The following is a 251,067-nucleotide window of genomic DNA, read 5'->3' as shown; positions in this document are numbered from 1 at the left end:
ATACTTTCAGAAACTTTGCACCAGATTGTGATGCGGACGTGAACTTCGGTAGATTTTCCTTTAAAAGCATAGGGAACTCTTTTTGCTCTCTCTTTTAGTGTGTTCACTGAAATGATGATTTTTAAGCCAAGGTAGTCATTGTCTTATAAAGGTTACAAAGGTAAAAATTGTGATGTAAAAAGTGTAGAAATCAAGTTATGGTTATACATCTTTCCCTCTCCCCAGTGAGCAAGGGTTTCAAAATAATAATAAAAAAATTAAACACTGATAACTCCTTGTTGAAATGGCTTTATTTTCATTATACATCGATCAGGCGTAACATTATGACCACCTGCCTAATATTGTGTTGGTCCCCTTTTTGCTGCCAAAACAGCCCTGACACCTTTCTATCAGAACCAGCATTAACTTCTTAGGCAATTTGAGCAACAGTAGCTCGTCTGTTGGATCTGGCCACACGGGCCAGCCTTAGCTCCCCACGTGCATCACTGAGCCTTGGCCGCTTATGACCCTGTCGCCGGTTCACCACTGTTCCTTCCTTGGACCACTTTTGATAGATACTGACCACTGCAGACCGGGAACACCCCACAAGAGCTGCAGTTTTGGAGATGCTCTGATCCTGTCTTCTAGCCATCACAATTTAGCCCTTCGACAAACTCGCTCAAATCCTTACGCTTGCCCATTTTTCCTGCTTCTAACACATCAACTTTGAGGACAAAATGTTCACTTGCTGCCTAATATATCCCACCCACTAACAGGTGCCATGATTATTCACTTCACCTGTCACTGCTCATAATGTTATGCCTGATCGGTCTATCTGAGAAAATATTCAACTCAGAACCTCCTACTTCCCAAACTAACAGTGTTCAAACAGTGTCAAAAGACTCACTGTAAGCTGTCTAAAACATTGAATTTTCTTTATATTTCATTATATATTTATAGTGTTTCTTTATATTTCTAAACATGTCTTTATCATTTTTAAGTATTTAGAACACTAGACATATCTATATATGCACATATCCCCAGTACATTTTACAAAATTTACAAAATAGAGGTGGTGGCAGATCGAGTGGTTAAGGCTCTGGGTCATTGACCAGAAGATCAGGGTTCAAGCTCCAGCACTGTCAAACTGCCACCTTTGGGCCCTTGAGCAAGGCCCACATTTCACTTTGCTCCAGGGGTGCCGTATCATGGCTGACCCTGTACTCTGACCCCAACCCCCCAGGATGGGATATGCGAGGAGAGACTTTCACTGTGTATATGTGACAAATAAAGACAACTTAACTTAAAATGGACATGTTAAAGTCAAAAATGAAATAAAAACAGAACATAAAGAAACACTAAAATGACAGTGTATGGTATGTATTCTTCACTATAGACCCCACATGATTTTTTTTTATTATAGATACACCATTTTGAAGAAAGCGTTCTTTATTTTAAAAGTGGATGTGATAAGGAGCAGTCTGATAAAAAAAAAATCATACAGAAAGTGAATTAACATTTTACTCAACTAAAACCCTTACATCACACTGTCATTTCTTCCTCTTCCTTCTCACGATGAACACCGCAATGTTGAAGTGGCATTATAGCAGCAACTCAGAGAAGCCAGAAGTCCATCCATCCATTCACTGTCTATACCCGCTTTATTCCTTATTAGGGTCACGGGGATCTGCTGGAGACTGTCCCAGCACACATTGGGCGAAAGACAGGGGTATGCCCTGGACAGGTCACCAGTCCATTGCAGGGCCTCATATAGACAGACAACCACACACACTCACACTCACTCCTATGGGCAATTTAGAATTACCAACCGGAGTACCCGGAGTAAACCCACGCAGGCACGGGGAGAACATGCAAACTCCCACACAGAAAGGCCCCTGCCTGTTCGAACCCGGGATTCAAACCCAGGACCTTGCTGTGATGCAATAGTGCTAACCACTAAACCACCGTACTGCCAGAAGCCATAAATAAATAAATAAATAAATAAATAAATAAATAAATAAATAAATAAATAAAAATAAACAAAAAGAAGTCATGAATAACTGAGTAGGATTACGAGTTGGAGAGCCATTCAAAGAAATTTTTCAATATTTAAACCTATATGCGTTATTTTTCTGATATCAAAAGGTATATGCCTTGCCACCTACACCTTTGTCCCTTGTTTAATTGTGAATAAAGATTAGAGAATAGAGAAATCAGAATTAAACTGTCATATGTACATATGGAATGTCCCCCAAGTATCATAAGGGCAAAGTGAAGTACATTGAAATGATTATGACTAATGAAATGACTAATTACTAATGAAATGATCCAACTTTTATATCAGATGCTGGAGTTGTTTTGTTTGACACTGCACCTCTCTGAAGATTAATAGAGAACAGATTGTGTTGTGTTGTGTTGTACTGTGTGAACTAACCAGGAGATGGCAGTAGACGACACTCATGTCTTCTCTAACCCCTGTTGGGTCAGCAGCCTACATGGAATGAACATTAATCAATATATTAACCCTCCTACTATCATTGGGGTCACTTTGACCCCATTTGATGTTTAATGTCTCTAAATATATGTTTTAATGACTTTTCCTAATTTAATAGGGACAACCAGGTAAACATAGAATGATCATAATAATACACTACTCACAAAAAGTTAAGGATATTTGGCTTTTGGGTGAAATTTATAGAAAATGTAAAAAGTTCACACTACAGTGATATTATATCATGAAAGTAGGGCATTTAAGTAGAAGCATGCAATTATGATTTCCTCATCTTGAACAATTTATTGAAACAAAAGCCAACAACAGTGGTGGGTATACCACAACAAAAAATGTAAATGTCTCAATAATTTGTCATGTGCCCTTGACCATCAATTACAGCTTGACAACGACGTCTCATGCTGTTCACGAGTCGACTTATTGTCTGCTGAGGCATGGCATTCCACTCTTCTTGAAGGGCGGCCCTCAGGTCATTGAGGTTCTGGGGTGCAGGGTTACGAGCCTCTACTCGGCGACTCAGTTGATCCCATAGGTTTTCTATGGGATTCAGGTCTGGAGAAAGTGCAGGCCACTCCATTTGAGGTACCCCAGCCTCCAGCAGCCGTTTCCTAATGATGCGACCTCGATGAGCTGGAGCATTGTCGTCCATGAAGATGAAATTAGGCCTGTGTTGTTCATGCAGGGGCACAATGACTGGATTAATGATGTTATTCAGGTAGTATTGGCTTGTCACTGTACCATTCACAAGATGTAGGACAGTTCTGTATTGAGTAGACACACCTGCCCAGACTGTACCACCACAACAGTGACTGATGCATAGCTCTCTCCTTGACGCCTCCAACATCGTTGGTGGCCATCATTTTTGCTCAGCGTGAATCCACTTTCATCAGAGAACAGCACTGAGGCCCACTGGTCCCTCGACCAGTGTAAATGCTCCCTGGCCCATGCAGGTCGTCTAGCATGCAGACCACACTGATGTAAACGGTTTCGAATGGTCTGACGTGACACTTGGGAGCCTCTCACCTCCCTTAAATGTGCCTGGAGTTGAGTGGTATTCATCATCCGGTTCCGCAGGGCACTGTTCACAATGAAGCGTCATCAATGTGGGATGTGGCCAAAGGACGTCCACTTCTATGCCTTTCTGTGACTCTTCCAGTCTCTCTGTATCTCTGTCGCAACCTGCTGATGACACTCTGTGACACTCTAAGCTCAGTGGCCACTTCCTCTGAGAACATCCTGTTTGAAGCCTCGCAATGGCGAGGTACTGTTGATCAATTGTTAGGTGTGGTCTTGGTCTCATGAAGTCAAACTGTGAACAGCATGATGAAGAGAACTGTTTAAATACCAATTCTAATTGAACCAGAAAATTTATTGGTCGATTCATGGATCAAACACCAGTTGTGAATTTTGCCGTTAAGCACCTTGTTAGAGAACAGCAAGTTATGCAAAAAGTACTGAGACACTGAACAGTTGGACATGTGCATTCAAAAGTGTAAAGAAGGTCAAATTAAGTTCACCTGTAAAGGTTACAGTGCATTTTAGGTGCATCCTGAAATTTCACCAGCAACCCGAATATTAACTTTTTGTGAGCAGTGTATGTTTTCAGTGTCCTGTACACATTTTGTGGCATCAGTGTTCCTTGGGGTCAGTTTGAGTCCAGGCTATTTTAGCTGTATACATCACATAAAAAATACATTCATCTGCTTTAGTTGTTTAGAATAATATTGAGGTCACTACAACAATTGATTTTATAATCTTCAAGAACATCCCTCTGCTTTAGGGGACAATTCTGAATTCAGGACAATTCAGAAATTCTGGGTGTTTAGGAGAATGGGGTGGTGGGGTGAGTTGGGGTTATGTTTCATTTAAAAAGCTACACCGATTATCCATAACATTATAACACTGATTATCTCCTCATCATGGCACCTGTTAATGGGTGGGATATATTATGTCCTTATATTAAAATATTAATATTTTGTCCTCAAAGTTGATGTGCTAGAAACAGGAGAAATGGGCAAGCGTAAGGATTTGAGCAAGTTTGACAAGAACTAAATTGTGATGGCTAGACCACTGGATCTCCAAAACTGCAGCTCTTGTGGGGTGTTCCCGGTCTGCAGTGGTCAGTATCTAACAAAAGTATCCTTTAAGTCCTGTATCATTTAAGTAACTTACAGGACTTAAAGGATCTGCTGCTAACATCTTGGTGCCAGACACCACAGCACACCTTCAGGGATCTAGTGAAGTCCATGACTCGATGGGTGAGGGTTGTTTTGGCAGCAAAAGGGGGACCAACACAATATTAGGAAGGTGGTCATAATGTTATGCCTGATCTGTTTGTTTAGGTAGTCAACAAAGAATTATATCCTAGAGGATTAAATTGCTGGGGTTAAATTGAACCAAAGGGCAAACATATTAGTAAATTTGAGGATAACAGGAGGGTTAAATGAATACCATATGCATATACAGCTCTGGAAAAAAAATAAGAGACCACTGCACAATCTCCAGATTTGAACCCTATTGAAAACCTCTGGAATGTCATCAAGAGGAAGATGGATGGTCACAAACCATCAAGCAAAGCTGAGCTGTTTACTTTTTTGCAAAAAGAGTGGTATAAAAATCCCCAACAGCAATGTGAGAAACTGGTGGAGAGCATGGAGCCAAAACGCATGCAAATCAGGGTTATTCCACTAAATACTGATTTCTTAATGTTATTTAGCCAAAGCATTAACACAATTTGTTCATAAATTATTTGCATTTTGTTTTATTTGAGTTATTAAAGCTCTGCAAATACTGCATGATCTTGGGTTATTTTGATGTGTTGTCATTTCCTTTAAATATACACTCGAAAAATAACAATAGTTATATTTTGAATTTAGGAGAAATATTGTCAGCAGTTCACAAAAAATGAAACAAAACTGTTCATCTCACCAATACATGCACCTGGAAGAAAAAAACATAAGAAACTTTAATATTTATTTTGCAGTGGTCTCTTATTTCTTTCCAGAGCTGTATATCATTTGTCATAAAACATATGACTTTTACAAAATTGTTTTGAACCGCAAATCATTTGGCAATTTTTCTGATATTGTTAATTCCACCCACCACAATGAATATTCTGTAAAGCTTCCCCTGAAAAGATCTGTGGTTCAAAACAGCACTGTAACATTTAGAGACATCCTTAACTATCTGGTAGACACACCCAGGTTTCAAGCAAGATGTCACTGTATATATTTAGTAGAATTCTTGACCAGTTTTCACAAGCGACCAAGCACCAATGATCCGTTGCCTTGTTGTACAGTGGGTATCAGTTCCTTTCCTTGTAATCCAGATCTCCTTTTTCTGAACATGCAAATGTTAAAAAAAGTACAAGAGCATTCCAACCAGCATGAGGTTATGGAGATGGTGTTTACCAAGTGATTTTAAACTTGTCACAGCTATGAATTGTTTGTGGCTTTGCATCCTTTGCCTATGCCTTTGCATCTTCATGACAATATACATATGCATCATCTTCCCAGCAAATCTTCAACAAATTTTCAACACTTTTTATTATGGACTTTGTTGATGGTGTTTTAATTACTGATACCTTTTTAGATACTTGTTAATAATAAGAATTATCTGTCTTTTTTCTGGTTAAAGCTTGTTTTTCCTCATGGTTATGGATGACACTGGAAATAAGCACAGAAACTTATATTCTTTCCTTTATACCTCAGGGAAACAGGAATTCTTCAAGATGCCAAGAGAGAAAGAAAGAAAGTCTTTAACTAACTTACAGTACAATGCATACTCAGAGGTATAACAGGTTTCATGTTTTGTGTACTCAGAGAGAGAGAGAGACACGTCTCCCACGTTGTTGTTTAGTCGTAAAATTGTTATCTATATACAACGGTTTTGTGTTAGTAGATAGAGACCCTACCACTCAATCCCTTGTACTACTACATTCTAGAGGCATTTTACTGCTTCACCCTCACTGTTGCATATATTCTGTATCGTGTAGGGCTGCACGATTATGACAAAAATCATAATTGTTGATTATTCCCTTGAAATTGTAATTGCGATTATTAATCACGATTATCACAATTTACATTAAATGGTGTTTTGAATAGCTTCATATCATTGTTTGAAGCAACTGCACGCAATATTTTATAACATATAAATATTTTTTTTTTCTTGGTGACTTTTCTATCCTATTTCTTTGAGGGTGGAATAATCAGAGAGTATCTCTGAGACTTGATGGTCAATTACCATACTAGTATTTAGAGTGCTGAGAATTCCTTTATCAATAGACAGAACAGCCGAATGATGGAGTCTGTTCTGGCCCATTGTTCCCCAAAGTCATGTCTGTATTTTAACTTAAATACTGCATTAGGTGAATAATAGAAAGTCATGAGGTTCAGACTGTAATGTCTTAGCGCTTTAACAGTTTATATTTTATTTAGCTCTATCTTTAGGCTTATTTAATTTAAGGCTTTTGTACGTCTTATGTATGGAATAATATTCAAAAAGGTCCTATATGTCAGGGGTTTTCATAATCAAAGACAGTGGGCCTCCTTTTTGACACAACATACATTTGTTAGCCGACTTTTATCAACTGTGTTAACATTAAATATTAAACGTTATCTGAATAATAAGATTGTTGTGTTTTCTGACCGTATTTTTTTTTTTTTTTAATGCTGTCGCGGCCAAGGGCTGTAAGGTATTTTAGTCACGTGGTGTGAAAGCGGCGCTGTGCAGACCGATAGGTGTAGGAACATTAAAGTATCGCGAGAGCGGTTCTAGAGCATATTCCAGCGCACACTCTCGCGGTATTATGGCGCGCGCGCGCGTGTCTGTGCGTGTGCGCGCGCACAGAGAGATGTCAGTCAAAAGTCATGTCTTTTCGGTTCTAATTGTTGATTATTCTCAGCAACACTTTGCAAACTATCTGATGTTTCTTTATCAGCGCACATGTTCGCGAAATTAACATGACGAGATAGACATGCGCAAGTGGATAATCAGGGCATTGATAAGGACACGCCTACAGACTATTAGGTCAATTAAAAGTCTTTATTCGCCCCTACAACGTAACATGCAATAAACACCCCTTAAACACACAGAATAACGTAAGTAGATTTTTTTTTTTTTTTGCAATCGCAGCTTTGAACGATTACGTAATCGTGGCGTCGGTAATCGTAATCGCGATTAGAAAATCGATTCATTGCGCAGCCCTGCTGTATCCTGTGCTTGTAGCTGTGAATTCTCTCTTTAAATTGTGCAACAATGTTGTTCAAACCACAGCGTTGTTGACTTCTCATTTCTGACTGGCCAGAAGATTAAGAATGATAATTCATTTTCTGTAACATCACAACTCAGACAGTAGTTCTGACAAGACAAGACATTGGTATTCATTTCTGTACTAACATTTCTACATAATTGTTTCTTTAATAGTCATAAGAGTGTCTAAAGGGGAGAGAAGGTTCCTCTAGGTAGAAAGTTAGGAAGTTAACCGCAAAGACTTTAAGGTTCTCTCCGAGATAATAAAACGAAGCTCTTTCATAAAAGTTACCGCTTTAAAGTTGAAAACAGACTGGTACATGCTAATAAGATACATAAAAGCCTGCATAGGAACATAAAGTCTCACTATAGTGGGAAACGACATGTTACATGTTACATTTGGCTTTAATATTTTTTTATTGAATTTTCAATATACATATACAAAACATTTAACAAACCCCCAGCCCTTACCAACAAAACCCTAGAGTAGCGCTCATGCTGTCCATTAAATCCGATAAGAATTACAGATGTTGTTAAAGAAAAAAATAAATAAATAGATAAATCAAATAATAATGATTATGGTAAATAAATAAAATAAAATAAAAATAAAATGAATTCATTTAAAAGAAGGAAGAAGGGGTTCGAATGAACGACATTTAAAGGGCCAAATTACGTGGAACCTATGAATTAGCTGTTATCATAAAAACAATGAAATATTTCAATGTGCTCATTAATACAAACTTTGCAAATGATACTACATCATAGTTAAGAGGGAAATCAATTATTTAAAAAAAAAACCTGTCTGACCAATCAGATTCAAGAACTCAACATGAACACATCACCCATCATGTTTATTTATTGGTTTCTGACACATATAACATTGAAACTATGGTTAAACCACTGCTTGATTCTTATCTGATTTGTCGATAAATCAGTGTAGCTAAAAATGATTTTTTTTCAGCCCAGTAACCCACTACAGCTGACATGCGTTTCACATGGTTATGCTGCTGCTAATATAAATCTTTTTGTTTCTGTAGTTAAATGTCGTATTTTTTCCCATTCAGCTGTAATCATTTGATGTTTCTGCCTTTGAAGCTTAGCCATTTTACTCACAGACTGCACAGTAAACACATACCTGTGACCACAAGCGGGTGTTGGAGTGAGTAATCACCACCAACTGAACTTTTTGATGAGAAGCTCTCGGAACATTTCTCAGAACCTGGTTATTTCCAACCTCACATGTTAAATGACAAACTACAAAACAATTTGCAAAGAAATCTTTGTGTTGATTATTATTTTTTTTTATTACTTGGTAACTCAATACATCAATTGCATCATGCTCTAGAATGGTTCATATATTTTCCAACATATAGACCTTTTATATCTTTTTACTTACAGACGTGAGAGCGCTTTATCGCACTGGATAAAACAAAACAAATCTCACAAGTGAGAAAGGATCCACAAAACTACGAGCAATTCTTCGCCGCAGAAGAGTGCAGTTGGAGATATATAAACACACACACGCACACACGCACCCAGTGCCTATCTACATAGCTGTCCAAGTGCTGTCAGAAGATAAGACTACTCCTGAGGGATTCTGTAGAGTAAACAAAGTTGGATTGAAACAAATTAATTCTGCCATTTAGTTTCCCACAGTGGTGTTTTGTTGTAAGATCAGATCATAGTGCTGTAGTAATGATTCCAGTAAACTATGTGTTATGATTGCACTGATATCCCCTCATTGTCCACGGCACTGTTTTTAAAAAAAGAGGCCGTTCTTGTATGTGGGGGTGTTGACTTCGCAGATTTCCATTTGCCCTTTGTCTGTACCCTCCAGGGACTCTGTAAACTGAAGCAACTGTCCTTTATAATTAGGATTCGGAAAGGAACTTGCTATGCTACTCGAGATTAAGCCAGTAAAATGACTTTCGGCATCATCCTCCTGATCGTCATCCTCATCTCCCTCGTCTTCGTCCGCACTGACCTCGTAGTCTTGTAGTGAAGTGATGTGTTTCTGTTTGAGAACGCTGCTGTGTATATCCTTATCATGACGGCGCAAGAGAATGACATCGTCCACCTTCTCTGTCAGGGGCTTCATATTCTATAACAATAAATCAATAAGCTCAGATATACTCTTATATGCTCACACGCACGCACGCACACACACTCACACACAACCACAAAGTTTTAAACCTTATGTCTGCAAAATGTTCATGCTACACTGTGCAACTCTGCATTTTGCTGACAATATATTATTTTTAGGGGTTTTTTTTTTCCCACAGCTTGGAAATCCTATGTAGGTCAAGCTATGATGGTATAATTAAATAAAACATTTCTGCTTTCAAAGTTAAAGGTTTAAATATAAACCAAAAAAAAATACATCAAAACTATCTAAATGATCAGGGTTTTTCTAACCTGGTTGTCTATATGAGGCATAGCTGCTGGAGAGATCACAGGACTTGGGATTATTGGTAACAGCTTACTCCTTAGCCTGAAATGTAGATCAAATGATTAAAAAGACCAAAACAACGAATCGATAACGTGGTGTTATGAATAAATAACAAATAAATAAATTAGATTTGCACTTGCCTTCTGATAGCAATAGACGATGCAATTGAAAAAATCAGTACAACTGCACACACGGTTAAGATAATCTTGGCCACCATTAACCCTAAAAGAGAGAAAAGTTTGAATCTGTGAAGCTTGCAGAAAAGGACCTGAAGAGATTTATCAACTCTAGTATGATCATAGTCATGCGTCAAAGTAGGAGAATGGCTATCGGTATGTTTGGCTCAGATTGACTTGTTTAAAAGTATTTTGCATTTATTGCAAATCATCAGAATTTGCAGATGCAGTTTTGAGAGCTGTATTTCATAGCCAGTGACCACGGTAATCTTTCGTTTTTCGTGTTTCTATTGTCGCTCATCATCACCTGCATTTGATAAATCAGTTTAAAATAATAAACATTAATTAAAAATTGTTCCATTTAAAAAAAAATTTTTTCTAGATTTATGCCACCAAGGTCTTTATTATAGTATATTTTGTTACACAAATTATAACTTAATGCCAAAAATGAACGCTCATTGCTAAATGTGATTAAGTAATTGCAATCTTTAACCACAAACGCCATCTATATTGTTTATATTGTTTGGGCTTGAGATAAAGACAATATGTGTTTCCTTTGTTTCTTTGTTTTTCTGTAGTGCTTTTAAAACCCCTGGTCAATTTGACATTGACAGTACCAAAGGTTCCAAAGAGTGAACATAACACAAGGGTTAAATGTTTGAAAAAGAACTAAAACATGTTCATAGCAGCACATGGACCCTTAACAATGTATAGTCATTAGCTTTGGTGAACATTTTGTGTGTTAAATATTTTTTTGTCCTGTCATTGCAGTGTTATGCACTGTGTACTATTATCCCCTGTAAAAATATGAAGTTATTCTTACATATCGTGAGATGCAGAAATGTTCCTGGGTTGTGCAGTCATTCATTTTCATTACTGAGTAATATGCATTATCTTCGCTACACTTTTAACATGCAAATGAATCATGATTTGAAAAGTAATGCACACCATTGTCAGTGGAAGAAGAACTGAGTGTGAAGAAGGTCCTAGTGGATTTAGGCCCTTCACCAATATTAGTTTTCCCAGCAATACTGAGTGTGTAAGAGAAGCCAGGCTTGAGGTTCCTGAGAATGAAACTGGTTTCGTTTGCTGTCACTTCATGGTGGTCTGAGAGAAAGAATGGAGATACAAGAGAAAATGATCAAAATGTTAAAAAAGATTCCTAGGAGTAAGAACTGCACAAAGGAATTGCAGACTACCTCAGAAGAAAGAAGTTAAAGTCTTATTAACTTACTTAAAAAGATCCCAAATAAATACGTAAAAGTCCATTTCAAGTCCAGTGAAATGAAGCTGTACTGTATTCTATGCTGTAGTATACTGCGCAGTAGTTTATATAGGCGTGAAGAAATGCTGTAAAGTAAAAATGCTTTTAAAAATCTGCATTTTTATTGTTTATTCTTAACACTTTACAAAATGCAAAGTGAGCTAATAAAAGAAAAATCTAAATCAGATCAGTATTTGGTGTGACAACCCTGTGGCTTCACACCAGCATCTTGCACACTTTTTATGCTGTACAAAGTCAGGGACTTTGTAGGATCAGTGTCAGGTGTCTGATTAACCAGCTATACGAAGCAGGTACTAATGATCAACAATTTCATATGTAGACTGAAACCCAGTCATTAACTGGAACAGAAACAGCTGTGTTGGACCTTTAACCTGGTTGAGGAACAAACAAATTCTGTACTAAGGTGAGGTTTTGGAAGTCAGTTTCATGTCACAGGTCATACACCATTGCCAGACTGAGCACAGGAACAAGACATAAGGTCATTATACTGCATCAGCAAGGTGTCAGTCTGCAGAGACCTTAAAGCAGACTAGGGTTTCAACATGTGATGTTCAAGCTATTGTGAAGTAGCCAAGGAAACTTAACGCAGCAGATGAAAGACACATCATGCTCACTTCCCTTCCACGTCGGAAAATGTCTAGCAGTGCCATCAGCAAGAACTGGCGGAAACCAATGAGACCCAGGTACATCCACTTACTGTCTGGAGAAGTCTGGATAGAAGTGGTCTTCATGGGAATTGTGGCCAAAAAGATAGACCTCTGACGTGGAAACAAGGCTAAGTGACTCAACTATGCATAAAAACATAGGAACTGCGCTGCTGGTAAAGGGCAACAGGCCTCTGGACTGATGAGTCAAAATTTAGCTGTAGCAGGAGGTAGTTTGTTTGCCAAACTGTTGGAGAGAGGTACAATAACGAGTATCTGCAGGCAACAGTGAAGCATGGTGGAGGTTCCTTGCAAGTTTGGGGCTGCATTTCTCCAAATGGCGTTGGAGATTTGGTCAGGATTAATGGTGTCCTCAACGCTGAGAAATACAGGCAGATACTTATCCTTCATGCAATATCATCAGGGAGGCGTCTGATTGGCCCCAAAGTTATTCTGTAGCAGGACAACAACCCCAAACATACAGCCAATATCATTAAGAACTATCTTCAGCGTAGAGAAGAACAAGGAGTACTGGAAGTGATGTTTTGGCCCCCAGAGAGCCCTGATCTCAACATCATCCAGTCTGTCTGGGATTAGATGAAGACGCAGAAGGATTTTTTCAACCTTACACAGAATTTTAGCAGCTGAAGATATTTTTTTTTAAACTTTGCTAAGAAAATACTTTCCCATTGTAGGCTAGGTGAAAACAGAAACATTTTGGAAAAACTACAAATTCATAAATCACTGAGTGTCTACATTTATATGAGCCATTAAGCAGCACTGTGGAGTGGGAAGTGACAAAGAAATTAAATGCTGAACAAAGGCACAATAAAACAGACAATTTTTTTTGGTCTCTGGTCAAAAAAAGTTTCAAATGAATGGTAAAATGTCCTCACCTGTTTTAATGTCGCCTTCTCTTGAAACCCATATTACATAATGCTTCAGGAACCCATGCTGCTCCTGCACGGGAATTGATTGCCACCACAGCACAGCTGAATCATGTGTGATATTTAAAACAGTGACATTTTTCGGCTGTGAAGAAGGTACTGTCGAAAAGAAAAAAACAATCCTTTTTAATAGGTGATTTCCTACAAACTCTTGTCAGACTTACCATATAAGAGCCAACCCACTTACAGGCTAATAAACTTACCACCTTCTTTGGAATAAACAGGACATGACATGTCTGTCCGTCGTTTTTTGTTTCGTCCCATGTGAAGAAAGAAGTAATAACGCACAAAATTCTCCATATCTGAAATCAAACTCATTCGATTCAGTGTGTTATTGCAATCATATGATAGACATTTTAGTAACATATTTCCCATCTGTACCTTTTTTAATGTCTTCAAGTGTATCAGACCATGAGATGTTTACTTTTGCTGGCCGGGTCTCACCATCTTCGAGTTTATACCACTCCAAGCAGTAGTGTTTACGTTTTCGTCCCGAATCTTTGTGGAAATCACTCTGGCAGTCTTTAAGAGACACAAACAGATATACAACTGAGAGATGACACTTCAGTCTTATGCTAGGCTACCTAATACTTTTACTCATTAAGGCCGGGTTAAAGACGCTTACATTTGAGATGTTTGACAGGAGGAATGATGATCTCCTGAGAGGGTGAGCTTCCTACGTTGTTTATAGCAATGAGAGACACTCTGGCTTCAGAATAAGTAGCCACAGTGTTAAAGGTGTTCTTCCGAATTGTATACACTTTCGTCTTTTCGCAAGGTAAATTCAGAGTCAGAATGTATGAGACACCTCCAAAAGAGGCTTCAGGAGGTGGATTCTGAAAAATAAATAAATATATATGTCTACATTAGATATATATGTCAACATATATATATATATATGTCAACATATGTATATCAGATATATATGTCATATATATGTCAACAAGTTCGTTGCCTTGTACCCACATGTGCAGTGACAATAAAGTTGAATCTAATGTAATTTTTACAATGGATTGCAAAGAAGTCAATAAAAGAGAATATATATATATATATATATATATATATATATATATATATATTTATTTATATATATATATATATATATATATATATATATATATTTATTTATTTATTTATATATATATATATATATATATATATATATATATATATATATATATAGATATAGATATAGATATAGATATATATTCTCTTTTATTGACTTCTTTGCAATCCATTGTAAAAATTACATTAGATTCAACTTTATTGTCACTGCACATGTGGGTACAAGGCAACGAAATACAGTTAGCATCTAACCAGAAGTGCATTTCGCAGTGCAAATAATTAGCATATATAATAAGTATATAACAATAAATAATTTGCATATATAAACAATATACAAAAATATATAAATAATTTGCATATATAACAGTATATAAAGAGTATACAGTGGGAGGTAAATGCAATGAGTAAATGCAATGAGTGCAAATGAGCAAATGATTGTAGTGGTGCAATAAAGAAGGTATTGTATACCATGATAATAATTCAATAAATATTTAAACAGTATACAGAGGAGTTATGTACAATGAGTGCAATGATTTAGATGTGTGCATGACATTTTTTTTTACTAGAAACATACATTCCATTTCAGCGTGATTTCCCGTTTTTGTTCATGTGTTTTTTCTCTCCACTGGACAACAGGCTGTTGAATTTCTGGGGGGAAAAAAAAGCTTGTTGAACACAGATACAGCCGGTAACCAGTGAAATGCCTGAGACAGAAATAGCCCACTTCATATAAGTCAAACTGACATTAAAGTACAAAGTGATTATTTACAGTGACATAGCTTATATCGTAAGATTCTAAGAAGCATTCAAGAAGAAGTCATGCTTTCCTTCTCACCTAGACCACTGCAAAGCATTTACTACAAATGTAACTGACAGACTCCAGTTTCTTAAAAACACCACCCCCAACAATGGCAAATATCACATCCGCCTGAGTCTCGCAGTCCTGACAGTTGGTTTTCATTGAAAGTCAACAGCAGATATAATATATGAAATATGATATATCCAGGAGGGGTATTAATTACCTCTTTTGAATGATTTGTAAAAATGTTGTTACATAACAGATTTTCCATTTATCTGGTCGACTGTACATAACTGCAGAAAGGACATTGTTCATATCACACTCTCGGGTGTTTAGAATAATTTATAATCACACTCTCTGGTGTCACCCAAATGAGGATGAAGTTCCCTTTTGAGTCTGGTTTCTCTCAAGATTTCTTCCTTATACCACGTAAGGGACACAGTCGCCTCAGGCTTGCTCACTAGGGATGATTTTGTCTAACATCTAGGACTTTTTGTTTTTTGTTTCTTACGTTCTGTAAAGCTGCTTTGAGACAATGTTCATTGTTAAAAGCGCTATACAATAAAAAAAAAAAGAAAAAGAAATTTAATCTTTCTAGATGGACATTCTGTACTCTTAAAAATGAAGGCTCTTCAAGGGTTCTTATCAGGGTGAGTGTTTCTGTAAAGAATCTTTAACATCCATGGTAGGCTTCCATTGCACAAAATGTTCTTTATGGCACTAAGAAAAAAACGGTCTAGTGGGGCAGGAATGATGCTGCCCATGCAGTGTTATATAAACATTTTGTTCGTGAGTAGGGCATAGCTAATTGCTTTTCCTAAACATAACTAGGGAATATAACTAGTTGGTTATTGTGTCTCTAGATTAAGAGAAACCATCATAATTATATGAATTGGACAAAAAATTAAAATCATCTAATTTTAATAAAGCCGTGATACAAAAAATATTCACAGGGCTATATGTTATAAATGAGTGGAAATGAAAGTCTTCCTGACTCTCAAATGCTTATCACGGGGTGTTAATAAAAAACGTACAATAAAGTAGCCTATAACATAAGCCAAGTCAACTTCTCGACTGAATTGTATTTAACATCGTCCTGTCCCAATAAAATCTATGGTTAAAAGCCACTAGTAGTAGTAGTAGTAGTAGTAGTAGTAGCATCAGGAAGTCACCAATGGGAATGTCAGCAGTCTCGCTCCAGTCACTCCAGAGGAGACTTTGCTTAGCCCTTCGTCGAATTTGGACCTGGTACACCGTGTGCTCCTGTAGCTGCAATGTGTAGGAGTCCAAATTACCTGGAGTGTGTGAAAACACACAGTACAGCACATCAGTATCCTTTTTATTTTACATTTCTACACATTTCTTACTTTCAGCATGAGCGGCAGTTTTGAAAAAGTTACATCACTTCTACTAACGAAATCTTTCCTGCTTTACAACGCCGTGTATTCTAAGGCTCACACATACGGTGATACTGAAACTTTAGTGATTGAGGGAGCAAGGTACTGAGATCAGGGTCTCTACAACATCTACAACACTTCCCAAACCCAGTATCTAATACATTTAAATAAAATATACATTTATTAAATCTCTTATAACAGGAGTAAATGAAGGATAAGCTTTAGTCAAAATAATAAGAAGGGAAACAGACCCTTTTTTGTGCCATCCTCAGTTTTAAAGGTTTTCTGAAATTGAAAAATATATATTAGATTAGTGCGTTCGTCGTGACACTGCATACGGTGAAAAGGAAGAAAAGGAAAGAAAAGAAATCCCTTACATTCTTCCATGAATCATTAACCTTCTTCCATCGGATCTCATAAATAGCACCTTTGTTGTCATTCATTCTTGGCCAACTTAATATGAGGTTTTCAGCTGACCTTATCCTTTTCTGTATGTTGGGTGAGCTGTATTTAACTGCTCACAAAAAACAAAAAGTAAAAATGAGCTACCAGTCTTTTGACATCAGAGCATATAAAGGTCTATTTTTAGCACGGCAGGCTGGTTGTGCATTTAAATTTACACTTATTTATTTGGCAAACACTATTGGCCAAACGAATGAAAATAATAGCAGTGATAGAAGTGCAATAAGAAGAGGTCCATGACTTGACCAGAAACTGCAAAAAGGATGTAGAAAGAAAAAAGTCACAACTGAACACACAGGCAGCAGGAAATGCTAGTACAGGTCTGAGCAGCCGCACTTTAAACAATTCAATCTTGCGAGACGATGTAGACTAGCTTTCAAATCCAAACTGTAGTAAGCATGTAGTGGATTTATTAAAATGATTCTCAAGTCCTACCTGAATTATTCAGGAACACAGAGATGGTTGGCGAGCTGCAGGTCACGTTGAATACTTGTCTTTGCACCCTTATGTCTAAAAGACGTGTCGTAATTAGATTTTCTACAGGTATTTTTTTGTCCAACCGGTTATCAGCTTTGAACTGGTTAGAATATGAAAAATCATTAACAGATGATGTCCTGGAGAGAAACAGAGTCAGGTTGTTATTAAGCCATTTGAATAAAAAATGTGGTGCATTCTTTCACCGATCTGGCTGCAGCTCATACCAGAAATATCCAACTGTTTTTAGACAAAAGGGGGAAAATGGGGGTGTTTATGGGTGCTGGAATGAGACAGCCACAGAAACTGAAAATAAAAATAACAGGAGAGAACATTATAAAATGAAATTACATACTGCATAAAAATGGTATAAATAGCATCTGGAGAACGGTCCCGGTCCTGCCATTCACACAAGAAATCATCATCGGGTCTAGTGGTATTTTTGTAACATTGTGGACTCGAGACGCTACATGGTGCACCTGTAAGGACAGCAGGATTAAACACATGTGCAAGACCAGGAATGTGCATTTTATCGAGTACTTTTAACCATCTCCTAATCTACAGTATGCACAAATATTGTCAGAAATCATGGTGCAGTATTTTATTTCTTTTTTGAACCCTGAAAATGAAATTCAGCAAAATACGTCTACAAAATGCCTCTGTAGACTTGTCACCTGGTCCCCATGTATTGGAATTTTTATCATTATGTAAGAACATATTTTCAGAGCAAGTTCCTGTTATAAATATTCTTCACAGATAAAAAAAAAATTGTAAAAAAATATTGCTTTCATTTCACCTTTAGAATCTATAAAATCTTTGGTTAACCTCAGTACAGTTTGGGCACCATATCAGTAACATCTACGTTTTGTGGTTGTTGACTGTGCTTGATGAATGCTACTTAGCATCACTACACTATATTATAAGAGAAACATACCTTTATCAACAAACACAGCAACAACAAGCACCAAAAGTCCTATTTCATGTGCTCTAGTCTTCATGGCGTCTGGTACGCAGACAGGTCCTGATGTAAAGCAGCTCAGACATCAGTAATAGTCCAGTGAACGCTTCTACCTGCATGAGCAGAATCACAAACTTTACCTCCTTCTGTAAAATATGTCATCTGTTCTTTTGTCTTCTCTCAAACTGAAACCCTGAGCAACTCATGTCAGCATGTTATTACTCTGTGAAGTACAAGCAGCTTTGCTGCATGACCACAAACCACACATTATCTAGAGGAGGGGACTTTTGTGATCTCAAAAGAGATGAGCTGTGTTGCTTTCAGGCGCCTCACGTGTAAAGATCTAGCTTCTTTCTTGCTGTATTCAAAATAAGTCTCTTATTAGACAGTGGAGGTTGTGTTGTTTTATTGCTGTAGGATTTTTGGATTGTATTTTTTTTACCATTGTTGCATTTTAAATCACTTTCTGCTCAAGAGAATGGGATCATAAATGGCAGAGTAATGTAGGATTCGATTAGTGAAACCTGTTTTTACATCCTCTTTGCAATCTAAATAAATCCTCTTCCATTTCACTAAAGGGAAATGGAATTCGTAGGTTTTCACTTGCTCACTACTTTTGCTCACTACTATTTTTTTTTAACGCAAGCAAAGAATTGCTGTAAAAGATGTAGGTTTGGTTTAGACAACTGAACCTCAGTATGTAGTACATCTGCACATCTGCACATCTGCATATGATGACATTTTAAACTTACTGACCACACAAAAGTTTTTTTTCACTCTCCACTTAAACACGTATGACAGTGTAGTTGATGCTCAATGTGAACATTATAAAGACATAATGGGGTTTTTTTTTTTGTTTCTTGTCTGTCCTGAAATCATTATTTATCACTTTCACCTTCTGTTACAACTTTCAATTTCTCTGAAATTACTCACATATAGTAAAGACCACACCTCTTGGTTAGATAACGTCACACATGTGCCTCGACTGACTAGAATGGTAGCTTTTCTTTGTTCTGCTGTGAGACCTTCATCATGCACAGGACTCTCTGAACAAATACAAGCTCACAGTGTAATGTGGAGTCTCACTGATTATATGGAAGATGTAATATATGTACGATGTATTCATTTGTTATTAGCATGACCGAAATAAAAACAGATTTGTGTTACTAGGTGGAGTGATTCCTTTAAGTTTTAATACCTTTAAATTTTTGTTTTGTTATTAATGGCCCTGAGTCAGGGTCTCTGTTCTCAACTTCTGTGGTTGTGGGTGACATAAGACAAATATTCTAACCACGTGTTTGTGGTTGTAAAGACAGCTTGATTATGGAAATTTCACCTGTTTTAAAATCCCCTCTCCCAGTTCAAATACTGTATGTCAGCCCTAAAATTTTGGTTTTAAAACCTTTTGTGGTGTTATTATTATTATTAGTAGTAGTAGTAGTATTAGTAGTATTTAGTTATTTTATTTGGGTTGAATTTGTAGCCACAGCACCAAATATATATAAAAAACTACCTAAGGCATTTGTACTAAACTAAAAATAAGATACAATCTATAATATTCTGAAAAACAGCTGTATGGGTTGACGATCTGGTAGCCTGTAATATTTCACTACAAAACTACTGAGGTTTCATTTTTATGATGAGGCTGTTGGCTGTTGTTCATTTCGAGATACTGCTTTAGTGTTAATCTGAGCTAGTTGCCTGAATAACAATGTGCTACTGCGGCTGTAAGAACTGATACTTAAGGTCAACGTTCTCATAGGTCAAGTTTTCCTGCCCTACCAAGGTAAGGGTCATCAACCTTAGCTAGAGTGAAATGAGATAAAAAAAAATAAAAATAAATAAAGTAGCAGAGCAGATATGAAATAAGACTAGCTGAACTTTTAGGAGTTTTTAAATATAAATGAACTCCATACCATCTGTATTAGATATTCTGCTTATCTATTCTCAACTTATCTAAATGAATTTGTGTAACTTTTTTTAAGGCAAGTCAGGTAGGGGGCAGAGAGGTGAGAAACGGAAACGTTTGCTTGACGCCTTTATCCAAAGGTTGGAACAACCAAGGCGTGAGAGTACTGGGATTTAAACTCACGATCAGTAAACTGACCAACCACTTCCCCATTTTCATGTACCTTTTCTGGTGAGAGTGGTGAGATGACTGGAAAAACAAAGCAAGTTGATCATAGAAATTCAGGCATAACATTATGACCACTGAGAGGTGCCGTGAATAACACTGATTATCTCCTCATCATGGCACCTGTTAGTGGGCGGGATATATTAGGCAACAAGTGAACATTTGACAAGGGCCAAACTGTGATGGCTAGACGACTGGATCAGAGCATTTTGTCCTCAAAGTTGATGTGTAAGAAGCAGGAAAAATGAGCAAGCGTAAGGATTTGAGCAAGTTTGAGTTTCAAGGGCCAAATTGTGATGGCTAGACAATTGGATCAGAGCATCTCCAAAACTGCAACTCTTGTAGGGTGTTCCTGGTCTGCAGTGGTCAGGATCTATCAAAAGTGGTCCAAGGAAGGAACCGTGGTGAACTGGTGACAGGGTCATGGGCGACCAAGGCTCATTGATGCACGTTGGGAGCAAAGGCTAGCCCGTGTAGTCCGATCCAGCAGAAAGGAGCAAAAAGTGGACCAACACAATATAAGGCAGGTGGTCATAATGTTATGCCTGATTGGTGTATGTAATTCACATTGAGTCACATTGGCTCCTGCCATTGATGTTTATGTTACATTGACACATACCACCTACCTAAGCATCGTTGCAGATCATGGAAACAATATTCTGTGATGGCTGTGGCCTCTTATAGCAGGATAATGCACCATGCCCCAAAGCAAAAATGGTTCAGGAATGATTTGATGAGCACAACAATGAGTTTGAGGTGTTGACTTGACCTCCAAATTCCCCAGATCTCAATCCAATTGAGCATCTGTGGGATGTGCTGGACAAACAAGTCCGATCCATGGAGGCTCCACCTCGCAACTCTGCTGCTAACATCTTGGTACCAGATACCACAGAACACCTTCAGGGATCCAGTGGAGTCCATGCCTCAAAAGGTTAGGGCTGTTTTGGCCGCAAAAGGGGGATCATAGGACTATACACACACACACACACACACACACATATATATATATATATTCAAGTTGGCGTCACTTGGGCCATCTAGCAGGCATATGATTGCATCAGCAATTTCCCGTCCTTTGATTGGATAATTGGATATATTTTATTATAAAATAAAATATATATATTTTAACTCACAATGGCTGACAGAAGAGAAGAAATCGATTTGGTCACAGACATCCTTACAAATGCATTTTCAAGGCGGACTGTAATTTGATTGAATAAATAAAAAAAGGAAAATAAAAATATTCCTTGTGAGGTGTGAAATACTGTAGCCTAATTGTGTGTGTGTGTGTGTGTTTGTGCGTGTGTGTTTGTGCGTGTGTGTGTGCGTGTAACTAGACCATTTTTATTTGAATGGAAATTTTATTTCAACACCCCTGCCATAGTCAGTAGTGAACACAGAACACATAGGGCAGTTATTTATATATTTATATGCATGAACACTGAGCTGCTGAGTGAAAATGGTGTTTCATATTTATGTCAAGGTGTGTTACATTTATTTTTCATTTCAAACAATGATACGGCATAGCCCATTATTTAGAATCATTAAGAATACAATTAAGAATCCTTTGAGAAAAAGATCACTTAAATGAACATTTGAGAGTCAACCCCCAGTCGTGAAAAGGCAAATCCCACACAGTCATACGAAACCAACATCTAACATCTGCTTTTTTGTGATGTGTGCAAAAGTGCGTAAATAGGTCACTACAGGTTCCTGGAACTGGTGTTTTCTGAACTTGTTATGAATAAAGTCTGACTTGTACAAAAAGGGGGGAAAAAATCCTCTAAGTTGCTAAGGAAACCATTTAAGTCAAAGTTGTGCTGTGAAATGAGTTTATTTCACACAGTGCAAAATCCATTTGATGCAACTGATCACACCTGACTGCATACTTTGGAATATTAAATATCAAACAATATTACGGATGAGTATGAGCATTATGAGTATTAACTATGTCAGATATGAGTATATCAAGTCAAGTCAAGTCAAGTCAAAGAAGCTTTATTGTCACTTCAACCATATATAGCAGATGCAGTACACAGTGAAGTGAGACAACGTTCCTCCTAGACCAGAGGTGCTACACATAACACAGACAAAGTACAATGACGCAGACAAACATATATACACGCTTCAGTGTACACCTACATACTCTCTCTCTCGCTCTCTCTCTCTCTCTCTCTCGCTCTCTCTCTCTCATGTACTTAACCCTCTATGGTATGCATTATGATATCAATGAGGAAAAAATTAACTGCAATGGTTTTTTCCTGCTCACCATTGGACACTATAACAATATAATCACTTTTATTATTTTAAAATGTATTTATTTATGAAATGTTCATTTATTAAATGTCCATTTTATTAAATGTGTTTGTTAGTTAGTTTCCTCAATGCAACATTCTACCATAATGGGTAGATTAAAACATTTGATATTTTCATGCTGAAAAAAAAAATATTTTTATTGAAGACATTGATTTCTTTAATCAAACCCTTGAAGAAACATTTATCTAGTTTTGTTTTCCACATATTGCACAATTCGTATTTAATAAAAAACAATAAAAACGTAAACCAAATCATCAAGCTATTATATAAAAAATGACATTTGTTGTTTCAAGTTCAAGGTAAAACATTAAACATTATTAAAAATCCCCGAAACCTTATCCTGTTATGCACCTTATCCTTACAAGCATGCACATACACACATACACACACCTACAAAAAGACACAAGCACACACACACACACACACACACACACAAAATCTCCTTCCTGACTAGTGCACCTTGTTGCTGAAAGTTGAAGAAGCAAATCTCTCAACAGAAAAACAGAGGTAGGTAAAACATTTTGAGTACTGCACTTTTACAATGCCTGAACAATATTTAAGGGTATTTTTCAACCCAAACAGGCCAGTAACCTGTCTGATCAAAACAAACAAGTGTTGATGGTTGTGGTTCTACAGGGATTTTTGGTTGCTTTACAGGGTGTTCTTTCCCCTTCTCTTCAGGGCCTTCCTCCCCGTACAGAGACATGCTGCAACTTTGAATTTTGCAAGGCTAGTCACATCCTTTGGAAGGATGTCACAGTCTCTGCTGTCTCTCCGGTAGAAGACCAGTCGGTGACACCACTTTTGGTAGCGAATCTGTAGAGGGCAATGAGGGATTCTAGTAGATCAACCCCTCCCATAACTTTGTTGTATGTGGTGACCATGCTCAGGCATTTCACCTGGACTGCTTTTGTTGCCCCATCTCATTACAGTGGTTGTTGGATTTGCTGAGGCAAAGGTGAGAGTAACACCATTATAAATGGTCTCCTTTTCCTCCCCCTTCCTTTACTTTTCATCAGTAGGGAAACTGTACTAAGGCAGTGGATCTTCCTCTCTTCCAACAGCATCTACAGGTCAACACTGGAGATCCAGCTGTTGAAGAATAACGTGTAGGAGATGATGCTTGAGAGGGTTAGCACTGTCGCCACTTGTCAGACCGCCCATTGTAGGGGAAAATTCACCTAGTGGACACCTCAAAGTTGTAGATTATGCCATTGGCAGCAGCAAAAACAAAGATTTTATATCTCTAGTTTTGCCGTCTTGGGATTGTACTGTTTTTTTGGAGTTTCTCCTCTTGAATGGACAATTGTTGATCCACACAAAGATTTTCATCCATTAGGATTGCTTGAAAGTTCCCCAAGAGGGATGTCAGCAGTGGACGCACCTTGTACAGCTTATCATAAGCTGGGTCTCCAACAGAAGCTTGCTTTAAATTGTCAGCAAAGTGCAGATTGTGCTTGATTGTCTCCCAGTGATGCAAGGACATGGTCATTGCAACACAGTCGAACTTTATTGCTGACTGCGCACACATTCAGCATCCTGGAAGTCCATATATATTCACATAGAAACAAATGCCAAGGAGTTGCTCAATTTCCTCAGCTGTGATTCCTAGAATCACACTGTATGGCATAGAGATTGGTTTGCTCTACTATATTGTCGGTACAGCTGCTAGTGAGAAGGCCTCTAAAGTATTCAGCAGGATGTTTCACATCTGTTGCCTTCAGTAATCTGCCTCTCCATTGTGGTACAGGAAGGATTGTCCTGCATTTTTTCCAATCTAAATTCTTAGCTTGAGTGTATTGCTGCTGGCAGGCCTCTAGAAAAAAAACAACAATTTTGAGGACATGGAAAGCTGCAAGTTTGCAAATGACGTATATTTTAATGAATTTACCAATCATCCTAGTCTAATCAGGCCTGCTACTGTACCTCCACCAGCTTCCTCATTCTCACTCTGAACTTCTTCTTGTTGATTTTCGAATAATGTGGTACTTCCGTCTTCATCCTCATCTCCATTCTCACTCACAGATATACTGTAGTATGTGAATTACATACAACAATCAGGCATAACATTATGACCACCTGCCTTATATTGTGTTGGTCCACTTTTTGCTCCTTTCTGTTGGATCGGACCACACGGGCTAGCCTTCACTCCCCACGTGCATCAATGAGCCTTGGTCGCCATGACCCTGTCACTGGTTCACCACTGTTCCTTCCTTGGACCACTTTTGATAGATCCTGACCACTGCAGATCAGGAACACCCCACAAGAGCTGCAGTTTTGGAGATGCTCTGATCCATTGGTCTAGCCATCACAATTTGGCCCTTGTCAAACTCACTCAAATCCTTACACTTGCCCATTTTTCCTGCTTCTAACACATCAACTTTGAGGACAAAATGTTCACTTGCTGCCTAATATATCCCACCCACTAACAGGGGCCATGATGAGGAGATCATCAGTGTTATTCACTTCACCTCAAGGTTTTTTAAATACTTATTTACTTACCAGTGAATGTGACTCAGATTATTTGAATGAAAAAAATGAGTGAAAAATACACTTTTCATTAGAGAAAACATAAGGCTGTGTAGGCTATAAGGCTCCATAAAAGCCAGTCCAGCAAAATGGACTTCATGGGTCATGTGACCACTTTTTTTTTGCATTTTCATTGATCAGTATTTGAGTTTCTCTCTCCTGAGATGGCACTAATTAAACGGATGTCTCATTTTATTTAAAAAAAAAGCTAAAATAGGTTAAGTTGCCTGAAGGCAACACAGAAGACCTTACAGAATGAAATCAGCCACAATATTGGATTAAGAACCACAGTGAGGATAAATGCATTTTATCTCTGACAAGCACATGTCAACATAAATATTTTGCAGCAGCCACACTATGTGATATATCTGTGATGCATTTCTAACATCCGGTAAATCTATCCTGCAAAGGCTTCTCAGAAAATAATGACGCAGGTTTAGTATAGCTTTGAAAGATCATGGAAGGATTTGATTTTATTCTCCACTTCATTTGGTTTATCTTCTTCACTGTTACTACAGTAATTTATGCTACTCTGATGTAACAATACGTTTTAGAAATAATCTTGCAGAGCCCGAAGAAAGAGATATGAATATGACCAGCTAGAAACAACACAGATGTCTGTTGCCAATTGCCTCTAAATAATGCCCATGAAGAGTAAATACTACTCATTCATAGGTCTGCCAGAGCAGGTGCTGGGAGTCTAGCCTATATATGGGCATGATGTCCACCACCCACGTCTTTCCCCTGTGGTAGATGAATTGGATCAGGTGTGATGATTGGATGGAGGCTGCCCGGTCTAAATAATACCATAAGGTGCATAGCTGTCAGAGCATGAAGCGCTCTGCAGGCTCACCGTCATTGAAGACTGCAAGGTCAATCGACTGATTCACCAATTTGGATGAGCTGAATTTGGGCAGAAATCCCAGATTTTCCCAACTACAAGACACATTATCGCAAGATCACCAACATTATATGAAAGGCAACATTATCCCTACAATATGTCCACTCCATAGCAAAAGTACTTGAACACATTACCATCACACCCATATGTGCTTCATGTACATAATTCTCCAAACACAGGGCCATTTATCCTCTGTGCCGATTTTCCACTAGATGCATGTAGTGTGACTAGATAAGATTGTATGGTGGCTATGGAGATTTATGCTCATTCACCAGATCATCCTAAAGGTGTTTGGTTGAGCTTGAAATCAGGGATCTGTGCAGGTCACTCTAGTTAGACAACCATGTCTTCACGTACCTCACTGAGAGCACAGGAGCATTGTCACTGACATGTTTGGGCTTAGACTCTTAGATCCAGTGAAGGCAAATCATAATGCTACAAAATCCAAAGACATTCTTGAGAATTGTGTGTCCAACTTTGTGACAACAGTTTGGGGAAGAACCACATATATAAGTCTGCACACCATATAAAATGTAACACTAACTCTAAGTGATTGGTAACAAGTTCCCCCCAGGAAGAACCACAATCTGCAAAATGTTGACTGGCGAAGAAGTCTTCTTATGCCTTGCCAAACTTTTCCCAGATCTGGCCTATCACTTCTGGGTTTAGATCACCCCCTCCCATCCCATACAGACCCAACAAATGAGTTGCTCTCATTGAGGGTAGTCAGGAATGAGATTACCAGATAGTAGAAAGAGCTGCTTGATGTCAAGCTGACCTGATGGTTATAGATAAACTTCAAGACATTGTCTGGGCAGACTGACATATGGTGATGTCTCAGAATCAGTAAGAAGAAGGGCCAGATTGACTGCCATCAGTTCCCAGTGGTTGATATTATCTGTCCATACTCTGGGGGTCCTTCACATCCCTGTGGTACCGCACCACTCCCCTGGCTATAATTGTCCATGGTAAATATCTCTCTCAACAAGTTCTCTTGTTCTCCCAACAAGACTCCTTTTGTTAAAAAGGTCATGCATCTCCATTAAGCCAGTGCCTGGGCTCCTTTTGCTGAGACAAGGACATTTTTCTCTCCAAGGCATTTGAGGTCCTGCTGGTTGAGACTTACCCACTTCCGAAAAGCCTGTAGCTCCAACACGCTTAGGCAGACCCCACTGTGACTGCCATCATCAATCCTAGATAGAGCAAATAAGATAGATGTGTCTTGGCTAGCCTACTACTTGGTGGCAGCACACAGGAGGCAGACAAATTGCATATCAATATGAGTCATTCTTACAATTTGCAATATGGAAAATGCTTGCAAATTGGTGCTACACCTTTTTTTGTGTCCATCATTTGCCTCTATCTGTGCTCCAGTTTGTTAAAACAGCAAGGCAAGTAAAAGCCTTTCACATTTGTACCATGTAATAATATGTTTGCCATAAAAGCATTTAAATATAGTTTTGTATTTACCAAACATGTTAGTAATGATACATGAGGAATACATGGATGAGGTACATGAAAATTGTAGCTCTGGCACTGAGCTAAAAGTCTTTGGTGGCTAATTGTTTTGGCATCTTTGCCTTGATGTGTATTGGCATTGATATGAAATAGACAAGATCTACACGCTGCATCAACAATAAGTTTATCTCCACATCTTATCTGGCTGCTTATCATTTTAATGTTATATGGCTGTATAGGAAGTAGCAGTATGCCTGCAAATTTTGAGTGTCTCAAGCCCCTACTGCCATGTCAGTATACATATCTAAACATTGAACATACAGAACATTTAATGGTTCTGAAATGGAGTAGAGCATGTTTTCCAGCAATAGTCTGTTTCCTACAGGATAATGATATCTCTGTTGTGCAAAACTGCAAATGCAAAAAAGGGGGGAGGGGGTTGCTCATATGGAACAATCGGCAAGCAAGAAAGCAGCACTCCTATAGTACTATAAAAGACTGCAGGAATTTAGAGGCAAGTCTGCATGCATACGTGGCAGAGGCCGATTTTTTACACCTAATTTTCATAGCTGTCAAAGGGCACAGGATTGTGCAGCTTGAGTCATTAAATAGCCGTGTGTGTGTGTGTGTGTCAGTCAGTCTGTCTGTCTGTATTTATATCTTTTACCAAATGTCCTTAAAGGATGTGAATATCTGATGCATTTGACTTTTTAGGGGCATTTGTCTGGTCTCCATAAGAAAAGTGGAGCTTTAATTTAAACGATTAAACAAAAAAAAAAAAGTTTCCAATCGGTTACTAAGGTATAGGTATAAGCATTGCATAAATTAGGTGCATTGGCAATTATGTCAGTCCTCATAAGAACAGTAAGACAAGTGTGCGTTTGTTTGTGTGCATGCCTCTCTCTCTCTCTCTCTCTCTCTCGTGTGTGTATGTGTGTGTGTAAAAGAGTGAGAGATCTAAGTGGGGGGTTGTGCATAGGTTTACTTTACCCTAATGTTTGGAAATGTATCTTCTCTTCTTCCTATGAAGGGAACAGGTAACAATGATAGCAGTGGTATGGGTAATCCTCATCATTTTCATCACCATGGTAACTAAGAAACCCCATCTCTCTCTCTCTCTCTCTCTATTATGTTGCAGTGCTAAAGGCTTTGAAATGATAGAGGGAAGAGTGAGTCTTTCCCCCACAGTGCTGGATTGTGACACTATTTATTATTACAATGATTATGCATCAAGTTTTTATTATGATGCGTCAAAGTGAATGTTTGTCCTGTCTACAGCATGCACTCAGGAATAACTTCTGAGAAATCCTTAATGTCTTTGTTAAATAAACTAAGATTCAATTAATCTGCCGGACACTTTCGCGCTGACCCCTAAGTTGAGGATGCAACGAAGGCACGCGCTCTCGCTCAGCTCAACTCTGCTGACCTCTACAGGTCAAATCATTATTCATTTCCGCGGTTCTACATCCTGTGTCGCTTTTGTTCTATCCGAACCTTACTTGATTTTGTTCGTGGCTATATTTAATTATGCTAGAATACCCATCACCACATTCCTCCTTCTTCTCTTTCTCCTCCTCCTCCTCCTCCTCCTCCCTTCCCTTTAAACCTGTTCACTAGTTACTCGCGAGACATGAGCGCATCTTTCACTCGGAGGTCCGTGGAGATCCTGTCGATTCCGTTTGGATCAGATCTCCTGGAACACAATAGGACTCTGGTTCTGTGCGGACGAGACAGGGCGATGTGGGGGATTTCTGCCTGAGATCTGATCCAGCTTTCAGCACTTTGGTTGTTGCCGATCACTGGGAGGCATGAAGAGGAGAGACAAGCTGAAAATCCCCTCCCTCACTTTGGAGTAAGTTCTCTCTCTCTCTCTCTTTTATAATAAATAAAAAAAAATTCTTCCATCATGATGATGAATAATTTAGGAGTAGCTGCTGGAAGACGAGGGGAAATCCCTCACTGCTGGTGAGTAGACTGTAAGTAAAGGGGGAAAGAGCTGCGACTGGGGAGCACCCACTTACAATTGATTCATTCTGTTATATTTCCATGCGTTTCTATTGTTAAAATTTGTTATTAAGCACACAAAATGGAATTGCTTTTGCCTAGTTATATACTAGTCTGTGTACCATAGTTGAAGTGAAACGATATAAAACACTACTACTACTACTATAGGCTATAAAGCTATCCTGTGGCTTTATTTATAACAGCTCAGAGATGCTGAGCTGCTTGGCGTGTTTCCAGATTTTTCTTGCACCTCTGTTATTTGTGACAGACACACTGAGACTGATCTGAGGCTGTTCATTCTGCTGTGTTGCAGCATATAAAACCCTGTTCGATCCATAAGGCTCCTAATTTATAATACGGCTTATATCTGCAGCTTGGGGTCAGCCAGTATGTTAGACAATGGAAATCATTTAGTTTTTCCTTCAACACATTGAGACGTGTGAGGTGGAGCTAATTAAGTATGGGTAAGTCATTAAAAATCAAGAGTTATTATTAGTTTATGGGGAAATATGCTGTGGGCCTTGCTTCCTTGTGAACCATTCAAATGGAGTGTTAAAAGTTTTCACTGTTTGGTTTTGGTGATTTAACATACACCCAAAACAGTCAACGGTCTCACTAAACAAACATTATGGATTCAACTACTGAAATATGAAATTAAGATTAGAAAGTACCAGGGAAAATCATGCAGTGATTTCCTTTCATATTTATTTTATGGTCTCTCACACCGTGTCTAGGCAGCCTACCAGAATTCGCATTCTTACTCACAGCCTGGATCACATATCAGTTAGATAACAAGGCTTAAGTACTCAGGAGTACAACAGAGATACACCCTACAGCCTACACACAATGTGTAACCTTCTGCTTCAGTGCCTTAATGAACACAAAGTAGAGTCCTGAGTCATGGCTTCAGGTTATTATGAGGGATGTGTGGAGCTGTTTAATAACTAACAGAAACATTACTTGCGCAGCTGGCATGAGTATTTTTAAACGTGCTCGATGATGGAGAATAGTATAAACACTGCTCAGAAATGTGGAAAGCAGTTCAGAGAGATTTCAGCATATAGTTCCAGCATGTGAAGATATCTGAAGACATTAATCACTATAACACCGGTCTCGTGAACAGATGTAATTAGCAAGACAGACAACAAACACCGGCTCTATATTTTACGCTGTCACAAGAAATGTTTTGCTTGTTTTCTCGACCCCTTTTCCAGCCTGCTTTAAGAGTCGATCACTGCGGTACTCATGTTCTGTCCTCCCACTCCAAGCACTATGTAAATATAGCTGCCCTCCTCTGCCCGTTGGATGCTGATCCATATTACAGGCGTATATCCGCAGCTCATTGTCAGTTTTTCTCTGTCATTAAGCTAAACGATATGATGTACACGATCACAGTTTCTGCTTTACTTAACAGAAAACTAGCACATATTCATACGCGACTATACGGCGTAGGATTGCGATTGGGCCGTTTTTTAAGCGAGCTGCTGTTAGCGAGGATAGAGAATGATTAAACAAACGAACTGATGGCACTGCAGAGCACCGAGGGTTTTTCTGCACAGTTGGTTCTCCTCCAGTTCTCTCGCATCACTATGACAACACCCTCATGTTTTTGCAGCACATGTTGCTATCCATTGCACTGTTAGGTGCTCCTCGCTTGCCAGGCTGAGGACCATTTGTGCAGGTCTAATCCAATCTTCACCTTTTTTTTTCTCATCTTTTGAAGATCCAGTCAGGTTTAAATCACAAATTATGAATATCACACCCACGAAGAGAGATGACGCTTTTTATCCTTAGTGTCAACACTGGACAATAAAGAAAATCAGTTGCTCTGAAATGTAGTGTTTTCAACACCGGTGTTTTGCTTCAGTTGAGTTTACCTGGACTTTGGACACTAATGAGTGTAATTACAATAGCTGATGGGACTTTGGTGCATGTTGAAAAATTGCTTGCTGCTGGAACACCTAATGGTTTAAATGCTATTTACAAAGATGCATAGCTGCACAGCATTTCACAGGTAAGATGTTGCACATAGAAGATATTCAGATGTACGTTATCATTACATAGACTTAAAGATCCTCTCTTTATGATTTTTAGTGACTGCTGTTGTTGATAAACTATTTTTCTCCACATTTCCATGTACTCAAGTATCTAAAGGTAAGTTTGTGAGTTTAAATGAGCTTAGTAGTCAGGGCATGATTTACGGTGGCACAGTGGTTTAGCGGTTTGAGTCTCGCCTCCACCGTGTGTTTGCATGTTCTTCCTGTGTTTCTTCTGGGTACTCACCAGTCCCAGTACACATGTTGTAGGCTGATCGGCCTCTCTAAATTGTCTGTAGCATAATAAAGAGAGTCTGTGCATGATTGTGCATTGTGATGAATTAGCACACTGTCCAGGGAGTCCCCTGTCTCTTGCCCCAATTCCCCCGGGTCAGACTGCAGGTTCCCGTGACACTGTGTAGGATAAGCACTATAGAACATGCTTTTCTTAAAGAATGGTCCCATACTAATGTAAAATTCAAATCTACACACACAACCCAGTTCTTATGAAAGGTTGGTGTTACCCTAGGGTGGTTTTAGTGTTTTTTTTTTTTTAATTATAATAGGCCCCAAACAGATTAGATTTTATTTAGTTATGTTTTGCTCAATTGAAATAACACACTTCTCCATATTTGGACAAATAAATCATAAATTAAACGATCTTTTATAATACTTGGTTGGACATCCTTTAAAGTCAGTGACTGCTCGAAGTCTCATAGACATCACATGGCTTGTTCACACACTGCTGATGCTCTGCCAGGCTTTTACTGCAGCTGTCTTCACTTCCTCCTTGTTCTTGAGCCTGTTTGCTTTCAGTTTTGCCTTCAGTGTGAAATGCATGCTCAACTGAATTCTGGTCAAATGTTTTTATATGCAGACCTATAATTCATCCTGCTACTTTTGTCAGCAGTCACATCATCAATAAACACAAGGGAAACGGCTCCATTGGCAGGCATCCACGTCCACGTCACAAGATTTCAATCTTAACCACAAAGGGCCAGTTTGGCTGCAGGCTTTCATTCCAACCAGGCAGGAGTTCCACCTGTTTCCACTTGTTTAAACAGGTCATCTAGGGCTCCAGTCACTACTAAGTGTCCTGCTGTTTGAATGGAATGAAAGCCTGCAGCTATGCTGGGCTGAGTACGAGTAAGACTGAAGCCTACTGCCATATGATGAGGTGCTGTGCTTCAGATCTTTTGCTTTTTCATATTCTTCTTTTCCCATCATTCTGCTTCAAGTTGATCTTTATCTCATCTGTCCATGATATTGTGGCAAAACTGTACTTTTTAAGACTGTGTTTTGAGACACACTTATCTGGTCTTCCTTTTGCTGTTCCTGAGCTCACCAATGCTTTCTTTCTTACTTTACACCCAATTTGCTTACAGCCGAAAGTCTTAGACCTCATATTCATTATTTAATTTTCATATCCTTAATTTAAGTTCATTTAACTTCAGTATGCTGGAGAAAGCTAAAATAATTATAATTTGTCCACATGCCACCTGTCTGTATATACAAAGTCAGCCATAAGACTCAAACCAGTGACAGTTGAAGTGAATAACATCGATTATCTCATACAGTAGCACCTGTCAGGCGGTGGGAAATGCTAGACAGCAAGTGAGCAGTCAGTTCTGGAAGTAGATGTGTTGGAAGCAGGGAAAATGGCGACTTTGATAAGGGACAAATTGTGATGGCTAGACAATCTCCAAAACAGCAGGTTTGGTGTAGTGTTCCCAGGATACAGGGGTTAGTACCTATGTGCTAATGTCTTGGTGCCAGATACCACAGACCACCTTTAGAAGTCTGGTGGAGTCCATATCTCAAAGTGGTCAGGGCTGTTTTGGTTGTACAAGGGGGAAACTACACAACATTAGGCAGGTCAGTTTAATGATATGTCTGATCGGTGTATAGTCACTAAAGACAAAACATACTTATGACACAGTTCCACAGCACCATGGAACTGTGAAAAGGTCAGCTAGTGCGAATTGAATTTCATTTGAGATTGTTTGTCTTTTTCTTCCTACTCTTTCACATCCTCTTTTTCATTTCTGGAAATATTTGTTATTGGTGCCACAGAAGATTTGGTCAGCTGAAGCTGTAGTCATCAGCCTGTACTAATCATATTTAGATTGGTCTAATATTATTCAGCTCCTATCCCTTTGCCTTTTCCCCTTCCATGCGAACTACGACGAAGCCCAACACTTCTTCTTCCTCATGTCTGACACCTACCTCTTGCTTTGTCAACAGCAGCACTTTGCACTGCAACACTTAGTGTTGTAACACTTACATGTACTAATAGGATGGGGCTGACAGAAGGTATGCGTTTTCACTTTTAAGAATCTTACTCGGCAAGTTATTAACCAGGATTTCACACCCCACAAGTCTTTTCTTTTGGACAAACCCAATGCTCATTCAACATAGCACATCTCGACATCTTTAAGTACATCTCTGCAATAATGTGTGTTTATAAAATGTACATTAGCATTTGCATTCTGTGAGAAAAGTCTGACAATTGAAATAGTTTAAATCTGTGTGCTGTTAAGTCTCCAAACACACAAGAATTTACAAAATACATACTTCATAATTACACTCATATAATCAGACTTCATGTCTGTCATTTCAGTGTGTCAGTACATGCTCACTGACAAACAAATCTCTTTTTAATATATGAAAGTGTCTGAAACCAAAATAGTATGTCATGGGAATAGTTTCCTCACTGATTTACACTTAGGTCTTATGTTCAGCTACGCAGTAAGACAAGACTCAATGTTATTAATCCCTCCTGGGGAAAATTAAAGTGTTACGTCACCATGATAGTAAAAATATAACATATGTTACTTAGAATTCATTAATCTGATGAAGTTACAAATGTGGGCTGCTTTTTGTTGGTAGCTCAGCTAAAAAACAAAAACAAAAGGTCATGTAGGAAACTAAAGGCAGCACAGATACACTTAGTCAGAGCACTAACACATGTAAACGTGTCTTGACTTTCAGTTTGTCACCCAACCAGAGCCCAATCACTCCGAGCCCCTGCAGCCCATGCAGTCCCTGCAGCCCTTTACAAACCCTTCATCCGTGGAGGTAAGCCAGTCGTCTTACATGCTGAAAGATTACCACATAAATTATAATCAGAATTAACAATAAAGCAAGAGTTTATTTTTTGACAGGCATTTTTCTACAGTAGCTTTACCAGCTAAATAGGAGGTTTTATTTATTTATTTTTTATTTATTTATTTATATATATATATTTATACATAAGACCATAATTATCTCCAAATTGTAGTCTTTAAATAAATAAACACACCCTATGCCATTAGACTATAAATAAGTCATTATACAAGCTTGTAGACTACTGGCCCATTAGTGTCATTATGACTATAGCAGTTATTACACCCTCTGTCTTATAGGAAAATTCCACCCTGAATGACTTGAATATTAATCTGTGTAATTAACCCGTGATCCTCAGTGGCTTTCAGGATTTAACCTGTAATGAAATACTGAGTTGACTTCTTTCACTTATGTGTAGGGTTTTTCACTCTAGTTTCCTACATTACCCACAGTTCTTTTCCACTGTGTGCTAACCGTGGCACCAGAGGGAATTAAGGGGTGTTTTGGTGCCTTGTAAGTGCTAATTTACAAGATGTAATAACATCATTTACCACCTTGGCACCTTTCTACCACAGATGCCTCAAAACGGCAAGTAGCGTTATCAACATGGAAGCTGGATAACGTTAGTAATAACTCTAAACATTGTTGTCACAAACCAGTGATGAATATGGTCATTTGTATAGATTAAACCACACATGGTGTCAAATTTTAACCGATCTATAGCAAATAATTTTATAAACGTATTTACAAAAGGAGGGAGATTTCACACTCTATACTGTGAGAGTGGCCATGTTGATTTGTCACCAAGTTGCGGAGTTCATGTTTAGTTTCTTTTTGCCCTTTCTTTTTCGTTTATTGAATGCAAGCTGGAATTACGAATAGCTGTGAATATCGCTTGTAACTCCGATTCCCTACTGGGAAAAACAAAAGAAAAAGCCCCATTAGCTTACTTACTACTAATCTGGAAGGTCCCCTCAGCCCCAGGATTCAGCATATGACATCATGTCAACATGGCTGCTTACACAGCCAAGAGCAAATAAAACATGACTTCACTACATCACTACTTTGTGTGACACAAACAGCTGACCCCTCACAAGAATTACAAAAACACAGCGCCGAGAAACAAATTGGCACCATAATAGCTAAACACATTACAAATAGTTCAATATCAAACAACTGGATGTGTTTCAAGGTGGACTTTTCCATTAATGCTGGCTGTATATAATTGAGTGTGTGTGTGTGTGTGTGTGAGTGTGTGTGTGTGTGTGTGTGTATGTGTGTGTGTGTGTGTGTGTGTATGTGTGTGTGTTACATCTCCCCACATAAATATTAGTTATATTGTGTGTCAGTCTGTAATCACTTTACTATTTCCTGGACGTCATTACTAAAGTTTAGTTCTTGCGTTATACAGGACTCTATTTTGACTAGCTGCTACGTTAACACGTGAGGAAATGACGTCATTGCTCTTTGGCTCGCTGCTGGCAGTCCTAACCATGTGGTCATGAAAGAGAAAAGTTTCGAAATATTAGCTGTAGGTCAAAGACAATAACTGTGACACGAACAATAACAAGAACTCCGGTCAAATGAGTCAGCTCGTCATGACAAAATATCCTAGATATTACTCTTAGGTCTGGAATTGTATATTGGCTCGTATTTCACCCCCACAGTGGACGAGATGGTACGTTCCAACGTCATCGCCCGGTAATCATCACAACAGGCACACAACACAAAAGCTGCAGCGAAGTTTAAGAGAGTGGGTTGGGATGTCGTGAATTAAGAGAGGAGGACAAAAAAAAAAAAGAAGCTCAAAAAAATATATATGTCAAAGTTATTAGAGCGACTGAATGCTCGACTTTGCAACAGAGCCAGGCGGTGATGGAGCACGTTTCAGTCCAAATGAGAAAAGTTGAAAGTTCGATGTACCAGTTGCCAATGTACCAACCCAGCTAGCTAAGCTAAGCTAACTAACTAACTACGTAGCTCGTTAGCTAACCAAAACAAAACCCAGGAATGAGGTCACCTTATTTCTCTTGACTATTGTCTGTGCCTCGTTAAGTTATGCAAACTGAGAGCCTAAAGCAAGAGGAGGACTTCTGGGTGAGACTTGGCTAGCGAGTTTGAGCTCGCACACAACGAGACAACAAACATCACGCGCAGGCTAGCTAGCGAGATAAATACGTAAGTAAATGCCATGTCTGACCCAAGTTGCTGGAGTGCAGCTACGAGCAGCAAAGCTCATTTCGTCACTGGAGTGATGCTTAAGCGATCCAAAAGGTAAGATGATAGAAGTGCTGATTGTTGATCCCAAACTTACTGAATCAGGCATGTGACATTGTTTTGAGTGGGTTTGAATGTGATTTGTGGTGCACGAGGACACATGGCAGCACTGCGCACGGGCTTGCTTGGCCTCACCAATGCGATTCATTCTCAAAGACTAAATCAGATGAATTCATCCCGTGAATCCTAATTCAGATTAATTCATCTGATGAATCCTGTGCTTTGGATTGGATTGGATTCTCTGTGGTCCATAAGTACAGACGGGGGAGCAACGTGTATTTTGTACTGTGTATTGAAAGCAGGCATAAGTGCACTGTTCTGTATGATATTGCTAATGGAAAGAAAATCCACCCTTTGATATCTGTCTATATGTCTATCGATCGATCAATCCAATCGCAGTGCTGTAAAAGAGCATACACAATAATGTATCTTTGGTCCATGTGAAAAGCTATAAATTGTTTGCTATGTACTGATGATGAGTCTTAAGTCACCCTGCTTTTTACCCTCTTGTGTGTTTTTGTCACAGTTGCCGCAGCAGTAGGAAGAACCTTGGGGTTGGTACGCCTTCGCCGACACGCCCTCTCTCACCCCTGTCAGTCCACACAGGTGAGAGAGTCCTCCTAAAGATAGATTTCCCCTAACAGCTTCATTCAACACAATCAGCCATTGAGATCCCTTTGATTTTAATCAGGTTTACAAAACACCAAAAGTAGCAGTAGTCCTGGCCGGTGTCTGTAATGTTATGTGGCTGCTCAGGATTGTCCCTCCATGCTCCACCAGACATGGAGCAAATTTTTAGAACATCACAACTCTTAAAGGGCACAGTAATAATAATAATAAAAAAAAAATGCACATGCTTTGACGTCACAAACTCACGGCACTGCTTAATAAATCGATGAGCTAACAACTAAAGTCATACTGATCACCAGTGTGCAAACAGCTGAATTCAGGAAAAAGGGTTATCTCTGTCTTTCAAGCAAGATTAAAAATGCGTCAGTGTAAAGTTAGATAAATAATTACCAAGAAGTTTATTGTGCTTTTTGTGAACACACAAGAAATGCATCATGCTGAATTAAAAACATACACAAGTCTTCAGGACACAGGAGTTTACACATTCTTTGTTGTTTGCAAAAGTCTAACATCTACAGTACTTACACGATTACTAAAATCTGGTTATTGAATTACAGATTTATTTATTTTTTTACAATCCTGGAGCTTTTCCCTTATCAGATTACGTCGGTGCACATAAACACGATCTTGCTGACAAAATTGGATCTGTTTGCTATTATCAGATTATTTTGTGTACGTAATCAGTGCTTATTATCTGATCGTCTACAAGAAAACAAGGCATGTTACGGGGTTGTCCCACCCAAGGTTGCTTCACACTGACCGCTTGGCCAGTAATGTACAAGGAGATTGACAAAGAGAGGTGTGACAGCAGGAATTTACTCTGTGCTGCTGCTGTTGTCTTTAATGATGAGGCCAAATAGAAGGTTTCGAAGCACAGAGGTCTATTTGAATGAGCTTTGCTGGCCATATGAAAGTGATCATTAACAAACACTGGACCCCTCCAGTGAAGTAGTATGAGGAGCATTTAAAAAAAACCCACACTGATCTATTCCTGTTTTCACGTAAAGTGTATGGGTATTTATTTATTTATTTTTGTAAAAATGAAACATAAACATGATTATTTAGTCAATGGAAGAAAAATGACTTTGATTTAATATGACATGATGAATATAACCCCGTAATAGTAATTTGCAGCCAGCGCTGTGTCAGGGAATCGGAATTACAAAGGAGTCCGGTTACACGGACAGGAGCCACAGCAAATCAGGAGTTAAGAGTGTGTGTGTGCGTTTGCCTTAGTGCGCGTGTGTGTTAGAGAGTGTAAACAATGCAAATGGGAGTGAGAGAGTGGAAGAGTCCGATACCACAACATGAGAGCAAGAAGGATTCCAGGCTATCGGAGTTTGAGCTTTTTTCCTGGTGAACAGATAAGGATTTTATTTATTGTTGAAATCATTTAGTGAGTGATAGGCAGCTGATTTATTGTTGTTACAGAATTTGCATATTTACCTGGTTAAGACGTTGTCAAGCTCAAGAACACAGGATTGCCAGCTAGTACCCAACAATTGATAGTTTTGTGTGTCTTTGTTTTTGTGTTTCTGACTTTCTGATCTGTGTCTTTAAACCTCTGGTGTGATTTGTGCTAACCCTGTCTGGTTTATGCCAAACTTTCATGGCAGACTTGATCAGGCAGTATGTCACACCGCCGTTGCCATAATTACTGTAGTTTTCAGACACACCCTTGAATTTGATTGAAATCTCGGCACTGCTGCCTGTGGCATTAATGCGCACAGTTGACATTACAGAAATATTCTACCACAAATAGATTGTAATGGCATTTTCTACCAGAGAGGGCATCTTCCGGAGCAGTCGCGTGAGTGAGTCACACTGGGCGACTTATTCTGAACAAAATCCAAAATGTATAGTTAAAAAAATGTTATTAGTGTGTTGTTAAGGTAAGAATGCTGTTTGTTTACTTTATTTACTTAAAGTGATTGGTTTCTCAATGTGCTTTGGTCATGAATTAAAATGTGTTGAATATTGAACTTCAGCATGCCTGTACATTGTTTCTCACAGATCTGTTGTATATGAAGTGTGGAGCTGTGTAGGGTTCATGTCCTAGTGGGATGTGGTAGCTCAGTAGGTACTGCACTTCTGATTGGAAGATTGTGAGTTTAAATCCCAGGGCCACCAGTCTGCCCTCAGATTGAAGTTGCTGTGGATAAGGGCATCTGCCAAACACCGTAAATGTAAATGCCATATATATATATATATAGAAATAAGACTCTGACCCATGTCTTTATGAATGGGTGATGAAATGTAGGACTCATTTTTATATATGTACATGAGCTCATCAGAGGAATTTTTGTTCCCCCTAAAAATAATTAAAAATAATAATTCTTAACTTGATTCTATGGAATATTTATTTGTACGTCTAGTCATTTGTGTGTTCATTATTATTTCATGTGTTTGTGTGTTTATGTATTTTTTTTTAGTATTCATTCATTCATTGCTGACTAAAACAACAGACTATTGTGTATCTGATGTATATGGCCAAAAGACAGAACAGATATCAGAAGTAACGATCACCGTTTAATTTCAAGTAATGCCATGTTTCTGCATCACATCTGCTATCTGCAATTGCTGGATATATGGAAAAACCCAGAGCACTTTAAAGTAGACCAGACGGTTTTACTCTTTTATAAGCAGCACTGGACTATCCAGGATTCTTTGTAGGTGATTGTTGCTCATGGTCATGTGCTTTGCACAGTGTGGAGAGCACAAACACAAGCTCCTCTGTCAGACTGCATCCACACAGTGAACTTACACAAGCTGACTATTAGCGCACCACAGTTTGCAAACTTCTTTACATTTGCGCGTAACCTATCCTATAGTAATTAGCATAAAAAAGAAGAGTGTTTTACCGGCTCTGTCCAGTTGGTACTCCCTCATTGTTTTCTTATTCAAATGCTTTGTTCATGTTGAAAACCAGGGGATTTTATTTCCTAATCAAGTTCTTTATTATTTTTGGCACAGCACCAAAGTATGTCCTCAAAAATTCTTCTCCCTGTGTTTTCTTTATATGTGGGGATTGGTCTCTTTCCAGCTGCCAGCAGTCCTTTAGATAGCCCAAGAAATGTGTCAGCCATCGCCTCCCTCAACTTCCCTTTTGCTCGCAGGTGAGTAATTCCTCGAATGTCTTATTTATGGAGCTTATAGACAAACCATGTGTTTTTTTTTTTTCCTGTTGTGGCAAACAGTGATGTGTGTCTGCTCTGTGCATCACATGTAATTCTGACGCTATCTTTCTTCACCTCTCTCTATGTCCTCTCAGCCACCTGGCTCGAACTGACAGGTAGCAAATCTCTCCTTCACTCTGTTGGTTTACTTGAGATTTCTGAAAGAACAATTAAGTTCCCAATTTCCATGACTCCCTTTAAAACTTTAGTTCTCCAGCTTCTTAAGCACAGATTAGGTTTTTAATGTCATTCGCATGAGGCAGCCTTCCTGTTATTGAAATCACAAGCATTTTTGTGGTATTTTGCCTGTGATGTTGTTAAAGCGTTGAGAGGAGAGTAATATAATTGTAAAGATGGGGGTGATTTAATGATGATATCCCTGTCATTAACACTAAAACCTTGCTTGAATGTCTCGGCTCATGTGTCAACTGCAATTATTTCCAATGCTGTTTTTCAGTAAGGTCTTTCTGCAAACAATTTTTTTTTTGTCCTTTCAGGGCTGAAGGTAGAAGGTGGTCACTGGCTTCACTTCCATCATCTGGGTATGGCACCAATCCACCCAGCTCCACTGTCTCTGTAAGTGTCTTCAGTGTTTGTTCAGTTTTGAGACAAAGCTGGGCTTCACACACATCGGTTAAGTCCTGTTGTTATTCTACTTTTATGGCTGTGTATTTTTCCTCAACCACCAGCAGATATATTACTTTCAAACCTGTTAGGAAGAGGCTGCAAGGCTGTCAGAATGTTGCCAGAGGATTGCTGTTAAAAATCGAAAATAACCAAGAACAGACACAAACATTCGGTTGTTGCAAACAGCTAGGATGGAGCCTGTGCCTTTAGAAAAATAAAAAATCTTGATAATGAGTATAGATCATTTATTGTGGGATGATTTCCTACCCTCAAAGCCAAGGGAAGCAGCCTTCTCCTCACAATAGTTAGGTAGGATGTTGAGTAATCAATCTAATCCTTCATAATAAAACTCATCTCTGTAGCTAGTAAAACATGATAGTTGGTGGGGAAATGCTTTGTTTATGGTTGCAGTGTGTGTTTTGTGTGTGAGCTCTGCTGTGGAGGAAAAATCAACACAAAAAGTGCTATGGTTAGTGTTTTCTTCTATATTAAAGCGCTTAGTTCTGCTGAATTCTGTTGCAGTCCTCCTCCTCTTCCCAAGAACGCTTGCACCAGCTTCCATACCAGCCCACGCAAGACGAGCTCCACTTCCTGTTCAGACACTTCCGTAGCTCGGAGAGTATGACTGATGAGGATGGCCGAAGCTCATCTTTCATACGCCCTCGCTCACGTAGTCTTAGGTAATCCCTCCAACCTGTGTGTCTCCTCATTAGTTTTAGTGTAAAATATGCCTTTCTGCATTTTTAATGCAAGCCATTAGCCTTGCACGTTAATCTGTGTGATTGTGTAGAGTGTTGTATTGCTTGTTTTGTTTTGCAGTATTGTGTTCCTACTGTTACTAGTGCACTCTTAGCCTGTATGTTAAAGGATTCAGTAGGTCTTTCTCTCTAGATTAGGTTGCCTCCCACACGCAGCTTACTGCTCATAATATACACCTTCCCAACACAACCTACTCATGGGTAATGGAAGCATAGACTTCAGTTAGATCATTAAGGATTTAGGATCTAAAATATTGATGGGAAAATTTGTTTCATTTTATTTTTCTTGTTACAGTCCTGGACGAACAAGTGGCTCCTTTGACAGTGAAACTGTGATGATGAACCATGTTTACAAGGAAAGGTTTCCTAAGGTATCCTGTGCTTCCTATGCTTCCCTTTATCTGCTGTACTCATAATCCACACAAACTGTTCATTTAAGCATTTCATTTTGAATTGAATATCTTGTATACTTCAGGTAGTCTAACGATAAGCTCTTGTGCCCAGGCGACGGCCCAGATGGAGGAGCGCTTGCTGGAGATCGTCACACACTGTTCTGCTGACAGCACTTTACCTCTCGGAGATGGAGTACTGGGTTTTATCCAGCACCAGCTGGTGGAGCTCGCCAGGGACTGTCTGGACAAGTCACAGAAAGGCCTGATCACCTCCCTCTACTTTCTAGAGCTGCAGGAGAATCTTGACAAGCTGCTGCATGAGGTGTGACATGAAACCAACTACATGTTTCTTTCAGTGTGAATTGCAGATACCGACTTTAATATTGGACAGTTGTTGAAGGACGGCCGTTGAATTCTGTCGAGAATTCCTACAACAGTAATTATTTTGGCTGCTTGTAAATTTAGCTTTCTAACTTTGAAGCAGTATAGTTAAAAGCCATTTCAGCTACATATGCATTCCCTATAGTCCCCAATAGGTTTACGTGCACAACAAGGTGCAACACTAAATATGCTGTCCTCGAGTTATGTCTTTGAAGGGCCTATGATTTTTTTTTCAGTCTGCTTCCACTACAACAAATGATCAAAATGATGATCATGACCAATATGCGGTGAAAAATGCCTCGAAGAGAATGTTATGAACCACGGATATAACCACTCACCTAAACGAACACCTTATTTTTCCAAAATGTGAAAATTTACTGATCTACAGGTTTGCCATTTTTTTAATACTGCTTGGTTTATCTGCTCTTTGGCTATAGCAGGCTGTTTATTGCTCATCTGTGGCACAAGCTGCTAGCTGAGCTGACAGTGATCTCTGAAGCTTGCTTCTGCGCAGTTTCTGTCGGTACCAGGCAGAACAAACCCCCTGCTGTCTCCGAGAGGAGAAGTAACATTGCACTGAGCCACACTGTGCCTGTCACCAGTGTGACAAAAGTGCATGTGCCATCTTATCTCATCTCCCTCTCCTTTTACTCTTTCTACCCTGCTCCACATCCTACACTGCTCTCAAAAAAGAGCAACAGGTTCAGTAAAAATAAAAAAAAATAATAAGCGACTTCTTAATGCCACTTCAAACATTATCGTCATTCACAAAGAAGACATTAATTGCAAGACTGAGGGATCACTGGGATCTGGGAGGGAATTTCCCTGTGTGTCATCCTACCTTTGTGGCTTAGGGTTAAAAATGCAGATCCCCCTCTCTGGGCTAGAGAATCTTCCATGCTCCTAGAGAGCCTTAGTTTCCATAGCAACCCCCACCTTCTGTGTAGTGTGTAGACAGCCCCAGGCAGGACTCATCGTTTGCTGTCAGATTGCAGGGCTGCTGTGGACATTATGCACAAAGCTAAGCTTATTAAAGTGTTTCCCACATCCTGTAGTCACTGCCTCAAGTATATAAGCTCTGTATTTTTTTTATTATTTTTTTTTGCTCATTTCTTTCTACCACTTTTACCCTGTACACATTTGTGTTACAATCTTTTAAATAATATGACAGTCTTATGCAGTGTAATGAATGCCAGTGTGTACTTGATTTAGTTCATTAAGCTGGGGAAAGAGATGAAGATATTTTCTTCGCAACCATGACACATTATGTTGACTCAGTTCATTTGAGTTATAGCTGAATAGCTGTGCAAGTGTGGGTGAAATAGGGGAGCTATAGAAATTAAACATTGTTATTATAATTTTTTTTATTATTATGTGTCTAGTCTGTGCCTATTGGGTGTTTTTATACGTATTTTCTTATAGACATGAGTGAATTGTTGGTATAACAATGGTGTAACTGTATAATAGTCACACCGTCTGATGTCATTAATGAGCAAACGTATGATGCTATACATGCTATAGCTTCTGTTTGTGTAGGACAGATGAAGGAACAAATGAATCACTAGCTGCAATGTGCTTGGAGGAAATTGCTTGTTATTTTGATGCTGTACTTTCTCTTAAGGAGGTTACATGTGCAATCTGTTGCCAAACTTTGCATTCTGTTATGACTTTCTCGCTGTTGACTCATGTTGCTGTCGAAATTTAATTGCGGTCACATCATCTTCTAAACCTTTTCTTTAAATTTTTTTTTTATTATTATTCGTTTGCTTTGTATTAGTTATAATTTTCCACACAAAATGTGTATTGCCTGTCAAATATCTCTCATACAAGAATTATTGCTTTGGGTTGTATCTTTTGTCGTGTGTGTGTGTGTGTGTGGTCTCATCAAACAAATCGTTCTTGTGCTCCTAGGCTCTGGAACGTTCTGAGAGTGAGGAGGTCACAGTCATCACCCAGCTGGTAAAGAAGATTCTCATCATCATATCGCGTCCTGCAAGGCTGCTGGAATGTCTGGTAAAACCACAACACGCACAAAACTAATGCATTCTCTGGGATATAGAACACCCCTTATACTCCATATACTCTTATGTCTTAAATTGACAGGAGTTCGACCCTGAAGGGTTCTATCACTTGTTGGAAGCAGCAGAGGGTCATGCTAAAGTTGGCCAAGGCATCAAAACGGATATTCCTCGTTACATCATCAGTCAACTGGGTCTGAATCGAGATCCCTTAGATGGTATAAGATCTAGTACTCTATGTGCTATCCAATAACTAAACACACAGAATGTATATACTATTCTCATTTACATTTGGTCTTTTACCTTTTGCAGAAGTGAGTCAGCTAGAGGAAAACTATGAGTCTGGGCCTTCCCTTAACGTGGACACAGAGGAGTCTGATGTAAGTTCTATTCAGTGATCAGTTTCCCTGCACAGATTAAATATACATTGGCTAAACTGGACAATTGGACCATAAATTATAAAAGATCCCTTCCTGTTTTTTTTTTTTTTCTGCCAGCATCAGAATAGGTCTGTGCTCACCCCACCCCGAAGGAAACCACTGGAGAGTGACTTTGAGACTTTGAAGCTGATCAGTAATGGAGCATACGGGTAAGCAGATTAATGCAATAGCATTATATTTAGCACAGTTAATGCACCACTTAAATAAAACTGCTTTCAGATAGGGCTGCCCAACATTAGATAAAATGATAAATTAATGTATGTTAATTATTTTAGAAAAATTTGGGCAAAAAGCTATAGTTGCTGCCCACTCACCACATCATAACATTAATTTAACAGCCACTGTTGTCTTCTTTCAGAGCTGTGTACCTGGTGAGGCACAAAGAAACGCGCCAACGGTTTGCAATGAAAAAGATCAACCGGCAGAACCTGATCCTAAGGAACCAGATCCAGCAAGTGTTTGTGGAGCGGGACATCTTGACGTTTGCGGAGAACCCTTTTGTTGTCAGTATGTTCTGCTCATTCGAGACCCGTAGGCACCTCTGCATGGTCATGGAGTATGTGGAAGGTAAAGTTCAAGCAGAAGTTAAAAGTTACTCTTAATGGTTAAATGGTAATGGTTTAAAGTTACTTGATCGTAAGAAGAAAAACTTTTGGGTATAATAGAATTTTCAGGCTGCAAGTTTTAGCATAAAAAAATGCACCTATAATTCTTTGTGTTTTATAAACAGGTGGTGATTGTGCGAATCTGCTCAAAAACATGGGTCCGCTGCCTGTTGATATGACCCGATTGTACTTTGCGGAGACTGTTCTAGCTTTGGAATACCTGCACAGCTACGGCATAGTGCACAGAGATCTCAAACCTGATAAGTATGAATGAAGGATCTTAATATATGTATAGTAGTAAAGGTAAAAATGTGTAATGAAATGGTTTAATACAGTGGTGCTTTTTAACCCTGTGTGCAGCCTGTTGATAACCTCAATGGGGCACATAAAGCTGACAGATTTTGGCCTCTCCAAGATTGGCCTGATGAACATGACAACAAATCTCTATGAAGGCCATATTGAGAAAGACACCAGAGAGTTCATCGACAAGCAGGTAATGGGGCATGTTCTTGACCTGTACAGTATTGTGTTGGTACTTTTATTATGTATCATCAATTATACAGAGGCCAATTTTGAGATCCGATTCTTTCCCTATATTCAGTTTATGGTAACTCAGCTAGTTCACCACATGAAGTTTAGTTCAGAATTGAAGTTCGGTCATTTTTAAATGGTTCTGATTTACTGCACACTGATTTAATATACTGAGTTGGGTTCTTGACCCTGGTAGAATTGAGCTTGTGTCATCGCATTGGTGGTATTTGATTCTTTTGATGTTTATGGATTTTCATTCTAGGTTTGTGGTACACCGGAGTACATTGCACCAGAGGTTATTCTTCGCCAAGGTTATGGCAAACCTGTAGACTGGTGGGCTATGGGAATCATTCTTTATGAGTTTCTGGTGGGCTGCGTACCCTTTTTTGGCGATACACCAGAAGAACTTTTTGGTCAAGTTGTTAGTGGTAGGTCCCGATGAAACCATCTCTTCATTTAATTTGGGGAAATTGGGCATTATGTAAATAGATTTTGAATGGTGTTTATTTTGACCTGCCAAATAGCTGACCTGAATGTTCTTTATTAGATGATATAATCTGGCCAGACGGTGATGATGCTTTGCCAGTCGATGCCCAGGACTTGATAACACGTTTACTGAGACAGAGTCCCATTGAACGACTTGGTACAGGTAACTTACCAATTGCCTTCGTGGCTTTTATCTATTAACAGCAGATTCTAGACCATCTATAATAATAATTCTGTATTCTATATACACCGACCAAGCATAACATTAAAACATTTATAAACTTCACCTCTCCTGTAAACATAATCGACAGTCTCACATCAGGCACAATAATAATGCTAATTATTTTCACCATACTACAGCGTGTCCCACATGTAAATGTGTCTTTATTTACAAAACATCTACATGACTGCCATTTCTTCCATGTAAACGTACACACCGCTTAGGCATAACATTATGACCACCTGCCTAATATTGTGTTGGTCCCCCTTTTGCTGCCAAACAGCCCTGACCCGTCATGCACTGTGTATTCTGACACCTTTCTATCAGAACCAGCATTAACTTCTACAGCAATTTCAGCAACAGTAGCTCATCTGTTGGATCAGACCACACGGGCCAGCCTTCACTCCCCACGTGCTTTAATGCCCATGACCCTGTCACTGGTTCACCACTGTTCCTTTCTTGGACCACTTTTGATAGATACTGACCACTGCAGACCGTGAACACCTCACAAGAGCTGCAGTTTTGGAGATGCTCTGATCCAGTGGTCTAGCCATCACATTTTGGCCCTTGTCAAACTCGCTCAAATCCTTACACGTGCCCATTTTTCCTGCTTCTAACACATCAGCTTTGAGGACAAAATGTTCACCTGCTGCCTGATACATCCCACCCACTAACAGGGGCCATGATGAGGAGATAATCAGTGTTATTCACTTCACCTGTCAGTGTTCATAATGTTATGGCTGATTTGGTGTATAATATACAATTATACCATCATTTCATTTCAAGTGTCACCTTCCTAATTTTAGCTTCCTCAGACAATCAAGTCAGTATTTATGGCTAAAAGATAAAAAGAGCAGCATTTGTCCAAGTTCCTAGAGGGGATAAAGTCTTAATATAAATGCAGTAAGTGTGTTCTCTTAGCATTTTACAACTGAACTGTTGAATATTTCCTTTTGTTTTGAAATATGTATAGGGGGAGCAACTGAGGTTAAACAGCACACATTCTTCACCGGCCTGGATTGGAATGGTCTGCTTCGCCAAAAAGCTGAATTTATCCCTCAGTTAGAAGGAGATGATGACACCAGTTATTTTGACAGTGAGTATTATGGGTGTTTTTTTGTCGATGTTTTTTCTGAGTTTGAATTGTAAATGCCTGCAGATCAACAATGATGATTTGGGTAACATCAATCCTTTTCAAATTGCTTCTATAACATGCAATTTCTTACACTGTAGAATTGCAGAATTCAACAGAAATATGTTTATTTTAGTGTTTTTGTCTGCCAGCATACTCTCCCATCTTTCTTTATTACATTTGTAGATTTATTGCTTTTTTTAAAGCTTCATTTCCATACATAAGCTGCATTTATTCATATATGTATTTCTCTGTGCATATTTGTTTAGTTTGTTAGCTATTATGTACAACCTTGTGTACAAAAATATTTTTTAAAATATCAGTACTCAATTTAACTTTCTTGGAGAACTGACAGTAGTTCCGGACTCTAATTGTTTGTTTGTTTGTCCTCATGAATTCAGCTCGATCCGATCGCTATCATCATTTGGTTTCTGATGAAGACGATGAAACAAACGACGATGAGTCGTCTTTGGAAATTCGCCGGTTTTCCTCATGGTCGAACCGTTTCAGCAAGGTTAGTGTTGTTGAATTCAAAAGGTCATAAGTACTCTGTTCAATTAAGAAGAATTTTCAGAACTCCTTTATTTCAAAACATGAGAGTGCATTGGTTTATTTAAAACACTTACATAATACTTAATTTAACAGTTACCTCATGTTTTTTGCTTGCTCCCTGCTTTATAGGTCTACAGCAGCACAGAATATCTGGCCACGCCGTCCAATCTGAGTTTCTCATCCGACCGAAGTCACAGTGAAGAGCATGAGGACCGTTCAGAAGGCCGAGAGAGCCACTCACCTGGAGAGATGCACAGGCAGAGCAGCACAGGAGCCCCGGATAACAGGAGACTCTCAGGACACCGACCATGGTCTGTTATAAGTCTGCTTATTCCTAAAGACAGAATGATTAAAAACTGAAATGTCAATCTCTGGACTGACTATATATTTTCTAAAACAATATAAAAAGTGTGATTCTCTGTATGTATGCTGGGTTAACTGTGCAACATTTCACATTTTATCATAGCCTGCGACCAAGAGCCTCCTCCAGCTCCTCCCAGCCAGACCGCTGTGTAAGCCCTCTGGTGGCAAGTAGTACACACAGTCTGGAAGCCATGCCGCGTGTTGCACTCTCCACTGATGATGAAGGTCAGGACTTTATGACAAATGGCTAAATTGTCATTATGTTTAGTGCCAAAGAAAAAAATGTGTTTTGGAATGGAGTAAAAAGTTTCTTGTGTTGCATACTGCTTTAAAAATAAAACCTAATACAAGGTTGTTGAGACAAGACTAGAGAGAAGTTGTTTCTACTGAATTAATGCTTTTATTAGTGTTTTATTCAATTTAGCTTTATTACTAAGTGGAAAAGTATTGTATTATTGAATGTACAATTTCAATACAGTTGATGGTGTGATGATGGTACTTCTAGGTGTATTGCTCTTTATACTGAACGTAATTTTTTTTATTCCTGTTCACTTTGCAGCTGAGGTGGCTGCGTCCAGCCTGCGACGAATCAGGCTGCGTAGCAACAGTACGGGAACAAAGCACTCATCTCCAAGGGAACACGGCAGTCCAAGATGTTTTGGCAACCAGCTTGAAACACCTGACAGACAGCATCTCTCTCCAGGGGGCAAAGTGCCAAAATCTGCCTCTGTGTCAACACTGTCCCTCATCATTACTCCAGGTGAGACACTGTGTAAGACCTAGTATAACTCTATCCATTTACAAATGAACATGAATATTTTGTTCAACCCCATTTGCATGCTTAACAAAGTTGCATGTCTTAGTAAAGGCCTTTACCCTTCCTGTAATTTCCCCATCTATTTAGATGACATGAGTGGAGCGCTTCAAGCCAGCCCCATTTCCCCACACTCCATTTCATCCAATCCTTCATCCCGAGATTCCTCCCCAAATCGAGACTTGTCCCTCAGCATCAGCTGCCTGCGGCCTCCCATCTTTATCCATAGTTCTGGCAAGAAGTACGGCTTCACCCTGCAGACCATCCGTGTCTACATAGGAAATAGTGACGTATACACCATCCATCACATGGTCTCGGTGAGCTCACAGAAACTGGCACTTGACTTTAGTTTAATGCTTTATTTCATCAAATGAATAGTTTTGTATATAGTTTTGTCTAGTTATGTTTTTACACTAGATCTCCTAAAATAGCTCCTTGCATTTGCATAATGAAAGCACAATTTGCATTAGAAACCAACCCGATATGAGGTAAAATTCCAGTGCATGGTGCAGCTCAGATCAACAAATTACCCATGAGTCAGCATTTTGTCAGTGTTTCCATTGCTGTAACGGTTTTTGATGACTAATGCACTAACTTCCCTGTATTCTTATTAAATGTAAAAGTTTTAGTTAATACTTGGAAAAGTCCTTCTCAGTATTAACCCAGCAGCACCAGACACACTTAAATCTTGTTTATTGTCGAAAAACCTGAAAAGTGCTTGTGTTTTACTGTTTGTGACTGTGATCACTACATAATGACTTAAATAACAGAAATCTGTTATTGGATATTGGCCCACATACAGCTGTATCAGGATACAGGTAATCTTGCCATTGGGGTCTGTTGGGTGGAAAAGAGAGGATTGTCAGTGGATTTCTTTTTTCCCATACAGTAGAGCTCTCTAACAAGAGCAAGATGCTCTGCTATTACAAGTGCTGTATCTGTTCTCATAGGAGAGCCTTTAGAATTCTTCATTTTTGTTTACAAATGAACTACAATTTGAATATGTATAAATAAATGAATAACTAAATAAACAAATGAATAAAGGTCATCATAAATTGTATTTTGTTTATATATATATATATATATATATATATAATGTGTGTGTGTGTGTATATGTATATATGTATATATGTATGTGTGTGTGTGTGTATATATAATTTTTTGGGGTTTTTTTTTTTAAGAGTGTGGAAGAAGGCAGTCCTGCTCATGAATCTGGCCTGAGAGCAGGAGATCTGATCACTCATGTGAATGGAGAGTCAGTGCAGGGATTGGTGCACACAGAGATGATGGAGCTGCTTCTTAAGGTGAGGCATGCTGTGTTGTGATACAGTAGACGTTCATGCCAAATGTAATTATAGTGGGGTTTTAGTCATGCAGTCATTTCTTAGTAATTTATATTTCTTATGGGGTTTCTTAGTTCCACTCTAACAGATTCATGTTATTCAGATCCATGTTTAGCATCCATATTTCCCAGCTGACTAGTAGCAGTCACCTTACCATTAACATTTGAACCCACCAGTAAACAGCTAACAGTAGTGAGATTGATACTCATACATAGACTAATTCTCCACTGCTGAGTCTCCACTCTCCAAGACTGATGCTTCCACTAGTACGTTCTTGTCTGAGTGCTTATTTAAACTTTGCACAACGATTTCTATTGTTTTACAGAGCGGTAACAAAGTGGCCTTGCAGACCATTGCCCTAGAGGACACAACAATAAAAATCGGACCAGCAAGGAAAACAAGTTATAAGGGCAAGATGGCCCGGCGCAGCAAGAGGGGCAGGAGAAAGGACAACCAGGACCGGTAACTTTTTAATAAATCTGTCTCATTAATCTTACAGAAACGCCTGCATGGTTTTCTACTGGCATCAATGAAACATTTATCTACTTTTATCACACAAAATACAATAAAGACAAAGCAAATCAATAAGTAAAAATATACTGAGTTTTATACACTGACAAATTTGTTACTTGTTTCATGTTTGTAAGTATCCTGTGTATGCAATCCTTTGTGCTGTACACAGACTATTATTTGAATAGTTTATGAACATGTATTTAAAAAAATAATAATAACTCAAAGTATATGTAAGGAAAGAATAATAATAAAGCTGTGGTGTCTTCTGCCCTCAGACGGCGAAGCGTCTTAAAGAAGCTTTCTAAGCAGAGCACGGTAATGCACAGCAGTCGCAGCTTCTCCTCTGGCCTCCATCACTCTGTGTCCTCCAGTGAGAGTTTGCCTGGCTCCCCCACACACAGCTTGTCACCCGGTCCCTCCACACCATGTCGCAGCCCAGTTCCAGACCTTGCTGCTGGTACATATGCCTGCTTTAAATGATGTTCCAAGCTCAGTTTTTTTTGGTATATATTTGTATGGAATATATCAGTATTTGACTGAGCTGTACAAACTTGAAATTGATTAGCTAGTGCACTAGGCTAATGTAATGGACACCTATTTCAGTGCTAAGGGAAAATGAGTATATGATTATGCAGTCTATCACGTTTTCACTGTCAACTGTTCAGCTGTGGGGTTCTCTCCTCACAATGCGCATTAAAATTATTATTCGTTTTTCATAATCTATTTCCTCTCACTGTGTCTTGTGGTAGAGTACACATAGTTATATGACAGCTTTGTTGTTACAGCAATTATTGGGTTGTTAAAGGGTTAAATAGAGATGTTGATAAGCTACTGTAGTTGTTTTGGGAGTAAATATGCAATTGTTTGAACTTGCATGTTTAGTTTTAAAATCAGAATGAAAGCCAGATTTTAGTTGTCTGATTATTGTTCTCTCTCTCTCTTTTTCTGTGTGTGTGACCATTTTTAGATGTAAACTTTTCCCAGAGTGGCTCTCCATGCTCCAGCTCACCAAGTTCTCCAGCTGTCCAGATGCGTCCCAGCTCACTACATGGCCTGGGTTCCAAACTTGGCACTCAGCGTTATGCTAAAGTCGGCCGGCGCAAGTCCACGAGCAGCATCCCCCCATCACCGCTAGCTTGCACTTCCTCACCCCAGGCCTTGTCTCCTCAGCACTCCTCTTCTCCTTTACCCAGCATCGCCAAGACCCTGCATTCCTACCACGGTAAAACACTGTCTCCTCCCACTATTGTACGCCACGGGGTTCGACCCCGGAGCACTGAGATTCCTGTCTCACCTCTGCTGAAGAGAGTCCAGTCTGCTGAAAAGCTCTCTGGTGTCTTCCACGGAGACAAAAAGGCCCACGGTCCACGGCGGCACACACTAGAGGTTCCTCACTGTGAGTTGGACATGGGTGGGGATGCAGAGGTAGAGTCTCAGTATGGCTCAGACCACGGCAGACTCGGGGGATTTGCTGCCGGCCAGATTGTAGTGATGCGAAAGCTGAATTTGTCCGAACGCCGTGACTCCTTCAAAAAACAGGAGGCCGTGCAGGAAGTTAGTTTCGATGAGCCAGATGAAAGAGTCGGACAGACTCCAGCCACACCAAGCATGCCAGCTGATGCTCGGCCCAAGCACAAAGCTGAGTGGGTGGTGCCAAATACACAGCCCAGGGAGGAGTGTGTGGTCAGGAGGGTCCCTCTGGTTCCTCAGATTGCTGTACAGGGCTCAGAGAGTGAGGAGCTAGAGGACTGGCAGCCATGTTCTGATGAGGAGGCAGACGGGAAAAACACAAGTGGGAGTTTGGACTCGCACTCAGAAGACAAGGGAAGACCAGAGAGTGCTTGTTCTTCCAGCATTTCATCAGACAGCTCATCAGTGGTGTCTAAGAGCAAAGGCCACAATTCTGACACAGATGAAACCTCAAGCATGAGTCCAAGGAAGGGGAAACTCCGAGGAAAATGAAATGTTGATGTCACTAATATTCCATACTCGAATTTATGTCCTCCTCTTTCAGCACTCCTGCTGGATGAGCGATTGGGTTGGAATGCCACTTAGTGTCTTGTAAATTCAATTTAAAATGAAGTAAGCTAGATTTTTACAGGGGAATATTTATAATTTTTTAACATGTTGGAATTCTAAAGATGGTGAAAAAGAAACCTGATGGTAACCAGCTGGTGTTTTGAACCATCAAATGGGGAATGACTTGACGTTTTTATGAAAAATGTATTTTCAGGCAGATTGTTTGTACATCAAGCGTAGCTAACATGGTGAATTATCACAAAAGACTAGGTGTGAGAAGGAATCATGTAGTAGTGAGGGCTCAACATATAAACATGTATTTAGTTGGTCATAAGGTTTTCAGTTTGTCAGTATTTTTGGCTTCCTCCGTCTAGTCCAGTTCTCACATGTAGGTTTCTTTGTGTGATCCACTGTATTTTGCACCGTCTAACCCCACTTTGGTTCCATAGGCTAAGGGTATTTCGGCTCAGGGCTTTTGGCTGTAGACGTTTCACAGTTCACTCGGTGTTCTTTGGGAGCAGATGTAGTTTTTTATGTTTGTACAGATTTGATTGCTAGATATTGTGGTGCCTCAAAGTTAACACATAGATGGTAGTGACTATTTTTAACTGTGTGACTTAGTTTTATGTTGATTCAGTCTTGATTTCTACTGTGTATGCTTGTTTAGGAAACTATGCTAACTGGAAAACTGCAGAGCAATTCCACAGGCAAACTTGAATGGGTTCCCTGCTTCAAACTGCACTTCCAGTGGGGCTCTCGAAGCTTTTCTCAGTTTCCTAAAACAATGTTTTATTTCTGTAGACGTCTCATCCCTCTAAAGGGTTTTTAAAAAGAAGAGCTTTCAGTGAGTATAAAACTTTCACACATACTTGCAATGCATATTTATTAAACCTTATTTAAGAAGTCCTGTCAAATACCCTTAAAATCAGTTTTACAGGACTTCCTTCCTTTTTTTTTTTTCTTTTTTTCTTTTTTTTTCCAAATGAACTTCGTGTGCTTGATATGCATGTGATTATAATGTGGTTTCTAAACCATATTGTTTTCCATATGTATTCTGTAGCTTGTTTATCTAACTACCTATTGTATAGGGAGAATGTTTACATTTTTTCCATTGACTTGAGTCAGTGTCTTAGCTTGCCCTCAGCAACTGAATTTTCTAAATATGTGACTTGCAAATGGCTTCCTGTTAACACTGATCTGTTAAACAATCTCATCTCTCCAAAATCTCCTTACAGTGTAAGGTTTTTCCCACAAAAAATAACAAAGAAATTACAGCATTTTCTGTATAATTACTACAGGTTATTGAACGTTAATAATTTCACCGTCTTACTGGAAGAGGTTCTTAAATTTCGTCTTAATAAGCAGAAAACTTTTGTTTTTGTTTTTTGAAATATGAACAAATCTCTCTTTTTGTTTGTTTAAAAAAAGCTGTCCTGGTACTTTGGAGTCTCTAATAGTGCGTAACTGCATCTTGCTACTATCTTTTGGTGCTACTTGAATCTGTAATGCATTCCATGTTTGATGGTAGTTAATGTTTTATACGGGCTAATTTCGAGACCCTTAAAATAATTGCATGCTGCATGTACTTTATAGTGAGCACACAACAAATGCTCGCATGGCATTCAGTGCAATATGTGTCTCCTGGTGCAGTACATCCAAGCCTATGACTTTCCGTAAAAGTTTGCAGTGGTTCTAATCAGTTACAAAGTCCTATGTTGATTTTAATATTACTGCTCACTCTATATTGTGATTATAAATTATTTGTTCTTTCCTGACTAGTTGTGTAGCACCTGAACCTCCCTAATTAACCAGTGGTAAGATCGGTTGATTCTGCTTTATTTTATCCTGTCCAGATCCGGTTTTAAAAGAACTGGAAGGTATGCCGACGACCAGCAAAAAAAATAAAAATAAAAATAAATCCAGTTTTGTATATTTATATGCAATAGTGATGTTCTTCTTCCTCCATTCCTTCACATATGTGAGGATCATTGGTTTTTGGTCTGTGCTGGTTTGTAAAAATACTTTTATATCTATTTTTTGTAATGTTGTTATACTTGTTGGCCAACCCAGTCAATGCTTTGTAATAAATCATCATGTGTTGGCTCGAAACCCTCGGGACTGTTATTTCTTTTAAATGAACAATTAACCAGGTTTCTTAAGTGTCATGAACATAGTCATGTATAAATTCAGTCAAGTTCATACAGATGTTGTGGTGTTTGTGATTTCCCGCAAAAGTTTGCAGAAAAAGTAAACACACAAAACAGCGCACAGGGTCCACATGCGTGCACTTACCTGAAAAGCTCAAAGTCCAGCACTGGTTGTCTGGCACCCTGGTGTCTGAAATCGCAATTTCTGCTCAAAACGATGCATTTTAGAAATTTCTAATAGTGAAATTCACAATGTTTCTTTCTTTCCTTGAAGAGATTTCCCAGAAGAGTTTACAGCAGCTCTGTAGCTATTCCACAGTAGATCCAGAACTGAAAATTATCACTAAGGAAAAGCTTTAAAAACCAACATGTTGGTAGCATTTTATTTTACAATACAGTAACAAATTGGTGTATAAAGCTTAAATATTGAACATCTAGTACATTCCTTTGACAGCTGAACATTTAAGTAGGCTACATGCACAGGATCAGCTGTAACATTAAAAAAACACTGAAGGGAGAAGGGAATAACATTGATTACATCGTTACCATGGCACCTGTCAAAGGGTCAAATTTATTGGGCAGCAAGTAAACAGTCAATTCTTGAAGTTGGAAAGATGGGCAAGAGTAAGGACTAGGGCCAAACTGAAAATGGGCCAAACAAAGGACAATCGTTGAACAGGAGTTGAAAGGTCATGGGCACCTAAGGCTAGCTGATGTGCATGGGGAGTGAAGGCTAGCCTGTCTGGTCTGATAGAAGAGCTTCTGTAGACCAAATTACTGAAAAACACTGGCTGTAATAGAAAGACAGAACACACAGTGCAAAGCAGTCTGCTGTGTGTGGAACTTTGTATCTGCAGACCGGTCAGAGTGCCCATGTTGACCCCTGTACAGCACCAAAAGAGCCTACAATGGACATGAAGAAGGTGGCCTGGTCTGATGAATCAACTTCTCATAGGATTATGGGACGAAGGCAAGCCAGAGGAGGAGGTGTGATACTCTGAGCAATCTTCTGTTGGGAAACCTTGGATCCTGACATTCATGTGGCTGATAATTTGACACGTACCACCTACATAACATTGTTGAACATCAAGTACTTCAAGGCAACCATATTGCCTTTTTCATTAGGATAAAGCTCCCTCTCACACCACAAAAAATGTTCTGGAGGAATATGACAAAGATAACTTGGAGACTTGGCCTCCAAATTCATTTCATTGTCTGTACCGCTTATCTGATCTATACTCGGGTCAAGGAGCGTCTCGGGCGTCATTGGGCATCAAGGCAGGATACACCCTGGACAGAGTGCCAACCCATCACAGGGCACACACACACACTACGGGCAATTTAGAGACTCCAATTGCCTTTAAGCATGTCTGGAGGAAACCGGAGCACCCGGAGGAAACCAACCAAGCACGGAGAGAACATGCAAACTCCACACACAAAGTGAGCAGGAGCAAGACTTGAACGCAGGATGCTGGAGGTGTAAGGCGTCTGTGGGATGTGCTGGAGAAACAAGTCTGATCCATGGAAGACCCACCTCACAACCTACAGGACTTAAAGGATCTGCTGCTAACGTCTTGGTGCCAGATACCACAGCACACCTTCAGACATCTTGTGGAGACCATGTTGTTTGGCAGCACAAAGTGTACTTCTAGGTAGGTCCAGCAATACTTGATGCTGGAATACAATTATTCAGCCCTTTATGGGTAAATAAGTATAATATAAAGGTATGGTGATATTCTAACAACTTGGAGGTCTGTTCAGTCCGTGGTTTTTGGTGCTTCCTTTGGGTGCACATGGTCAAAATAATGCCACGTGGGTAAATGCATTGCTGTCACTAACTGCCTTCTACTCATGAAATATCTAGTGTTGCAGTGCAGATCCAGACAACACAGAGTAACACTTCTGAAGTGAAGCCAATAACAACTAAATATATCAATATGAATCATCCATGACCCGTAGGGAAATTGGTCTGAACAGCTATACAGGCTGAGCTAATCGAGCTGGTAGGCCGTTTCTGCCAGCTGGTACGTTATTTTTCAGCTACCAAATTGCTTTCCCAAACTGATGAGTAAATGTTTAAGTTTTTCTGTAACACTTTATAATACTGTTCTATAACTCGGAGTCATAACTCTGTAGGGGCTCAGCGGGAATGAATAGTACTTTATTAATATTCAAGTCACTTCTGTTTAATAAGTAATGGTATTTTACAGCTTGAGGCATTTTTTCCACACCATTTACCATGTTCATGTACTATTTAATTATCATAATTCTGTATTAGTTTATTGTACAAAACTGGTAGCTCATATTATTTGGTCTCCAGTACACAGTGGAAATGAGTGATTTGATTTCCCAACTTTTCAAAGCAACATCACTTAAAGGCTAATATTTAACATGAACTTTGGGCTGTTTGCTTTTTGAATGGGATGGGTTGACACGCACTTTGACACAGCTCACACAGTGTCCGTTTTACAGCCTTAAAACCTCAAACTGGAGCTGAAAGAACTTGACTGAACTAATTTGATGTTTGAGACACGAGACTGAGGTGGAAGTTATTTTTAGCATCCTCAGCATGGGGAACAATGCTTGTGGTTCATCTCCTGAAATCATTGATGGTATTTTCTTGGTTGGCCAAGCTGGTGGAATCATTCCTGACATTACCCTTGATAGAGTGGTGTCTAATTACCTTTCTCTGAACTCCAGCTTTGCCCTCAACCATCACTATGGCACTATCCAAGAGCGTCTTTCAAAGGACCAGCTTACTGCACTGGATAGCAACCTGACCTCCATTTTCAGCAAGAGGACTAAGGTGTCTTATGGAGGTGTTGGTGTTGTGGCTCTTGCAATGTCCTTGCTTTTGGATACACTTGTTGATGGTGTGCTTGGACAAATGGATGGGGAGTTGATGGACCGGTACCAAAGGATTTTTGGACCTGATAACACTTCGGAGATCTCTAGCATCACTCGTGAATATCTGAGACTTGTTCCTTCGATGGTCAATAACAGTGACATGATGGCAGAAATAACTGATGTCTATGACCAGAAGCTGAAGCATGCACTTATAAAACTCTACGAGAGCATGACTATTGAGCACCGTATGAGCACAGCGGCACTAAAGCAGTGGATCAACGGAGCAGCCATTCACCTGCACATAAGAATCCACGGGATCCGTCTGTTATCGGTTCCCAGAGGATCCGCTGAATCTCTCCGCCTCTCCTATAGAACAGGGCTTGGGCGACTGGTCCAGCTTTATGCCTCATACATACGCCGTAATGTAAAAGAGAGAGGCCCGACCCAGGACCCGCCGTTTAAAGCTGGCTTTTTAATCACAGAACCGAACAGAAAAGTCAGACACCGGGTGAGCCACAGCGCCTGCCAGACACAAGGCATCATCAGTGCAATTGTATCACGGATCTTAGCAGTCCAAAATATTAGAGCAACTGAAATGTTTTTTGAGGAAGCAGGTAGAAACATAGACAAACTGATCCAACAAAAGGAACACTTTGAACTGCCCACTGGAAGTATGAGGTATTTTACATAAATGGACTGGAAATCAGACTTGTTTCTACCAATCTGACTGGCAATCAGGTTCGTTTGGATACAAGACAGAACAATTGTCATAATCTCAAACGTCTTTAGAGACCCTTTTGGTCCTATTCACTTCTCCTTCTTCTTCTTCTTCTTCTTCTTCTTCTTCTTCTTCTTCGTCTACTGCTTTTACGCCCTTTGGCTACATCTTCAACGCCTTCCATGTCTTATTTGTCCCCCCCCTTCCCCTTCTACATAATCTTCTTCCTCTTCTTCTTCCTCCTCCTCTTCATCTTGTTCCTCCTCCTCTTCCCCTTACTCATAATCATATTTCTCTTCATTTTTAGTATTTTTGCCACAATAGATTTCGATCAAATCAACACATTTTCCTCACTTTCCTCTTTTAATAATAAGATTAGTGTTTTTATCAAGTATTAAGTTCCAGTAAACACGATTTTAGTACGACAAAGTACACAGCATCACTTATAAAGTTGCAAACATAGTGCACACAAATTCTCTAGATCTGTAACTTTTCACCTAGAAATGTTTAAGCCGATGTTCAAGCAGTACTGCTGTTTTACCTGCGTTATGCATATCATATAATGTTCTGTTCCACATGCATTCTGTTTGCTCAGATTTCATGTATTTCATGTATCATAAAACAGAATTGGACTGTACTCCTCTGCTGGATACCAATATAACCACAGGATCATAAGTGTAGAATCTTCTCCTTCCATCGATCCATGTGATCTGAATCACAACTTCTGGATTCATGATGATATAATGATTGGCACGATAATACAATAAAATGTACTGAAAGTCCATCATTCAGACCATTCATGTCACAAACGTTCTGCCCTCTATTCATAAATATTTGTAAATAAGGTTAATCCAGTGCAGGGAAAAAACTGTATTACAGGATTTCTAAACAAAAGCAGCTGAAAATGTTGCTCTTGCAATAGCTCAGTAAAATAAATGTGTGCTTTTTGTTTCAAATTAGTTTGGACATTTATCTATTTATTTAAGTGAATAAAACTGATTATCTTATTAAAATGGCATCTGGCAAGTGGTATATCATTACATCATACATTATGTGCTAAGTGAACAGTCAGATCTCAAATTTGATGTATTGAAATCAAGACAAATGTGTGAGAATCTGAGTGACTATTACAAGGGACCACAAATCATGGTATTCAGGGATTAGTACCTACCAAAAGTGCTCAACCGGTGAACCGGAGACAGTGTCATAGGCACCAAAGTCTCAGTAATTTGCATGGGGAACGAAGGCCAGCTCGTCTGGTCCGATCCCACAGAAGAGCTACTGCAGCACAGATTGCTGAAAAAGTTCATGATGGTTATGATGGAAAGGTGTCAGAACACACAGTGCATCACAGCTTGCTGTTTATGGAGCAGTCATAGTGACCGTGTTGAGCATCAGAACTGGACCATGGAGCAATGGAAGGCCTGGTCTGATGAATCACATTTTGTTCTACATCATGTGGACGGCCAGGTGTGTACGCATCACTTACCTAGGGAAGAGATGGCTCCAGGATGCACTATGGGAAGGCACTGAGATGCTCTGGGCATCTGGATATTCCTTTGACCCTACCACCTTCCAAGTCCACCTCTTCATGGTAACAGTATTCCCTAAAGGCAGCAGGATAATGCTCCCTGCCACACTGCAAACATGGTTTGAGGAACATAACAAAGAGCTCAAGGAGTCTACTTGTCCTTCAGCAGATCTCAGTCTAATCAAGCCTCTGTAGGATGTGCTGTACAATAAGTCCTAATCCCTACCCTACAACTTGCTAACTTCTTAATTCCAGATACCACAGCACACCTTCAGCGGTCTTGTGGATTCCAGCCTTGACATTCAGAGCTTTGGAGTTTCAGAGTTCAGAGTTTCAGAGTTTTGGTGGCATAATGTTAAGGCTGATTGGTGTATATATGTGTGTGAATAACATTAATGTAATAATAAGTTACAAGTTAATACCTATTATTAAGTATTAATACTTGATTATGATGAAATAAAGGTTACAATTTTTTAATTCTGTACAAACATAACAACAGTAAATTAAATAAGGCACATTCCCTATGTCATTCATAGTTCTATCTCAAATTAGATGAATTTAGCCTTTGGATCAGTGACATCTTTGTGAAAGAACAGGTCATAAAGCCACAACTCTATTTCCTTAATCTCACAAATATAAATAATACACATTCTTTATACATTAGCGTAACTTTTTGGGACTCATAAGCAACATAAGCAACTAGCTGATCGGAGCTCCAGTCGTGACCAGCTTGTAATAAGCTCCGTTCAAGGCCATGAGCTGATCATGCGTGCCCTTTTCGATCAAGATGCCTCGTGACATCACCGCTATGATGTCAGAGTTCTGGATGGTGGAGAGCCGGTGGGCAATGACGATACAGGTACGGCCCTCCCTCGCTTTGTCCAAAGCCTCTTGTACTGTCTGTTTGATAAAAAGAAAGATTAAACACAAAGCATTGGGAGAATTTAGCTGTACTGTGTAACTCATCCCCTGTCTATCTTGCTCTGTTTTTTTTTGTTTTTTTTCACCTTCTCACTTTCAGTGTCCAGGGCTGATGTAGCCTCATCCAGCAACAGGATTTTAGGGTCTCGTATGATTGCCCTGGCGATGGCAATGCGTTGCTTTTGACCGCGTGAGAGCTGTGAGCCTTGAGAGCCCACATTTGTGTCATATTTCTATAGGGACAATAACAAGAGAAGATAGTGGCTGATACTGTAAAATTATCATGTACAGAGAGCAGAATCTAATCTAATCAATTTTATGCAAACTTTAACCCATATCTATAGCCAGGAGCCTTATGGTTAATGAAGGAGGAGTTTTTCCAGGAATATTTTGGCATATCATGGCCAGATTTAAGTTACGAGACACAACTGAACGACTAAGTTTCATGTTTGCTGAGAGTCATAACCTTCTGAATTCTCCTGTAAGTCAGTAGAGTGTGTATTGTGCAATACTACTGCGTTAAACCTGATGTGGGAGTATTGTAATGGGTCAGTGGATGTCAGAGAATAGTAATGTCAGAGAATAAATTGTCACTATTAAATCACAGCAGACATTTCCCATGGAGGTGACTGAGCAATGCAGTGGGTCATTCTGTTGCTTCGTTGCTCTAGGGAATTAATTAGATCCTAAACCTGGGTCACTGTCTGCTTTGCATCTTCTCCCCTCTGGTTTCCTCTCACCCCCAAAGACATGCAGTCTACAGTATTATACATGTATGTGGTCTATGATTATGATTAAAAGGTCAGATAACAGGTCAAATGGTGTATCAATTGACAGAAGGTACTGTGGTAGGTTACCATGAGGGAGGTGGTAGCTTAATGGTTAAGATGTTGGACTACTGATCAGAAGGTTGTAAGTTAGAATCCCAGGTCCACGCAGCTGTCACTACTGGGCCCTTAAGCAAGACCCTTAACCCTCAGCTGAATACAAATGGGATAAAATGTAAGTTGCTCTGGATAAGGGTGTCTTTCAGATGCTAGAAATGTACTGTAGAAAGTAAATTCTTCTAAAAGCTTTTTAAATGTGCTTGCTGTGTATCAGCCACCTGGTTTACTAGCTTGGTGTTATGGGTATTCTTATTTATGACAATGCCTGAAATCATTTTGTTTAATGCCTTTGCTGAAAGAACTGAAAGGAAAAATGTGTAGACTTCCTGTAATGAATTATAAAATGTATTGTATGATGTTATTTTGCAAGAAGTACCATGCATCTAGTCATAATTTTGGGCTTCAGATCCTGGAATTGTGATGCTGGCTAAGGAATCATCATATACAGTTAACTGCACCAGAGGGCAATCTACCACATATTTTAAACTTCTTTTGTTGTTTCACTATTTTCATGTTTTGCATTCCTCCTGATTATTCTCTCTGCATGAGTTCTGTTTTTCTCCCGTCTGTTGGTTTTGCTAGACTGATTTGTTCGTTTGCTGAATGCTCCCTAACCTGTTAGACTAGTTAGACTCAATTTTGCTTTCTTGGTATGTTTTGTTGAATAAAGAAAACCATTAAAAACCATTTATCTCCAATTTTTGACATTTTTGAGAGACAAGTGAAGCCTTCAATTTCAATCCGCTACTCATGCCTCATGCTGCATCTAAGGGCAGTATTACACACTTGAAGCAAAGGAAAGTGCTGTCTTTCTACACACATTATCTCTAATTGGCTAGTACTGCTGTGACTGACAGCGAAAGAGTTGTTTATCATCGCTCAATTTCAAAAAGCATGGACAATTTTGATTCCATGGCTCCCAGTTTCAGAAGGCTCTGGAAACAATGGGATTGGAACATGTGGTCTCCAGATGACAGGGTGAAGTTGTTCCTGTTGTCCCACCCAGAATTCCAATTACAAACATAACAATCCATGTACTAGGAAGGCAGAATTCTATCCAAGCACATAGCTGAGCAGTTGAGGGTATAGAGCGTTGTCAAAAGCCCCAGCGACGGCCTTACAAGTAATTCAGGAAACTCACAACCTTCTGGGTTACTAGGACAGAACACTAGGTGCTAGGTGTTTAACACAAAGATGTACATACATTTAGCAACATTGTAAGCTTTCAGGAAATAAGTGTTAAACATTTTCATGTCTCTATTGATTGTAGCTTATTAATCATGCAAGAATGAAGCAATTACCTAGAAAAGAAGAATGTTTTTTATTATTACCTCAGGAAGAGACATGACAAAGTCATGGAGCTGGGCTTTCTTGGCTGCAGAGATGACATCATTCATGCTGAGCTCTCTCTGGTTATCCCCATAGCGAATATTCTCCGCAATGCTGCAGTCAAACAGAATTGGCTCTTGGGAAACGATCCCGATCTTAGATCGCAGGAAAGGAACGTTGATGTAAGTGGAATCATGTCCATCGATTAGCTGGATAACGATTAAAAAAACAAAGCATACATGTAATTTTTTAGCAATTCCCTCTCAAGTCTCAAACAAAAACAAGAATACAGCAGTATTTAGTGTGTTTATTGTACATTAATGTATTCTCACCACTCGTCCTAAGTCTGGGTCGTAAAATCTCTCGAGCAGCTGGACGCTTGTACTCTTACCACAGCCACTGCTGCCCACAAAAGCAAGAGTCTGACCAGGCTTCACACTTACACTAAGACCATTCAAAACCTGGATATCTGGCCGGCTTGGGTAGGTGAACTTACAGTCTATAAACTCAATCTCTCCTCGGAAATCAGCCTAAATTCAAGAAATAACAATTTCAGGATAGTAAACATTTAATTTTCTGATAATGTTTTCCTTATCTGTATTACAGTTCAAATAATTGTTTAGTTGAATCACCCATTTGTCGCCTTTGTCACTGTAGACACTGATCTTGGGAACACGGTCAAGCAGCTGGAAGAAGCGAGCTGCAGAAATCTTTGCTTTGGCGTAATCAGGTGTGTATGATGATGCTCTGCCCAGAGCTGTTCCACTGGTTACGACGGCAGAGATGACCCTACCATGAGAGGAAAGAGCCTCTGCTGTCACTACAGTATTGTGTTATTACCAGTTAAATGACCGATAAATAAATACACACATTCATGTATGCTAATCAAAATAGTGTCAAATTCTATTACTATATATTTTCACATGGAGGTCCAAGAAACTCACCTAAAAACCAAACTGAAATGAAGACCCTCCTGGCGCACCAAATATCCACCAAACCGATAAGATGCTGAGTTTGCCAGGAAAACTATACACTGAGCAAATCCATAGCAGGCACCATATACATTAGCCTTCTTCAGTGCAGCCCGGTAGGGTGCCTCAAGCTGAGCTTCGTACATCTCCACAAACTTGCGCTCTTTACCCAGACCTGCGATGGTGCGGATATTGTTCAGCGCCTCACCGGATATCTAAAGAAAGATGTAGGGCAAATGAATGTGTACATTTTTATTATATAATTCCCTTTTTCCTAAAAAATGCCTTGGTCAATGTGGCATCCATTATTAAGCACATGTACATCAGAGGTCATGTCAGCTTGTCCCTCAGTCCCTTCCTTATTGCTTAGCATTTTGTTTCTTTTCCCAGCCGAAGTCCTTCAGAAAGTTAGACCCATTAACCATCCAAAGAACTCTTGAGTAACTATTTGGAGTATGGAGTATAAACTGAGTATTTAGAATACCTGACCAGCTGCTTCCATGGCTTGCTTGTCCTGCTTTGCGAAGCCGGTCAGCATCTTGGCCTGAAAGCCTCCAGAAAGAGCAAGGAAAGGCAGAAAGCAGATAATGACCAAGCTGAGCTTCCAGCTGAAGTAGAAGGAGATAATGATGGCCACGCCAATGTTTGTCAGAGAGTTCAAAATCATTCCAATCTGTGAGCCAGTCGCCTGCAGGAAAAATCAACCAGTTAACCCTAATGGGAGAAGCAGTTACCTTGGGGAGGAGGTCAGGTTTTAACAGTTGGTGTACACTTACTCCCTGGACTTGAGAAGCATCAGTGGCCAGTCTAGTGGTCAAAGCACCTGGGCTATTCCTGTGGTCATCAAACCAGCCAATCTCCTGGCCTAACATGGCTTGGAAACCCATGCGCCTCAATCTACGTGTCAGCAGCTCCCCAGATTTCGAAAATGCATAACCCTGAGAGATAAAGGTACATTTTTTAGAACGGTTAGAAATACAGATGAAACTCAAACTACAAATCTGAATAACTCTTCAATAAAACCGTAATCCATTTTATGTTGTATTAAAATAGCTCGCCTACAGACTTTTACTTGTGTTCCTCTGTCTATCTGAAACACTACAACAAAAAGCCCTAGACTGAAAATATGGCACCATATGCCAGACTGACAAAGGTACATAGGATAGTTGAGGATCAGTGAGCTTCTCAGTAGTCTGAAAACTAAACACTAATGGAAGGTGAATGTGCAGACATAAGGATATGTCCATCCATCCATTTTCTATACCCAAAATATAATTATTTCTAATTAGGGTCACGGGATCTGCTGGAGCCTATCCCAGCACACATTGGGCGAAAGGCAGGGGTACACCCTGGACAGGTCACCAGTTCATCACAGGGCCACACATATAGACAGACAACCACAGACACTCACTCTCACTCCTATGGGCAATTTAGAATCACCAATCATGTAATGTACATGTTTGTGGACTGTGGGAGGAAACTGGAGTACCCGGAGTAAACCCACGCAGACACGGGGAGAACATATAAGGATATATGAGACATTTTCAAACAAAACTACACAGAATTATTGACTCAAGCTCAAACTCCAAACTAGCTAGCTCAGTATGACAATTTAAATGGTACTGTTATATTAAATTAGCACACAAGCTGACTTGTGTAATGGAGTTCAGGTAGCCTACCTGCAGCATCTGTGTGAAAAAAGTGATCACTCCAACCAACACAAAGAATAAACAGATTCCATCAATCTCTCTCCTCTGGGCATCAGGATCAGGCATGGAAAATGTCTATGTGGAAGGAGACATGAATAATGATTATACTACAAATATCTGAAAAGCAAATTCAAATTTCTGTTTCCAGGCTGACAGGAGCTACTGATTTAATGAAACCTTACTGCCAGGATCTGGCTGAAAAGCAAAGAGTACACTGGATTGACTCCTCCATTAACAGCTGCACCAAGAGACCCAAAAACCATGTAAGGCCATTCTGGAGCGTTGTACTTCAGAATTCGAGCCACAGGAGCTGGTTCTACTTCCTCATCATCATCATCATCTTCAGGAATGGTGCTCTATACACGACATGAACACATTCACGCATGAAGGAAGGAAAAATCTGATAATCCGATGGAGTTCTGCAGTCTTAGAATACATAGTTAGCATTCGTTTTGAGTTTTCTTTCAGTTTTCCTTTCACAAATATTTCCTTCCAATAGGCCCAGTGTAGGACTGGATTTTAAAAGAAAAGAAACATGCACATACGTTTTTTTTTCTGATACCTTTTTACTGAACTCCTGGGAGACATAGGATTCAGAGTAGGAGCGGGGACCGAGTTCCCCAGCAATCGGCACTGAGGATTCTGGAATAATGTTGGACAAACGTGATTTAGTCCCACGACGAATGGAGGCCCTGCAGAGACACAAAAAAACAAGGATGTTTTAAAATCAACAACTAAAGAGAACAAATATTCACATTAACTCCAAACTCATATAAACTCCAACCAGCTACCCATTAGAAATTGATTTTATGGGGATGAGGAAATATGCTCAGTTAAAATCACTCAGTGATCTGTACAGTTAAACTGGTGTAGTTTGGCTGGATGTCAGACTGCAGCAGAGGCGTATTTGCTTTAGAATAACATTTATAGGGGCCGTAAATTCTTACTGATTTACAGAAAATAATAATAAAACAACATGCTCATAGGATGGAAATGGCATAACAACAAATCTACACTATTATTTCTCTTCCTGTAGTAAACCTCCAGCGCTTCACTAGCTTGATATCCCTGTGCTCTCTTTAGCAATAGCTGGCAGGATATTAGCCATTAAACAGACACAGGAAACATGATCTGGATGATCAACACAGAAGCTGGGAGTCGATAAGATGTGATGCCTAGAGCTGTTAAATATGAAATGATCATCAATGATCATGGGCCATTTTTATAGCTCACTTATTGTGGAAAACAAAGTCAAATATCAAACAATCATTTGGACGTGTCATAAAATATTACAAGGGCCACTTCCCCAGCTACACCTCAGCAGCTACATACACATGATTAGAGTTTATATAATTACAAAAACAGATAATAGAGAATGTTAAGTTCGCTCAACTGGAGTATTTAATACATAAGAAACTTTCCTGGTCCTGCTGCATTCGGATATTTTACATAATTTAATGCTTAAAGGTCAAACTTTCAATCATCCAGTTCATTCGGAATGTCTGCAGTAGCAAGTTGTTGTCATTCTTCCAGTAGAGATCTAATGAAGTGTCACAAGTCATCACATTTAGGCAATCAGACTATTCTGTTTTACACACAAGAGCACCTTAGGCTTGCGCGATAACTTCCTGCTCGAGATAACTTCTCTGCTTCAGGTTCATCAGCGGCCTTTTCTTCCACTAAACAGATAAAAACAGGATGAATATTGTTTGTTCTCAGTGTTATCAGGTGCGTGGACAAGCATTTTTGTGTACACACGTGAAATGTGACCTACTCTTTTGGGACTTCTGGTTGAGAGCTTTGTCTCCTTGGCTCTGTAGAGTGACAAGAGTGAAGTAAACGCCCTTTCTGTTCATCAGCTCATCATGTTTGCCTCTCTCTACAGCTCGCCCATGCTCGAATCCCACAATCACATCTGCGTTCTTAATTGTCGACAAACGGTGGGCGATGGAAATGGTGGTACGACCCATTTGGACCTTGAACAAATGACATATATACAAAAAGCAAAGTAACAGAATGTTTTTGAGAATCTGGAGTTCAGTGATTACTTGTTTTGTTGAGTAGATGTTGTGTTGCTGACCTTGTCAAGAGCTTCCTGCACAACAGCTTCACTCTCATTGTCAAGTGCAGATGTTGCCATGTCTAGGAGAAGGATTTTGGGATTTCGCACCAGGGCTCGAGCGATCGCAATTCGCTGTTTCTGGCCACCACTCATCTGTCCACCACCTTCACCAACCAGCGTGTCAAATTTCTGAAGCCAATCAAGATAGAAATCTCCTTACAAATATACATTTTTCTAAGCTTTCATTATCAGATGTGCAAACAGAACTGTAATTTTATGTCAAAATCAAGGATAAAACCTCATGACCTAAAAAATCAGTTATTAGAAAAGATAATAATAGTAATAATGGACAGTGACATGGATGCTGCACATCACCGGATGAAAAGGTTTAAAGGTCCTCTAGCTACTGTGACTGATCCAGAATAGCTTCTGAGTTGCTGCGAAATATTCACTTCCATTTTTTATCTAAAACGCTTTAAACAGTATAAATCCAAATATTAACTGTTAAAATTTAACCCTAATGAACAAGCCAAAGGTGATGGTGGTGAGGAAAAACTCCCTGAGGCGATATATATAACTGTTCAACATCAAGCAGCGCTAAATACACTATATTGCCAAAAGTTTTGGGACATGCACTTGAATGTAATATGGATTTAGCCCACCATTTTGGCAGCTATAACAGCTTCAACTCTTCTGGGAAGGCTTTCCACAAGGTTTAGGAGTGTGTTTATGGGAATTTTTGCCCATTCCTCTAGAAACGCGTTTGTGAGGTCAGGCACTGATGTAGGACGAGAAGGTCTGGCTCACAGTCTCCGCTCTAATTCATCCCAAAGGTGTTCTATCAGGTTGAGGTCAGGACTCTGTGCAGGCCAGTCAAGTTCCTCCACACCAAACTCGCTCATCCATGTCTTTATGGACCTGGCTTTGTGCACTGGTGTGCAATCATGTTGGAACAGGAAAAGGTCATCTCCAAACTGTTCCCACAAATCTGGGAGCATGAAATTGTCCAAAATGTCTTGGTATGCTAAAACATTAAGAGTTCCTTTTACTGGAACTAAGGGGCCAAGCCCAACCCCTGAAAAACAACACCTGAATTCAATGATTTGGAGAGGTGTCCCAAAACTTTTGGCAAAATAGTGTATGTTAAAAGGAACATGACTATAAGCATCATTTGCGTTTTAAGTTACTTCATGTAACTTCAGTTAAGTCAAACTAAGGCTATCAGCTATTCAGTGATGGTGATCATTTGCTAAAAGAACATGCACAGCCATCTTAATGGTGTGTGCAAGGAGTAAAGAGCCACTACACACTGCTGTGGTTTCAGACATACTTTTAGATACAATTCAGACCTTTCTTCTTCTGTTATTCTGTATAGATTTACAGTAGAATCAGAGTCATGGTGATATTAGGAAATGTTACACATCTTTATTTTGAAATATAGACTTCTATCTATCCAACAAATGTGTTTTTGTAGTGTCTAATTACTGTAGAATTAAGTTTCTAAAGGGTGTTTATCAGAACAGTAACATTTATAGCTTAATCACATGACAACCAACCTGTGGTAAGTCCATTATAAAGTTGTAGGCGTTTGCATCTTTGGTGGCTTTGATGATGTCGCTGTCAGATACACCGGGTCGCCCGTAGCGAATATTCTCAGCGATGGTTGTGGCAAATAAAACTGGCTCCTGCTCCACAATGCCGATGAGCGAACGGAGCCACTGGATATTCAGACCTCGTATATCATGACCGTCCAGAGTGACCTGGAAAAAAAAACATGAGGGATATGGTTGAAAAACAAATGTTTGTGTGACGATACTGTAACAATGAAAAAAATGATTGCTACAAAAATGAAATCTTTTCAGTAGTTTTTGCATACAGATTCTTACCATGCCCTCTTTGGGATCATAGAAGCGCTGAATGAGCTGCACAGCTGTGCTTTTGCCTGCTCCACTTGGCCCCACGAAAGCTGTGGTCTCCCCAGACTTCACCTGTAGATTCATCTGATCCAGGATCTGTGTTCGGAAGGATTCATGACTCAGAAAACCTTCGCTTTTAACTCACAGCATTCAGTCGCACTGTAGTCGAGAAACTCAACAAATTTCGAGTCACATAATTGTGGAAATCATTGGGTGCTGAAATACCTGTTCAGCTTCTCCAGCATACTACCATCACACAAACTAATTATTTAAATGATCTAAACAGCCAAAAGCTTCAGGTAATGTTCACATCATCCATCAGAATGGAGTCATGGTAGTTAGTGCCAGATGGGCTGCCTTGAGTGTCTTATAACTACTGATTTCTTGGAATTTTCTAGAGTTCAGTCAGGGCAATGCAATAAAGAAAAAAAACATCCAGTGAGCAGCAGCTCTGGAAATGAAGACGCCTTGTTGATAAGGAGTTCGCACTGACAGAAAGGCTACAGTAACTCAGATAACTCTGCACAGATGTAAAGAGCAGAAACACATAAGCTTAAGGTGGCTGAGCTACAACAGCAGAGACCACAACAGGTTCCACATCTGGCAGCCAAGAACAGAAAGCTGAGGCTGCGGTATGAACAGGCTCACCCAAACTGGCCCGAAAAAATAAAGCCTGGTCTGATGAATCTTGATTTCTGCTGAGGCTCAAAGATGCGAAGGTCTGGTGCTGATCTGGCAACAGTAACATGAATCCACCACCAGCAAGGTCCTGACATGTTCAGGTTTTCTCGGCAGTTTTGTTTGTGTGGCTTTGGAAAGAGTTGTTGAATTGGGGATGTATTTGTGTAGATTTTGCGTGACTGATTTCTGTTCAGGCCACAATGCCATACATGCACGATTAGCCCTGCCTTTTCCCCAATTCATTTACTGGTAGCCAAAAGAACAACAACATTATAATTAAATATTATAATTTACAATATGTTGTTGCAGTTCCCACTCAGTAAGCAGGATAAGCCTATTGGGCAAGTGGCAAAATGCCAAAATTGTATTGGTACTGGATATACATATCCAGTTTGGCATAACACACTAATGCTAGCCTTTTTTCAATAACCAGAACGACTCACAACCTTTTCAGATTTATACCTTCACTTCTGGTCTCGAGGGATAGTGGAAGGTAACATTGTGAAATTCCAGATCTCCTTTCACCTTGTCCAGCTTGTAGCCAGCCTCAGACAGGCAGTCGATCTCTGGCTCCTGGAAATAAAACACATCTTGTATAAGATGGTATTGAATCTGCTATCTTTATAGTTGTTCATACAAATTTATATTTAGCTGGTGACACATTCGTGATGGTGTTTTATTTGAATGTGCTGTAGAAACAACACTGTGTAAATTTTCAAATACTTAAGAACTTAGTAGTTAAGCACTTCTGTGAAATAGGTTCTTACACGGTCAATGGTCTCAAAGATGATAGTAGCGGCACCTCTACCTGAAGCAAAGGCCTCCAGACAAGGAGATGCCTGTCCCAGGTTTAAAGCGGCAATAAGCACCCCAAAAAACACCTGCAATTAGGACAAACATAGCAGTGGTTTTTTGTAGGGACATGAAGACATGCATTATTCTGTGTGTGTGTGTGTGTGTGTGTGTGTATGTGTGTGTATGTGTGTGTGTGTGTGTGTGTGTGTGTGTGTGTGTGTGTGAGAGAGAGAGAGACCTGAAGCAGGGTTCCAGGGCTGTACTCTTCTGAGTCAACAACTAAACTTGAGCCGTACCAAAATGCCAGCGCATAACAGAGGAATATAATAAACCACATGTAGCCGGTGAAGAATCCCATGATCAGACCTTTCCTAATGCCCCAGCGCTGAGCTGAGATCAGATTACGGTCATACCTTAAAGAAGAGTGAGCAGAAGGGAAGTATGGGAGTGATGGAGAAAGAAGAAAAGTGTTTTGTTTTACCCACTTTCATCATAGTCCTTCATTTTGTATTTTTATTTATTTATTTTATGTACAGTATCGTTTCTTTGTCTGGTTTCTATTTTCAATGAAATCTTATTGGATAAGAGTTTAAATATTAATTACAGTAATATGGTAAAGTACTAATACTTTAAATGGATACTTCAGTAAACTATTGGAGAAAAATTAAGAGTTATAATTCCTTCTACAGAGCCTTTAAAGGTCCAAAGAATTGTGTAAATATCTAAGAGAAGGTACCAAGTTGAAGTCTTAAGGGATAATTTTCTTTCTGAAAATATACTGTGTATATACAGTATATAATAATTATAAAGATCATATACAGTGTATATATAGTAATTAGGTTACTAATTGGGGTTGGGGTTCAAGCCCCTGTTTGCCAAATGTTATGGACATTTGTGAAGAAACAACTCTAAAGTTGACTAAATCTAACCTTTCCACTTCTTTCTTCTCTCCACCGAAGGCTGCCACTGTACGAACGGAGGACAGGACCTCGTCTGCCACAGCGCCTGCTTTAGCATAGGCCTGCAGCTCCCAACCTGTTAGCTTAGCCACAAACTGAAAAAAGAATACAAACAACACTATTACACATTCTTAAAATGAAAACGAATTTGAATTCATTTTCTTGCAGGCTGCTTGTACAGAAAACAACTTGCTGACTTATCGTAAGGCCCACAAATACGATACTTTTCTAATACTTTCATAATGAATACATGGACTAATTCTTAGAGCACCAGGAATCAATGAAATATATGAATCTGTGTTGTGGACTCAAGTCGCATGACTTACACTTGAATTTTATCTGGACTTCGACTATTAAACATCAACGATTCATGACTTTACTTGGACTCAAGCCCTTTGACTTGATACATTCTCAAAACCAAAGACTAAAAAAGATGATATAAAAGTGTGCAGTGAATCAAATATTCTTTTTCCCTAACAAATTATTCATTTTCATGAAGTATTTTCATTTCTGAGGTCACCGTTCAACCAGCCAGACAGCTAATCAACGACACAGTCATATATCAGGCACAAAAGCAAATGTTGTTTGGCCTTTGAAGTCGCACAAAGAAAATGCCAAAGCAAAGCTGAACCCAGGGTGCTAAGGGTACCCGAGTAAAAATACCTCATAATAACCCCTGAGTCTCAACCTCATCTCATGCGATATTGAACTGAAATATTCAGTTTTTATATAGTCAAAATCATGCATCTTTAGAAATACACACACAATTCCATTGAGTTAGAGAGTTAGCCTAGAAACTGATGAACACTAAATTTAAAAAAAAGTCTATGTGATTTGTGTAAATTTACTGTAGAAATTATTACTCAGGCTTGAACTTTTAACCTTTGTACAGGTCACATTTTGATTTGTTTAGGACTTGGACATCAGCTTGACAAAATTTTTGACTTGTTCCCAGCTCTAGTGGTAATTAATGTATTGATAAAAGCATTAATAAAGTGTATGCTTATTTGTGGACCTTACTGTGTAACCAATAATGTCAGACATATTGCTCATGCTCTAAATGATCCTCACCAAAGCCATAAGTCCAGCTCCCACTCCGATTAGCGGAGACACAGAGATGATGACCAGTGTCAGCTTCCATCCCTTTACAAAGCCCATGAGGAAGCCGCAGACGAAGGTGGTGAAGCGCTGAACGAAGATTCCCACCTGATCCGCTATGGCGTCATTGATCTTATTGATATCGCTGTCCAAAAATGAATAGATCGTACAGAATTATAACGGAACCTCAACACACTGATGCATATGAAAGTGTGGACACGTATGTTTTATCTTACTCGGACATGCGAGTGTTTAGTTCACCCGCAGAGTTGCAGTCGAACCAGCCGATCTCCATCCTCATGACTTTGCCGAAGTAGAGCTTCCGGATCATTTGGATCTGTCGAGCGGCGCTTGACACCCACAGAGAGATCTGACCGAGATGTAGCAAAATTTATCCTTGAATTATTAATTTCCACATTATGTTTGTTTGCTTTTGTTTAATTATATAGTTGTTGTCAGGTCATTAACTCATTTTTACCAAAGACCTGTTTTTGGTGCCATTTATTTGTCATCTCACACATCTCACACTACATACTGGTGGTTACTGGCTCATATGAAAATAAACACTCAGTACTTTAGGAATTTGCAATAATTTTTCATAATTTTTGTTTTTCCGTAGCTAACCTGGGGCATTATATTCATAGAAAAGTTTTATCAAAACAAAAACTGGTGTGTTTCACACAAATGTTTATATGTTTAAAGTAAATGTTGATATCAAACCCACTTCTGCTCTCTGAGATCCCCCAAGTGTTTGTTCATAAGCGGCTAAAATTTTAAAGTGTTATCTTACACTAAAATTCTGTCATGTTATCGCACAGAGGCAAAAACTCAGGTCTCGCACTGAAATCTAACAGAGACCTGACTCATTTTATATCAGACTTGCGGCGATAAAATAATTCATTTGTTTATACTGATTGAATTACCAGTGCACTGGTAAAATAATACAAAATCTATTTTTTTTATTTTATACTGTGTATGATGTGCAGTGAAATGCTTTTTAATCAGGCTTATGAAAAACATTTGGGGCTAAATCTACTTTCATGCTTTGTAAATTGCAAATGACCTCAGTGGTGATTAAAGAAAAATCAAGCAGTAATGCAACGGCTAGACTTGGGAGTATAGACCGTGTCAGTAAGAACAAAAGAATGATGTATAGAGGTTACAAGCAGGAAGACCAGTTTAACTCTGGCCCAGTAACAGACATGTTTAGTTCAGTCATTGCTCACTAGGACTGTGTACATGACTTACTTGTATGTATCCGAGCAGGAAGACAGCACACCCAATACCAACGTAGTAGTAAGCAAAGGTAGTCATCTCGCGCTCTATATCTAATAACCTAACATACATAGAAAGGTCATAATTAATAAAGAGTGTGTACATCAGTGACAATACTATATTTATTCCCATGTGATTTCTCACCCGCAGGTTCTGGTCATATTGAGCTCCAAGTTTTTCTCGGCTGTGAGGTTCTTCCACTGTATAGTGTTATTGAGACAGTGTTTGGCCGGATCCTGCAGCTCATTCAGCTCGATGTCGTAGTTAATGAATGTGTCGGTCAGCAGTCCAAACACGAGCAGCATGAGCGGCTGGGCAGAGCCGTGTATTATGGCACACAAACTCCCACCAATCATCATCAAGATTTCCTGATATGTAGCAAAGCGAAACTGGGATGAAGAAAAGATGGTGGAGAATGAGACTTTAAGTTTATTTCCTGTGATAGGATATGTTCGATATCTGAGCTCAGAGATTAGTAATAATCAGATGATGTGATCTGTACCAGCTGTTTTAATTTCATTTAGTTCTGTTTCAAATAGGTGTGTGACAATATACCGGAGATATCAGAGAACTAGATACACTACACTGGCCAAACGTATGAGAACACCTGACTAAACATACCCTTATTGACCCTTTTTGACCATCTCATGCCATCCTGTTCATTCCAGTACAGGAAAATCTAGGTCTGATGGTCAGGGGTCCACTTACACTATATAGGTGTAAGTATGTGGACACCTAAAAAACACACCCAGATTTGGTCTAAAATGTCTAAAATGACCTTCCCGTCACTCCAACTACTTTCCAGCATGCCAACTGTCCTGTGCACAGAACAAACTACATGGAAACACAGTGTGTTAAATGTTGAACTGGAAGAACTCGAGTGTCCTGCACTGAGCCCTGACTTTGATTCAACCCCACTGAACACCTTTGGGATGAACTGAACCCTAGATCTCCTCAATCTTATAACATCAGTGTCTGACCTCCATCTCACTAATGCTCTTTTATAGCTGAATGATCACAAATCCCTACAACCATACAAAGACTACAACAGAACAGCAGAAGACCTGCTCTGGAAAGGGATGTTTTGGCGGTATGGTGTATATTATATTCCAATACAGATGATGCATTGCATTGTGAAACTGCCTTATACTACATAGGAACATATTTAAATTGCTAATTAAAATCAGGGAAATTTGTATTTAGACAAACATGTGATTCTTTAAATAACTAATACAAATATTTTATACAAACAAAAAAACAACAAATTAAAATATCATACTAAAAATGATAAATAGCATTTAATACTGTAATAATGCAGTGATATAGGATTGCACAGATATCAGAGTGCAACTGCTCTACATTGAAAACCACTCATGTTCAAATGCTTAACATTACCAGCTGAAAAAACCCAACACGGATGGCTGCTTCTTCCTTCTTCTGCCCTGGTTTGAACCTGTAAAAAAGAAAAAAAGAATAATATCCAAGTCGAACTGGCAGGCAAATTTAGCCAATAAAAAAATCTAAAAAAAAATACATATATTTAAATATTTATAACTTACTTGTTCTGCTTTTTGGAAGATGCAATTGTCCTGTGAGGAGATCAAAAATCATAATAAAAAAGAAAAGAAAAATATGTTATTTATTTATTTATTTATTTATTTATTATTTATTTATTTATTTTTTTTTAATTTTATTTCATTTTATTTATTTATTTTTTTTGAGTGATGAATTCAAGATTTAATCATCAGTGTGCAGTGAATTTAAATAAAATGATTTATTTGTCCATTACAGTGGAATTTTATCTCGGGTCATCCTTGTCCAACAGCAGACACAACAAATGCATATAATGTTCATAGAATATAATTAAAAAAATGTTTTTTTCTTCTTCTTGTTTTAGCAACTATTTTAGAGAACCTGACACAAGCCATTTCAAAATTTTAGATGCAATTTTGTCTGATTGAATTCTAATGAGATTTAAGTCTGATTCCTAATTAAAAGTTGGGGTCTGATGAATAATTGATCATTCACTACTTAAGTTCAGATCTAATAGATTCCAACCAGCCCGCCAAAGTTCAGCTAAAAGCATGTACTTACATGTAATCAGCATCTTGCTCTAAAATTGGGATCGATACGTTAACATTGTTACAGACTGACCGTGAAGACTGAATAAAATGTTTATCACAGTATACTTAACACGTAACGTATCACAATCCTCACCTCCATCAGAAAACTCATAGCCATCGTTCTCCTGTCCGATCCTCTTAATGCTGCGCAGCTTCACAGATCCTGGCATTGTCTTTTCTATTCCAGATTGCTTTCAAAAAAATCAAAGAAATCTTCAGCTCTAATTTCCAGAGGATGTGTCTAGGGTTGAATCATCTCTTGAATGTTTAAGAAAATCTGTGCACTGATGTCCGAGTGTCACGAAGCAGATTGACATTATTGGTGCTGGACCATGTGGTTGGTTGTACTACGCAAGTTCAGCAGGTTGTGCTTTAAAGGGGTGAATGACCATCATAGGTAAATAGTGCTGAGGAAAAAATCTTCGTTTCACAATAGGCCTTTTTCAGGCATATATTCACATGATTAAATCTGTCAGATATCTGTCGTAAAGAGAAGATCATCATTATGTGACTATACTATATTTCTATACAATGTTACTTAAGGGTAAAAGACATGACATGTCCTATATGTGTATCGCATACAGATCACATTAGTGGGAGATTAATAAGTCACACAAATCCTTTTTGAGAATTTCCGTAAATTTATATCACTAAAAATCTGTTCATTAACAATGATCATTAACAGTTAAATCACTCAACATTATCACAATGTAATTAGTATTTTCTGTGTAAAATTGATTTTTCCTCATGTTATAACACTTAACTACAACTTGTATGTCTGTTCATATCCTGATTAAGTTCAGAGAACTGTTTCCCTTACAGATTGTACTTTAAAGTGAGGTGAATGTTCATTAGGTCATTGCACCACCCCTGTGTTTCTGGCCTCACACAGCATGCTTTTATGTAAAAACTGCCCTGCTCTGCTTTGATAGACTTTATGTAGGGGAACAGAAACAGGAGGAAATGTGGGGTTTATTCCAAAGGACTAAGAGGCCTTAACAAACAAAGACTTTCCTGGGAAATGGAAATTGTCTCAGGCATGGAGCCCAGTGCATTAACCTGTGCACTGGGGCACCAAAATTTGTGCCTGCTGCCCTTAAAAATGACCAGTTCCAGGCCGAAATATGCAGCATACTTTAACATAATTTAATAATCACGATCAACCATTAGTGCTTCATTTATGATCAATTTAAAAACCAATTAAGACAATACAAATAAGTATATGGTGTCTTGCCACTCAATTTTTTTTTCCAATCTAAATTTTATATATGATCATTTATATATCTACAATAAATTAACATATTATTAACATATTAACATATCTAATATGTCTGTTTCTGTCCTGACAGCTGAACCCACTTGCAAGACCTTGCAAGATATTTTCACTTTCTTCTTTTGGCTGTATTTTGTATTGTACAGCCTTTAAATAAATAAATAAATAAATAAATAAACACTGAAGAAAACATTCCACAAATTAGAAAATTTGTTTGTAAGGGAAAGTATTTTTCTAGGAATCAACATGAAACTGTATTGTATTAATTTAATCATGATTATGCCATGTTATGGTTTATAATATTGTTCATTGACACCGAATTTTCATGCCATAGTTCACATGGTATTGATCTGAGCCTCTGTCCCCTAAACTCTCCCTCTATTTAACCCCTGTTTATTTATTTATTAACACACACAGTTTCCTAATAACATATAAAATATGTCAGGTCTGGTTTGTTGAACCTACCTTTTTTTTTTAAATAGTAGTATTCATTATAACTGTTTGTGCTCGGTCAGCTCGTGAGGACAGAGTTGAAGCCCCTGATGTCCACTGACCCGAGCACCTCCCCTGTAGTAAATATTCCCAACTTTACTTTGCCACTCTCTCCATGTCAAATCCAAATAATTTCCAGTGTAGATTTGCTGAGATTTTGCATTTTTTGAGCTTTTGTGTTTATCTGTGATGCTCTATATAGGTTATATAGATTAGATTAGATTATAATATAAGTGCGGTCTGTGCGGAATTTAGAGGCCAAGCCGTATGTGTGTGTGTATGTGTGTGTGTGTATGTGTGTGTATGTATGTGTGTGCCTCAAACTCACTGTTGTGCTCATCAAACCATTCCTGAACCATTTTTGCTCTGTGGCACAGTGCATTATCCTGCTAAAAGAGGCCACAGCCATCAGGGAATACCGTTTCCATGAAAGGGTGTACATGGTCTGCCAGCCTCCTCTCCCCACATGCATCAATGAGCCTTGGCTGCCCATGACCCTGTCGCCGGTTCATCATGGTTCCTTCCTTGGACCACTTTTGATAGATACTGACCACTGCAGACCGGGAACACCCCACAAGAGCTGCAGTTTTGGAGATGCTCTGATCCAGTCGTCTAGCCATCACAATTTGGCCCTTCATCAAAATCGCTCAAATCCTTACGCTTGCCCATTTTTCCTGCTTCTAACACATCGACTTTGAGGACAAAATGTTCACTTGCTGCTTAATATATCCCACCCACTAACAGGTGCCATGATGAGGAGATCATCAGTGTTATTCACTTCACCTCTCAGTGGTCATAATGTTATACCTGATCTATGTAGATAAATAGACCACAGAAGATTAACATATTTTAATACTTTATACATAATATGGATTTCAAGCATTAGCCACATTCATGTTTTTTTTAATACAGAGAATACTGTGTATATGACAAACATTGGCAGATAGACATATAACAAATACAATGTCACTAAATTATTATAGCCATCATTAAAAAAAAAAAAAGTAATATTATGCTTGGTATTGCATACTTTTAAAACTTCTTCAGCTCCAGAGTTTGGGTTTGAAATGTCTATCAAAAACATACAGCACACTGCTGATTTACTGCAGCTGTACAGCTTTTTAGTTCTGAACTTTCTAGAAACAGAACATACTGGGTCCTGTTCAATATTCTTCATAAGCCTACTGGTTTTTGTGTTGTGGTTTGGATTCAAGTAATCAGAAAAACAGGAAAGTAATGATAAGAATAATTATCAGTCTATTATTGGGTTGTGTGTGTGTGTGTGTGTATGTGTGTGTGTGAGTGTGTGTGTGAGTGTGTGTGTGTGTACCCTGGTGTGCCACTTGCCCAGTGCTCCTGAGATCCACTGAAACCCTGACCACAGGATACTGAAGCAGTTACTGAAGGCGAATTAAATAACTCAGAGATGACTGAACGAATGTTGGACACGCTGTTTATTAGACAATATTAATAACTGACATGTAGTTTTGTTCGTTTGTTCCAGTATTCATATTTTAATATGCACCATTTGATCATTTTATTGAAGAGTGAAGTGAAATCAAAACATTTCTATAAAACCTTTCTGTTAGTACAGACTTTGTTGCTGTGCTGTTTTTTAGTGTATGTAAAATTTACTAGTTCTATGCTTATTATTCAACAATGTTAATAATAATAATAATAATAATAATAATAATAATAATAATAATAATAAATCAGATTCGGTTGGTAAAGAGTGGAAATATTTACTTTTTTAAATTATTTATTTTCTTTATTTTTAATTTAATTTAACACATTTGGCTAAACATGCACTAATAATCTTTCAGTTACACAAATGATTCTTATAAGATTTAGGTTTAGAGTGACCTCCATCTAACACACTTTAGTTACAATTTTCTGTCCAAAAATCAATAAATATCGACTAAATAATTCTAAAAATGTCAAAAAATATAAATGTTTATTTGAGCAATTTTTCAATTTCTGAGTAGAGAGCTAATCTAATATTGCTTTACAGAGAACCTGAATTGCTGTATAACTGTAATTCATGGCAGAAGCAATGGGCTAAAATACAAAAGAATTAAAAATGTTTTTTCTCGATCATATAAATGTAGAGCACTGATTGTGATAAATGCATCACCCCCAACCTGAGCACCACCACCAAAACACACACCACCACCAACCCACACAGCACAAATCTAAATCTAATAAAATCACATGCACTTTTTAATTTTTAATATAAAATGAGAAATTAAAATGTAAATTTATTTTCCTGACAATCAGAATATCAGTGCTATTAGCATTCTCAGTCCCTCACTTCTTTTCTCATGACCTTCTTACAATGCTTTAGAACTATTTTTATTTTTTATTAATATGACTTTTACGGCACTTAATTATATACATCTGCTGGAAATGTAATCAGACATGATTACAAACGCTTAATGACACGTGAGCATTCATACTGTATGTTACTGTACTTCTCTAGAATTCAGCAGGACATTACATTTAATATTGTTTATATCATGAGTAACTCTGTCCATATTCATCTCTGACCCTGCTGCATATTTTCTCTTTTCCGCATTCAGTCTCTGATGTCTGTGTATATATCTGTATAACTCCTCCTCACATGTTGCATAACTGTTGATTTTGAACTGTTGGCACACGTGTATTCAAGTCTGCAGGTCTCTTACACTACATCTAATCTATCAACCAACATAAAATCCAGAGACACAGAAAATATATCTGCTATAAATGTTTTTGACTAATTAATTCTTTATAAAATATTTGCTATAAATGTCATCTGGTTGTTTCTGCACCATTCTACCACCTGTTTCTTTGGTCATGAAAATATGAAAACAAGAATCCAATCCAAATATATAAATATATATCTCTCTGGTTGTATCATAAATGTATTTTATTAAAGTGTTTACACATACTGTGTTTATATAATGATATCTTTTTTATTTTTTTTATTTTTACCATTTCTTAGAGATTTACTGAGATTTTTCTAGAGATGGAAAATCATCATTTATAGTTGAAGACTTCCTGTCTGTGGTCGGTCACATCTTGGATGAGCACTATAACAGAAAAGAAAAGAAAACAGTGGCATGTGACATCACATACTTGAAAAAGTTCATCCATGGTTGCTTTGTTAAAATCTGTCCAATACCCACAGTTAAGGTGATGTATACTGGAACTTCAAAACCATAAGTATATAAACATCATTCAAAGTAACATCTTCACCCATCAGACAAATACATATATTAAAAATGTATTTGAAAAAATATATTATATATAATTTATTGTGTAGACAAAATGAAAACCTAAAGTCAACAGCCTGTCAAAGAAGCTTCCTGTGCTGCCTGTGGCCCAGCTCCAGGTCCAGTTTCACCAATCATTAACAGTGATAGAGCTGATGTTAATCTGCCCAGGTCATGACATGGTTGTGTACATAAAACTACTCATATGTTTGTACAAAAAAAAATCTTAAAGGTCCCAGAAAACATGCTGAGAACGATGCTGAGAAGCAGCAAGGCAGGAGTCAGAGCTCCAGTGGATTTAAGAGCCATTTCTGGTTGATTTGAGAGTTTGTCACGTTTATCACTTGCTTCTCAAAATGCCAACAGCTTTTGAAACTGCATCTGGAAATTCAGTAAAAGTAGCTGGGAACAGCAGGAATTTGGCTGATTTTGTATGACATTTTCTTTGACCACAAGTGGAACTGTTTGATTTAACATGTAAAGCCACTTGAGGGGGTTTATACAGACCAGGGGTGTCCAATCTTATCAGCAAAGGGCTGGTGAGAGTGCAGGATTTCATACGAATCAAGCAGAAGCCAGACCGGATTCCACCTGTATAATCAGTTGATCTAGACTTTCAGTAGACTTAGGTGTGGCTTCTGCTTGGTTGGAATGAATACCCGCACATACACCGGCCCTTTGCAGATAAGATTGGACAACCGTGACATAGACATGCAGTAGGTGTGACATCTGAAGGATTGCTAATGTAAACCGGTCACACAAATTGTTCTGGAGAGTTTAAACTGTGTTAATGTGATTTTTTTTAATATAATTATGGGGGATTTTTTTTGCAGATGGATGAGCACCAATTTTAGAGAAAGCCAAAAACTTCACATTTGATGTAGAGTAGAATACAATAGAATTTGCTAGTAATATGGCAGCTACTGCATACTCACTGTCAAGCACTGTTCGTGCAACCTCTTGCTTTTCCAAAGTATTGTTAACTTCTGCCATCAGCCAGGGAAGGAATCCAGTCTCTATATCTGTTGTACAGAAAAGAGAAGAGTATATATTACATTAAAGCATATGCATATAAAGCATCAAAAAACAGATGCATGCATCTTTTGTGAGAATAAACACATTAATAAAAGGAGTGGTTTCTTGATAGCTGACCGAGTGTGCATCATGGCACAGCATGATTAGAGTTTATTTACAAATGTGAGTGTTTTAGTAATTAAATGAACAGCTTGGCGAAATGTTTTCTCCGCCACATACATTTTATGTTGATGTTTTATCTTATATTTTTAATTTTGTGTTCTGCTCATTTGTGGGAGTTCAATCAAAGTTGGAAACACACTAGGACATATTGCTTATTATCAGCTAAAACTTTATTATGGCACTGTATAATTGGACACATTAACTACCTGATTTATATTTAGTAGGCAGATTTCTTTAATTAGTTATTAATTACATATTTGCATATTTGGAATATTTGTAACACTATCCATGCGTTTGAGAGACAGAGAACAAAAGCGTTCATGTCACATCTGATCTATTTCTCCTGACTGATCTGAAGGCACTAGGTTTTATACAGTACATGTATATATTAAGTACAGAACAAAGCATTTTGGTGTGAAGAAGATGGGCTGGTAATTTAATGTTATATGCTAATTTATCTCAGATTTAATGCAGTTCCCTTAAAACACCTTTTTAATATTTATTACTTTGCATTACAATAAACTAGAAACATACCTCTGTGCACTGGGTCATAGAAATACCCATGGTCTCTCAGTTTGGAATAGACTGAGGGAAGCAGGTCAGCCAGATAATGCTGAGTGAATGTTCTCGCAGCGATTTTCTCAGCTGTTTCTATTTCCTTCTTCAGTATCAACCTTTGCTGTTTAATCCTCCGGGCCTGAATTTGAAAGTCATGTCGAACAAAGTTTTTAATATCAGCCTGCTTATGAATAACAACCTATAATAGATCTATCTATCTATCTATCTATCTATCTATCTATCTATCTATCTATCTATCTATCTATCTATCTATCTATCTATTATCACTGAGAAAATTGTTCAGATATTCTAGCTAAATCAGAATATATAAACACTAATTCTTATTTATTAGCTATCCCGAACTGCTGAAGCTTGACTATATCAATTCAAAAAATAGGAAAAGAGCAAATTTAGAATTCCAGCTGGACATGATGCCCTTAATGGTACCTTCTCCTCCCTGTGGCGCCTCTCCTGTTCCTCCAGCCTCTGAACTTCTACCAACTCAGCATTACGCAACTCTTGGAATGCACGCTGTTGAGCCCTCAACCCAGCCAGCTCTTCCTCCTCCAGTACCTCCAGCAAAGCCTGCTCCATGGTCTTTCCTATCAACACCTGCAACACTGGCTCAACCTCCAGATCGAAGTCAAATAGCTGGAACCAAGTAAAACACCAAATTTATTAGAACAACGAAACCGCTAGCCTTAATACATTCCACAATTAGATTGATGTTCCTACAATTAGATGCAAACAGCTAGAGGGACATTTATAATATGTAATTGTTGAATGATTTTCTTGTACTGCTTCATTTCTTTTAACATTTTTATGTAAACTTATTTATCTTTCTGAGAAACTGACAAAGTAGAAAGTTGCCTCTTCTGCAGACTTCCCTGTGATGGAGAAAAACAAATAGGAACAACTTTTCCTCTGGCATTTATACTGAATTCGAGCCGTTTAATTTATTAAAAGCATTTTTATCTCAAAACACAGAGCCGACAAGTTACCCTACACTTTGTTTTTCATTCTATATTTGCATAAACTTTGTCACCTGGAGCTCTCAATGAAAATAAATGTTCTCTGGTTGCTTTGCCGCTGTGGGTCGCTAATCGTAGCATAAGTCTCACACTAACCCAAACACAACTAGGAATGTATTAGCTATAATGTTAAGTGTCTCTATATGTATATATAAATTATATATACCTACTATTAAATTCTTCCACATTGTATGTATTCAAAATTTAAGGTCAGTTTGACTATTATATCATGACAACATGTTCTGCTGTTTCATCCACCACCACCACATCCCCTCTATTCATAATCAGACCCTGGTGATGAGTCCCTGATGGCTTTTAATACTCTTTTAGAAGGAACATGGCGATAAACAAACCTGTATAAAAGTGGCCATAGCTACTGTATTGAGCAGTAAACTATAAACCATGCCAATGAATAATAAATACGTTATCTGTACCTCTCCGTCTTCTATCTGTGTCGCAGCATCCTTGCCAGATTTGGCAGGAATAAAGAGCGGTGTTGCTGGCTTGTCCAGAAACGCATCTGTCTGGCATTCCACACTGGCATCCTCAATATGATCAATCAGCTCCTCCAAGTATAATTCTAGGATACAAATCAGACTTAGTCTGGTGCACAGATATGCATATGCTCATAAAGGAAGAAGAAAGAAGCCTGTGTTTGTCACATAAAAATTACAGCACAGCAAATATTTCTTCTATATTAAGCCGCTGTATTTATTAAGGTTTTTATAGCTGTTAGCTTGTTTGATGTCTGGTCATGCTGAAGGATACAGTGATAAGGACAGCCAACAAGAAGACACGAGAAAGCTGTGCTGTTGAATGATGCTGCTTTAGTGTAATATCATTACATTTGACAAATTTAGCTTATATCTAATATATACAAACACCACTTGAAAAGTTTCAACAATGATTTATGAATAGCTACCTGTCTGAACATCCACATGCTTTCTGTCCATGAGTGCGTCTGAACTTCTCGTGTGAAACTTATCTTTTGAGACCTTTCTTGCTGCGGCTCGTCGCATCGCTTCTTGCTGCCGTTGGATCTCGACTGGGTCGGGCTGAGCCGTCTGTTAACCGCATAATATGATACAAAAAATAATACATTATAGTATTTACCATGTTATCTGGTGTCGTCTGACTGGAAACTACGGAAGCACGTTACTGCCATTCAAGAAAAAAAAAAATCTTCATCCAGCATTTCCTTTTTACAAGAAAACAACATGAATAAAGGATGGATTTCAAAATTCACTCCAGCATTCATACAGGTGGAAAAACAAGTCCAAATGATGTGGCCCAAGTCCAAGTTGAATCCATGTCAAACCAAGTCATGTGAAATAAATAAAAGTGGAATTGAAGTTATGTGACGCAAATCCACAACACTGAGTAATGAGATGTTTATCACATAATGAGATGACGGGAATTTCGTTTTCTTGAATGGTAGTAATGTGATTCCATAGTAAACATTTCTTGCACGTGTGCTGATTATGAATCGTCTCTCTCTCTCTCTCTCTCTCTCTCTCTCTCTCTCTCTCTCTCTCTCTCTCTCTCTCTCTCTCTCTCTCTCTCTCTCTCCGTGTGTGTGTAAATACTCACAGCCGGCAGGATGTGTTGTGCATAGGTATTTCCTCGAACGACACGTCGATCATACATAATGTTTCCATAAATTGGTCGTCCATCATTTCTGTTTCACGTGAAAAATAAGTGATATCAGTGAGTTTAAAAAAAAACATTAATCGGTGTTACAATATGCTCATCACTTAGATATGTGCATTTGGAGTCAGCTCGTGCTGTACAGCTCTACACAGATGTGACACAGATGATGTAAACAAACACTTATAGGTTATATGTTATTACATGTAGCTCGAGACTTACTCCACCATCGCAGGATCCGTGTATCTGAGGCGGTTAGGAACGGCATGTGGACGGCTCGAAAATGTGTAATATCCATTCGAAGGCCCGTTTGTAGTCTGTAACACCGAAGACATTTTAATAAATATAAGATGGTACTGTATTAGCTAGTGTAAAGGAGAAGATAAAACGGAGAAGCCGCCGCTTGCTAACACGCAGGCTAGTCTGTAACTGTTCGTGAAAGTTACCATAGCAACAGTAACTATGTACAACGTTTCCGCGTCATCACACTTAAAATGAACCCTGTGAAAATGACTATTTTTGTTAAACTTTTACCATTCTTGTTGAAGGAACTCTTATTTAAATAGATAGATAGATAGATAGATAGATAGATAGATAGATAGATAGATAGATAGATAGATAGATAGATAGATAGATAGATAGACAGACAGACAGACGGATAGATAGATAGATAGATAGATAGATAGATAGATAGATAGATAGATAGACAGACAGACAGGCGGATAGATAGATAGATAGATAGATAGATAGATAGATAGATAGATAGATAGATAGATAGATAGATAGACAGACAGACAGACAGACAGACGGATAGATAGATAGATAGATAGATAGATAGATAGATAGATAGATAGATAGATAGATAGATAGATAGACAGACAGACAGACAGACAGAGACGGATAGATAGATAGATAGATAGATAGATAGATAGATAGATAGATAGATAGATAGATAGATAGATAGATAGATAGACAGACAGACAGACAGACAGACAGACGGATAGATAGATAGATAGATAGATAGATAGATAGATAGATAGATAGATAGATAGATAGATAGATAGATAGATAGATAGATAGATAGATGGACGGACGGACGGACGGACGGACGGACGGACGGACAGACAGACAGACAGACAGACAGACAGACAGACAGACGGATAGATAGATAGATAGATAGATAGATAGATAGATAGATAGATAGATAGATAGATAGATAGACAGACAGACAGACGGATAGATAGATAGATAGATAGATAGATAGATAGATAGATAGATAGATAGATAGATAGATAGACAGACAGACAGACAGACAGACGGATAGATAGATAGATAGATAGATAGATAGATAGATAGATAGATAGACAGACAGACAGGTGGATAGATAGATAGATAGATAGATAGATAGATAGATAGATAGATAGATAGATAGATAGATAGATAGATAGATAGACAGACAGACGGACAGATAGATAGATAGATAGATAGATAGATAGATAGATAGATAGATAGATAGATAGATAGATAGATAGATAGATAGATAGATAGAGAAATGGAGTCTTGTGTCTAAGGCTGTTTTTTGCCTGAAATTTTTTTAGATAAATCGTTAAAAATAATAAAAATTAATAACAAGAAAATGTAGTAAAATAGTAAATAGTAAAACTAGTGTCAAACTTCTTTTTTATACAACATAGAGAGCCATGGTTTTAAAGGTATGGAGTATTTTCCATCTCAATACGTTATCCCAGGGGTGTTTCTAGGTTTTGAAAACACCCTATTAGGGAGAGGGGGTAAGCAAGAATAACACGTTTTGCAAGGGCATTTTTATGTAATATTGTTTAATAATAAACAGAAATGAACACAAACAGTATGCAACTTTATAAAATTTCATTCAATCTTTTTTCTGACTCCTCCCTGTCTTGCTGCCTGTATCTTGTCCACTTCATGCTCTTGGTGACTTTTCTATCCTATTTCTATGAGGGTGGATTCTCCGAGACTTGACCTGAGCAAAACAGTCAATTACCATACTAGTATTTATGGTGCTGAGAATTCCTTTTTTAATTGACAGAACAGCCAAATGATGGAGTCTGTTCTGGCCCATTGTTCACCTAGACCATGTATGTAAGCATTTCACTGCATATCATACTGTGTAAGACTGTGTATGTGACGGATAAAAAGAATTTTAATGTATTTGTATTGAATGTATTTGAATGTATTTTAACTTAAATACTGCATTAGTTGAATAACAGAAAGTCATGAGGTTCAGACTGTAATGTCTTAGCGCTTTAACGGTTTACATTGTATTTTTGATCTGTCTTTAGGCTTATTTAATTTAAGTACGTCTTGGGTATGGAATAATATTCAAAAGGGTCCTTATGTCAGGGGTTTTCAGAATCAAAGACAGTGGGCCTCCTTTTTTGACACAACATACATTTTTTAGCCAACTTTCATCAACTGTGTTAACATTAAAAATGAACAGTTAGGCTATTATCTGAATAATAAGATTGTTGCTTTCTGACCGCTTTTTTAAAATTATTTTTATTATTGCTGTCCTGGTCAAGGGCTGTAAGGTGTTTTAGTCACGTGGTGTGAAAGCGGCGCTGTGCAGCCCGACACGTCTAGGACATTAAAGTATCGCGAGAGCGTTTCTAGACCATATTCCAGCGCACACTCTCGCGGTATTTTCGCATTTGAGCGCTGTCAGTCAAAATCGCGTACAGTAAACGGCAACAGTCCTGAACTAAAACCATCAACATGTAATTAATACCTCTACACTCCGGTGGCAAAATTCGGGATAAGCCCTGCGTTATCCTTTAAGAAATATAGACAGGAGGCTTCACTAATACACTACACACATCTAAAAGCACTTGTGAGCAGTTGTTTCATTAGCATGTCCCAAAAGCTTAAAAACCCTGAGAAATAGTGTATAGGATAACAGAAAATAGTTTATATGATAACAAATGATAACAGAGAACTCTTCTGGAGTCATCTGGGCTTTGACCTTAGTTTTTAATGTTAATCTTAGATAAATAATTGATATTGATGATAAAAAAAAAAAATGCTTAAAGGTGCGCAAGTGCTGATCACGTGACACGTAGCTCTGCGCTGATTGGCTGTGGAAGGTCGGCACTGCCTTCAGTTTTAGATAATGTGTTTAGTGTGGTGCTGCAGGCTCCTGTGAAAGATTCCACATTTCATCTGAAGATAAAGCAGGTAGGTGTTGGTATTGTTGTGAAATAAATAAACCCCAAAACAACCTTAATACAGAAGGCTGACTGCTAAAGAGAAATAGATGTTATTTTAATCAGTCCTATCCTGCACGTGACTGAAGACTAGAGCAGGTATAATTAATGATTTGTTGTTATTATGTGCTTTAAATACTTGCTGCAGTGTGTGTGTGTGTGTGTATGTGTGTGTGTGTGTGTAGTTCTGAATCTTTTAACATGACAGAAGTGTGTGAACTTGACAATGTGTGTAGATTATACCACCTGTGGCATTGCAATTCTAGTGTGCCATGTGCATTTCCTTTATTCACACGCTTTTTGACAATTATTTATTTATTTTTGACAACCAGATTCCAGTGTCTATATTTATAATAATCGTGATCGCATCATTGGGGTGTATTTCTTTCATTGCAATAACATGAAACAGTACAAATTAGGACACAGTGGGCATCAGTTACAGTCTCAATATAGATTAATTATGATAAAAGTACACCTAAAAATTACAGAAAGGAAAAACAACGGACAATACAGAATCGATAATACAAAGGACAAATACACGAGAGGACAGTCATGTGATACAAATAGAGCCAGAGTTATTACCAAGAGACACGTTTTCTTTAATTAAACACAAGGTCCTAGAATTGTTAAAGATTATTGTTCTTTTTTTTTTTTTTTTTATTAAATCTAATTATTTGAAGAATTATTTCAGAAGTGATCCATTTTCTATTATAAACAGGAGAGGAAAGACAGTTGTGCCTTTTGAAATCTTTGTTTACGAATGAAGAATTTTGCATTGAAGACAAAATAATTAACTACACGTTCGAGAGGTTTATTTTCTGAATTTTCATAATAATAATAATAATAAAAAAAGATACCTTTTAGTACTAAAGGAATGAGATACGTTGAGGTGACCTTTTCGGAGAGTTAAGAATCTTTGTGTCTTCTCACACTCAAAAAAAAAAACCAAAACCAAATGTGTCAGAGTTTCATCTACAGTATCACAGCAGGAGCATTTATCATCTATCTCCAGATATCTAGATAAAACAGAGCTCAGTGGGTCATTGTGTTGTTTTAGTAGCAGGACAAGCATGAGCCAGGAATGAATCATTGTTGCGTCATTCACCCTTGGTTTTTTTTTTTTTATCTCCATCTGTATAATCTTGAAATTCAAGATGCATGCACCAAAGTTTACGTATAAAAACGCTATGATTTTTCTCAAAGTGTTCTCTGTAGTCTGTAATGTCTTTTACATAAAGCCGGTTGCATTTCACTGTGCCCTGCAATAACCCTACAGAGATATTGCTGTGTATATGGTCTCCTCCCTGATTGCTGGAGTTTTCTGCACTTTGACCTACATTTGAAGAGGACACAACTGTCTGCTCCTGGATGTTCCTTTAACAATGTGAAAGCTTAATTATGCTTAAGTCATCTATTAAACAAGTTGCAGCACAGGACACAGTTTGAAGTGGAGCTGAAGGCAAATAGCATTGTGCAATAAACACAACGTTTACAGAGTAAATGAATGCAGATACTGAAAAACATCATTTAAAATGGGTTATTTTTTAACCAAGGATTGACAGTTCATAATGATTCAGTCGCTAACCACAAAGGTCAGATCTGTAATACAAAGGAACCAAAGGAAATTACCCCCATAATAAAACGAAATTGTTAGTGATTATGCCTGACATCATGACACACATTTTTGCCTGATTGTGATTTGTGCAGTTTATAATCAACATTGATTTCAGCAATGATTTTTTTTTTTTTTTTTTTATCAGTCAAGCAGAAAGCTTTAGCAAATTCAAACCTAACCACAATTAATAATAGCTGTAGATGGCAATGAAAATGTTTTGATACAATTTGCTGTACTATATTATTGGCTTGTTTTTCCATGTTAAAATGCCGAGAGAAATGTAATTAGCATGCCCATATCTGTTTCATAATTGTAACCGTATGTGAGGACAAATTCAACAGCAAATTGAAACAATTCAGTTCAGAACTGCAGCTGGTTGTAAGCCACCATTTCATAATTATGGCTGGCTTATTTCTGTTTAGTCACATACATCTCGCCTGAGTGTTTAAAGATCTGTTGGATGATTGCTTCTTCATACCTACATGCGCACAATATTAGGGAATTGTGGCAGGTTGTTACATGATCACTGATGACACACCCTGGTTAACTGCTTCTTTCTGTGCAGCAATGTGGATGTATATATTAGCTTTGGTGGTCCTGTACTATGTGGTCCGCTGGTTCCGTGAGCTGGAGAGAGTTCCAGAGAGAGGGAGTAAGTACGTGTACATCACTGGCTGCGACTCCGGCTTCGGGAATCTTCTAGCACGCCATCTGGACAAGTGCGGATTCTGTGTGGTGGCATCGTGTTTTACGGAGAAGGGTGAAGAGGAGCTGAAAAAGTCCTGCTCAAGCCGATTATCAACCATCCATCTGGATGTCAGAAAGCAGGAAAGCATTGACAAGGCTGCAATCTTTGTCAAGGAGCTAGTGGGGCAGAAAGGTGGGGAAAACAAATCTATCCTATGGAGCTCTTTGGTTTTTTTTTTATTACTACTGAAGTTAACATGGCATAAAACTGTGTATACGTGTATCACTTCCAAATTCAGCTTTAATTTAAGGACGCAAGATATATATGTACATTTATAGTCAAAGTTTAAACAATAAATGTTTTTTTATTTTACATTTTGAAACTGTTTATCCAGCAAGTTACTCTGTGCATAGCTTTGTCTTACATAGTACTCTTTTGTAATGGATCATTATCATAATGAATCAACAACCCAGATCCTTAAACACTTTACCTACCGCTGCCACTATTACTGACTGTCATACACAGACACATAAGTTTTGTTCTTTAAATATTTCCCAGTTCCTGTTTCCACTTATATTTTGTAGAACATTTAACTTGAACCAAATGACTGACTTTAAGCCTGACTTTAAATAATGTTAAAAACCTTTATGTTATGTGGAAATACGTGCTCATTTATGTCCTCATCTAATCAACCACTCATTAACAGAAGCATAAAGCATAACACCATGCAAATACAGGTCAAGAGATTCATTTAATGTTCACACCAAACATCAGAACATCTCAGTGGCTTTGGCATGGTTGTGGGTTTACAGATGGGTTGGTGTGAGAATTTCAGAAACTGCTGATCTCTGGTGTTTGATATTTCATGTGAACACTAAATGATGTTTTGCATTGTCCTGCTGCCACCAAATGATTAAATAACTGAGTTTTATTTTTATCCTAGGATGAAATATTTCTATCCTGATGCTTTCTTTAAAATGTCAAGGCCATCAAGGTCACCAGATCTAAAGCCAGTTGAACGGCTATTCGGGATTTGGACCGATCGTTTAGACAGTGCTCTAATGGTGGTCATTCCACCAATACAGTTCCAGACACTGTAGAAGGACTTTATTTTAATCAGACAAGTTTTGCATTCTAAAGATCATGTCTCACAATACATTTGTTATCCAGTGTTGTGAACACAAAGATATCAGGAAAATTTATGAGAGTGCAAAGCCTCCTCAAATGTGCTAAAACCTTCCTGTGTTCGTCAGGTCTGTGGGCCGTGGTCAATAACGCAGGGGTCTCAGTTCCATCGGCTCCCTGTGACTGGTTGACTCTGGAAGACTACAGGTCCATGCTGTCTGTCAACTTGGACGGAGTCATCGGCGTGACACTGAGTGTCCTATCTCTCATTAAGAAAGCCAGGGGACGTGTGGTTAACGTGGCCAGCGTGTTTGGCCGGATCAGTCCAACTGCAGGACCCTATTGCGTGTCCAAATATGGTGTAGAATCTTTTAACGACTCCCTCAGGTAGTGACGGCCTGGTATTGTTCTCAACCTTTTCAAGCATATGAAATCCATGTGTCACAACAAGCTTTGAATAACACGTTTCTATGATTTAGGATATCTATGCACGCATTTGGAGTGAAGGTCTTGTGTATTGAGCCCGGTTTCTTTAAGACCAGTGTGACTGACACCGACATAATTCTCAGAAGCCTTAAAAGGATTTGGGAACGATTGCCGCAGGAGACTAAAGACGACTATGGAGAAGATTACTTAAGCAAAGGTATATTTGACAAGTTCAGTGTTCAGTAACGAGGAAACCGTTGTACACCATTTGTGTTAACTGTATGTTTCGTTTTTTTTCTTGGCTGTCCAGTGGAAACAATGATCGAAAAGAAGCTCACCAAGATGTCAGACGGTGACTTGATGAAGGTTGTGAGCTGTATGGAGCATGCTGTCTCAGCTGTGCATCCTCGTACCCGCTACTCCCCTGGCTGGGATGCCAAACTTTTTTGGCTGCCACTTTCTTATGCTCCCAGCTGTGTTTTTGACTACTTGATGCTGAAAGACCATGTCAAACCTGCCAAAGCTGTGATTTAGACTGAGGCTGTCAACTACAGTAAAAAGTCTGATTTTTGGACAGTTTTGTACTATAGCAGGGATGGACAAATCAGTATCCTGGGCTTGCAGGACACAGATTTCTCTCACTATTCGTTTTTGATTTGTTGTTAGCTGTGGAGAAAGTAGATTTAACATCTAGAGAAAAAAAAAATGAACACACGACCTAATGACAATAATATTTCTTTTTCCCGTTCAGAGGGTTTCACTTGATGTTTGCCATGATGCAACATACCTCAATACTGAATCTTACTCCGTTACACTAAAAATCCAAGGATGTAGTTTTCACTCTGTGTAACATAGGTATGTGATAACGAGTCTGAGCAGGAATAATATCCACTTCAAAGCTCCTGCCATAAACATATTAACAGAAAAAAAGACGCTAAGGCAGACACTAATAGCTTTGTTAGACGAGCCTAAAAGTAATTAAACTGTTTGTAATAATGCACTGCAGTTGCTAACTAGCTCACTATGTTATTTTGCTACGTTTTTAGCCTAGCCTGATGTGTGTTAAAGAGGGCCTCACTTATGAAACAATCTGCCTACCCCTGTCTAGCATCGCTGATTATAAGCCCGTGGGAATCAGTTCTTTTCTATCCATTTTCAGCATCATGAAACATAATCTAATCACAAACTAGCATAATCTTTTGCAAATCCTCCCTGTCTAAATCCACTTTGGGTTCTGAAAAAAGGTGTTTTGTGGAATTTGAGATACAAAACAATAAATATGCGTGTGCACATTTCTGTAATCATCGTTTTGTGCCATTTCATTCATGAACCATGTGAGCAGGTTTCACGGAGGTGTGCTGGGATTTTCCTCTAGTATAGGATCTACCTATAAACCTTTTTCACAGATCCTTCTGACCTTTAAGCCTACGGGTAGATTGAATTTCAAACTTATAAAAGTGCAGAAACATAACTGAACCTTCTTCCACCACAATGGCACTGTCCTGTAAGCTGTATTTTACTTTATTCATTCAGAATTCTCCATGAAGATCAGGTTTCACTCACAATTGACTTTGGCTTTATATATCTTGTATAAGCTGGTCAATGTGTGTGTGTATTGCACAAGTGCTTAAATGCGTACACTGTGTCTTTTTAACCCTTATCTAAAAGAGGAGAGTTTATTAGGGATCATTAGGATGTAGTTTTCAGATTGTGTAATACTCTTCACAAAAGACTTTTACAACAGTGCTTTGGAGCTAAGGTCTACCAGGATAATAGCACATGTTTCTCTTTCTTCTTACATGCTTTTGGAATCTGGAAGACTGCCACATTTTGCTTTACAGCCTTTTGACTCTGAAGAATAAAGTAACTTGGTAAATGTATATTACATCCAGATGTGGAAAGCAGCTGGGCCAAAATGTGTAGCTAGAATAGTTTGAGTGCATTGACAGATTCTCCTAGAAATAAAACACCAAGCTTCCAAAAGATCCAAAAGGACCTGAATTTTCCCATGTCTTCAATTACACTGTTGACATATTTCCTTTTCATACTTGAAGCATTCAGTGAACTTTTGTAACCTTTGTGTCATCCTAGAAGAGGCTGATGCTAACGTTTTATCATAGGATCCAGGTGATCAGTCAGAATAAAGGGATTGATTTGGGTCAAGAATATGGTGAAGGATGATTTGTCTGATCGTCACTTGACCTCCACTGTAGGTTTCAGCACCACTCAAATATGCCTCTGTCTTTATAACAAGGCATCTATAATTACACCCCTATTATAAAATTTTTAAAAGACAGTTTCTTTCCACAGAATAGTAATACCACAGAAATGCAGGTTATGCCTCAAATATACACATTATCACACGTTAGAACACTAACATGATGTTCTACAGGGAATTGTGAAATCTCTGCTGTTGGCACGCTACCAAAATATTTGTTATATAAACGAAGGAGGCGTTCCTGTACAGGCAGAAGGCGAGGAACGAACAAGGTCCAGTCATCAGTGTGCCTACCTCCGAGCCTTGACACAAGAGCACCACTTTGTGGACAAACAGAAGTCTTGCATAAGTCTTCACTCCATTAAACATTTCCATATTTTGTAGTGTTACGACACTGGAGCTGAAATGAACTGCATTACCATTTGATCTACTTTGGATTTGGCAAAAAGGTTCATTAAAGAGAAATAAGACAAAAAACAAAAAAACACCTGCTACAGCCACATACACTATATTGGCAAAGGTTTTGGGACTGCGTCTGCCTTTACGTGCACATGAACTTAATATGGAGTTGGCCCGCCGTTTGCAGCTATAACAGTTTCAACTCTTCTGTGAAGACTTTCCACAAGGTTTAGGAGTGTTTATGAGAATTTTTGCCCATTTCTCTAGAAGTGCATTTGTGAGGTCAGGCACTGATGTTGGATGAGAAGTCCACAGTGGCTAACAGTCTCCGCTCTAATTCATCCCAAAGGTGTTCTATCTGGTTGAGGTCAGGACTCTGTGCAGGTCAGTCAAGTTCCTCCACACCAAACTCACTCATCCATGTCTTTATGGACCTTGCTTTGTGCACTGGTGCGCAGTCATGTTGGAACAGGAAGGGGTCAAACCCAAACTGTTCCCACAAAGTTGGGAGCATGAAATTGTCCAAAATGTCTTGGTATGCTGAAGCATTGAGTTCCTTTCACTGGAACTAAGGAGCCAAAACAACCCCTGAATTCAATGATTTAGAGGTATGTCCCAAAATTTTTGGCAATATAGTGTATGTCTGCATCAGTAGTGCACATCTGTAATGTTTATATTTTGCAGAATTGATCATGTTCATTCAGACTATATAAAGACCACTGACACTTTCAAATCTGCCACAGATCCAGAATCAGATTGATCAATCACTTACCCAGTCACTGACTTGTTGGACAACTTCATTAACAGAGGCCTGCAGTTATGCTGAAATTTGTCCATCTTAGCAGATTTAATAGTTCTCCACAGGATGTTCAAACCCTGACTAATAACTTTCTAGAACTTCGTCATGGACGTTTTGCTTCTTTGTAGTAGGGTCTGGTCTACATGATGTTTAGGTTCTCCAACAGACTCCTTTGGGTGGTCCATTTAACTCATTTTGTGACTTCTAATGTCCAGTTTTTGCCTTTTAACTGATGTAGGCATTTTGCATCACCAGGGCTGAACACTTGCACAACTTCAAATTTCTTGTCCCCCACCTCCTACATCAGGGGCCACATATAACACCATTTTAGCACAAGGTTGTAACATGCCAGAACATGAAAAAGCATGTTAATGGTCAAGTAACTGCATATACTTTGGGATCAGGTTATAATCACAATTATAATAGCAAAATGCTCATCACAGACCTATTTATTTTTATCTTTTCCAAACCAAATATATTTAATATCCCTGTAAATTGGCACAGAAACATGAGGTTGCATATTAAGCCATGGACCTAATACTGAAAAATCAAGATCGATTACAGTTCATATCCCACTGATTTTAACCTTACAAAACTGTGCTTGTGTGTTCATTTTCCTCAATAGTAAATGTAACGGTTTCTATCCTATAGCCATTAGGCTCATCACTGTCCCTGAACTGAAATTATACCATCTCGCTCTCACACTCTTCCTGTAAACAGACTCACAATATCTTACTTAAGTAATAACTACTTATTTGCACTACTTCAACCACTGTTATGTTTCAACAGCTGCTATGTTTATTTCTTATTTGCACTACAACTGCTGCTACAGCATTTTCTGCACAATTCATATCAAGCTGCTACATACATTTACAAACATGTTAGATACCTGGTTTTTACAGTTTTTCCAGTTTGCACATCACATTCCAATTTGTTTCATTTTACATATTTTCAATTTGTTTCAGTTTCATTTTTCAGCACCATGTGTCCAGTCTTGTGTTTTTGTGCTTCCTGTTATTGCACCATTTGCACTTTATGTAACTTCTGTCCTAGCTGTGTTGTTTCTGTTGTAATTGTATGTTGTTTATGTAGCACCAGGGTCCTGGAGAAACTTTGTTTCATTTCACCATGTACTGCATCAGCTATATGTGGTTGAAATGACAAGCATCGACTTGTTTAAGGACAAAAAACAATGAATCCATCCATTAAACTGAAAAATATCAAGTCAGCTCAGTTCTGCATTTTCCAGTGAAAGTAATTATTCTTTTCACTCATCAGATCATATGGTCCGACTTTCATCACGTGTTTGTCAACCTTGTGCTGCTCTAGCATGATCAGTGCTTTCTTACCTCCAGCAACCATTACAGACAGTAGCTCAATGAACATTTCCAGGCACAAAAGAAACCTCACAATTCACGGTAAGACAGATTTATTTCCATCTTTGTTATTGGAAACATTAAATATAATTTCAGAACGACTGACAAACAGGTACAATTGTTGAATGTGACTTTACAAACCAAGTGCTCCTCTCATTCCATTGCAATCTTGCTCAAACACTTTTACGAATGTTCCTCAGCCAGTTTCTCTGCCTTTTGGACAACCTCCTCAATGGGACCCACCATGTAGAATGCCTGCTCAGGCAATGCATCATACTCTCCTGTTCAAGATAAAAGGTACTTCAGTAAGACTGCACTAGAGAACTTATTTAAACTGGCTCATGTTACCCAATGAAATAAAATGGAATTAAGAGGGGAAATGCAAACCTCCAAGAATGCTCTTGAATCCTTTGATGGTATCCTTAAGGGGCACCAGCTTGCCCAAGTGTCCAGTGAAGACCTCGGCCACCTGGAAGGGCTGGGACAGGAATCTCTGGATCTTACGAGCACGAGCTACAGTCAGCTTATCCTCCTCAGACAACTCATCCATACCCAGGATAGCAATAATATCCTGCAGAGACTTGTAGTCCTGCAAAGACATGCATCATTAATGAATAACCGAGTTACAAGATTAGGGTTACAATCTGAAACTAATTCATCAGAAATTGACTGAAAATGTCAGACATCCTTGCTGCCTCGAGTTGTACTACATGCCACATACCTGGAGGATCTTCTGCACACCACGGGCCACATCGTAGTGCTCAGCTCCCACAATGTTGGGGTCCATGATACGAGAGGTGGAATCCAGAGGGTCTACAGCAGGGTAGATACCCAGTTCAGCAATGGCACGGGACAACACAGTGGTGGCATCCAAGTGGGCAAAGGTGGTGGCAGGGGCAGGGTCAGTCAAGTCATCAGCAGGCACATAGATAGCCTAAAGGACATCAAGAACACAAGCTCAAACCCAATCAAAAGGGTAATCAAAAAAAGTAAGAGTTTTTAAATTCAGGTACAAACCTGTACGGATGTGATTGAGCCTTTCTTTGTGGTGGTAATTCTTTCTTGCATGGTACCCATGTCAGTAGCCAGAGTTGGCTGATAACCCACAGCAGAGGGGATACGACCCAGCAAGGCAGACACCTAAAGGAGGACAAGATGTGAAATTTGTCTGCCAACGTTACACATTATGGAGTCAGATACTGGTCAGTAATTACCTCTGATCCAGCCTGGGTGAAGCGGAAAATGTTGTCGATGAAAAGCAGCACATCCTGTCCCTCCTGATCACGGAAATATTCAGCAACAGTAAGACCAGTCAGAGCCACACGGGCACGAGCGCCTGGGGGCTCATTCATCTGTCCGTACACCAGTGCGACCTGGAGGCAGAAAATATGTTCATGTCTAGACAAGCTCTATGGCAGCAGCTGCACTGAAAAATTCAGACAGATGCAATAAAGCTGAATTACCTTGGAGGTGGTATCCTTCAGGTTAATGACACCAGACTCAATCATCTCATGGTATAGATCGTTTCCTTCACGAGTCCTCTCGCCCACACCAGCAAACACGGAATAACCACCATGGGCTTTAGCCACGTTGTTGATCAGCTCCATAATTAACACAGTCTTTCCTACACCAGCACCACCAAACAGACCTGCACAAATATTGGAGGGGGGCAAGAGATTTTAGGTAAAACCATGAGGACAAGTGAAATGCACACAATCCAACATACAAATGTGAAAGTTTATATAAACATGGAATAATGGCATGCTGTGGAATACCTCTACAGTCCCCTCCCCACAAAATATCTAGTAAAAAAAACTCTTACAATACTGTAGGTCCAATGAGACATCAACATGTTAAGATTAAGTTCTGAAGGAGTGTGAATCTTACCAATCTTTCCACCCTTGGCATAAGGGGCCAGAAGGTCGACCACCTTGATTCCTGTGACCAGGATCTCCTGTTCCACACTCATGTCTGTAAACTCTGGTGCCTCAGCATGGATGGGAGCAGTCCTAAAGACAAAACATTTTACTTTCCAGCAATAACACTGTGGGACAAAACTCAAACACCATGATACACATTTGGTCTTACGTTTTTGTTGTGATTGGTCCTCGCTCATCAATAGGCTCGCCAATGACATTCATGATCCTGCCCAGCGTCTCAGGTCCCACAGGGATTCTGATAGGGGCACCAGTATCCAAAACCTTCTGGCCACGCACCAGACCCTCAGTACCGTCCATAGCAATGGTGCGGACAGTGTTCTCCCCTTTTGGAGAAAAAAAACAAAACCTTAATATTCCACGAAATCCCTAACTTCTTCACTAAAATTGTGATCTCTACAAACTCCTACCCCATCCAAACCTTAATCCTGGCCACCCAACATTTAAAAAAAAAAGACTCCCCTCCATCTCCATTACTTGCATAATTTAATTGTACGTGTAGAAAAAGTGAAAATTCTGCAGCAAACTTCTTTTGTCAATGATATTTTATTGAACAGTGGACTACTGACATTACATCCAACAGTGATCAGGAAGTTACCAATGTTTTGTAGGGCTCAACAACCCTTACGAGATTCGCTTTAGGATGAACAGATTAGCTTTTAGATGATGCACCCAGTGAACAGCCCAACATATGTAAAATTCCTGACTAAGTACTCCAAATAAACCCCTTGATAGAAAATGCAATGAATAAATGGAAGCAATTCATTTTGAATTGAACAGCTACAAAATTTGTGTTATGCTACTCAGGATATTACATTATAAATTCTTCATCTGTAGATGTTGTACTGGCATAACCTTCACTCAGTGCGTCTCAGTCCCTGTTGATCCTGCATCATTTTTGTCGGCCACCCCACCCAATAAAGTTATAAAGTTGCTCCGGAGCATTTACCCAGATGCTGAGCCACCTCCAAGACGAGCCGAGAATCACGACCGGCTACCTCCAGGGCGTTGAGGATCGGTGGGAGTCCTTCGTCGAACTGCACGTCCACGACGGCACCGATGACCGCCACGATGCGACCGCTGGCGGCGGCGGCAGCAGCAGCGGGAGCGACATAATCCCTGCCTGCAAGATAGAGACGGGAAAAGGAATATTAAAAAAAAAAAAAAAAAAGTAAATACGGTAAAATACAACCATGACTTCGTAATAATATAGAAAAGGTGACGATTTAATATTTCTCGAGACACAATACGTTTTATTTTCTTAAAACTCCTGACTTCAACTCAAGCATTTTTGTGGCTCGAGGTCAAAACATTAGCTAGCTAGCTAACTTTAGGTGCCGGTTAGCGCACACACTAAACAGGTTAGATAGCTGACCCAAAAAATGACCTTAAGCGTAGGTTATATTAAACTGACGTCAAATAAATAAGTAGACAAAAGGTTAAATATAAAAAAAACAGTAATAAGTACAGTGTTCTTTAGTCCACGACTTGCCACATTAGCCCCTTGTTAGCTAACTGGCTAAGCTCACTTAGGCTTCATGTCACTTCCACCATGACACATAAAGGTCATTACGGGTTTTAAACGCGATCACCTTAACTGCTACTTTCCAGCATGTAGCGTGTTGAGAAGACGCGTCATTCTTAACAAATTTATCCGTGCATATTGTTTATATGAAACAATTCTAATAGAAATCGTCAGCTGGAGAGGTTTGCGGCCTGCCGCATGCTGCCATTTGGCCGGCCTCGTTATGGCGGCGTCATTGATTTAAGAAAACCGTGCAAAAGACCGTGAAGCAACACAAAATTCTCAAAAGACGGCAATTGAGCATAACTTACGAGAATACAGTGCCGCTGGAGCTCCGGTAAAAGCCTTCAGGGGGATAACCCCGGGCTTGAGAGCCTGCAAAGCCCCCGTGCAGCAGCGTCCCACAGCTCCCAACATCGTCAAAATGGCTGAAGGTGGAACGGGACGGTGGCTTGGCACGGGTTATATACTGTTAGGGCGTATCCAGAGTGCGCATGCGCCGAGTATGGCTGCGTCCCCCAATGCGCATGCGCCCTTTCCTGAAGGACAGCAATGGCAGACAAGTGTCAATGGGGAAGCTTGTAAACTCTCAGCGTCTATTTTAATCTCTGTGCTCTTGACTTGTTTGTGGCTTCATGTACAATAAGTCTGTCTCAGATTTAACTAGAGATACTAGAGATGTAGAGATACAGGACGTAACCTTCATAAACTAAAGGTCTCATTGTGAATATATACAATAGAAAAGAATCATCTCCTAATACTCTGATTCCCTTGAACAGAGATGCCATGATGTGTGCTAGGGTTCCTGGGGTAGGCCTTGATCCACTGCAACCCTGGCCAGGATAAAGCAGGTTAATGAAAATGAATGATACATCATACAGCAAGTTATCTTAGATATAATAATAGCGAGGAAAGTTTCAAACGTTTTTACTGATCAGTTTAATAAAGGAACCTGAACAATAACATGCATGTGTTTTAGCAGCTGGTGGTCAGACCATGCTGGATTTTTCCGCCTAAAGAAAATGACACTAATGTCAGTGGACACAGCACAAATCCCAGACATACACATGATATAACATGCTAGGAATAACACAAATAATATATTTTTTTAATTACATGTCCAGTATTTGGAATGCTTTGGCTGTTTCTGTTCTGACATTTTATTTCTTTTGATATGTTTTTTTTAGGTATCAGAATGGTATAACCATGATATGGTTGGCTTATTTGCCTGCTGACTGCAGTACTTTTTTAATGATATAAGTAAATGTTTTGTGATTATGGGGCCAGTAATTTGTCTCCATGAACAAGGTATACAAATTTGACATTTTCCAGTTTTTCACTGGAGAATAATGTAGCTAGTCAACAGGCGAAAGAAACAGAGGCACGCCAGGAGCAGAGGGAATTATTATTATTGTTATTGTTATTATTATTATTATTATTATTATTATTATTATTATTATTATTATTATTATATGTAACATCTGCTTATGACATTACCACGTCCCATCAGCAGAGGTCGCATCTTTGGTCTGCTGAACATTTCCGGGTCACGTCCTCATTCTTTAGTATATAAACACATCAAGATCACTGATTCACTCTAAACCCTTTTCCAGCACTGCAGATTTTAAAGCTCTGAGCCTTGATATCCTTTTGATTCATGTTGTCTAGACGAAGCTTCATGACACGTTGAAGCTTTCTAACCAGCTGTGTTGAAAAATGGTTCGTTTCTCGAGTGTCCACTAGAGGGCCCTAGTGGTCAAACATATAGACCTTCATACACTATATTGGCAAGAGTTTTGGGACACCCTTCCAAATCATTGAACTCAGGGGTTGGGCTTGGCCCCTTAGTTCATGTGAAAGGAACTCTTAATGCTTCAGCATACCAAGACATTTTGAACAATTTCACGCTCCCAACTTTATAGTGGGGCCTTCACGTCCAACATCAGTGTCTGACCTCACAAATGCGCTTCTAGAGGAATGATCAAAAATTCCCATAAACACACTCCTAAACCTTGTGGAAAGCCTTCGCAGAAAAGTTAAAGCTGTTATAGCTGCAAAGGGTGGGCCAACTTCATATTACATTCATGTGTATGTAAAAAGCAGACATCCCAGTTTTGGTCTCTAAACAACCCAAAGGTGTTCTATCAGGTTGAGGTTCTATCAGGTTGAGGACTCTGTGCAGGCCAGTCAAGTTCCTCCACACCAAACTCTCTCATCCACGTCTTTATGGACCTTGCTTTGTGCACTGGTCTGCAGTCATGTTAGAACAGGAAGGGGTCATCCCCAAATTGTTCCCACAAAGCTGGGAACATGAAATTGTCCAGAATGTCTTGGTATGCTGAAGCATTAAGAGTTCCTTTCACTGGAACTAAGGAGCCAAAACAACCCCTGAAAAACAACACCTGAATTCAATAAATTGGAGGGGTGTCCCAAAATATTTGGCCATATAGTGTACCTTGTAAAACGTTTTAGATGTCTGATGGTATTAGTTGCACATAAATTGTGTTGCTTTAATAGTTCTTTCAAGTTTATCTTTATCCCAGATCTTCAATTAAATGGGGCTGGAGATAAAAGCATTTATGGTTGAAAGTGCTTGGGAATTAAAAGATATTAAAGTTGTGTATCCTGTTTCTCCTCTTGAATTGCTGATGCACATGTCTGATACTTCACTCACAGTTTCCAGAAAAAGCCAGTTCCTGAAAATGTGCTTGCTTCAAAGTCTTTAGTCTTGCAGTGAGTGTAACTACAGCCATGTTTGTACTTTATATTGTGTCAAGAAGGGCACCCGGTGTAAAACCTGTGCATAATGGAAACATGCGGACCAAATGATCCGCTGTGGCGACCCCCAACAGGGGGCAGCCGAAAGAACAACACCAACAACAACATGTGTGTCATTATGGCACTTTAATCCAGAGCAATATACATTTATCTCATTTGTACCAGTGAGTAGTTGAGGGTCTTACTCAAAGACCCAGCAGTAGCAGTTTGGTGGTCTTTGGAGTGTTTTGAACTGACAGCCTTCTGATCAGTAGGTCAACATCTTAACCACAGAACCTAGTTGTACAGTAATTACAGCTGAGGAAAGGAAATGCATTATGTATGCGGTACAGTTCATATTGCATGGCCCAGACATTCTGTATAAATAAGGCAATATTATGCATGTCTCAATTATTATATTCTGTATATTCACGTACAGCAACTGCACATAACCTTTGCACGCTTCTAACAAATGATGGTAAAGTAAACTCAAGGTTAGCTCACACAAATAACCCAAGACCATATACAATATGTATTTGACACACTTCGACTACGAGTTGAACAATTATAGTAATGTAACATCATTGTAAATGATCTCTCTGTAGTTTTTAGAAGGTTCTGGCACAATCCTGTTCAGTTGCATCCAGTACAAATAAACTACTAGATCAATTTCTAACAAACAAACAAACAAACAAAAAAGCCCTCTATCGCATCACTACACTCCTTATTTTACAGTATACTTTCCTTACCAGCATCTAAGAGCATTGTCCAGAAGCCTAGAACAGAGTGTTTATTTTTCTTATTATAATTACGTTAATTAAACAGTGTAATGTTTGAAATTAGGAGATGGACCACTGCTTGCCAGTCCTGATGTGTTTTCAGACATTAGAGGCTGATTTGCTCTGCTTTGAGGCTGCTGTAATTGAGCTGTAATGCACAGATGGTGCTGCTGCTGTGACCCTGTGCAAACACGACTGCAGCGTTAACAACATTAGCTGCAATGTTCGGATGTTTGTCCTGGATGCACTGGCACCTGCATGATAAGACAGGATTTAGCATTTTGTGCAATAAGAGTTTAGCTCCACTGATAACCACCTTATCTCTCAAATAAATTGTGGCAATTCTAGATGCATTTTTATTTCTCTAGTAGGCAATACTACAGTGAATATTTCACTCATGTGTAGAGTTGATTTATATTTAGCACTGTGTGCACAATATGGCATTTTGAATATACTATAAATAAGCAAATGCTATAATATACATAAGATGATATTTAGTTTTCCAGCATAGGGTTAATTAGTCAGTTATTTTTATGCTATATTTCATGGTCATAAATGAATGCGCTGCACTTAAGTGGATGAAGAGGTGTGGCATTGCAAAAAGCACTAATGTAGTGGGATTTTTTAGTGTAGTGAGAAAAGACGCTTTTGACGTCTACTGCAGCACTGTCATTCCTGTACCATGTCTTACAACCCGGTTTAGCGGATATGGATTACTAATATAACCCGATTTAGCACTTTATTTACTCTTTATTTACTTTATTTTTCTCTGGTGGTCCAGAGGCAGGATCCAGGAAACAGGGAATCTACAAGGAATCAACCCAGTCACTGAGGGGTTAACTCTCAATAAATGAGAGATGAATAAAATGGGAGGGTTGCATCAGGAAGGATATCCGGCACAAAAACCTGTGCTAAAAATCAAATATGTGTGCAGACCCCAAAACTGGAGCAGCAGAAGTACAAACAGCACCACTGTATTTGAGTATTCTTAGTCTGTCAGCTAGTGAACCAGTATCAGGATATATTTATTGATAGAGTCACTCTGGATAATGGTGTCTGGAATGGAAACGCAGTAAATAAAGTTCAACACAAGAATGCTTCATCCAAATACCACATGAATACACCAGACTTCTACAACAGATACACTAAAGATAAGCGCTTCTAATTCCTCCAGCTGAGATACTACAAAATAAAAATTATTTATATATGTATTTTTTGCGACATACTGTATGTGTAAACACTACAGAAATCCAACATTATTAAAACAACAAATACACCGATCAGGCATAACATTATGAGCACTGAGAGGTGAAGTGAATAACACTCATTATCTCCTCATCATGGCCCCTGTTAGTGGGTGGGATATATTAGGCAGGAAGTGAACATTTTGTCCTCAAAGTTGATGTGTTAGAAGCAGGAAAAATGAGCAAGCGTAAGGATTTGAGCGAGTTTGACAAGGGCCAAATTGTGATGGCTAGATGACTGGATCAGAGCATCTCCAAAACTGCAGCTCTTGTGGGGTGTTCCCGGTCTGCAGTGGTCAGTATCTATCAAAAGTGGTCCAAGGAAAAAACAGTGGTGAACTGACGACAGGGTCATGGGTGGCCAGGGCTCATTGATGTACGTGGGGAATGAAGGCTGGCCCGTGTGATCCGATCCAACAGACAAGCGACTGTTGCTCAAATTGCTGAAGAAGTTAATGCTGGTTCTGATAGAAAGGTGTCAGAATACACAGTGCATGATGGGCCTGTTTTACCAGAAAGGGGGACCAACACAATATTAGGCAGGTGGTCATATTATCATATTCAGGTTATGTCTGATCTGTGTATTTTTCTATAATAGCAGCATCAGTGGAGCTCAGATAGGAAAGTCTTATCAATCAAATTCAGCAGTGTTGGTTAAGGCTTGATGATAGCAGTCCAGTAGGTTCTGGGTTTAAATCCCAGCAGCATCAAGATGCCACTGTCGGGTCTTTAAAGTTGATCTGTTTTCAGCCTTAATTTGAATTCAATTTGCAAATATGTATTTTCACTGTAAAGCAGATTGTTTACATAAGGTTCTGGGGCACAGGACTTAGAAACGAAAGTTCACCCTCTGCCTTGAAGTAAATGTCTTGAAGTAATATCTTTTATCAGAAATATCTTGAAGATATGCTTTGTTTTAACTCACAAGATTTCATTTCTGAAAACTTCGAAACATGAGTTCAATCTCCAAAACTTGACCACTGGAGTTAAAGAGAAGAAATAAGTGGGTATAATTTAATAAAGCTATCATGTTCTACAATTTAGTGACCCATGAACATCAGTGCTAGTGGTTTAAAAAAAAAAAAAGTTCAAGTAATTATAATATAGTGCATATGTGAAATAGAACTTGTTTGTTTGTCCACGATTTGTCTTTCTGACTTTTTTAATACTCTGTGAGCAGCTTATGGATCTTTCATAATAACGTCCTTTCTCTTTTCTTGTTCTTCAGTGAACCTGTGCTCATGTGTCAGAGTCAGAGAGTCAGAGAGGATCATAACAAGTATTCAGCTAATTTTGTATCATATTTTGGATTGTTGTCTCGTTGCAGGATGCAGATCTACATTTGGTTTTCAACATTTTGGATGTCTTGACTGGTTTAGTTTGGGATTAAACACTGATAAGGCTTTTGCTAAAACAGACAAAAACAATGACTGAATTACTATATACACACTATATAATTTCCTATACAAAGCAGCCTCTATTATTTAATTTCCCATGAGCTGTTTGTGTGTACAAAACACATTTTCAGTGAATGTCAGCGGAATCAATTGAACAAAAGAGTGTGACAGGCAGATGGAAGATGATCATATGCCGTGTCTAAATGGGAACACTTTAGACATTCAAACACAAACGTCTGAGAATCACCTGGCTGAGGTAGAAGTCTTGTCTTCTTTTCCACTGTGTCAGATGAATGCGTGAGCTTCCATCATTACAGTAATGTCCACAGAGAGACCAAAGCTAAGTGAAAGCAGTTGTTTGTGTTTTAAAGCTTTCCTTTTATAGTGCTAACCTGACAAGACTTTTAAAGGGTGGTGCAGGAAGTATTGCTTCTTGCAGACTTGAAGATTCAACATTGTATAGACGACCTAAGGGTTATGTATCTCTCTCCTCATATGAGCTAAGCGGAACCATATCATCTTCTCTTGGTGACAACTGACAATATGGATGACTTCCATTTGGAAGTTTAGCAGTCTCTGATGGGTGGAGCATGACAGCAGGTAGGTGGGTGGGACTAGAGTGGTGAGAGGAGCATTGAGAGTTACTCGGGCTGAGCTGAATGGCCGTGGTGTCCTGCAGCGTGTGCTCGCTGGTCTCCATCTCGAATGCGGTTCCACCCATTAAGCCCCAGTGGACCGGTCTTGTGTTGTCATGAGAAGAGCGAGCTGAAGGCTGGCGACTAAACATGCAACACACAGCAAAAAACGACAGTGCCACCAGCAGGAGGAGGGGCCCGATGATGATGGGTGGGTTGTTGGCAGGCAGCATCTTAGCAAAGCCGAAAGCACCCACGAGAGTGATGTTGATCCCAGCCAGCATGAGGCATAGTCCACAAGCGCAGCACAGAGCCGGAGACGGCTGGCTGTGCGGACGCAGGGACCGCTTCTTCTTCACTGCAGCTGGATGTGGGTCTTGTTCGGAGCATAGCATCCTCCCTGTGCAGTCTGGTCACTTTCTCAGCACTTCCTTTTCAAGGTCAAGACAGAGACAGGGAGTGGGACAGACAGTGATGATTAATGAATGCAGCAGGGAGGGAATGGAATAACATTTACTGTTGTGCTAATATCCGTCCGGCTGTGTGTCATTTCAGAGGGAACTCTCGGGAGGGGCAATTCAATTAGTGCAGCCAAGTCCAGATGACTGCAATGATGAGCAGCTTTGTAAATGGCTCAAATTACTGTGCCATATAACTTTATTACTTGGTATGTCTGTGAAAAGATCTTTTGGACAGGCTTTGGGGCTGTAAATGTCTGCTTGAGTCATTAACCAGGAATATGGCATACGCTTTTCTTTGTGGACACGTGTTTATTTCATTGTGCACACACTGGCTAAGATAAGGAAATAGGCCAAATCAGAACCATTGGCTTCTGATACTGTTACTAAAACATACCAGAGTATAGTACAAATAACAGAAGGTGTAACAACAGTCTTGGATAATGACACTGGGTCTGTGGAAGAAATATAATATCTCTAAAAGTCAAAATAACTTTCAAACAGGTCGACTACCATCTGATACAATTAGTTCTCTGATTTTGCAATTCAGTTAAAAAGTCCACACAATTCTTTACAACTCACAAAAACAAAACCACGTGTCTGTTAGTCTATAACATTTAACATCAAATTGATTATGCTACACATTTTGTACATACAGTATACATAGATGTATAGATTTCACACTTACCAAAGAGTTTATATTTCCAGCTTTAGAAAGTAGATGCTCTGGGTATATGCCAATGTTTTTACGCGTTAAAGTAGATCGATTGGCTCTGAAATGCACAGCAGCACCGGCTTTAACCAGGGAGCCATCCAGCTGTTCCAGCCAACTGATCTCCGTGGTCTCTTCCAGATGATTTATAGAGAAAGATCCGGCTGAGAACACCTCATTCCACGCCCACCACCATCTGCACTCCAGACCAAAGAGGCGCCATGCCTTATTCCATTATATTGCATGGACTTTAATACTCCGTCTCTACCTGCTACAGTTTTCATATTTATATTTTAGCTCTCTGTGAAAGAGTGTGTGTACAGGTGTGTACAAAGGTCTGGATAGAATTAGGACATAATGAGATGAGAAAGGTTTAAGGGGTCTCATTTCTTTTTTTGTTATCATAAGTAGAAAAAATAGCCAAGTATTATATTTTAAGGAAAAGTGAATCTGTTATCATTAAATGGTATCTTTCTTTCTTATTGCGTTTCTCCATGCATGCATGCAGAGGTAGGGATTGTATAGCAACAGATGGCATAAGGTGGACCATGTACACTGGAAACTGAGTGTAAACAATCGCGTATCTCTCTTTAAAGATAGACATATACGATAGGACAACTGGACTGTAGTCCGTGGTACGACATGTTAGCCCAAGATGGCTAACAAATGAACGGCTCTGTTATTATTCGATGGCATGTCGGGTCCACTTCAAATCGATACAAAGACATTCTGAGTGAACAGTTTTATTCTAGGGTGTGGTCTCTTCCAGAAATGACCGTATCCACAAGGAACGAGAAATTGCTAAATTGTTTGAGGAGTATGAGAATGATGTACATCAGATGCTGTGGCCATCACCATCACCAGATCTGATCCTAATTCAATATTTATGAGAGACTTTGGACAGCAGTGTTAGATAGCACTCTCCACAATCCATCATCACAACACCAACTGAGGGAATATCAGGGATGATGGGGGAAGACGGAGAACAGTCTGATTGATTCCAGGTACATGTAGAATCCATGCCAAGAAGCTTATTATGGAGGTCCAACAGAAGCATTGTGTTGTCCCTTTTATTTTATCACCTTTCTGAATAGCAATAATAGGAGATACTATGGATGACTCCAGTGTTGTGAATTTTTTGTTGTTGAGCCCCATTCTGGCTGAACAATCCATCATTCCACTATTTGTTAAAGTCTTACAATGTCCTTGCTCAAGAGCCTAACGATTTTAGCTTGGCAGTCCAGAGGCTTGAATTCTGACCTTCTGATCAGTGACCCAGAGCCTTAAATGCTTAGCCGCCACCACTATATGGCCAAAACTATGTGGATGCTTAACCATGACCTCATATGTGGTTCTTCCACAAACTTTTACCACATGATTATCTAGAACATCTGTGCATTACAATTTCCCTTCACTGGAACTACAAGCTCCTGTACAAGTAAGGTCCACTGAGACATAGTTAGCCAAGGTTGGTGCGGAAGACCTTGAGTGTCCACAAGAGCCCTGACCTCAACCCCGCTGAACACTTTTGGTATGAACTTCATGCCAGGCCTCCTTTCTCAATATCAGTGCCTAACCTCATTAATGCTTTGAGGCTAAATGGCACAAAACACCAAGCAACATTACAAAATTTAGTAGAAAGCCTTCATGGAGGCTGTTATAAAATATTAAAGCTATGCTTTATGAATAGGATAATTAACCAGAACATTTGAGTGGCATGTTCAACTCTCCACACTTTTGACCATTTGCAGATGTTTAATCGGGACTGTAAATTTTATTGGTAGGCATTAATACCAACTGGATGGAAAAGAAAGGAATGGCACATTGATTAATATGGGATCCTCAGTAAAGTATGGTATCAGCAGTATTTGTAAGCACTGTCCATTATCATCTATAAGCTACTCTTATCAGGTTTGTAATGAACCTTCATGACAGTTTTGATATACAGGCTCCCCTGGTTCCCCAAAAAACCTTCCTGGTGGTCCAAAACTTAATAAGTAAAACAGAAGGTTACTTATGTAGCCTTATCTATATGTGAGGAACACCAGGTCCCCTGGGTCACTCAGACTGACAAAAATGGCCAGTGTGTCAAACGGTCACAAGGTGGCGCCTTTGCTATATAGAGAAACCAGACACTATAGAAGGGACAAAAAATTTAACATGACTCTATGGATTCTAAAGAGCTGAACATTACAAACAATCATTTTATTCATTCAGCAAGAAGATGAGACCCTGGGTCTGGGTCTCAGCAGCCCCACAGACCACCCTAGAAGCTCTGGGTGCATGAGGGAGAATTCCACTTAAATGGGACAACAGCTCACGTTCACTACACTCACTCACACCGAGTGGCAAACAGCCAGTTACCTGCATGTTTTATTTCTTTTTTTGGACAGTGTTAGGAGAGCAGAGAAGCCGGAGGATAATGAAATTGCACTCAAGACCCTGGAGATGTGAGGTGCATATTACCTGCTTTCCTTCCAGCATTATTATCATTTTAAATGTACATCACTATAATAAACATATTTTCAAATTAGTTTTGGTGTGGTAATGCTGTGGAAGCGCTGAATGATTTCTAGAGTAATGACACAAAGAGCGTTCCTCTCATTAAATAAAATCTCTATTACAGAACATTAAAAACTCAAATGCAAATAAAACCTTGTAATATAAAAACAGTGAAAGAGCCGAATGTGCAGAACAGCATAGAGATGAGAAAGAAAAAAAAAAAAAACTCTGATATTATAGATGTACAAAACCTATTGACATTACAAGTGGGGGGGGGTGAAAGACTTTTCACAATAGTCTGGCCATTATGTACAAAATACATGCTACCTTCTGGCATGTTCTGTAACATTGCTGAGCCCTGTGCCTGATAAAATGTGCAAACTGAATTAAAAAAAAAAGTATAATGAATATGATGTGCATATAAATATATGCCCATCTATCACTACTGAACAGTATTTCTACGGCATAAAATATCAAATGCCTTGGAAATATTTCCAAAAAAATCACAAAATAAATGTACAAATATGTAAAAACGGCAAGTGCATAAAGTAAACTCATCACCTCAAATATATAAAGTTGGGAGATACAAGCAAGCTGAGAACAATTACAGTAATACTTAATGTAGATGCGCACACCTTATTTCTAAGCACCCTTAAATGGCTAAAAATCAGCAATAAATATTTAAATATTCATAAAATATCTCACAGCTTCATACTTTTAGAATGCTAAACACTGGGTATGTGGTCCATCATGAATTAGGACACCCCTTAAGGATGTAGTTTTGAGAATTCGCACCTTTTGTAGCTCTGCTGTAATGCATAACATTAATAGTATTATGAAAATATATGTAATATGTGTTAACACGTCTTAACATGATGTCCACTGCTTATGTGATCACCGGTGGTACTGAGCATTGTTCAGGAATAAAACGTTCTGACTTGCTACTTGTTTGCCTTGTGTGAGGTCACTCTGGAACCTGAGTAGTGTTCAGGTATTGGCTGGTGCTGCGGCGGGCGTGAGCCTGTGCCCTGCGTCTTGCTAGTCTGGAGTTGGAGGGGGGAGAAAGTCTCATGGAGCACATGATGGCACTGTTATCCTCCTGCTCTTGGTCCTGCTGCGACAGCTGCCTGTTAAATGCTATAGCCTCCGCCGCAAACTGAGTCAGGTCCTTAGTGCTGAACCTTCTGGAAACAACATGAACTGCCAGTTAAAATCTAGACACATGTGTGATATAAATAAGACACTATATGAACAGCATTCTGAGATTATTATTATATAACACCTGGCACCACTGAGATTCTCACAATCCATGTGTGATTTGTCAAACTGCTCATTTGCACAGTGCACACTTCTGCAATATCAAGTCCAGAATAAAAATAACTAGTATTAAATAACACATGACCCAACCCCACAGCAAATTAGACAAACTTTAACACAACTGTCCCATGAAGCCGTAATAAGCTTAAAAAAAGAAAAGAATAAACTTGAATACCTTTGTAAGACGTGTGGAGTTGGAAGACCTCTTTCAGGAGCATTCTGGAAAGAAAAATGCATAAATGTTTAAAACACAAAAATGCAATGGCAAGGAATTAATTTCCTGCATTTCTGCTTGGGATTAATAAAGACTTGGGTCAAAAGTAAAACGGAGAAAGAGGAAGAGAAGCAGACTCACCCCCTGAACCCATGGGTGCTGCAAGACCTGAGCGGCACTTAGCCTTAGTGTGGCGTCTCGCACCAGCAGCCGAGAGATTAAGTCTTTGGCACCATCTGAGATGTGAGCCCAGTCCCGATCTGCGAACTCGTACTTTCCCTCCTGGATCCGCTCAAACAGGCTGTTCTGTACACAGGACATGCCAGCACTTTCAGTCCCACAGTAACTGTCAGAATCAATTTTACTGTGTGAATATTATTAAAATATTCATATATACATATAAAGCAAAATTCTGCATTCTACAAGTATAACATTCTTTCAATAAATTTTAATCATTGTGATGCTTGACATGTTAAAATCGTTTTGGTTCAAAAGCATTTTTATAGATATTTTGTTATGAGATATATTTGGAAGATCATGTTTTAATCATCTAAATGCCCAATACCCTAGAGGTCAGACATAATTTCTACAAATATGCCTCACATTTTCTGAATCTCTGGAATTCTACTAGAGATATAGTGTGCTGTGTATTGGGAATGGTTTGAGGTTTCGACTTTGGCCTCCAAAATTCCCCAGATCTCAATCCCATCATTCATCTATGGGATTGTGCCGGACAAAGAAGTCTGAACAGAAGAAAGTCTGGACTGAAAGGATCTATTGCTAAAGTCTTGGTGCCTGATACCAAAGCACACCTTGTGAAATCTTGTGGAGTCCATGCGACGATGGATCAGAGCTGTTCTGGTGACACAATGGGGACCTATGCTAAATTATGCAGGTGGTTTTAATGTCATGGCTGATCTGTATAATTTTTGTAGCTGAGCTGGACATCATCAGGCCATTGAAAGTTCACAGGCACATTTTTTGACCAATTCTGCCAACACACTGGTAGATTTTGAAGTTCACACCTCCAATTTTTAAAAGGAATTTGACAGTCTTGATAGGCAGCACATTAAAATCCATGTAACTGCAAGTGTGATATACTTATTGGCATATGTATGTAGCTATATGATTAATCTTACCTGGCATGCACGACAAGTTTCCCCTTGTTCCCAGCCGCAGTTAGTTCCACAGTGGCCAGTAAAAGGTGGGCTACCGCTAAGCAGAATGTACAGGATCACCCCGAGGCTCCAAAGATCACATCTCTTATCGTAGAACGAGGCTTCATCTGTAAATACTTCCACCACCTCTGGAGCCATGTACTCAGCTGAACCACACTACAGAAAAAAAACCCCAAACACTCATTTTTGAAAAGCACACTTTAAATGAATCTGATCATTTTCATGATAAAGGACAGGAACATGTTTAAAATGTGTGTACACGTACTGGTGTAGTAAGCTCAGGTGTTGTTATGGGAGTACAGGCACTGTTCAACTTCACACCACTTCCCAAGTCAAAATCACAGATCTTCACAGGAGACACCTACAAACACAGACACATGTACAGATAACACCACTTTAATCTGCTGACCTTGAGCACTGTACAGATTCTGATGTTTTTAAACTTGTCATGATGTAAAGAATATCTTGGACTTTTACAGGGAAGTACTTCCCCCTACCCCTGTACTATCCCCACATTTTATATTATTACTACATAGAACTGAAATGAATTGAATTTGACTTGTGAGTAATGAATCTACATGTAAAAAAAAAAAAAATCTTAAAATCTATAATTGCGGGCAATTTAAAAATTGTAGGAGTTGTAGAGTTGTGATTGAATAAGTATTCACTTATGTGCCTACGTGACTACGAAAGAGGCATCATCATTATTGTTATTGCAGCCAAAAGCAAACAATGACCATGGCACTTGTGTAATAGTGACTCATTCACAACAGGTGACTCTCATGCAGGTCGTGATCAGACGGTCAACAAGAACCCCTTTGTAGATTGCAAAAGTAAATAAAAAATGTTAAAACTTAGCGTTTATTCAAATATTTTTCCCTTGGTAAAAGCTACATCAAAAACATTCACTACTAGTGTGAGGAATCAGTAGAATAATACCTTGTCAACATATTCGCACAGGATATTTTCAGGCTTCAGGTCCCGGTGAGCAATTCCTGAAAAGAAAATTTCATAATAATTTTAATTCTTCGTTTTTATGTTGTTAAAAGCAAAAATGATCATCTTACTGTTTATAAGCCCATGACCTAATACAACACTAAAACTTTTCTAATTCATTTTAACCAGCTGAGATCTGTTTTATATGGAGAGGAAGCAGTATTTATTTCACTTTTTCAACCTTATGTATCAGTTAGCACTTGGTAAGCACTATAAGACCGTCATACCAGACCCTTGTGTCTAATGTTTTCCACAAAGAGCCAGTGTGGATGCAGGTTTTCATACCAATCAAGCTGACTCTACCTGTTTAAGATTTTTGCATTCAGTAGACTCAAGTGTGGCTTCTACTTGGAGGGAATGAAAATCTGCACCGACACTGACCCTTTTCGGATAAGATTGGTTCGATTCCCAGCCAGTGCCCAAACCCCAGCCGGTCCCAAGCCCGGATAAAAATGGGAGGGTTGTGTCAGGAAGGGCATCCGGCGTAAAACCTGTGCTAAGTTGTTGTGCAGCCCAGTCGGTCCGCCGTGGCGACCCCTCACACACGTAGGGAGCAGCCGAAAGATCAACAACATTGGACATCCGTGTTCTAGTGTATTGGGGTCTGGTATGATACCATACCAGAAGAGTATATACTATATTATACTATATTAATCCATCTTGGATTTCACACCTACCATAGGAATTTGAAATAAAATAAAAACAAAAAATGAAAATATAAAATAAATGTAAAACACAAGCTTGTTTGAAAACACTTTCATTTGAAGCTTTCACGTTTTATACAATACAAACACTTGTAGTGTAATGTACTACAAATCTTAACCATCAAACTCATAGACTTATTTGAATTGAACGATTACAACCAAGCTCAGCTTTAGAGGAATCCTGCAGCCCTAGTGTACAATATATGATTAACCAGATGGTTTCATTGACCTATGAGGAATGAGGAAACACTACCTTTAGTGTGTAAGAAGTGCAGTGCTTGTGCTATATCCCTCACAACACGACTGGCTTCCCTTTCATCAAAGTGCTTCCTCCTTTGGATGTGTGTTAAAATAGAGCCTAAAGGGCGAGCCGATAAACACGGAAGTGAGAGACATAAATTGAGTAATGATCACTGAATCGGCTCTTTCAGCGGGTTTTATGATCTGCTTGTAGTTTTGTTTAGAGAGCTGTACCTCCACACAGCTTCTCAAACACCAAATAAAAGCAGCTGTCGTCCTCAAAAAACTCAGTGAGCTCGAGAATGTTCCTGTCATAAAATACAAAAAGGCATTACCAAGTGCATCAGCTCATTAACGCAATCACAAAAAAATGATTAGCAGATTAGCTGCAACTGTAAACAACACAAGATAATAGCTAAATGCTTACTTATTCCCTTGACACTGATATAATGTCTCCACCTCTCTAAATACCCTGCTTCGACTGTGGCCGGCAATCTTCTCAATAATCTGTGTTCACACACAGTAACAGAGTGTTATTAATTGATATTAATCACTATTATTATGACACTAATATAACACCTCACCTTTACAGCATACTCCTTTCCATTTTGCAGATTCACACATCCTTGAACTTTTGCGTAAGCCCCCTGGCCCAGCACCTCGTCAGTGAGCCTGTACAGATCTGCAGAACAAGAATAAGTTCATTTCAGACTTAGTCAGTTAATTTAACCTCACTATACTGATACAGAGTATGCAATACAGCACTGTGAAAACAGATCCTGTTAGTGCAATCTGGACTTGTAGATGAAAGTAATTTCAACACTTCTCGACTTACTCAGATATGAACACTAAGGACTCAGATTACACCACAATTTATATAACATAAAATAACGGAATCATGCTTTCTATGTATAAATATACACAGATCAGGCATAACATTATGATAATATTGTGAAGATTCCTATTTTGCTGCAAACAGCCCTGACCCGTTATGCACTCTGTATTTTGACACCTTTCTATCAGAACCAGCATTAACTTCTTCAGCAATTTGAGCAACGGTAGCTCGTCTGTTGGATCGGATCACACGGGCCAGCCTTTGTCACTGGTTGGCCACTGTTCCTTCCTTGGACCACTTTTGATAGATACTGACCACTGCAGACTGGGAACACCCCACAAGAGCTGCAGTTTTGGAGATGCTCTGATCCAGTCGTCTAGCCATCACAATTTGGCCCTTGTCAAACTCGCTCAAATCCTTACTCTTGCCCATTTTTCCTGCTTCTAACACATCAACTTTGAGGACAAAATGTTCACTTACTGCCTGATATATCCCACCCACTAACAGGTGCCATGATGAGGAGATCATCAGTGTTATTCACTTCACCGGTCACTGTTGTACCTGATTGGTGTATAAAGTTTCTGATTGTTCAGTGCATGCTTTATAGGCATTTCAAAGTGCTGAAGCAATAAAACACTGGGAAGAAAGTCAATTCAGCTACCTTTATATGACAAAAGCCATCATGGTGATCCATGTACATTCCACACAGTGGACAAACAGGTTTAAAGGAATTACCTTTGAATGTTCCTACGGAGCTGTCGACTCTCCGAGTCCTACGTTTCTTCTTCCTTCGCATCCCTGCATCCTTAATGTCCACTGGCTGACTGCTCTCTGTCGCTACTTCACACAAAAAAAGAATGCACTCATAACACTCATTTCTTTGTACTAAACTGCTTTTAGAACGGAGTCTAATCTCTGTATTCAATTGAATTAGGATCCCTGTACCTGAAGAGTTCTGGGCAGCACAGTAAGAAGGAGCAGGAAGCTCCACAACATTATCAGATGGTCCAGACGCCAAAGAGTTACTGGTCACCTGAGGAACAGAGAATCGCATGCAAATCAGACTGAAAAGCCTTATAGTCATAATCGCTGGTTCATCTTTAATCAGGTGAATATAAGGATTACAGTTACACAGTGTTAGACTTTGAGTTTACATTAGATTTTTAGGCAACCAGACTATAATAATAATAATAATAATAATAATAATAATAACAATAATCAACAGCATTCGTGATTTGTCCGCCCCTTGCCTTTGAATGTTATGAGTGTATTATCCTGAACGTCCCAGATGAGAGTTTGGCTGACTTCATTCTGACTTGTGGATAAATATAGACAGAGGGTTGTGTAATTACAGAGTCTGCTTTATGTGTGCTTCCACAAAGGCAGCTTGCCAGGTAAGAGAAAAGAGCACAGAGTGAGTGACATTTACAGGAAAATCCAAACGGTGCCCTAGAATGACTGGAACTTGAATCTTACTGCAGCCAAAATAACAAACAGTCGTGACACTTCAGCAAGCGTCATGAATATAAATAGTGTCAGATGTACAAACTCTAACTTTAAACTCCACGTCTTATCGTGAATAGAGCGAGCCCATAATTGAAAGGTTGTTATGGCATCTAATTCATTAAATATGAGCTCACTCTCCTCGGTCTTTCTGTCAGATAAGCCCAACTAACCCAAGGCAGACTAAATTATAGTGATCATACAGTAAGCATTCACCCATGTGGTTCATGTAGTATTCTGACTGACCCTCTATGTTTTTTTTTTTTTTTTTTTTAGACTTACTCCAAAATGGATTCAATTATATTTTTCCACTATATTTTGCTATAAAAAAAAAATAAAAAATTCTAAGCTATGTGATAAACTGTTAATGTTTTTCCATTATGGGGCCTTTTGAGCAGAGAGATGAGATTAATAAAAGAAAAATATTAAATGAATTCTAATCTATTTATAGGAACAAATCGAGCAAGTCAAAGGCTCTTATTAATTTCCGAATGCATTATATCCTTCTTGAGCTGTATTGTGTGTTAATTATTTTGCAAACAGTGTCTGTCTCTGCAATGCCGTCCGGTTAAATTACCTGGCACGTGCAGTGAAGCGCCTGCCGATCCGAGTGCTCACTGTTCCTCACCATGTCTGCGAGCCGGAAAGAAAAGCAGTGGCTTCCTCACATCACTATATTAAGAAAAAAAGAATAGGAAAATGTACAGTTAAGATCATCCATAGAGAACGATTCATAAACACTTGATTTTTTCTTTTCTGAAATATTGCTGATCTTCATCGCTGAAAATTTAAAGGAATATTAGCCGTGGGTTATACCTCTGTTCTACTAGCATGTTTTACAAAATAACTTCAACAAAAACCATTCTGTGGGAAACAGAGTGATCAAAATAACCACTGTAGAACGAAAGAGGATTCTAACTAAAAGTTTTGAAGGTTACAGCTGTCACAAATTCGTAGGAAGTATAGAGGCCCTTGCTTTGAATGACTTCAGCACATCTGTGCCTGCAGGACATCACTAGTTACTCTCACACACACACACACACACACACACACACACACACTATAGACATTGTCACAAAGCAGGTTTATAGAAATCCAGATATATATTTACATCCCTAATGAGTGAGTCAGAGGTGATACTGGCAAGGAAACACCCTGAGACAAGAGGAAGAAACCTTCAGAGGAAAAAGGGAACTAATCCTCTTCTGGGTGACAAAGAAAAAAGAGCCTAAATTATAACCCCTACAAAATTGTATATTATATAGTGAACCAGTAGTGATTGTGTTGAAAGGATGGTCAGTATGGGCAGCAGAGTTTTATGATTACAGCAGAAGTTTGTATGTACATATTTTTTTTTAGGACATTTCAGTAATAAATACAGTCAGCTAGTATTAACTATATGAAGATGGCTCTGGGTCATTAACTGGAAGACCGGGGTTCAGGCCCCTGCACCACCAAGCTGCCACTGTTGGGCCCTTGATCAAGGCCCCCAACTCATCCTGCTCCAGGGGCGCTGACCCTGCACTCTGACCCCAACCCCAAGGATGGGACAGAGTAATGTATGTGAGACAAATAAAGTCATAAAAAAATTTTAAAAAAAAGTCAAGCATACACTTTAAGGCAAAAGAATGTGGACACCACTGAAGAGGATCCATGGTTTCAGAAGGGGATGTCCAACAAATTCATACAGGTGTGATGTTCACGTGTCCACAAACTATTGACCATGTAGTGTACACTGATAGGGATTGTAGTCCCAGAAGGCAGGTTTCATCCATATCTCAATAATTAAGTGGAGAAGACTCATATTTGTATACATAACTACAGTTCCTTGAGCTTCTGGACTGGCTGATATCTCTGTATCTCTCTCTAACAGCAGCAAAGTTAGGAAACCTGAAGAGAATGTATTTTAGTCATTACCAACACTATCAGCTATTTTATATGTTTGTGTACGATTTGTTTTATTTCCTTTTATAAAGAGACTGAAACGCGATTCCATTCATCTTTCCTGGACCTAAACCGGATTAAACCGGCGCGGTGATCGGCAGCTTCAATAAAGCGCTCGCTCGCGAGAATCAACACGCCTCCGCTGGTCACGTGACCAGACGCTTAAAAGGAAGCGTCCACTGCATAGCGAACATATTTGAACCTTTCAGTCACAGGGTTTTTATCTCGCACAGGGATAAAACATCACGCATGACTAATACTTTACAACTTAAACGAAATAAGGGACTGTTCACACGTTTTCTAATTTTCTGTCAGTAGCCTGGAAGCTAAAATAAACCAGTAAATGCCGGAAACTCTTTCATCATAAACACACCCAAACCCACACACACCGGCGGGAGGATACCGGTTATGTATTCTCCTATGTATATAAAGACATATACAACTACCATTCCAGTCTCACTTCAGGCTTATTGCACATAATAACGCAGTAACATAGTTAATATCACACCATATCTTCAGACTATCTCTACAGTCTCCCCGTGCTAAATGAAGGCACAGTCCAGTAAAGCTGATGTCTGCTGAAACCGCTGCAGATACTGTTACAAAAAAATGCACACAACTATCTTAACTGTTTCAAAGCCTGTACATTAAACACACTGAGTTTAATCAAAATCTATTAAACAAGAACATCGGGCAAACCTGGAAACTGCGTCCAAATAACTCTATTTGCGTCTTCGCCGCCTCAGCCTCCGCCTGCGTCCAGAATGCGCGCGAGAGGCGGGAATAAAGAGGAGGAAACACAACACTGCCCGGCCCCGCCCATCACATATATAAGCCTGTCTTCTATTGGTCTATTGCGACAGAAGCGTGATGACGCAAACGGACGGAAGTTTTACTCAATGACTCAGTTCTGTTTTTTTTTTAAGTGATGGACCATTTTCAGTCACGAGCCAGAAAAGGGAGCTTAGTGAAATTGACCCCAGTGCCTTTGGTGGTCATAATATTAATTTGTGAGCTCTAGACTATTTGTTTTCACACCATTACCCAGTTGTATAACACAGAAAATGGCTGCTTCACACGTCATTGTGAAACCCTGGATGAAATGTCATTGATCTTTCAGCTGCACCCACACAACAACTTGGCACAGGTTTTACACCAGATGCCCTTCCTAACACAACCCTCCCATTTTTTAATCCAGGCTTGGGTCCAGCACTGCATCCAGTGGCTGGGGATCAAACCCAGGCCTTCCACATGGTAGGCAAGAAACCTACCACTGCCCGAACCCTAGATGAAATAAAGAATGAAAAGACAAACCAATAAAACACATGCATGTGAAAATTCACACATTAAAGCATAAATAAAACAAGCCTGAAAGCTAGCTGAGGTCACTTTGTTTTCACGCAGCTCAAGTGGACCAAAAAATAAACCACAGATGAATCATACTCAATCCACCTCCAAAAATGGGCTGAGAAAAGCTTGCGAGTAGTTGTGTTGTTTCGTGACCACATAAAATGCTAGAAGGTGTGAAACCACACTTTGATATGATACTGGTCTGAAAAAAAAAGGCAGCTGCCTCCTTTCCTTTGCTTTCTCATAAGTAAGTCATCGTATTGTTAGGACAGCTCTTCAATATCCACAAAAAAGGCTTGAGATGGGCTTTAGAGACAGCATACAGCACCATACTGTCGTACGCTAATTGTCACAAACTTTAAAGTCCATCAGGCAACATGGAAAAAAGTATTAAAGGAGAAAGAAGACAGAATATTCTGTACATACTACAGTTATTTAAATGTTAAGCAAAAATAACTTATTTTTCCAGAATCCTCTCTCCTCTTGTTTTCTGTTACCATATTAAAGCCAAGTGCACTGGATTATGGTATATGAAGTACAGTGAAGGATGTATCTGTCTTCAGATAAAGGAACTTCACAAGGTCACATCAGATACTAAGTTTTGATTCAGACATGACTTCCTGACTCGGCCTGAATACAGCCTGAAGCAGTAGACAGCATTCTTATGTTTTGGACAGAACCAGTCTTGGGTTCATATTGTGCATCAAAGGTTCATTTATTAAGCTAATTTGATATTATTCTGACCTTTTACTCTCTTGATTCTCTCATTTTTGTAATAAATGGAGAGAATTGATTCTCAGCTCAGTTTGTAAATATGCCTTTATGTCATGCCTTTATGAGTTTCCTCTAGGTTCCCTGGTTTCCTCTTACTTCCCCAAAAACATGCAGGTATGCAGACTGGCTATTCTAAATATAGTCTGATGCATGAATGAGTAAATAGAATCGTTTAACAAGGGACGTTATCTCAAAATAGCTTTACAGGAATAGAACTATTCAGAATAAAAATGGCAAAGTTTAAAATTTACATTGATATTTATCCCTGATGAGCAAGCCAGAAGTGACGGTGTTGAGGAAAAAAGCTCCCTGAGATGAGGAAGAAGCCTTGAGAGGAACCAGACCGGAAAGGGAACACATCCTTATACGGCAGAGTGAAGTTAAATAATAACCTTTCTACAAATATATATAAATATAATGAATGAATATATGAATCAGTGTTTGATTTGTACCCATTGTTTAATACACATTATAATCCAAGGTCTTTCTCTCAACCAATATCAAATATTTCTTTTATGTTGCACATGAATAATAATAATAAAAATAATACAAAAACTCTTTACTTTTCAGAAAGAACGAATTCATGCAAGAGGTTTCTGAAACACTATGTACACAGTAATGATACAACAGCTCAGCTCTGGACACTAGGGGGCCATAAATTTCAGTACACCTGGGGCAAGAAATTATCGCCTGTCTTCCCTTTACGTGGCTAAATGATCTATTTGACACTCACATACTCTTTTTATATGTACAGCGAATTTTACAAAACTAATAGCCAGAAAATAAATTATGATATATAAGAGTGCTAGGACTTGGTTGTGCTGCAATAAAGCTCTCTTTTAAGACTACCAGCAGAAAGTAAACAGTTAGTTTGGTTGTTCAATAAATTCTTAGGATAATCATTTGGTGCTGGAACGACGTATAAATAAAAATAATACAAAAACAGCAAGTACGCATTCACATAAAATCCATGATACATGCCAGAGAAATAACGGCCCAGTCGACCCTTCGGCAGTGGTTGCTGCATTAAGGAGACCAAGAATGTTGTGTTTCAAGCTCCTCCGAGTTCTCAGGTGTTTAACATGTCCCAGCACAGCTCCAGAAAACACAAGGCACAAGTCAGTATTCTCATCAAGGGAAAAAAAAGTCTACACTTTTTGTGTCAGATTTTTCAAATCACAGACATCTAATGACGCTGCATAGAAACCTTCCCCATAAAAAACAATATAAAGCAAAAAAAACTGGGAAACTGTTATGATCAAAAAGACTCTTTTGCAGTCTAAAGAAAACCCAAAACAGAAATATAATGATACTGGCTCATATAGCATATTTTAACCATAAAAAACACATTTTGCGGAATATCAAGTCCAAGGCTCATTTAGTAGGATAATATCCTATTAAGGAGAACCTTAAGTCAAAATGTTAACAATGAATGAAAAACTGAGATACTGAGATGATGACCATTGAAGAATAAACGCTGACAGTACATCAGTGTCCTCTTGCTTCAGTTACAGATCCGTTCTGTCATGGGTCTCTGTAGGAAAAGAAAAGACATGAATTTTGTATGGAATTTTGTATGCATGAATTCTGCATGGAATTTTGTTTGTATTTGATATATGGTATCTGGTAACTGATGTCAAACATCTCCACTGACCAAACAGCAGTCTTAACCAGCGCATGTGCTGTAAATAAACTGCTTTAAAAAAAAAAATGTTTTAAACATATCCTTCTCACCAGTGGCTCCAGCTCAGAGTGTTCGATGAGACTAAACTCAGAGATGAAGTAGTAGTAGTGTTTGTAGCAGGTGTTGACATGAGCCTCAGCTCCCATGTTACAGATGCTGTCAAAGTGATGGATGTAAACATGCACAAACACGCGGAAAAGCCGACTTAGGATCTTTTTGCAGACCTGCTGGAAGTTCTTCGGGAAAGGAACCCCTGAAAAGGAGAGAAATCTTTAAAGCCTGGTTTCATGTCATATTCTTGATTAAATGTGTATTAGGGATGGTCCGAGGGCGTGCTGTATACACTGTGTTTCACTGATTTATCAGCTATTAATAGTTTACACACGCCTGGAATGTAACAATTGTAATAAATAAAAAAAAAAAATTAAAATTAAAAAATAATAAATAAAAATAAAAATAAAAATAATAATAATAATAAAGTTTTGTCATAAATAATCTATTCCAGATGTTCATATCTCGTCCACAATACACACTATAAATGAATTTACTTCATATGAACCACTTCAGAAGATTGATTCTTAATCCTGGGTGTTATGACCTGGATGATCAGCGACTGTGATGATGTTTTGTGACAGTTGTAATAGTCTCTTGTTTGTCCTGAGCACTTAAACTGCCCACAGTTCTTCAGAAAAGTCCAGCCTATTTTGCATATGTGACCACTTTCCAACAGTGACGATTTGATGTTGAGAGTCTTATCGCAATTTAGGAAAACTGAACACAATATTCAGTTCACAATATATATTGAACACAATACATTAATAGCCCAGGGGGCAGGAGGTTGGGGTGGAGGAACTGTCTTCTAGGAAAAATATAAATATCTTATGGTGCTTATAAATGCCTGGACTAAATAAAAAAAATAAAAATGAAAAAGTTAAATATCTGTTTACATTATTATGCTGGGCGAATGTTTACACCCCCAGTTTCTAATGTATCATGTTGCCTTCCAGTGGACGTTTGCAGCTTTTATAATTGTTATGTACAAGTTTCTCAGGTGTCCTCAGTGTGAAAAGATTGATCTCAACATTATATAGCCGCTGCTGGAAAGGGGTGAAATGCAAAGAATGTGCAGCAGCTGGAGGATTTTTCCACTCAGATCAAACATGAACATGAGTGCAGCTATCATAAAATGTAATTGCATATGTGTCTTTACTGGTAGGAGTTTAAAAGAAGAATCTGGTGCTTTTGCCAATTCAAGCAGTTTTCATTAAAAAAAAAGCTGCATTGCAAATTTTGCAATAAAACTGCAAAATATTGCCATTTTTGGCCACAACAATCACAAAAAAATCCTGGTGGGACTTTATAGAGGAACCACTGATGTTTGTAAATCTCCTCTTTACAAGTAACAGAGCATTGAAAGAACTATAAATGACGCACTTTAATAAAACATGCAAAAGATGATAGAGGACACACCTATGCGTGTAGGGAAGATATTTTCATTGTTGATGAGCGATTCGATCCAGTCCATCAGAAGGTTCATATACTGGAGGGCTGGGAGTTTGGTGGGCTTCTTGTAATGGTCTCCATCTTGCCATCTGTACTCATAGCGAGGGCCTCCGGACATGACGGGGCAGGTTCTCTCGGTGCAGAATTCGCTGACTGTTCCGTAGATCAGGTTGATACGGTTAAAGAAATCTACCACATGCACCGCAATCCAGTCATTAATGTTCTCTCCCTCAGGTAGTTGAACCACCTTCCTGAGGTCCAGCCCTGACTTTAGTGATGCCTGGGCTCTCTTATACAGCTCAAACCTCTGCGTGCCAGGCTCAAAGCGCTTCCGAGGCCTAAACGTCTTGTCTTTGCTAAACACTTGGCCGAGGCACAGAGCCATGTTTCCAAAGCTTGAGCTAGTAGCAGAATCTCCAGCAAAAATGTCAGGATAGATGAGATGATGTCTCCTGTTTCATCAACTGATGAAGTGATGCATGTGAAAATAATAAAAATAGGGGAAAAAAAATTGAGTCTGTGAAGTTCACAATTTAACCCTTGTGTTAAGTTCACTCTTTGGAACTGTTAGTGTCATTAATAGAGGCATTAATAAGGTTTAAAAAAATAAAAAATAAAAAAATACATAAACAATTTTTTTTTACACATATTGTCTTTATCACAGTCCCAAAAATGTATGATTTATAGATTAATGATTGCAATCACTAGAACATATTTATCAATGAAAAATTTGTTTGTTTGTTTTTGTTAAAGTTATAATTTCTGTAACAAAATATACTATAATAAATACCTTCATGGCATAAATCTAGAAAGAAAAATTGAACAAAGTTTCAATGAGTGTTTATTATTCTGAACTGTTTTATCAAATACATGAGAAACAAAAGATTATTGCAGTCACTGGTTATGAAATACAGCAGATGACTTAGAAGAAATGCGAAAGACTTTTAGTTGAATTATAAAATGGGTCAGTCTGAGCCGAATGCCACACAAGGGTTAAGTCATATTTGACAGAATCAAAGTAGCAGATTTCAGATTTCTGATATAAAAATAGTACTGCAAATGACTTGCAAGGATTTTTTTATAGTCTGGGTTGTGCTGTGGCCTTCTTCGCTGCACAGAATCATTTCATAGCTGTGAGTGCCAAGCTAACAAAGATCCAGAGAGAATTCCGAGCTGTGGTGCGTCTTTGTGTAGTAATGGTACACACTGCTGTACTGACCTGCTGTAGTATTTACTATGTTACTGTGCCCACGTATTCTTTTTGTTTGTATGTTCAGTATTTTGTTCTCCTTATTGTAGCACATTAGAACAGAACAATAAATATACACAATGGAGTGAAAAGATACATTAGATGACTGACTCTCACCGTTTGCAGCATAAAACATTAACATAAACACCTCCTACTGGTCACTAGCCAGTTATGATAAGCAAATTCTTTAGCTGAAACACTTCAGAGCTGAGTAATCATGATCAAGTGGTCAAACAAGCACCAAATTACAGAACAAATAAATGTTAGCAAGAGAAAAATTCCTTTTCCTTCTAATATAACATTGAGTCTCAGATGCTGATATGGTTGGTTCATTCTTTCATCCTTCCTAGCGTTCTCTCTCATGACGGGCTGTCTGCCTTTGCCTGGCACTTTGAAACCAGACTTCTTTTGTTCCTAAAGTTGGATGCATGATGAGATCTGTCGTATCTGAGCTGGCAAGTACACATACGAGTGTTCTGACGCCTCTGAAACAACACTGACTTTAGAGCAAACTTTAGAGCTCTTTGTCTCCTGACTCAATCATAGTGTAATGATTACAGAGAATGAAAGAAAATGAAAAAAAATATATATATAAGGACGAGAATAAGGATAAGAATAAGTTATGAGCCACCTCTAACTGGGAAATAATTCTAGCCAGGTTAAACAAAAAAGTCTGTATTTTCTGTACCGTGACCTACCAGAGCATCACAGGGAACCTGGAGTCTATCCCAGGGGACTCAGGGCACAAGGTGGAGGACAGGGTGCCAAGCCATCAAAGGACACAATCTCACACACCCATTCACACACTATAGACAATTTAGAGATGCTAATCAGCCTACAAGGCATGTCTTTTGGAGAAAACCCCTGAATCACAGTGAGAACATATAAACTTCACACACAGGGTGGTGGCAGGAATCAAACCCCTAACTCTGGAAGTGTGAGGCAACTGTGCTAACCACTAAGCCACTAGTAGTAGACCTAAAAATGATTACAACACACAAATTAATATCTGAGTTTGGAAAGGCAGCAGTTAAACAGAACAGAACATGTATGCTAACCAAGATCACACATGATATAACCCTGTTAGTCATATGACTCCATATTATTGTAGTAGTTGGACACAAGTAAAATATTTTTTACATCTGTACCCGCTACTGTCAGATTTATTGTTGTGCTAATCACGTTGACCATGTGTAACACCATTTTTTTTTTTTTACTAACACTTTCTTAGTTTTTATGCGGTCTGACCACATATGATAAGGGACCAGCATTGTGCCTCTCTCAGGCTTATCCTTTCAATTCACAGCCTCCCTTTTTCCTGTCTTATTGACTCCTGACTGTCTGTAGTCTTTACATATTCTCCTTGGTTCCTGCACAGCTCTATCGACTGAGCGCATTCTGTTGAGACCTGAAATTAACCTTCCTGTTTGGCACAATGATGAGCACGCATCGCATCACAGCGAGCCGCTGACTTACACTGGGAGATTGATGTCATAGTCACACATACTGTATGTGGCTCTGTTTCCACTTTCAGTACAAACTAAATAAATCAATACATTCTTTCACTTTTCCTTACTAACTCTTACAAAAAAATCAGCTCAAATGTCAAAAACAGCCCTTGAGAACCTTTGTGATTTGGTTGTACTTGATTATAGGGTGAAATATATATTAATATATTATATATTATATATATATAAAAAAACTCACTTTTCCTGAAGTATTGCTAGGGAAAATAACTTTTTTGTTACATCACCAACAAGGCTCGTGTAATCTGAACCATATAACTACTGCAGATTTTCTTATCTTACTCTATACTGTGTCTGGGTCATATTCTGGTCCACAGTTACACACCAACATACTGAGGAATGGAGATGAGCTTTGGTGTCTATGTCAAAGCACTAATATATTGATTAAAAGTTTTTATGTCCACATCTGTATTTTGTTTAATGTCTGTGGGTGTGTGGGAGTGAACCGTAATCTACACGTTCTCAGGAACTCGCATGCCTTTCCATATTCCAGAGATCTGTTAAAGCTATAGAGTGTAATGGAATACAGACTTTTAATCGCAAAAGAACAAACTGCAAAAACATCTCACAAAGGAATAGAATACTTACTGAGATAACATGCAGGGGGAAAAAAAAGATAAAGGGTCTTCCCTACGATACCTGGCTTTAGTCCCGTCCTGAATGCTTGGAATGCTGTGGGGATCTGTGGGAAAGCTCAGGAGAAATTCTCTCCCTCCAGTTAGCAGTCAGAGGACATAGATTGCACTGTTGTCTAAAGAATTCTGTCTCAGAAACTGATCAGAAAACTTGACTGAGCTAAAAACAAATAAGACACGAAAAGCAGAGAGAAAAGTTGTTTGGCTTCTCTTCCTGGGAATGATGTCATATCCTGATTTTGTTAGCCAGCCCCTACTGTCTGACTGTGTGTGTATAGATGTGTGTATTTGTGTATGAATGTGTGTGTGTGTGTGTGTGTGTGCACTTAGAAGCAGCTTGGTGCTAAAAAAGGAGGATCTTGTTGGCTGTGGGAGGAGCAGCAACTTCTGCAATTTTATTCCCTCCTCTTCTGTCCTTAGCACTGCCCACAACCACTACTCCCTAAAAAAACTGCCCACTTGGGTTCAGTCAGGTTTGTCATGTGAATCTCACACACACACACACACACACACACTGACATCTGACTGTCTTAAGAGAATATCTGATGTAAGTTTGCAATACACTACACTACGCTACACATTATGAGTCAGTTATATCTTTTCTCTCACTGATCACATCATTCTAGTTTCTTCATGCATAAATGTTAATGTTTTGGCAAAAGTCTAGGTTGTAGTAGAAAAACTAACATACACTGTAGAAAAGATGTATACATTTTACTGAAACTTCAGCAGGTTTGAAAACTTTTTGGATATTTCTTGTCACTTTTACTCGATCTATTGTAAAACACACAAATGCTGTACACATATGCACACTGTGACACACACACACACACACAGACATACACATGCATACATACAAGCTTTCTTTTTCAAACTGTAAATTGTGCTTTACATATTCTCCTCGGTTCCTGCACAGCTCTATCGACTGAGCGCATTCTGTTGAGACCTGAAATTAACCTTCCTGTTTGGCACAATGATGAGCACGCATCGCATCACAGCGAGCCGCTGACTTACACTGGGAGATTGATGTCATAGTCACACATACTGTATGTGGCTCTGTTTCCATCAGTAACACACTACAAACTACATAAATTGATTGAAAAATTCTTCCACTTTTCCACTAACTCTCACAACAAATCAGCTCAAATATCATAAACAGCCCATGAGGACCTTTGTGATTTGGTGGTACTTGATTATAGGGTGAAATATTATAATATAACAATGCTGACCTTTTATATTTTGCATTGTCACTTTGACACTAGATTTTGTTAAATCTTCTTTGACCTCTGTTCTCTATCATCGAGCTGCTGTAATATTTGAATTTCCCCGGTGTGGGATCAGTAAAGTCCTTATCTTATCTTATCTTATCTTATCTTATCCTATCCTATCCTATCCTATCCTATCCTATCCTATCCTATCCTATCCTATCCTATCCTATCCTATCCCATCCCATCCCATCCCATCCCATCCCACATGCACACACTAACACTCTGTAGAAAATGAAGTTCTGTTTAAGTGACCTGGGACTAGAGAAAATCACATTTAAATCTAAATGTAGAAGGCTAATCTGATTCATTTACAGTGCTGTAATTTTCACTTCATTTGATTACCATTGTGGTACTTCTCTGAAATGAAAAACATGTACTAAGACAAATTCATTACATTAAAAAATAATTAAGAAATCATATTTTCAAAAGTAACTAATGCATTTTCATATAACTATTGATCAGCAGGAATATGCCTATTTATTTGCTATCCAACAGATGGAGACATTTCATAAGAGTGAAAGCAAATATGTTTTCATTACAGTAAACTGCTTGTCATACATTTTGAGCAACAAAGAAGAGGAAAAGTGGCAAAAAACAAAACAAAAGAAAAAAAGAAAAAGAAAACAGAAAGCATATAATCTACAGATACTTTCACTTGAACCTGTGTTGTTTTCTTTAGTTCTACAAATGCACTAGAGGCAGAGCTTGTCATTTTATTTCATCACAGGAAGTGAAACTAGCCAAATCCTCAAATTAACAGTGTTGCATCATGTAACTTTTCTGTTTGACCTTAAACCTAGTAAGTAAATGGAATATAGGTAATTTCAGTGAGAATAAAGAAGGATAGGAAAGCCCTGGACACAGAGTCATCATATCTACCAAAACAGTGCTGTAGAATTTACTGTATAAGATTCCTAATTCATTTTAGCCCCATGAAACGTCAATGGAAACGAATTGAAAACAGTTTGACAGCATGTGTCAGCTAGAGGGGTCAGAAGAGTTTAGGTCACATCACTGCCAAGCTGCCACGGCTGGGTCCATGAGAAGGTCTTCTGATCACTGACTCACTTGTTAATTGCTTTGTATGAAAGGGTCAGCCAATGTAATGAAATTTTAAATAAGCAGATATATGGACCAGTATTCTGTTTGTGTGTGAACTGTTTGTGTTTCTCCTGAAGCACGAGCAGAAGCCAGAGCTGGGATGTAGGTGGATGATTTATATTCCCTAAAACAGGTTTTTGAAATTTCCAACGCATGCAAATGAAATGAATGACAAAGTTGTCTTGCATGAGCAATTATATAAACAAGCAAATAAATAATTGTGTTTGCATTGCACTTCCAGGGTTGGGAGTTTGATTCCTGACTCTGCCCTGGGTGTGGAGTTTGCATGTTCTCCCCATGCTCCTAGAGTCCAAAGGCTGATTGGCATCTCTAAATTATCCACAGAGTGCGAGTGTGTCTGAGGTCGACCCTGTGTAGGATAAATGTTACAGAAAACGGATTGACGGATGGATAAACAGCTGCTAAGGGACGAGACTTCCTGGATCGCCTTCTTTAATGAGAAGACTCTAATAATCACCCAGTTTGTATCCTGTGCGGTGATAAAAGAGCAAAATAAATGACACAAAACTGTGCTCGAAAGAACCTTACCATGAACAAGATATCATCTATCAATTTGTAAACGAACTGAGCTAATCCATCTATTCATCTCCCTTTCAAGCTGTTCTTATCACCTCTGATGATCACCCTGTCTTTCAGGGCTTACAACTTCAAACCACTGCATCTCATTTGTTATTTGCTGGACACTGATGACCCTGTGATAAATCCTTGTGCACACCTTTACAAGGTCATCCATACATTATTAACATTTTTACTTTAAGAATTGTAAGATAAATCGGTTCGGTTTCAAATGAAACGTGACATTTATTTCTGAAACAGTGGCCACAAGAGAGTCTAACAAAAAAAATGGATTCAATGTAAACCAGGACAAAACAGAGTAGGTGTTCCCATCTAGAGTTTCATTACAGATTATATTACTGCAGCGAAAGAAATGACGTAGCAAGGGCTGCTGCAACCTGATTGGCTCGTCAGCTTTTAGTCCCCCTTGGCTCATTCCTAAAGGACAAAATATTCTAATAAAAATTATTATTTATCACACTAAATACAAAGAAAAAAATTAATAGTGTCATATCTTGCAGAGACAGCGTGATATTTTTATGTATTTACCTATACTACTTTATGCGGTGGAGTGCGGATGGAGACACAAACCGCATGTTGTTCCCACCTATCTTTTCTCATCCCCCACTTTTTTCTTTCTTTTTTACGTAACTGAAGGGTGGAAGGGTCGGTTGCTATCTTACGACTTGATTTAAAGGGTTAAAACGGCGTGAATTTCCTCATCAGTGATCTCCAACAGGTAAATTTATGCACTGGTGCGTACATGTAAACATATATAACTATAAGCTTTTGGGTGGCGCGTGACCACTTGAGTTTAGGTCTGAGTAAAGAAACCAAAAACAGTGAAGCATACGGTTCTGTATGATGGTATATGTAATATATCTTAATAAGGCACGTCTAGGATGTCTTTTGAGTCGCTGCTTTGCTTTTAGAAGATTGTAGAAAAGTTGTTGCATCACACATACCTTTAATGCGGAAACGTGACTTTGAATCAAGCCGAAATATTCGTTGACCACGCCCCTGCAGCGCGCTGATTGGCTGCTCGAGGTCGCCACTTAGCATCATTTCGTTCGTCGTCACTCTTTCAGGTGTTTCGCTTGACTCGCTCGCTTGGTGTTCGGTGTCTCCGCACACCTGAGAAGTGGGCCAAGTACAGGTGAGTTAATGTGTCTGTTTTTGTTTGTCCTTTACGAAGATCATCTTTTGTACCATCTGTATCAGCCTCAATACTTAGGGAAAAGCATGACATTGGTATTTTATTTGTGTCGTTTGCCGTGAAATACAGTGAAAGTGTATCATAGTAATTTTATATGAACACTGACTTAACTTCAGTATGATATTCAACTGGACTTCAGTACCAGAGACTGCTTGTGTTTACGGTTACTACTGGACAGTGTTGACACCATGGGGTGATACAGAGGGGTGTAATGCTCTACATTCCAGCTGACCTCAAGAAATACACCTCCTCTTACTGCTCTTCACTCTTACTCTAATAATACTCTACAGATCTCAGGACTTCATTCAGGTCTCCTTCTGACCTCTGACTTCTGACCTAATTTACAGTTCCTCAGCATGATAAGCAATAGATTGTCTTTTGGTGATGACATGATGGTTAAACATTCCTCACCACACACACACACACACATACAAATGAGCTGTTGTTTCAAGAAAATCATATTCTTCTGATTGGAGAAGATCTTATAGATGATGTTGTGGTACATTAGTAAGCTATAATATTTATTAAGTAATCTAAAAAATGAGTTTAACAAAGAAAGATGTTTAATGAAGGAACGTGTGTGATATATTTATATAAAATGTGTGTGTATGTATGTATGTGTATGTGTATGTGTATATATATATATATATATATATATATATATATATATATATATATATATATATATATATATATATAATATATAATATATAATGTCAGTTTGTCCCATCAGTGTGTGTATGTATATGTATGTATGTATATGGCAGAGTGTCCTGTTAGTAAGAGAGGATTGTGATAAGAAAATCCACATTATCCAAATTAATGCCTGAATACAGGCAAATACATTGGCCTTCAATCTAGGATAAAGGTCAAAGATTTTTTTCTTCAAACGATATGCAAAGGAAAAAAATGCTTGATTGACAGCTACTTTGTTCAGCCTCATTTGATCCTAAATACTTTCAGGCACACTTTCTTAACCATCTCCGATGCTTGGTCCAGTCTCGGCTCATCAACACTCATGTCACTGATTCAGTTCAACTGATTGTTGATTTGTTTCCGCTTATAAATCTTTTGTTTATTTAGATGATTTGCTTGTAGTTAATTCCAGTCATACCACAGACTAATGGTATCCTGACTCATTCAGCAAATATGTAAAGAATGACTAAGACTGTCCACAGGTTGTGCCGAGGCCACGATCTTGTTACAGCTTCTGTTGTTGTTTTGTTTTAGTAGGACAACTTTTAAGATTACACAGGAGTGGCATTTGTGTCAGATTCGAGAATACGATCCTTCCCTAAACAAAGGTGCTATGGAGACGCATTTTGTTCTCCTGCATTCTCACACACCTTTATCAGTCAGTTTTTAGCGGCCGAACTTCTTAGCGATCATCATTTGTCAAGACACCGGGCAGATCATGCCTTGCACCTTGTGTACGGGGTTAGGAAAGTGTAGTAAGTGAACTGTAAGAATGACATACTTGCAAGAAACTATGAATGATGTCAGCGTATGCTTTTCTCCCCCGAAACATAAATGGAGAAATACCTGACTTTACATACACCTTTTCACGATGAACACTCGCGCATGTTTTTTCCTGTCCTGTTAAACGTGCATGTCTTTACCATGTGTTCACAAAAAATAGAGCAGATTAGAGCGTGCTCTTGGAGTTCACTGAGCAGCACACAAAGGTGCTTTGTATGAAATTCTAGAAGTTAGACCAAGGTCACATCAGATATCTGTGTGTGTGTGTGTGTGTGTGTCCGTGTGTGTGTCCAACCTGTTTTATGTTCAGAACAGTGTTTCATATAGAAACTATTTTAACAAAATACTAGATCTTAACTAAAGCTGTCCAATCTGATCAGACTGCAAAGCGGTACATAGGCCTCATGTCAGAAAAGAGATCAGATAACTTTAAAATAAAAAAAAAAAAGATGTAAGCAGATATTAAATGAATCATTTCTCTATTGCGAACTGAAACAAATCAATTGAAACTTTTGGAAGGTTTTTCTTTCTTTCTTTTCTGTCCGGTTTTTTATTTTTGCATGAACCTGAATTGCATGGTAGCTTAAGGGAAAATTCCATCAATACTTAAACCCTCAATGGTTCAATGTAAGCGGACATTTTCGAACCCAAGCTCATGGTCAGTGTGTTGAGTGACGCAGCTCTCTGTCAAGCAGGTTTTTCTGTTCATACATCACCCACTGCAGTGTGGAAAGCTGGCTTATGTAATACCTTCAGCTGCACAGTAAAGAGATAGGACTGTTGTGATCTGCCATGTGGAACCTGAAAAGTTTGATATTTATAGGCAGGGTTTACTTTTTTTGGGACGCTGGAAGGAACGTTGATATTCCAGTGGACAAACGGCAAAGGATTAAGAGAAAAGGACACAAAGTACAGCAGAATGAAATCTCATCACTTGTATAAAACAAAGCAGAACATATCACAGGAGAAATAACACTTTTAAGTATAACACTTTTATGTGGCATGCTATTCAATTAATCACAATGTATTCACATGTACAAATAAAAACTGTCTGGAAGGCTTTGTGGTGAACGGAATGCTTACAGAGCGAGTTAAGTAATTGTGGTTTGCATATTTTGCATATAGTTAAGCTTACAGTAGGCCAGCACTGTTGTAATAGCTATTGTATGTTGAGTATCGTACAACACAAACTAATGCCAAACTGTTGTTGAGCTCCCATTGTAGTTGAACAGCCATGAGCATATACGGTTAAATCCCCAGATGTGCAAAATAACCTGGTCAGTTAGAATGTGACTGAATTTTTTGGGTTGATCAGCAAATCATATGGCAGTAGCACTGTGCATAAAATCATGCAGATGCAGGTCAGAAAAAGTTCAAGCATGAGAAAAATGTGATCAGAGTGATTTTAACCACAGCTGCTTGGACAAATGTCCAGGGATCTTCTGGGATGTCTCTAGAGTTGAAAAAACAAAACAGAATACACCTAGTACTGCAGGCAGAAAGAAATACCTTCCTGATGAGAGGTCAGAGGAGAATGGACAGAATGCTTTGAGCTGACAGGAAACAGTGAGGTTCAAGTGGTTAAGGCTTTGGGTTGTTGATTGGAGGATCAGGGTTCAAGCACCACCAAGCTCCACTGTTGGACCTTCCTTAACCCTCCATGCTCCAGGGGTGCTGTATCATAGCTGCCCCTGCACTCTGACCCCTTAACTTCCTGAGCTGGGATACACAAAGTATTCCACTGTGCCGTAATGTATGTGTGGCGATGATAAAGGCTTCCTGTTCTCAGTTCTTATAGTTCATCTTATAAAAAATACATTAAGTAATCTTCCTATGTTGCACATTAAAGCATCTTAGAATGTGCAACCTTGAGGTCGATGTGTGCAGACAAAAGAAAACAGGAAGGGTAAAAACCCCTCAGCTGTCTGGTCGCAATGAGTCTGTCATACTGATGTTGTTTCTGCTGTTGTAGACCATAAGCTTCATCATGTGGCATGCGTGTGATGCGGGGTGAGATGCTTTTTCCCAGATCAGAAATTTCTGCAATACTGAAACCAGCCAGTGTTTTTCCCTCATTCATATGTTTACCAAAGTGATAGATAAATGCATGAACTGACATGTGATATAGTATTTTTTTAATTTTTTTGCTTCTGTATTAAAAGTGTCAAACACATGAAAATTCCTTTCCCACAGCCCCCCTACCCGGCCAATATTGCTTGGTCCGTGTAGTTTAGCATGGTGTGAACTAAATCTCAACTGTTAGTGCATTAGAGTGAAAGTCCTCTTGTTTTTGGCGTAATACGAAGCTTGTTAACCTTGACGTTATCTCATGTTTCACCACAATAGAGAGTCCGGTTCAAAGGCACGTTAGCCGTCAAGGTGAGATGAAGAACCAGAATATTTCAGGATCTGTTTTGTGACACTTGAGGGATTTTTTTCCTTCATCAGTGCTAAAGGCGGTTCACGTTTTCCACATTTTATTGAGCATAAAGAGGCGGAGAAAACGAATTTCCGGCGCGGCCTGCTCGACTGATTTCCTTGCGAGTAAGGTGGAGATTTGAGAAAAGGGAGCAGCCATGTCTCCTTCTCGCTCATTCTCTATTTCTCTCTAAGACTTGTTTATCCACTAGGGGCAGGGAGACTGGTCCAACAGGCTCTGGCTGTCTGAGAAACCGAGCTGTTTGTATTATAAAGGTAAATGTGTCTCAGTGGAAACGGAACACCTGATACCCTCACCGCTGAGGGGATTCTGTTAGCTATTCTGGTCAGTAGACGACTGGACTGGTTATAGATATAGTGGAGAACCGATTGTCCGTTGGATGAGAGCTGAAACATCAGCTAAGTAGGCCTTCACCTTATTCTTCATCCATTTAAGCCCCTTGCTACCCTCACTGCCGAAAAGTGTGAAGAATTTCAGTTTGCTCTGTGTGTGTGAGAGAGATTAACTCTGTGTACATGCCTGTCCTCTGTTATTTCAGAATAACTGTCAGCCAGGGACTTCCCTCTTTAATGGTTATTATGGGCGAGTCGGTGTGTACACATTGTGTTTGCTGAAGTCATAATAGTGTCATGCGCACTCTAGTGCACTATTACATTATTGGGATTATGTCTTGGGTTTCTTTGTGTGCCTTGTGTTATCTTGTTTTTTTCTTTTTTTAAGTTCTCATTCTCTCTTCTATGAAGCTCCTCATGTTTTGATGAATGCCGGTGGCTGGTTAATCACTACTAACTAACCGAAGGCTGCAACAGTGTCATGTTTTGAGGGCAGCTTTGTGTATTTAGAGAGGTGCGTGCGGCTCTGGATGTTGCTTTGTGTTCGAGGGTGTGTTTCTGCGTAGCCTGTGCTGCTTAGGGCGGCCGGTGCAGAACAATAGGCCCCTTCACGATAACAGAGTGGCTACTGATTTCTTGCCTGCGCTGGCGAATAATCTTATGAACGCAGGCCGGGGTGAAAGCGACGGGTCAGGCCACAGTCCTCAGCTTACTGAGGAAAGGAAGGACACCAAGGTGGGCGGTTTAGGGCAGTAGGGAATGTCTATTTGGGCCAAGCAGGACTCCTCTCTATTTTGTGAAAAAAAAAAAAGAAAAAAAAGAAGCCTGCTCAGCCATAGTAGGACTTTTTTTTCCCTGCTCCTTATTTACTCTTGCGCATGCACACACAGCTGTTTCTCTCTCTCTCTCTCTCTCTCGCTCTCTCTCTCTCTCGCTCTCTCTCTCTCTAAGCCAGTTATTCATCCACTGGGTGAGTCAGGGTGGGCGGAGTCTCAGAGGCCAGCAGTACCAGTCACCCTGTTGAATCTCACTTTTTTTCCTCTCTCTCTCAACTTCTCCTTTCTCTCTCTCCCCCCTTTCTGTCTCTCTCTCTCTCTCTCTTCAAACACTCTCTGCTACTGTTCAGGCCGTGTTTTCTATCTGAACCGGGAAAGCAATAACTTGACGGGAAACAGAGTTTTGGCCTGCCGGGACTCAGCAGCAGCAGCAGCAGCCTCTGAGGAAGAAGTTTAAAGTAGAAGGTGAGTGGAAGGTTTTTACTTTAAGAAACATGTTACAGATCTTATAGAGAAGCTTCTAACGTCTCATGATCTTCAGCTCACGAGTGAAACTTTAGGGAGTACGGTATCATGAACAGTCCCGGTGGTTTTGGCTGACTGCTTTTATCGCGGCTTCTGTGTTTCGCTAGAAAGACGATAAGACTGCTTTAACCCAGGCACGCCCCATTAACAGATGCCGGTCTGTGTGTTTGCCTTGTTTCCTCAATTCTCTGGGATATCCACCCCCTCCCTCTGTTCATCATTAACTCCAAACCATCTGCCATTTTTTTTTCTTTTTTCCACTGTATGATTCATTGACAGGATGCTTGTTACAGCAACTTACACTCAGCCTCGCCCCTTATTTTCGGCTTTGGCTGTAGCGATCACACTTAAAGGCTTTGGTTTGAACTTGAAATAGTATATTGACGGTAAGGAAATGCACACCGGGACGTTTCTGTGATCCGACTTGTCTGATTTAGGGAAGTGCTGAATAGTTTTGTGATTGTGTTTGTGGTGTGCCCTAATGGACTGTAATCACATGACGGACATGCAAGCCAGGGAGGCTGTCGTCTCTGGCAGTGTGTCATTTCACGCCTGCCGGTGAACTCAAACCGGCTGAAATAAAACAGCCGAGTGACCGGTTCCAAGTATATGGACCGTTTATTAGCCGGTGTTGGTTGATATTTTGTTTACAAAAACCATCCAGTTGCTGTGTAAAACTTCAAATGGGACTAAAGTCACAGTGTCAGTCACTTTATTAAACAGTCTGTTAAAGCACTAAATAAATGTATGCTCTATGGGATGCTGTATTTCTGAGTCATTCTGTACATATTAGCTTCTAGGAACGTTACAGCAGCTACCTGCAGTTTCAGTCTGGATTTGCTCACCAGATGTTAAAGCTGTAATCAGCACTTTAAGACAAGCCTTTTTTGTGGTTTTGGATGCTGGGTGTGATTTTGGTGGGTAATTGTGGCATCCTTTCATCTCAGAAGCTTTACATCCATTAGCGTGCTACGAGGACGTCACGGCCTGCCCCGATGCATTGAACGGTTTACAGATTCTCGCTTATGATTTTATGAGTGGAACATTATCATCGCTTTCTTTGTTTTTGAACCCTATAGTAGACCTTGGCCTCATTAACCTTCACTTAAGGTCTTGTCATAATATCTGCTCATGCAGCAAGCACACTCGGATAATGTAATGGACAAGACACGAATCTTATATTCAGGTCTGTATGTTACACAACTGATGGGCTGAGGAAGTGTCCCCAGGTTTCTGCCTCTTGTGTAACAGGAGTTTTTGCTCAGTGTTTGACTCTCAAATCTTTCTGTGATCAATTCTTCCAGATCAGGATGACCACATGATGCGTTTCATATCTGATCGCACAGAATGTGCGTGAGATCGGGCCGATTGATGAACGTACACACGTCAGAGTTATGTTACAGCACAAGGAAATGCTGTTCTTTACATATCTCAGTTAGTTATGAATTTCTGCTGATAGGGTTAAGGGCCTTGGTCCAGTGGCAGGTTGCTGGAGGTGGGAGCTGAACCCAGACCTTCTGACCAGAGCCTTTAATCTTTGAGCCCTCTTGAAATTTTGCTAAATTTACCTTCAGTGTTAGTTAGGCAGTAATAAATCTGCGAAATATTGCCCAACATTAGGTAATAAGCACTCACACCCCTGATATCCTTTACACATGGGTGGATTTCTTTTGTTTGCCTGACGTTATTAGGTTAATCTCATCCTGGGGTTTGTAAAGTCAATATGGTCCTCTTGTGAAACCAGGACACCAAGTTACTCATAACACAGAGGAATGCCACTGTTCTTGAAGCGAAGGTTAAAGATTTTAAATAGGTCCATCTGAACAAAATGCCATCTTAAAGATTTCCATCTCAAGCTAGTTACACATACACGCAGTAGTGCGATAACACTGATGTGGGTCTGTGTCAGAGATTCCAACATCAATCCGGATGACACCCGGGTGAAACAATCCAGCAAGCCACAATCGGTACACGAAGAATCCAGCTTAGACGTCATGCACCTGTGAGCTCACTCTAAGAAAAATTAACCAAATTGTCTTCAGCTTATTTCCAAACCTCCCAGAGTTACTATGTAATTACTGTTATTACCACACCACATACGAACCTGCCCATCTCTCAGATTAGCGTATTAGATTTCGGCTCGCTTTCTGTAATCGCAGCTCAAGCCACTCTATATCCAGCGTTTAGGTGACCTCGTCAAGGTCGTAAAATTAAGAACCATAAAAGTAAATGGAAATGGCATGAGTAGACCTTGACTTTGACCGTGACGGGATTAGGTAATGCTAACATACAAGATTTCGTAGAGAAGGTTAACGATCAGAAGAGGTTTTTGTGTAACATAAGTCTGTATATGTCTACATAAAACACTATGAATGAATAACCTCTGTCAATAATGGCTCCAAAGATTATCATTTAGATGCAGAGAAGCATAATGGTTGGCTATTCGAGAGCCAGTGCTAGTGTAGGAGGTTGTGGTATGTGGCTTTGCAAGGGTGGACTTTGAAGCACACATCTGCTGGCATCGGCTTTTTGTTGCACTACATATTTTGGGACATGCGTTTTATTTTCCACTCATCACTTCATGTTGGACTTTCCTTAAAGCCACACCTGCTTCCCTCCTCTGTTTACCTAAAACATAGCAGTGACTCAGCCGGTGTGATAAGAACAACCTTTCCTACAGCCCTGACGGCTTTGTGTTTTTCAGATATTAAAAAGTAGAGCGCGTTGCCTCCTGTAAGTTAATTCCTGACTATTTTTTTTGTGAGTGCGTGAAAGGCATGCCATATTTGTCCTCAGCACAAGCTGTGCACCTCCCTCCTTCTTCCCTATCTGAAGCTCCTCCCCGCCGTCATCAGACCATGTCTGCCGAGAGGAAGAAAGGAAGGGATGTTTACAGGGAGGAGGGATATGGGCGAGAACCGAATCACTAGTTAACCTCATGCACTTTTTTTTTTTTTTTTTCTTCCCCCCCAGTCAGTCATGTCACATGTCTGTAGCATGCCAGTCATTATGAGGATCATTTACTCTTCATTATTGGTTTTCCTATTAAACATATTCTTGGAATAAAAGTGTCATTATTGTAATGCAGTGAGAACAAACTTGCAGTGCGACTGTTTTTAACTGAACGTTTATGTTTTTATTTCCACAGATTCTCCGCGAACCCGAGGTACTACAGAAGTTGGGGAAAATGCTGGAGACAGTCAGAGACCGAGTGCTGGAAGTGTACGACAAACTCTTAGCGGGGAGAGGTGTGTGTGTGATTACAGATTTAACCCATTGAATATTAAATTCTACTATAATTCCAGTGGTGATTTCTGGTGAAAATAGTTTCCTGTTTCTGGAAAACATCATGATTAAGGCATAATTCTCGAACCTGACATATGCCACACTGCTCAGTTTCATTTCCTTTACATAAAATATAATCCACAGAGATATCTCCGCGTTGTTGGCACCTAACCCGTACCCAGGCTGATTCAAATACGCAAGCAAATCCGATTACAGGCCCGAACAAAGAAATCTGATTTTGTTGCTTGAATTTGCAGCATGGGCACTAGGGCTAAATTTAAGCGCCAAATCAGATTTGTTGTGTCATGTGAACAAAGTCTAAATGTCTTCTCTGGTTTGGTTGTGTTTCCCGTTCAGACCCACGGCTGAGGGGCTACCCGCTGATGGACAGTCCGGTCAACATGTCTGCAATTCTGCTCGGCTATCTCTTCTTCGTACTGTACGCAGGCCCTCGATTAATGGCCAACCGCAAACCCTTTGAGCTGAAAGGCCCCATGATTTTCTACAACTTTTGCTTGGTTTTTCTGTCTAGCTTCATTGTATTTGAGGTGAGACAACGTGCTTGACCACTGCATCCACAAACCGATGCTCTTTTAATCCGACTGCAATCAACATCGCTGAATAGGTGGCTGAATATTTTGATGCAAATTCAGAGATCGAACTAGTCATATTTTAGTCATAAGGTTACTATTAGTTTTATTTAATACAGACTGAAAGATTTCCGCTCGTGTTGCGTAACCCAGCGTGTTGTGTTTGCATCATCAATATGCAAATGCGAGACTACATTTTATTTTTTCTTTTTAAATCAAACTTTACCTTTGCACATTGCCGTTATAGGCTTGCTAAAGATTTTCACATTTTCCTTTGTTGTGCAATAGATATAGCTCTGAGCTGAATAGCTCTGGAGTAACGAGCATCTCGTACATACAGCGAGACATGGGTTTAAGAAAGCAGACTGTAATTCACATTTACATTTAATTACTCTCACTTATTTTCAGTAACCACTTTATCCTGGTCCGCATCACAGTGGATCGAGACGGGAATACAGACAGTCCAGATGGGACACCATGTGTGTGTGTATACTTATACAAATCTAGGGGCGTTTTTTCTTAACTATAAGGCACCTGTGCCATGTTTTTGGGAGGAAACTGGCGGAAATCCAGAGAAAAAAATAAGCCGAGCTCGAACTGGAGACTCTGGAGCTGTGATGCTGCCCATTGCTCCATCGTGTTAATCTTTATACAATTGAAACTCCATTTTTGTGACTCTCAGATTTGCTAGCGTGTCATATTCAGGACAGATATGACAACAAGCTATTTTTTTCTATGGTTGTGAAACATTTCATCACAAAAATGGCAACCTTTATTTGTCAAATATACAGCACTCACATATTCTCACCTGTTAGGAAGGTGGGGCCAGAGCTCAGGTCAGTCATGATGCAGTGCCCCAGAGCAGAGAGGGTTAAGGGTCTTGCTCAAGCTTGGTGGTGATGGGATTTTACAGTTCAGGTTTTGGGTTACTGATCAGAAATAACACTTCAGCAAGACTCTTATATTGTCTCAGAGGGCATTCCTTCTCACAGTCACCTTTGGTTTCATTAAAATTTATCCTTTGCTAAATTTGATGTGTTTCTGTGAAGCAACTTTGTGACAAAATCCATTCTTTAAATCGTAATACAAACCGAATTGATTTGCAATGTATATGTGACAAAGGTTGCTTCTTCTTCCTCTTTTTCTTCCTCTTCTCCTCTTCCTCAACTACACTGGCACTATTTTGGTTGTTAACTTTACTAAACATCAGATCAGAGAAGACGGCCGACATCCTGGTGGTTTTTTTTTTTTTGTTTTTTTTTTGTTTTGTTTTTTTGGTCAAATTTTCTGAGTAGGATGAATTATTTTTTAGATTTGTTGTTAATTTTTTTTTTTTGTAATCTTTGTTTTTCATAAGCACTGATCATTACAGCTAGATGCATCTGGAACCACAAACCTGGTCAGAAAGCTCACATTACACAATGCAAAAAACATGTTTGTGATTTTGATAAAATGCTCATTTGCATTTTGCAGGCCACTGAGATAAAGCCTGCAGCCCTGATACAGCCTGTTTTGAAACACAAGGGTCATAAAAAATGATTTTTCCGTGTGTGTGAGTGTGTTTCAGTTAATTCCTTTGTATTTTCTACTTCCAGTTCTTGATGTCAGGATGGGCCACAGGATACACGTGGAGATGTGACCCGTGTGATTACTCCGACAGTCCTCAAGGACTTAGGGTAAGATTTGGTGTCTGTAATGAAATTTCCCCAGAAAATCAAGATCCGTTTATATAATGCAGTGTATTAAAGTATATTTTTATCCATAGATGGTCAGAGTGGCCTGGCTGTTCCTCTTCTCAAAGTTCATTGAACTCTTAGATACGGTAGGCTCTCTGTTCTCCACTTACACATACAGTATTTCAATTTGTCATTCGGATTTGGTTGTAATCTACGCCGTTATTTGTCTAGGTGTTTTTTGTGCTACGTAAAAAACACAGTCAGATCACATTCCTGCACATCTTCCACCATTCATTCATGCCCTGGACCTGGTGGTGGGGCGTCAGCTACGCTCCTGGTGAGTCCATCAGCACTGAACACTAAGCTATTTATTGTGATGTTTAAACTTTTTTCTTTAATGTTAAACTCAATAGCAGGTAACAGACCTTCTGAATATATCCGTGCAGGTGGAATGGGCTCATTTCATGCCATGGTCAACTCTGTGGTCCATGTGATCATGTACTTCTACTACGGTCTCTCTGCTGCAGGACCTCGCTTCCAGAAGTACCTCTGGTGGAAGAAATATATGACCGCTATCCAGCTGGTAATTTGAGTCTGACTAATTCTTTACTTGGGGACATTCCGACGCTGCTACTGGTTGCCATAGTAATAACGTTTCTCAGTGGGTGGGGCAACTAGCAATCTAAATCAGGAGAGAGATTTGGCGTTTGAATATAACATTCAGCAGTGTTTATATGAACCCTATAATACGAGATGAAGGAGAAGCAGTGTGTAAACACTACGCTCCCATTGTTCGCTCCATATTTGCATAAAATTCGACGCCAGAAGCTCTCGTTGAAAATGTATGATCTCTGCTTGCTTTGTCGCTGGTGTGTGTGTGTGTGTGTGTGTGTGTGTGTGTACACAAGGGATTTTTGTGTTTAAAAAGACAGATGACTTGGTGCTCATATACAAACTGTGTCTCTCACAATGTGCGAACGCCGAATAAACCGAACACTGCTAGCTAGCTTAATGTACCAAAATGACAGGAGCCACATTAGATAATAATAAAGGTCACAGTGTGTCCAGCAATCGTCCAGTTTAGTTGCTTTCTGTTGTATAAAATATCAGATCCAACGTCTTATAAAGCCGCACACATTGAGGTCAGTTTTCCATCTTTTCACTTACCTCCTGAGCAGCTTCCCGATTAACAAGAGAAAGACAACATTTTCTGAAAGTTTTGACTCCTGTGCTGAGAAAATAGTGTTAATATCATCACTAGGATGTTTCCCTCCATTTCCCTTCATCTTACACACACACACACATACAACACAATACATATTTCACACAATCTGCTTATGGCTTAGACCGAGTTTGTTTCACGTGTGATTTTTCCACTGTATGATTTATAATGTCCAGTGTTCTGTTGCCAGCATGCTGACGGCACTCACCACTTCCTGTCCACCCTTCAGTTGAATTCAAATTGAATAAACCTCTGGATTTTGCTGCAGTATTGGGAGTATCTCGTTCCTGTTTAAATTAAATCTAGTGCAGTTTAGTTTTTAATGGGAGAGGTAGGACATCTGTTTTACAGCTTATCTACCAATAAAACTCATCTGGAGGACAAAAATTACAACTTGGAGGACACCAACTAGGTCAGAGGCCATTATAAGGGCACTTGTTACAGTTTTTTGTTTTTACTTAATTCCGAATAATTAAGAAGCATCTCCTCGATGTAACAAACTAGATGTGTTTGTCACAAAAGTTCGCAAAAGTTTGTATTTAATTGTATGTAAACCATACTCTTACGTCTTGACTCAAAGAACATGGACTGCGTCTCAGTCAGCCCCCTAGTTCACTACTCGGGTCACTGATCAGGAAGTCGGACATCTGTTCTGTTTCTCTCTCGATCTCAAAATGCTTTCAGTGCACCAGAAGTTTCTCTTCCTAAATAATCCTCCCCTGCACCACAAAAACCATCCGTGTTCACTTACAGGAAATGATGTCGTATTTACTGACGCCTTGTAGATCAGAAAAAATGGTGAACACTAACTTTGTTTACTGTTGTTATTGTTGTGGTTCTCAAATGATTTGTAATGCTTAACTTTATTTAATGGTCTGTATATGGTTAGTTTGAGTCTAATGACTTTCAAATGATCGATGGTTTAAAAAACAAAGCTAGCCAGCCTATGATCCTGCTTCAAGTACCGTGATGAAAATGTGTGTGATGAAGCTTTAAATGATTATAAAATTAAAATATTTGATAAGTTTGGGTTTTTAGATTGGTGACTGATGAGTGAAAATTGTCATCAGTGTCCCTGTGTGTAGTGAAGCAGAACTAGGGAGCTAGTGTGCAGATCTCCTCACTCTCCGTTCGTCACTGTATTTTTTTTTTTTTTTGGTCACTTTTAAATTTCTTGACCACGTTCTGTCTTTTTCCAGGTGCAGTTTGTGCTGGTGTCCCTTCATGCTACACAGTATTACTTCATGTCCAGCTGTGATTACCAAGTGCCTGTGATCCTCCACCTCATTTGGGTGTACGGCACCTTCTTCTTCATCCTCTTCTCCAACTTCTGGTACCAGGCCTACGTCAAGGGCAAGAGGCTGCCCAAGAGCACTGAACAGCCCACTCAGAAAGGCAAGGCCGGCACTTCTTCAGCAGCTCTGTGCAACGGAGCCACGACCGTCGCCAACGGAGCCTCTCTCATGGCTAACGGCAGCAGCGTACATCACAAGAACGGCCTGACCAACGGGAAGAAGCACTACGAGAACGGAAGCTCTCACAACGGGAAGATGAAGAAAGCCTAAAGGCTGAGAGAAAAACGTCCAAAACGTATGACCACGAGTGCCTGCATACAACGCCATGGATTCCAAAGAGTGTTTTGGGACCGTTTTTCCCTCTGCCTGGTTTTGTTTATTCTTCCCTTTATTTTGTAGTTTTAAGATGCACAAATACATGGGGAGATGAATGAGTCTGGGATCCCTGTTTGTATTTTTTTTTTTTGTTATTAATTTTAATTGTTAATCTATAGAAAATAAATAATGAGCACAATATATGAAGAGAAGAGATAATTTAATGACTGGCTGTGTTCTTCACTGATGGTGCTCACCTTGTCATGAGTGAATGCACTCTTCCCTTCCTCCCTTCCCTTCCATTCCCTTCCTCCCTTCTTTACTCAGACTCCCCAGTGACCAACAGCACTGTACATTTCTCTTAAGACAACTTGAGCTCCAGCTGTAAATACTTTAGGTTTACTGTCAGAACTAATGGGATTGATAGGGCTCTAAATTTTTGTTACTGAAGTATAATGACTTGAAAATATCAAAATAAATTCCATTTTAAATTGGCGTTTCATGATTCTTTTCTTTTTTATTATTATTATTATTATTATTTTCTGCTATTTGCATAACATCTTACAAGACTTTCTTTACATGTCCTCAAACATTATGTACATAATTTCACAATTCATTGGACACGATGTTGAAGGTTATCGTTAGTTGCACTTGTTCAGAGCAGACCGAGCTGGTATGGTTTATGGCTGGTGCTTTCATATTAGTTGGTTGAGCAACATCTCATTGTTTCAGTGTGTCTCCACTGCATGCTTTCAGATGCTTCAGTAATCTCAGTTATGCTAAACATGTAGGGTTGACAACAAGATCTCCATTCTCTTCTCTCGTGCTGAAAAGGAGCAGTGGAGATTTGAATGCGCAGCTGAAAGTTCAGTGTGTGTGTAAGAGAGAGAGTGTGTATCAGTGTGTAGACTGTAGTGAGAGTGTAATGATGTATATGTGTGTGTTTAGAGTGTATGAGACAGTGTAGTGTGAGAGAGAGAGAGAGAGAGTGTGACTGTGTGTGTGTGTATGAGAGAGAGAGAGAGAGAGAGGGCGTCTGAGCAAGAGAGATGGAAAGAGAGAGTGTATTTGTGTGAGAGGCAGACAAAGTGAGTGTGTAGATTTTGTATATGTGTTTGAGTGTGTATGAGTGTAGTGAGAGAGATAGAGAGTGTGTCTGAGCAAGAGAGATGGAAAGAGAGAGTGTATTTGTGTATTTGAGAGTGTATTCTGTTGAGGCAGACAGAGTGAGAAAGAGGGAAAGTGAGTGTGTGTATACTGTTGTGAGTGTATGAGTGTGTATGAGTGATTAGACTGTAGTGAGAGTGTAGTTTTGTATGAGAGTGTGTATGAAACAGAGTGTAGTGAGAGAGATAGAGTGTGTAAGTAACACAGAGAGAGAAAGCGTGTCTTTGGGAGAGAGATGGAAAGAGAGAGTGACTGTGTGTGTGTGTGTGTGAGAGAGAGTGTATTTGTGAGGGAGGCAGACAGAGTGAGGGAGAGAGTGAGGGAGTCTGTAGACTGTAGTGAAAGTGTTGTGCATGAGTGAGTGTGTGTGAGAGAGTGTAGTAAGAGATTGTGAGTGTGTATGAGAGAGATGGCGAGAGAGAGACAGAGTGTGTGTGTATGAGAGAGATAGAGAGTGTAAGAGGAAGAGAGTGACAGAGAGAGAGCAAAAGAATGAAATGTAGGTTGATTGCATATTCAGTGGAAGAGGAAAGTCTATAGAATGGTTGTAAAAGAGTTCCTCCATGGTTCTTTATAAGTTCAGTGTTTTACTTTCTCTGTTTCAGTGCAGGATTATGTAGGCCAGAGGTCAGGCCACCCCCACCTGCCTTGTTTCATGTAAAACAGAGGAAGTTAAACCTGTTGTTTGTATAGCTGGTGGAGATAATGGTATTTGTACAGTGACGCAGTGAAGGAAGGAAACTGTATATCTGCAAACCAGCATCTGGATCACCAGCAGAGATTCATTGTAAAATCCCCCTACTGTACTTTTATCTAAGGAAGACTGAAAGCAAAAGTCATGCGAATTAATTCTGTCCATTCAGCGAATGGTTTACTGTTTCCTCTGGCCATGGTGTTTGTTGAGCATGCGATTCAGCCTACGCCAAACCCATCCTACAGTCCACTAGTCAAAAACTGTAGATATATATATATATATATATAGATTTATATTTATATGGCACTTGAAACATGAAATGCTGCCTACTTTTCTACAAAGCAGCTGCACAGCGACCAGCGGAAATTTTCATCATGGCTCAGTCGGGACCAAATCTAATGGCTGGAGTCTATGGAACCGTCACAAAGAGCTGAATCAGGATAGATCTGTGAGAAATCTGGGTTATTATCTATAAACACAGGTCTGATACGCACTGCCATTTATTCTTTCCAGTCTTCGAAAATGTATGTGAGCGGCGGGTTAAACTGGGTCTGTGGCACCCAGCAGCAGCACGGTGCTTTATGATGTAGGTTTCAGAAGGTGACCTCTACGCTATGTCCTCCAGGATGTAAAAAATGAGCTCGAGCTGAAGAGCTGTGTGTCCATGACGCTGGCACACACTCTGTACTACTGCACTTAGGGACTGGTTCAGAGTGTCCTGGTAGTGCAGTGGCAGCGGCTGACCGTTACTGCCCGCCAGGAACTCCATCTGAAACGAACAGAACAAACAGACTTCAACTAAACAGATGAGACAAATACAGCTCTCTTTATGAGTTGACTTTAAATTGTTTGAGAGAGATGAAGTGAACAGAGTGGATATGAAATGGATGTATGGAAATAAATAATTCTCTTTTTTCTCCATGTTATGATAGATAGTTAATCTTTTTATTATTATTATTATTATTATTATTATTATTATTATTATTAATATTTTGGTTTTAGTAAAAATATATATCTTTTTTATGTTTATTGTACTGCATTTCTTTTATAAATGTATACATTCTTTAACTAATTTTTATTTATTAATTAACAATCTAATAGAAGTAGTCTTTTTTGAATTTCTGAGAACAGAAATTTATTATTATTATTATTATTTTTTATTTCTAGTTGTTTTTTTATTCTTGTTTTCAGATTAATCATTGTATTGGTCATTCTGTAAAGTTCTTAAAAAAAAAAAAATTCTTTCCTAAAATATATTCTATTAAATAATTCTATTAAACAAACAAATACATAAACAGTCCTGATTGGTCAGACGGGGTGGATGAATTTTCTATAAATAATAATAAATAAATAAATAATAAATAATTCACTTGTTCTAATATGTTGGGCCACATTTATTAAACTGGATACAAACAGATTAATTTGTAAATTGTTTGTATGAGTATTTCCAAAAAAAAAAAAAATAAATAAATAAATAAATAAATAAAACATTCACAGAAATACTGTAAATTAAAAAAATAAATAAATAAAAATTCATATCCTACTTCTGCTCCTGAGTACACTTACGCATAAGAAGACTAATTAATTATGTATCTTACAGTTCACAGTGTTACTGAATTTTTATACACACTTTATCTGTTCCAATACATTACTTTTGCTTACTGGAAAAATGTGCGGTCTTATGCCACAAGGTGCCATGTTTTCATTTTTTTTTTAACACATCTAGATGTAAATATCAGGAAATGAAAGCTGAGATTCTGATCTGTCCATCTCATTCATCTGTTAATGCAGTGAAAAAAGCAGAACTGATATTTCTGGAAGAATTAGCACGTGATCCCCTCAGCAGCTAGCGATATTTAGAAACTGGCATGATTTATTTATTTATTTATTTATTGTCTTTTTCAGAGGATGAAAGTGGGCTTATAAGTTGGTTCTGTTTGCTGTGGCATCTGTTCAAGTTTACAAAGCTTTGTCATAGTTTAGCCTTCTCCGGTAGCAGAGCACGTGTCAAAACATTTTCTTTTATAATGACTTTTATTGCACTGGATGAATAATACAGATTCGTCTCTGTATTTTGGACTTTCTTGTGCTGTGCCTCAGCTGAACAAAAGTTTTTTTTTATTCTCCAAAACATGAGTTTGCCTTTTTTTGTCCATTTAGTAACCATTTTCCTCTTTCAGCTATCTGCCTTTTTATGGAGTTTTGTAGGTGCAAGCAAAAAATCAGCTGTGTTGTACATGCTTCCTGTAATTTACAGGTCACTGCCAGATATAAACATGAGACACGGGAATATATTAAAACATCTCAGCGTTTATAAACCTTTTGTAAATCTTTGTCATGTATAACTGTTGATATGGTTAAGATTTCAGTGAGATGTTTATGTAACATGTGAAAGGAGTCTCCAGAGGCAGTGATTTGGATGCAGAGGTAAGCCTTTAAAAAGTTTTCTTGTGGCCTGCGTAACATGACAAACTCAGTGTTTTATCTTATTAACCTTAATAAAGTGAATAAAATAGAGGCTTTACTTTAATATTGCTGTGGTATAAGAGGAATAAAACACTTTGGAATGTGTGTCCTGTTCACTGACTAGGCTGCTATAACCCAGGCATCATGTTTTATTATATACATCAAATATAGTATGAATATCGCACATCCCAGGACGGTCATTTATTTCGGCATTTATCTCACCTTCTGTCCATCCAGGGTGACCCGCAGTGCTAATTTGGTCATACCGTCCTCTTTCAGCAGGCTCAGAGAATTGCACAGTGCCAGGCAGAACGCTCGCGCCAGACGCTCCGTCAGACGGTTATGATGGGCATAACTGTTCGGGCCATTATACGGCTCCTCCCTCTGAAGAAAGAACACCTGTGGAGTCGAATAATGGTCAATCCACCACACTGTAAAGCCAGTGACTCATAAGAAGCGTATCTGAATAGTAACAATAGTGTTTGTGTGTACCTCTGTCCAGCGTATCACCTTCCCATTAGCTCGATACTCTAATCTCTGGTGAGCTTTTATACAGGTGATGGATTCCATAGATTTTCCATCAATAGGACTGATTATGCTGTGAGTCAGAAGAGAGTGGAATCAGGCGGGTGAAGAGAGGAGTAATAAACCCACTGGTGTAATACAATAAATGTTTATAGCTCAGCTCTGGTCATTTGGTTGTTTATCAGTTGAAATCTTCACCGTGGTAAAGATCCACCTAACAACGCAAACACATCCTGAGTCTCACCCTTTATTGAAACGTGGCTCTTCATCCTGCCACCGAATGTGCACATATTCCTGTCGGTCCGATTGGTGGAGTTTTCCACAGGTCAAGGTGAAGTCTCTCATGTCTCGAAGAGCTCGCCGAAGCTCCAGCATGGTTTCCATAGTCACTTGCACTAGCAATCCATCTGAAAGGAAGAGAGTCACTTATTAAATGTCAGTATGAACTCATCCTCTTCACTCTGACTGCTGTAAATATTTGTACAGTGAAGCTGCAGCTTGACTAAATTTGAATTAAAGCAATTGCTAAATATTAGACAGGAATTGGAGCCATGAGCACAATACACACCCACACAGTGAGTAGGTAAAGAAAGGAAAAAGAGCCCAAACATCACACTGTAGAATTTTTTTTTTACTGCATTCTAGTGTTTTAAAGTGAACTGTCACTTAAACAACAAGCAAAAATAAAGCCCATCCTGAAAGCATCTCCTCTGATGAATTTCATCAGAACTACACTAGAACTACATCTGGCATTACATACTGTGATGAGATCACATCACGCCTTTCAGAATGGTGACAGGAAACAAGAAAAAGCTTGTGAAAGCAACAGTGCACAAGTGAAAAACAACAGTAAACATGGCTCATTTATTAATGATAAAGTCCCAGGAGATATCAGACCTGCTTCCTTGTTCCAGGAGCTTCAGACCTGGCTTTTGATAGAGCTTTCAATAAAATGATCACATAATGGTTGATAAACACAGATATGGGTCTAAAGGTCCCAGTGTCCAGATGGAAACCTGTCTGAAAACCTGGGAACTGAAGTGAAGAAGGAAGTTCACGTAATTCTGAATATAAAGGAGGTTCAAATGTTCTGCATGGAAGAGTGGACCTCTCTCTAAAAGTGTCTCCACCCATGTTAGCATTACAGGAAGAGCATGACAAGTAGAGACTTCAGGGTAGGTGTCACAAAATATTAAATGCAAGATCATTGTGACTAAAGCAAATGTTTTGTTGGGGGGGGTGTCTCTTTTTTTTGTTTTTAAAAACAACATTTGAATAAAATGGTACATTATTTCTTATGATTTACTGTACATCTTTTATGTTTAGTACTACTTTTAAGTGTAGTATTAATCTTTCAAGCACATTTATTCCCTGAAGGCCTGGTCGACCTGTACCGGTGCAGTTTTCAGCTCAAATTGTTTCATGGACTTTCTGCCTTCTGATTTGCCCTCTGTAAGTGAAGGTCATGCTTGATATGATTTATTTTCTATTCATCTGCCAAGAACATTTAGGAACATATTTGACCAGTGAATTGAAAGCCCACAAAAGGCCATTTTGATTCACAGATAAGTAAAGAAGTATAAGGGATCATTAACTTTTCCAAGCTTTCTTCATACTTTCCTCTTTCCATCACTAAGTTAATCTTCATCTCATCTGTCTGGCAGACTTTGTACCAAAACTTTGTTTTTGTATTGAGGTCTTTTCAGAAATGGGAGCTTAGAAGGGTTTATATTTCTGGCTGTGTATGATGTATCCATGGCAGCTATGATTATGATGAGTTCTTCACTCAATTATATCGCTTCAAATAGAAACCATGGCACAAAAAGTGTTCCAGAGTTTCATTAAATGAACCACAGTCTGTTCGCTGTTATTGACTGTCCTGTACCTTGATATCCATACAGCAAAGAGACACATGAATCATAGCTTTATGCTTTCAATAACAGCAATAACAAAAACTTAACAAACAAGACACATTTGTGATCTACTGCAACAAGACAGCACTTCAATAAAATAGAAATTTATAAACCGCAAACCTTCAACGATGCTGGATTTGGCCAGATATCCTGATGAAGCCTTCAGTGCACCGCTGAACACAAAAAAGCAGGAGCCTGTAACTGAGAGACAAAAACCATTTCATTTTAACACTGGTCTGATTTATAAAGCAGATGGAGATGACCTTAAAATAATGTAGGACTCTTTAGACTGTGTTGTTTGACGCCCCCTGGTGGTCATTACTGCTGTTTGATGATAGAAGTTGAGAGAGCTGTTTAAAGCTAAGTTCACAAACACACAGTGATATAATTGCTGCAAGTTCTCTGTGTTCTGAATAATGGTTGCAATAGTAATTACATTTATTAGTGGGTTATGCAGCTAGCATTCAAGATCACCTTTATTGGCGCTAATATGAAACATTCAAGAAGTCTGTATACAAAATCCACCAGTGTTTATCTTCATCATATAATACGGGATGAAGGAGAAGCAGTGTGTGCTCTTTACCAGGGATCCCTGTCTTCACTCCCATTAGTTGCTGAACCAACTGTTCTCAACTTTGTTGTGTCTCTGGACACGCCCACATCTAGTCGCTAACGGTCGCTGTTACTTATTTCACGTAAAGTTGCCAGCTCTGACTGAAAATGAAAGATCTCTGGTTGCTCTGTCACTGCGAGCTGCTGGAATGTGAATGTAGAATAAGACAAGTTGGTCCAAATCAGATCAAAAACATTGCTGTTCAACTAGGTTGAGACTGAACACTACTGAAAACATTAACATCCCTAATTAGCAACCTCAACAGTAAAGTTTTTACTCTTATAATATAAGTAATTATGATATAAATCAAAAAGTCTTGTTGATTTTACACAAAAGACAATATCAGTAGAAATGCTAGATTGTTAAAGAACTACAATGAAACCTTTGGGCTCACTCTGAATAATTTTTAGACTGTATATTTGAGGAGGACCTTTTGCTGGCAAGGTTTGGGTCCACATGTCCTGAGATAGAAGAGTCACTAGAAATTAATACAAACTTATTCTGATTGTTCATCGCTATCCTAGGATGATACAATTCTATCGTCAAGGGATGCTCTTCCAGGGTAACATGCTGCCTTATACATGGGACATGAGGGCTCAGTGAGACGTAGGACAACAGGAAAATTCATTAAGCCAAACCTATGGGACTGACATGTTAGACATCATCAAAACATTCATTTAGGGAATATACAGTTGCTGTCATAAGTCTTGCATAATCTACAAATGTTAATAATAATAATAAAATAGAAAGATCATAAAAATTGCATTTTGATTTATTTTGTATGCACTGCCCTGAATAAACATAACAGGGGGAGGGGGGTGTAACGTTTTGAACAGGATAAATTCTTACTAGTTTGTCTTAATGGGACACATGTAGCTTTTGAAGGGTATCGAATCTTTTAACAAAATGATAAGAATTTCCATTGATATTCCTGCTGTTTTAAAATATAGCTGAATTTTATTGGTAAACTAAACTAATTTTACCTGGTCACTTTCAAGTGGGCGGAGCCTAATTCATTACTTCATGTAAACACCAGTATGAATTTATCTCTGAGTGTTCATATGGTCGTGCGTGTGTGTGTGTGTGTGTGTTTGCTCACTTCTGCGAGGCTGGCTATGGATGCTGATTGCCTGAGTCTGGTACTGTCCATCCGCAGTCTGCACACAGATGAGGTGGGAGTCGGCTCGCTCGTTAAAGCAAGCGCCCATCGCCAGCAGTTTCTCGTTCGACTTACTCAGCACCTTCAGCAGCTGAGCAAGCAACGGGAGAAGAGACATAACCTGATTTAACAGCATGCCATCACAGCTGCAAACACTATCTCAGTATGGAATCTTCTGGGATTTTACATTACGCTTAAGTCTCATCATTACATCAGACAGAGACATCTAATTATCTCAATACCAAAAGATCAGCATTGGAGAATTTGTTTAATGTTTCTTGTGACACTTTCGTGGCCTGTGTTACCTCAGCGTGACGGCTTTTAGGGATCGTGATGCATGTGCTCCGTGCCTCCAAATCGACCATGAGCCCTGTCACTACCGGCAATGTGTACCGGTAAAAACGGAAGTCCTGTAAATTACATCAGGGGAGATGTTAAATCTAATAAAACAAGCATTAAAACACAGCGGTAAGACAAGATATAATGATGATGGTGTCTCACCACAAGGAGCCTCATAATGCTGTTGTTGATCTGACCAAACAGTGGCTCTCTGAATCGTACACTGAACAGAGGACAGGGATAGACTGCAGGACAGACAAAACATTAACAATCAACAACACAAAAGCCAGTGTGTGTAATGAGTAGACTGAATCACGTAGAGTGAGCACGATCAATTCAAATAGTATTAGCATGCAGAGGTTACTAGTTAGCGCTGATTGTACTACTGTATAACTACAATATTATATTTAGGTAGAAGGGCGCAGTGGTAACTTGTCTGTTGCAAATGACCAGTGTTGTGAGTTTGATTATCATCTGAGGAGATGAGCCAGTGTTTGATTTTATTCGTGGGGTTGAATAAAAAAACATGCAAATCATGTTGGATGTATGCAAACTACTTGTGTAAATGTTACTTGATCCAATCAGGTTGAACTGATGTACGCGTTTGAATGAGAATTTTTTTTAGTGTAGTTCGTTTCCAGCTCCAGTTGGATTCTTCTTCATAAAGATTCTGGACATTCGAAGAGATGATGTCAACCCCATGTGGACTTTGAGCACAACAACCTCCTATTTGATACACAAAACATTCTACATATGCTATATCTCCATCATTCAGCATCTGAAGGCTTCGGCATGGTGGAGGTGGTGTCGAATCTATAATGAATGATGTTGAGCTAATTTATGAGCTCAGGAGCTCCTGGTTATACAACTCTAATTGGACTGTACATGACTGTAGAAAGGACATTATTCATAATCAGACTCTCCAGTGTTTATAATAATGTATAATCACACTCTCCAGTGTTTATAACAATTTATAATCACACTCTCCGGTGTTTATGATAATTTATAATCAAACTTTCCGGTGTTTATAATAATTTATCATCACACTCTCCGATGTTTATAATAATTTATAATCAAACTCTCCGATGTTTATGGTAATTCACACTCTCTGTGTCACCCAAATGAGGATGGGTTCCCTTTTAAGGCTGGTTCCCCTCAAGGTTTCTTGCTTTTACCATCTAAGGGAGTTTTTCCTTACCATAGTCGCCCTAGGCTTGCTCATTAGAGATTAGGTATTAATACAAATAATTTTAAATATAAGTCTAATGTTAATCTTGAACTTTTTGTCTAATATTAATCTTGATCTTTTCTACTATATATCCTAAGTACTGTAAAGCTGCTCTGTAACAATGTCCATTGTTAAAAGCACTATACAAATAAAAGTGAACTGAACTGAATGGAATTCAATGAAAATTTTTCTTCCACTTTGCAAATTTTTCAATTCCCGCCTTGCTGGCTAACCCTTATCACATCACAGCTACCAGTGAGGGTGCAGAAGAGCACATGCTTCCTCCAATAACGTTGAAGCCAACCTCTGCATCTTTCCAAACTGCTGCTTCACATGGCAGTTGAACACATTCACAGAAAAACATGCTCTCTTCTGCATACATGAGTTCACAGTCCATTGGCCAATTCTGAGCTACTAAGAAAGCGAATTTTGCTCTCTAGCTATGCAGATCTGTGTCTTCTTTAGGATTCAGACTCATGATCTCCCAATGATAATGAGAACATGTTCTTCAGTTTTTAAACATAAGTCAATACAGCCAATGCTAAAGTTCTTACATCTATACTCAGCTCCCAAACGTAGCATAAGGCGCAGGGGGAACGCCCTGGCCCAGGGACTCTCAGCCCGAAGAATGAGCAGGCCGAACAGGAAGGGCTGGGGGGGCAGCGGCAGACCGTCCAGAGACTGTAATGTTGGACGCACGTAGAGAAATCCAGCGTGCTCCTCACTGTCTAGAAAGCCTCGTGCAGCCAGAGAATGACTCAGGTGATTCAAGAGCTTTCCTGCTGAAAATTTGAACCAGAGAATTGAGAATATGTGTGTAGATCTGAACACTGATTTTAGTAAACAAGACTTTAGTAACAAAAAGCTTAAGTTTTAAATTCTTCACCTGTTTGGGCATCCCAGTAGATTTGAATAAAGTGATTGAAGATGTCTGTGGGGAATCGCTTCTCTTCTGGTAAACACTGTAAAAGCACCACCACCTCTGGCTGACCAACTGCATGCATACCTTTAGATGTCACACACCAGCACCTCCGGTTTACATCTGCACAATACACACACACACACACTTCTTACTATTCTTGTGAGGACCTTTAAATGACAAAAAAAAAACCTTTTTTTTCTAGTGGAGAGCTGCCAAATGTCCCCACAGAGTCAAAGTCATAAGATATTCCTATCCATGCCCCCAGCTACGTGCACACACCACACGCACACACACTACGTGCACACACCACACACACGCACACACACACACACTCTCTCTCTTTATATATATATATATATTCTACAAATAGCAAAATAAGAGGAGTCCATTAGAACTAACACAGGATATCACTGCAGTCCTCATAATTACACAAAAGTGTCTTAGCAAGTAAAAATATTTTCCATGTAATCATATTTATCTATTACATCTATTCTAAAACTACAACAAAACATTTGAGATTATTCAACGCATTTCTAAACAATTTGTACTAATTTCAAGCTTGAATAGTTTTGTACTGTTGACAGACACGTTTGATCATTTAATATATAGAAAGAGGCAAAATTATTTGTGAGTAGAATAAAAAATGTTTTTAATGACTTGAAATAGGTTTAATAGTCTCATAACAGGAACTACTAGATTGTCTTGATAATTTCTCTCTAGATTGTCTTGATAAGATTCACTTGCTATAATGCCATTCTGTTACAGTGCAGGTCATGGAGCCAGTGGAGACTTACAGCTGACGATCTTCACCATGGCCAGGAGGTTGGCGTTGAGGACGAATACCAGAGGCTCGGTTTGACCTTGCTCTAGCTCCTCTAGCAATGAAGTCTCTGTTCGCTTTTCCTCCACTGTGTAATCTGCAAAACATGTTTACTTGATGCCAAAGTCTTTTACTGACAGAGTAATTACACAGAATTCAGACTGAGAACACTGAGGATCTGTAAGTGTTAAATATCTGTTTGAATTCTATTCAAGAGAAATCTGCATAGACTGATGGTTTTTAATAATTCTTAATATACAGTAAATAAAAGGTATGTGGACTCCTGACCATCACACACACACACACACACACACACACACGCATTTATTCCTCAAACTGTTGCCAAAATTTGGAAGCACACAACTGTATAGAATATCTTTGTATGCTGTAACTTTACAATTTCTCTTAACAGGAACTATGAGGCTCAAACCTGTTCCATCATGACGAAGCCCTGTGCACAAAGTGAGCTGTGTTACGCTTGATGATGGCAAAAATAAAACTCGAGTGTCCTGCACAGAACCCTACTGAACACCTTTGGGATGGACTGAACCCCAGACCTCTTCACTCTTACAACATCTCACTAATGCTTTTGTAGCTGAATGAACACAAATCCACAGCCACACTCCAACATCTAGTGGAAATCCTTCTCAAAAGAGTTTATTATAACAGCGAAGAGGAGACTAAATCTAGAATATCATGCTCAACAAGCAACTCTGTGTGTGATGGTCAGGAGTCCACAAACTTTGACCATATAGTGGGGTTTTTTTTGTAATCTAATAGCTGTGGCTTCTCTTGCTTTCCATTTAAAGCGTTTCCACTGCCTTTTTAAGGAAATGAGACATAAAAAATTTGATTTTTTTTGGAAAGACTTTTTAATTATATTTCCTGCTTATTATTCTAACAAAAAGCAACAAAACATAAGGAGCCATGAGGATAATGAACACTAAACATATTCAAAAAAATCCATCTAACTTTAGCTGCAGTGTCTAACACCTAAGTATTCCTGTTCTGTTCAAATAAATATTAAGGTATATGCTATTTGTGGACATTCATACCTCCTTTAACACCCGTAGAGGTGAGGATAGGGGGAAGCCCTTTATGTGGTAAGGGTTTAGCTGAGCTCCCTTTAGGACTGTTAACCACTTCCTGATGCTCCAAACAAGGAGAGCTTGGCATGTCCTAGAGATCAGGAAAGATAGAAGCGTACATGTTAGACAAGCAGCATTACTATGATGGATTCGGGCTACAGTTTCAACAAAACTTAGACTTCATTTTAAAACTAGAATAAATTTTTACCACAGAGTACAAAGTTTTAGAAATTATTTTAGAATCATACTATCCAGTGCCACCCAGATGAGGATGGGTTCTTATTTCAGTCTGGATCTCTCTCAAAATTGTCTTAGCGAGTTTTTCCTCACTACCGTCACCCCCAGCTTGCTCATTAGAAATAATTCAACTTCAAACTATTAAAATCGCTATACGCATAAAATGAAAGTGAATGAAACTGAACATTATTCACGTTAGCTTTTACAACTCAATATTTCATAGTAATTGTTCATTACCAGCCTTTGCAAATTTCAGGTTTTGAATTTAGTTTTTTCCCGTATTACCCTCCTCTTAGACTTTAGGGTAAAAACCAGAGATCTGAGAGAAAATGCACGTGTACATGGGGACAAAAAGCTGTGAAATAATATCTTCTGCACCACCGTGATGCCCACAGCTTCCAAAGTACAGACTATTCACTGGCCCAATCTCCCAAAGTCATATGCACAACTATACTTGATATTGAGGGCTATACAGAACAAGATCTAACACAAATACACCGCGTAGTGTACACACCGGGTAGACCAGAGCCTTTTGCATGGTGGTGGTGGAGGTCATTCCTATAAAACTCTTCCTATAACTGGTGGACTGCCAGTTTACCCTAGATTTTGGGACCAAGATGTTTGTAGCTATTGCTGGACATTACGGCTGGCCGCATGACGCCAGTGACAAAGGGTTAAAGTAGATACAACAAGAGCAACACTTCCAAAGTTAACTTTTACAGTGCAGGTCATTGCTGGGCTAGAGTTAAAGTAGGATGTGCACCAAGATATTGTTATCCTTCAACAGCATGACACTACTACAAAGGCATTTTGCTCTTGCTCTGTTTGCTCTTTTAATCCAGTTTCTGGGCTCTTTTAGTGAAACTACTGTACAATATGTGCTGTGCAGCACTATAAAAAAAATCATGGAGATTATAACGGAATATTATACGGAATATTATTAAGGAATATTATGTTTAGATGGAGCCAATTACTGTTTATCGCAGTTACATAAGAGATCAGCTTGGATTTTTTCTAGTATACAGACAAGACATGACTGCAGCCACTACAGCAGCAGAAGATCTGTTTTGTTTTTTCATTCATTTTTGATAATCACTGGTCAGAACTCACTAATAAACATCCCTGCACTAAACTGTGATCGCTGACTCCACTACCTTGTTTCAAAAGACTCTTTAAATCAGTATTCGTTAATGTGACATTTGCTGGCAGCAGTGAGATATCCCGTTAAAGAAAAAGGAGGATTTCCTAATCCAGAGGACGAACAGTTTCTGCTGCAATAAAACAGAAGAAGCAAAAGTAAAAGAACCAAAGAAAGTCTCTGAGACAGACAGAGCTATAGAACAGGAGATATTATTCTCAGAAATCAGCATCAGACTGGATCGTTTCCCCATGGGCAAGACTAATCCTTTCAGCACAGAAAAGGAAGGAGGGGCTAAGGAAGCTGGTGATAACTGGTGATAATGCAAGAGGGCCTCATTGGAGTCACCGAGCTGCAGACAACCAGCATAACAGGAGAAGACAGTCCCCAGTTGGAAATTCAGGAAGTGAGTGCTTTTGTGCCAGAATGAGGGAAAAATTAACAACACTGTGAGTGCATATTTTAATAAGTCACCCAAATGAATGCCCTGAAAAATTCCCAACCCAGCAAATCCTATCCAAAGTAGTAATAAGAGAAGTGAAGATACCAAATATCAGGAAGGAGAGCAGGATATCGAGAAGAACCTGCTGCAGTTCACATGCACATGACAGGTATTACAGGAAAAATCCCTCTCTCCTTACAGGAAGGGGCAGGTGCTAGAGGCATACACTTCCATGGATAGGAAAAGACTTTAGTGAAGTACTGCTTGAAAATCTTAATATCTTCCCCACGATTTAGCCCCAATTTAGCTATGAAAGAGGACTGCAATCCCAAGGGATTAGAAGAATTCTTGTAATCCTTGTAAGGAAGGTTGTGGGCTAAAGAGAGACCAAAAAAAGTGATCTTAAAAGTTGGATTCTTAGAGTATCTGCCTCCAGAGATATAAATGTAGGTGTGAGAGAATGAGCCAGAGAAGGAAGACCGAGCAGCCATGTTAGTCATGCAGTACCGGCAATGTCCACATGTGGGTGACACCAAGATCCACAGTAGCTGAAGCACTGCAGAGAAATCAGCCACTGTGAGAATGCTGGTGAGAGAGTACAGGGAAACTAGCAGCTATGAGTAAGCTGATGATCAGCCCTGCAGTAAAAACAATCAGCACCTTTCATAAAAGCCAAGGTGTACACTAAAGAACCTCAAGGTGTCTGGTCAGTGTAATGAGTCATAAACTAATTATGACTGATAGCTAAGAGGACTGCCTGTATTGCCAGTCCATTATAACCCTGTGATGCATATATATAGATATTTAATGCAATGAGCTAATTCTAGATCATTAAATGACGATTTGTTTACGATTTGATTGAATGCAAAAATGAGCTTACAGACAGATCTGCAGATACCACATGAGCTGCTGCAGGTGCATGTGTCTGCATTGAATCCCTGTGGGTCGGAGTAGTGTTGGCACTAGATGTCTCGTTTTTGGATAAAACGCTGTCAGCAAACCATACTTTCTTTTGTTCCTTGCGAAGGGTCTCTGTAAGGCAGAGACAGCCAGGGATACACAAAAAGGCTGTAGTTAGATAATATGGATGCATAAATAACTGGTTAACAAATGGTACAGGTAAATAAAGGCAGTGCTATTTAAATACTCACTGTTAATGAGAGTAGCGTGACAGGTGACACAAACCCGACCCTCTTTTCCACCCAGGTGAGTCAATCTGAATCTCAAGTCACAGCAGACCACACAGAACACCTGCAGATAAAAAACAGATATACAAATACACTTTAACAGATACTGCTGTACATTATGCAACCCAGTTCAGCCCTTCAATCTCCAAACGACATCTATAAGCCATACTATATTACAAGAAAGCTTAGTTTTGTAGCCTTTTAGAGTACAGACTGTCTTGGACACCTGACAAAAATATCCGCTAAAACTGCCAAAATTATGAATCTGCATTTTTTTTTTCATCTGAACAGTCTGTTAGGGTTTAAGGTTGTTAATTTCAGTACTGCAGTGATGATGTCTCTCACCTCACAATTTTTCTAAGCACCGAGACTGGTAAAATAAACACGGCCTATATTCATTCATCTGATCTGATGCTAAATATAAGTCTAGTCACACTACTGTACATGAGGTTAGGGTTTTATGAGAGCATTGTAGTCCATTACCTTCCCGCAGGCTCTGCAGTGGTGCCTCCTCTTTGTAAAGGAGAATCTGGAGCCACATTTCATACACACAGGTGCCTGAGAATCTGGGACCCACTGAGGGGCTGTAGAGCCTAGAGAACTGCAACGCTGCACAAGTAGGGCACCGAGAGAACCCCTTCTCACGGTGGTGGATCCATTCTCTGGAGAGGTTATGTTCACACTGCCTCTACGACCTGAATTCAATTCGGATCTGAGAGCCGACGACAACGTGTTTTCCTCCAGATTTTCGGGTGCAGCTCCGTCACCTTGGGCCAGTGCCGGAGGCGTGGATGGTGAGGATCCCACCACTGCCTCCTGTTCATCCTGCTCACCATCTGCCAGCTCCTTCTCTTCCACAACAGAGTCCTCTTTAAGCCCAGGCATCAGGCAGCTGTCCTCCAGCAGCGCCTCCCTGGAGTCGTTTAGAGTGGTGTAACCCAAGCGCCTCTCGCCCCACACAGAGAGTGTGGCGCTCACAGCTTGCCTCATTCTCTCAACAGAGTTCAGCGAGGTTTGAGAAGCCGCACAGCATTGCTTTAGGGCTGCGTTACGTCACACTGATCTTTGCGTTCAGCTCCAAATCAGCCATGATCTGAGGACGCTTTCTACGAGTGACTCAGACGCAGCTTCTTCTGAGCCTGATGGATGTCTCATTGCTGCATTCCCTCCTGTGCAAAAACACTTTAGCAGTTATGCACAATGAAAAACAGATTGCTCATCAGCGCCACTATACAACAATTCATGCAAAAAAAAAAAAAAAAAACGGTGTTAGGAAACAGTCTGCTCAATCTGGCAACCCTAATCCAGTTACGCTTTTCTGCCATGCGGCCCAGAATGTGCTGAGCTAAGCTCTGATTGCTTTATTGGCACATGAACAACGCAATATAATGTGATGTGCGAGCTGTTGGGTGTTTAAATAGCGTGAAAACAATTCGGGTTTTTTTTTTGATGCACAATCCTCTGCACCGATTAACCAAGCGCCATAGTGTCCACTCTGGAGAAATGAAAGGCGTGTATGAGATGGGGGGGAAAAGCCGGTAACCCCTTATATATATATGTATTATATGTCCTTCATGTCCCCAGCTCATGATTACCGGTCATGTCGTCACTTAATACCACTAAAACATCCGCACAGCATCTGCTCTATAACACAAGTCCAACACGTATCTCGCCATTTGTTCCTCTCCTCGTATGCGTTACTACTGTGAAGCTAAAATCGGTTCTCACCGGTTAGTGCTGTCCTTAAACACCGTGTTCCTAAGCGCACAGAAATATTACCACATATAACACACTCCAACACACACACATCACCTTACTGTCAGTGACTGCGGCAATGCGACAGTCGCATGTCCTGTACCACTGAAGCGCGCGCGCCAGTAACGCGTCCGTTTTAATTACCGTTCACAACGCTGACCTTGTTTCTTTTTCTCCCCCTTCCTCTATTCTTACGACCAGTGATCTCTCCGAGATAACACTCAGCACTGACCTGGATCAATGTTAACCATCCGAGCAAGCATCAGAAACGAGGTCCATGGCACAGCTGATTTCAGGGATGTGTCTCCGTGTGTAAATCGCTGTGCAGTAAATCTCCGACCACAGCGCTCCCAGTCTGCTGCAAGGCTAGCCTCTGATTATACCACCGTCCTCAAGGCAGCGACTCTCTTTATGACATCGATTTTCCTGACTGTCTGGACAGTGCAAACTTGGAAAGAATTTCCGTATGGTTCACCCTCTTGAAGACTATAACCAGATGAAATATATGGTCAAAAGTGTGTGGACACTGAATCATCTATCCTGCTGAAGGTCCCATTTCTGATGCACTTATAACCTTACAAAAAGGCTTTCCACTAGATTTTGGAGCGTGGCTTTGTGTTTATTCAGCATTAGTGAGATCACTGTTGGTACTCAGGTTGTCAAGAGTGAGGGAGTCATGTACAGGACACTCAAGTTCTTTCACTCCAACCCTGACATGTCTTCACTGAGCTTGCTTTGTGCACAGGGGCATTGTCATACTGGAACAGGTTTGGTCCAGTGAAGTGAAATTATGTGCTTCCATTTTGCAGAATACACACATATGGTTGTGATGGTCAGATGTCTACTAACATGTGGACCTATAGTGTGTGTTATCAAATACCTACAAGCCTGAATATAATTTTATAACCAGTTTATGTCTTGACATACAGCTCTCTTTTAAAAAAAGAAAACTTTTAATAATTCTGACAAAAATTCTACACTCCATATCGAATTTGCATGACAGCACAGCAGGTGTTCTGTAGGTTCCTTTGGTGTCCATGTGGGTTCTCTGGTTTCACGAATCTCTCTAAAAGTATGCAGGCCAAGTGGTGGTTTAGTGACTTTTAAAAAAAAAAAAACAAAAAAAAAAAAAAACAAACAATATCCATGCATGGAATACCCTGCAACCTACAGGTGTCCCATCCAGGTCCCACCAAGGCCCAGTGTTCTTGGAATAAGCTTCAGACCCCTTACAACTGAGAAATCAGCTCCAGAAGCATGAAAATCTTAAATGATGTTAAACATAATGTGTGGAGGCATGTCACTAAAAATGAGAGACCCCGTTTGGGAGAGAATGCTCCTTTTCCTTGTTTTCTCAGCTTCTGAGCCCAACCAAATGCACAGACTACACTTTATGCAGCAATAATGATCACAACACAAAGGTTTTGATATTTATTGTTTCACTGACAAAAATAATTAAGACTAGTTTTCCGTCAATCACGATCAAGTTCGACAATGTTGTATACGTTCAGAAGCATAAGCCATATCTTAATTTTTTACCATCGCCTTGTTTAAGTGCAAGAGACTGGCTGAGGAGCATTATCTGGGCATGAGTGCCAATTTAAAATACAAAAGTCTCTGGTTCACTGGATAGTGTTGATATGTCTGTTATATCACTTAAAAATACTGCAACAGGTTCTGTCCTGAACTGCAGTCCCAGTTAATCATGTGCAATCAGTTAGCCTCATTCTTCGATGCTTCGTCGAAGTTCTCTACCAGATCTGAGGAGACGAGAGAAAATGTGTCAAGGCTCATGAAGCAGATCTTCACATTCACAGAAAAGCGAAGTGTGACAGGTCTCACCTGGGACATCATCATCCTCTTCATCAATATCTTCTGCTTTGGGGGCTTTGTTGTCAAGAACTTTAAATGAGAGGAAAAAAAAGCATAGCAAGTTACATAATGAATACAAGATAATAATAAATAAGCCTCGTTTTACTGTGCATCATTCTCACCCACCTTGTCTGGGGAACTGCTCAGCAAGTTTGCGCAGACTCGTGAGACTGTCTGCACCGAGTTGGCTGAGGATGCCAGGAAGCATCTCTGTCAGCTGCTTGGTCTCTGCATGGCCTGTGATAGCGAATGTGTTTGCTGACAAAGATGCCTGCACTTTGGGGTTATTGAAGTGGATCACTGTACCATCATCCTTTATCATGTTCACCTGCAAACACAAGACATTCAAGGTAGACTCAAGACCCTGAGTAATGTAATGACTGATGTAATCGTTTGGTTGTGACTTTTGACAGTAATACTTTACCTCCTCAATGCCAGCAATGTTATTCACAGCAAGTTTCTTTAACGAGCTCTGAAGTTTCTTGTCGTCTGCCGTTGCCGTTCTGTGGACGACCTTCTTCTTTCTTCGTGCCGTTCCCTGAGAACACACTGTAACTTTAGAAACGTTCGGTGCGCTGTCTAATTAATTATAGATATATATGACGTTTGTTGGCTGCCAGAATTAAGGTTAAAAAACTTAAATCATAAAGGATCATTTTACCTTGCCCCCTATTCGGACCTGGGCTTGAAGTTTAGCCAGTTTTTCTTGATTCATTTTTTCTTCTGGGAAAAAAAATAAATGATCCTAATTGGGACATTTCACTTGCTGTTCGTTGGCATGGCAACACTTATTAATTTCTTATTACAAGATCTAATGCACAAAAGCAGATATTCTTGCTTAAGCAATAACATTTCAACATTTTTGCACTATTATTTGCGATAAACTAAATTGTATTAAACGATGAACATGAAGGATAAAATGGCATAAATAAAAACAATAAAGAAAGAAAATACACTATCCTTCCACCACGCAAAGTAGTCCTTTAGCGGAGTGATTTTGTTGCTAGGCAACATAACGGGCAAAGATGAAGGTATTCTTATACACGGCGACAAAAAAACACTATAAAATGAATATTTAACAATTAATACGAATTGATTTATTAGATATAATATTCGTTACTCCGTTTCCGTCTAAATACAGTGACGCATGACGGACATGTACTATAAAGGCTTTATTGGTTCCAAACCTGCCGCATTGATACAGAAATCAATCGCTGTGGCGAGGTCACAGGTGAGCGCGTGCCGTGGGTTTTGCAACGGTTTCGAACGCGGCGCAGCCAATCAGATTTCAGCACTGAAACTAGCCGCTTGCTAAAGAAAGTTGTGTAATAATCTAAACCAAAGCTGCTAGCGAGGATGCTAACGAGCGCTGAATTAACGAAAGAAAAAAAATGTCCGATAGGCCTTACTGTAGCTTATTTGACTATTAGCTCGCCGGAATCTGGTCTTGATTCATGTTGCTATATCGCTCACTTTATTTATCACGTAATGAGCTCGAGGCAGTCAACGGCGTTGGACTAGATAACGAACGTTAGGTCGCTATTAAGTAAACTCGCTAAAGGCTAACTGCATCCAGGATGAAAACAATCCGCAGTGTCAACACTTTCAAATACTTCACGTACCCAGAAAAAAAATGATTTAAACACCTAACGTAGAACTTACTATTTAACAGTGACTACTCGAGCGCCATTAAATGGTGCAATTTTCACGTGGAAAAAAAATACAAACCTCTTTTACCTACAGCTGGTCAGAAAAGCATGCGACAAAGAAGAAGGCGGAAATGATGACACCATTACGTCACTTTTATTTTACGTGCTCGTGCGTACAATGGGGTTATACCGCTGCTGCCTCTGCTGGCGGAACAGCCACACTGTGGAGACTTGTTCACTCAGGAGGGACACAAAATCTCTTTTTCTCTGACACAAATGACAGTGTTGGCATAGAAAAGAAAGCATAGAACACATGAAATACCTGTACAAATACACCATCGTTTATAGTCACAGTTAAGTCCATTTCTTCATCATTCAATGTACACCGATCAGGCATAACTTTATGACCACCTGCCTAATGTTGTGTTGGTCCCTCTTTTGCTGAAAAAACAGTCCTGACCTCTCGAGGCATGGATTCCACTAGATCCCTGAAGGTGTGCAGATGTTAGCAGCAGATCCTTTAAGTCACGTAAGTTGCAAGACCTCACAACGTATGAGACTTAAAGGATACTTTTGACAGATACTGACCACTGCAGACCGGGAACACCCCACAAGAGCTGCAGTTTTGGAGATGCTCTGATCCAGTGGTCTAGCCATCACAATTCGGCCCTTCGTCAAACTCACTCAAATCCTTACGCTTGCCCATTTTTCCTGCTTCTAACACATTAACTTTGAGGACAAAATGTTCACTTGCTGCCTAATATATCCCACCCACTAACAGGTGCCATGATGGGGAGATCATCAGTGTTATTCACTTCACCTGTCAGTGTTCATAATGTTATGCCTGATCAGTGTATATTCCAGTGTACAAACCCATAACAAAATGAAACATTTAAGGAGTCTGTATATGCTAATAACACATGGCAACACAAATATCAACACCCATCAAAATTGTTCTTAGTAAAAGATTCTCAAACAATGTCACTTCCAGTATTGAGATTTCACAATTTTATATTTCTTGATATGAAGTAATAAGTTTTTAAAAATGTGGTACTTAATTATGATATTCACATGTGTTGTTGTTGTTGCTTTGGCAGAGCCTACATATATTTGACATACAGGACAAAACCTCTTGGTGGTTTAGGCATGTGTTTGTTTGTTTTTAACTATTTAAACCACTACAAAAAAATTGTATGGTTCTCTACTAAATGTTGAAATATAATAATAATAATAATAATAATAATCATAATTATTACTACTACTACTACTAATAATAATAATAATAGTAATAATAATAATAATTATTATTATTATATAGCCACGTGTATTTAGATTCATTTATAAATATTCAAATAATTTATTAAACAAATGGTTCAACTAAAATCTGTTCTTCTTCCTCAGACCCCAGTGAATTCCCCTGTGATTTACAAAGCTTTGTTTTTTTCTCAAAATCTCTTTAGTCTCAAAATCTAACACTCAGGCCTTTTCTCTCTATCCAGGATATATCCGTGGTAAAGCTGTCTCCTCCACTCCAGCTCAAGTATAATTCCTGCTGCTTGTGATGAGAGTGCCTGGCAGGACTGGACCATCCAAGCAAATGAAGTCTGGTCTGCTGCTCACAGAGCTTCTTCCCTTCACAGAACTCCCTATACTGCTAAACCTCCACCTAAATTCTGCTCCATGTTTAGAACATGGACCAGTGAATCTCTGTACCAGCAAGCAAAGACGCTTCAAAACAGCCTTGCGCAGAAGTATGTACACCCACGGGTCAAGAATCTGGTTCCATGTGGCCAGGCGAACAGTCAGAAGCAGGTAGCTGTATGCATCTTCACCTTTCTCTTGAAAGCTTATGATAATGATTGTAACCTGGGAACACATTAGACAACATGCAAGATATGAGAGTGTTTAATCTATAGATGGAGGTAAATGAAACATATGTTTCATAATAGATGATTTCCTTTAGATGTCAAATGTCATCCACGTCAAAGTGTGTTTATTATTCTCTATATCATTATATACAAATACAATCTGCAATATGTGTGGAATTGTGATGAGCTTTTCCATGGCAATAACAGAAAAAAGTTCTTACCAGAAAAGGACCCCAACATATACATGATACCATCATGATAGCAAGGAGCTGACATATCATCTCAAAATGGAGAGAATTTCTGCGAGAGCAATGGTAGTCATGATCACAATGCATTCTGGACCACAGAAGAGTGAATCCAGTCACAGTGTTACACACGAATGAGATGAGCAGAGCCAGCAATCCCAACACTGAGAAGATCATGGGGAGGAGCATATCCAGCCAATCATGTAGCCCCACCAAACGATAGAAGCACCAGCTTCGTGAGCCCTGTACCTGGTATGGACGCCACACTAACACTGGCAGCAGAGCCACGAGCAGGGCCAGGATCCAGGTAAGTGCCAACAGCCGGTTTATGTGATAGGAGGTCAATACTGTTGTGTGAAAGAGTGGGCGAGTCACTCCAATGCAGCGCTCCACTGCCATAATACCTCCAAGCAGCAGGGGACTCAGACCAAAAAAAGACATACAAACACCGAAAACCCCACAAAGAACCTGCTTGGGGTCAAAACTTTCCCACTCTTTGTTCAAGGCATACACATAAAGAGCCAGAGAGCCATTTATAAGATGTCCCAGGAAGTCAGTCACCACCAGTCCACTTGCAAAGAGCAAGAAAGAAGCATTGGACTTCATACGGAGTCGCTGATAGGCTTTGAGAAGGATGAAGAGAGCCAGAGTGTTGGAGATGATCCCCACCGTCATGGTTATGACCGAGGAAGTGACAGAGACGTTTTCTGCTTTACAGCTTTCATTAGACATGGTGCTTGATTTCAAACATTCTGTTTTAACAGTTCCATTGTAAGACATGCTTAAACAATCAAAAGCCTGCAACACAAATTAAAGCAGCAGTAACTCAGATACAAATCAATTATTAAATGATCTAAATAGGACTGTCTGTGTTCAGAGATTATACATATGGTCACAACTTCTTATAAATAAAAAATGATTTTAAAGGCATGGTAGCCGATGATACATAAAAAAAAAGAAAACTTACCAGTGTAAAGAAATGTAATCAGGGTTTGTCAGTCTTTCAGCAATCAAATGTTCCAAGTGGCTTGATGATGATGGGTTTTGAATTTACAGTGAAAGAATAGGAATAAAAGATGCACTTTCTTAATTATTTATAAGAAAAATAACCTGTTGCTCAAGTGCTCTTATATAATAAAGTCTCCAGATCTGCCTTTGACAAAGCAGCACAACGTAATGGGTTCCTAAAATCCCGGTCCCTGTCTCTTATCAGTGCCTTTTATCCCTTGCAGATGTGCAGTGTGAGGTGGATGATGGACTGATCTAAACTCCTCACCCAGAGGGTAAAATACACCTAAAGGGTTGCCAGATTGAATTGAAAAAATTCAGGTTTTGAACCCACCCAAATCATCTGAGTCCACTCATTTTTTTTGTCTTACACCATAGCAGGGGTTCATTTCAAATCTTCATTCCAACCAAGCAGAAGCCAGACCTCATAGGTTAGAAAAAAAGAGGAATAATTTTCAACTACTCAGTCTGAAGGAATATTATGGTTTTCATAATAGACCTTTCTGCCTATTGCATTTTCTCTTATTTTCCAAATGTCTCCAGAATATGTGAAAATAAGTGTAATGTATTGTCAAACTACTCAATATGAAGAACATTCATTAAAATGTTCAATAATAGATCTGTGAACTTGGCATTTGGCACTATCTGAAGCAGGCAATATGCATTTTCTCTTTAATTCCCATGCCATTATTAATGTCTCAAACTGAATATTACAACTGAAAATCTGTGTAATATTTTATCAACAATCTCAAAATGAGGAAAATGAAGCTTTTCATAAATTACCCTTCTACTTGTGTGGAATATGAGCTACGACACATAAAATATTCAGTTTCATTGTTCAAACATGCTAACACACTTGAGACCGTACTTCACAATATAGTTTTAATTAAATCAGTGTTTTGGTCAGTTGGAGATGTCTTATATTTTTAAATGCTTTATTAGTTGAAAGGTCAGATTCTTTATATGCCTAAGTAACCTGTTTTTTCATACACCATACGATGCAGCTGGTACACAAAGTCAGTGAGTCAGTGATGTTTCTGCTGCACCACAGCCGAGGAGGTTGAACATAAACCGGCTGGATCAGAAACTTCTAGAACCTTCTAGAGATCTGTCGACAGGATCTTACAGTCCATTGCTTGCACCCATCTGGTCCACACACTCTGCTGCTGCATCCTTACAATCCTGCTGGCATGAAATTCCTCCATCCCTGCTCACACATCCTCCTGGATCAGCTGGTGCCTCTCCTTCAATCAGGCCTTATTGTAGTCCAATCTTGGGATGATAGCCATCACTGACCATTCAGAAAACTCTAGGTTACAGCTGTGATTCGGCCTGGCCGATGCCCTCTGCAACTTCCACTTCCTCCAAGTTCTCACCTCAATGCTTGCTCTTGCTCACTTGTTTTATCTATAGGTACCTATAGTCAATGTCCTTGGTCTTTGGAGGAAGCATGGTGGTTGCAGATTAAACTCTATTGCACATGAGTGGAAGGCATGGAGACGTGAAAATGACTCTGTAGCTAATGAATGTCCAATGAATCATTTATATGCCTGTGATTGGAAAAAACACAACAAACGATCTGCTACAGATGCTGAACCAGTTGATGTATAGAAAACTATAATCACTGGTTAATGACCTTTTTTTAAAATATCAGCTCTGCTACAGTATTTTTGTCTTTCAAAAACTCAGTTCAATCCACTGACTTTGCTTGGTTTGCATATCACCACCAGTCCACCAAGTGACCACAGTCTTGTACACAAATGCTTTCTTCCCATCAGTGTAGCATGATTTGAAAGTTGCATGAATTGCATAAAAATAAATAGCTTGTTTGTATTTCATAGTAAAAAAAAAAAGCGTCAGTAATAGACAGCCGTTGTCATTATAGAACAGCTTAGCAAGCATCCTTTCCAAATTCATGGATGTTTTAAAAGGTGTCATTAGCGTGGGGCTCTATTTCACCTATGATCTGTTTCCATAGAAACAGCATGACCAAGGGAAGTCACTCTGTCCCTGTTCATTTGTTTGAACAGTCTGTTTGTACCCTTTTTCATTAAAAAGTGCTACTAAAGTTACACCAAGCACAGCCACTATACTATTTACTAGATAATTAACGAGGCTTTCATTATCAGCGACAGATGTTTAGCATGTGGAATTGACCTATCCTCCATACCAAGAGGAACAGGCTGTTTGATCTGAAGAAATACCTCATACAGTAAGACACTGAGTCATTGTGAAGCAGTTTTTTGACGGAGTGTAAGACAAGACAATGACCGGACTATTAGAAGAGACAGCTTTTGGTCAGAAAAATGGCTAAACCTCTGACAGACAGCAATGAAGATTCTCACCTCGAAATGAGAACTTGTGTCGACGTGTAATAGACTCCAGCCATGTATTATCTGCAGATATCTCTTCAAATGCAGGTCATGTTAACTTGTAAAATAGCATCAGAAGCTTTATGGATGTACCTTAAGCAGTATTTTTTAGGGCAGAAGAGAACAGTCTTTTAACGTCTGTGTGTTAGAGAGTGTCAATGTGTGCAGTGTGATGTCTTTAGAAACCTCACCGGGACTTGTGAATACATTTATCCAGCAGGTGTTACTCTTTCTTTTTCAAAGTTTCCTCTCCTCTTGGCACTGTGCTATAGACATTATATGTCCTTTCGACCGCCTTCTGTCACAGCGTAATGACCCTTTCGCTACATGAGAACTGGTGCAGAGGAAAAGGTTTTCAATTTGCACTTCAGTAGATACAGCATAGGAGCCTGAATTATGGTGTAGTTCAAGCAATGGCAAAGAAGATACACGCTTGAGACACGAGGTAAAGGAAAACGGCACATTTACAGTACAGAACATCTAGAAATTTAGACCGGCTCATATCAGTCCTCCGGTAGTAATGATAGGGAAGATGTCAGGCATTCGGTGTGTTAACTGTAATTACCTTCGGAGGATCTGACTCAGAGATGATGTAAGAAAGACCTATAATGCTCGAACCTTCCCCCGAGTCACCACATCAGAAAGAAAGAGGTTTCTTTTTGTCAAAACTGCATACTGCTCCTACACCCCCGAATGCTGCCTGTCTGCTTTTCCTTCAATTTTCTCCTGTCAGTCAAACGAAGATGGGCTTCTCATAAAAACACAGAAAAGCTGAAATCCTGAAATATTGCTGTTTAATATTAGATAAAGCATTTCAATATTATCTAACTTGCTTTTTTTTTACTTGCTTAGAATACACTAAAAATTTAGAATACCGCATTTTTTAATATATCTCATCATGTCAGTTTCTGACTGCAAGCTTTTTCCTTGCTTAGGGCACCATTAATAATTGTCTTTTGTCTGTGGTCACTGTTTACAGTTTGTACCATGTAAGAGTCCACTTATCTTTTCTGCACTTTATCTGGGTAGAAATGAATAACATAGTGTAAAGCACTCTTTATGCATATGACAATGAACCTGAAACTTGTTCATCATTACAGGTAGCTCACCAACTGACTTCATAAGCAGGCTAATTATAGCAAACAAGTTAGCTAGAATGTTCTCAAATAAACACATCGAGCTGCCTATTAGGAGACTGTAACCATCTTAAATATATTTGAAATAAACACTGACCACTCGATCAGTCTGACAGAACAATGAGATTCTCTTTGCATAATATGTCAAAGCCTGAGCTTTATTTATGCTATCTACCCATTACGGAGGCCTTTAAAATATTATTAATAGCCGGTATTGACCTTGTGAATTAAATCACATGCTTGCTGTTATTTTAAATCACTCGCCTTGCTATAATTTTACACCTGAACAGAGAAGCACAGGGAAAGTATGACCATTATTATTATTTATTATTATTTTTATGTTTCACAAATGATTTAATAATTTATGATAAATAACCAGTAGCAGATGCGATTAGGTGCTGTTTATATCTTCCATATGCAATGATATGCAATAATCAGATAATTCGATTTTCTTATATACATTTAGTGAGCTGTAACCTAATTTTTGGTAAATAGCTAAGTTAGCTAACAGGCTAATGTAGGTAGTTTATGATGCCTTTCTGCATTCTTGTGCGTCAGATGACAGCAGTGATCTCCACACCAGGTTTATTTCTGCATAAACACATTCAAGTCTTAAATCTGACTATGTTAGCAGTCACTAACAGCAAGAATAACCGCAGCCTTTCGTATAAATTACAGCAAGTATGGTCAGCAAACTATATCCCTATCAGATAGATTTGTAAAACTGATCAATACTGATTAATCCTGCAAAATCAAATACCGTGAAAACAAAAGTAGCATCTTAGCATTAAAGTTGAATCCTTTCGCTTCACGAAAAGGGGCTAACCCTTACCATAAGATAACATTTCCAACTAAACATTTCAATTTTATTTTATAAGCTGAAACTGCCATCATCAAAATCTCAGAAATCTCTGTTTCTGTGTGTAGCAGGATCTTAATTTGACTCTTTATCATATGCATCTCATGGCTGATTTATGGTGGTGGTGGTGGAGATTATGGTGTTCTCTGGTCCAATGATATCTGCCACTTGAAGTGTTAAATATTATAAAAACAAATTATAATATCCTAATGTGAACCTGTGTATATACCAGTTCTAAATCCTAGTATGATAACCCAGAACCACTAGATGGCAAAACCTGACTGTTTTAACTGTAGTCAGATTCATAAGCCTATATTGTTACTGCCAGCACTGTGAATCCATCAGTCTTATATTCTTTCATTGTGTTTATATCATTAGCAAATAACACTGACAACGTAGGGAACTGATCAATCTTAATGTATTAAAATCAGGTGAAGATTTAGCCAGGTAAGCCTGACAGGCGCTCCTTTATTGTGTCAACAGACACAATAACAATATGGACTCATGCATTAATCCATGTACTTACTTTAAAACTGCATGTGATATTATTAAGTGTTAAGGATGAGTTTGATGGGAGAAATGGTGTTATGAATGCTGATGCAAAGTGCCATTTCAATAATCTCTCAAAATGCATAAAGGTATGGTGTCACTACATGGAGCTGATATTCATTGACTAATTCTTCTTAGGACTGGACGAGAAGCATGACTCAGAGATATTCTGTCAGTGTGAGTGCTAAACTACAGCTCCAAAGTCAACATGCTCTTTCTTTTTCTGTGGTAAAAGAGATACACTGCTAGAAAAAGATGTCTCATTATTCTTACAGAGCACACGCTGTCCAACTGCTCTCTCTCTGTATGTCTGTCTCTCTTTCTGTCTTTCTCTCTCTCTCTCTTTCTGTCTGTCTGTCTCTCTTTCTGTCTTTCTCTCTCTCTCTTTCTCTCTCTCTTTCTGTCTGTCTGTCTGTCTGTCTCTCTCTCTTTCTCTCTCTCTCTTACTCTCTCTTTCTGTCTGTCTGTCTCTTTCTTTCTCCTCATCCCTCTGTCTGTCTATCAGTCAGTCTGTCTGTCTGTCTGTCTCTCTCTCTTTCTCTCTCTATCTATCTTTCTGTCTGTCTGGCTATTTGTCTCTCTCTCTCCATCACTCAGTTTCTGCCTGTCTGGCTATCTGTCTCTTGTCATTCTCCCCCTCCCTCTTTCTGTCTGTCTCTCTCTCTCTTTCTGTCTGTATCTTTCTTTCTCCCCCTTCCCCCTCTGTCTGTCTGTCTGTCTCTCTCTCTCTTTCTGTCTGTCTGCCTGTCTCTTTTCATTCTCCCCTCCCTCTGTCTGTCTTTCTGTCTGTCTGTCTCTCTTTCTGTTTGACTCTTTTCATTCTCCCCCTCCCTCTGTCTGTCTGCCTGTATGTCTGCCTGTCTGTCTCTCTATCTCTCTGTGTGTCTGTCTGTCTGTCTCTTTTCATTATCCCCCTCCCTCTGTCTGTCTGTCTCAGTCTCTGTCTGTCTGTCTCTTTCTGTCTCCCCCTCCCTCTGTCTGTCTGTCTGTCTGTCTGTCTCTCTCTCTCTCTCTCTCTCTCTCTCTGTGTCTCAATATATCTCCCGAAGTCTTTCTCTCTCTCTCTCTCTCTCTGTGTCTCAATATATCTCCCGAAGTCTTTCTCTCTCTCTTCCTCTGCATCCGCTGACCAGCATCCTTTCAGGGTCACTGCGCTGTTATTGGATGTTGTTACATGAGAGCCGTGGTATTTGCTGACTCTTGTCTGGCTGGATATTGGAGTCCTTGACCCTTCTGAGTCACCAAAGGTCATCAGGGAAACCCATTTGGTATAATTAACACTGCATCTATAATAAATATCCAGGTTACGTAACACATTTTGCCATTACTCGGATCTGGGATGCGGATTCAGGGACAAGTTTGTACTTTACTGCTTTATTAATGCATAGCTTTTATTGCTGATAGAAACAGAACAGCAACTTTGCAGTAAATGTGTTATTTAATTTGCCATAAATTGGCAAGCGATTTTCAGAAGCTTTTTACAAACATATGGGTGCCAAAATTAATGTGGAGATGGTAGCTGTGTTGCACTGTGGGGGGAATTTTGCTGGCATGAGTTGGCTCCACTCATCCGCTTTGAGGGAAGGGTCACTGTAAATCAATACACAGTTCTTCTCTCTGGTCTGGTCAGCTTTAATCCTCCTGATGGAAGTGCTTTGTTCCAGAAGAACAATGTCCTCATCCACGACCAAATTATGTAAATCATACATTATAATTTTCACAGTGAGAGGCTGTATGACCACATCACTCTGCACCACCATCACCAAAACCCAGCTTGAGGGAATATCTTAATCTCAATATGAATTTTATGAGACACTCATTTCTTTCCTCGTAAAGGTTCCTTATAGAAGTTTATGACAGACCTGTGACCATGTGTGAAGTGCAGAAATCTAGCTTATTGTTAGTATTAAATCTTCTCTGACATGATGAACCCTAACTAAAGAATTAGTTAAAATAAAGTGTGTGAAATGACAGTAAGAAATAACATTTTGCTCCATTAACGATCCATACATAGGGGCTATTATTAATCTGTATTTAAAAAGCCATTATTAGGCACTAAAGATAGCAAAACTGTTGTGAATTAAAACAATAAAACCATTTTATTTTTTATACTGAATTGTGGGTTTTGGTCCAGAAGCCACAAACTAGGGGTATCGCTAGACCCCTTTCCTGATAAATCATTACCTGATCAGGTAGATCACAGTAGCTATGTCTGAAAACAGGCTTTCCTTGTCATCGAAAGTTATCATTTGAATGATTTTAAACATGAAGGCTGATTGTAACGCCACTTTTCCTGTGGAAACGTCACCTTGCAGTCAGATCATAATTCATAATATGGCATTGTAGCTGAGGACTGAGGAGAGGAAACTACCAGGCTAAAGCTGACTGCTGTGCTAATGAGCAGGATGTGAATATGTATTTAGTTGAATGAGAATGTCCTGTTTTCCAGAACATATTTACTCGGTACAGATTTGATAGATAATGTTAGTTTGTTAACTGCTCAAAGAATGTGTTCTTATCCACAAACAATGTTATTTCGTCGTCATCAGTCATTAGCGAGTGATTTTTGAAGTGATTTGTTAGTGAGTTAGCTAGTTTGCACATGATAATGCTAGTTGTGGATAAATAAATAAATGAACAAGCATAGTTCATCCAATGGCACCAGAATTGTGTTGTTTTTGCAGAACATTTCTTCCCCTTTAAATTTTGAAGTTCTTGGGATGATCCAACTCAAGAAACAACCCTTTTGTGGCACGAGCATTGTCATCTTGCACAGATAAAGATTTTCTGGCTGTCTAGGTGTCTGTAATGGTCTAAAATTCAGGGTCTGAGGAAAGACATTTCCAAACTTCTCCTACATGTACATCATCACAACTAATCTTTCAACCATTTCTAATTGCAATTCTCACTCAGCTTAATCACTGAGTGATGATTTTGTGTGTGTGTGTGTGTCCATATGTGGTCTTATGCAGAAGACCTTTTGGAGATTTAACTATTCAATTCATTAAAATCACAGCAGGTAATGATGCTGTGAAGTCGGAGACAAGAGAAAGGAAGGTGTGTGTGTGTGTGTGTGTGTGTGTGAGACAGAGAGAGAGAGAGAGAGAGAGAGAGAGAAAGGACCAATGTCAAGAAAGTCTGCAGGGATGAACAACAAATGGAACTCATTCTAACATAATGACCTTTGATAGTATGGAACTAATTTAACAGGCTTTTATAAAGAACTCAAAGAAGTTAGGAAAGAGGAAGGATTTAAAGATACAGCCAAGTAAATGAATGGAAAAAGAAATCTAAAGCGAATGATTGAGCCACATGGATGAGTAATAGGAAAACTATGCCAGGTCTTTGAATCAAAAATGTTGTTATCTTTGTTCAACTCCTTCTTTAATGCCCAGGCTCTTTGCTCAGATGGAAAGCATTCAAATGACTCAGGAGGAAGTTTAAAAATAATCCAAATGTCCTTGGATATTAATGCACTAATATCTGAGCTGAGTGTCTCAGTAGAGGTCAGCGGAGAGAGATGCGTGAATAAAAGTAAACTGTGTGTGTGTGTGTGTCAGTCTGTCTGTCTTTTTGTGTGTGTGTGTGTGTGTGTGTGCAGCTGGTGCTCACAGTAATAACCTGAGTAACAGTACAGGACTGAACATTTTGTGTGCTTTCACGAAGCCTACATTGTGCTTCCATCTGCTTCAGGAAGTTTCTGAGGTACACTCAGAGATGAATAGTTGGATATTTGTGCCTCACAGAGGGAGGTGAAACATATCGACGGATCTTTAAGTTCACCACTAGTGAGTCTAACCTTTCTCTCTCTCCACTGATCCAATTCATCAGCTAGAGGTTTTGTTTTCATGGATTATTCCGTCTTAGAATATGTGGCTCTATCGTTAGCCAGAACATCACAAATGTGTTTGTGTGTAAATGAGATTCAATTTGCACGCAGTGGGTGAAGCAGGGCTTTGGCCGCCTGCATGAAGGCACCTTGCTGGGGTCTGAGGTTATGCTGAGCAGATGGGCTGCTGCTGTAGATGTTTGTCATTTGATGGATAAGATGCTCACCTGCTGGATGTCACTCAGCATGTTGCCACCTATAAGAAGAGCACGCTATGCTAACACACTCGTCTTCATACAGCTACACTGCAGCACAACTTCAGCATCGCCGCAATACAGTGCTGTCAAAAAAACGCTGACCTGCACCTCGGACACACGGAAAACATAAGGCTGAGACAATAAATAAATCATTTACAGTTTTTTCATCTGTTTTATATTACTTTATAACTATTTCATGTTAGCAAACTGTAATAACTCGCACAAAACATTTAATTCGTGCTTTAAACCTACTTACTGTGTCAGAAAATTGACCAGTGCCACCAGAATGAACAGCATTGACCAGTCATACTGGTCAAAATGTTTGGATTTTATTCAGCATGGCAGTTAACTTGAAAACTAGAAAATTTTTGTTTTATAAAAATTTCATTTCACATTTTTGTTTATCACATTTTGATTTCACATACAGATTTCACCAGTAGGTTTACTGGAAAAAGTCAATACTTTAGCACAAAAAATCTGAACGTTCACATTTATGTGCCAATTTTTACACAATTTCAGCTGTAAAGTCATGTGAAGTGAGCAGAAAATGGCCGCAAGATCATTTAACAATTTAGTTGACATCATTAACATTCCATGTCATAGATATTTATGGAATCTAGATGTACGTCTTGACAGATTTTGAGAAGTAAACGGATCATTTTGCAGGATATGGCTCACAAGATGAAGGATGTTTTACAGAGTGCGACATTTTCACTGAGAATCAACTCATCAGTGATCAGCAAGCCATTAAGGGCATTAAGCTTGTGAAAATTGTACTTATTCTTTTGGAAAATGTGCAATTCACTTAAATAACTAAAAAATCTGAATCTGGTGTGAACAAGAAACTAACTGAATTGTAAAAATAAAGGAAGCTTATTCTATATCTTCTACATACAGCAGGATTTCTCTTTCTTGTATATTTTACAGTTTATTTTAGTTTTATTCACTGGTCATTCATCTTCTACACAATGGCAACAAACTGTGGTAGAGTATAAAGCCAGGTACACTTATTTAGTCATTTATTAAATCAATTTTAACTGTTTTAATTACAGTCAGTTCTTTTCTGTGAAAAATATTAGTAGTATGTTTTTTCCTTTTTTCCTTTCACACTTTTCTTGAGCAGGGAAAGCATCCCCCCTTTCCTTCAATAGAGATAGATAGATAGGTAGGTAGGTAGATAGATAGAGAGAGAGAGGGAGAGAGAGAGAGAGGCATACAGACAGACAGACAGATAGATAGATAGATAGATAGATAGATAGATAGATAGATAGATAGATAGATAGATAGATAGATAGATAGATAGATAGACATACAGACAGACAGACAGATACATAGATAGATAGATAGATAGATAGATAGATAGATAGATAGATAGATAGATAGATAGATAGATAGATAGATAGACATACAGACAGACAGACAGACAGATAGATAGATAGATAGATAGATAGATAGATAGATAGATAGATAGATAGATAGATAGATAGACATACAGACAGACAGACAGATAAATAGATAGATAGATAGATAGATAGAGAGAGAGAGAGAGAGAGAGAGAGACAGACAGACAGACAGACAGACAGACAGACAGACAGACAGATAGATAGATAGATAGATAGATAGATAGATAGATAGATAGATAGATAGATAGATAGATAGATAGATAGATAGATAGATAGATAGATAGATAGAATATATTGATCCAGTGAACGAAAAAACATTACAACACCATGACACTAGAATGAAAACAAATACAAATCTACACACTGAATATGAAATAAAAATGCAGGAATGAAAAAGCACACAAAGAGAAAGTTTCCGAGTTTGAATCCAGGCAAGTGAATAAATGTGGCCATGTTATTTCTGGCAGATTTTGGTGTGAGGGAAGCCGTTACTCTCTCTCTCTCTCTCTCTCTCTCTCTCTCTCTCCTGTCAATCACAGCAACACTAACTAATGTGTGTATATGTGGAAGAGGGCAGACAGCTGGAGTGTGTCCCACTGCCCTGTGATGGAGCAGCTGGACAAAAAGATGCAGCTGTCTGGATTCACGTTGTCGTGACAGGAAAAGACGACTAGTGGGTGGAATCTGGCAGATGAACAGGGAAGAAAATGGGTCATGTTTTTCCTTCAATCGAAGGACGACTTCTATTACCTGCGAGAGCGCCTATGTGTACACAAAACTATTGTATAAACATTTACACACACCCAGACTGATTATTAAACACAGTGAAAGGCATCCCACAACGACTTTCCTAACGCAAGCATGACTGTAGAACTCTGCAAGTTTTATAATCTGAACTTAATCAAATGTGTCACTTGATGAAGGGAAGTTAAACAGTATGTCTGTCTATAAAACCTGCAGTCTGAAAAGGAAGCCCCTGATAATAAAGCACATTAAAGCTGGATCTATATTAATATTGATCATAGATGGCGTGGGAATAACTTTCATAACACTAAATGATATTCGCTGTCCAGGACGTCAGCTTTAATCAGCATGATATTGATCTTGGACAGCAGACTTGGCAGGAAGGCAGAAGAGGAAGCTCATTGCTGGCCAATCATTTCTTACAAAGCGTAATGAAAGTGTGGCTGTTGCGATTCAAGGTGGAATTCATTTGCGCCAAGGACAGCGCTCTGTGGTCATCAGCATGAATGTCCATGGGAGAAATTCTTCAGGACTGAATTCCTTGAAGAATCAGTGAGAACATAATCATGGACAATCATGACAATTATGGATTATTATCAACACGTGAAAAGGGCAGGCCAAATATTTATGGTTCTAAAATGAAATTATGTCACTTAAAAACCTCCCTCACTCTAATTTCAGGAGTTTCAGATGTGGATGATTTTAGTTTCTAACCAACCCCCAGTACATTTCTGGGCAGCTGGCTAATCAATTTTCCTGGATCAGAACAGGAGGTTGGTTTGGGAGAATTTGGGCAGGTGTGAAAAGACTTGGCACAAACACAGAAAAATATTTTCTTAATTCCAATTTAGCACGCTAATCTCAGTTGCAGAATTCCACTTTGGATTCTTCCATCTACACAGGTGTATTATTAAAACTATTAACATTAAGATTAGCCAATAAGAATGATAGTTATCCTGGAAAACCCTTCACATGGTGCAAAAGTTTGTGCACGGTTGAAGATCGACATCGTCTAGTGATGCCTGTCAGTATGGGTCATTTAAATACAATGCTCTGGATTTATGGTGTGGGGCAGGACGGCCATGCCAGAAACTGTGCCGTGTAATTAGCAGGCAGAGAGCATCCTGTCTCTCTCTTGGCCCCCGATCAAGTCTACACGCTCGGATCACTTTCAGAGACATTTCAAATAATCCTCTGCAGCGCATTAAAGGACCACGCACCTGCTTGGTCATAATGTTCCAAGGTCATCTTCATCCTGTGCCTTTAAATGTTGAACACATTCTTTCTGTTTTTATCTGGAGCTACAATTCTTACACAAGTCTTTATGTCGTGTTTTTTGTCAAGACTGAAGTTAATGTGACTCAAGTGACTAAAGTGACTCAGTTGCTTTGCAGTGTTTTGTCTCTCAGCCACCCACACACACACACACACACACACACACATGCACACACAAACACCCATACATGGATATAGACATACGTATACACAGACACACACTCTCTCTCTCAAACACACACTCACACATTCATGGACATACACACACATATACGCACACGCACGCATACTCACACACACACACACACACACACCATAGTTAGTCAGAGCAATAATGTAGAATTGAAAGGTGGGGGTGCAAATAAAGATAGACAGAGCGAGGGGTGGAGAAGGAAAGGTGATGAGAGGGGGAGAGGGAGAGAAAGAGAGAGAGAGAGAGAGGCAGAGAGATGGGTGGGGGGAGGAGGGGCAAAGTAGGAGACAGTGACAGAGGAAAGTACAGGAACAAGACAGGAACAATCATCACTACAGTTGTTTTCCAGTGGATACACAGATTATTTCCTGCATAATTCCTTATTTCCATTTTAACAAATCTTTCATCTTTTAAGTTGATAGATAGTTGATTAATAGCTTTTCCAGGCAGACTCACACCACTTGAATTACATCTCTTTGTAGGCAAATTGTATATTCATCTTTTTCAGATGTTTTTAAAAAATCTTTCAGACATACAAGACCTGACCAAGCGGGATGAATCCAGACCGGAGCGTCCAGCTAATTCTCATCCTCTTCCTTCAGTGCATCTACGGTAACGTCTGCTTTTGTTTCCACTCTTCTCCTTGCTGACTTTTTAATCATGTGGTGACAAAAAAAAAAAAGATGTGTACAGAATTCTATACTGAGTTTGAACTGAAATGTTTACTGCTAAAGAAATGTCATGAAAAAATGTTTTAAAAAATTAATTTTTTTAAATGCAGATATAAGCTGCTAGAAAAAAAAAGATTTTTAATTTTTTTTTATTTCCTGAAGAAATGTTTTGGATTTTGGCTGCCACAGAGACAGGCTATTTTCCTTTATAGATGTTGTTATTTTTTGGATTGGAATTTATACTCAATTTATTGTAGCAACAGCTAAAAATGAAACATGGAAAAAAAAAAAGTAAAACTCCTTTTTTTGGCACCTTATTTTTCAGTGCTGATGTTGTTTGTTTTGCCAGTCTCTGATTACACAATTACAATAATTGCAATAAAATAATCATAAATAATTTACACAACAATCATCTGTTTGTGCAAATGGTTATTCCAAAGGTTGCTTCAATTAACACAAAATTTGAAATTAATCCATAGAACCCATATATCATCATAAAAGTTTCACCAACTCGTCTCGAATATGTTTTAAGTGTAAAGCAGCCACTGGGACTGATGAGATGAGATGAAATAGATCATTATATATAATAATCAAGCCAGGGACGAAAAACTCCCTGAGAGTGGATAGGAGGAAGAAACCTTCAAGCTCAAAAGGAAACCTATCTTCATCTGGGTGACACCAGAGGGTGTGATTATAAAGGGTGTGTTTCTTGTGTATTATATGGACAAATATGCAAATGTGTAAGAAGGAATTTCGACATGGAGTCAATTTTGTAGAATTATCAACTGCAACCGGAAGTAGAGATGGATAAGGCGGGTAAGGAGAGAAGAAAGGGGTCAGGAGTAACGTCTTAGGTTACATCTAGCCTAACAGAGAGACAGAGAGAGAGAGAGAGAGAGAGAGAGAGAGAGAATATTAGTTTGTTTATGTATATAATATGTAATATGTCTGTCGGTTTCTCTCCTGCTTGCAGTTTGCACTCAAGCCCCGGCTCGTGGCCATGCAGAGGAGCGACTACTTCAGGTTTTATTCCGCAGCTATAACAAGCTCTCACGTCCTGTAGAGAACATCTCAGACGTGGTGCTGGTCCACTTTGGCCTTTCCATCGCACAGCTCATTGATGTAGTGAGTTTAACTTCTGGCTGGATTATAAACTTTTACATATATTTAAACCAGTGTGGCGGAAAAAAGGAAATTGAAATAAAACACATGACCTCTGTTAGAGCAAACCACTTTATAAAAAAATGTTTATTCATTCTGGATTGTACCATTTGTTAACATGTTAAAACGCCTTTTTTTTATTAATTCCCTTTTGGCAGGATGAAAAGAATCAAATGATGACCACCAATGTGTGGGTGAAACAGGTATGTTTTGATCAGTTGGAGCATATAATTGAAAATTAATGAGATTTTTAATTGAAACTGGGCTCCCGTTACCTCCCTCGCAGTTATCCTGTCATGCCTGCTGATTCAGAACATTGATGTGAGTGTATGTGCCCTGACAGGAATGGAGTGATTACAAGCTGCGCTGGAACCCTGAGGAGTTTGAGAATGTCACCTCCATCCGAATTCCCTCCGAGCTCATCTGGAGACCTGATATTGTGCTCTACAACAAGTGGGTGATTTTTTGGGGGGCATGAGCATGCATGTTCGTGCCATCTGGAACATTCCTGTAATATAAATACGTTTCTCCGCATTCGCATTGTTCTCATTATTGTGATGCTGTTCTCCAGAATGGCAGATGAAGCAATTTTGCTAACATTCGTAAGTGACTCATTAGATTAGATGGAACTGAGATACAGGCGAGAGTGTAAAGTAGACACTGAAGACCGTAAAATTGATGAGGTGCTGCAAAAACAAGCTCTAAAACTCCATATGGTCACCCTTTCAAGACAGGAAGTGCCCAGGGAACGGCAAAATTCTGTACTCGCTGTTTTTAGTTTTCATTATACACTATATTGCCAAAAGTATTCGCTCACCTGCCTTGACTCACATATGAACTTAAGTGACATCCCATTCCTAATCCATAGGTTTCAATATGACGTCGGTCCACCCTTTGCAGCTATAACAGCTTCAACTCTTCTGGGAAGGCTGTCCACAAGGTTTAGGAGTGTGTTTATGGGAATTTTTGACCATTCTTCCAGAAGCGCATTTGTGAGGTCAGACACTGATGTTGGACGAGAAGGCCTGGCTCTCAGTCTCCGCTCTAATTCATCCCAAAGGTGTTCTATCGGGTTGAGGTCAGGACTCTGTGCAGGCCAGTCAAGTTCATCCACACCAGACTCTGTCATCCATGTCTTTATGGACCTTGCTTTGGTCACTGGTGCACAGTCATGTTGGAAGAGGAAGGGGCCAGCTCCAAACTGTTCCCACAAAGTTGGGAGCATGGAATTGTCCAAAATGTCTTGGTATGCTGAAGCATTCAGAGTTCCTTTCACTGGAACTAAGGGGCCAAGCCCAGCTCCTGAAAAACAACCCCACACCATAATCCCCCCTCCACCAAACTTTACACTTGGCACAATGCAGTCAGACAAGTACCGTTCTCCTGGCAACCGCCAAACCCAGACTCATCCATCAGATTGCCAGATGGAGAAGCGCGATTCGTCACTCCAGAGAACGCGTCTCCACTGCTCTAGAGTCCAGTGGCGGCGTGCTTTACACCACTGCACCCGACGCTTTGCATTGCACTTGGTGATGTATGGCTTGGATGCAGCTGCTCGGCCATGGAAACCCATTCCATGAAGCTCTCTGCGCACTGTTCTTGAGCTAATCTGAAGGTCACATGAAGTTTGGAGGTCTGTAGCGATTGACTCTGCAGAAAGTTGGCGACCTCTTCGCACTATGCGCCTCAGCATCCGCTGACCCCGCTCCGTCAGTTTACGTGGCCTACCACTTCGTGGCTGAGTTGCTGTCGTTCCCAAACACTTCCACGTTCTTATAATACAGCTGACAGTTGACTGTGGAATATTTAGGAGCGAGGAAATTTCACGACTGGATTTGTTGCACAGGTGGCATCCTATCACAGTTCCACGCTGGAATTCACTGAGCTCCTGAGAGCGACCCATTCTTTCACAAATGTTTGTAAAAACAGTCTGCATGCCTAGGTGCTTGATTTTATACACCTGTGGCCATGGAAGTGATTGGAACACCTGATTCTGATTATTTGGATGGGTGAGCGAATACTTTTGGCAATATAGTGTAACTCATTACAGTGTGATGGAATCAGATGCAAAACCTGTTCAAACCTTGACACTGGAACAAGTTCAACAAAATGTTGTGAATGTGAATTAGAAGTTGAGTGAATTAGAGTCTGTACTTAATGTTATTGCACAGTTAAACAAAAGATTATAAAATCAATCCAAACTTTATTTATTAGATAGAGGAAGATGGCAGTGTGGATGCCAGAAAAAATGAATAAATCTAGGATTGTAAAAAAATAAATAAATAAATAATAAAAAAAACATGACATCTTAGCAAGTAATCTAGTATTTCCTGTTATAAGATTACAATGAACCAAATATAGGATTATTAAAAGAAATTGTAAACATTTGTTATAAATCTCAAACTTGGCAGAGTCTTGTTCTGTTAGTAGATCATTTTTTCTTTAATTATTTATTTCTAGAACAAAAAAGAGAGAAATACTTAAAGAATAAGAAAAAGAGGAGCTTGGAATGAGCAAAAATTGAATGTTGAATAATCTGATTTTATTTATAATATATTTTTATAGTATACAAAAAAATATATAATATAGTTTTATGTAGATTTTATTTATTTATTTATTTATTTTTCTCTATCTCAGTCAGTGTTAATCTCAGTGTCATCTCATCCAAATTCACCATTGGATGAGATGCCAGTTCATTCCACACTGTCATGCACACATTCAGTAGAAAAATAACTTTGTATTTTATGTTTGAAAATGAAAATGAAAGGAGTTAGGAGATAGCTGTAGACTCTTTTCGGCACAGACATGTTCTACTCGGAATCCTCTCTTCCAAAGTTGGAAACTTGGAGTTGGAAACTCTATAGTAGTGTTCTACAGAGAACCTCTAAAGAACCTGAATCTTCAATTCAAGGCATTTCAGACTTGAAATATTTGCCCTGGGTGATTATAAACTCTGTGTAAACAGAATCCTGGGTTATTGTGTTTGAGGATTCACACTGCTCATACTTTACCTGGGATTAACACTGAATCCTGGCTCTTCATAATCTGACCTTTCACACTGTACTTTCCTAAACCCTGATTAACCTTCTTCTAATTTGCGTATTTGCACCATCACCAACCCTGTCGGGACAAATACAATGTGTGACACTTTGAATAACGGCTTGTCTCGCTCTTTCACATCAGTGAATCCTCCTTTAAGTTTGCGGTGTACTTGACCAGGCGTTTGTTGCTATCCAGCGTCTGCTAATTTATCTGTCGGGTTCTTTAAATACTCGGTTATTTCTGACTGCCCTTCAGTTTGTCCTGAACAGACTTTTCTGACCATATCTATAAAAATAAAACTCCTCTTCCTCCCCTTTCCCTCCACTTGATGTGTTTTGTGTCACCATTTATTTTTCCCTCAAATGTTGTAGCTGCTTACATGACACATGGGTTTCTGTGGTGTTACAAATCACACGATGTTCAGTTCAGTAACTCTGCAAAAGCACTACTAACTCTGCCTCAGAGCATAGGGTTAAAAGCAGGGATTAGAACGATGATAACCCAGGGGTAAGTGTAGTATGAAAAGCCCTGTTAGGTTCCATGTATAACTTTTTCTAACAATACATGCATGAAAACATTTCTTAGCTTGCTTCAACTTCCTTCTAATGATTATTTATGCTTTTATTGGTTGCTAGCGCTGACGGAGATTTCGCTGTGACTCACTTGACCAAAGCCCAGGTCTTTCATGATGGCAGAGTGAAATGGAAGCCTCCTGCCATATACAAGAGCTCCTGCAGTATTGACGTCACATTTTTCCCTTTCGATCAGCAGAACTGTAAGATGAAGTTTGGCTCATGGACGTATGACCGAGCTAAGATCGACTTGGTCAGCATGGACAGCAACGTGGACCAAATGGACTACTGGGAGAGTGGTGAGTGGGTCATCATCAATGCTGTGGGAAAGTACAACAGCAAGAAATATGAGTGCTGCACAGAAATCTACCCAGACATCACGTACTACTTCATCATCCGCCGGCTCCCTCTGTTCTACACCATCAATCTGATTATCCCATGCCTGCTGATCTCGTGCTTGACCGTGCTTGTGTTCTACCTGCCCTCTGAGTGCGCCGAGAAGATCACGCTGTGTATATCGGTGCTTCTTTCACTCACAGTCTTCCTCCTGCTCATCACAGAAATCATCCCGTCCACCTCACTGGTCATCCCACTCATCGGTGAGTACCTGCTCTTCACCATGATCTTCGTCACGCTTTCCATCATCATCACCGTGTTTGTGCTGAACGTGCACCATCGCTCATCCCGCACACATCGGATGCCCTATTGGGTCCGTCAGCTCTTTCTCCACCTGGTACCGCGGTACCTTTTCATGAAGCGTCCACCCGCTGCTGGGAAGAGGAACTGCCGCAAGCTGATTGAAATGATGCACAGACCAACGGCACTGCAACCCATCCAGCAGGTTAACCCCACCATGACCACGCCCCTTGATCTGTCTGCCTCGTCATGTGCAATACAGCGAGAAGTGGCATCCAAATCTCCTCTTTTTTGCAGCTCCCCCAGCAGTCAGTACTCCATCCTTCAAGAGGAGGCCACACACAACACCAACCTCACACCTGGACTCACGTGCCCTCAAGTAAACACTGCCACTTCCTCGAGCTCTTCGTTGTCTCCAGATGCAGCTCTTGGGCCTCTGCTTCAAACAATAGCTCTGAGTGAGGTTTGTGAGTTTCAGTGCCACAGTGCCGAGAGCGTATTTGTGGACACCACAGAGGGCACGCATGAGACAGAAACTCTTTGGCATTGTCATAAGCACGAAGAGACGAGCATACAGACATACTTCACTGCAGAGAGAGGTGAAAATACAGGCTCGTGTGTGAGACCCAAGGTACAAGGCGTTCATATTTCAAGTCCTAACTGCAGGAAAGAATCCAAGCTGGAGGAAATCGACTTTCAAGCATCGCCGTCACTCCTGCGGGCCCTCGAGGGAGTCCAGTACATCGCCGATCATCTCAGAGCTGAGGATTCAGACTTTTCGGTATGTTCTTCTTAAAGCTTTTCCCCAGAAGCTAAAAATAGGACTTAAGCTTGTTTTATGTCTCCATGTTCAGCTTTGAATGTTTTTGTCATGCCTCATTCCACAGTGTTGCTTAATATGAAGCTCATATGAAAGTAGACACTGAAAGAATTTGTAGTTAGTCAGAAGGATTACTGTTATTCTCCAACCTACTAGGGGCAGAAATTTATTTTTCAAAGTAAATCTTGAAAGTAAACATTGGTATCAAAACCATTTCTGCTCTCCGGGGTTCCCCCCAAGTGCTTGTTCATAAGCTTCTATAATTTGAAGGTGTTATCTTCAATTACTAAAATTCCGTGTATGGTTATCCAACAGAGGGAAAAACACACATCTCACACTGAAACCAACAGATATTATAAAATTATTCATTCATTTTAACTGATAGAAAATGTACAAGAAGTCGATTTCCATTGCACCAGTGTACTGGTAAAAAGGGTTAACCTCCTGAATCCAAGAACATCAGACAAACAAACTGTCCTGTTTTTCAGGTAGGTTCTTGTGTCAAATAAAATCAGCTCTGTTGCATATTTTACCATCTCATTTTTTATGTCAGCTCGTCACACCAGGCAACGCTGGTTGAGACATTGGTGAGCGTCATAAACAAAACACTAAACAGGTTTTAGATCCTTTGGTGCATGTTGAGCTAGAGATCATTTTTTATAAGGTCAGAGGTATAACACTATACCCTTTCACATTAAAATCAGCCATCCATTAAAAAACAGGAAGACGAGAATGAAACCGGAAATGAATCAATTTCTTTTCTTCCTACCAGGTAAGAGAAGACTGGAAATATGTCGCCATGGTGATTGATAGAATATTTCTCTGGATGTTTGTGCTGGTGTGCATTTTGGGCACGGCTGGACTGTTTCTACCTCCTTGGCTGGCTGGAATGATCTAGAACCTGACATGGAGCTCAGCACTGGAGAAGACACCCAGACAAACCCTTAAAGTGTCCTCCAACAGATCCACTGGTTCTGACTATATATCTGCCACATCGCAGTATCACGTTGCAGAATGTCCGGTGTGGCCGATATAACCATGAAGCATTTATTTTTTCCAAGGTCAGCTTATATTTCCTTGATATGCTTTCAAAGCATAAAATGATTTATTCCTGTTCTTTGAACAAAAGCCAGTTTCCGTGGCAAGTAATCTGCTGTGCTGACTTCCTCTGTCTGTGCATTATCCTGTATAAATCTGTGCTTTAATATCTGTCCTGATTATAACCACATGCTTTTAGCTTATTTGTTATATATTAAAGATTCTGCTACAAACCTCTAGATGAATAAAATTGAAGTTAACCAGCTTCACAGAGAAATTTATTTAAGAATAATTGTGTGCTATATTTGTACTGGTATCGAGTTTTTCGCAAGGAAATACAAATAAATGATTTAATAGACTGAATTGAATACTGGGCACTTGTGTCACCCCAGAGCTCTATTGTTATCTCTGTTTAAACAAATCGTGAGGAATAGTCTTCCGCTTCAGCAGGTGATGATTAAAGTGCTATAGATACTGAAAGAACACACCACTTTTGTCCACGCTCACACACACAATGGTGGGATGTAGAGATAAGCTCCTAGGCCACAGTTGTTAGACAGGACGCTTGGAGCTGGATGATTAATAGCGATGTCTTTTTATATTTCGAGAAATTTAGCTACATTTTCAATCAACAACAAAAACTTCATAATAGTTCAGAGGTAAACCTTACTCACTCTGTAAAGCAATAAAATCTGCTCAATACTTCACATCTCAGCACATAACAGACACAAAACAAAGCAAGCTCCAGGAGAAATACAATCAACTCCATAATTATTGGCACATATCAGGAAAAAAGCAGCACAATGACTGGTTGGGAAACTTTTTACCTTTGTTTTTCTTAACATAAATAAAAAATATTATTTAATTTGTTGGACACAATGGGTAGCATTACTGAGTCATCTTCAGTGTCCTGGGTTCAATGCTGAGCTCGGGTTACTGTGCAGGATTTCACTTGTTCTCTCGTTTTTTTCTGGGGTCTCTTGTTTTGTCCAACTGTCCAAGAACATGCAGGAAAGAGGACTGGCTATGCAAAAATGCAGAATGACCTTTAAGTGTGAATGTGTATGAATGCTACTCTGTGTTGGACTGGGCCATAGAGATGTGGAGGGTGAATCCTCCTGACCTGTGTCCAGTGTTACAGGAATAAGCTCTGGATCAGCCGTGATGCTGACAGAGGGGAAAAAAGCAGATACTGAACCTACATGAATGAATGAATAATGGTGTTTTCTCTGAAAGGGTGTCAGAAATATAGTCATGTTCAAAATTAATGAGTCAAAAAAGTGTCATCAGTTATTGTTGTGATTATAAGGAGAACAGTGAAGTCTGACTGCATCATAAGCTACCTGGATATACTCAAACTTGATTGGATAAATTTTCTTAAAATAATATATTACACAAGCACAACACAGGCTTGATGGTCAGAAACATCAAAATCAATGTCTTGCAACAGCCATCTGACCCGAGCAAAGATGAGCAGTGGCCTGAACATAACCAGAGCGGTCCACATGAGTAAACTTGACAAAGTTTAGAATTTGAAAGGAGCAGACCAAGACTCCTGAACAAGCTTCTCCAAACTTATTAGACATCATGAGAAGTTGGGAATCAATGTGGTGATAATTTTGTCATTGGGGTTTTTATAAAATATCCAGCTGACTGCACCACTGCACATTCATCTATCTAGTAGATCCCATATCTTTCATTGGAAAAGGAAGTTGAATCACATTACAATCCACATTATTAATGGAGCACAGTGCCCAGTATAGATCTGCACACCAGAAGAAAATGATTCTGCACAACTTAACCAAAAATACTGAAAGTATTTATTCTCTATACTTTGCCAGTTTTGTGTATTCAGGTTAATCCTGCTGCAGGTAATTAACATGCTAATTAAATACCAGCATGAGTAAACAGACTGTAGAACAGGACCAAAATTTAATTAAACACATTGTTTGTGATTCATCCATCGTCTTTTTTCTTACTGATTTCCATTCCAGAGGTGAATTCCCGAAATAAAAGTTTAACATAAAAAAGAAAAAATGTACAGAAGAGGAGATTTTACAGTTTTGTAAAATGTTTCATGAGGTTGTTCTGTTAAAACAAAGTTCGAAATTAAGCACTGTTTTTGACCTAAACAGGTGCTCTAATAACATTAGTACAAACAGACCACAGGTAATTATTTACACTCCCTTATGCAAAAAGTCATGTGTCAAAATTCAGTCATTTTCTTGTGTGTATCTGCTTTTTTCTGAGCTCTCTGGATAGACCGCTCCTGAGCCTTCAGCTGCTGCAGCAGCTTACGAGATGCCGAGAGCCTCTCTTCCACATGACTAATAACTGCAGCATCCCTAGGCATAAAGTGAAAGAAAGAAAAAGAGAGAGAGAGAGAGAGAGAAACAGTTCATAAGTAAAAAAAAAACAAGCCTGGAGGCGAGGAGAAGTATAGGGAATGACAGCTCTGTTCTACCTACCTTCCGTTTCTCCTGTTCAGAGAGTCAGTGAGCCGCTGGATTTCTCTCTCCACCTGGTTCATCCTCTCTGTGGTCTGAAAGAGTTGAACATTAAGTGAGCGCTTGGTGCCCTTTCCTCCCTGGTACGCCTCTACACCACTGACGGAGGATGAAGGAGCCGATGCAGGCCGAGTGGAATCTCCCAGTTTAGAGTTCAAAAAGTCAAACACGTTGGGCTGGGTCGAGCTGGAAGTCCGCTTTCTCTTCATTTTCCGTTTGCCCGAGGCGGGATTGTTTTTGGCGACCGCAGCCTGAGTCTTGCGCTGGGTAAACTCAGCACACTGGTCCAGAGAGCGGCCTTTCGGGAGCACCACGGCCTGCACGGGCTCCACGCGGCCTGAAAGAGTTTTCCCCAAACCTGCACGAAAGCACACAAACCTGGAAGTCAGATCAATAAACACTAACACTAAACACTAACAACTAAATCAAAAGACTTTATATTAAAAAAGCAGAAATCAAACCAGAAAATAAAAGCTTGCCATGACTGGGTTCTTAGTAGCAGTGGGATGACTATGATTAGGATTAGTGCCCAAAGCTATAATCTATAATCTCAGTAAATCATGACATCCCAGAGGATGGCAGCATAACACAGCAGTTTCACAAGCATTAAATTATTCAGATAAATTAACCTGCTAGATAAATTGCTAAAATAGACTTGAGAAAAAAAAAGATAAAAAATTAATAAAATATTTACTCACTCATGTGTCCTTAGACCTGCTTGCATTTAAGTCAATAAAAAATTATGTAAAGCATGTATTTTTCATGCTTGTATTTAGGCTGAGATCATATATTATACCTTTTCCTAACTCATAGCCCATCTTCAGCAAGAGCTTGGACCCAATTCCTCGTGTGTGAGCCTCCCAGCCACAGAACTCAGCACTGTTCGCTGTGACAGTTTCCTCTTCTTTACTGGAACTCAACACTGTGGAGATTAAAACCAAATTTTCATCTTAGTTCACAAGCCTCTGCAAAGCAAACTTGTGCTAAAAGTATTATAAAGGCCTTTATCTTGATATGAGGGATTAAGGCACTTCATGAAAAACTCAGTGCTGTTTGAAACCAAACCTTTGGCGTAGCCTGCGTCACACTGATCAAGATCATCATCCGATTCGGAAGACGAAGAGGAGTTCTCGTCCTGTCGCAAAGGAGGAATGAGACAATCGGCTTCCAGGACGGCTTCCTTCAGCAGCAGCGAGTCAAACTTCACAGTGTAGAAGCCTCCCTCGATTTCTGTGAACAGGAAAAGGCCATTAAACATATCTTGAAAAATATAATAAGCATGCTTAGGATTTTGAATCATTACATTTAAACATGACGGAGTTAGCGCTGCCTACATCAATTTTAGAATAATGTATATCTTTAAGCTGAAAGAATCTTGTCTTTTCTTCAGTACAGTAGCAGTGATCCAAGTGCAAGATCCTAAATAAATTCTAAAATAAATCAAGTGCATAATATATTATTCCTTATGTAATACAGTGTTCTGTAGTTATTACTTTATTAATGCACATCCCAGGTTCTCAGAAGTCGAGCCAACTTAATAATATAGCATATTATAAAACTTTATATAATAAAATCACAGACAGCCTGACCACAAATATTCACCCTAAACCATGTCATAACTGATGTCCATCATCACACGTCATCAGTAGAAATGTATTCCACTCTTCAAACAGGGAAACCATGTCATTAATTTCTTTATCTTGGTTTGTCTCTGAGGTTTAAAACGCTTTTCTATATTTTTAGTGCTGTTTAACTGCGGATGACTCTACTGTGCTTTTAACACATTTGCACATTAAGCTTTCATTTGCTCCTTATTTTATTTTAAATGCATGTCAACCCATTCAGCCTACCACTCAGAGATAATATTTGTTTGATAAATAAATCTATATCGATCAAAAAGCTTTTCGCACAGGAGGCAGCTCTCTGCTCTGCAGGTCTCTCTCTGATTCACAGATAAAAGGTCAGAATTTCTCACTCAGCAGAGGTTTTCATCCAGTAGGTGAAAAATCGCTTGGGTCACGCACTCACTGTTCTCCTCTAGCAACCATGTTTGTTTAGTCAAAATTAGTAAAGGTTAGAAATGTTGGCCAAAGATTTGCGCTGGGAACTCAAAAGTGTACATCATAGGCTGTGATGTCTGAGGATCTGAAATTGTGTGCTAGAGCTTAGAAAGTGCTGACGAAGGTGGGCTTGTAAATGTGAATGTTCTTATCAAATAATTTTGCAAAAATGTTCTCTATAGCAAAAAAATATAACCCAGTAAGGTACTTACAAGAGAGTCAAGGAAGATACTCGCACCATACACAGTGGACATGTACCGTTATACAACATCCAATCAAGTTACCATGTATTTAACATCTCTGCTTCTTCAACACCAATATTTTATCAGGCCCTGTTAAAATTAGGCCACAGTTTATGAAGGTTTAGGCCACAGTTTCACTTGCGTTGTTGCTTTGCAGCAGACCTTTGGCTTTTACCTTTTGCAAAATTGACTTTGTGTCCAATATGTTTACTACCTGACTTCATTAGCAAGCTGACAACCCCACTCTACTTATCTGTGCACGTGCTACTGCTGTCACTGTGAGCCTCTCACCCAGCCACACTCGATTTGTAGATCAGCAAAACACTAATTACTGCTGTGAAAACCAATTGAATGTTTGAATTAAACTAGATGTCAAACTTTCAACATGTTTCTGTATAACTCTTACAGCCTGTGGTGATAAACTTCAATTTTCTTCTACTGACAGACACCTTTACAGTTATCTTATTTATACAGCTGAGCAGTTGAGGGTTAAAGGCTTTGCTCTAGGGCCCAGGGGTAGGCCATACTGGGATTTGAAAACATGGCCCTTTGACATCCTGACCACTGAGCTACCACTTTCACTCTCTCTAATGTTCTACCGAGCTACCACTCAGTCAGGGACACTGAGAATAAAACATGTGACAGTGAAACACAGTGAAAGAGCTTAAAATTAAACCCCACAGCACTGTCTGTGGCCTCAATCGGCTACGTGGATAGCTCAGGAGCATGCAGTCCAACAGGAGTACAAATAAGCAGAAAGGGAAAGATGCCTGTATGACGGTGGTACTTACTGTAAACACAATCACTAGATGACTCTATTTAAAGGCACAAGGAGATATCCAGATGTTTGTCTTCAGCGCTGGTGGTTTAGAGGCATGAAACTGAACTTCAACTAAAACTACTGTATAAAGCGAGCGGACATGCTGACAGTTTCTTTTTTTTTGGACGTTATGAACCTTTGGAACAGTTGAAAAATTCTGACAAGATGAATGAGAGGTTGTACCTGTAATTTTGGCAGGATACCAGATGCCATCATCATGCTTGGCTAAACAGGAGGACCCCTGCTGCAAGTTTGTAAGATCCGCTTCGAGAAAGTCCCTTAGCTCCGACACACACACCACCTCCCCATGAGAGTACCTAAGTGAAAACAAACACACACATTGGATTTTGGATCATTCTCAGTACAGCAGTGAACAGAACTAGGAAGTGGATGTGGCACTGAAACGAAGGGAATAAAAGCAACTTCGGTCAGTCGCTCCTGAATTCAGAATGGTCAGTCGATCAAAAATATCCAAGCAACTGACAAAAGAAAACCGACACTGATAAAAAAGAGCTAACCCTCTTAGAGTTCTTTTTTTTGTTTTGTTAAAAAGTGCACTTATTATCTGGTTTGTGCAAGTGGGAGGATTTCAACCAGACACAGTCATCAAAACCAAAGAGGTTTAAAAATGAACATTTAGGTAAGAAAATCTCGCTGCCATTTTAAACCATAAACACATAATAATAATGCATAACTATGTGAACAGGAAAACACAAAGTACAGTCACTGTATATTAAGACAGGACCGGTCAAACAGTATTGTACCGTGATAGCTGACTTTGGGGCACTCTATGGATTTATGGGGGATTTCAGTGTACTACCAAAATGTAAGCGGTGTCCCAAATGACTACACACTACACATTGTGCACCATGTACTCTAGGGTCTAGTGTATGAATTGCCTCAACTAACGTTTTTCATTAAAGTATAATCCATTCCCAGTGGCTTTACAGTGAATTTTTAACACTTTGAAAAATAGATTGGTAAAAAAAGACTGGTAGCCCTGCCCCTCTGCCACCACGTTAGCAAAGCTGTGCATGAAGTGTACAACTTTCCACACAGTAGTTCCTCCCCCTTATCTTTTCCTAGTTAACTCTTTCATGCTTTCTTTTACTTTCCTTTGCTGAACTCACACTTTTCCCCCATCCTCATGCATCCCATTTTCCCTCCATCACTCCCCTTCTTCTTTTTCCCCTTCCTTTCTCTTCTTCCTTTTCTATTTCCCTTCTGTCCTGAGATCTTCATTACTTCCTTGTAACCACTCTGTATTTCCTTCAGAATATTAAAGTCAGTACATCTACACTGTTGGCAAGCCAGATAAAAGGTCAAGTCTTGCCTGATATTCAAACAGTAAACAAAGTAGTAGCTACATCAACAATTAAAACACAGACACATGAATCTAACACACTTGGATACCTGCAGCTGTCCATGAAGCGGCATTTGCCTTCCAGGAAAAAATTGCAGGGTTTCATGGCCTTGTGTGTAGGATGGACATAGAGCACTCGAACTCGAGACTCTTCCCCATCTGGCTCCTCAGAACACACCACCATGGCGTTGTGGTACTCAAGCGTCCCCCATGAGGTGTAGTAAGGCGCCCGTACTTTAGTGCCACTTATGTCTTCTTCCTCCTCAGTCTCATTTTCATCCTCATCTGGTCCGGGAGCTTGTGCTTCCTCACTTGCACCTTCAGACAGCTCAGAATAGAAGGCGTTAAACTCATCGTCCAAGTTGACCTCCTTGGGTCGTTCCTGGGTTTTGGCAGGGGCAGTCTCTTGTGTCGTGATATCCTCAAGTGATGCCAACAGTTGGCTCTTCTTGACAGACACCAGGCTGGACTCGGTGAGCTCGATGAGCTGGACCAGATCCTCTTTCAGCTTGAGCAGATCTGTCTGATCAGAGGAGCTGAGTCCACAGGCCAGTGCGGCCTCCACCTGCTGAAGCTGAGCGGTGTAGGTCTCAATGGCCTGCTCCAGGCTGCTTTCATCCATGGTATGGAGCTGGAACACAAGGCATGTGAAATCTGCAGAAATGTAGGAATATGATGCATAAAGTGGTGAATTCTCAATATCAAAATATCCAAACATTGTACAAGATCATCTGCATCTTTATGGTTTGTATGAGGGGGAAACCCTTTATAAATAAAAAAAAAAAGGCTTGAGCACAGATTATTCGCAGGGATTTAATGTTTTCACTTTACAAAACCCTGTCTTAGCCATATTAGCTTACTCGCTAGCATTAACTTTGACCCGGACATATAAGCTTAGTTGCTAAAAAAAAATACTAAAGACACAACTCACATGGATAAGTGTGAATCCTCGACAGCAAGTGAAATCATATTAAACTAGTTAACGAATTTTAGCTAGCTAATAATAAACCATTCACCTAAAACAAACCGGCTTGGTAGCATTATGCTATTTACCTGCTAACAAAACCCACAGGTTTTCTCGCCGGTCTTCATTCAAATAAATGTATACTGAATCAGCTCGACATGACGAAGAATTACAGTCTTACACCGAGTAGTTACGGTACTTCAGTCCATAAAAATAAATGTTTTCGTGCCTTTTCCTTTCAGCTGTTCCGATTCGCCATGACATGCTAGAAGAGAAAGTAGGGGAAGAGTCGACTCCTTGAGCTGAGCCGAATCACCTGAGCCGTTTAATATATGTTTTTGTATATATTGGAAATGCATTTTTAATCATGTATTCTGCCCAATAAAGAGTGTTAAAGGAAGTGATATGTTATTGTTAATATAAATGAAGCACAGAGAGAAAGTAACATTAATTCAGGGATGAATAACATTACGTGAATCCTAAAGCACATTGACAAATGTAGTATTTTGTGAATTAAGAGGTAAAGTAGAATTTCCTAAAACGATTTCGTCCTGTAAAGAAGAATAATTACTTAGCCAAAGTTAGCTAAATCAAACTATAGCAATCTAGCCAGTTTATATAAAATTTACTATGAGTCGTTTGAATGCTGAAGGAATCAGATTTAATTGGTGAGCCGAGCCAAATGATCTGATTCACTGATTCACAAACCGGCCTCGAGCCCCAGGATTGGTTTGTTATAGCATTAAGATTCACAGTTGAATATGGCTAATGTAGAAATAGAGGTGGGGTTTACAGATATTAAAGATGAGTAAAGCAAAACATAATTATTTATTCACGCAAAACAATGGGAAAAAAGATCTCTGATTTTAAATGTTATATTTTTGAAGAGTAGTCACTGTAGTGAGATGATATCCTATAAACATGGCACTACAGACTATCAAGTTTCTGTCTAGACTGAACTTGCCAGCATAAGTAAATACCTTTCCAGGTCTTTGTAGTATTGTTCTTCTTTTAGATCAAGCATTTTTCAGCTATTTGGAAGTACAAAGTAAATGGCAAAGGTACCAGCTAGTCTGGGGAAAGTTTCACAACTTTAAACATAACTATACTTACTTACAAACTATACTCACTGCAAATCAGTTTCTTTTCCCACAGCCCAGTAAAACACAAAGTACCTCTGCTCCTTCATGCAATTTTCCAATTAGCCAAACATGTGATAGCAGCACATTGCATAAAAGCAAATACAAGAAAGAAAGAAACTCAGTGACTTTATGGTTCCTGGTGTCAGACTGGCTCTTTTGATTATTTCTGAAATTTGCTGATCTCCAGAAACATCACAGAGAAAACCCAGAGTTTAGAGAAAATTCTGCAAAAACAGAAACCGTCCAAGTAAGTGGCAGTTCTCCGGGTCAGAAGGTCAGTGGAGTCTGGCCAGATTTATACAAGTTGTTAGGAAAGTCTGTGGGTAACTCAATCACTCTTTACAAACAGAGCGAGCAGAAAAGCATCTCATGATGCACATTTTGAGGCAGATTCGCTAGAAGAGTAGAATAGGTTCCACTTCTGTCAGTCAAGAACAGAAATCTGAGGCTACAGTGGGCACAGACTTGATAATTTGCAGTTGAAGAAAAAAAAAATGGATGAAGGTGATGTTTTTCCAGTCTTCAATTTTATATGAATGTATGCGCGTGTGTGTGTGTTCTCTAACTGATCTATAATCAACCACACCTCTGAACAGAATGTGAACAGGACCTTACACAGCTCAACATAATGAAAGAGTCAGAAATAAGAAAATATTTTAATTTATCATTGAAAAACAAAACACAAGTGTGTATTAAATCTCAGTTGTCAAAACACAATCATACATTTTTTACTGTTTTAGTTATGACAGATATCAAGTATGGACCATATGAAGGTCAGACTGCTCTGCTTCATCTTCCTCTGCTTCAAAGAAAACAAACCCACATGAATGGAGTAGCAGCTTGTGAGGTTTCCCATGTTAGGAGAGGAAGGAAGATATCTTGCTTTGTGATTTTCCTGCACAGAGCTGTGAAACTACAAAGATGGAACAATTCAGAGGCACATAATTACAACCCTGTACTTAGAAAAATAAGAACATTCTGTTAAAACAATGATTCAAACATGAAATTGAAATGAAATCATCACACATCAGAACAGAGATCTCTGAATTTTCACTGTGGCATAGCTCTTGGTGCCAGATGGGCTGGTTTATTTCAGAAACTGCTGATCTCCTGGGATTTTCACACACACACAACAGTCTCTAGAGTTTATAAAGAACGGTGCGATTAAACAAAAACACCTAAGAGGGTCTGCAGGCTGAAGAGAGAGAAGAGAGGAGAATGAGGAGACAGGTCCGAGTTGCCAGGAAGTCTATAGCACCTCAAATAATCAATCACTCTTTGCACTCGTGGTGAACAGAAAACATCTCAGAACCTTGAGGCTTGACCTACAGCAGCAGAAGACCACATCAGAGTCCCCTCATGTCAGCCAAGCCGCTCCTCTTATAGCTCATCCACCTCAAGGCCTGAGGTGTTGTGTAGTCTGAGATGCTTTTCTGCTCAACACAGCTGTAAGAGTGATTAGTTGGTAGACTTTCTGTCAGCTCAAACTAGCCTGGCCAGTTTCCTCTGACCTCTCTCATCAGTAAGGCACTTCCCCCCTCATAGAAATGTCCCTCACTCAGTGTTTTTCATTCTGTGTAACTCTACAAAGTGTTAGGTGTGAAAATCACAGGAGATCAGCAGATTTTTAAATACCCAAACCAGCCCATATGGATCCTACAACCATACCTCAGATAAAGTCACAAAGATCACACTTTTTTCATTCAAATGTTTGCTGTGAACAATAATTGTAGCATGAATGCTCAGGTATTCCTAAGGAGGCAAATGTGAGTGTATGTGTTAAAATATCTACCTGTAACTGGGGGAGTAGAAATCTCATCTGTATCCTGACAAGACACTGAAACACTCCCAGTCAAGGATGTTAACATCTCAGAGAACTGCTGACGGTGGTGAGCTGGAATGAACACTGTTAGCCCTAAACAAAGAAAAATTAAGTTCTAAACAATTATCCCTCTGTATAAAAAAGTAGCCAACAACATTCTTTGCCTGACCTGTTATTCCCTCTTAAAAGCTGAGAGACTCACGTTTAAGAAGAATAATGTCCTCGTCTCGCTCAGTCAGCAACCCCACAACCGTTGATACCATCTGTTCGTAATCATTAGTCTTCTTGTACGTTTGCAACGCTAGAAAAAGCTGATTCGTCTTCTCAGCACCGATAGCCTTTTTTATATCAGACAGCAGGGAAGCACTGACCTGACTCTCTTTCCTTGGCTGTGTCTGATCCTTCACACTTGCATCCACTGTAAAATAACAAAAAAAACCCCAAAAACAACAATAACAAACACTGAATGCAAAAACACTTCTATTCTTCTTATATAGTGCATACATTGTGTTATTGTCTCAAATGGAACATTCATCTTTTTTTTTTTACTAACTGGAAATTATAAGCCATTTCTATTTATACTTCAATAGACAGTAGAATAATGAATAAATATGCAATCTGGGATGCACCTTCAGATATATAAAATGATTCGAGTAGAAATAAATGAAGTTTATGGGGGGTATGCTTACTTCCAGACAAAAGATGTGTTCCTAAGTGAGATCCTCCTTGATTGAGTTGCCTGCTTGAGTCTAGCTGGGAGGTTGAGCACATTTCAGACGTCTCCGCTTTAGCTGGAAGAACGCATTATATTCATTCTTTTAATGTACACCCATCTCTGACTAGTTGTTCTCTCTCGTGTATAAAATGAGCAGCATTACCCGTTTTTTTCACGAGTAATGCTCTGTCCTCCCTGGAGATTGAGTGCTCAGGTTTGTAACCACAGCCTTTGCCTGTTAGGAGCTGACACTTCTCATCAAACTGCTTCTTGTGATGTGGTCGAACAAACTGGTAGAGACCTATGAGAAATATCCAGAATATGCATACATCAGAGCAGGCTTCACAAACATTCTGACCAATTAGGTAATGTATAAATAAAAAAATACATTTTATACATTTCAGGTGAAACAGACAGACATTTGCATTTTGTGGCATATATATGCGACAGTAAGAGTCGGTAATTTCTCAGTAAGTCACTAATTCTGCATTGAACTATGAATCATCTTACAAAAAATGTAAAGCTTAAATAACCAAATAAGACACCTCCTTCGTCAGAACCAAGTTCATTAAAATATCATAGGTGGTTACAAACATCAACAAATATTCCTTAGGAGAATTCCTTAAGGAACAGTTGGGACTGGTCAGAATTCTTTTCGGAATTGAGATACTTCATTGAGTTTAGGTTCAACTACTAGTTCAGTTTTTTATACAGTCCTGTACTTCTGCTGTTCATTGTTCTACTCATATCTATTCATGTTTTTGTGACCTATATCGATCTGATCTGTGTACACCGATCAGGCATAACCACATGTCTAATATTGTTTTGCTCCCCCTTTGCTGCCAAAACAGCCCTGACCCATCGAGGCATGGACTCCACTACATCCCTCAATGTGTGCCATTTTTCCTGCTTCTAACACATCAACTTTGAGAACAAAATGTTCACTTGCTGCCTAATATATCCCACCCACTAACAGATGCCATGATGAGGAGATAATCAGTGTTATTCACGGCACCTCTCAGTGCTCATAATGTTATGCCTGATTGGTGTAAGTGACAGTGATGTGCTCTCTCTCTCATTCATACACACACACCTACCTCTCAGCAGAATGTGTGTGTTAGTATCAGTTATGAGAATATCTGCTGCTGTTGCCAAAAGGTTGTCGAGGTTATCTGTGGCCTTGTACACCTGAAGCACATGCATGATCTGTGTGTAGCTCTCTCGACTTAAATTTCTCTTCAGCTCCAGCATAAAGGCCCTGCCTTTGTCTGCTGCACTGGAGATTATCGGTTTCTAAAAGATTCAAGAATCAAAAAAGCGATTTTAGAATGATACAGATGAAGGAACACAAACAAAAATTATAATATTATAATATAATATTATAACAAAAATTATAATATAAACCTACACACACACAAACAGACCTGAGGTCATAAGTTTACATACACCTCAAAGAATCTGTATTTATTTATTTACTTACTTATGTATTAAATAAGAGGTTTCAAAAAAAGTTCAAAAGTTTACACCCCCCTTCACCCAAATTCTGTGCAATATTAAATAACAAATCACTCCTTTTAATTTTTTTTAATGATTAACATTTTTCAGATTTATTCTATGTAAACGTATGACCTCAACTGTATGAAAGATGCAAAATAAACAGATACCCGGTCTTGCACTACTCTGATTTTGCGTTTCCCTCCCCTCAATTCATCATCCATGCGCTTGTCATGCTGTAGAGATAATGTGGACAAACGGCTGGCCTGCATAAACAAAAAGGTATGCAAATTATTAAAAGAATTAGCTTCTCATGCTCATCTTTCATGAGACAGGTGCCTCAGTAACATTATAAACTGTTTATAGAAAAATTAGAAAAAATAGAAATTTCTTTTTTCCTTTGCCCCATGTTGTGCTTTTTGTCCTCTCACCCGCTCCTCCCCAGCAAGGGCCTCATCCTCGTCTCGATTCGGGTCAGTTTTATCCAGAGCGTCAAGCAGGCTCATGTGTCTCGTCTTACTGGAACTCATCTCCATCTCGTACTGGACACAAAGCCTGGCTGTCCCGTCTCTCTCCGAGTGCTCATCTGCATCAGCCATTACCACAGCAAGGAACAAATTCAGATTGTCTTAAGGTTTCAGTAAATGTGTGATTCATTAAAATAATTTTAAACAGAAATGGATGGCTGTAGAGTTGTAGGTCGTAAATATTGCACTGTTAACAAATCTAAATACTCAAAAAGGATGAACAGTGACCATGATTTGTTCAGCTACCTCCATATTGAAGGATTTCTTATCTACATAATGATAAATAGCTAGCTGTCAACTAGCTGTCTAGTGGCTCACAATGATTTTCACATTCCTGTTAAAACTGTTTCTTCCTTTTCACCTTCATCTGATGAGCTTTCATATATATTGAGGGAATGCAGAAGAGCGGCAGAGTTAAACAGTGAAATGCCCCAGAGTTATATATACCCTGATTATAAGCTCTCCTGGAACACAGCTCATCCAACCAAATTATTAGACCAGATCTCACTGCTGTATCACATTAATTATACAAAATATCTACTTTTAGTGATTCCAGAATTGACTGACATGCCAGCTTACCCAACTTCCTCCTTTTCAGACTTGGCACATGAGAGTCGAACACTTTGGCTTTGAGAGACGAACTGCTCTCCCAGGCACTCTGAGCTGGACGACTGCACCCTGGACTCGTCTGGACCGTGTCTTTAGGTGTCTGGTTCTTACACCCTGAACCTTTCGCTTTCTTCTCAGGTACAGGCCTCTATTACACACGAATCCACCAGGGTTAAGATTCAAGAAAACAAACAAACAAACAAAAAAAAAGCACAATTGGTTGGTATCTAATAACCTAAAACCTGATACTTACAAGCTTTTGTGCAACCCGGAAAAACTGAGCAGCGTCACGGACCACGGTGCCGAAGTTTTCATGAGTTCGAACATGAGGTCTGACCCAGGAAGGGAGCTGCTGTCGTACATCTGTACCTTTGAACCTTCGATAAGCACAAAGGGTAAGAAACAATTGTTTAACACCTTTTCCCAACACACTGTCTATCAAAATCAACTAGTCAGACATTTTCATTCAGTATAAACACATGAATTACTTCATCAGTGTCCACATTCAGTGTGAGACATTTTACCTCTGTTTATATAATATGGAATATTAGTGGTAAAAGTTAAAGCCTTCAGTTTTAGAGACTTATGAACAAGCACTTGGGGAATCTCAGAGAGTATAAACGGGTTTAATATCTTTATTAATATGAAGAAACATTTATGTGGAGGAAAACATTTTTTTTTAAATTTGCTATGCTAGGTAAAAACAGCAGTTTATGGAAAAACTACAATTTATTAAAGCCCTGAGTGTCTATGTTCATACACAAATAAAACAAGTGCAAATTTTTTGGCTCCTGAGAAGAAAAGAAAGGAAAAACTTGCATGACAAGCCCATAATAACCCAACCTGTCTTCAGCATCTGTAGCTTATGTGCTCTGATCACAGACAAAATGTGGAAAAACAGACATCTCACACAGCGCACACCGCAAGACGGCATGACTGGAACAGTGGAAATCATATCATAAAGATGACAGTATCGCTTAACGTTTAACAACGGGATAATACCACATTTAATGACTTCAAGTGGTGCAGTGACTCATAATAGCCATGCTTACTTAACGGGAAGGTTTTCTTTCTCCCCTGCCAGTCGTGAGCAGCTGTGTTTTTGTGCGGATGTGGTAGCGTAGTGGTTAAGACATTGGACTACTGAACACAAGGCTGTGAGTTTGAATCCCAGGTCCACCAACTTGCCACTGCTGGGCCCCTGAGCAAGGCCCTTCGTGCTCATTTGTATAAAATGAAATGAAAATGTAAGTTGCTCTGGATAAGGGTATCTGCTAAACCCTGTGAATGTGCTCGAGTGTTACGACTCTAGTGTAGAAATAGTTTTTTATAATAATTCTACAACATTAAGAGAAAAGTTCTCCCAGACTTACGTTAGAAAGGAGTTTTAAATAAAGGGCTTTTTTTCTGTCTTTGTTCTTTTGTGTCCTTAGGTTAGAAGTTAAGGCCGAAGTTAACATAATGCAGGATTCTGTTTATCTCTGCAGATTACTGAATAACTCCATGATGAGCTCGAACCTGTAGTCACAAAGAAAGATGGCGCCGAAATCCTCGCGGTGGCGAATTACTCTACCGATAGCTTGGTTCACAGCACGGGAGGCCTGCTGCCTGTACCACTCCTGCCCAGACAGGTACTGAAAACACACACACACAGTCTGAACTGAATATGTAGGAGGCAAACATGGCATGCAAAGAACAAATACTGAATATGTATGCAGAGACAACACACACACACACACTGATCTGAATATGTAGGAGGCAAACATGGTATGCAAAGAACAAATACTGAATATGCATGCATACACACACACACACACAACCCCCCCATAAACGCACACATCACACACATCCACCACCATACACATCAACTCCATCACCCACATACCCCTAGAAACACACACACATACACACCCACCACCCTGCTCGACATGCACATCCACTCCAACACACACATAGCCCCTTACCCATCCATGCACACACACACACACATCCCATGCCCAACAAGCACACATTCACTCCTACACACACAATCCCCCATAAACACACACAAATTCACACATACAAACACACACAACCCCTATAAACACACACCCACCACCCCGCTCCACACACATCCACGCCAACACACACATACCCCCGTACCCCTCAATGCAGACACCCCATACACATAGACACACACACACACACACACATCCACCACGCCCAACAAGCACACATTCACTCCTAAACGCACACAATTTCCCATAAACACACACAAACACTACACACACATCCACTCCAACATACACATACCCCCATAAACACACACACACACAGTAGTTAGTACAATCACATGCAAAAACCTTTACACTGCACTTAAAAAAAACCACACACACACACTTACAGTATTGTATGGGCCACCTTAGTGTAAATATGGTGTATTAAGTAACAGAAGACGCTACCTTTACACCACTGGATCTGTTCCTGCACATCTCATCCAAATACTGCATCTTCAGTACCACCCTGGGGTCCATTCTCGGAGGGTAGGGAAGACCGGTGATGATCACTCCACGACCGTACGTGTCTGCAAAATCCAACCCTTCACTCACCTTGGGAGAAAGCAGAGAAGTTCTTAGTAAAAAGCAGAATATAGAATGATATTTAAGATACATACATCTCATTTTCTTACCTTTCCTCTACATACAGCAAAGAAGCTCCCTCCGTTTGACTTTGAGTCATTTACCTTGTCATAAAAGCCATCAATCACCTGCAAAAAAGCGAGGGTGTGAGCAATGAGGAGTAATTTCAGGTCTTCTGGGTTTTTATAGATGGTCATCTATAAAAGTCAAGCATTGTGTGATTTATGAACAAGAAAAATAAGGAAGAACAATGAGAAATAACGAATATGAAATAATGTTTTGCGTTGTTGCCGTATTTCATTTTCATTTTGTTTTTCTTTTTCAGAAGAGTGCTCTTTTTGAGACAGATGAGCACCACTAACATTAACTAATTTTCCCCTCTAAAAAACAGCCCCATCTTTCTGTGGCCTTCATACAGCCTATGGGTCACAAGTTTTAATTTTAACACGTATTAGTTGTTGATCTGTCTGAACTTTGGAACTTATTTAGACCAAAAACACATTTATTTCATTACACCTTCAATTTATCACTTATAATGTAACCTACATAACCCACATGTTCCATATGTTTGTTGTTCCTGTGTGGTTCATGGTGACTGCCTGGCAATTACTTAGAATCCCGAGGAGTTTTACCATTATTTAAGGAAAGGGCGCTACCCTTATTTTACTTCAGTTTTCACTCGTTGCCTATGTGATAATGATATGGTGAAAAGGTAAAAGGGGTAAAATGGCTCTGTGATCATTACCTAGGGGTAAAATGGCTCTGTGATCTTAGTTTAGTTTGATTTACGTTGAGTTTATTTATTCAGGTTAGGATTAGTCAGTTTATTGTAACTTAGGTTAATTTAATTTTCTAAATCTTCTCCATTGCTTCAAGCCCTTAACCCTTTAGGCCCGTATTTTTCCATTACACTTACTCAGTGTTTTCTCCCTGTGTTTACATTAACATCAGCCACTGCAATAATATTTCGCTGGCGCTTCAATAACATCTTCTCCAAACACACTTCTGTCTTGGTACTTGTTGTTTTGTTCTTACTTTTGCCACAAGGAATTTTACCATTTTTCCACTTACCTGGGTAAAGTTATTTACATAGGTGGTGTAATGTAATTTCTATACAAACTTTAATTGTTAAAAAATGACCTTACGCTCTCTCTCGAACGTTCGAGTCAGTGTCATGTCAGGTAAGACTGTCGTGGTTCTCGCCCCTAAGCTCAAGGCTTCTGAATTTCGTCAACATGTTTTTCGGTCTCAGTGGAGCCAGCTCCATGATATGGTATGATATGCTAGCTTATGCCCTTGTGATGTTTACGCCAAAGCCAGAAGGTTCGAGAATAATAACCCACTAACGATGACCAGTTGTGCTCATCTCTATTTTTGTGGTTTTATATATTTTTTTCCTTTTTTCCTTACATGGTTTTACAGCTAACACCCTACTCAGAGTCTATGTCTATTTTTGTGCTAATTGCATCTATTTACCATAAGTTTAGCTGTTGACTAATGATTATGACAGGTGCTTAATACTGAAAGGATTATTAGATAATCAGATAATCAGTAGATTAGATACGATAATTAGATAGGCAACATTGTTTATGAAAATGTAGATGTAGGACAAGTATAAGTTTCAGAAATTTCCCACAGACCAACGTGAGGTAAAGGTAGGGGGCGGAGCTTCCTACGGGGTCAGTTAAATGGCAAAAAAAACAAAACAAATAAAAACATGCATAACCTTTAATCATTCCAGATTCACACGTCGATGAACTCAGGTATCATATGCACACTTTCAGTTCTCAAATTTTAAATGTGTGCAAACATTAAAACCCAAAATCTGTAATATAACCTTATAAGAGCGGCAGGTTCCTACCTCTGCAAAGGTTCCCTTTCCTTTTGGTTCCACGAACATGGGCTTCATTGACTCGATGCGATCTACATGGCCGCTAGTCTATTGGCAATTGAACAAGGAAACAGACGTTTTGTAAAAGTATGACTTTACACTTTTGCAGCTCTTTAGAATTTATACTTAGAAATGACTACAACTCATCATCATTATGTGCTGCAGTAAAAGTCTGTACAATTGTGTATTGCACATTTTTACAGACAGGTGCAGGTTCTTATCAGGGTTAAGATAACAAACCAGTTATATATTTATAATTATTTAACAGATGTCTCCACAGGGTGGACTCACCTTCCAATAGTCCAGCGTCTTATCCAACACTGGGTATGATGGGAAAAACACTAGTAGGCCATGAGGAACCACTCGACACAAATTTACTGTCAAAAACAAGGATGGTAAAAGGGCATTGTGTGTGCGTGTGAGAGAGACAAAGAGAGGGAGAGAATGATTGGCACTTTTTAATTTTTAATATATGTAATTCTTTGTTAGAGCTCTAATTAAAGATCCATCTCTTACCAATAGTGTTTCCTAATGATGCCATGTTCTCAGGAACAAACCTTCACAGGAAGTGACACACTGTGTGATTAATGTGTAATACGCTAGGGTAATGCCAGATGGTTAAACCTGACCTAATGGCAGCAGCAAGCCAACTGAAAGTGACACACTGTCTAAAACACACCTCCTGTCGAAGGCTGTGCTGAGCTGCACGCCGTCCGGCCCTTTGTCAATAACGCTGACAAAGATCTGGTCCTTCTGAATGATGTGAGGGTTCTCCAGACTCACGGGAAACGGGCTGTAAAGAAGAGGTGATGTGCTTGAGCTACAGATACACCATTGCCTGGCTTTCAATGAGGAAAAGAAAAAGGTTGTGAGAACCTACATCTGCATCTCAGAGGTGAAGGATGACAGAGGTGACAGGGTGCCACTAGTCAGGATGATGCAGCGCACTTCCTGTCGGAGGAGATCTTGCATGCTGAATCCCGGAGAGAAACACCAGTAACTCAGCACATTCCCTGTCAAACATTTAATTGGAAGGGGAAAAAAAATAAAAAAATAAAAAAAGTTTGTGAACTGTTAAAAGTCAAGTTTCAGGTGATTTCCTATGAATAAAACAATCAAAATAAACTATAATAAATATATGTCAAATAAAATTATAACAGTTAATAATAAATATTAGTTACTATAAATAATAACTAATAGTATTCTTTTTTATTTTTAATAATTTATTATAATTTATTTATTATAATTAACTTATTATAATAATAATAATTATAAGTATAATAATAATTAAATATAATTATTATTATACTTATAATTATTATTATACTTATTATTATAATAAACTATAATACATTATTTAAAAGTACTTTTATATTTTAATTATACCAAATTATTTAGAATAACTTCTTATACATATAATAAATACATGTATAATTTATATATATTTTTACAATGCATAAATTATATTTTGAAAAATATTATAAATAATAATTTAAAAAAATGTTAACGGTTCAATTACCTATAGGCTATGCACAAAACACCTATAGGCTATGCACAAAACAATACACTAATCACATATTGGTTTCATTTTCTGTGAAATATTGAGTAAATAAAGGCATATACCTTGTTTCCTTGTAGAAGTGGAGGCCCACAGATCAGTAGTCTGCTTTTTCTTGAAATTGCTTGTGTCTGGATGAATGTGTACCTGATAGGAAACACAGCTTTAGATTTGGAGCCAAACAGCAAAATAATCCACACATAAAGCTCTTTTCTCAGTTACAGGGAACAGTGTTGAAAGTCAGCGATAATCTGACATAAAGTACAGATTTGTTATATGGAGATCATGAGCTATACCTACACATACACATGCAGCTGTCGGCGTATACTGCATAATATCTCACTAAGAAGTGCATTCAGTGCATTCTGATAAATACGACGGACCTTAAACTGCTGCATGGTGTTCCCCTTATGTGGTGGCATACCGCCCTCTGCAGGTTCAACAGCAAACACCAACTGAGAGGAGAGAAAACAAATCAATTACAATGTCACTGAAATTCAAAACAACAACAACAACAACAAGAAAGAAAGAACAAGAACAACAAGAAAATGATCAAGACAAAGAAGTGGCAGTGACCTGTATTATATCTGCGACTTTCTGCAGTCCGCTGGTGTTTAGGAAAATACCAGGCTCTGAGTTCAAGAGTGTCACGTGTTAGTGTAAGAAGTATTAAATGATGAGAAATTGAGCTCAGGAATAGGTTACAAGATCCATACTTACTTCCTGCCAAATATCCGGTGATCTGCTCCATCGCGTCCACCACTGCGGTTTTGGTGTCGTAGTTCACGTGGGCCTTTTGCAAAAGCTCATAAATGAAGCTATAAGAGAGAGCAGGAAAAAATACAATGCTATAAATAGCCTCTAAAATACTACTGACTAGCACTTCCCATTAGAGCAGTGTTAGTGTAATATAATGAACACCTCAAAATCCCCTGACACACCAACCTTACAGAGAAATAGGAAACGTTGACCTCAAGACCAGTTGAAATATACACTAATCAGGCATAACATTATAACCACCTGCCTAATATTGTGTTGCTCCCCCTTTTGCTGCCAAAGACCCGTCGAGGCATGGACTCCACTATATCCCTGAAGGTGTGCTGTGGTATCTGGCACTAAGATGTTTGCAGCAGATCCTTTAAGTCCTGTAGGTTGCAAGATGAGGACTTAAAGGATATTTACAGGACTTAAAGGATACTTTTGATAGATACTGAGGAACAACCCTTACAAGAGCTGCAGTTTTGGAGATGCTCTGAACCAGCTGTCTAGCTTTTTCTGATGCTCACGTGCCCATTGCTGGCACTTTCGGTGGTGCAGAGGGGTCAGCATGGGCACCCTGACTGGTCTGCAGCTATGCAGCCCCATACACAACAAACTGTGATGCACTGTGTATTCTGACACCTTTCTATCAGAACCAGAATTAACTTCTTCAGCAATTTGAGCAACAGTAGCTCGTCTGTTGGATCGGATCACACGGGCCAGCCTTCGCTCCCCACGTGCATCAGTGAGCCTTGGCTGCCCATGACCCTGTCACCGGTTCACCACTGTTCCTACCTCGGACCACTTTTAATAGACTGACCACTGCAGACCGGGAACACCCCACAAGAGCTACAGTTTTGGCACCAGTCATCTTGCTATCACAATTCAGCCCTTGTTAAACTCACTCAAATCCTTACGCTTGTCCATTTTTCCTGCTTCTAACACATCAACTTTGAGGACAAAATGTTCACTTGCTGCCTAATATATCCCACCCACTAACAGGTGCCATGATGAGGAGATAATCAGAGTTACTCACGTCACCTCTCAGTGCTCATAATGTTATGCCTGATCAGTGTAGATTAGAGATTGATCGCATGTTGCAATTTAACCGATAGACATAAAAAAATACATTTCAACCAATTTGACTCAAAACAAAAAGCAGAAACAGGTGACGGTCGCACAGAAAGAATCATCAATAGGAGTTTTATTGTTAAGAGTCTCCCCAGATGTAAAAAGCAAAAATCTTCACAAATAAAACTAGAAATTATTTTTTTAAAAAAACACTGACCAATTTTAGTCATGAAATTGTATTTTTTGTGCGGCAACAGAATTAGATATTTACTTCATGTAAAATGTCTAGAAGTAGGCTCAAATCTTATGAGAAACATTTGGTGCATATTGGTACATATCATACTGTGCTTATATCAGTGCAGTTTATTTACCTTTAACATGTTGAATATTAGTTCAATTCAAAACCTATACTACAGTAAGAAATTAGATTTTTTGTAAACTAATAGTGCATACAGTTGAGTCGACGTCTGATAATTCACCCTACATTCTGCTTTAGAAGCTCAGATTATTGATGTAGCCCATCATAATCTATTCATCCAGGTTCTGTAGTGCTTATCCTGCACAAGGAGTCACAGGGAGTCTATCCAGGCATGATGCAGGGGAAACCGTGGACATGGTGAAAAACATAGCAGTTTACACAATCAGCCTACAACCCATGTCTCTAGACTGGGGAGGAAAGAGGAGTGCTTGGAAAAAACCCTGAGGCACACAGAGACTCCCAACACCAGAGGTTTGAGGCAAACATCTTAATTTTGGGTAAAAAGAAATATAACAATATCTGAGACAGAGGACAAACCTGCCAGGCTTAGTAATCCCCTGGTTATTAGAAGGCATCTCAAAGCTATTTATGGCAATCTCCAGGTCCATTAAAATTTCTACAAAAAAAGAAAAAATTCACAATTTGTTAAATCCATCTTGATCAAAGCTAAACAACATCATTTTTGTTACTTACGCTTTATTTTAGCGATAGTGGTGATGTCCATGTTCAGACCTGTGTAACAGACGAGTGAACAGATTTACCACACAGACGTGGAGTTGACTGGGAAATGTGTTAGGCAACATCATGAAGCAAACCTGAGTTTGAAGATTCAGCACTGAAATCCTCAGAAGATTCTCCTTTGCCGAAATCGGAGGCCTGCTCCCTCAAAAGCTTGTCCACAGCATCGATGGCTGACGTCAAATCGTAAGGAGTCAGATCAAACGAGGTCGACTCTTCACACATCTTCTCCTGGAGAAATGGAGGAAATATTCAACTCAGTTAGGATTCGTGTAGAAGATAGAGAGAGAGAGAGAGAGAGAGAGAGAGAGAGAGAGAGAAAACAAGTTTCTCACACACACCCAACAAATCAATCACACACAACAAATAAACCAACCACACACCCACACCCACCAAACCATCCACACACACAACTTGACAACAAACAATTCAATCACACACATCCAACAAACCAAACACACACAACCAGACAACAAACAAACCGACTACACACACACCCAACAATCCAACCACACACACACACACACACACACAACCAGACAACCAACAAACCAACCACACCCACAACCAGACAACCACACACAACTACATTCACCCACACACACACACAACTACAGCCACCCCCACACACGGATCCTCACCACATTATGTGCTTCATCAAAAATGACAACGGCTCCTTTAAGCTCTATGTTGTGTGCTCGACGACTCTGGAAGAAAAATCAGTTCATTTCCTTTCCCTCTGCGGCAGTGGCAACAGCTATTAATCAAACAAATTCTCCTTCTTTTAAAGAGGAAAAACAAACAAACATTCTCCGCACCTTCGGATCCAGGAGGTAGTTGTAGGGCATGAATATGAGATCAGCATGCTGCTTTAGAGAGCGAGACAGATAATATGGACACACCCTGAAAGGAAAATTGAGCATTGTCCCAATTAAAGTGGCCAGTAAGTGTATATAATTATACAAAGAATATTATATGGTGATATATAATTGTATTTATTCATTCTAAATCAGTTTAGGGAATGGAGATCATACCTATGCTTTTTTCCAGTTTTTACAAGATCTTCAACATCCATGATAGAGTTCATGATGTCCTTGTCAGTACTTTTCTCTAAACATTACCGTCAGATCAAATAAATAAATAAATAAAATAAAATAAAATAAATACTCAGTGACAAGAATGTTTGCTCAACATACCATCAACATTATTGTAGAAGACACAGGAGCGGGAAGACACTTTTGCTCGGCACATATGGACCTGCAATAAAAAGTTGAATAAACGATAAAATAAAAATAAGATAAAATAAAAAGAGAATAAAGTCAGTTAATATTGTAATACTGTATACATAAATCAGTTCCAGAAATATTTGCCACCCCTGTCAAAATTCTATAGAAATAGTATAAAAAGGGGAAATAAAGAGGAAGGAGACCCTCTGCATGTGTGTGTGTGTGTGTGTGTGTGGGGGGTTATATTTTCAACAACACGAGGGACACATCATATTATCAACTTCAATGCAACCTCCTTTTGCCAAAATAACAGAGCTCCTCTAATCATTTCCTATAACACTTGACAAGATACAGAGCAAAGAATCTCAGTCTCCTGAGGTGATTCCCCCATCTCTCCACAATCTTCTCTGGTGGACTCTTGACCTGTGATCACTGAACCGTGTTTGGATTTAAAATTGTCGCTCATCTCTAAATTCCACCCATGATCCAACCCAGATGTAACGTCTTGGTGAAAACAGCCAGATTTTTCAATCAGCACTAATCTGGTCGTCCATGGGGTCCATGATGCTATGTGTGACTCCGTCACACTTAACAGTGGGGACTGAGTTCTTGTCTGGAAAAACATTCTCCATGTTGATGGTCTGACTTTGTTGCGATGTCTAATCTGTAACTCTTGGAGATTTTTTTTTTTACTTTTGTAATCTTCTGTGTGTATTTAAAGGCATGTATTTATTTTCCCCATAGTGATGAATGACCTAGATGAATTTTACATCAATATTTACAGGAAGTCATGCAAATTTGCTAAACACAACATCGGTCATCCATCCATTCATTCATTTTCTCTATGGTTTATCCTACATAGGGTCACAGGGAACATGGAGTCAAACCCAGGGGACACCCTGGACAGGGGGCCATTCAGTCACCATGCCCCACCTTTCTTAAGCAGTCAAATAAATATTAAAAACAAATAAAAACACTTTTAAATGTAAAGCAGGACTCATGAAATTCTCTGTTTGCTGCAGATCATTTGCTAGAACCAAGATCTGTACCTTAACATGGTTGCTTTCTTGCTTCATGACTTCTTGGTTGATGCACAGTTGCTCTCTGGAGCCCAAAACGCAAATCTTTGGCCTATAACGAAGATCAGATTTTGAAACACACAAAAGCACACCAACAGCAAAATGAATTAGTTAATTTTTTTAAGCTTAAATGCTGTATAAATAAAATGACACGAGAAACTACCCTGAATAGAGTAGCTCTGACCTGTAGGACGTGTTGTTGAGCTCGCTGATGACCTGGGTCAGCTGAGAATGCGTCCTTGATGCGTAGATGATTTTGGGAATATCTGTGTAATATGCTGCAAGGAGGTTTCGATATCATTAACCACCTCATGGCTATATAATTTGATGCCAAAAGGTTGAACAGCAAACAAACAGTGGGGAAATACATGACTGTAAGGCTTGGAAAACTTAGAACTCAAACTCTCCACTCTTTACCCTTCATACCTGGTGTTTCTCCATCTGTTGCTGATGTTCCCCAAGATGACACCGGCCTGTCGGGAAAAAGCTCCGCTCCTCCCATTCTCTCTGCAATCTTTCGGGCAGAGATGGAGTCCTTGAAATACGCTCTCCATCCAAGCGCAGCGCAAAGAAGGCACAGGGTTTTCCCCGTCCCAGTTGGACTCTCAAGCACACCATTTACTTTCTATAACAGACACACAACACATCATCAACTGAAATGCAAGCTGCACAAACTTAACTGATCTTACAAACCCGTCCACTGTTTAATGAAGTCCTAATATACTCTGAGAATATTAAATGCTGAAACTAAGTGGTCAGTATCTATCAAAAGTGGTCCATGGAAGGAACAGTGGTGAACCAGAGACAGGGTCATGGGCGGCCAAGGCTCATCGATGCACCTGGGGCGCGAAGGCTGGCCCGTGTGATCTGATCCAACAGACAAGCTACTGTTGCTCAAATTGCTGAAGAAGTTAATGCTGGTTCTGACAGAAAGGTGTCAGAATACACAGTGTATCACAGTTTGTTGCGTATGGGGCTGCATAGCTGCAGACCAGTCAGGGTGCCCATGCTGACCCCAGTGCACCACCAAAAGGGCAACAATGGGCATGTGAGCATCAGAACTGGACCACAGAGCAATAGAAGAAGGTGAGCTGGTCTGATCAATCACGTGTTCTTTTACATCACGTGGATGGCCGGATGCGTGTGTGTCGCTTACCAGGGGAACACATGGCACCAGGGGGCACTATAGGAAGAAGGCAAGCCGGCAGAGGCAGTGTCGTGCTTTGGGCAATGTTCTGCTGGGTAACCTTGGGGCCTGCCATCCATGTGGATGTTACTTTGACACGTACCACCTACCTAAGCATTGCTGCAGACCATGTACACCCTTTCATGGAAACAAGATTCCGTGATGGCTTTGGCCTCTGTCAGGAGGATAATGCACTGTGCCACAAAGCAAAAATGGTTCAGGAATGGTTTGATGAGCACAACAACGAGTTTGAGGTGTTGACTTGGCCTCCAAATTCCCCAGACCTCAATCCAATCAACCATCTCTGGGATGTTCTGGACAAACAAGTCCACAAATCCACAAAACAAATCTATGGAGGACCCACCTCGCAACTTACAGAACTTAAAGGATCTGCTGCTAACATCTTAATGCCAGATACCACAGCACACCTTTAGGGATCTAGTGGAGTCCATGTCATCAGGGCTGTTTTGGCAGCAAAAGGGGGACCAACACAATATTAGGCGGGTGGTCATAATGTTATGCCTGATCGGTGTATATCATACATTGAACGGTAAAGCCAAAGAAAGAAACTAAGTAAGTATGTAATGGTTGCTGTTGGTGATAGCAGCATGTCATGTACCTGCTACTGGTCTTTATATGATATCCTCTTATCATAAAACACAGAAGGTAACAATTTCCGTTAAAACCAGTACAACTCCCATTATAACCATTACAATCCTATGAGGTCGCTGATGTTTCAGCAGCTCCGTTGACATTTCATAGTATTAGACAAAGTGTTAGGAGAAAGATCACATAGAAAAGAATAAGATTACACACGTTTTGCAGACACTCGATCACTTTGCTCATATAATCCTTCTGGCATGGGTATGGAGTAAACGGGAAATCCACACTAATTCCTCTTAAAGTAAGAGCAGGCATCCTGCTAGACCCAGATCTAAACTACACGCACAACCAAATCCTAAGAAAACATGGTTAGATAAGATTCATATCGATTTAAAGACGATCTTTTAACGTTACACAATCTAAAACATAAACATATCACCGGTCAGTCTGATCACATCGCGCCATATTTCTTCGTCTTCTTCTTTGACGTCTTGATGGAAATATGTTCAGATATGATCGACTGCCACCTGCAGGTCAGAGAGATGTACACACCTGAGCGCGAGCACCTGCGATGCGTCCCAATTCAACTTCCTAGGCGTCCTAAATAGTCTCCGAGCTCAGAATCAGTGTGTCCCAAATCGAGCGCTGCATTTATGCCATGTTCTGCTGTGTGTGTCCTCACAATGAAAATTGACAAGAAGAGCACTTCAAGTACCCGGATGATGCACCATGACACTGCATTATTGCCAAATAGTGAGAAACAGGCTCTGTGTTCAGTACATTACATTTTATTTTGTCCATTTCCAGTTGTTTAAGCTGCTTAAACAGCATTTTTCACACATCTGGTTGAGACGAAGAGATACAGATAACACACTGCTGCCTACTGAAGACATTATTCTTTCTATAAAATTCCCTGTGTATAGGTAATTTATTTTCTCGTGCTTTTCACCATCTATAATGCCCAGGATATTTTTAGAGGGTGGTGTATGTGCCATTTATTTTCCTGACTGTACTTATTACGCAAGATCTATTTTTAGTGATCATATATGTGGTTGTGGCTGGCATGATGCAGATGCAGAAATATGCAGATTTAATCCTTATGTACATTTAGTACATAAAAACCGATCCATCCAGCGGGTCTAAAGCTTCTGTTAAAGAGGGTTTTTTTTTTTTTTTTACAGAGTTGCTGTTTTTGCTTTTTAGGCATAATCACTTCACAGCTGCAGAATCCGGGATTCAGTCCTGAGCTCAGGTTGCAAGCATTTCAAATGTGTGTGTGTGTGTGTTCTGCAGATATTTGGAAGGAAGGAAGGAAGGAGCAAATGAATTAACAAAGATGAAAAGAAAGAAAGAGGGAAAGTGTGTGTGTGTTCATTTCCAAAGACTTAGAAATGCTCAGCAACTATGTTTTTGGAAAAAGAGATCTCAGAGTATCACCCTAAACGGACCAATTAACCTATTTACTCTTCCTCTGCAGTAACTGCAAAAGCTGTTTAAAAGCTGTGTGGTTTAATTGGTCCTTAAGCGCTTTCAGTGTTTAGGAAATGCTGACTAGAATTAAGCTACTTGATCCATAACAGGAGACATCTGTGACACATGTTCATGACAGGTGTTTAAAAATATCAGTAGAGCTGTGTTACATAATATCAGTACTCAGTAACACAGGGTTTCTCAACCACAGATGTGGGAGACTGCTTCTCTATCATCCTTATCATCCTGATCCAAATAACAGCTGGATAATTAGCTCAGGAGTTGGAGGAGGTGTAAAGGGAATAGGAAAGACTGATACAAATCATTTTTTTTAATCCTAAAACCTTCAGGTGTTATATATAAAGGTGGTATTTGTGATATTTTTTTTCCACAGAGAGAATGTGGAACTGTTGATATTAAGAATTATATATGGAATAAATAATATGAAACATCTCTTCCGGGTTCTGCTTAACTAAATGGACGATCCAGAAAAAGACTGGAAAGTGAAATTAGTGTAACCACAAAAAGAGAGACCACATATTCAGTAGAGGGCGCCCTCTAGTGATATTGAGCTGAAATGTCCTGGGCTGCTTACATTAAAGGACCAGCCCAAAATGGACAGTTTACAATGCCACCCTGCAACATGGCCTCCCTTTGAGTCTGGAGCATTGTCTAGATTGCATGCTGCAGGATTCATTTGTCTTCGTCAAAAGTGATCAATATATCTAGGACTTAACTTGCTTGAAGAGGATTTGAGTTTCAGGTCTCGTGTGAAGAGCCAGACCATCTGTCCTGGACATTATTTGTTGTGGGCGATGATGTCAGTCTGCTTGTTGCTTCTGTCATCGGACAGCTCGGACATGTGCCGCCTCCCTTGTTTGTTCGCTTTTTCTCCTTATCATGGAAAAAGTGGTGGCTGATAGCCAAGGACACGCTGGAAAGTGAAAGAGTGTGTATTCAAGTGTGTATTCAGCCCATGGGAGCCAGCAGCTTCAGTCGTGATGGATTTTACTGCAGTTTCTCAAGAGTCTTGATTTCAAGAAATGTACTTTTTTCAACATCTATAAAGTACATATATTTAAAGTCGAGTTAAATGACCTTCTCCTGACCCCTGATGTCCAGTGGGATAGCTATGTCTCCACTACCAAGAAATCTGGTCCATGAATCCCATCAATTTTTGTCTATTTAGCACGCCATCTGATGCAGTCGAGGAAGGAGAAGTTGAAGCTCACATCTTGCCAGCCATATGTTCCCTTTCAGTTCATCTAATTGGCTCTGATTGTGTGAATTCATTCTATCACTCAATTAGGTCCTTTAAGAAGTTCATTTAGCTGTGAGGTTACATTGCCTCACTGAAATGTAACCTTGTGTCTTGACACTCTCACCAATTACTAGGAAATCAGAGAGGTAACATGTAGTCAGGTCTGTAATTTAACACTGTACAATGTACTTAAAGAAAGAAAAGCTGCATCACACAAGGAAAATGCATAACAAAATGAAAAATATAATACTTTACAAGTATTGTTTGTTAATGTATATTTGCATTCCCTCATTATAGACTCTTCTCCTAGTCATTTTATTTTAATCAATATTTCTGTAGCAAAATCTTCAGGACCAGCCAGGTGTTTAGTTCTGTCACAACCATCTGTTTGGTCCAGATGACATATAGCCATGATATTTAAAACCCCCCATTGTGTTGGCAAACCAGACTGCCTTTCAGGTGTGCCTTATTCAGGTGCACATGATGCGGAGATGCTGAATAGTTGATGAGAGAGTCGAGACTGGCAGCGATGAAGGGAAAGAGAGAATGGGACGTCTTGTGCTTACGATCCTCTTCACTACCCTACTTGGACAAACAAGCGAACATGCTGGAAGAATTACTGTTTGTGTGAGCAAGTAATAGGGAAGAAAGGCAAGATCAGCATAAAAGAAGTCCAGAAATAAAATTGCCAGAGGGGAGCAGTGATGTCAAAAGTGGCTTCGTGATCAGCGTGCTTAGTCAGGGACCAGAGATGGAAAAACAAGCACCTGGGACCCGTGGATGCTTTAGCTGGGACGCATGGAGGAATCTGCTGCTGCCCCAGTTAAACAGGCAGTCGCTGTACGTGTACGGCAGCGAAGTGGCCGTGGAGAAGGAGTGTATCAGACAAAGAGAGAAAGGAGTTTTTGTCATTCATCCGTTCAGTCCTTTAAGGTACTCGTCTGCTTCATTTTTATTTTTATTTTTATTATTTTTTTTGCATTCATATAATCCACATACTTAGATTCAACAAATGACAAGCACTTTTAAATTTTGTTTTTAAATGGAATTTATATGAGGATAAGAAATGTATCTGAGGATCTTCAGCAGTTTAAAATACAGCTCAGAAGTCTTCAAATATCCAAGATGACGCAACCAGACAGTCCTAAATGACCTGAATGACCCTTCTTATGCATATTTTACATTTTATAACAGCATGTTTCTACAGTTATACAACATGTAGAAGGTCAATACTGCAAACAACTCTCTGTCTTATTCTCACTTTTTTTGTGCTGGTTTAAACCTACTTGTTTCTTTTTCTTGTTCAGGAGTTACTATATAATGTGCATGGTGGCCATAACGTTTCTGAACCTCATTGGGATCCCGATAGAGATTGCTTTTTTAGACGGTCAAAGCGGCGTGGGCTGGGAAGGATTTAATGTCTTCTCAGATACTCTGTTCCTTGTAGATGTGGGACTCAACTTTCGCATGGGGATCATTTCCGAGGACAACGAGGTACACTCAGATATATGCAGAGTCAGACAAAAAATATACTGTGACTTTTCTGGCCTGATAAGTAAAATGTTACTAAGCCCTTGCAGTGAAAGTTGTCCACAAAAATCTTTGCAAAAATGGCATAAGCTTTCATGCTTAACAAATTTTAAAGATGCTGTAAGCTGGACTACTGTAAAAAAGAAAAAGAAAAAAAAAGAATAAAGCTAGTTCAACCATGTTTACTATAATATAATAATTTTAAAGATATTTGGTCATGTTATACAACATAGTTCAGGTTATTGTGCCAGTTTTAAAATACAATAAGTGGAGAGAGGAAAGTAAAAGGCATATAATGGATGCATGAAACAACACAAAGCTCAAGTAAATGATGCACTGATGGATTTAGATGCACTAAACAATGCTATAAAGCAGCTGAATGAAGGCTGTGGAATATACTGTATAGCATTATTTATAAACTTAATCTTATTTAGTATGTAGTATTTTTTTCTATCAGTACTGTGTTCATATCATTTTAGAGGTTGATTTAATTTTTTGTAACCCTGTGTTGTGTTTCTACTGCAAGTATATAGTATGAAGGTTAAATGTTACATATGATTATGTTGATTTTTTTAAACTGTTGATTGAATCTCTTCATACTGCATTTTAGGAAGGACTGGTTATAAAATTGGAAACCTTCTAAACCCTGTTATTTGTCTTATTACTTATAAAAGTAATGCATGTATATAACTAGTAATAGTAATGTAGCTTTTTTTGTATTGCTAATATTATGTAGTTGTACTTACTCTACTTTCTTTGTACAATATATGAATATGCTGATAAAGATATATTTGGAGTCCTGTTATTGAATGTAATAGATGAAAGTAAAGACCTGTTATCATTGAAAAATGTTCATCCCAAATTTGCAAACTTGTCAGTTAGCTAATGTGGTAGCTTAGTGGTTGGTGGTTAAGATGTTAGACTACTGACCAGAAGATTGTGAGCTTGAATCCTAGGTCCACCAAGCAGCCACTGCTGGGCCCTGGAGCAAGGCCCATAACCCTCAGTTGTATGAGATGAGATAAATTGTAAGTCGCTCAGAATAAGGGCGTCTGCCAAATGCAAATGGTCTAATTGAGTTAAACGTTTTCATTCAGTCTTGCCAAAAGGTTGAACCACTTTAGAATCTGTCATTTTTTTCCTTCACATGTACATAGTCAACACCGTTCTTTGACTAATGGAAAGCTTAGACAAGATAGAATGTCTTCACCCTGCCTCCTCTCTTACAGGCTGCCATTCTGGATCTGAAATCCATTCGGCAAAATTATTTAAAGAGTTGGTTTATACCGGATATGATCGCAGCATTTCCAGTGGGTTACATCCTCCTAATTGCAGTAAGATCTTTGAAGCAAATGGCAAGAAAATAAATTACACAGTTATGTGTGATTTGTACTATGAGTCTGTGATATTAATCTACTGCTCTTTCCCAGGATCTGCAGTATCATGGGGATTCTCCATCCTCTAAAGCCAATAAAATGGTGCGGATTCTTATGTTTGTGCGGATCCTCAGTCTGGTGCGTCTGCTCCGGGTTTCTCGTCTGGTCCGCTTTTTTAATGAAGTGGAGAAAGTGAGCTACTTCACTTTTAATTTCTCCTCTAAAGGCTAGAAAAGTTGCGTATTCATACAGTATGCCAGCATCATGGTGACCCGTATACATAATGTGGGAATTCTTTGCTCTCTAGGTGTCGAATGCCAACCTGGAGGTGGTTCAGGTGTTGTTCAGAATCCTGTCTCTGTTCATGATGATTTTTCTGCTGTGCCACTGGAACGGCTGTGTGCAGTATTTCGTTCCGATGCTGGAAGAGTTTCCGTCAGACTGTTGGGTCCGGCGAGAAAATCTGATGGTAATCTGATATGCGATTAAAGAGACACTCAAGATAAGAGAGAAAGCGACACTCACAAGTGCTGAATTTATTTATCCCCAGTGAGACAAGGGTTGCAGCAGCAAATAAAACAATATAAGTAAAGCAACACAAGTAAAAGGAAAATGAATTAACACAATAAAAATAACAGAATTAAAAAGATTTGCTCGGTTTGTCGGAGTCTGTGGCCTCACATTCCTGTTCTTGGCTGAAAGGAGAGAAATCTGATGGGTTTCATCCACCTCACTGTGTGATGTAATTCATTCTGAGATGCTTTTCTGCTCACCACAGTTGTAAAGAGTGATTTTATGACTTACAGTAGCCTTTTTTTGTTTGTTTGTTGGCTGTTAAGTATAAAAATCCAGGATATCAGTGTTTTTTTTTATTTTATAAAAGCTATTGAGCTATTAAAAGCTATTGACTATATTATAATCAGAATTTTTTCTTCATTCTGATGTTTGATGTGACCAGGAACTGAAGCTCTTGACCTGTATCTGCATTGTGCTGCTGCCACATGATCGGTGTTAAATTAATGAGTTGCCATTTATTCACCAGACTTCACTGCATTTGACCTTCTGTAGATGTTCAAAGTTATAAAAACTGCAGTGCAGTGACCGTTAACAGTTAAGAAAACTTTAGAACAGCAAAGAGTTTTATCCATGTTTAGAGAAATGTGATAAGAGTAGGTTTTGGAAGGATATATGATTTTGTTACTTGTTTCATGACTGTTCAATATTTCAGCATAAAGAATAATAAAATCTGTTACATTTTTACTAGCGAATCTGATCTTTTTCAGAATGCCACAGTGGGGGAGAAATACTCCTTTGGTGTCTTTCGTGCTCTCTCGCATATGACGGCAATATCGTACGGTTCCTCTGACGCACCGACAAGTAAAATGCTTACTTATACATCATTTACGTCTCATTGTACCACCGCTTTTATTGTTGTTTTTTTATTTATTTTCTTTTTGTTTGTTTGTTTTTTATTTGTGACTTGAGATGAGGTGGAGCTGTGGATTGTCATGACCAGCATCATGTCAGGAGCTCTGATGTACACGGTGCTGGTGGCCAACACGGTTGCGCTGATGACTGACGCAGACCTCACAGCAAAAGCATACAAGAACAAGGTGAAACAAACAGCAATCGATTTCAATTAGACGAATTCATATAAACATGCTATTTAGAAATGACATTTCCTCTTATAGTTGAATCATCTGGAAGAGTATATGACCTCCATTAAGCTTCCCAAAGAGCTGCGTATCCGCATCAGCAATTACTTCCAGGCTCGCTATGGGGGAAAGTGGTATGATGAAAAGGATGTACTAAACTGGGTGTCTTCATCCATTAAGGAGGTAGAAATGAGACATTTAATTACTAATTATCCTATTAGGACATTTTGAAGATTGTAATTGGCATTAAGCCCATATTTAACCATGTCCCAATTTGTTTTCAGGAGATTTTGATGATCATGTGCTCGGGCCTTGTGAGAAGAGTCCCTATCTTTCGCAACTGTGACCCCAGCTTCATCAATGCCATCCTTTTCCATCTGCAGTATGAGGTTTTTCAAGAGGGTGACGTCATTATGGATCAGAACACCCCTGGCGATCGCATGTTCTTCATTGAGCGGGGACAGGTCATCGTGGAGACAGAGACTTCTGAGACAGAGTTATGTGATGGAGGCTACTTTGGAGGTCAGTATGACTGTTTAATCTATTGTATGGTGTATATTATAATTGTTATGTACATTATTATGCACAATTATTGCCATCCTTCTGTTGGTATGACTGTTTAAATAGGCTATGGGGGAAAAAAGGCTTTGTGGTTAATTTGCTTAACACTGAAAATATGTTACATTTTTGCCTTTTCTAGAAACATGTCTCTTGACCAGAGGAAAACATCTGGCTACAGTTCGAGCCCAGACTATATGCCAGGTCTTTTCTCTGTCTGTGCAGAATTTTTACACAGTGCTTGAAGACTACCCAGAGGTTTTGAAGGACATGAACAGAACAACTAAGGAGGTCATAAGTATTATTTGATGCCCTCAGAGATGTTTAGACTAGATATTCCCAACATCACATCATGGACTGATGAGTCTGAGTGTAGAAGAGCTGAGATTTCCTAATGTCATATAGATTCTAAACTAGGTCCTTTACAGTGAAGATTATTTGATTGGGATCTAGATAGAAAATTATGTTTAGAACACTGGATAGTGCCTGCAAAAAATACTCTCATTTTTGTCTGTAGGAAAGAAAGGTTCATGCTTTATGATAATGAACACTTTTAAGTGTGCTTAGCACAGTTCACTTTTATTGATTTGACAAGTGTAAAATGCATATACATGCATATAAGTATATATATAGCATGTGGATAAATGATACCAACATATAATAATTAATACAATGCTTTGATGCCTAACATTAGATGCATAGCTAATTCTGCCTAACAACTAATCATACTCAGATTAAGAGAACTGATTGTTTGATTTGTTGAATGTGTTAATAAATGCTTACTTGGATTTAAGGTAAATCAAATGTGCTGTGCTACCCAAACACACAAACTGTTCCAGATGCCAGCCTGTGTTTATATTCATATTGGTAATATGAAGCCTGAGGAAAGTTGCACTTCATCTCCATTTTGCCAGGTACCACATAGATAGCAACGCTTGTCCCCAGTCCTTCTTGCAGCTTTTTGAACATCCGATTGGCTAGATATAGTCTAGCTTTACCCGGATCTTCTTCTATAGCTGCATAGATTTCAGGTGGCGGGTTTGGGATCTTCCATTCCAGGTCCACTATCAGCTGATGGATGCGAGCTTTATCCAGGGAGGACGGGGTGTCCCTGTGACAGGCCACTACATTAGAATTGGAAGCCTCTGAAAAAACAGAGATGAAGTGCTCCAGGCTTGGACAGATGCTTTGCTCTTCATTTTCCTCCTGACCAGCAACAGCGGCCTCTTTCCAGCATGCCACAGGGGGGTGTACCATCACAGCCCAGTGCAGCCAGTCATAATTTCGCTCTAAACTTTTCAGAATTTCAGCTGCTTGCTGCTCCGGGCTGTTAGAGCTCCACCGAACCTCCAGGATCTGCTTCTTTACATCATCTTCAGCCTGCTCTCTGAAGTATCCTGAGCAGAGTCCGCCGGTGGATTTCATTTTCCTATACAATGCTGCCATCCTGTCTGACCAGCTCTTAATAAGAAGAGCCTGATCTCTTCCTGTCAAAGATGCCTCTACAAAAAGACATAACAGGCCTGTCCCAAGCACGAAATTCACCTGCAAAGCAGAAAGCTAAGTTTAGACAAAAAAAAAAACAATGCTGTACATATTACAGGAATTTACAGACAACTAGCTATTAACATCTATAACTATAAAACATATTTATAGTAAACAATACTACAAACTAATCCACAGGGAAAGATGGTTCTTGACCTGCAAGTCAGAAAATAAATGACAGAGGATGGTTTAAAATTTAATTAAGTTAAATCAGGGGTCTGTGTACAGGTAAAATTTCACCATGCAGTGAGACAAAGCACCAAAAACCTTGTGTTTCAGGTCATTCACTATATCTCTGTGTGGGAATTTATGAAGATCGGTCTAGAAAGGTCAATGTGGTTCCTGGGTAAATTAACAGTTGTTGTTATCAGATGTCTTTGCTTTGTTCTTTGTCTTTCATAACTGCCATTTACTTTGTTATTTACCGCTATGTGCATTACTATCAAGGTTATCTTGCTTGCAATGCCCATAAAATGTAGGTAATCACCTGTACAGTAATGTTTTTTTTCTTACTGACGTCAAAGAACCATTACATTTTGTCATTTAGCTGAATTTGTGAATCACATTGCCTTTTTACCACAATTGCATTGCTGATGTTGTACAGTTACAGTTGTGTAGTTGTACAACTCAGGTTTTCATCTGTGTGAAGTTTATGTTCTCCTCACATCTTTCCTCCAGATTCTCCAGTTTCCTCCCATTTCCCAAAAAACATCAGTAGTCAGACTGGCCATGTTAAAATGCCCCAGGTGTGAATGAGTCTATGAATGAGTGTGTGTGAGGTGACCTTTGATAGGCTGATGTCCCATCCTGGGTGTATTCTTGCCTCCAGCCCAGTGTTCCTATTGCCCACTGACTCCTGCCAAGTGTTTCCATTGCCCACTGCCCAGTGTTCCCATTGCCTACTCCCTCTTGCCCAGTGTTCCTATTGCCTGATGTCCAGTGTTCCAATTGCCTACTCCCTCCTGCCCAGTGTTCCCATTGCCCACTGCCCAGTGTCCATTTGCCTACTCCCTACTACCCAGTGCTCCCATTGCCCACTACCCAGTTTTCCAATTGCCCACTGCCTCCTGCTCAGTGTTCCATTGCTTACTCCCTCCTGCCCAGTGTTCCTATTGCCCACTGCCCAGGTTTCCCATTGCCCACTGACTCCTACTCAATGTTCCCATTGCCCACTGCCCAGTGTCCCATTGCCTACACCCTACTGCCCAGTGTTCCCATTGCCCACTGCCCAGTTTTCCAATTGCCCACTGCCTCCTGCCCAGTGTTCCCATTGCCCACTGCCCAGTTTTCCCTATGCCCATTTCCTCCTGCCCATTGTTCCCACTGATTTCTGCCCAGTGTTCCCATTGCCCACTGCCCAGTGTTCCTGGGAGAGGCTCCAGCACCACCACAACACTGACCAGGGTAAAGAGATTACTAAAGCTGAATGAATTAACTAAATTCATGTTTCATACCTTCACCCAAAGACTGCATATGTACTGACCTTGACACAAAATTCTTTAATCTCCCAGCGTCTAGGCTTGCGGTTAAGTACAAGCTTCTCCAACAGGGTGGGCTGATCGGTCAGCACAGAGATGCCCATCATACGACTGTAGAGTGCTATCAGCTGTCGCTCCAGTCTGTACTCCTGAACGAAGCGCAGAAAGACTTCTTTTTCACGTTTCAGGAACTCAGCCTGGGCTCTCACTGATGCTCCTAGCTGATTGTACACTACAGCCAAGTCATTTTCAAGGCAGTGAACCTCTTCGTCACTTAGCAGACCTGGACTGAAGGAGCTAAGTTCATGATCGATGTGGTCTAAATTCTTCTTCACCAGGTCCAAATCATCAGAGGTAGCGCTACCGCTCAGATAATTGCAGATTCCCTCCACGAGCACACGTGTGGTCTGCATGAACCCAACAGGTTCCAGAACTTTCCCAAATAGTGCCATGGCTTCAGCTAGATGGAAAAAATGGCTGAACTGATTTGGATACACAAGGAAAAAAATTGAAGTATGATACACTTAATGATCAAATCATTTAAAAACTGACTTAGATGGGAAACTCACCAATACACGATGAAGTGAGGTGTGAAATAACCTTCACTTTGGCTCCTGAATTTATACTTCCTCACTAGAACAAATAAAGGTTTGATAACATTTTTTCTTTAGCTGCCCTTCAAATACCATTTACGTTTCAAGCAACAGTGGAGCCTAGGAGATAACTCAACTTACATAGTTTTGATATCTGTTGAAGAACACCTACACTAATAATAATGCTAGTATCTTAACTAAGATTGTCCTCTGCTTTGTATAGACTGCACCCTGTTGATAGGCAAATTTGGGGGAGATTAAATTTGCACAAATTGTCCACTTAAGTCAGGCAGGTTTAACGAATGTGGGTGTAGAAATTTCATTCTACTCTGCAGTTCTGCATGAAGTTGTCTTAGTTAATGAATAATGAAATCTAATGGCCCTTAATTGCATGGCAAAGTCCACTCACACCTGCTTCAAAGAAGATTATTTGGCATCTTGACACAAGTCGAAGCAAGCTGCTGGGCGCAGACTTTCAGTGAGCATTTATCAAAGCTGAAGAAACTAAATTTTGAACACAGACATGCCTCAGCTGGTGGAATACACTCAGGAGAAGTGGATATATGTGTGTTAACTGGATCTCAGATTATACCTTTAGCTTGGTGAGAGCTTGTATGAAACAATGCTGAGACGATACACTCTGGATTGTTTGTCATGATTTTAAACAACAGATTCACCACTAAAATTATTCCCTTGAGTGATTTATGAGTGTACATAAAGCTTTCAGTGTAGTGTGTGTTACAGTATAGTGTGTGCATTACACCGTGTAGTGTGTGTTACAGTACAGTGTGTGTTACAGTATAATGTGTGCATTACACCGTGTAGTGTGTGTTACAGTACAGTGTGTGTTACAGTATAATGTGTGCATTACACCGTGTAGTGTGTGTTACAGTACAGTGTGTGTTACAGTATAATGTGTGCATTACACCGTGTAGTGTGTGTTACAGTATAGTGTGTGTTACAGTACAGTGTGTGTTACAGTACAGTGTGTGTTACAGTAGAGTGTGTGCATTACACAGTGTAGTGTGTGTTACAGTATAGTGTGTGTTACAGTATAATGTGTGCATTACACCGTGTAGTGTGTGTTACAGTATAGTGTGTGTTACAGTACAGTGTGTGTTACAGTACAGTGTGTGTTACAGTAGAGTGTGTGCATTACACAGTGTAGTGTGTGTTACAGTACAGTGTGTGTTACAGTATAGTGTGTGCATTACACCGTGTAGTGTGTGTTACAGTACAGTGTGTGTTACAGTATAGTGTGTGCATTACACCGTGTAGTGTGTGTTACAGTACAGTGTGTGTTACAGTATAGTGTGTGCATTACACCGTGTAGTGTGTGTTACAGTACAGTGTGTGTTACAGTAGAGTGTGTGCATTACACAGTGTAGTGTGTGTTACAGTATAGTGTGTGTTACAGTATATTGTGTCACAATATTGTGTGTTACAGTATAGTGTGTGCACTACACAGTGTAGTGCGTGTTACAGTATAGTGTGTGCATTATACAGTGTAGTGTGTGTTACAGTATAGTGTGTGCATTATACAGTGTAGTATGTGTTACAGTATAGTGTGTGCATTATACAGTGTAGTATGTGTTACAGTATAGTGTGTCACAATATTGTGTGTTACAGTATAGTGTGTGCATTACACAGTGTAGTGTGTGTTACAGTATAGTGTGTGTTACAGTATAGTGTGTCACAATATTGTGTGTTACAGTATAGTGTGTGCATTACACAGTGTAGTGTGTGTTACAGTATAGTGTGTGTTACAGTATAGTGTGTCACAATATTGTGTGTTACAGTATAGTGTGTGCACTACACAGTGTAGTGCGTGTTACAGTATAGTGTGTGTTACAGTATAGTGTGTGCATTACACAGTGTAGTGTGTGTTACAGTATAGTGTGTGCATTATACAGTGTAGTGTGTGTTACAGTATAGTGTGTGTTACAGTATAGTGTGTGCATTACACAGTGTAGTGTGTGTTACAGTATAGTGTGTGCATTACACAGTGTAGTGTGTGTTACAGTATAGTGTGTGTTACAGTATAGTGTGTGCATTACACAGTGTAGTGTGTGTTACAGTATAGTGTGTGCATTATACAGTGTAGTGTGTGTTACAGTATAGTGTGTGCATTATACAGTATAGTGTGTCACAATATTGTGTGTTACAGTATAGTGTGTGCATTATACAGTATAGTGTGTCACAATATTGTGTGTTACAGTATAGTGTGTGCATTATACAGTATAGTGTGTCACAATATTGTGTGTTACAGTATAGTGTGTGCATTACACAGTGTAGTGTGTGTTACAGTATAGTGTGTGTTACAGTATAGTGTGTCACAATATTGTGTGTTACAGTATAGTGTGTGCACTACACAGTGTAGTGCGTGTTACAGTATAGTGTGTGCATTACACAGTGTAGTGTGTGTTACAGTATAGTGTGTGTTACAGTATAGTGTGTGCATTACACAGTGTAGTGTGTGTTACAGTATAGTGTGTGTTACAGTATAGTGTGTGCATTACACAGTGTAGTGTGTGTTACAGTATAGTGTGTGCATTATACAGTGTAGTGTGTGTTACAGTATAGTGTGTGCATTACACAGTGTAGTGTGTGTTACAGTATAGTGTGTGTTACAGTATAGTGTGTGTTACAGTATAGTGTGTGCATTATACAGTGTAGTATGTGTTACAGTATAGTGTGTGCATTACACAGTGTAGTGTGTGTTACAGTATAGTGTGTGCATTATACAGTGTAGTGTGTGTTACAGTATAGTGTGTGCATTATACAGTGTAGTATGTGTTACAGTATAGTGTGTGCTTTTACACAGTGTAGTGTGTGTTACAGTATAGTGTGTGCATTATACAGTGTAGTGTGTTACAGTATAGTGTGTGCATTATACAGTGTAGTGTGTGTTACAGTATAGTGTGTGCATTATACAGTGTAGTGTATGTTACAGTATAGTGTGTGCATTATACAGTGTAGTATGTGTTACAGTATAGTGTGTGCTTTTACACAGTGTAGTGTGTGTTACAGTATAGTGTGTGCATTATACAGTGTAGTGTGTTACAGTATAGTGTGTGCATTATACAGTGTAGTGTGTGTTACAGTATAGTGTGTGCATTATACACTGTAGTGTGTGTTACAGTATAGTGTGTGCATTATACAGTGTAGTGTGTGTTACAGTATAGTGTGTGCATTATACAGTGTAGTGTGTGTTATAGTATAGTGTGTGCATTAAACAGTGTAGTGTGTGCTACAGTATAGTGTGTGCATTAAACAGTGTAGTGTGTGCTACAGTATAGTGTGTGTTACAGTATAGTGTGTGTTACAGTGTAGTGTGTGTTACAGTATAGTGTGTGTTACAGTGTAGTGTGGGTTACAGTATAGTGTGTGCATTATACAGTGTAGTGTGTGTTACAGTATAGTGTGTGTTACAGTGTAGTGTGGGTTACAGTATAGTGTGTGCATTATACAGTGTAGTGTGTGTTACAGTGTAGTGTGTGTTACAGTATAGTGTGTGCATTATACAGTGTAGTGTGTGTTACAGTATAGTGTGTGCATTAAACAGTGTAGTGTGTGCTACAGTATAGTGTGTGTTACAGTATAGTGTGTCACAATATTGTGTGTTACAGTATAGTGTGTGCACTACACAGTGTAGTGCGTGTTACAGTATAGTGTGTGCATTACACAGTGTAGTGCGTGTTACAGTATAGTGTGTGCATTACACAGTGTAGTATGTGTTACAGTATAGTGTGTGCATTACACAGTGTAGTGTGTGTTACAGTATAGTGTGTGCATTATACAGTGTAGTATGTGTTACAGTATAGTGTGTGCATTACACAGTGTAGTGTGTGTTACAGTATAGTGTGTGCATTATACAGTGTAGTGTGTGTTACAGTATAGTGTGTGTTACAGTGTAGTGTGTGCATTATACAGTGTAGTGTGTGTTACAGTATAGTGTGTGCATTATACAGTGTAGTGTGTGTTACAGTATAGTGTGTGTTACAGTGTAGTGTGGGTTACAGTATAGTGTGTGCATTATACAGTGTAGTGTGTGTTACAGTGTAGTGTGGGTTACAGTATAGTGTGTGCATTATACAGTGTAGTGTGTGTAACAGTATAGTGTGTGTTACAGTGTAGTGTGTGTTACAGTATAGTGTGTGTTACAGTGTAGTGTGTGTTACAGTATAATGTGTATTACAGTGTAATATGTATTAAAGTCTAGTGTGTATTACAGTGTAGTGTGTGTTACAGTATAGTGTGATACAGTGTAGTGTGTGTTACAGTATAGTGTGTGCTACAGTATAGCTTGTGTTACCGTATAGTGTGTTACAGTGTAGTGCGTTACAGTGTAGTGTGCATTACAATATAGTGTGTGTTACAGTGTAGTGTTACAGTATAGTGTGTTACAGTGTAGTGTGTGTTACAGTATAATGTGTATTACAGTGTAATATGTATTAAAGTCTAGTGTGTATTACAGTGTAGTGTGTGTTACAGTATAGTGTGATACAGTGTAGTGTGTGTTACAGTGTAGTGTGTGTTACAGTATAGTGTGTGCTACAGTATAGCTTGTGTTACCGTATAGTGTGTTACAGTGTAGTGCGTTACAGTGTAGTGTGCATTACAATATAGTGTGTGTTACAGTGTAGTGTTACAGTATAGTGTGTTACAGTGAAGTGTGTGTTATAGTGTAGTGTGTGTTACAGTGTAGTACGGGTTACAGTGTAGTGTGTGTTACAGTAAAGTGTGTGTTACAGTGTAGTGTGTTACAGTGAAGTGTGTGTTACAGTGTAGTGTGTGTTACACTGTAGTGTGTTACAATGTAATGTGTGTTTCAGTGTAGTGTGTGTTACAGTGTAGTGTGTTGCAGTGTAGTGTGTGTTACGGTGCAGTGCAGGTTACAGTGTAGTGTGTGTTACGGCGTAGTGCAGTTTACAGTATAGTGTGTTACCGTGAAGATCTTCTGGGTACACCTTCTTCTTCTTCTTCTTCTTCTTCTTCTTCTTGTTATTGTTGTTGTTGTTTTAACTATAAGTGGTTTGGTTTATATGCGGAACGCTGGATGAATAAATGACTAACTAGATAGATATTTGAACGTAATGGAGTCTATTTTTTATTAAAGTTACTTGACTCAACCACTAGGGGGAAACAAAGTCCAGCTTTTCTGGGAATCCAACGGCTATAACTAGAGTTTAAGTTAGATAACACCCCAAACCATACATTATCGCAGTAAATAGTGTTATTATAGTAATGGGACCGTATTATCTGTCCAAGATACCATTTAGTACCCTAGAATGCGGTTTGGACCACAGCCTGAATCTCTGTATGCGATCAGAGACATGGGGAACAAAAGTCTGAGTGAAAAATAGTGTGAGAAACAATTCCTTGTTATTGAAGATTCAGGATTCTGTTATTGCTACACACCAGTGTTGTTGGAAATTGACGTACAGCTCAGTAATTAGTAAGAAACAATGAACTAAACAATAAAGGGCAGGACAAGACAATATTTGCAAGAAATAAGCATTAATACTGAATCAGACAATGCAAATATAGAAGTTTATAAAAATCTGTGCAGTTGTTGCAGTATGATGAACACAACCATCACCAGCAGCAACAGTCAGAGGTTCAGAGTCAAACATTGCAGCAGTTCAGATAGAAAAAACCTGAAATTTTTCACCACATGTTAATAGGTTAATACTGACTAGTTCATTTTAAATAATAAAATAAAATAAAATAAAATAAAATAAAATAAAATAAAATAAAATAAAATAAAATAAAATAAAATAAAATAAAATAAAATATCTTTTCCTGCTTTCTTGCTTTCTAGTAAAATAACACTGTTAATATTATTGTTGCCAGTAATATTAGTATATTGTGAATTCAGCTTTGACTGTATTGGGACATTGAGTAAATTGGGACAGCATCAGGATTTATCTTCTGGCCTGATAATCGAAAAACAGTTACAGTATCTTACTGATCCTTACTTTATAGATTTAATTCATATCACATCATATAAGAATTCTTTTTTTTAGAATATTTGTTTATAAATTTCTAATATATTTTAAATGTTCTAAAGCCTTTTATTGTGATTACTGTAGGAAATGAAGTAGAAAACATTTCATAGACCAACATCTTTATGTGTAGTCACTTTTGCGCAGTCTACTGTGTTCATACAAATAACTTAATAAGAATATTTAATAAGAATCATGCAACTGAAATCTGATTTTCTTAGAAATAAGCATGCTTCAGATAAATAACAATAACATCTGAATATAGAGGCCTAAATCAATTGAAAATTGATTGAAAATGACCAAACTGACAAGCACATGTCCCAAATTCTCAAAATGGCATTAAATCTGGTTTACAGCCAGTCTTGAAGTTCAAGCTATGCGTCTTTACAACATGATACTTTCCTTCACATGAAAACACCTGGAAAATTCGAAATGTTTACATGTATCACATGTTGAAATTTTATTATTATTATTATTATTATTGACAAGAAAGGCCCTAGATTAAAGATCCAGAACTTAAATAGAATAGGTGACATTAAAATAGCCTCTCAGCAACATTTGGAGGAAAAACACATTCATCATCTAGTCACTGATTCAGACTGAGCTCTAATTCAGTGTAGCATTGCACATAAGATGTGTTTGAGGCTACAAAACACTAGACCTACTGAAAAATCACAAATAATCACAAATAATTGGGTTTATAATAATAATAATAATAATAATAATAATAATAATAATAATAGTATTATTATTAAGTATATTAGTAAGTATTATTAAGTATTATTATTATTATTATTATTATTATTATTATTATTATTATTATTACAACCACTATTACTTTTTACAACTACGGTTATTATTATTATTAATAATAAAAAAAAAATCACAAATTGGGTTAATAATAATAATAATAATAATAATAATAATAATAATAATAATAATAATAATAATAGTATTATTATTAAGTATATTAGTAAGTATTATTAAGTATTATTATTATTATTATTATTATTATTATTATTATTATTATTATTACAACCACTATTACTTTTTACAACTACGGTTATTATTATTATTAATAATAAAAAAAAAATCACAAATTGGGTTAATAATAATAATAATAATAATAATAATAATAATAATAATAATAATAATAATAATAATAAATACAACACCAATCACAAATAATTAGGTTATTATTATTATTATTATTATTATTAATAATAATAATAATAATAATAATAATAATAATTAAAGATAAATAACAACAACCACATATAATTGGGTTAATAATAATAATAATAATAATAATAATAATAATAATAATAATAATAATAATAATAAATAATAATATTTTTTCTATTCTATTTTATGTAATGCTACGTAATAGTCTAAACACCACGGCTGTTAAGGGTTGGGGAAAATAAATAAATATTTGGCTTTCTCGGCCACTGCAGACCTCACAGGCTGACTGCTGTACTGTGTCTACACACACCTATAGTACTGTAAACCTATAGATCAGCCCTTTTATAGAACTAACGTTGGTGTTGTTTTCCTGGACCGTATGCATCCACGCCCTCATCTTCCGAGGATAAAATGAATGAAATGTTGAGATCCCCCCCCTCCTTTTTTTCGTTCCTAGTCCTGATAGCGGCAGTGCTGAGCTGCGCGAGCCGCACCGTCACACTGCGCGCGCGGAGGAAGCGGGGGTGTCCGCGTGCGTCACACCACACTGGAGCGTAGCCGCGCGCGCGCGCCTTCCAACAGCAATAACGGCACCTTAGCTCTCCGCGACATCTCTCCGTTTTTTTTAACGCCATGCAAACCGCCAGGCAAAATGCTACGTGACTGGCATGGCGTAGAATCTAAGACATCCGTCGCGTGTTTGCTTTCTCGCTGCTTCGTATAATCTCCTGCCTGACGTCTTCGGGACACTGCAGAACAGCGTCGAGGTAAGGGCAGGATGGTATGGGCTATTTGTAACAGGATGCGCATTCGCGCGCTCGGTAGCGAGCATCTTCTTGCGCGTCCTTGAGCCGTAAGCTTTATTTGGTGTGATGGAGCGCGACGGTCACGTAGCTTAACAAAAGAAAGACACGGTGCAGGCATGCGAAAGCAAGGACACCGAGAAGCAAGAGGTGATTTATTAAAATATTTTTTTCTAAATCGTTCAAACCCGACATGGCCATTTTGTTCGATTTCTATACCGACCCTGCGTCTATACAGCCGCCCCGTTCAGGACGGTATCCGTGATGCAATAATTAAGCCATGCTGTAACACAGCCTTGTAGGGGTTTTCTTTTTGTTGTTATATGTTTGTGTGTTTTTTCGCTGACAATATGTTTCTAATTTACGTTATCTAATGCTTTCCTGAAACTGCCCATGACGCGCTGTAGTGAATTAGAAGTGAATCATCAACCATCCAATGCTCTCGCGTTATTACGAGCATCGTCAACGTAGTCCGTGTGTTGCATTAAAATACAGGCAACACGATACAGACAAAAAAAAAATCATTGCGATTCCTCTTCTACGTATTGCGGTCCCGATATACCGAGCAGCACATAGGCTAAAAACGTCCTGGTGAACCCTGTGATGCGATCTGGTTCGCGTTTCTCATGTTCCCTGGATGGTGTGATTCATCAAGGAAAAAAAAAATATCACCCACAGAAACACCCACATCAACAACTGAGAGATCAGCAGGAACGTCATGATCACTGCATATCATAAAATTCATTTGCTGGAATGATGAATCACATCATATGATTAGATTCGGTTAGAAATAACACCAAAGTGGCTGCTGTGGCATTACAACTCGAGAAGGGGTATGAATGAAGGCTGGGGTCATGGTGTTAAAAAAATGTTTAGTCTTTAACTTTAAGTCTTTAAGTCTCTCTCTCTCTCTCTCTCTCTCTCTCTCTCTCTCTGTGTGTGTGTGTGTGAGTAAGAACTCAAAATCAATAAATAGCATAAAGACTTATAAACCTCAACAGCTACAAATATCATTTGCGTGACTTATAAGATATTTTAACCAGGGACCGAGTCAGACCTGATGAAAAAACTGGACAACAAAATGGAGTTTTTTTTTAAATAAATAAATAAAGGCGAGCTTTGAATCAATAGATTCTCTCATTGCTTGTGCATCCCTTTTCAGCTTGTTCCGGTTCCTCGTTGGTTTGGCATGTGCTGTTAAAAATAAATATGATGATTGGCCTTGTGGAATGAAATGTCATCCTCTGCGGATATTTTTGGAGGTGACATTTTTGGATATTCGTTCAAACTGTTTAGCATCAATTATTAAGTGCTGATTAGAGGAATGATGGTGGGGCTGCTGGTAAGGATTATGAAACGACAGGTTTGTTTTTGGAAGCACAGCAGGACCATCTTGTAGGTCTAGTGGCATGCCATATGCATGCTGCTACAGCTGAATTAGAACCCAGTGAGGATTTCTTTAGTTATATATGGTAAATATATATATCTATATATATATATATATATATATATATATATATATATATATATATATATATGTAATATTTTTTTTTTCTTCTGCCTGTTAACCTGAAGTGAGCTGATTGGTTGTGAACGAATGGCACTGAACTAGATGGCTTTCTTTTTTTTTTATACATATTTTGGATGTAATGCTGAGCTGATTATCATAGAAATTTGCTTGGCATTATGGTGTAATGCTGGTTAAGATGTAACACGGTGCTATTTTTGCAGTTTCTGAAATGATTCTCAGCGGAGGAGAGAATTTTGTAAGGTTCAGTAATTTGGGATGAATCATGACCAAGTTAATATACAGTAGCTGAAATAGACTACTTATGTAAGCTTATATAAAGCTCCTGTGACATGAATTAAACCCAGCGTTTGTTGGCTAACTACCAGGGGCAACTGCAGTAATATAATAGAGGAATGGCATGGGGTTTTTTTTCACCTAAAGTGAGACGTGTTCTTTTTTTCCCCTCATTATCCTCTAAGCTTCTTTAATATCCCAGCTTACATCCTCTCTCACACATGGTCTTTCTTCTGTATCATGCCTGCCCTTGGGGTGTGTTTCCACAGTAACCAGAGAACTCCCAGAGTTCCAGAAAAGAAGCACAACTGAGACGTCACGAGGATGCGGACGAAGGAAGAATAGCCGATTCTTGAATGTACTGGTCGGCACATGGTGCCGTTATTTACTGTTTGAGGAGATATATACATATATATATATTTCACCGAGAATACCGATGGAAACATGAAATCTCTCTTGCAAGTGTTGTAAAGATGCAAAATGATTACAAAAGAAAAAAGTTTTTAGTCAAGCACTGCAGCAGAGATACAGGCATCCATATGACACCAGAGGCCCACCCTGTTCGTCTTTCTCCTCTGGTGATTCTGCACTGCAGCGTTTCTCTTTCCCTCCCTCTCATAAGATACGTATTTGCCTGCGCTTACAGGAGAACACTGTGCTTCAAACACGTGCAATGTATATTTTTCTTATTTTTTCCCAAATTGGAATTTATATCCTTCATCCAGTTGTTTCTGATACTCTTCTAGTCTCCCTGCTCCCTTCGCCCTCTTTTTATTGTTGTTGTTTAATGTCAAGTACTGGTTACATACACTGCTTCATATACAGTATATGTTCCAGTTCATTGCATGCAACATTGAAATCTTTTTAAGTTGCAATAACAGGCTTCTCAAGAGATAACACGGAAAACTCAGCTCTCTGTTGATATGTTGCTTAGTGATGGGAAAGAACATGATTATGTCATCCTTCCCGTCCTGTTTTACAAGGATCCCTGACCATGGACACATGGGACGACTGGGACATGAAAAGCAATTCCCTAAAGATCATGTTGTGAACTTGCAGTGAAGATCTCGAATAATAGCAAGACGGGTTATTAGGAAAGAGATTTGCAGCATTGTGTGTTTTTGTATTTTCTTTTGTTATATCAGCAGCCTCAGGAGTGTTCTAATAGGTTTGATTTTCATTTATTATCATTGATTATGGCCCAGTCCTAATTATTATAATTCCACACTTATCTTGGCTGAAGTGAACATGTGACCTACTTTGCACTGTCAGCTCTTCAGAACCAAGAGACTGTTAATTACACTGTTTATGATAATCAGATGCATGAGCAAAGTAACCATAATACACGTCAACACACACACGGTGCTCAGGTGAGGGAGAGAGGATAAGATTCTATCCTGGAGAGAAATGTATTCTAAGTGCTGGAAATAGCCAGTTTGATCTTGCTATACACAGGAGACCAATGGCTACATCTGCTCCAGAGTGTGATGAGTGAGTCATTAATATATTCTGACCTTGGTGCTGATGGCAGCAGAGAAATGCACTATTTTCTATTTGCACATTCGCACACTGGCTGAGCCTAAACAGTCAGAGTATGGAGCAGAGTCCATGCAGAGTACGGAGCAATAGGACAAGGAATTATTCAGATGTGGAGTATTGTTCTAAACTGAACTGCGGCTGTTCAAAAACTTTGTATGCAGTCAGTTTATCTCGTGTCACACTAAGGAATGATAGGTCATGGTAACAGGTTACTATTTTTTAACATAAGGAATAAAATACAGAGGGTGTTCTGTAGAACAAAAATACAGTAGCTATAGGAAATATTTAATGATGCTTCATGTTAGGCCACATTGCTTTATTCCTCTTATACCACATGAGTTTATTGTATACCACATTTATACATCCTTTCAAACCACACACCACATAAGTCTCTTAAACTTAAAAAGAAAAAAAATACTAAAATAACTAAACAATAACAAAACAAAAGAGATCATGAAGCACAAAGTCCAGATTCCATTGTGACTGTTACAAGTGGAAACACTGCAGACTCCGTTCATGATTGTTAAAGAAATTAATGGTGAGACTCAATCAGCTCCCTAGCAGGTTATAAATCTGTATATCGTGTAAACTGGATCATGACACAGTGGGACACTGATGACTCGATTCCTGCCATATGACGACGTACCGATATTGTGAAATGTGACTACGGGCAGTATCTACAGCAGGCAGGGCGGATATCTTTGACATAATCCTTGCAAAGTTTCCAGCTTTTGGAATTTTTATTCAAATCGTTAAAGACTTAAATGTTAGATTCAAGCTAACCATGTACAGAACATCAAATAAAGTTAAAATTTGTAGAAAAGTCAGTCCTGCAAAGTTTCGTCCGTAATTTTTTTTCGTTCTTTCAAAAAACATGTTGTCGTTTCCAATAATGGAACATCGTGCACATAGATGCTCCCTTTTTCTTTGGTGCACTGTAGGATTTTTTATGGAGCATATGTTCCAATGCACTGCGATTGAGGAAGAGAAAGAGACAACCCTTAAAATGGCCGACTCCCTGATCAGTGCCTTGACTACTGAACTAAGGAGTTGATTGAGACACACCCGATGCCTTCTTACAAAATACAGATACATAGCAGTTTGATATAACAGTGAAACCTTCAGAGCTCTTGTTCTCTTCTGCTGGTAAAAACACAGAACAATTAAAACTGATTTGACGCAAAACAGCTGACAGAGGCATTTCTATTCAAGCATCCTGACTCACCCTTCTCATACAGCTAAATAATATCTTACTCATGCATGCACAGCACAATTATAATGCTAGGCCTACTGAGTTTGTTTAAGTGCATTGACATACTGTAATTTTAGATATACTATATAGCCAAATGTTTGTGGACACCTGACCAATCACAATCAAGACTTTCCACTAGACTTTGGCTGTATCACTGAGGGCAGGTGAGGCGGTCTGAGGGGCAGTCGGTGTTCCAGTTCATCCTAAAGGTGTTCAGTGGGGTTGAGTCAGAGACAGGGCTCTGAACAGGAGCATGTTTTGTGCACTGGAGCATTGTGATGATGGAATCTGGGCCTCTTAGATCTGGTGAGGGGAAAATATAATGCTGCAGCACATAGTGACATCCTAGACAATTTTGTGCTTCTGACTTTTTGGCAACAGACCAGAGAAGAACCACATATGGGTGTGAAAATCAGGTGTCCGCGTACTTTTGACTGTAGAGTGTATCTTGCTTTTTCTGTATTCCTGGTGAGTGCTGCTTTATCGTCCATTGTTTATACACAGTTAAATTCTACTTTTGAATGAGCTCCAAGGATGAACACACACCTACGTTGTTCATTTCAGCTAGACACAAATGAACATTGAGAGACTTTGAACACTGGGGATTTTGTGGGCATGCGTGGTTGTGTGGCCCTGAGATTGCAAAAAAAATATTCATCAGATATTAATAACATGATCATGAGTGATAAAATAATGCATGTTTTTTTTTTCAATTTGTATTTTTCTAGATCTCAGGGAATACATCAAGAGTTAGCACTGATTGCACCCTGAGTGGACCATACCAGCATGCCTGAGCAGAGCAATGACTACCGTGTGGTGGTGTTTGGGGCTGGAGGTGTTGGCAAGAGCTCCCTGGTCCTTCGTTTTGTGAAGGGCACGTTCAGGGACACGTACATCCCCACGGTGGAAGATACGTACCGGCAGGTGATCAGCTGTGACAAAAGTGTGTGCACGCTGGAGATCACCGACACAACAGGCAGCCACCAGTTCCCAGCAATGCAGCGCCTGTCCATCTCCAAGGGTCACGCATTCATCCTGGTGTACTCCATCACCAGCCGCCAGTCACTGGAGGAGCTCAAACCCATCTACCAGCAGGTGCTGGCCATAAAGGGCAATGTGGAGGGCATCCCCATCATGTTGGTGGGCAACAAGAGCGATGAGAGCCAACGTGAGGTCGAGACCAAGGAAGGGGAGGCACAGGCCAACAGCTGGAAGTGTGCCTTCATGGAGACGTCGGCCAAGACCAACCACAACGTCACTGAGCTCTTCCAGGAGCTGCTCAACCTGGACAAGAAGCGCGACATGAGCCTCAACATGCGTTCCAGCAAGCAACGCAGGGCCGACAAGCTGAAGGCCAAGTGCAGCATCATGTAGAGAGGGTTCGAGTGGTGGAGAAAGTAGGAGCAGAGTCATTTCAGCAATGACATGACTGGAGGAAAATGTACAAAAGTCACTCATCACATTAGTCCCATTTCTTTGGATCTGAATCAGGTATTCTTCGGTGCACGGTTGACCAACCAGACTCTTTTCTCTTTTCATTTATTCTCGTCGATGATTTATTTGGTTCCTGTAACGACCACTAGATTCAAGGGAAGACTTAGAGTTGACTTCACCCAAATCTCTCTACCATCTGATTGAGTTGACTTGGACATCTTCAGTATTAACTTGTTCTTCTCCCCTCTCCACCTGCTCATGCACAGCTTTCCTCAACAAGGTTTGTTTTCAGGCTGTAAAAAAAAAAAAAAAAAAAAACCCCTAACAAAAAAAAACCCTAATCATCATCACAGTCATTTATAGGGCTTTGTGTCTTGTTAAAGGATTTCGTTTAAAACTCGAATAGAAAAACGTCTTGAACCGGTTATGCACTTTATCATGTTCTCAATGGGCGAATGAGACCACAAGCGCAACAAGGTGACCGCATTATCCAGCTCTTCCAAATTAGACATCAGTACAACAGTACAAAAGCATGTTAGAAATTAAAAGATTTGGGTTCAGACTTTTCTTTGTTGGCTTTGTAATAGTAACAACAGGTTTGAACTAGCAAACATGAATAGTGAATGATGCACATTTGATCATGTAGAACTACCTTCCTACTCATTGTGATTATAGAGTGTCATCAGATACAGAGCTTTACTTAAAACAAAGCACAGCAAAGCAGATTTAAATATCGAAAGCAGTTTTTCCCGATGTTGGTGGCACGCGAAAACCTGAAATATGCATTAATCATTAAACTAACTAAAACATTTAACCTGTGCGTGAAATCTAAATGTGTATTAATCTCATTTGTATTGAACACCCTTGTATAGTTAACGTTTTTTTTCCCCTTTCTTTAGTGTGTATATATCCTCTGACTATTTAATGCCATTGCTTTAGCAATACATTATATAAAAGCACTTTTAGAATCTTGAGCACATTCAGAACATTAAAAATGAACCTTTACAGAAACGTTTTGTCAGACACTCTGCGTTTACAATTTTAAAGCAGGTACAGTGTTTATCTAATAATATTATGTGAAGGACCAGAAATAAAAAAAAAAAATAAAGAAGCACAAACATATGGTGTAAAATAAATATTGGACTATTTGTCTTGTTCTGTGGTTTTGAAATGACAAATGCAACATAAACTGTGATGTACATATTATTAATATAATAGGTAAAAAAAAAAAAAAGCTTGTCATGTGAATATGAGTAACTTAATAACTTTGCATCAATTTAGAAAGGCAATAAGAGATATATTAGGATCAGCTGTAACTATTTGCATCACCTTTTTGATGTGTTTATGTTTCATGATATGCTAAATGAAAATGCATTAAACCTGGTTGGCATTTTATGTGTTTTTTTTGTATTTTACATATATATATATATATATATATATATATATATATATATATATATATATATATATATATATATATATATATATATATATACATATATATGAATGCTCCTCAGGTGTGTTTAAGACTGTAGTCCTTAATGACAAAGAGGTAATAAGTATTTTGTTTAGAAAGAAAGGAAAATTGTTTGCAAAGAAAGAAAAAAATGCATCTATTTGCAGGGTCATAATGTGGGAGGTAGGTGAATCTCTAACGAATAGGCACCATATGGTTGTGAGTTCAAACTCCAGACCTGCCTCAATCAAGCCACTGCTGCTTTGCTATAAATTTGGATTATTCTTTCCCTCAGGTCTTGCTTTGCATAAAAGCATCTGCCAAATTAATCATTGTAAGTGAAAGCCTGAGCTTTTTTTGAACAACACACCTCTAAACTAAATAATTCCACCACTATAATAACCAGTCGAAACAATACTCCCTTTCTTTTGTCACTCAATCATTCATTCATTTTCAGCAACTGCTTTATCCTGGTCAGGGTCACTGTGAATCAGTAGCCTTTACCTGGGTAACACTGGGCACAAGGTCATGATACATCATGGAATTCCAAAGAATCCAGGGCACTGTTTACACACACACGCGCACACACGCACGCACACACACACATACACGCCAGCCAATGCCTTAATGCACATCTAGAGAAAATACACAGAAACTCTACAGATACAGTATCCAGATCTCAGGACTGCACAGAGAACCCTGGAGCTATGAGGGAGCAATAAGACCCAGTTTGCCAACATGCCACTCTTCCTTTCTTTACACATCTAGCATGTTATAAATCATATTATGTCATATTTTGACATTCTACCTAGGAATTAAACAGTTAAAGCCTTAAATAATGTGGTTTTATATCCACATTTTGTCACTGATTACCATAGCAATCATAATGAATGAAGGAAGGAAGGAAGGAACAATTTAAATTCACTTGGATGATATTGAATAGCTCAAAAATTAATATTAAAGTAATTAGGAGATAAAGTTATTAGCTCCTGAATGCTAATAATCATGCTAGAGATCACAGTTGCAGTGCTCTTGTTAATTGCACATTTCACCCAAAACAGCAGATACATTAAAAAAAATGAGAGCGATATCAATATCAATTAGCATTAACAATCCTATTATCATTTTAAACACGCAGAAATGATTGGAAACGGATTTTCTATAGAGTTTCAAGAGACTCTGTTTTTCTGTGCCAAAAAACGATCGGTTTAGTCGCCATCTAGTGGAGATGTTTGATACTGATCAATATTTAAAAAAAATCCGATTAAACTATTTTAAGCCTGCAAAAGAAACAGCAATAATAATAATAATAATAATAATAATAATAATAATAATAATAATAATAATAATAATAATAATAATAATAAACCGCTTTATCTTGGTAAGTGTCATGCTGGATCTGGAGATATTTCAGACATGAGGCATCACAAGGAACCATGAACACACCCATTTACACCAGAGGTACAAGGTAGTATTCCCAATCTGCATCTTCCACTGAGAGGAAACTGGAGAACCTGGTGGAAAGCCATGAAACATGGTGAGAAGATCCTGGGATCCTGAATGTGTGAGACAGCAACCCAGTGCACCACCACTCACAACAAAACACTTAATAATAATAGTTATATTTAATGATAATAATTATTAAAATTGTGGTTATTAGAATTTACACTTCATTATGTATGTGGATCTAAAATTTCATGAAATAACACTGGCACTTAAAGTGTAGTAAAGGTTCAGTGCATTAAAAAAAATACAATATGTATCAAGGAAACACAAAGGTACAGAAGTGCTTATAGGGAATTGACATTTATTTGCAAATTGAATATGTAGAAAATGAAATTAAAAACCCAGATGCTAGCATATTAATAACCAACATTTTTATTGTTCCTTGCACCTCTGGGGTTGGAGGTTCGATTCCCACTTCCACACGGTGCGTGAGGTCTTCGGGTTTTGGGTTTCTTCCAGGTACATTAGTGTCCTCCCTTCTGCATCGGTTGGAACCCTGCTCAGGATGTCTCCTGCCTTCTACACCGAGTACCGTGGGATGGACTCCAGGCTCACCCTGACCCTGTGTAGGTTACAGAACATGGATGGATGGATGTTTATTTGTTGAGGTCCACATTGGCTGTGTATCTCTCTGTAACCACAAGGTGGCAGTATCATTTCATGAATTCTCGACAATGAGTATTAATTTTGCATTAAAGTAAAAGTTGCAAAAGTCATTTGCTCACGTTTTTTTTTTTTTTATTCGAAGGCTTTTTCAGATCTATTCATTGCCTTCACATGTAAACCCATTGTGAATCTTTGGTTGCACAACAAATTGGCAGTTAGCTAATGTTTGAGCATATGTGCCTCAATCGTACAGTATAAAGAAGTCTGTAAATCATGCTCTTACTTGCCAAGAGAACTGAAACTGTTTCAGTGAGGGCAGATAGATGTAGTGTTTTTCCATTTTGCATAATAAGTTGTTCCATTAATGCCCTGCTATAACTTTGATAGCACATCATTGACATTTGTTTACTCAGTTTCTGCACACTGCATAAACCAAACTATAATAGCTGAGAGTTAGCTTGTCAGTAGCAGGCACTGGAAGCCTTTTAAACATATCTAAATGTTTAGATATGTTTAAAAGTGGCACCATAGGCTTATCATATTCAGCTTTCACTGAAAATACCGGGTGATATTTAAACCTGAATTCATTTCACCAAGCTCAGTATGCTGGATGATGCATGGCTGAATAGCAGACACAGACATAGCAACAACAACAACAAAAAACACAGTCAATAATACACTCATGGACCATTAACACTTGGCCTGC

General features: G+C 39.1%; 18 protein-coding genes across 45 annotated transcripts; 6 read left to right on the top strand and 12 right to left on the bottom strand.

Moving 5' to 3' along the window:
- Positions 1 to 8,185: 8,185 nt before the first annotated feature.
- On the bottom strand, positions 8,186 to 18,611 carry il12rb1 (interleukin 12 receptor subunit beta 1). Of its 4 annotated transcripts, none has more exons than XM_058400242.1 (15): positions 18,371 to 18,611; positions 17,792 to 17,915; positions 17,398 to 17,576; positions 16,878 to 17,014; positions 16,752 to 16,785; positions 16,276 to 16,398; positions 14,879 to 14,952; positions 13,865 to 14,075; positions 13,621 to 13,761; positions 13,443 to 13,541; positions 13,189 to 13,338; positions 11,312 to 11,470; positions 10,328 to 10,409; positions 10,154 to 10,229; positions 8,186 to 9,839 (listed from the first exon to the last, which is right to left on the bottom strand). In XM_058400242.1, exons 1-15 carry the CDS (start codon positions 18,432 to 18,434, stop codon positions 9,498 to 9,500), a joined length of 1,995 nt encoding a protein of 664 aa, XP_058256225.1. In that variant the 5' UTR covers positions 18,435 to 18,611; the 3' UTR covers positions 8,186 to 9,497. The 4 variants fall into 4 exon arrangements, with proteins under 4 accessions (XP_058256225.1, XP_058256228.1, XP_058256226.1 ...); XM_058400245.1 differs by lacking the exon at positions 17,792 to 17,915 and adding an exon at positions 17,664 to 17,742 and having other exon boundaries at positions 18,371 to 18,610; XM_058400243.1 differs by having other exon boundaries at positions 17,664 to 17,915; positions 18,371 to 18,386.
- A 10,572-nt stretch (positions 18,612 to 29,183) lies between these two features.
- On the top strand, positions 29,184 to 56,263 carry mast3b (microtubule associated serine/threonine kinase 3b). 8 transcript variants are annotated; one of them, XM_058401452.1, is made up of 28 exons: positions 29,184 to 29,584; positions 34,764 to 34,850; positions 37,681 to 37,760; positions 40,828 to 40,900; positions 41,056 to 41,076; positions 41,458 to 41,536; positions 42,110 to 42,267; positions 42,641 to 42,716; positions 42,850 to 43,059; positions 45,030 to 45,131; positions 45,222 to 45,354; positions 45,449 to 45,516; positions 45,634 to 45,725; positions 45,935 to 46,143; positions 46,307 to 46,445; positions 46,542 to 46,674; positions 46,975 to 47,140; positions 47,260 to 47,361; positions 48,392 to 48,514; positions 48,952 to 49,064; positions 49,232 to 49,413; positions 49,569 to 49,690; positions 50,025 to 50,225; positions 50,370 to 50,596; positions 51,461 to 51,583; positions 51,948 to 52,084; positions 52,411 to 52,592; positions 53,103 to 56,263. In XM_058401452.1, the coding sequence occupies exons 1-28, from the start codon at positions 29,541 to 29,543 to the stop codon at positions 54,095 to 54,097; spliced, it is 4,377 nt and encodes a 1,458-aa protein (XP_058257435.1). In that variant the 5' UTR covers positions 29,184 to 29,540; the 3' UTR covers positions 54,098 to 56,263. The 8 variants fall into 8 exon arrangements, with proteins under 8 accessions (XP_058257435.1, XP_058257437.1, XP_058257440.1 ...); XM_058401453.1 differs by lacking the exon at positions 29,184 to 29,584 and adding an exon at positions 31,710 to 31,750; XM_058401454.1 differs by lacking the exon at positions 41,056 to 41,076.
- Positions 56,264 to 61,854: 5,591 nt separating this feature from the next.
- abcb11b (ATP-binding cassette, sub-family B (MDR/TAP), member 11b) lies at positions 61,855 to 78,484 on the bottom strand. 3 transcript variants are annotated; one of them, XM_058401461.1, is made up of 28 exons: positions 78,218 to 78,484; positions 78,095 to 78,113; positions 77,560 to 77,589; positions 77,396 to 77,453; positions 76,145 to 76,368; positions 75,974 to 76,061; positions 74,962 to 75,095; positions 74,699 to 74,870; positions 73,598 to 73,722; positions 72,907 to 73,081; positions 72,641 to 72,754; positions 72,336 to 72,446; positions 71,163 to 71,288; positions 70,833 to 71,036; positions 69,295 to 69,465; positions 68,989 to 69,190; positions 68,821 to 68,893; positions 67,777 to 67,906; positions 67,397 to 67,570; positions 67,185 to 67,289; positions 66,282 to 66,443; positions 65,990 to 66,193; positions 65,479 to 65,720; positions 65,167 to 65,323; positions 64,867 to 65,064; positions 64,537 to 64,743; positions 62,405 to 62,551; positions 61,855 to 62,297 (listed from the first exon to the last, which is right to left on the bottom strand). In XM_058401461.1, the coding sequence occupies exons 1-28, from the start codon at positions 78,291 to 78,293 to the stop codon at positions 62,097 to 62,099; spliced, it is 4,029 nt and encodes a 1,342-aa protein (XP_058257444.1). In that variant the 5' UTR covers positions 78,294 to 78,484; the 3' UTR covers positions 61,855 to 62,096. The 3 variants fall into 3 exon arrangements, with proteins under 3 accessions (XP_058257444.1, XP_058257443.1, XP_058257445.1); XM_058401460.1 differs by having other exon boundaries at positions 76,145 to 76,389; positions 78,218 to 78,483; XM_058401462.1 differs by lacking the exon at positions 62,405 to 62,551 and having other exon boundaries at positions 76,145 to 76,389.
- Positions 78,485 to 82,778: 4,294 nt separating this feature from the next.
- On the bottom strand, positions 82,779 to 88,039 carry rsph3 (radial spoke head 3). The gene is made up of 8 exons (XM_058401485.1): positions 87,798 to 88,039; positions 87,519 to 87,606; positions 86,851 to 86,992; positions 86,363 to 86,508; positions 85,345 to 85,548; positions 84,874 to 85,036; positions 84,078 to 84,164; positions 82,779 to 82,959 (listed from the first exon to the last, which is right to left on the bottom strand). The coding sequence occupies exons 1-8, from the start codon at positions 87,908 to 87,910 to the stop codon at positions 82,907 to 82,909; spliced, it is 996 nt and encodes a 331-aa protein (XP_058257468.1). The 5' UTR covers positions 87,911 to 88,039; the 3' UTR covers positions 82,779 to 82,906.
- A 2,607-nt stretch (positions 88,040 to 90,646) lies between these two features.
- LOC131360766 (retinol dehydrogenase 7-like) lies at positions 90,647 to 95,972 on the top strand. Of its 2 annotated transcripts, none has more exons than XM_058401486.1 (5): positions 90,647 to 90,788; positions 92,998 to 93,312; positions 94,374 to 94,632; positions 94,725 to 94,888; positions 94,982 to 95,972. In XM_058401486.1, the coding sequence occupies exons 2-5, from the start codon at positions 93,000 to 93,002 to the stop codon at positions 95,203 to 95,205; spliced, it is 960 nt and encodes a 319-aa protein (XP_058257469.1). In that variant the 5' UTR covers positions 90,647 to 90,788; positions 92,998 to 92,999; the 3' UTR covers positions 95,206 to 95,972. The 2 variants fall into 2 exon arrangements, with proteins under 2 accessions (XP_058257469.1, XP_058257470.1); XM_058401487.1 differs by lacking the exon at positions 90,647 to 90,788 and adding an exon at positions 90,793 to 90,916.
- Positions 95,973 to 99,499: 3,527 nt separating this feature from the next.
- On the bottom strand, positions 99,500 to 103,395 carry atp5f1b (ATP synthase F1 subunit beta). Its single transcript, XM_058401470.1, has 10 exons — positions 103,237 to 103,395; positions 102,350 to 102,523; positions 101,552 to 101,726; positions 101,351 to 101,472; positions 100,927 to 101,111; positions 100,678 to 100,836; positions 100,481 to 100,603; positions 100,185 to 100,397; positions 99,851 to 100,052; positions 99,500 to 99,744 (listed from the first exon to the last, which is right to left on the bottom strand). Exons 1-10 carry the CDS (start codon positions 103,340 to 103,342, stop codon positions 99,647 to 99,649), a joined length of 1,557 nt encoding a protein of 518 aa, XP_058257453.1. The 5' UTR covers positions 103,343 to 103,395; the 3' UTR covers positions 99,500 to 99,646.
- A 6,182-nt stretch (positions 103,396 to 109,577) lies between these two features.
- Positions 109,578 to 110,132, bottom strand: LOC131360693 (transmembrane protein 275-like). Its single transcript, XM_058401344.1, has one exon. It carries the CDS (start codon positions 110,130 to 110,132, stop codon positions 109,578 to 109,580), a length of 555 nt encoding a protein of 184 aa, XP_058257327.1.
- Positions 110,133 to 113,097: 2,965 nt separating this feature from the next.
- Positions 113,098 to 123,144, bottom strand: mknk1 (MAPK interacting serine/threonine kinase 1). Of its 3 annotated transcripts, none has more exons than XM_058401478.1 (14): positions 123,040 to 123,144; positions 120,974 to 121,068; positions 119,839 to 119,926; positions 119,629 to 119,733; positions 118,643 to 118,740; positions 118,486 to 118,565; positions 118,293 to 118,366; positions 118,072 to 118,176; positions 117,058 to 117,113; positions 116,384 to 116,479; positions 116,080 to 116,274; positions 115,082 to 115,246; positions 114,902 to 114,945; positions 113,098 to 114,593 (listed from the first exon to the last, which is right to left on the bottom strand). In XM_058401478.1, exons 2-14 carry the CDS (start codon positions 121,025 to 121,027, stop codon positions 114,374 to 114,376), a joined length of 1,380 nt encoding a protein of 459 aa, XP_058257461.1. In that variant the 5' UTR covers positions 121,028 to 121,068; positions 123,040 to 123,144; the 3' UTR covers positions 113,098 to 114,373. The 3 variants fall into 3 exon arrangements, with proteins under 3 accessions (XP_058257461.1, XP_058257463.1, XP_058257462.1); XM_058401480.1 differs by having other exon boundaries at positions 113,098 to 114,590; XM_058401479.1 differs by having other exon boundaries at positions 119,629 to 119,730.
- A 1,774-nt stretch (positions 123,145 to 124,918) lies between these two features.
- Positions 124,919 to 131,365, bottom strand: mob3c (MOB kinase activator 3C). 2 transcript variants are annotated; one of them, XM_058401489.1, is made up of 4 exons: positions 131,015 to 131,365; positions 127,619 to 128,115; positions 126,199 to 126,401; positions 124,919 to 125,998 (listed from the first exon to the last, which is right to left on the bottom strand). In XM_058401489.1, the coding sequence occupies exons 2-4, from the start codon at positions 128,034 to 128,036 to the stop codon at positions 125,969 to 125,971; spliced, it is 651 nt and encodes a 216-aa protein (XP_058257472.1). In that variant the 5' UTR covers positions 128,037 to 128,115; positions 131,015 to 131,365; the 3' UTR covers positions 124,919 to 125,968. The 2 variants fall into 2 exon arrangements, with proteins under 2 accessions (XP_058257472.1, XP_058257471.1); XM_058401488.1 differs by having other exon boundaries at positions 131,066 to 131,364.
- A 3,225-nt stretch (positions 131,366 to 134,590) lies between these two features.
- On the top strand, positions 134,591 to 149,653 carry elovl1b (ELOVL fatty acid elongase 1b). Of its 3 annotated transcripts, XM_058401482.1 has the most exons (10): positions 134,728 to 134,745; positions 135,095 to 135,162; positions 140,600 to 140,714; positions 143,923 to 144,022; positions 144,417 to 144,607; positions 146,245 to 146,325; positions 146,415 to 146,471; positions 146,557 to 146,662; positions 146,772 to 146,908; positions 148,747 to 149,653. In XM_058401482.1, the coding sequence occupies exons 4-10, from the start codon at positions 143,962 to 143,964 to the stop codon at positions 149,110 to 149,112; spliced, it is 999 nt and encodes a 332-aa protein (XP_058257465.1). In that variant the 5' UTR covers positions 134,728 to 134,745; positions 135,095 to 135,162; positions 140,600 to 140,714; positions 143,923 to 143,961; the 3' UTR covers positions 149,113 to 149,653. The 3 variants fall into 3 exon arrangements, with proteins under 3 accessions (XP_058257464.1, XP_058257466.1, XP_058257465.1); XM_058401481.1 differs by lacking the exon at positions 135,095 to 135,162 and having other exon boundaries at positions 134,591 to 134,745; XM_058401483.1 differs by lacking the exons at positions 135,095 to 135,162; positions 140,600 to 140,714 and having other exon boundaries at positions 134,722 to 134,745.
- Positions 149,291 to 167,895, bottom strand: zfyve9b (zinc finger, FYVE domain containing 9b). Of its 3 annotated transcripts, none has more exons than XM_058401467.1 (16): positions 167,083 to 167,895; positions 165,579 to 166,264; positions 165,060 to 165,159; positions 164,789 to 164,940; positions 162,059 to 162,182; positions 160,978 to 161,100; positions 160,148 to 160,303; positions 159,816 to 160,040; positions 158,196 to 158,278; positions 158,000 to 158,104; positions 157,635 to 157,785; positions 156,043 to 156,123; positions 154,254 to 154,416; positions 153,977 to 154,082; positions 153,707 to 153,883; positions 149,291 to 151,787 (listed from the first exon to the last, which is right to left on the bottom strand). In XM_058401467.1, the coding sequence occupies exons 2-16, from the start codon at positions 166,083 to 166,085 to the stop codon at positions 151,626 to 151,628; spliced, it is 2,415 nt and encodes an 804-aa protein (XP_058257450.1). In that variant the 5' UTR covers positions 166,086 to 166,264; positions 167,083 to 167,895; the 3' UTR covers positions 149,291 to 151,625. The 3 variants fall into 3 exon arrangements, with proteins under 3 accessions (XP_058257450.1, XP_058257447.1, XP_058257449.1); XM_058401464.1 differs by having other exon boundaries at positions 159,816 to 160,043; positions 167,083 to 167,893; XM_058401466.1 differs by lacking the exon at positions 167,083 to 167,895 and adding an exon at positions 166,908 to 166,973 and having other exon boundaries at positions 159,816 to 160,043.
- Positions 167,896 to 168,268: 373 nt separating this feature from the next.
- Positions 168,269 to 170,540, bottom strand: btf3l4 (basic transcription factor 3-like 4). Of its 2 annotated transcripts, none has more exons than XM_058401492.1 (6): positions 170,451 to 170,540; positions 169,384 to 169,445; positions 169,147 to 169,260; positions 168,849 to 169,050; positions 168,693 to 168,752; positions 168,269 to 168,610 (listed from the first exon to the last, which is right to left on the bottom strand). In XM_058401492.1, exons 2-6 carry the CDS (start codon positions 169,435 to 169,437, stop codon positions 168,564 to 168,566), a joined length of 477 nt encoding a protein of 158 aa, XP_058257475.1. In that variant the 5' UTR covers positions 169,438 to 169,445; positions 170,451 to 170,540; the 3' UTR covers positions 168,269 to 168,563. The 2 variants fall into 2 exon arrangements, with proteins under 2 accessions (XP_058257475.1, XP_058257477.1); XM_058401494.1 differs by having other exon boundaries at positions 170,460 to 170,519.
- A 1,258-nt stretch (positions 170,541 to 171,798) lies between these two features.
- ptgfr (prostaglandin F receptor (FP)) lies at positions 171,799 to 173,270 on the bottom strand. The gene is made up of 2 exons (XM_058401495.1): positions 172,461 to 173,270; positions 171,799 to 172,237 (listed from the first exon to the last, which is right to left on the bottom strand). Exons 1-2 carry the CDS (start codon positions 173,262 to 173,264, stop codon positions 171,908 to 171,910), a joined length of 1,134 nt encoding a protein of 377 aa, XP_058257478.1. The 5' UTR covers positions 173,265 to 173,270; the 3' UTR covers positions 171,799 to 171,907.
- Positions 173,271 to 182,015: 8,745 nt separating this feature from the next.
- Positions 182,016 to 194,408, top strand: chrna4b (cholinergic receptor, nicotinic, alpha 4b). Of its 2 annotated transcripts, XM_058401469.1 has the most exons (7): positions 182,016 to 182,196; positions 186,640 to 186,721; positions 187,754 to 187,905; positions 188,100 to 188,144; positions 188,285 to 188,394; positions 191,619 to 192,972; positions 193,784 to 194,408. In XM_058401469.1, the coding sequence occupies exons 2-7, from the start codon at positions 186,664 to 186,666 to the stop codon at positions 193,907 to 193,909; spliced, it is 1,845 nt and encodes a 614-aa protein (XP_058257452.1). In that variant the 5' UTR covers positions 182,016 to 182,196; positions 186,640 to 186,663; the 3' UTR covers positions 193,910 to 194,408. The 2 variants fall into 2 exon arrangements, with proteins under 2 accessions (XP_058257452.1, XP_058257451.1); XM_058401468.1 differs by lacking the exon at positions 182,016 to 182,196 and having other exon boundaries at positions 186,414 to 186,721; positions 193,784 to 194,407.
- A 1,438-nt stretch (positions 194,409 to 195,846) lies between these two features.
- On the bottom strand, positions 195,847 to 202,303 carry zgpat (zinc finger, CCCH-type with G patch domain). 5 transcript variants are annotated; one of them, XM_058401473.1, is made up of 7 exons: positions 202,095 to 202,303; positions 201,092 to 201,695; positions 199,862 to 199,995; positions 197,622 to 197,786; positions 197,353 to 197,478; positions 196,518 to 196,914; positions 195,847 to 196,394 (listed from the first exon to the last, which is right to left on the bottom strand). In XM_058401473.1, the coding sequence occupies exons 2-7, from the start codon at positions 201,661 to 201,663 to the stop codon at positions 196,256 to 196,258; spliced, it is 1,533 nt and encodes a 510-aa protein (XP_058257456.1). In that variant the 5' UTR covers positions 201,664 to 201,695; positions 202,095 to 202,303; the 3' UTR covers positions 195,847 to 196,255. The 5 variants fall into 5 exon arrangements, with proteins under 5 accessions (XP_058257456.1, XP_058257455.1, XP_058257458.1 ...); XM_058401472.1 differs by having other exon boundaries at positions 201,973 to 202,299; XM_058401475.1 differs by having other exon boundaries at positions 201,092 to 201,672; positions 201,973 to 202,299.
- Positions 202,304 to 203,817: 1,514 nt separating this feature from the next.
- On the bottom strand, positions 203,818 to 221,786 carry rtel1 (regulator of telomere elongation helicase 1). The gene is made up of 34 exons (XM_058401463.1): positions 221,742 to 221,786; positions 221,516 to 221,657; positions 219,940 to 220,138; positions 219,698 to 219,791; positions 219,484 to 219,565; positions 218,405 to 218,465; positions 218,243 to 218,318; positions 218,027 to 218,111; positions 217,850 to 217,915; positions 217,286 to 217,439; positions 217,164 to 217,202; positions 217,008 to 217,086; positions 215,102 to 215,199; positions 214,958 to 215,013; positions 214,765 to 214,836; positions 214,447 to 214,528; positions 213,704 to 213,836; positions 213,503 to 213,616; positions 213,340 to 213,380; positions 213,115 to 213,200; positions 212,794 to 212,871; positions 210,983 to 211,060; positions 210,756 to 210,902; positions 209,833 to 209,948; positions 208,568 to 208,691; positions 208,285 to 208,462; positions 207,610 to 207,764; positions 207,349 to 207,444; positions 206,782 to 206,977; positions 205,848 to 205,985; positions 205,659 to 205,760; positions 205,172 to 205,387; positions 204,940 to 205,062; positions 203,818 to 204,060 (listed from the first exon to the last, which is right to left on the bottom strand). The coding sequence occupies exons 2-34, from the start codon at positions 221,615 to 221,617 to the stop codon at positions 204,005 to 204,007; spliced, it is 3,522 nt and encodes a 1,173-aa protein (XP_058257446.1). The 5' UTR covers positions 221,618 to 221,657; positions 221,742 to 221,786; the 3' UTR covers positions 203,818 to 204,004.
- A 2,419-nt stretch (positions 221,787 to 224,205) lies between these two features.
- hcn5 (hyperpolarization activated cyclic nucleotide-gated potassium channel 5) lies at positions 224,206 to 230,239 on the top strand. Its single transcript, XM_058401471.1, has 10 exons — positions 224,206 to 224,966; positions 225,341 to 225,527; positions 226,793 to 226,897; positions 226,994 to 227,131; positions 227,247 to 227,408; positions 228,223 to 228,316; positions 228,425 to 228,552; positions 228,631 to 228,777; positions 228,879 to 229,116; positions 229,295 to 230,239. Exons 1-10 carry the CDS (start codon positions 224,785 to 224,787, stop codon positions 229,459 to 229,461), a joined length of 1,548 nt encoding a protein of 515 aa, XP_058257454.1. The 5' UTR covers positions 224,206 to 224,784; the 3' UTR covers positions 229,462 to 230,239.
- Positions 230,240 to 240,494: 10,255 nt separating this feature from the next.
- diras1a (DIRAS family, GTP-binding RAS-like 1a) lies at positions 240,495 to 248,186 on the top strand. Of its 2 annotated transcripts, none has more exons than XM_058401490.1 (2): positions 240,495 to 240,728; positions 246,088 to 248,186. In XM_058401490.1, exon 2 carries the CDS (start codon positions 246,146 to 246,148, stop codon positions 246,731 to 246,733), a length of 588 nt encoding a protein of 195 aa, XP_058257473.1. In that variant the 5' UTR covers positions 240,495 to 240,728; positions 246,088 to 246,145; the 3' UTR covers positions 246,734 to 248,186. The 2 variants fall into 2 exon arrangements, with proteins under 2 accessions (XP_058257473.1, XP_058257474.1); XM_058401491.1 differs by lacking the exon at positions 240,495 to 240,728 and adding an exon at positions 240,749 to 240,914.
- Positions 248,187 to 251,067: the final 2,881 nt, after the last annotated feature.

The sequence above is a fragment of the Hemibagrus wyckioides genome, linkage group LG10 (genome assembly GCF_019097595.1).
Source record: "Hemibagrus wyckioides isolate EC202008001 linkage group LG10, SWU_Hwy_1.0, whole genome shotgun sequence".
Taxonomy (NCBI): domain Eukaryota; kingdom Metazoa; phylum Chordata; class Actinopteri; order Siluriformes; family Bagridae; genus Hemibagrus; species Hemibagrus wyckioides.
The sequence above is the reverse complement of the archived record's forward strand: the minus strand, read 5'-3'. Positions and strand labels throughout refer to the sequence as shown.

What these genes read in the sequence shown, in the direction of transcription:
- il12rb1 (XM_058400242.1), bottom strand. Translation starts at nt 18,434, where the DNA reads ATGAAGACTAGAGCACATGAAATAGGACTTTTGGTGCTTGTTGTTGCT. An exon ending in GACTGCTGACATTCCCATTG is followed by an intron (nt 14,953 to 16,275) that starts GTGACTTCCTGA and finishes TTTTCCCCCCAG; the next exon opens with AAATTCAACAGCCTGTTGTC. An exon ending in ACTTGAAGACATTAAAAAAG is followed by an intron (nt 13,542 to 13,620) that starts GTACAGATGGGA and finishes GTTTGATTTCAG; the next exon opens with ATATGGAGAATTTTGTGCGT.
- mast3b (XM_058401452.1), top strand. Translation starts at nt 29,541, where the DNA reads ATGAAGAGGAGAGACAAGCTGAAAATCCCCTCCCTCACTTTGGA. An exon ending in CACCCAGCTCCACTGTCTCT is followed by an intron (nt 41,537 to 42,109) that starts GTAAGTGTCTTC and finishes ATTCTGTTGCAG; the next exon opens with TCCTCCTCCTCTTCCCAAGA. An exon ending in TGATGGAGCTGCTTCTTAAG is followed by an intron (nt 51,584 to 51,947) that starts GTGAGGCATGCT and finishes ATTGTTTTACAG; the next exon opens with AGCGGTAACAAAGTGGCCTT.
- abcb11b (XM_058401460.1), bottom strand. Translation starts at nt 78,293, where the DNA reads ATGCCAGGATCTGTGAAGCTGCGCAGCATTAAGAGGATCGGACAGGAG. An exon ending in GTGTTGGGTTTTTTCAGCTG is followed by an intron (nt 76,390 to 77,395) that starts GTAATGTTAAGC and finishes TCTTCATCCCAG; the next exon opens with TTTCGCTTTGCTACATATCA. An exon ending in CCATGGAAGCAGCTGGTCAG is followed by an intron (nt 65,721 to 65,989) that starts GTATTCTAAATA and finishes ATCTTTCTTTAG; the next exon opens with ATATCCGGTGAGGCGCTGAA.
- rsph3 (XM_058401485.1), bottom strand. Translation starts at nt 87,910, where the DNA reads ATGTCTTCGGTGTTACAGACTACAAACGGGCCTTCGAATGGATATTAC. An exon ending in CACAGATAGAAGACGGAGAG is followed by an intron (nt 85,549 to 86,362) that starts GTACAGATAACG and finishes ACTTGGTTCCAG; the next exon opens with CTATTTGACTTCGATCTGGA. An exon ending in GGCGCCACAGGGAGGAGAAG is followed by an intron (nt 85,037 to 85,344) that starts GTACCATTAAGG and finishes TTTCAAATTCAG; the next exon opens with GCCCGGAGGATTAAACAGCA.
- LOC131360766 (XM_058401486.1), top strand. Translation starts at nt 93,000, where the DNA reads ATGTGGATGTATATATTAGCTTTGGTGGTCCTGTACTATGTGGTCCGC. An exon ending in GGAGCTAGTGGGGCAGAAAG is followed by an intron (nt 93,313 to 94,373) that starts GTGGGGAAAACA and finishes TGTGTTCGTCAG; the next exon opens with GTCTGTGGGCCGTGGTCAAT. An exon ending in AGAAGATTACTTAAGCAAAG is followed by an intron (nt 94,889 to 94,981) that starts GTATATTTGACA and finishes TTGGCTGTCCAG; the next exon opens with TGGAAACAATGATCGAAAAG.
- atp5f1b (XM_058401470.1), bottom strand. Translation starts at nt 103,342, where the DNA reads ATGTTGGGAGCTGTGGGACGCTGCTGCACGGGGGCTTTGCAGGCTCTC. An exon ending in GGAGGTGGCTCAGCATCTGG is followed by an intron (nt 101,727 to 102,349) that starts GTAAATGCTCCG and finishes TTTCTCCAAAAG; the next exon opens with GGGAGAACACTGTCCGCACC. An exon ending in GCTCAATCACATCCGTACAG is followed by an intron (nt 100,398 to 100,480) that starts GTTTGTACCTGA and finishes GATGTCCTTTAG; the next exon opens with GCTATCTATGTGCCTGCTGA.
- LOC131360693 (XM_058401344.1), bottom strand. Translation starts at nt 110,132, where the DNA reads ATGCTATGCTCCGAACAAGACCCACATCCAGCTGCAGTGAAGAAGAAG.
- mknk1 (XM_058401478.1), bottom strand. Translation starts at nt 121,027, where the DNA reads ATGGTGAGGAACAGTGAGCACTCGGATCGGCAGGCGCTTCACTGCACG. An exon ending in GTTTGAGAAGCTGTGTGGAG is followed by an intron (nt 118,177 to 118,292) that starts GTACAGCTCTCT and finishes CTCGCCCTTTAG; the next exon opens with GCTCTATTTTAACACACATC. An exon ending in ACTCCACACGTCTTACAAAG is followed by an intron (nt 114,594 to 114,901) that starts GTATTCAAGTTT and finishes TGTTGTTTCCAG; the next exon opens with AAGGTTCAGCACTAAGGACC.
- mob3c (XM_058401489.1), bottom strand. Translation starts at nt 128,036, where the DNA reads ATGGCTCTGTGCCTCGGCCAAGTGTTTAGCAAAGACAAGACGTTTAGG. An exon ending in TATCTTCCCTACACGCATAG is followed by an intron (nt 126,402 to 127,618) that starts GTGTGTCCTCTA and finishes TCTCCTTTTCAG; the next exon opens with GGGTTCCTTTCCCGAAGAAC. An exon ending in ACTCTGAGCTGGAGCCACTG is followed by an intron (nt 125,999 to 126,198) that starts GTGAGAAGGATA and finishes CTTTTCCTACAG; the next exon opens with AGACCCATGACAGAACGGAT.
- elovl1b (XM_058401481.1), top strand. Translation starts at nt 143,962, where the DNA reads ATGCTGGAGACAGTCAGAGACCGAGTGCTGGAAGTGTACGACAAACTC. An exon ending in CTAGCTTCATTGTATTTGAG is followed by an intron (nt 144,608 to 146,244) that starts GTGAGACAACGT and finishes TTCTACTTCCAG; the next exon opens with TTCTTGATGTCAGGATGGGC. An exon ending in GGGCGTCAGCTACGCTCCTG is followed by an intron (nt 146,663 to 146,771) that starts GTGAGTCCATCA and finishes ATATCCGTGCAG; the next exon opens with GTGGAATGGGCTCATTTCAT.
- zfyve9b (XM_058401464.1), bottom strand. Translation starts at nt 166,085, where the DNA reads ATGAGGCAAGCTGTGAGCGCCACACTCTCTGTGTGGGGCGAGAGGCGC. An exon ending in TGGTATCTGCAGATCTGTCT is followed by an intron (nt 162,183 to 164,788) that starts GTAAGCTCATTT and finishes CCTGATCTCTAG; the next exon opens with GACATGCCAAGCTCTCCTTG. An exon ending in GAGCCACGTTTCAATAAAGG is followed by an intron (nt 154,083 to 154,253) that starts GTGAGACTCAGG and finishes TCTGACTCACAG; the next exon opens with CATAATCAGTCCTATTGATG.
- btf3l4 (XM_058401492.1), bottom strand. Translation starts at nt 169,437, where the DNA reads ATGAATCAAGAAAAACTGGCTAAACTTCAAGCCCAGGTCCGAATAGGG. An exon ending in ACATTGCTGGCATTGAGGAG is followed by an intron (nt 169,051 to 169,146) that starts GTAAAGTATTAC and finishes TTGTGTTTGCAG; the next exon opens with GTGAACATGATAAAGGATGA. An exon ending in AGAGGATGATGATGTCCCAG is followed by an intron (nt 168,611 to 168,692) that starts GTGAGACCTGTC and finishes TCGTCTCCTCAG; the next exon opens with ATCTGGTAGAGAACTTCGAC.
- ptgfr (XM_058401495.1), bottom strand. Translation starts at nt 173,264, where the DNA reads ATGTCTTACAATGGAACTGTTAAAACAGAATGTTTGAAATCAAGCACC. An exon ending in TATGTTGGGGTCCTTTTCTG is followed by an intron (nt 172,238 to 172,460) that starts GTAAGAACTTTT and finishes ATGTGTTCCCAG; the next exon opens with GTTACAATCATTATCATAAG.
- chrna4b (XM_058401469.1), top strand. Translation starts at nt 186,664, where the DNA reads ATGAATCCAGACCGGAGCGTCCAGCTAATTCTCATCCTCTTCCTTCAG. An exon ending in CTTCCTTCAGTGCATCTACG is followed by an intron (nt 186,722 to 187,753) that starts GTAACGTCTGCT and finishes TCCTGCTTGCAG; the next exon opens with TTTGCACTCAAGCCCCGGCT. An exon ending in GATATTGTGCTCTACAACAA is followed by an intron (nt 188,395 to 191,618) that starts GTGGGTGATTTT and finishes ATTGGTTGCTAG; the next exon opens with CGCTGACGGAGATTTCGCTG.
- zgpat (XM_058401473.1), bottom strand. Translation starts at nt 201,663, where the DNA reads ATGGATGAAAGCAGCCTGGAGCAGGCCATTGAGACCTACACCGCTCAG. An exon ending in GTATCCTGCCAAAATTACAG is followed by an intron (nt 197,787 to 199,861) that starts GTACAACCTCTC and finishes TCCTGTTCACAG; the next exon opens with AAATCGAGGGAGGCTTCTAC. An exon ending in GGGCTATGAGTTAGGAAAAG is followed by an intron (nt 196,915 to 197,352) that starts GTATAATATATG and finishes GCTTTCGTGCAG; the next exon opens with GTTTGGGGAAAACTCTTTCA.
- rtel1 (XM_058401463.1), bottom strand. Translation starts at nt 221,617, where the DNA reads ATGCCTGCTCTTACTTTAAGAGGAATTAGTGTGGATTTCCCGTTTACT. An exon ending in AACAGATGGAGAAACACCAG is followed by an intron (nt 219,792 to 219,939) that starts GTATGAAGGGTA and finishes ACCTCCTTGCAG; the next exon opens with CATATTACACAGATATTCCC. An exon ending in GAAAGGGAACCTTTGCAGAG is followed by an intron (nt 211,061 to 212,793) that starts GTAGGAACCTGC and finishes GCTTTTTTGCAG; the next exon opens with GTGATTGATGGCTTTTATGA.
- hcn5 (XM_058401471.1), top strand. Translation starts at nt 224,785, where the DNA reads ATGGAAAAACAAGCACCTGGGACCCGTGGATGCTTTAGCTGGGACGCA. An exon ending in GTTACATCCTCCTAATTGCA is followed by an intron (nt 226,898 to 226,993) that starts GTAAGATCTTTG and finishes GCTCTTTCCCAG; the next exon opens with GATCTGCAGTATCATGGGGA. An exon ending in CAAAAGCATACAAGAACAAG is followed by an intron (nt 228,553 to 228,630) that starts GTGAAACAAACA and finishes TTCCTCTTATAG; the next exon opens with TTGAATCATCTGGAAGAGTA.
- diras1a (XM_058401490.1), top strand. Translation starts at nt 246,146, where the DNA reads ATGCCTGAGCAGAGCAATGACTACCGTGTGGTGGTGTTTGGGGCTGGA.